Genomic DNA, 288,358 nt, shown 5'->3' on the forward strand with positions numbered 1-288,358 from the left:
AGCTTAGGAATGCTAAATTGAATTGAGAAACTTAAAAGAAAGACTATTGGAACTTGAATTGGAGCTAAAGAGAGCTTAAAAAAGGGATCAAAGCTAAGAAAAAATGAAGAACGAAAAGGAAAAACTTGAAGAACTTGAAGAAATTAAAGAACTTAGGAGCTAAGAACTTGAAAACTAAGAACTAGAAACTAGAGAGAATTGAAAGGGACCTTAGGAAGGGGATTGTGTTTATGTTGAGTGTGAAAAATAAGGAAGGGGAGGGGGTCTATTTATAGTTTTTTAGAGTGGTATTTTGGTAAATAATCAGTGGTATTTTGGTAAATAGTCACCAACTATCTTAACCAAATCCAACTAACTCTAATTAACTAACTTAACCTTCCTCAAACTGCCGTTAACTGCTTCTGGACGAGACGACACGCCCCGTGTATGCTCTACTACGCCCTGCGTGTTGGCGGACATTAGGCCTAGTGCGTTTCTTTGATGGTTTTTACGCGTGGCGTCTCTGGTGTCGCGTCCTGCGTGAAGGATTATGCCCCGCGTCTTGTAGGTACGCCCCGCGTCTTCAAGCCTCTGATCTTGGCATGCTCCGCGAATGCGTCTTACGCACGGTGTATTGGCAAATACGTCCCGCGTGAGAGAGTACGCCCCGCGTAAGGTGAAGGGCGCGCTGCGTGTTTGCGTTTTGACGTTGATTTCTCCGGACGCCTTGTTTACGCGCTGCGTATTGAGGACACGCCCCACGTGGTGCCGGATTTTCCCACGGGTTGAAGCTTAGCTTATAGGTGTATTATTTCTAGAAAATATAAACTATATCCTAAAAACATAACCTAAGCATTTATATACATAAAAATAATTATTTTATTTTTCTGGGCTAACAATTGCCCCCCTCTTTTGTGGATAAATGAATTAGTAAAATTTTATGTACAAAAGAAGTTTTTATTAACTACTTTTTCTTTTTAAAGATAATGGATAAAAGAATCCTGCAGGATTTTTTTTTTAAATTTGAATTGGAACTCTCTATCTTAAACCATTTACAACTCTTTTCTTTTTTTCTTTTTTTGCTATCTTTGTTTCTGCCATTTTCTTTTCCCAAGCTCAAGAACACTCAGAATCAAGCCCTCAGTCTGTCAAGCATGGGTATGCAATCTATTTTTCTTCTTTATTTCTTTCTTTTTGATTTTTTTTTTTTTTGCTTTTATGAGAAAATAGATTGAATTGGAATAAAAAGATAAGAATTTTAGAATTATTACATGGAGATGGAATTGTATTGCTGAAATTTGTATCTGTCTGTCACAGCTGCGAACTCGTATTCTGACACCATTCGCGCTGATTCTCGCCTAGGCATAACCCTTGGCTTGCAGGAGGTAATTTTCATAATTTCATGATCATGTATTTGAAGGTAGTATCCCTAGGTTTTGATTGATTGTGTCTGCACTTCGTTTTCAGGATAGTGTCCTTACCCTCAGCCCTGTTGCTATGAATAGCTCACCTTTGCCCCCTTATCCCATGAGTAGCGCTACCGAATTGGCCCTCCATAAGGAAACTTATCAATTTCCTGCGAATAGGAAAGGTCTGGTATTCCCTCGTTGCTACACTGGGTGGAATGATCTTGTGGATCGCTTAGAACTGAGGTATGCAAGTGTTTGGGATCAGGTTGGCATCAGGAATTTCGTTCGTTTAACTGGTCATGAAATTACTCCTTGTGTGAACGTGCTTGAAGGAGTTTTGAATTTTTGGTCACCATTATGCAATTCATTGATTCTCCCGCTGGGTCCGATGTCTATCACTTTACGTGATGTGGTTGCTTTGACGGGGTTGCCTATCATTGGAGAGAAAGTCCCAAGTTGTATAGATACCCATGCATTCCCTGGGGTGCAAGCCATCTTATCTAAAGAGGCTGGGACGTATGCCAAAATAATTAAGAAGAAATTGGATAAGGCGGAGTTGGATGATGAGGATCACGTGCATTTCCTATGGATGATGCTTAGCAATTACATTTTTGAGCCGTTGGGTCTTAGGCCTACCGCTGAAATATTGATTATTGCTAAGGCTTTGGCTTCAGGCCGTCGTTTAGCTCTTGGTACTATGTTGTTAGCCTCGACTTTCCACCGTCTAGCTCTTACAGTTGAGGGCAGACCATTTGTAAAACCTTGGGGTGGCTTGTGGTTATTACAACTGTGGGTCTTCGTCTACTTCCCTCATTTGGCTACTGTTTCATCAGTGGGGGTTTCGGATCATCTTGGTGTAGACCTTTGCTACAGCTCTTCGAGTTTGGCTGTTGGTGTGGTCGTGAGATTTCTTCGTACTTTAGTGCCATCTCCTCACAATGAGTTGTTTCTCTTTTGGAATAAGAGTAATTCATGTCTACCATCCTAGGCGCTTTCTTACTTGTCTGCTGCCCCCCATGAAGGTACTGAGTGGTGGATGACGGTGTGTGCAACACGTCGGTTACACTATGGGGTGAACCGAACTAGAACCTCAAGGTCATCGAATCCTGGTCTGACTTTGTATGCACCTTGCCTTTGGGCACGTCAATTAGGATTTTTCCAAGCTATTCCAGGGCCACTCCCATTTCCTACCTCTTCTCAGGGCCTCTCCTTTGGCAACTCGTTCTCTGACAAAATGAATATCCATTTCCACATGCTTAGTTCGATGGTGTTGAACGGGGTTGCCTGCAAGATACACTGAGCTGACATTATCACAATACACTATTGATGATTTCTGAATCGGACAACCAAGTTCCAGAAGCAAATTACGGATCCAGCAAGTCTCAAATACAACGTTTGCAACGCCGTGATACTCAGCCTCTGCGCTGGATCGGGACAAAGTCGGCTGACGTTTTGCTGACCAAGAAATAAAATTGTCCCCGAGAAACACGCAGTAGCCTGAAGTCGATCGGCGAGTATCAGGACAACCCGCCCAATCGGCATCCGTGTATGAAATTAATTGACTGAGAGGAGCAGCCTGTAGGGTAAGGCCAAAGTCAAAAGTGCCTTGAACATACCTGAGGATGCGTTTAAGAGCAGCCATGTGTGTGGTTTTAGGGTTGTGCATAAACAGACATATTTGTTGAACTGCATAGGAGATGTCGGGGCGGGTGAGAGTAAGATATTGAAGCGCACCAGCCAATCGTCTGAATTCGGTGGGGTCGTGATAAGCGGAACCAGAAGAGATACTGAGCTTTTGCTTGGTGTCAACTGGAGTAGCCACCGAATTACATGTGCTGAGCCCGGCTTTTGCAATTATTTCTGATGCATATTTTCGCTGAGAAAGGAATAATGAGCTAGGAGAGTGAGTTACTGAGATGCCCAAAAAATAATGTAGAGGACCCAAGTCTTTCATTGCAAATTCAGAGTTCAATTGGGACATGACGGAAGCCTGAAGTGTGTCATAGGAGGTTACTAGCACTATATCATCAACATACAGGAGGATGTAAGCTGTGTCTGATCCTTGGCTGTAGACAAATAGTGAATTATCAGAAATGCTGTTTCAGAAACCCATTTTGAGGACAAAATTGGCGAACCGCTGATACCAGGCCCGAGGTGCCTGCTTGAGGCCATATAAAGATTTTTGGAGCAGGCAGACATGATCAGGATACCTGGAATCTTGGAACCCCAATGGTTGATGCATGTAAACGGTTTCATGAAGGACTCCGTGTAGGAAGGCATTTTTGACGTCTAATTGTCGAATTTTCCAATTTTTCGATAGAGCTATGCTGAGGACAGTACGTATAGTAGCTGGTTTAACCACAGGGCTAAACGTTTCACCACAATCAACCCCTACCAACTGTCCGGACCCGTTACCAACCAATCTTGCTTTATATCTCTCAAAGGAGCCATCTGACTTTGTTTTGTGCCTGAAAATCCACCAACTACGAATAACATTAGCACATTTTGGACGTGGTACGAGTACCCACGTCTTATTTTGAATAAGAGCCTCAAATTCATCAGTCATGGCTTGTATCCAATTTGGATCACTTAACGTTAGAGAAGGGGATTTAGGAATTGGAGATATGGTAGGTTGTGTTAAAGTGGAGAGATTTAGCATGCGACGGGGTTTGTGAATCCCATGTTGGGCTCGTGTGGTCATTTTGTGGGTGTTAGGAATGTGCAATTAGGGAGTTTCGACAGCGGTACTGCTAGAATGAGAGGGGACAGAGTTATCAGAAATGGTGCGGGTGGCAGATGAAGACGGTGGGGAGGACGCTACTGACGCGGAAGAGGGCGATTGCGCTGTGCGTGCAAGCGGAGAATGAGACTGACTCGGACTGTGCGACGAGATGGACGGGCTGTTTAGACGCGACGGGACAGCGGAGGACGGGGACAGACTTACTTGACGCGATGGAAGAGCTGATGACACGGACGAATGAACAGAATTTGACGCGATAGGAGACAACGGTGGGACAGACGAGGGAGACGTGACTGACTCGGAGCGAACGAAATTTATGGGGAGAGAGGAATTGCGATAATTGAAAGTGGGGAGGAAGTTATTATCGAATGTGGGAGGAATAGGAGAGGGAGATGCGCAATTGACACGTGCGGTGGAAAAGGGATATGTGGATTCGTCAAAGACGACATGACGGGATATCACTATCTTATTCCTAGACATGTCTAGACATTTATACCCTCTATGATTAGATGGATACCCTAAGAAGACACATGGATAAGATCAAGACTCGAGTTTATTTTGTGTTTGGGATGGAATAAGAGGAAAGCAAAGACACCCGAAGATACGTAGGTGAGAATAGGTGGGTTCCTGTTGATAAAGTATTTTGGTGGGTGATTGATATCCTAGTACTTTGTGAGGATATATATTCAGGAGATAAGTTGCTAATTTGAGAGCATGTTGCCAGAATTTAAGAGGAATGGAGGCATGATGCATTACTGTTCGAATCAGATTATTAATAGTTCGAATGGTGCGTTCTGATTTGCCATTTTGAGGTGAGGTGTACGGACATGAGAAACGAAATTGCATTCCGTTAGTTTGACAAAATTGTTTAAAGGAATTATTATTGAATTCACCTCCATTGTCACACTGAAAAACTTTAATCTCTCTTTCAAATTGAGTTCGAACATATGACCAAAAAATGAGAAAAACGGAATAGACTTGTGATTTGTGGGCTAACGGAAAGGTCCACAGAAAATTGGTGTACGAATCTAAAAACAACACATAAAAACGATGACCACCCGAGCTAAGAACGGGTGATGTCCAGATATCACTATGAATTAAATCGAATGGCATACAAGCAAAATTGTTGGAGGACTGAAAAGGTAATTTTACTTGTTTTCCATTAATACATGAAGAACAAACAGAAACATCCTTAACTTTATTACAAGAAATCAAATTTTTATTGAACAGGGCATTCAAAATGGGAGGCCCTAGATGTCCTAATCTATGGTGCCAAACGGCGGAAGACAAAGCAGTAAAAACATAATGTGACGATGGTGAGGTGTGGGAGCTAGAGGTGACTGGATATAGAGCGCCGGAACTTTTACATCTCATGATAATAGTACCCGTCTGTAAATCCTTCACAGAAAAATCCAAAGGATCAAATTCCACAGAAACTTGGTTATCTTTAGTAAACTGACGAACAGAAATTAGATTTTTTGATAAAGTGAGGTGCATGCAAAACATTGGTCAATTTTAAAGGGTGACGGATAGAAGCTAAATATGCATTACCAGATCCACAAACAGGCATACATTGACCATTACCGACAACTATATTTTCATTGAGGCTCGAATTAAAATAAGAAGTGAGTGTACCTTTGCCAGCTGTCATATGGAAAGTAGCTCATGTGTCCATATGCCATTGATCAGAAGGTGGAGCTAGTGTCATGGTGTGCATAGCTTCGGCAATGTCGGTGGGTACGTATGATGGTGATTCCATATGAATATGTGCTTGCTGCATAGGAGGACGGGGTCCTAGAATACCGGATTGTGATGGCTGTCGACCTGATGTAGGGTAGGGGCATGGAGGAGCTGCCCATTGTTGTTGTGGCGCCCAAGGGTATGTGTAACCCCAAAGCGGAGGGGCAGCAGAGCGGTAATGTGGTGGTTGAGATGTTCGGTAGTGGTGTCGACCACCTCTGCCGCGGTAGGAACGTCCGCCGTGTCTGCCCCCTCGGTAAGAGGAGTTGCCGCGATGGTGTGCTAGTCGTGATGTAGGGTGGTGCGATGGGGCAGCAGCAGAGTCGACAGACGAAGCAGTCAAGGCGACGGAATCAGATGTAGGGGGATTCTTGCGGGAACGAGTTGTTTCCTCCAAAATTAGCATGGAGCGAGCTTTCTGAAAGGAGGGAAGAGGGTCCCCATGTCTAATCTGAGTGCCAACGGTGTCATATGCATCATTCAAACCGGATATCAGCTGTAACACCATTTGATCATTAGTAACCGGGCAGTCCACATTTGATAATTGATCAGACAAGGATTTGAGATGCTGACAGTAGGCAGAGATGTCAGAAAATTCACTGAGTTTGGTTTTGGAGAACTCTTGTTGAAGAAATAGGGCGCGGGAATTTTTATTGTCTGAGAAAATCTCCTGTAAGCGACTCCAGGCCCTAGCAGTGGTGGAGTCTGCCTCAATAATAGTGTGAAGAAGGTCGATGGAGATGGTGCTATAGATCCATTGAAGGACTACGACATCAATGCGAGACCAGAGGTCGGGGTTGGATTGTTGTAGATTATTGGTGGTAGGCTTTGTAGGAAAGATGTGGTCCAGGACTTGGAATGCCTTGGTATGGAGCTTGAAAAGGGCAGCCCAAGTTGAGTAGTGCCCTTTTTCAGTATCTAGGGTTATTTTGATGGATGTAGCAATGTTGGAGACAGTGAGGGAAGGATGGGTGGTGATGACGGTGTCTGTGGTGTGCGAGTTGTTCGTGTTTTGTGGTCCGGTGGAGGAATTGTTGTTGGAATTATGTGAGGTATTAGTCATTGTGGCTTTGGGGAAATAGTAGCGGCTGGTCGATTTATTGGAATTGGAAGGAGGGGGAGATAGGATTTGGGTTGCGGAAGAGATGGAGGTAGGATCGATCGGTGTTTGAGTTATTGGAATCGGAAATGGGAGGGAGAGGATCGGTCGGATTTTCAGAGTGAGGCGGCGGCGATGGCTGCCTCTGTGCTGGTCGATTCTGAATCGGTAAGGAAGAAGAAGAATTAGGTTTGGGAATTATGGTTAAGCTCTGATACCATGAAACAATGTGAATTCTCAGTGATTGTTATTGATGTGTAGTAAACTATATATACAGGATACAGTTAACATCTAAGCCTATATTTTAGGCTAGAGATAGGGAACAAAATGATACAGTTAAATAATAAATATTATATCTAGTCTAATACTAATTACTTCACAAGTCACTGAAAATCCTAAATGCTTATCTGCTATCTATGTCGCACTGGACACGGAACCGGATATAAAAACCGACGTGACCATAGAAACCATACCGGAAACATTATTTTTTAAAACATAACCTTTATAAAATAGCCTACAAACAAAAAATGGACATGGACACGAAATGCAAAAACACTATTAATTAGAAGTGTCCGTGCAACATAGTCTGCTATTCATATGGGAAACGTGAAATTCGCTGATAATCTTGTTTTGTATGATGCATTATATGTTCCTTCTTCTAAAATAAGATTCCATATCTGTTACAAAGTTAATTTCAACTTTGTCTTATGATCCTATATTTTTTCTTTTAATCAATCCTTAGTATACAATTCACAAACTTTGAAGAAGATTAAGTTAGCCAAGATTAGAAATTGATTGTATCATTCATCTGACTCGGACAACTTTTCATGATACAGTTTTCTGTTTCCAATATGAATTGTAAAATGACAATGTTAAAAACAGCAATAAAGATAGGGATAATGGCCAAATTTGACCCGAACATACAAAATGATCCAAATAATAGGTAATAAAAAACCATTTGTGGAAAAAATAATAGGTAAATAATTTATTAGTCTCCTCATTTTTATCTACCAAACGGTTACTCCTATTTTAAAAAACATATTATAAAGTCTCATCATTTTTTAAGAGTTAACTCTATAGTCATTCTGTCTATTTTTTATTTAAATTTTTCATCGTTATATTTGTCATAAACAGACAGAAAATAAGAAAGTAACAGTGCTACGGCTGTCTTGAAAGCTAAGATATGTTCGGTTAAAAATCTAAAAAAAATAGACAAAAAGACCAAAGAGTTAACATAGATAAAAAAAAAATAGGGACCTTATAAAGTATTTTTCAAAATAGAGAACTAAATAATGAGTTACATAAAACTGTGGGGACTAATAAAAATATTTACACAAAAATAATTGACAATTACACTTGATATGTAATTTATTTGATTAATAAAAAAAATTGGGATTTAGTTTTCTCTGCAGTTTCTCTGGAAAAAAAACTTCTATCATTCTTATTCTCTTCTTTCTAAATCAAAGTGGATTTACTTTGAGGAGGGAGAAGGAATTTTCCTTCTTCCTCCTCCAACCGGGTTAGATTGTATATTTTTTTTTGTTGTTTTTTTATTCATTATCCATATATCTTTGCGGATCTCTATATCTGTCTGAATTGTATCTCCTCCCAATCATTTTTTTATTTATATCTTTTTCGGATTTAGCAAGTGCGGAAACGATTTATTTTATACGTGGATCAATAGATCCATGTGATTGCAACAAAAAAAGGACTCTGATCCGAATATTCGAAAGGATATGAATGATGAAGATCGGATTGCAGTTGCTGTTCTACAGATTTTGATTTCCAAGAAATATATGTTTCATTGTTTTTTGCGTTTTTTTATACCTTTTATGAATGTTTCATGCTCTTTGTAGTCAATTTTACCCCTTTGTGGTTTTGTTAGGATTTTATTCCTTATGGTTTTCTGGTTGTATTGATACTCTTTTCATCTAATGAAATAGATATGTTCATCAAAAAAAAAAAAAAAATCGGTATTTAATGAATTTCTGTAACTGTTCAAATTAAAGAATTTCTAATTTGAAGTATACTAAGATAAGTACAAAGGTGATTTTCAAAAAAAAAAAAAGATAAGTACAAAGGATATCTAATTTAAAACACGACTTTCATATATATTTATATAGAGGAGAGATCATGTGTGACACATTTCTTATGGTATGACAAGCCTTATTGTGTGACAAGGACCAATTTTATAATTAACCAAAAGGAGGTGGCAAATTTGTAAATAAAAGGAAAGAGAAATTTGTTTTATTTTTTTCTTTAAAATGCATTTTTCCAACTTTTCCAACCTTGTTTTTCAAAAAAATTTATACCGTTGGACTCATCTTAATTAGACGGTCATTTTATGATCCCAGAAGCTCATGTAAAAAAATTTTCCGGTGAATGGAATCCGGCGATCTGTTTTTCTGTGAGAAATAAATGTACAGAAAATTCTCAAAAAATTCCAGAAAATGTAAAACATTATTCTGAGAAACTTTAATTCTTGACTCAAAATGAGATTCCTTACGGTTTAGTCCAAAATCAACGGAATCCGGCGATTAGTGTACGTTTTCCGATAAAAAAACCCGAAAGTGTCCAGAAAATTCTCAAACAATTCCTTACGTTTTCTAAAACATTATTTGGAGAATCTTTAATTCTTGAGTCGAAGTAGGATTTCTTACGGTTTAGTCCCAACAAAACTTTTTCCTTAATTTTATCCATTTTATATCATTCAACAATTTATTGCGTCAAAACCGTAGGAAATCCCGCTTCGGCCCAAGAATTAAAGTTTCTTAGAATAATGTTTTATATTTTCTGGAATTTTTTGAGAATTTTCTGGGCACATTTTTTCTCGCCAGAAAACGCCCACCCGGATTCCGTTCACCGGAATTTTTTTTACTTGAGCTTCAGGGAGATGACCGTCTAATTTAGACGAGTCTAATAGTATAAAATTTTCGAAAAATGAGGTTAGAAATGTCAGAAAAATGTATTTTAAAGAAAAGAAATAAAACATTTTTCTGTTTGAACAATATAAGTATTATGTTGGAACAAATGGTACACTAATTTGAAACAATGTAAGTAGGACAAAAAACGTGTCCAGAAAATTATTAAAAAATTCCAAAACATGTAAAACATCATTTTAAGAAACTTTAATTCTTGGCTCAAAGCGAGATTCCTTATAGTTTTGACCCAATAAATTGTTGAAACATGTAAAATGGATAAAATTAAGGAACAAGTTTTATTGGGATTAAACCGTAAGAAATCCCGCTTCGACCCAAGAATTAAAATTTCTTATAATAATGTTTTACATTTTCTGGAATTTTTTGAGAATTTTCTGGGTACTTTTTTTCTCGCCAGAAAACGCCCACCCGGATTCCGTTGACCGGAATTTTTTTTACTTGAACTTCAAGGATCTTAAAATGACCGTCTAATTTAGACCAGTCTAATAGTATAAAAGTTTTCGAAAAACGAGGTTAGAAATGTCGGAAAAATGTATTTTAAAGAAAAGAAATAAAACAATTTTCTGTTGGAACAATATAAGTATTATGTTGGAACAAATGGTACATTGATTTGGAACAATGTAAGTAGGACAAAAAACGTGCCCAGAAAATTATCAAAAAAATTCCAAAACATTTAAAACATCATTTTAAGAAACTTTAATTTTTGGCTCAAAGAGAGATTCCTTACAGTTTTGACCCAACAAATTGTTGAAGCATGTAAAATGGATAAAATTATGGAAAAAGTTTTATTGGGACTAAACCGTAAGAAATCCCGCTTCGACCCAAGAATTAAAGTTTCTTAAAATAATGTTTTACATTTGTTTGAGAATTTTCTGGGCATTTTTTTTCTCGCCGAAAAACGTCCACCCGGATTTGGTTCACCGGAAAAAATTTTACTTGAACTTCAGGGATCTTAAAATGACCGTCCAATTTAGACTAGTCTAATAGTATAAAAAATTTCGAAAAACGATGTTAGAGATTTCGGAAAAATGTATTTTAAAGAAAAGAAATAAAACAATTTTCTCTATCATCTCTTTTATTTTATTTACAAATTTGTCACTTTATCTTTTTTAATTATCATCAAAACTACGTAGTTTTATTATGTCACACAATAAGCTTATTGTCACACCCTAACCCCTTGTCACACTGGATCTCACCCCTATTTATATATATATATATATATATATATATATATAATTTAAAACAGGTGGCTTTATATATATTAAGATAAGTACAAAGCAAATCTAATTTAAAACAATTCAAACTCTAACTAATTAGATATAGTTAATATTGACTAGGCAAAATATCTTTTTTTTTTAACAGTAATATTTACAATATCAAATATAAAATAATAGCAGTATATTTCCATAACACAAATCTCTAATATTTTTTTCTTTTTCATTTATTCTTCTTTCCCATCTGCCCTTTTCTTTACATTCTGAACGCTTTTCACACTTCCAGACCAGATTCCGGTGCGGCTCCGACGAGGAAGTTGTGGCGCTTCTCCTCCACATAGCTGAACTCCGACCTTCTAATCCGTCTGGCGCTTCAACAGTTCGAGCATACCTTTTTGTGGGTCCTCTTCAGTCGATAGACATTCTCATTCGTCATCTGTTCTGGTATGTTCTCTTGATTCTTCACTTCCTTTGCTGTGGACCTTTAGTGGAAATTTAATTTGACTAAATAAATTATATGTCCTTTTCTCAGATTCCCTGTTTGTTTATTAATTTGAGTTTTGTAATTTCATTGAATTTAATTAGTTGTAATGTCCTTCTATGTTTGATTTACATCCATTTCCGGTACCACCTTTATATATCTGATTTTATTTGTTAATTAGTTGGTCATCTCTCTTAATTTCCATCCACACCACAAGTTCTTATTCTTGATTTCGATATGGCAGATGCTTATTTTTTCATATAAATGATTGTTTTGCTAACTCATTACTATACATTGATAGTGTGAATTTGAAGGTTCAGAGTATTAGACCTATACTGTAGGAATAGTTATCAAAGTCACGGTGACTGAGAATCCCATCTCATAAAATGAATATTAAGCAAAACCATTTTATTATTGAAGTTAGTACTATTGTTATTGCTTTTATGATATTGTTATTGCTCTTACTACAATGTGCATCATGGTGTGTACGTCTCAACCTTGCTCCTAGGCTTGAGAACCTCATTGTGCTTAGCGTATTTAATAAATGAATGTAGAAATAGATGAGTTTTTTTTGCAAAACTGTTGGGCATCCATATTCATATTACTTATATTATGTTCTTAATGTATAGATACAACATAAGCAGAGCCTAGGAGATCTTACAAGTTTCAGGGCTACATAAGGACAAGTGACTCTAAGAGAGGGAATTGCAGCTGATTTCATTTGGCAAGTAAGCTTATATTTACTTCACAAATCATAAAATCATGATTAAAGTTAATTCTTTTATTAGATTAATCAGTTTTTGGATATGAACCATTTCTTTAATGAACTAGAAAACAAATTTACTTTTATAACTTTTGTTACTACATATTTAATAATGGATAAGAAATGGATGGGATGTCAAGATAGATTGAGCTATGCATATGTCAAAGGAGTAATGGATTTCTTAGATTTTGCTTTCTCTCACACTAGATTTGGAGGTGTCATCTCGTGTCCATGTACTAAATGTAATAATTTCGTACAAAAGACTAGAGATGATGTTTGGGGTGACCTAATGATGAATGGAATTGTGAAAGGATATACTAAATGGTTATATCATGGGGAATCTGTTACTGGGGAGGAAAACAATGATAATGAAGTACAAACAAATGATACAAACGACGATATATTTGACATGATTCATGATGCAGCTGGACCTACAACCATGGATACAATTTTACAAGATGAGAATGAGCATACAACTTGTAAAAAAAATCTTGATTCAATTGAGCTTGACCAACCTGCTCCACAATCTGAGCCTAATAATGAAGCTTTGAAATTTTTGAAGTTACTAGAGGATGCTAAACAAAAGCTTTATCCTGGTTGTGAAAACTTTTCAAAATTATCTTTTGTTGTTAAGCTGTTTCAAATTAAGTGTCTTTATGGATTGAGTGATACAGCATTTAACAATATCATGAAATTGTTTAAAGAGGCACTTCCAGCTGGTGAGACTTTGCTTGCAAATTTTTATGAGAGCAAAAAAATGATTCGTGATTTAGGTTTGGGATATGAGAAGATAGACGCATGTGAGAATGATTGCATGTTATTCTGGAAGAATAATGCAAAAAGTGAAAGTTGCTTGGTGTGTGGTGAATCTAGGTGGAAAAAATATTCCAAGAAAGGTTTTACGTTATTTTCCTTTGAAACCAAGACTCCAAAGGTTATTTATGTCATCTAAGACAGCAAAAGTTATGACTTGGCATCACAATCAGCGAGTGCAAGATGGAATTCTTAAGCATCCTGTTGATTCTGATGTGTGGAAATCTTTTGATGAGTCAAACCCAGGATTTGCTAAAGATCCTCGTAATGTAAGATTAGGATTAGCTTATGATGGCATGAACCCTTTTTGCAATTTAAGTGTTTCTCATAGTACTTGGCCAGTAATTATGACAGTATATAACTTACCTCCTTGGTTGTGTATGAAGGAACCATATTGCATGTTGTCGTTATTAATACCAGGACATAAATCACCAGGAAATGATATTGATGTCTACTTACAACCTTTGGTGGAGGAGTTGCAAGAGTTATGGTTGTATGGTGTTGATACTTATGATGCTGTACGAAAGGAAATTTTTTGTATGCGTGCTGCACTTTTATGGACAATAAATGATTTTCTTGCATATGCTAATTTGTCGGGATGGAGTACAAAAGGAGCTTTGGCTTGCCCTTCTTGCAATAAGGATACACCTTCGATTCGATTGAAACATGGTCGTAAATTTTCTTACATGTCTGCTCGTCGATTTCTACCTATTAATCATACATGGCGGAAAAATAAGTGATGTTTCAATGGACAAGTAGAGAAAAGACCAGCTCCTAAAGTATTATCTGGTGAAGATATCTTAGCACAACTGAGTGTCCTTAAATCTACTACATTTGGCAAGTCTAAGAGAAAAAAACAAAGTGATAAGGATGATAAGGGTTTGAATTGGAGGAAGAAAAGCATTTTTTTCAAGCTTCCTTATTGGAAAAGGAATTTATTACGTCATAATCTTGATGTAATGCATATTGAAAAAAATATATGTGATAATATTATTGGCACTTTATTGGATATTCAAGGGAAAACTAAAGATGGTCTGAATGCTCGTACTTTATCCTCAGAAGAAAAGTATAAAGTCTGCAAGTTTTTTAAGACCGTGAAGCTTCCGAATGGTTATTCCTCTAACATTTCACGTTGTGTAAATTTAAAAGGTTGCAAAATTTATAGACTTAAGAGTCATGACAGCCATATCCTTTTAGAACAACTTCTTCCTTTAGCTATTAGAGGTGTAGTCTCTAATGAGGTCTATAATGCCATCACAGAGTTATGCATATATTTTAGAGAACTATGCTCAAAAGTGTTGAAAAAAGATATGTTGGAGCGCCTAGAATTACAAATTCCAATAACTTTATGCAAGTTGGAGAAGATATTTCCACCCGCCTTTTTTGATGTCATGGTGCATTTAGCTGTTCATCTTTCCACTGAAGCTAAACTAGGTGGCCTAGTACAATATTGTTGGATGTATCCTATTGAGAGGTAATGCCTTAATGCTATAATTTCATACAACATAATTTCGAATTAAGGGTCAAAATGACCCCTAGAGTTGGTAGGGAGGGTCATTTTAGTCCAAATCGAATTTTAGGTACAACTCATCTCTGAAGTTGGTAAAAATTGACAAATTAGTCTAAAACAATAAGTTTTAATACATGTTTGTTAAATTTGGGTTAATTTTGCAAGTTTTTCTAATTTTGGGACTGAGTTGATACTTAAAATTTGATTTTGGCTCTGACTGCTAATTTTAGGGATCATTTTGACCTTTAATTTGAATAATTTTATTCCTAAGCATTTAACTTTACTTTTTTGAATAGAAATAGGGAGAGTGGCTTGAGCCGAAGACGGACATCCCAACTAGGTCGGCACCCCCGTCAAAGGACAAGACACAAACCCGAAAAATATAAATAAAGAATAAAAGAATTACAGCCTAGGAGGGGAGTTATCTAAAACGTAAATGAGCTAGATTACAAATGTCATCAAAAATATAAGGTGTGCAGAAGTCAGGTGCCGAGCTCCACCACTGGATCCCGGTGCAGCCTGCTCCGAAGCTAGCCAGCGCGTCCGCTACCCTATTTCCTTCCCGATAAATGTGAGTTGTAACCACTTCCATGGAGTTACACTGTGCGAGGCATTTTAGCCAAGCCTGACGAATAGCCCAAGGCACCTTATGGGATTTACTACGCATCAGAGAAACCACATATGAAGAATCGGTCTCTACCCATACCTTAGTCCATTCGCGCTCCCAAGCGAGATCGATGGCGAAGATAACGGCCTGCAGTTCCGCTAGGAAAGCAAATGAATTTGGGATGGGGAATGCAAAGCATCCCTTTGCGAAGCCACGATAATTCCTGAATATTCCGCCAGCCCCAGCAGCCCCAGGAGCCCCACGAGCCGAACCGTCTGTGTTCACTTTCGTCCACCCAATCGGAGGATAGACCCATCAGACAAAGACAATATTAGGTGCTGGGGGCGGACGGTGAGGGATAAGGAGCAGGCCCAAGGTTCTGATATCGGCATGTCTGTGACCGCACGAGCCCGGGATGAGAGAGCTTGATTCCCTTATGCAAGATCTCAGTTTGCGGATCGAAGTTTGGATTGAAGGGCGCTCATTATTGAACACTGCTGCGTTTCGAGAAGACCATATGAGCCAGAAGCTAGTACAGACCGCCAGTTTCCATAAGCTAGCCACAAAAGTGCTAAACTGAAAGGCTAACAGATTGCCATAAAACGAAACCATGTTAACATTCATATCCAAGGAAATACCGAAGATGAACTCGATTTCTTTCCAGATTCGGGAGGCAAAATTGCAGGTCAAGAATAAGTGTTTTGCAGATTCCGAGCCCGTGTGACACAATTCACACCGGGATGCAAGCTGGAGCCCTCGGAGATGGAGACAATCCAAGGTTGCTGCGCCGCCATTTAGGATCCGCCAATTAGTTACTGCACGAGAAGGCGGAATAAAAACATTCCAAATGAACCTTTTCCAAGGGACATGGATCGTGTTGGAGCTTAGATGTTCATAATATCTTTTCACTGTGAAACATCCCGATAAGACCAACTCCCAAATGCAGCGATCCTCCTCCTCGTAACCACGGCCAACGTTAATCACATTCTGCTGTGTTGATAGAAAATTAACACATACACACACACACACACACATATATATATATATATATATGCATTAATTTCTTTTTATAGGTTTTTACGAAATTTAAAATGTTATGTTCGTAACAAAAGTCGACCTGAAGGTTCTATTGCGGAAGGGTATATTGTTGAAGAAAGTTTATTATTTTGCTCGCGGTACTTGCATGGCATTGAAACAAAGTTTAATCAATTGAAAAGAAACTCTGATGAGGTTCATGAAGATTTATACAAAGGGTTATCTGTATTTGCACATAATGGTTTTCCTTTGAATAAAGACAAGTCTAGATCTCTTGCGGAAAAAGAACGAAAACAAGCTCATATCTATATGTTGAAGAATTGTGAAGAAATACAATCATTTTTATGGTAAACCCTTTCATATGATATGTTATTAGGTACTATATATTTATTTGTTAATACTTTTAAAAAAAAATTGTGGCATATAAGGTAAGGAATAAAAACAAAATAATTATTTTGTTTTTTAATGTTCCATTAACAAGTTATTGACAACTAGTTTACATAATTCTATTTGCAACTATTGTTCTCATGATAATCTTTCTTGTTCTTTCTAACTTTCAAATGATATTTAACGTATATTACATTTATGTATATTTTGACAGTGAATATGAGCAAGTCAACTCTAATATGGATTTAGATGAATGGTTTCATCATCGAGTGAGTTCATAATTACTTATCTATTCTAAAAACTTTTTGAATTTAATTTATCAATATTTTAAAATTGATTTATTTTGTTAACTTTGTTTTTTTATAGATTGTGCAATTGCATAAAGATAGGGATGCACGTGTAAATGAAGAAGTATTACCTCTAGCTTATGGTCCTTTATATGGTATTCAAACATTTAAGGGTTATGTGATAAATGGTTTTAGATTTCATATCAAGGAACTGGAAACAAAAAGGTTGAAGCAAAATAATGGTGTACTTGTGAAAGGAGTGATGAGTGACAAAATGATTGATTATTATGGAGTTCTTAATAAAATAGTAGAACTTCAATATTTAGCAGGTAAGCGAATTGTTTTATTTAAATGTCATTGGTGGGATGTTGATAACATTGGAAAGGGAGTAAAGATAGATAAGCATGGTTTTACTAGTGTTAATACTGCTCGCAAATTGTCTACAGATGAACCATTTGTCCTTGCATCTCAGGTAGAACAAGTCTTTTATGTTGAAGACGAACTAACTCCTAATTGGCTTATTGTTTTGAAAGGGCATTCTGAAAGTTTTGTGCATTTACCGATAAGTAATAAGGAAAACAATGGTGAAATGTTGGTTGGGGAAGAAGCTTTTCAACAAGATACTCCATATGCTTGAGAAGATTTTACAAGTCTATTCGAGGAGGATGAACCTGTGACAAATTGGAATAGAGATGATATTGGAGCTTGTCATGATGATATTACTATGGTTGACAATGTTCTTGAACCTATCGACTTTGATCCTGAAACAGATGATGAAGATTTGATTTTGTAGATTAATCAGAATGAAAAAACTAGAACTCAAAACAAAAGGTGAGAAGATGATCTGCGTATTTTATTAATGTAAGCTTAGTTGTAACATATATTTGATATGTTAAATAATTATATATATATATATTCTAATAAAGCTATAAATAAGTAGAATTTGTAGCTAAATAATTCAATTAGCTACATTATTTTTTTTATCATAGCTAAACAATTGTAGCTAAAACATTACATACAGGTATGCAATAGACTTATTGAAGCAAAAACTAGTAAAAAGCTATAAAAGTTCTATAAGTGTAGCTATTTGTATATATCAGCTACCAAGATTAATTCATAGCTAACTTTTGTAGCTGCTAATTATTAATATTGTTATAGCTAAGTCAATTTTGTAGCTAAAAATTAATTAGGTACAATATTCTTATTATAGTTAAAAAGTTGTAGCTAATGCATTACATACTGCTATAAAATATATTTATTGTACCAAAAATTAGTTAACAGCTACAAAATTTCTATATCTCTAGCAATTAGTATACATTAGCTATAAAAATAATTTTCATAGCTAACTTTTGTAGCTATAGATACCATTTGTTGTAGTGGATAGGGATAATGGCCAAATTTGACCCGAACATACAAAATGATCCAAATTTAACCCTAAAATTTATAAGCAATATGAATTTTAGTCTTACGTTATAGAAAATTTGAAAAGACCCGTTTGATTTACCTGCTTTTGAATGTTGGAAAAATCTGCTTTTTCAATGATTTTAGAAAAAGCCAATTTTCATGTATAAAAGGCAAACCTGAGTTTCTTAACCAAACACCTAAAATTCTTTTTTTTTAATATGAAAAGGCAAACATGAGGATAAAAGGGAGTAAACAAACACCTAAAGTTTAAAAAAAAAAATTGTTAAAATGCTAACAACTAAATAGGCGACATACAAGTGAATCACACGAAAAATTGTCAAAGTATCTAAAATGTTTATATTGATATACTTATGACCAATAAAAAATGTATAAAACTGATTCAATTTATTGATAAAGCAATCTGATGTGACAATTAAATAAAAGTGAAACCATTCTTTTCAAATTTTCGGTAAAGTATGGCTAAAATTTATATTTACACCATTTCATACATTTGGATTAAATTTGCAATTTCCCAAAAACATTATCCTTATCCCATAAAGATACTAAGACTAGGACATTATATTCAGAACCTTATTTCAACCCGTGGTTCAAAAGGAATTCTTCATCAAAGCTTGTGTCAAGAAAAAAAAAAAAGGGGGTTTGAAATCACTTCATATTGTACCTAAGAACATTCTTCAGCTACTTCAAAGAAAAGTACTTTATGAGCTTTTGAGGGACTATGTTGTATAAAGGGATTGAGTAAAAAACATGTGTCTCTAGTTTTAGTAGTCATGACACTCTTCTATTTTTCTTAACAATGTCAGGTGAAGAAAGAGGGAACCAACAAGCTTTTTAGCTTTATATAAGAAACAGAAAATGGTAGCTTGATGTGCAGTTAGAGTATTAATTCTTGCCACTTCTAGACATCTAGTTCATCTTATTTTATTCAGAATTAAACTTCCAAATGAATCTGTGATTTAATTTCTCCGTTTATATATTATAAAAATAAATTAGGTAGAAAATTTATCAGCTAACCTCGAAACTTGTGAAGAATCTGCCTAATTGATTAGCTTTTTGGCCATTTAACAGCAAATTCAAAACCGCACGACATTAGAAAAACAGATTATACTAAGGACACAAGCAAACTCATCCCCGAAAAACAGAATATACCAAGAACAATAGACAAGAAGAATAGGGGTTACTGAATGCAATTGGAAAAGAATAGGGGTCATTTGTAACTTTTAACAGTTTAGGGGGACAGTTGAAGTATCGGGCCAGGTACAGGGGCAACAGATGTATTAGGCCTATAAAAAACATGGAAATGAAGATCAGGTTCTTATCCTGTTCATATGAGTTTCAAATGTGCAAACTACATATACACTAACTTTATCTCAAGATCAGGTTCAACCATTGGTCTAAGTACTTCACAAGTCGCAGAAAATCCTTCATAAATGCTTACCTGCTATGTATGTTGCATGGACATGGATACAGAAACGGACATGGATAGGAAATGCAGAAACACTATTAATTAGAAGTGTCTGTGCAACATAGTCTGATATTCAAATGGGAACTGTGAAATTGGCTCATAATCTTGTTTTGTACGATGCATTATATGTTCCTTCTTCTAAAATAAGATTGGCATAATAAGGAGACTCATAGAATTAAATGGTTACTCAATTTTGTAACGAGAACAAACTCACAATCATAAAAAAAAGCAAGTGAATTACTATCTTAAAAAATGGAACCAAAATAAGAGTAGAGTTGATAAGATTCATTGAGAGTAACAACAAGTCAATACCTATCTAGCAATCAACGCTTGCTAAAAGTATGAGACGCCATAACCTAAGCATCCGCCACACCACTAAAGTACAAACTTCCATAAGTAAAACATAAGGGAATCACAAAGATACCATTTTCTTACGAACTTCAAGCACAAAATCCATCTGATCCAGCAGCTAGGAGCTTCAAGCCAACCCATCTTTTCGAACTCTAATATCTGTTACGAGGAGCTAAAACTTAAACTCACTTGTAATGAGGATGAATTCTCAAATTTAGCTGTAAAATATTATCTTTATACGGTTATATTAAGAATATCCGAGAGTTGAGAGAAGCAGTTATACATCTTTTACAAGGAGCTAAAACTTAATGAGAATTAATTCTCATATTTAGCTGTAAAATATTATCTTTAGAAAGTTATATTAAGAAATCATGCAGATTTAGTTGCCCCACGTTTGTTAGTTGCCCTACGTTTGTAGGTAACAGATTTCTGATCCTGAAAAATGCAAAGAAGTATTAAAAATTTTGTCAAACAATTACCTTTAAGAAACAATACTGAATTTATAGCTCCTCTCGCCTCGTCAATGCAATTTCTACCTCCTCAACATGTAGAATCTGCTTCATGGTCTCCTCAACCAAATTCATGCAATCATCACGACTAATATCATCTGATTCTAGGACGTACAAATCCAATGTAGCATGCAGTGAAGACGGCAAGTTCGTCAATTTAAGACATGTAGAATCCACTTATCCCCATATTTTCAAGCTCTCAAGATTAGGACATGAAATTTCTAGGAAAGGACAGTTCTTACCAAATTCTTCTAGAATAAATGTTTTCAAATGCTCAGAAGCAACAACAACCGCACCTTCAAAGCTACAGCAGCATAATTTTAAGTATTCAAGCAAAGGACTACCCGATAAAACATGCTCAACCGCTTGATTACCCAACTCAGAATGATCTAACTGCAAACTCTTAAGAGATTCCCAATTTACTTTCCCATTAGGCATAAAATCACATGCACATAACTTCATTTTAACCAATGAAGAATTGTTAAAAACAAATTGTGGCAATACGTACTCGCTTCTAAATTGCATGTTAGTACAATCACAATCCAAAATGAGCTCTTTTACAGCTTTGATGGCAGCAAAGCGAATCCACAAGGACAATCTAGGATCAGGTACATCAAAGGGATATTTTTGGAGTCGATAACAAATTTCTCTGTATTCAAGCAATCATGAAGAATAAGTATATTGTCAATCAAACTGATGAATTATCTGATATACATACCATTGGAAACAAAGTTGAGGATTGGATCATCAGTCCATTTATACGGACACATCTTGTAAAGGTCCCTCTCAAATGCGTCCTTTGTTAATGGCAAAAAAGAGACGATCCTGTGGATGTCAGAATCTGGCAAGTCATCTATGCAGTCTTCATGCTCGAAGGTTGATAGAATCTACAAAAACAAGGCAATGAATAATCAGTAACTATTATATAATCATTCAAATTTCAAATGCTATGATTCATCTGTTAAAGGAAATTAAACTTAAAAAAATTCAATGAGACTGAATTCCTAATATGGAACTTACCTGAATCAACCAACGCCCAATTTCTAGCTTCTCAACATGCTCAATCTGCCTGAGAATCTGTACCAAATTGATGTAGTCATCATGACTCGTTTCTTCTTCAAACTCCTCAATGTCGAAGTAAAAATCAAAAGTACCATGAAGTGAAGAAGGCAAATTCACTAATTTAAGAGATTTAAACCACACTAGACCTGATATTCTCAATCTCTCAAGATTAGGAGATGAAATTTCAATGACACTACATTCACTGCAAACTTCATCCAAAATAAGAGTTTTCAAACTTTCAGAGGCAATAACAAGCCCTTGAAACAAATTACAGTTGCATAATTCCAAGTGTTCAAGGAGAGGACTACCACATAAAACATTCTCAAACTCTTTATCTTCCACTTCACAATCATATAAACACAAACTTTTGACAGATTCCCAATTTACTTTCTCAATGGGCGTTAAACTAAATGTAAATAACTTCAATTCAACCAATGAAGAATTGTTGAAAAGAAATTGCGGCAACCAGTAGTAGACGAAGTTGTTGTTGAAATTGAGAACGAGCTCCTTTACATCCTTTCTCACAGCAAAACGGATCCACAAATCTAAATTAGGATATTCATATTGGAGCAATCACGAATTTGTCCATATTGGAGCAATCATGGAGAATTAGGGTTTTGTCAATGAAATTGGAAAACATTTCGTGAGACATACTGTCATTATGTAGAAGTAAATAATTCTGTTATGGTTAATAGTTAACCACATTAGTTAACTGTAGTTAGTTAACAGTTCTAACTAATTGACAGTTATTCATCTTTGTATAAAAAGCTACTGGCATCCCATGAATTCAATTAATTGAATTCATCTATCCTTTAGTTTGTAATTGTTTTGTTCTTCATCAATAATACTTTCTTCCATTATACATTCTGTACATGGTATCAGAGCCTTCAAATTTTTCCGCAAAAATGAAGAATGGTAGGGAGAAGAAAGAATTTTAGGAAGAACAATAACAATCAGAAAGCTACAAATCCTTTTGAGTTACTCATTAACGAGGAAGAAGATATTCTGGAGGAAGAAGAAGAAGAAATTGAAGACGCAACAATTCCCAACTACGACGGTGAAGAAATGTCGAATGGTTCTCCTGAGCAATCCACCACAGATTCACTTCTGGATCTCCAAAATTCAGATCACCCAGGCCTTACTCTGGTAAGCGCTCCTCTTACATCTGGAAATTATCTTTCTTGGCTCCGTGCTATAAAGATTGGATTGTCTGCAAAAGGAAAACTTGATGTTGTGCTAAAAGATACAATTAAGCCCGCAATTACTTCTCCATTGTATCAAAAATGGCAGAAATGTGATAATATGGTTCTGTCTTGGTTGCTTGGATCGATTTCGAAGGATCTTTCAGAATCGTTTCTCTATGTAAAGACTGCAAGAGAACTATGGGTTGAATTAGAGCAACGATTTGGTGAATCTAATGGGCCATTGATTTATCAAATCAAGAAAGAACTTAATTCTCTAGTTCAAGGAACAATGAATGTGTGTATGTACTACACCAAGTTGAAGAAGCTTTGGGAAGATCTTGCAGATCTTAACCCTGTTCTTGTATGTGAATGTGGATCTGTAATGAGAAAACAAATGGAGATGATAGAGGCAGACCATTTGATGCAATTCTTGATGGGTCTGAATGACATTTATGATACAACAAGGGATCAGATTCTGATGCTCGATCCTTTACCTTCCGTGAATAAAGCGTATGCCATGATTCAGAAAATGGAGAGGCAAAAGCAGAACACAAATGGTGGAATTGAACATCTAGAACTGGCTCATATGGCTAATTCTCAAACTGGTATGGATGACACTAAGTCAAAAGATGAGATGAAGTGTACTTACTGCAAGAAGTCTGGACATTTGAGGGAAACTTGTTTTAAACTTAAGGGATACCCTGAGTGGTTTAAGGGTAACAAGAAGAAAGGTGGAAAGAAGGGTCAGAGTTCACAACAAGCTCATCTTGCCAGTGGAAGTACAACAGGAAATGAATCAGAAGAAGATTCAACACCAGATCAAACAACTAAAATGTTTTCTCAACTCATACAGAAAGAGTTACAGAAATTTTACATAAGAACTCAAATGATATGGCAAATGTAGCTTTTACTGGTTTTGCAGGTACTATTCTTACTCATAATGTGCTTGAGAATGTTGACTGTGATATGTGGATAATAGATACAGGAGCTACGTCACATATGTGTTATAGTCTTGGAAATTTTGTGAGAACCAGCTCGGTCTTAGCACCTAGCACAGTTTCACTTCCTCATGGTAGTACAAAGTATATAAAGCATTCTGGAACAATCAATTTCACAAAAGATTTTAAGCTAGACAATGTACTACATGTTCCATCTTTTAAGTATAATTTGCTTTCAGTTGGGCAACTACTTAAAGAAGCAGATGTTAGCATCATTTTTCACCCTAGACATTGTGTATTACAGGCCCAGAGGACTAAGGAAGTGTTAGCAGTGGGGTTCCTAGAGGATGGATTGTACAAACTTACCAAGAAGTCTTTTCAACCAGTTGTTTTACAACAATTTAGCACATTGAAGAAACAAACTGTTATGAATGTAGTCACTAGCAATAATGTAGTAGATGGTAATTTGCTTTGGCATTACAGACTTGGCCATGTATCATGGAAAAAGTTGAGGAATATTTCTGTTTTGAAATGTAAAGAGCACAATGTACCATGTGAGGTTTGTCCCTTGGCTAAACAACATCGTTTGGTATTTCCTGTTAGCACAAGTTGTTCTAATAAAAGCTTTGATTTACTTCATATTGATATTTGGGGGCCTTATCATCATGCCTCAACATCTGGTGCAAAATATATACTTACCATAGTAGATGATTACACTAGAGCTTTGTGGACTATATTGATGAAATCCAAATCTGATGTTAGTCAGATTTTGCTCAAGTTCTTGTTGTTAATAGAGAATCAATTTGATGTAAAGATCAAAGTCATCAGGAGTGATAATGGGAAGGAATTTACAGGGAAAGATTGTCAAGCAATTTTCCATGGTAGAGGTATCCAGCATCAAAATTCATGCGCTTACACTCCTCAACAAAATGGGATTGTGGAAAGGAAACATAGGCACTTGTTGGAAGTGGCAAGGTCATTATTATTTCAATCTGGCTTGACAAATAAATTCTGGGAAGAAGCCATTTTAACTGCTACACAAATTATCAATGTTTTACCTGTTGAAGCTCTAAAATGGGAAACACCTTTTGAAAGACTGCACCACAGAAAACCAGATTATAGCAGGTTCAAGGCTTTTGGTTGTCTGTGCTACATAACAAATGTTCAACCAGTGAAGGATAAGTTTGCTGCTAGAGCTTACAGGGGTCTGTTTGTGGGATACAGAACCGGTCAAAAAGGCTACGCAGTCTATAATTGTGATACAAATGAAATTTGTGTCACGCGTGATGTTATTTTTCATGAAACAACTTTTCCATGTAAAACTAACAATGTGTTTGATGCAGCTAAAGATAAAAATGTAGATGCAGGAGATTCTTTCCATACAATTTCATCACATCAATTTCCAAATTGGGGTGAAGAGGAGTCTTATACAGAAGCAACTTCTAGTTCAAATGATTATAATGATCAAGAAGTTCAAAATGTTCAGATATCTTCTTCAGACACAGCTCTTCCTACAAGCTTAACTCTGCCTACAGACTTATTTCAACCTCTAAAGACAAATTTTAATTCTACATCTACAGATACTGAAACTGCTCCCACAACAGCGCCCGTACAAACTAGGCAAGGTAGAACAGTGAAGCAGCCAGGATGGATGACAGACTTTGTAGCTCAAGTGCAAGTTACACCTAATATAGGTTTATATCATTTACCTATATAGTCAATCCTATAAAGCCTTTTTAGTTCAGTTGGCAAATGAACAAGAACCTAAGTCTTACAAGGAAGCAGTAAAAGACAGCAGATGGGTTGATGCTATGAATCTGGAACTCAAGGCTTTAGAAGATAATAAGACTTGGGTGTTGACAACATTACCAAAGGGTAAGAAAGGTATTACTTCAAGATGGGTGTACAGAATTAAAAGAAAGCCAGATGGTTCTGTAGATCGATTCAAAGCCAGACTTGTGGCTAAAGGTTATAATCAAATCTATGGTTTAGATTATACTGATTCGTATTCACCAGTTGCAAAAATTGTCACTGTCAGAACTTTCCTTGCCATTGCATCTGCAAAAGAATGGCCAATACATCAAATTGATATAAATAACGCATATCTTCATGGCTTTATAAAGGAAGATCTATACATGTTGCCTCCTGAAGGGTATTCCAAAGCAGAAAAAGGCCAGGTATGCAAATTGGTGAAGTCCCTTTATGGACTCAAACAGGCTGGTAGGATGTGGAACAAGGAAATGTCAAGTAAACTGATGCAGTTTGGATTTTACAAATCTAAACATGATCACTGTTTGTATCTCAAGGACACGGATGATGTTTTGACTATCATAGTTTTGTATGTAGATGATCTACTCATTACAGGAACTTCAGAAGCAGAAATTATTGCAGTCAAGCAATTCTTGCATGATCAGTTTACCATTAAGGATCTGGGATATGTGAAATATTTCTTAGGTATAGAAGTGGCCAGGTCTTGTTCGGGGATGATCATAGCACAAACCAAATATATTAAAGATTTGCTTATTGATGTAAATTTGATTAATGCAGAAGCAGCCTCTTCACCACTTCCATCTGGATATCAAAATCATGCTACAACAAAACTTGTTGAGTTTCCTGATCAATACAGAAGATTGATAGGAAGACTCTTATATCTTGGTTTCACCAGACCAGATATTTGCTTCTCTACACAACAACTTAGTCAACATGTGTCTGAACCATGTCAACATCATATGGATGCAGCTTTACATGTACTAAGGTACTTGAAAGGAACTATCCATCGAGGTATCTTTTATCCAATACAAGATTCATTACAGATTACCAGTTATTGTGATGCGGATTGGGCTACGTGCAAAGGATCTAGGAAATCAACTACAGGCTATTGTGTCTTTATTGGTAAATCTATGATTTCATGGAAAAGTAAGAAACAAACAGTAGTCAGCACATCATCAGCTGAGGCTGAATACATGAGCATGGCCACCACAGCTAGAGAAGTAAAATGGGTGTCCTTTCTACTTAAGGAATTCAAAGTACATTTTACTTTGCCAATTCCTTTATTTTGTGATAACACCTCTGCAATTGCAATTGCAGCTAACCCCATAGACCATGAGAGGACCAAGCACTTCGATATTGACATACATTTCGTAAGGGATTATGTTGATGAAGGGTTCTTAACAACACCACATGTTTCAACAATTGAGCAACTTGCAGATTTATTCACTAAAGCTATGAGTGGTGCAAAGCTTTCAACATTTCTATCCAAGCTTGGTATTATAGACTACACAATACCAGCTTGAGGGGGGAGTGTAGAAGTAAATAATTCTGTTATGGTTAATAGTTAACCACATTAGTTAACTGTAGTTAGTTAACAGTTCTAACTAATTGACAGTTATTCATCTTTGTATAAAAAGCTACTGGAATCCCATGAATTCAATTAATTGAATTCATCTATCCTTTAGTTTGTAATTGTTTTGTTCTTCATCAATAATACTTTCTTCCATTATACATTCTGTACACATTAGGAAAGAATTTCAGAACAGGAACATGAGTCCATTGATACTTCCACCATTTGGATAGAACTAAAGTCTTGACTAAATCGGTTGCTGGAAGGAAGGAGAGGATGCAGTGAATAAGGAAATCCGGCAAGGCACTAATGCAGTCTTCTTCTTCTTCTTTGCCGGATTTGATTCTTTTATTTCCATTTTCTGGATCGCAGCTTCCAACTCCACTTCCCTGGCTTTCCACCATGGAAGCTCCACCCTCCCGCTATAAACAAACAGTCAAAAACTGAGATTGCGAAGCTATTCAGTAGGTGTATGTATGGGTTCCTGATTTGAAAATCTACAAAATGGTAGAATTGGGACAATTTTTAAAAGGAAAAAGAAAACGATAGTTCAATATTTATTTCAGGCAAACTAAGGTTTAGGGTTAGTGACAGATTTGCAAAAACACATGTTTTAAAAGTTTACAAATGGGTTTTGGATCGGATCGGGTCCGGTCGTATTGGGTTTTTCAATAAAAACGTATTTCCAAGCTGAGCTCAACTCGTATTAAATATGCCTTAGGCTCGAGTCGGATTGAGCTGAATGGCTGAATTAAAAAATCTTAATTTCAGGTTCATTCCACCGTCGTCCATACTTTGTTTTTTATAAAGTTAAGGTAAAATTGCTCAACTTAATAACGATATGATAAAATTGCTCTTGACTACCAACATTAGAAGTAAAATTTTAACATTTTAGACGTTAGAGATAAAATTGCTCCTGGCTATCAACATTAGAGGTATATTTGTATATTATCCAAAGTTTAAAGTTAATTTGGTGTTTAACCATCTAAAATCGTGGATTAGATCCCTAATATATATTAAAACTAGGTTTTTATCCGTGCGATGCACGAATTCATCTTGACATATAAATATTAAAAATATCTGTAATTTAATAATTAAAATTAATAATATAAAGGTGTTATCTAAATTAAATTTTATTATTTTATTTTTATATTTAATTTAAATAATTTAATATATTATATTATATTTTTTATCCGTAGAAAAGAGGAAGTAACACATAAGCTCCATTGCTACAATTTTATATTATATATATATATATTAGAGAGATTTTAGGGACTTATCTAAATTTTGTAGAACTCTTACATATTATACGAATAAAATAATCTTTTTATAGAATAATATAATAATATAATTAAAATTGATATATTATATATTATATTGTACTTTTATCACTAATAAAAAAAATGAAATGACACATCAGTTTCATCGTTACTGTTTTATATTACATAACCTCTAGAAATGCATATCCTTGGGACCGGAAAAAAATATTCATTAAGCGAGATTATTTATTTATCGATAAATGAATAAATTATTCATTTATCTATAAATTAATAAATTATTCATTTATCGATAAATATTCATTAGATATGTAATTATCTTGTTTAGAAAATATATTATTTGATTGATTTGTAATTATCACATTAGCATAATTACAAATCAATCAAATAATTGCAAGATTCGTTCAGAAGATGCTAATGTTCCTGAACCAGAAGTTAGTCAATTAGATGAAGATATCCAAGGATTAAGTAATGTCATTTCTAATTTATGCTATAGAAATGTGATAGATGTCGAACATCTTTTGAACTATCCTAGCGAGAATGATGCAGTTATGGAATCGCTTACAGACGAAGAAATTATCCAATCAATAATGAACAATGATGATGGAAATGATCCAGAGCCAGATGATAGTTGTGTTGTCGCAAATGTATCGTCAAAAGATGCCTTTCAAGCAATGGCCACCTTAAACAACTACTTGTTACAACATGAGCAAAATATACCAGAAGTTGTGTTTGCACTACAAAAAGTTAAGAATGATGTTCATTTTGGTTTAGGTGAAAAGAAAAAACAATCAACTATAGATGCATTTTTTCAGAAGGAATGACTTCTAGTTGATTGATTAAAAGGTTTTAGTATATATATATATATATATATATATATATATATATATATTGTATGTAATTTAATAATTATTACTTTATATTTTCATTGGGCCCTTAAGGATTTAAATATTTTTTATTACTTAATGCATTTAGCGAGGATATTACTTTAGTCCATTAGCCCAAGTCGGGACCGGAAGAATTTATTATATAATCGAGGTTATTACTTTATCGAATATTCATTTATCGAGGTTATATGTAGAGGATTAGAGAGATTTTAGGAAATAATCTAAATTCTCTAGAATCCTTAGATATAATACGAATAAAATAATCTTTTTATAAATAAATATAATAATATAATTAAAATTATTTATAAGTAAAAAATGAGGAAGTGACACATCAGCTCCATCTATGTATAAATTACGGTTTAATCCCTTCTGCATCTGAAAAAAAAAATATTTGACTATTTTATATTTTCGATCAAATTTTAATCCTATTTATAACATTTTCATTTTTAATTGTCAGTTCTATTTTACTTAAAAAAACACTAAAATAAACTAAATTAAATATTACAAAAATAAATCTTATAATTTAATAAATTTTCAAAGACAATTATCGTGATTTAAAAGTTTGCAAACAATGGGATGTGCTTTTTGTAATTTACAAACTCTAGCATTCCTTCAAAATTTTTTTATCATGACTACTTACCTTAAAAGAGAGCGATTTGGAGCAATTAAAAAGACTGACTTTGTAAATTATCCAAAATTCAAAGTCTACCTTTACAAATTAACTAAACCATAAGTATTGTTTGGATGAAAAATTGATTCACATATCGTTTAATTGCAAAATTCACAAAGAACATACTCATGTTTGCAAAATTTTAAACCGCGAGAAGTATCTTTACAAATTAGTCAAACGACAAGATTTATTTTTATATTTTTTTTCTAAATTTAAGATAGATCGCGTTGAATATAAATATAAATTTATTTCATTTTTCATCCTTGCACTATATTGACTTCACATGTAATTTAACAGTTTTAAATTGACACTCTTTCTTTTTTTTTTTTTTGGTAGAAAAGGAAAAGAAAAACGAACAACAACAAACTACCCAGGAATTAGCCTAGAGAAGCTAACCCCAATCCTATCTTCTAAGAGAAGAGGAGAGATGAAACTAGGGGAAACAGGAAGGGTAGTAACGCCTAACGTCCCTTCATGGCCCGCCGCCGCCAAGCGATCAGCAACACGATTCTGCTCTCTAAAAATGTGTCTGAACTCTACGAACTCAAAGGAGGAGCAAAGCCTTTTAATAGCTTTGATGATGTTGTGACTGTTAAGACCCATAGAATGATTCTCAGAAATCATTTTGATTGCTTCCAAATTATCAGACTCCACAGAGAGCCTCTTAACACCCAACCTTTTAGCAAGATTGATTCCAGTAAGAATAGCCAGAGCTCCGCAGAAAAGGAAGAACCCAACCCTAAATTCTGGGAGAACCCAGAAAGCCAGGCGCCCCCTGCATCTCTAAGCACACCTCCAGCCGCAATCTTACCGTTACTGAGGCAGGAACCATCAGTCTTCAGCTTCACAACCCCCTCTCTTGGCCTGCTCCATCCCACGAGATGGACATCACAACACTGAGAGGCTCTGGCAAGGGACTCTCCTTTGAAACTATCGATAATAGAGAAAAGTTTTTTCGAGAAGAAATCAGCTAAGTTTGTCATAAAAATAGTTTTATCTCCAAAAATCTCCTCGTTTCTCCATTTCCAAACTTGGTGACAGATAATAGCAAAGAAAATGTCACCATGCTCCATGTATGGAAGCAACTTTCCTCTAACACCATCAGAGAACCAGTCGACCTCAGAATGTGCCATGAAGGAAGAGAAAATATGGTGTGGGAGAATTTTCCTCCAAACCTCTTTACTATTAGCTAGAGCAATCTCTAAGAGCATGACACAAAGTCTCAACATGGCCTCTGCATCTACTGCAAGCTCCAGAATCAGCCAAGTGCCTTCTGTGCCTATCCGAATTAGTAAGAAGCATGTCCTTAACGCCCATCCACAGGAAACTCCTAATACGGAAAGGAACTTTAAGGGTCCAAATCGACTTCCACACATCCGAGGGAGGATCAGATCTAAAGAGAGAGAAAGCTTCAAAGGCCGATTTGCAAGAATAAACTCCATTGTTAGTCAGCGCCCAGCAGTGCCTATCCAAGTCTTCCTCTTGATTACTCACCTTCACTCCCCACATTCTAAGGAGAGTCTCAAGGCTAAAGAAAGTATCAAACTTAGACCAGATCCAGTCCCCTTCCGAGTCAACCACATCGGCAATCCTCCAGTTGCGTATATCACTAGGTGGGGGGGAAGAACACACCTCAATTAACGGTTTATCCCCAATCCAGTTATCAAACCAGAAACTAATGGACTTACCATTCCCCACCTCCAGGCCAACTCCCGAGCAGAACTCATCAAACACAGCACTAAGTCCTTTCCAGAGGAAGGAACAATTAGCAACTCTCTCTTTCGGGCCCCCGAAGATTTTGTCTTTCCGATACTTACCACAAAGGAGGCGAACCCAAAGAGAGGAGGGGTTTTGCCACATACGCCAAAGGAGTTTCATTAATAAAACTTTATTATTGTCCTTTGCTTTCCTAATACCCAGACCCCCAGAATCTTTAGGCTGGCAAACCTCACTCCAAGGCACAAGATGGATCTTCCTCCCCTCCGCAGCTTCCCCCCACAGGAACCTACGGTTAATCTTGTCAAGATCATTTAGCACAGGATCCGGAAGCTTACAAGCCTGCATGATGTGATTGGGAGCAGCACAATTGACAGATTGAATTAACGTGAGGCGGCCAGCGAGAGACAGAGTCTTGGCTTTCCAAGTGGCACACTTCGAATTAGCTTTATCCAATGTCTCTTTGAAGGAGCCTTTAGACACACGCTCACTGTGGAGGGGAACGCCCAGATACTTCCCAAGAGAATCAGTAAGAGGAATACCCGAGAGATCACTTAATCTCTTACAGACTCTCTGATTCATATTCTTAGAGCACATCATCCTAGATTTCTGGATATTAAGCTTCTGCCCAGAGGCCGAACAAAAACAATCCAGAATATCCATAATGACTCTCAACTGCTCCTCATTACCCTCAAGAAAGATAAGGACATCATCTGCAAAGAATAAGTGAGTCACCTGGGGACAGAAGCTGTTGATCGCCACAGGGTGGAAACTCCCATTATCAATCGCATCCTGAATCAGGTGAGAGAGCCTCTTCATAGTAATAACAAAAAGGAAAGGGCTCATAGGATCCCCTGACGGATTCCTCTGCCCGGGGAAAATTCCTCCGACATATCCCCATTGACTATAACTTGAAACACAGGAGAAGAAATACATACCTTAATTAAACTTCTCCAGTTGTCCGGGATTCTAGCTCTCTCAAGGCTCTCCATCAAGAAATCCCAATTAATTCGATCATAGGCCTTCTCTAAATCCAGCTTCAGAGCCACAATGCCTTTCCTCCCCTTCCTAATCTTCATCGTGTGGACCATCTCTTGGGCGATCACCACATTATCCATCATTTGTCTACCAGGCACAAAGCTACCCTGATTCTGACAAATGATCGTAGGAAGAATGCCACGGATTCTATTAGCCACAATCTTTGTAACAGTTTTGTAAAGAACATTACAAAGACTGATAGGTCTCATATGCAAAAAGGAAGAAGGCTTATCAATCTTAGGAATCAGAACCAGGAGGGTTCTATTAACCAGCTCAATATCCTTCGAACCACTGAACACCCCCAAGAGAAAATTATAGATGCCTTCCTTCACGACATCCCAATGCTTATGGTAAAAGCCCGCCGGAAGACCATCAATCCCAGGAGCTTTAGAAGCCCCAATGCTGAAGATAGCTTGGTCAATCTCTTTTCGGGAAATAGGTTGAAAGGCCTCCTGACAACAATCCTCACTGATTAAAGGAAATGTAGCAATAGAGTGAGCCCTCTCCAAAAGAACATGTTCCTCTTTGAACAGCTCTCTGTAGAAATCCAGGGCTAAGTTCCGAATAACCTCATCTTCATAAACCCAATCACCATTAGAATCCTTAATGGCCTCAATTCTATTTCTCTGCCTTCTGATCAGGGTAGAGAGATGGAAGTATTTGGTATTACGATCCCCATCTCTAATCCAGGACTTCCGAGACTTCTGGAACCAAAGGAACTCCTCCTGCCTAAGCACAGCCTCCAGCTCCTTCTGAAGGGTTCTGAGGAGGACCTCAAGGCTATGATCAAACCTCCGCTCCAACCTACGTTGAATGCCCTCCATCCTCTTTAATAACTTGTTCTTCCTTCTGAAAATATGCCCAAACACATTCCTATTCCACCCCTGCACCTTATTCCTGAACCCTTCAGCAGCTTGCAGTACATACGAATGAGGTCTCCAACTCTCATGAACGTACTCTTTAAACTTAGGATGGGACTCCCAAGCCAACTGATACCGGAACGGTCTCTTACCCCTAGGATGCTTACCTCTCAAAAGTCTAAACAAAATAGGACAATAATCCGAATGACGGAACGGGAGGTTCAACACAGAGCACTCGGGGAAGGAAGTTAGAGCTAAAACATTAGCGTAGACTTTGTCCAATCGAACAAAAGTATTACTACGCTTCCAAGTGAATTTATGACCAGAAGCCCCCAGATCGGAAAGCCCACATAAATCCATACTATTCTTGTGATGCAGACAGCGATTAACATAATGATTTGATCCCCCTCTCTGATCACTCATAAAGGCGATATCATTAAAGTCACCCGCCACAAACCAGGGCTCCGAAATGCTGACACTCATAGAATAGAGAACCTCCCAGAGCCGTTTTCGATTAGACAAGATAGGGTCAGCATACACAAGGGTAATAAAAAAGGGAGTATTGCCGGAAATACTCACTTTACAATGAATGAACTGCTTATCCATGCTAAGAATATCAAAATGAATCCGATCTGGCCTCCAAAAAAGCCAAATCCCCCCAGCCCGGCCAGTTGCCTCCGATCTAACACAGTGCCAGTTCTTAAACTTCTTAACCACCTCATCTGCTTTCTCACCACTAATCTTAGTTTCCAAAAGAGCAAAACAAGATGGATTAAACTGCTTAATAAGATCATTAATATGGATACGGGTAGCCTTGCTAGCCGCACCCCTAACATTCCAAAATAACAAATCCATAGAAAGGAGGACAACTGACCACACCCCTACCCTAAGCCAGGTATTTACTAGGGCTCCTGAGAGCCTTACCGAGGTACCCCCATGCCCCCTCTTATCTGGAAACGCCAAAGTGTTAAGGCCACTTTTTTGTTTTCCTTTAAGCTTTTTCATATTAGTTTTGTTAACTCCCATAGATTTCCCAATCCCAGGATCAATACCAGGAACAGGAATACTAACCTCATTTGATTTCTTCATCCTTCTAGCTGCAAGGGTCAGGGTCCCCCCCTGGGCTTCATCCTTAGAGACAAAAAGTGGGTTCACAGATTCAACCACCTTCTCGACTGGATCTACAGACTCCAATCCTGGAATACTCTGATCCATATGATTCTCATCTTGGTCCGACTCTTGAACTTCCTCAATCATCAGGGCCCCAAATCTGGACCCAGGCAAGGCTACTTAAGAAACCCCAGCCTCCTTTCTAGCTTTGAGGACAGGCTTCTCCTTGACATTTGGAATAACAGTAGCTTTAGGAGAAAGGGACTTAGAATTTGTGTTGATATCAGGAGGACGATTGTGAACCACTGCAGGTTGATTCCTACGTCTAGCGGGCCTCTTTGCCACCATCTAGGGACCAAAGTTCCCTTCATACCCCTGGTTCCCTCCAGTAATCCGCACACTACTCTCAACCCTCTCTATAACAACCCTCTCCCTTTTAGGGCAACCCTCCTGAGAATTGACACTCTTTCAATTCATGCTTTCTATTTATATTTCTTAATGCAAAATTATATTAAATATTAAAAATTCCACAAAAATCTATTACAAGGTCCCAAAAATTTAATATGGGTTTTATTTTAATATAATATATTAATTTTAATTCAAATTAACCTAAATCTTTTTTTTTTTGAATCAAATTAACCTAAATCTTTTTAACCTAAATCTGAATAAATAACTTAGAACCTAAAATAATAGAAAATATTTAGGATAAATTACAAAACTAGGTCAAATGAGAGGCACGTTTACATATTTAACCCATTTACTCAATCTATTATATATCTAGACTGTTTTTGTGTGACTTTCCCATAATACCCTCAATATTTACGCGCGTCTGTCTCCCTGCCGTCTGACTTTGTAGATTCGATCTTATGCGAAGCCTGCGAAGCTAATGTTTGGGTTTACTTGATGAATTTAATTAGCATATGCGAAGCCTGCGAAGCTAATATTTGGTTTAGTTGATGAATTTAATTAGCATATGTGAAGCCTGGATGTGTTTTTAAGCTAATTTGTGAAGTGGTATATAACAAAAAATGCCAAACAACAACGGATTCTAACATTAAAACCATAACATTATCAAAATTTACAACAAGATTGCCACAATAAACTCCTAACAAATCACTTCAAAGTGAACCTGACTAATGTGGACTGAAATTTCTCTCTCTACAGGAAGTCCAGAGGTTTTGGGATGAGAAATGGAAGTCCAGACCTTTTGGGATGGACGTGTCCCATGGTGTACACCAAGATTGGCACAATCTCTCCTAACCAATCATTTCAAAGTGAATGTGCCAATGTTGAGGGAAATTTCTTCCTATACAGGAAGGAAAGTCATCTCCCCTGCATCAGAGGATGCCGGCTTCTAGAAAGGAATGTTAAATAATCAACCACCTTCAGGAAAAATTAATCGTGTTAGGCAGGGAAAAAGATGAATTTGGCTTCGCGAAATGAGGATTAGCGAAGCATGCGAATGTAAATGTGCAGGGAAAGAGATGATTTTACTTCGCTAATCAATGTTTTCGCGAGGTATACGAGGTCTGAAACGTGACGATATACGTCGCATACCGATGCTTCTATGAAGTCTGCGAGTGAAATCATGAACTTTTCTACTCGGAGACTGCGCGAACTAATCGATTTGCGAAGTAGATCGTCACGTTTCATGCTCTTTCTCTTCGCAGATCTTCACGAAATCATCGACTACACGAAGTGTATTCATGAAATAACGCAGAAAAAACAACAGATACTTACATTTTTCGCGCCTTTCACCCTTAAAAGCGATAATAACAATATGATAAACTGAGAAAAATGATGGAAATAACGTAGAATAACCATTTCTTTGATGATAACAAGAAAAAAGAAACCAAGTAACGAGCAGGAACAGGAAGATGAAGAACCATTGCTTCATTTTCTAGGATTAGGAAGTTGCAGAATCAAGAGATGAAGAGAGGAAAAAGAGAAATACATTGTGATTTGGAGAAATGGTGCAGATTTCGTGCAATTTAAAGGAAGATAAGAAGATCAAAAGTCTTGGAATCATTAATGGAGGAGCCAACAACCGTTTCGCGCACCCAAGGAGAAGAGGGGAGAGAATGTTCGCATAAGGGGAAGTGGGAAGGTTAGGGGTATTATGGAAAAATCACACAGAATCAGTCTAGATATGTAGTTTGCTTGTGACACGTTTAAAAAGTTAAAATTACATTTATAGTTGCAAGTTATGGTTACTTTGTTTTTTACAAAGTAATTACTTTGCTTTTTTCACCATTGGATGATGAGATAGAAAATTAATCATATGGTGGAAAAAAACAAAGTAATGGTTACTTTATTAAAAATAAAGTAACCATGGTGTCTACCATATATTTATATATTTATTTAAAACATGTCTATATTAGTCATTTTATATACTAACAGCAACAAACAATCATAATTTTACCAAATACTAATAATCAAACAGCAAAGAGCAAATGACATTAGCAAACAACAAATCGTAACAGCAAACAACAAATAAAACAAACGAGTACAATCATTTTCTGTAAGGCCGGTATCTAAAGTTCATTCATCTCTTCCAGTACAATTTTATTTTATTTGTTGTTCAATCATTTTCTGTAAGGCCGGTATCGTTTTGATAATCGAATCCTTTAGAAATTTTTGGTCTCTTTATTCCATACATTCATTTGATAATTAGAAGTTATTTAGCACTCAATTTCACTTCATAGTTCGAGAACACTATAATTCTCTGGCACGCCCGTAATTTCACACGAAAGAGCCAAATTACATAAAAAGGTGGGACTAATATACATAGTTTGCTTGTGACACGTTTAAAAAGTTAAAATTACATTTATAGTTGCAAGTTATGGTTACTTTGTTTTTTACAAAGTAATTACTTTGCTTTTTTCACCATTGGATGATGAGATAGAAAATTAATCATATGGTGGAAAAAACAAAGTAATGGTTACTTTATTAAAAACAAAGTAACCATGGTGTCTACCATATATTTATATATTTATTTAAAACATGTCTATATTAGTCATTTAATATACTAACAGCAACAAACAATCATAATTTTACCAAATACTAATAATCAAACAGCAAAGAGCAAATGACATTAGCAAACAACAAATCGTAATAGCAAACAACAAATAAAACAAACGAGTACAATCATTTTCTGTAAGGCCGGTATCTAAAGTTCATTCATCTTTTCCAGTACAATTTTATTTTATTTGTTGTTCAATCATTTTCTGTAAGGCCGGTATCGTTTTGATAATCGAATCCTTTAGAAATTTTTGGTCTCTTTATTCCATACAATCATTTGATAATTAGAAGTTATTTAGCACTCAATTTCACTTCATAGTTCGAGAACACTATAATTCTCTGGCACGCCCGTAATTTCACACGAAAGAGCCAAATTACATAAAAAGGTGGGACTAATATACATAGTTTGCTTGTGACACGTTTAAAAAGTTAAAATTACATTTATAGTTGCAAGTTATGGTTACTTTGTTTTTTACAAAGTAATTACTTTGCTTTTTTCACCATTGGATGATGAGATAGAAAATTAATCATATGGTGGAAAAAACAAAGTAATGGTTACTTTATTAAAAACAAAGTAACCATGGTGTCTACCATATATTTATATATTTATTTAAAACATGTCTATATTAGTCATTTTATATACTAACAGCAACAAACAATCATAATTTTACCAAATACTAATAATCAAACAGCAAAGAGCAAATGACATTAGCAAACAACAAACAACAAATCGTAACAACAAACAACAAATAAATCAAACGAGTACAATCATTTTCTGTAAGGCCGGTATCTAAAGTTCATTCATCTTTTCCAGTACAATTTTATTTTATTTGTTGTTCAATCATTTTCTGTAAGGCCGGTATCGTTTTGATAATCGAATCCTTTAGAAATTTTTGGTCTCTTTATTCCATACAATCATTTGATAATTAGAAGTTATTTAGCACTCAATTTCACTCCATAGTTCGAGAACACTATAATTCTCTGGCACGCCCGTAATTTCACACGAAAGAGCCAAATTACATAAAAAGGTGGGACTAATATACATAGTTTGCTTGTGACACGTTTAAAAAGTTAAAATTACATTTATAGTTGCAAGTTATGGTTACTTTGTTTTTTACAAAGTAATTACTTTGCTTTTTTCACCATTGGATGATGAGATAGAAAATTAATCATATGGTGGAAAAAAACAAAGTAACCATGGTGTCTACCATATATTTATATATTTATTTAAAACATGTCTATATCTGTCATTTTATATACTAACAGCAACAAACAATCATAATTTTACCAAATACTAATAATCAAACAGCAAAGAGCAAATGACATTAGCAAACAACAAACAACAAATCGTAACAGCAAACAACAAATAAAACAAACGAGTCTGCAATAGACTCAGGTATATACGGCAGAGATTCAATTGTAGTTACAACAAGGAAAATCAACAGCTATAGACTTATCTAACAAATGATTAAACATCTTTCTTTGGACACAATAAAAAAGAGGGACGGGACACCATGATTAGAGTGCCAACAACAATGCATTGCCTGAGGAACAGATCATTTGACATAAGAAAGACAAACAAATTATAGATTACGTCCTTCCTAATTAAAAATGAATACTTCGATAGAAAAGTCCTAAGAAGTATTATTCTCATGCTTTATGAAATTGTGAGTTGTCGGATACCATTCCACACTCCCCCTCTCGTAGTGCATCATCGACACTCTTTTTCCATCTCATTGGAAATTCTTTGTTTGTCTCAATATTCTATCATAGAAGATCCAAACGATCTCTATGCGATGATGAACATGTACATCTGAACTTCCAAAAATGTTAATGATAGAAACAAGATACGAACACAAAGAAGATTGAAACTACCAAACAATAGTCTATTAAATTGAAGAACTTGCAACACTTACGAAATGAAAGACAAAGATAAATAATGAATTAAGCCTAAACTCAACCCTAAACAACATGATTTTACAACCATTTCCTTCTCTCTCTACTTATATATATATATACTAACTACAGTAAAACCTCGATAAATGCATATCGTTGGGACCGGGAAAAAAATATTAATTAAGCGAGATTATTTATTTATGTATAAATGAATAAATTATTTATTTATCGATAAATCAATATTTTATAGATAATTTTTAATTGTAAAATGCATACATTGTATGTGGTTATAAGAAAAATCAAAAGACATCAATTAAAGTATTACTTGAATCTAGAGACGTTTAATTTTTTTGGTGAAACTTAATGCATTTAAAACTAAGTTCATGTACATAAAGTACACATTCTTTTCTCCTCCAATGGCTTCTCATCATTTGAAAGAAGTAAAGAAATCAACTTTAACTGACAAAATGAGGAGTAAAGATATATATTTTGTATATAATTCAATAATTTTTAATTTATATTTTTATTGGACCCTTAAGGATTTAAATATTTTTATTACTTAATGCATTTAGGGAGGCTATTACTTTAGTACATTGGCCCAAGTCCGGACCGAAATAATTTATTATATAAACGAGGTTATTACTTTATCGAACATTCATTTATTGAGGTTTAACTGTATCACTCGCTCTCTTCACTAATCAGACCCTAAACCACATGTTCTTCAAAATTCCCATATTACCCTTCATGCCTATTAGCATATTCTCTATCAGTTAGTGGCCCTGTTTGGTAAAGATTTTTTTGGAGGGTAAAGTTAGAGGTTTGAGCCCATTTAAAGGTTTTAACTAGTCAAAACTTTAATAGTGTTGTTTAATAAAGAGAGGTTTGAAAATCTAATTTTGAAAAAGCTCATTTTAAGAGTTTTTTCAATTATCTTATTGCTCCATCTTTTTTAAGGACATCTTTACGGGTTAAATGCACCATTGGTAACTGAATTTATATGGTTATCTCAAAATGGCTACTTAACTTCAATGTCTCAATAAAATCACTCAACTTTGAGTTTTATCTCAATTAGGCCACTGTGACGATTTCAGTGATTAAAAAACATCAAAATGATGATATAAGTGATACGTCAATATGAGACAACTCATATTTCTAACTGAAATGACACATGACATCCACATATACGCCACCTGACCATCATGTGTCCGATTATTTTTATGAAGAAAACTAAAATTTAGTTTTTCATAAAAATACCTGACATGTGGCTGTCACATTTCGTTTCGGTCAGAGATTTGAGTTTAACTCATATTGACGTGTCACCCATGTCATTATATCGATGTGTTTTAACCACTAAAATTGATGGAGTGACCTAATTGAGATAAAACTCAAAGTTGAGTGATTTTATTGAGACAAATTAAAGTTGAGTGACCATTTTGAGACAACCATGTAAGTTTAGTGACCAATGATGCATTTAACCCACATCTTTACCCCTAACTACTACCATTTAACCCCAAATGAGGTTTTACCATACCATTATTTGTCATTTTACACAAACAGGTATTAGCAATCAACTAAGTTTTACCAAACAAGTTTATACAAATCAGCTAACCAAAAAGGTAATCAGAAAAAGGTAATAAGCTAATATAAGCTGATAGTTATTTACCCAAAACAGAGCGAGTGTCAAATTAGATCCTTATCCCATAGAGATAGGCCCTGTTTGGTAAAGAGCGTTTTGGGATAAAAGAGCGGTTTTGACCAACTTTAGAGGTTTGACCACTGAAACCGCTAATTGGAGTGTTTGGTAGAGAGAGGTTTGGAAGAGAGTTTTGGGATGAAAACGCTAATTTAGAAAAAGCTCTTAAAATGAGCTTTTTCAATTAGCGTTTTGCAATATTAAAATTAATGGACTTCTTTAACCCTAATAGATAGACTCCCTCTTCTCCTGCGCCAAAATTAATGCCCTTATTCGTCTTTTTGCACAAACCGCTATTATCAATCAGCTAATTTTTACCAAACAGGTCTACACAAACAGCTAATCAAATCAGCTAATGTAATCAGCTAATAGCTAACAGCTAATGTAATCAGCTAACAGCTAACAGCTAATTCCCAAACAGGGCCATAATATTTAGTACTCAAGAGTAGGACTTTATCTTCATATAGTCAGGGGTGGAGATAGGGGCCCTGGGGCCCCGACCCCTCCGGCCATCGGAACCACCATGGTCACGAGTAGTTTCGGACCCCTTGTCTCCATAAAATTTAAGGTTGTAGTGATTCCGGCCCCTCTGTTTCCAAGAAATTTAGCTGGGTGCTATATTAGTATTCCAAAATGGGCCCAGGTCCCATTAAGTCCTCTCTAAATCCAAAATTTCAATTTTTTTTGGGCCTGTTAGACCCTCTCTAAGTTCAAATTTTTAATTTTTTCACCTATTAGGCTCTCTCTAAATCCGAATTTTTTCTATTAGACACTGATTTAGAAAAAAAAAATTATTTTACACACCACGTGTAAAATCGACCCCCCAACCGAGCAACCATGTATTCGCCACTGGATAGATTGAATCTCTCGAGTAAACAACATGATATCATATAGCGAAACAAAAGAAAGCATAAAATATTTCCTATCATAAAATATCATATAGCAAAACAAAAGCATCATTTCCTACATCTGGAATCTTTCAAATGGTGCACATGAACATATGGAGTTCAACATCTATTTCTCCTAAAGCGTATAAAATATTTTTTTAACAATAGTAGATGACTATTTTCGGTTACCTCCATAAATAGTAGATGATTGTTCTCGGTTACCTCCATAGTTGTTAAACGGGCAAGGCGCACTACGCTAAGGGTTTCTGTAGCCTAGAGGCTCAAAGTGCAAGGCGAGGGGTGCGCCTTAGAAACACGAGATGCGTAAATAAAAATAAAAATATATAGGTTAAGAGTAAACCAAAATAACGCACTTATAACCACATAATCAAAATAAAACCATAAAAACATAATACTAAATCATAAATGTCAACAACACCAAATTAAGTTCATACTTCATAAAGATACTAATATATTCTTAACCTCTTAACCTACAATACCTAACTATGACTAATGATACTAAACTAATAACCATTCATTGTCAATCAAAAAGAACACAGAACAAAAACTAATAATCATCGTCATCAAGATCATCCTCCAAATTAATATCGTCCTCTCCATACCTAGAGTGGAGGGGGCTTCATTCTGTACGTGACTCTTCTACCTTTCTTTATTCTTTATATATTTAATTATGACTAGAACTCTTCATATTCTGATTTAAATTAAAGGTTAATATTAATCTGATTTAAGTTAGATTACTGGTTGAAATTAATAAAGCAATTATTTTAAAAAAACAGTCAAAGAATCCTAAGTAAAACTACCAGGCGCACCAGGCTGCAAGGCGCGAGTGAGGTGCACAAGGCAAGAGCCTTTTTGTACAGGGCCTCAATTTATAGGTTCAAGGTTCAAGTTTTGGAAGGTCTGATGTAACCGTTAAATAACAGCCAAACCTTGTTTCAGCCTATGGTTCAAAAGGACATGTTTCTCTAATTTTACTTGTTAAAAGAGTCGTGGCACGCTTCTATTTTTCTTAACAATGTCAGCCGAAGAAAGAGGGAACAAGGAACGAGTACGAACAAGATGTGCAAGCTTTTAGCTTTAAATCAGAAACAGAAGATGGTAGCTTGATGTGCAATTAGAGTATTCACTCCCATTAGGTATCAAATGAATGTCTTTCATGAAACTCTGATTTCACCAAACTTGTGGTATTCTAAGATTTAATTTCTCAGCTAGAAAATTTATCAGCCAACCTCGAAATTTGTGAACATCCACCTAAATGATTAGCCTTTTGACCATTTAAGAGAAAATTCACAACTAGGGTTGTAAATGAGTGTTCATCTCCATTAAAGCTCGACGGTGTTCGGCTCCATTTATAAACGAGCCAAGCTTGAGCACGACGAACCTCGCGAGCAGGCTCTATTATAGGTTTCATGAACAAGCTCAATTATAATGTCCATGAACATACTCGTGAGCAAGCTTGGTTCGATTATTATGTTAATAATAATATTCTTATAAAGGGAAAAATATAGAAATACTTAGTTTTGTGTTAAATTTAGTTTTGAAGGTTCCAAAACTATGTAGTTTAGTGATGCGGACATCCTAACTGGGATCACTGATCATGCGCGCTCTGGCGGATCCTCAGACACTACATCCCACGGAGGTTGTACCTAGGAAGGCGGATCCCAAGGACATGCAAGCAGGGCGGATCTAGGAGTACACAAGGAGGCGTATCAACATCTGACCAGGGGAGGATGTCCAAGCTACTCCTGGGCGGATCTCCAGGTTACTTCCTCCCGAAGGAATTCACCAACAAACCTGACATTCCGTACCTGTACCGTTGTACTGATTGTCGGGGCGTATTACCTATTTTACCCTTTTGTTGTTAACCTTATTGTAACCCTAGTAGGGGTAGTCCTTGTCCTTTCTTATCTTTAGGGGGATGTATTTAAACCCCCATTTTGTAAGGATGAGGTAACTTTTATCAATCAAAATCATTCTCTTTGAGAGCCTAAGGTTTATACCTTGTTTATTGTGATTCACTCCTTCTAGTTTAGCTAGAGAAGAACCTCTTTGCTGGTTTACGATTAAAACCTTCATTTATCGCTTTCAATCTGTATCAGTTGGTATCAAAGCCGATCGTTTCCTGACCCGAAACTTCTTTTGGCAATGGTTCAACCCCGACAACCGCAAGATTCCATGGAGACCAGTGACCGGAGGTATGAGGAGCTGAGGGAGCACCTCACGGAGCAGATCCAGGCCAGCCATGAGCGGCAGAGGCAAACCGACCAACGGTTCCTGGAGCTAGCCACCTCCCTAGAAAACTTCAAACTGGAGGTTCTGGCTCTAATCCGACCAACCGCGGGATGCTCAACCTAGAGAAAGGAAGGAGTCCCTGAACAACAGCTTCCACAAATGGGTCCTAGGGATCCTGAGGTAAGAAGACCCAACTTTGTCTTTGTGCATAATGCTGATAGTGATAGTGATGACTTTGAGGGTATTGGGGATGATGGTCCCGTTAAAACTACGAGGGATGTTGGGCCTGTTGACAACCGACGTGTGGATGTTGCTAGAGTATACCCAGGTCTAGGAAACTTTGATAGAGATGATGCCTTTAAGCTAAAAATAGACTTACCATCTTTTGGAGGCGAACTGGATATAGAGGGATTCTTAGACTGGTTATCGGAAGTTGAACGTTTCTTTGAGTATGCTGAGATTCCTGATGAGAGGAAAGTGAGGCTAGTGGCGTATCGCCTGAAGGGTGGCGCATCAGTTTGGTGGGATCAGATGAGGGAAGAGAGAAGAAGAGGGGGCAGAGATCCGATTAGATCTTGGCTACGGATGAAGGCGATGTTGAGGGAGCGGTTCTTACTGCCGGATTATGAGCATTATATTTACAGCTCCTACAGGGGATACTCTTAAGGGACCCGAAGTGTCCATGAATATACCTCAGAGTTCTTGAGGCTTTCGGCAAGGGCCAACTTGTCAGAAACTGAAAGCCAAAAGACCTCTAGGTATCTAGAAGGGTTGAGATACAACATCCAGGATCGTATTGGCACACAGATGGTGGTTCGGGTACAAGATGCCAGGAATTTAGCCCTCAAGGCCGAATCCCAACTAACCGGGAGATCCAGGAGGTCCGCCACTACTGAGTATACGCCTGGAGGAAGAGATAACATGAAGCCTTATGACAAAGGCAAGCAGGTGGCGAGTGCCAGTGGGGCCAAGGTCAACAATGTAGGAAGGGGATCTGTCGGAGATACTAGGTCGTACAAGGAAGCACCTATACCACCTAAGAGTAACAATCCGTACACGAGGCCAGCGCCTTTTAAATGTTTTCGGTGCAATGAGCCAGGCCATAGGTCCAATGAATGTCCTAGGAGGAAGAGAGCCAACATGGTGGAGAGGTATGAAGATGACTATGACGAAGGGGGTGAAGTGTTTTGCGAACCCTTAGGAGAAGATGAGGGTGAGGCGGATAAAGAGAGATACGCCATTCATGTGGTACGACGTTTGTTAGTCTCCAACCGGATAGAGGGAGATCAAAGGCACCGACTATTCAGGACCCGCTGTCTTGTGAAAGGTGGGCGATGCAACGTAATAATTGATAGTGGTAGCCAGGAGAACATTGTGAGCAGCAGCGCCGTTCGGAAATTCGGGTTGTTGGCGGAGGCGCACCCTGACCCCTACAGAGTTGGATGGATCAAGAACGTGGGTGAACTTAAAGTAAACCAGAGATGCCGGGTACCTATTGAGATTGGTGAAGTCTGTTGTGATGTGGTCGATATGGACGCCTGCCACCTATTGTTGGGCCGACCCTGGCAGTTTGACAACGACGCCATCCACGCAGGAAGAGAGAACACTTACAGATTTGTGAAGAATGGGGTGAAATTCGTACTTACGCCAATGATGAGAGAACCAAAAGCCGACGAAAAGTCTACCTTGGTAGTCTGTCCTACACATAAATCCTTTGTCAGCGAATGTGAAGAGAGCCAGATGGTGTATGTGCTAATGGTTAAGGCGAGTCACGAAGCCTTCCCAATGGATGAACGGGAGATGCCGAGTGAAGTGACCCGCCTACTTGGCGAGTATCCGGATCTCTTCCCTGAGGAATTGCCAAGTGGGTTATCACCTTTGAGGGACATCCAACATCATATCGATCTTGTGCCCGGGGCTAGTTTACCAAGCCTCCCCCATTATCGAATGAGTCCAAAGGAAAATGACATCATGAGGCAGAAAGTGGAAGAGCTTGTTGAGATGGGATACGTTAGAGAAAGTATGAGTCCATGCGCCATCCCAGCCCTACTTACGCCCAAGAAGGATGGATCTTGGCGGATGTGTGTGGACAGCAGGGCTATCAACAAGATCACTATCAAGTATAAGTTCCCTATTCCAAGGCTGGATGACATGCTAGACCAACTTGGCGGATCCCGAGTTTTCTCCAAGATTGATCTCAGGAGTGGTTATCATCAGATACGAATTCGATCTGGGGATGAGTGGAAGACCGCCTTCAAGACCAGAGATGGATTGTATGATTGGTTAGTTATGCCATTTGGGATGACTAACGCCCCTAGTACTTTTATGAGGCTAATGAATCAGGTGCTTCGCCCAGTAATTGGCAACTTTGTAGTTGTGTATTTTGATGATATTCTGATCCATAGCTAGACCTTGGCGGAACATGTGGAGCACTTGAGGACATTATTTGACCTGTTAAGGAAATACCAGCTATACGCCAACACTAAGAAATGTGATTTTGTCATGGAGAGCCTGGTTTTCCTTGGGTTCGTGGTTAGTGGTGATGGAGTCCAAGTTGATGGGGAGAAGGTAAGAGCTATCCGAGAATGGCCTACTCCGAGGAACGTGGGGGACATCAGGAGTTTTCATGGGCAAGCAACCTTTTATCGGCGATTCATTAAAAACTTCAGTTCTATAGTCGCCCCGTTGACGGAATGTTTGAAGAAAGGAAAGGGATTCGCATGGGCGGATGCTCAAGGGGAGAGCTTCGCCCTGATCAAGGAGAAGCTGAGTACAGCGCCAGTGCTGGCGTATCCCAATTTTGATAAACTATTCGAGGTTGAGTGTGATGCCAGTGGAGTCGGGATTGGTGGTGTCCTGATGCAAGAAAAGAGGCCCATTGCATATTTCAATGAGAAGCTCTGTGAGGCAAGGCGAAAGTGGGCCACGTATGATCAAGAATTTTATGCTGTAGTAAGGGCATTGAAAGTGTGGGAACATTACTTGGTGGGGAAAGAATTCATCCTCTACACTGACCATCAAGCTCTCAAGTACCTAGGAAGTCAGAAGCAACTTCGAAGCTCCATGCATGCCCGGTGGTCCGCCTTCATAGATAAGTTCCCCTATAAGCTAATCCATAAGGCTGGAAAATAGAACAAGGTGGCGGACGCCTTGAGTCGAAGGGTGTCACTAATCAAGACAGTAAACCTGGAGACCGATTGTTTTGAACACATCCGAGGAGAATACTTAGCGGATCCTGATTTTGGCAGTATCTTGGAAAAGTGTCAGCACCAGCATGGGGATGGGGCGTATCACCTGATGGATGAGTATCTCATGAGGGGCAACCAACTTTGCTTACCCTGCACTTCCATCCGCGAGAAGGTTGTTCGTGATCTACATGGGGGATCCCTAGGAGGGCATTTTGGGCGAGACAAGACATATGAAGCAGTGAGTTCCCGTTATTTCTTGCCTAAGATGAGGAGAGATGTTGCCCACTTAGTAGAACGATGCTATATTTGCCAGACCGCCAAGGGACGCACTACAAATGCTGGCTTGCAGCTACCCTTGCATGTACCAGAAACCATATGGGAGGATCTGTCCATGGATTTTGTCCTAGGATTACCCAGAACTCAGAGGGGCATGGATTCTATCTTTGTCGTGGTTGATCGGGTTTCAAATATGGCCCATTTCATACCATGTCGCAAGACTAATGATGCCTCAGCGACTGCTAAGCTATTTTTTAAAGAGATTGTCAGGCTACATGGCGTACCTAAGAGCATTGTCTCGGATCGTGATACGAAGTTCCTCAGTCACTTCTGGCGGACGTTGTGGGCTCTGTTTGATACGTCTCTGAAGTTTAGCACCACCACCCACCCTCAAACAGACGGACAGATAGAGGTTGTCAATAGAACTTTGGGAAACTTACTGAACAGCAAATGTAAGGATAAGCCCAGGATGTGGGATGTGGTTTTAGCCCAAGCTGAGTTCGCCTACAATGGTTCTGTAAATTCGAGAACCGGGAGATCCCCATTTGAGCTAGTATACACGAAGACTCCGAATCACGTCCTTGATATATCCCATCTTCCTAAAGGAAACGTGACTGCCAACCAGCTGGCCAAGGATTATGTACAGATGCACCAAGAGGTGAGAGAAACTCTTGAGGAGAGAAATCAGAAATTAAAGGCTAAGGCGGATGAGCACCGCAGGGACCTGCAGTTTAAAGTTGGGGATGAGGTTATGGTATATTTGGGCAAAGAGCGACTCACCAACGCCCTAAGAAGCAAGCTTCGGCCTAGGAAATACGGGCCATATAAGGTCACCAAGAAGGTCAATGCCAATGCCTATCATATAGCATTGCCGAATTGGCTTGGAAAAATCTCACCAGCGTTCAACATCCATGACCTTAGCCCGTGGAAGCCGGATGGTCCTTTGGAGTTCAACAAAGATGAATCAGTGCTGAGATCTTTTAAAGAAGGAGAGAATGATGCGGACATCGTAACTGGGATCACTTATCACGCGCGCTCTGGCGGATCCTCAGACACTACATCCCACGGAGGTTGTACCTAGGAAGGCGGATCCCCAGGACATGCGAGCAGGGCGGATCTAGGAGTACGCAAGGAGGCGTATCAACATCTGACCAGGGGAGGATATCCAAGCTACTCCTGGGCGGATCTCCAGGTTACTTCCTCCCGAAGCAAGTCACCAACAAACCTGACATTCCGTACCTGTACCGTTGTACTGATTGTCGGGGCGTATTACCTATTTTACCCTTTTGTTGTTAACCTTATTGTAACCCTAGTAGGGGTAGTCCTTGTCATTTCTTATCTTTAGGGGGATGTATTTAAACCCCCCATTTTGTAAGGATGAGGTAACTTTTATCAATCAAAATCATTCTCTTTGAGAGCCTAAGGTTTATACCTTGTTTATTGGGATTCACTCCTTCTAGTTTAGCTAGAGAAGAACCTCTTTGTTGGTTTACGATTAAAACCTTCATTTATCGCTTTCAATCTGTATCATTTAGTATTAAAGAAATTTTAAATCAATGTAATTAATAAACATAATTAAAGAGTTGTTTGCAAACGAAGTTCATGAACGGAATTACGAGCTGCTCACGACCAAAGCTTGTGAACAAGCTCGAATACACAGCTCGTGAGCAGCTCATGAACAAAAAATTAAGATCAAGCTCGTTAATTTTCTAACAAGTGGAGCCTGAGCAGGCCAAAGCCTGGCTCGACTCGATTAAAGCCATTTTTCAAAATAGAATATGAATGATCATAACTGTGAAAATGAGTATTGAAAATGGATCTGTTGTCTTATACAATACCATGGATGAGTTCCATTATTGACGAGAAAGGAAATTGGAAATGGGCGAGAAAGGAATATATTTGGTGGCCTTCCTTATTTGAATTCAACAGATATATATTAGAGATATATACAGTGTTCACCTAACACAATTTTGTAAATAATTTAGTAGTCCTATATTTTCAACTCAAATACTATTTACTCCTTATATTTTAAAATTATACTGCTCAGTCTTTAAATTTTTATTCTATTCAACAATTTACTAATTCAAATACTTAAATAATTAAACTGTTTAGTAAAATTATAGAAACTAATAAATTATTTATCCTATTTTTTATATTATTAAATTTAGAATTACTTATTTTATAACCTACGAGTACATCAGCCGAATTTTGAAAAATTGAACATTGAAAGAAAAGAAGACATAGTAATTGAATTAATATTATATTTTCATAATGGTATTATATAGAGAAAAAAAATTAAATTATAGTAAAGAAAACATTATTTAAAATTTGAGTAATTAAGAATTGGGATCCATTGTTTCAAAAAAAAAAGAATTGGGATCCAGGGAGATCGGGACGTTAAAGATTCTTTTCCTTATTTCATCAATGGCAAGAATGGAAATTTACCATCTAAACTGGGATGGGATAGTGGAGCGATTTTCATCTCCATCCTTATTGCATGTTATATTAAATATGTGAATAAAATATTTGATTTTTCAAAAAGTATCTAAAATTGGTATAACGATTTTATATCAATATTGTTCATGTGAATAAAATTTGCTGTTAAATTTGATAAATTAATGTTTTATAGCCTATCTAGAATCTGAATGAATTTTATTATAATAGAATGTGATAATTCTATGGCCGTGGCCTGGAGTAAAACCTAGCGCTTCGACCTCCCTTTCTCTATCTCTTCTTCAAATTTGTCATCTCTTCACCATCATCTAAATTGATATGTAGTTGTTTTTCACCGAAGCCATAACCTTCATGTTAGAAATAATAAATTTGTAGTTAATAGTTTTAAAAAAAACATAAATTAAGAAGAAATAAAATTAAGAAAAGCTTCATCCTATATTTCTTTCACTTCTTATATTCTTCTTTTCTCTCCAACAAACTGGTATCAGAGCCAGACAAAAATTCTCTTGAAAATTAAGAATCATGATGAAAAGAGAAATCACAATTGATTCATTGGAGATCAAGTCGCGGATTTGGAAAGCTATGTGCTCTTGCATTAATCACATCAAAGAACAAGTTGATTCTTTGACCTTTGAGGAGATCAAGAGGTTATTGGAGAAGGATTTGGGATTGGAGAAATATGCTTTGGATGTACAGAAGAGTTTTGTCATGCAATGTCTGGTGGAATCCTTAGAAAATGATGATGATGAGAATTCTGAGGATTTAGGAGAAATTGGTGGAAGACATTCCGATTTAACCAGACATGAAGAGAGAAAATTACCACAAGATGATGAATCAAAATTTAAGGTACAAAGACATGTATCTGATGATCAGGAGAAAATGGAAGATTCTCCTGTGATGAGCATTTTGCCTAAAACTGATCTAGTCAGTGAGAAGAAAAAAGTTACAAGTAAGAGCAGCATTACCGAGGCCATATTGAAGAGAGATTCTTATATTAAAGCCAATTGTGAGGAAGTTACAACGATCCATCTTTGTCGAATTTTAGAGGAAGATATTGGACTTGACAAATTTGCACTTGATCCATATAAGAAATATATAGGCAATCTGTTAGATGAGGTATTTCCATGGGCTAATGAGAATTCAGAGTCTTCAGACAGAGATAGTGATGAGGACGACGAAGATGAAGTAAAACCAAAGAATAAAATTAGTGCAAATCAAAAGGTGCAAAATTATGAAGTATCTAAAAAGAGGAAGATGCTTGAAAAAGAAGTGAACACATCAGGCAAGAAGCAAAGAAAGCATGTGGAAGAAACAACGAAGGACAACAGTGGTGTAGAAGGCATTGGAAATGCATCTGGTGATAGTTGTTCTCAATCATATACTGAAAAACATGAAGTTTCAACGCCAGCGTATGGTAAAGATGTTGAACATCTAAAATATGTAATCAAATCATGCGGGATGAGTGTACCTCTAGTCATTTACAAGAAAATCAAGCATGTGCCCGAGAACAAATGTGAGGTCAAACTAAGGAATTGAAGGAGACATTTTTCAAAGAAGAATTGTCAAAGAGAAAGGAAAGAGTGAAAGGAATCGAGGATATTGGCATGAGTAATATTGTGTCAAGTTCACGTAGAAGGTGTATTACGAGTTATGTGCCTCATCCAATACCCAAAATACAAGTACACATTGATAATAGTGATGTTGATAGTAGTGATGATGATGATAATGCGGAAGACGACGATGATGATGATGAGGAAAACGACGATGATGACAAGGAAGAAGAAAATGATGGAAATAATAACGGAGATGATAGAAGCCAGAGTGAGGATGTCAATTAAAATGAAGTTCGAAGAAAAAGATGGAGATAATAATGAGGATGATGGTGGCTAGAGTGAAGAGGTCAATGATCATGAAGTTTGAAGATGTCAACAGATTAAGAGATGTTATTGGTAAAAGATAAAAATTATAAATTTAAGGGGGTGTGTTAGAAATAACTCTTAATGACTAATTAAGAGTGCAACTTTTTTTATTTAAAAGGTTGGCCCTGGAAGCTAGTGCCCTGCAGACATCCCAACCAGGTTGTCACCCCTGCACAGACTCCAACACCCAAGCACAACATATTATTAAAAGGAAAAGAAAAGGTAACAACAAAGTTAGGCGAATCGATAGGAGCACCGACCGCTGAGGTTACAGAAAAAAGTAGATTTACAAAAACTAGGGACATAGTCCCACCAAGTGAAGCTACCAGCATTCCTACCATAGTTTGCTAAAAGATCTGCCACTTGATTTCCTTCGCGATAGATGTGTGAGATAGCCAAAGTGAAATTCTCCATCTTAGCTAAGCAACTCAGCCACTACTGCCTGACCGCCCAAGGAACATTTGTTGAATGTCTTCTCAGCAGGTGCACTACATAAGAGGAGTCGCTCTCCAGCCAAATACGAGACCAGCCCCTGTCCATCGCAATGGCAATTGCAGAAACTGCAGCAGACAGCTCCGCTTCAAAGGCAAAAGCAGACGGAACTGGATAGGCAAATGCACCTAAACAAGAACCATCACTCCTACGAAAAATACCTGCACATCCCGCGGGCCCTGGGCTTCCAAACACGGAGGCATCGGTATTTATTTTGATCCAATCTTCAGGGGGACGTTGCCAGGTGACTGGTATAATCCGCGGAGCGCGATGTTTGCGTCTTTCAATCCCAAGCTCGTGGAGAGTGCTGAGTTCAGAAGCTGAGTTCCACACGCAGCCGGCACCAACCTGATCTGCTTCCCTAATCAACTGCCAAAGCCGTCTCAAAACGCGAAAAATACTCGGATTCTCATCGTCAAAAAGAGCCTTGTTTCTGGTATGCCAGATTAGCCAAACTCCATTGATGATAGCCGCCGACCACAGTGCTACAATTTGGGAGCTGAATCGCTGACAAGATGCCTTCGTGATCAACTCAGGTAAAGTCAGTTCCGAGTGCACCCTTCTACCAAACAACGAGCTAATTGCTCTCCAAATCTCCCTCGAGAACGGACAAGAGGTGAACAAGTGGTCCGCCGTCTCCACCGCTGCTTTGCAAAGGTAGCATCTAGACACAATTATCATTCCACAACGACGCAGACGATCCTGAGTTGGAAGAGCCCTGCGTAACTCCTTCCAGCAGACCAACGAGTGCGATGGGGGGATAAAAGGTTTCCAGATAAAGCTACACCAGTGAGGCACCTCCACTTCCGGGCTCAGCCAGCTATAGAAGAGTTTTGGTGTAAACTGCCTATTCACCGCCGGCTCCCAAATACATAAATCCGATGGATCCTTCCCTCTAGTCACCAACTGCACATCCTCACGAACAGCCGCGGGTAGCGCAGGCAAGTTCACCCAGTCCCCCTCCAAGAGATAACTCTCAACGCTACTTGTGCAATTTTTGCGATCCTTCGCCGATAAAGCCAGACGATCTGCAATAGATGGCTTGAGCCATCCTCCATTCCAAAAGTTCAGCTTCGATCGTTCCCCCACTAGAAACAGTGATTACTGAGCGTCCCAAAAACCAATTTCATCGATCCCCAAATGGAAGAGTTCATCACCACACACGGCTGCCCCGCAGGGGAAATAAAGCGGGATCGAAGAAGCTTAAAACCAAAAGAGTCACCCTACAGCACACCCCAGGCCATCTTTCCCAAAAGAGCTGAGTTCATCAGGCTTATATTTTTCACCCCAAACCCACCCTCCTTGGTCGGATGACAATAATCTTTCCATGCGACCGTGATCATTTTCCGACTATCAATAGAACCGGACCATATAAAGTTTCGGCAAGCCTTTGACAGAATCTTCAGTAGAGCCGCCGACCATTTATAGACAATGAAGGAGTGGATAAAGCTGCTTGTGATAACCGAGTTCACTAAAGTGACCCGACCTGCCATAGAGAGGCAGCTACCCTTCCACCTCGCAAACTGACTCAGGATTTTATCCATAATTCCCCTTAGATGTTTACTCCGCGGGATCCCAACAAAGAGAGGCACCCCAAGGTACCGAAACGGAAGCTGACCCAAGCTGACCCAAGCTGATTCCGATTAAATTAGCCAGCGTACCTCTTCTTCTCGTAGCCATGGAAGAGCTAGTGAACATTTCTGATTTTTCCCAGTTGACCTGCTGGCCAGAGATAGAACCATACAGTTTAAAAACGTTACAGATAGCATGAATGTTTCGAGACGTCGCCCTGCAGAAAATCAGTACGTCGTCTGCATACAGCAGATGTGTCGGGAAGTTTTGAGATCGCGAGTAGCCCATCGCTGTTAGACTCCCCGACTTCACCAAATGAGTCAGCCACCGACTTAGGAAATCCTCTGCTATTGCAAAAAGCAAGGGGGAAAGAGGGTCCCCCTGCCGGACCCCCCTCGATCATTTGATGTACCCACCAATCCCGGAATCCGTCAAGAAGGAAATTCGGGCAGCAGCCAGGATATTGTGGATCCAGGTGCGAAAGCATAAAGAAAAGCCAAAAGCTTCCAATACATTTAAAAGGAAATCCCAGTTTAAAGTGTCAAAGGCTTTTCGAATATCAATCTTCAGCGCAACATTACCCCCAAAACACCTTTTATTCAGAATGTTCGTGCCTTCCGATGCAAGAGTGATCCCCTGGTGAATGCTTCTACCCAGGATAAAACTAAACTGGTTGTCAGAGATAATCCGTGGGACAATCGTGGCCAGTCTAGCTGTAAGGATCTTAGAGATAATTTTATAGCTGAAGTTACTCAGGGCAATTGGCCTAAATTGTTCAATTGTCAGGGTGTTTTCAACCTTGGGGATGAGGACCATAAGGCTCGAGCTGAGCCCAGGAAGCATGAAGCCTGATGAGAAAAAACCTGTAACCATCGCACATACATCCGGTTGAACAATATCCCAAAAAGCTTGATAGAAAGCTCCACCAAAGCCATCTGGACCCGGAGCACTGTCAGCGCTCATACCAAACACCGTTTTGCGGATTTCCTCTTTGCTCGGACAGTCAGTGAGAAGCCTGTTATCAGCGTCAGACACAAGGTGTGGGATTAAATTATTCACCAGAGCCAGGTCCGCCTCAACGCGCGGTTCATCCACAAACAGCCTCGTGTAGAAGGATTCCAATGACTTGTAATTTGAGTGGCGTCAGTGACCAGCCGACCCTCAATCTGAACTGCTGAAATTCCAGGCGAAGCCGAGTGGATGGAGGCAACTCGGTGGAAGAAAGCACTGTTCCGATCTCCATCCTTCAGCCAGCGAGTCCGACTCCTCTCTCTAAGGTAGATCTCTTTTCTCTGAAGAGCCAAGTCAAGATCAGCATGAGCAGCCAATTCCTTGAGATGAAGTTCCTGAGATAACCCGCCAGCACTAATATCTAACTGAATGGTAGCCAAATTAGATTCTGCTACAGCGATATTACTGTTCAGATCCCCGAAGACATCTCGGTTCCAATTCCGAAGGATCGGCCTTAGCAGTTTCAGTTTATAGCATAGCAATTGCATAGGCGGAAGCTGAGGGTGGTCCGCCCCCCAAAAGTCCTGAATTACCTCTTTAAGATTCGGATGAGTCAGCCACATCGATTGGAAACGGAAGCGAGACTTCCTACGAATAGCATTCAAACAAGTGAAAGCGAGCGGGCAGTGATCAGAATGGTGATGGGGAAGGACGGTGCACTTCATGCTAGACCAGACGTCCAGAATCTCCGAAGAGACTAAAACCCGATCAAGCCGACTCTCAACTCTTGCAGAACCTGCTTTACCATTACTCCATGTAAACAAGGGGCCATTAGTAGGAGCTTCTATAAAATCCCATTCGTTAATAAATTCCCTGAATTCGCGACATGGACGACTTGCCGGCACCCTACCCGTTTTCTCATGCGAGCCAATAACTGAATTGAAATCCCCAATCATGATCCAGCCACCAGCCAAGCAAGATCTCAGGGCCTGTATTTGACTAAACATTTCCATCCTTCTGTTAGCCCAAACACTAGCATAGATAGCATAGATGTAAGTAGGAGAACTAGAGTTTAAAACTTTCAGCAGAAGAAACTGATCGTGTGAAAAGCAGACAGTAGTAGAGTTCGCTCTGCCCGACGTAGCAAAAACCCAAAGAGACGGCCTAGGCTTATCATTACCGCCAACCAGCTTTAAATTCAACCTATCCCAGAAAGAGGCGGGAATCAAATTGAAATCCACCATAGGCTCAGACAGGCATAAAAAATCTGGCTTGTGCATAAAACATAAATGAGAGAGGTGTCTCTGAGTATCCAGATTGAGAATCCACCTACAATTCCAGTAAAGCACATTCATTTAAAGCATTGGGGAATTTTACTGACCCGTTTGACACGAGTCTTTGAGACACTACCTTCCGATTTCCTGGCACCCTGTTTAGCTTTCGTGACTGTTTCCCAAGTACCCTCTGAGTCCTCATCCTCCATGTCATCCCAAGACTGCAAACTCGGCTGTTTCTCAGGCAAATCAATCCCTTGGGTAGTTTATCTAGCCATCAGCTCTGAATCCTCAATTTGAAGGCGAGACTGTGAGCAATCCCTTTCAAGCCCCTCCGACTGCAGGCTCGGTTGTTTTCCTATCATTGCAACATTATCATTACCCGGAGAAGGGCGTCTCTCTGTAGGCTCCAAATCCTCCACAAACTCCCTCATCTGTGGGTTCCCCATTCCAAGCCATTCCGACTGCATACTAGCAGACCCATTCGCCTTGGCCAGTTCCTCTTCCTGCACTGTTTTTGCTAAAAGCAAATCCTCATGTTTCTTTTCCATAATTCCAGTGCTCAAATCATTAATGATGTGAGATGTTACCTGGGTAACTGGGATCTCCAACTGTATCTCAGCCCCGACAGGTTTCCTTGTAGCCATAGTCATCCCTGCACGATCAGAAGCCGTGCGCTTCACTTCAACTGAGGGCTTCTTGTTTCTCCTACAATCATAGGCCATATGCCCAATGCTTGAGCAAACTTTGCAGAAGCTAGGAAGTTTTTCATATACCACCTCAATCCAGATTTGTTTTCCATCCCTCTCAATTCCCAACTTAACCGGAAGATCAGAGCTTAAATCAACATCTAAAAGCATTCGAGCAAAATGACCCAAGTCCCCTTCCAAAGTGGCCTTATCAATTCTAATTAACCCCCCAATACATTTAGAAATATCAGATAGGATTTGAGGGTCCTAGACTCCCAAGGTAAAGAGATCAGACAAACCCATACCTGAGCATTTGAAGATTTCTCGGCAGCCGGATTAAAATCCGGTACCCAGGGCTGTAACCGGAATGTCCCAGGCTTTACACTCACGACTCCCCTTGATAGGACCGAGTTCCTCAAGCTTTGCGATCCCATCACCACGTGATAGAACCCCCTCCCAATAGAGATAAGCCTCCACGGACCTTGTAAACCCCAGGCCTTCGCCAAGGCCAGCTTCAATTCAGCCACCCGCCATGGGGAGTCCCCCTTACTGAGCACCAGTTGACCTATCAGGGAAGAGGAACACAACTCAACTCGTTTATCATAGGCAGCCTGTGAGATTTTGACCGATTTAATTCCCCCAATGTCAGAGACCTTGGCCGATGAAGTGGGAAGACTCCCAACATTCTTATTTAGTGCGTGCGCATACGAAACCGGAATCTGCTTTAATGGCGGCGGAGTGAACCCTGGAGGCGCGAAGCGAAACTTTGGATTGAAGGGAGTTCTAATATCGCAATAGCTGTCGAGGGGATCGGGCGGAGGAGCTGCCGAAGTAACCATGTCGTACTAAGTAAGGCGGCGAGCAGAGTCGGCGGCTAGGTCATCATGAAAAAAAAAATCAACATAACTTCTCATAAGTTATTCTAGAGTAACTTAATAACAATCAACATAAAGACTATTAATTATAAATTTATTATTTCTAACACTTCAGTCAGTCCTCCATCTTCCTCGGCTGCTTTTGAGCTTCCTTCCTTGTCGATATCAAACTTCGGATTGCTGCTATCTAATATGAGGAGCAATGGTGAATACAAGATTGGTCTGAGGGGGCCAATTTTACACGTTCATGCGTAATTTATTTACTTTTTTTAATCAAATCGTACTCGCTCATTTTTTCTGTGTGTGTGTATATATATATATAGATGTTATTATGTGAGTTGTTCAGAACCAATTTCTACATACCACAGTAAAACTTCTCAAAATTAAGCTAGATTTGGAGTATAAACATAAAATTGAATGGTTCTTCACAAACTTAGAGAAAGTCATGGTCCATTATGGTGATCTCCAAAATTTTATCATTTGACCCATGTGGTATTGTTTGGTAACATTTGCCTCCTCAGGTATTTCCATATGTGACCTTTAACCTATTTTGGATAAAAGGTTAAACCATTTGTTAATATTTGGCACATGACATAATTCTTTACACCTCACAATGGTTTAGGTAATTTTCTGTTTATAGACTTAATATGTGGATAAATAATAAAAATATATAGATTACGTATTTATCCATATATTAAATGGAAAATTTCAAATAAAACCCCTGTGGTTTCACTAATTTTCATATAAAGGATTGTGGTTTATTTTTTGTCAAAACGAGGTGTAACATCCCTAAAACCCTAACATATGAGTCTTCCCACATTCATATATGTTTTCATGATTGAATACATGCATTTTAGATTCATCTCATTGTCATTAGAAGTTTCGTATTCATAATGCGATTACCGTGCGATTAGGAGGCGATTAGTGTGTCGTTAAGATGTAACGATTGGTTAATTGAGTTTGGACTTAAACTAATGAATGCACATGTCCTTAATTGATTAAATTATACTTATGGAGGGCTGAAAATGAAGTTTAGTAAGTAGCACCTCACAAAGCATGATGTCACTCAATAGTAAGACAAAGGATGCCTCTTCACTTTTAAAAAGATGTACACAACTCATTCTTTATCTATTCTAGCCACAATTTCGACCAAAGCTTCAGAAAAACCTTCCTTGTTCATACCCTAACACCCTCTAAACAAAACTCTTCCAATTTCTTCCATTTTCAAGCCAAACAAGTTAAGTTAGGAAGCATACTAGGTGATAGACACAACTTGAAGGTTAGTATGTTGTTTTAGCTTGTTTTCTATGAGTTTGAGATTCTGAAATACCTAGGTATGATCATAGGATTTGTTGTGGATGAGTTGTGATTGAGTTTGTTGAGTTTTGGTGTTGTTTAAAGTGGTTATAGGCTGTCCAAATGAAAGATATGTATCAAGTGCCCTAAACAGAAATCTAGGGTACTGCTTTCAGTCATTTTGGAGCATGTTTTTAACATTGATATTGTACGAATTTGAAGATACATAAAGAATAAACTATGTTCCTATATGTGTTATGAAACCCTCTGTAAAATATGGGACTTTAATTCCATATATAGAGGAAGAAAACCTAGATGGAACATGACTGCCTCGAAATTGAATGTCATATGAGGCAGCCATGTTGATGTAGCATTTTGAGGACCTTAGAATCATAATTTGGGAAAGTTTATTTATACAACAGTGTTCCTAACTACTTTAAGTATATGTCTGTAAAAGGATTTGGCAATCCATTGTGTTTAGTATGAGCTAGGTTGAGTGAATTATGGTAGATGCAAATCTAGATAGTCTGTTTCTTGGCTGGAAACAGGACATAATAATTTTGCATGCCATATATTGTGTAGAAGTTATCTTAACATGAATTTTGGATATGTTATACCCATATATGTCTAGTTTTAGTAGGTTCAAGAAACAGGGCATTTGGATTCATATAGAGAAAGTTATGGTAGAATGTGTGCAAGTAGGTCATGTGATGATCTAAGACAAAAGGAGTAGATTGCATGAACTTTGTGGAGTTAGTGTCTTGTAAATCATATAGCATTCATTAGTTTATATTTTCATTAAATTTATGTTAAGGCTAATTGTACAAATGTTATGTGACATTAGGAGGACAAGGTGCAATTGAACGCACACCCGATCGTGTTGAATAGATCGAACCAAGTGCGACGGTAAGCATATTGCTTATATATGTGTATGAATGTATTGTGCCTTGTGACTTGTTGAGTGTGAGATGTGGTTGAATCTGATGTGAATGATGTGGATAATGTTTGAATGTTTGTGATACATCATGATTGATAAGAAAGTGATATGATTGAGTATGTTGTAGTGTTATGAGTAAAAACGACATGTTGAGCCTTGTGCACATACTGGAACTGAATAATGGTTGGATTATAAATGAATATGAGCTTGCTTAGATGGATATGTGAAATGGTCCAAGTTGAGAGTGCTATCCGAATATTGTGAGCCGGAAGCACATGTGTTGAGATATATGAGTACGTGAGTTGAGTGTAACTCCTTCGTAGCACAGATGATTGTATTCCGAATTTAGTGAGCCGAAATACAGATTGGGCCCAAGGACCATTTTATATATATTGTCTAAGTACAGCAAGGCCTTTCTAAAATAAGTATTACTATAATAAGTGAAACAGGTGAATAAATTCTAACTTGGTACTGATGATATATTTTGATTTGTGCTCTTTACATTACTTTTGTATATACATATATGCGTAATATGTTTATTGAGTAGGCAGCTCGCCCCTTGCCAACAGATTTTACAGGTTAGGTGGAGTTCTTCTTGCTTAATGTCGCACCAGCAGTGTCAGTCCATTCTCATCTAGGCATTTTGGAGTCTTGTGATGTACTTTTGTTTTATAAATCCTCTATGTGGGATAATGACTTAAACGTGTATTGTAAATGCTTTCTCTTATGTATAATATGTAAAGTTTATATGAGATGGAAGTTTATATGATTGAGAATTGAAAGCATGTCTATAACTGATATTGTGTGAGATATCATTTGATCCAAGTGAGGGGGTTACATCTAGTGGTATCAGAGCGGGTCTACTTTCCTAGGGATTAGGTTGTGTATGACTTGTTTTGGATTCCTAGGTTAAGACCACATAATCATATTTTCTTATTCTAAAGCATGTTGACATGGTCATGTTTCATGTAGGGTTATGGAGTCTGATGGTGAGAATGGACAATCCAGTAATGTGTCTAGTCATGGTTCAGTTGGTCATGTTCATGAGTCTGGGGGCTCAGAACATATAGGAGCTTCAGGACATGCAGGTTATCCGCAGGGTTACAACCAGTTTGAAGAAATGATGGGAATCTATTTGGCTCAAGGTCAGCCTCAGCCACAAAATGTCGACTAGACTCAATGGTCAAATATGTTTCTAATCTTTTCACTGGAGAAGCTTTAGAATGGTGGAGATCTATAAAAAGGACAAGAATTAGAACTGAAATAACATGGGATATTTTCAAGAAGTTGTTCACTAATAAGTACATGCCAATGATATACAAAGATAGGAAACAAACAGAGTTTTTGACCCTTATGCAGGAGGATATGTCTGTGGCTGAATACAAGCTTAAGTTTAACACCTTAGCCAAATATGCACCTGCAAATGTGGCTACAGAAGACGCAAAATGTCGTAGGTTTGAACATGGTCTACACCCAGATGTTAGAATGGGGATTCATGCACATGAAACGAGCTTTAGATTGTTAGTAGAATCTGCACTCAGAGCTGAGGAAATTGTGAAAGATAGAGAACAACTTTTCGTAACCAAAAGGGCTAGATTTGATACAGAGGGTCAGTCTAGCAGGCCATCAAAGAGAGGTGGATTCTCAGTTTCTTCTAGAGGCTATTCTCAACAATTTAGAGGTAGTAGTAGTATCCATCGTGGTGGGACTAGATCACGGGGCGGATTTGGAGATGTTTTGAGTAGTGCTCCATCTATTGGTAGTAACAGATTTTCAGGTGGTCGGTTTAATAGTGGGTATAGAAGAGGAGCGAGGACAACATCTTTTCCAGCTTGTCAGACATGTGGATGGGTACACAGAGGTGAGTGTTGGGGACCTTCCCTGGTTTGTGGCAGATGTGGCCGATCTCACACAGGAGAGTGTTATGGTTCATTTAAGAAGGGTACATGTTTTGAGTGTGGAGAAACAGGCCATTATTGTAATGATTGTCCCTTATTAGTTGATAGAGGAGAGAGAGTTCAACCTCAGTCTAATATAGGAGGTGGTGCAGCTGGAGTGGATAGAGGCAGATGCAGAGGTTGAGGGGGAGGTAGAGGGGGTAGACATGATGCTCCTATGGGTGGACAGACACAAAATTTACCACGAAATAGAGCCTTCAATATGACGAGGGGTGAAGCTCAAATAGCACCAGAGGTTATATCCGGTACAATTTCTATCCTTGATACCTTAGCTTTTGTTTTGATTGACCCTGGATCCACTCATTCATACATAACACCTGAGTTTATATTGAAAATAAATGGGAAGGTAGAACCATTAGGATATGATGTGGGAGTTATCCTACCAGTTGAGAATAATGTTATTGTAAATTAGGTTCTAAGAGATTGTCCTATAAAAGTGAGGGGAAGTGAGTTCCCTATAGATTTAGTAGTTATGGGGTTTAGAGAATTTGATATTATTTTGGGGATGGATTGGCTATGTAAATATGAAGCTAAAGTTGATTGTTGTTCAAAGGAAGTTGTGTTACATTTTAATTCAGAATCAACTGTGTTATTTGTTGGGGAGAGAAAGGTTGTTCCGTCTTGTTTAATATCTGCAATTCAAGCAATCAGATGGATTAGAAATGGGTGTGAGGCATATTTAGCTCATGTTGTGGACACTAGGGAGGATGGAGGCAAATTGGAGAATATTCCAGTGGTGAGAGATTTTGCAGATGTATTCGTAGATGAACTACCAGGATTACCAACTCATAGGGAGATTGATTTTCCTATTGAGACCATGCTAGGAGTATCTCCTATATCAATTGCTCCATATAGAATGGCTCCAATGGAATTACAAGAATTGAAGAAACAAATAGAAGAACTACTTGAGAAGGGGTTTATACGACCTAGTACTTCACCGTGGGGAGCACCTGTATTATTTGTGAAGAAGAAAGATGGAAGTATGCGATTGTGTATTGATTACAGACAACTGAACAGAATGACAGTGAAAAACAAGTATCCATTGCCTCGGATTGATGATTTTCTAGATCAGCTTAGAGGAGCTCGTCATTTTTCAAAGATTGATCTAAGATCGGGCTATTGGCAGTTGAGAGTTGCAGAAGCTGACATACCTAAAACTGCTTTTCGCACAAGGTATGGTCATTTTGAGTTTCTTGTGATGCCTTTTGGCTTGACTAATGCTCCTGCAGCTTTCATGGCATTAATGAACAAGACTTTTCAGCCATATCTAGATAAGTTTGTTGTGGTGTTCATTGATGATATCCTAGTGTACTCAAGAACTGTGGGTGAGCATGAACAACATTTGAGAATTGTTTTGAAAATTTTAAGAGATAATCAGATGTATGCAAAGCTGAGCAAATGTGAATTTTGGATGGATGAAGTTGTATTCCTTGGTCATGTGGTGTCAGGTGAAGGGGTTCAACCCGACCCTTCCAAAATTAAAGCTATTGATGAATGGGAACCGCCAAAGAACGTTACAGAGCTTAGGAGTTTTCTTGGGTTAGCTGGTTATTACAGGAGATTTGTAGAGGGTTTTTCTCTGATTGCAGGTCCATTAACTAAATTGCTGAGAAAGGGAGTTGTATTCCAATGGAATGATAAATGTCACCAAAGCTTTGAGGAACTAAAGAAGAGATTGACTTCTGCACCAGTGTTAGTGTTACCTTCTGAAAGTGGTGGCTTTTGTTGTTTATACAGATGCCTCAGGACAAGGTTTGGGATGTGTTCTAATGCAAAATGGGAAAGTCATTGCATATGCTTCTAGACAACTGAGACCTCATGAGATGAATTACCCCACACACGACTTAGAGTTGGCAGCAGTCATCCATGCATTGAAGGTATGGAGACATTACCTATATGGGGAGACATTTCAGATTCTCACTGATCACAAGAGTTTGAAGTACATCTTTACACAAAAGGAGCTGAACCTAAGACAAAGGAGATGGATTGAGCTATTAAAAGATTATGATTGTACAATAGATTACCATCCAGGAAAGGCTAATGTGGTTGCAGATGCTTTGAGTAGAAAGAGTGTTGATATTGTGGCTAGTATGAAGAGTTATAGTTTGAATTCACTAGTGGAGATGCGAGCCATGGATGTGCAGTTAGAAGTAAATGAAGTAACAGGTTTGATGGCTACACTACGGGTAAAACCAGATTTGAAAGAAAGGATCCAAGAAGCACAATGGCATGATCCTTATTTATAGAAAATGCGAGATCGTGTACAACAAGGTAAAAGACCTGATATTTCTGTGGAAGATGATGGGACTATGATGATAGGTAGTCGATTATGTGTTCCAGATGTAGAAGATTTAAGATCAGAAATTCTACAGGAAGCACATAATTCTCCTTATGCTATGCACCCAGGAATGACAAAGATGTACAGAAATTTGAGACCTTTTTACTGGTGGCCTACAATGAAGAAAGATGTATCTGATTTTGTTTCCAAATGTTTGACATATCAACAGGTTAAAGCCGAACATCAAGCTCCCGTGGGAAAACTAAAACCTTTAACCATACCAGAGTGGAAATGGGAGAGGATCACTATGGATTTTGTGATGGGATTACTAAGAACAAGGCGTAGACACGATAGTATATAGGTGATAGTGGATAGACTTACAAAATCTGCTCACTTTCTACCGGTTCAACAGACAGACTCGATGGATAAATTGACTAGACTTTATGTGGAACAAATTGTGAGATTGCATGGAGTACCTATATCTATTGTTTCAGATCGTGATCCTAGATTTACATCTAGATTTTGGGGCAGTTTACAGCACTCATTGGGAACAAAATTGCATTTCAGTACAGCTTTTCATCCACAGACAGATGGACAATCAGAAAGAACTATTCAGACGTTAGAGGATATGATGAGAGCTTGTGTTCTTAATTTCCAAGGTGAGTGGGATATACATTTACCTCTTATGGAGTTTGCTTATAATAATGGTTATCATTCGAGTATAGGCATGGCACCTTATGAGGCATTATATGGAAGACCGTGTAGAAGCCCTATATGTTGGGATGTTGAAGGAATGAGGCAATTGGAAGGACCTGAGTTAGTCCAGGAAACTGTTGAGAAGATCAATGTCATAAAGAAGTATTTAAAAGCTGCACAGGAACGTTAGAAAGCCTATGTGGATCAGCACCGAAGGGAGATGGAATATAAAGTTGGAGATAAAGTGTTTTTAAAAATATCCCCATGGAAAGGAATAGTTCGTTTTGGCAAAAGAGGGAAGTTGAATCCAAGATACATCGGGCCTTATGAGATCATTGAGAGAGTTGGACCATTGGCTTATAGGTTAGCTTTACCACCAGAATTGTCTTTAATACATGATGTATTTCATGTGTCAGTATTAAGAAGATATAGATCAGACCCAAGTCATATGATTTCTGAACCTGAGATTGCCATAGTGAACACAGACTTGACTATTCGTGAGCAACCTTTAGAGATTTTGGGACGAGAAATGAAACGACTCAGAAATCGTGAAATTCCAATGGTTAAGGTGAGATGGAGTCATAATCAAACACTTGATGAGGCAACTTGGGAGGTAGAAGAAAATATGAGGACACAATATCCTTACCTATTTGAAGCTTCTGGTAAGTGAATTTCGGGGACGAAATTCTTTAAGGGGGGAAGAACTGTAACATCCCTAAAACCCTAACATATGAGTCTTCCCACATTCATATATGTTTTCATGATTAAATACATGCATTTTAGATTCATCTCATTGTCATTAGAAGTTTCGTATTCATAATGCGATTACCGTGCGATTAGGAGGCGATTAGTGTGTCGTTAAGATGTAACGATTGGTTAATTGAGTTTGGACTTAAACTAATGAATGCACATGTCCTTAATTGATTAAATTAGACTTATGGAGGGCTGAAAATGAAGTTTAGTAAGTAGCACCTCACAAAGCATGATGTCACTCAATAGTAAGACAAAGGATGCCTCTTCACTTTTAAAAAGATGTACACAACTCATTCTTTATCTATTCCAGCCACAATTTCGACCAAAGCTTCAGAAAAACCTTCCTTGTTCATACCCTAACACCCTCTAAACAAAACTCTTCCAATTTCTTCCATTTTTCAAGCCAAACAAGTTAAGTTAGGAAGCATACTAGGTGATAGACACAACTTGAAGGTTAGTATGTTGTTTTAGCTTGTTTTCTATGAGTTTGAGATTCTGAAATACCTAGGTATGATCATAGGATTTGTTGTGGATGGGTTGTGATTGAGTTTGTTGAGTTTTGGTGTTGTTTAAAGTGGTTATAGGCTGTCCAAATGAAAGATATGTATCAAGTGCCCTAAACAGAAATCTAGGGTACTGCTTTCAGTCATTTTGGATCATGTTTTTCATATTGATATTGTACGAATTTGAAGATACATAAAGCATAAACTATGTTCCTATATGTGTTATGAAACCCTCTGTAAAATATGGGACTTTAATGCCATATATAGAGGAAGAAAACCTAGATGGAACATGACTGCCTCGAAATTGAATGTCATGTGAGGCAGCCATGTTGATGTAGCATTTTGAGGACCTTAGATTCATAATTTGGGAAAGTTTATTTATACAAAAGTGTTCCTAACTACTTTACGTATATGTCTGTAAAAGGATTTGTCAATCTATTGTGTTTAGTATGAGCTAGGTTGAGTGAAATATGGTAGATGCAAATCTGGATAGTCTGTTTCTTGGCTGGAAACAGGACAGAATCCTTTTGCATGCCATATATCGTGTAGAAGTTATCTTAACATGAATTTTGGATATGTTATACCCATATATGTCTAGTTTCAGTAGGTTCAAGAAACAGGGCATTTGGATTCATATAGAGAAAGTTATGGCAGAATGTGTGCAAGTAGGTCATGTGATGATCTAAGACAAAAAGAGTAGATTGCATGAACTTTGTGGAGTTAGTGTCTTGTAAATCATATAGCATTCATTAGTTTATATTTTCATTAAATTTATGTTAAGGCTAATTTTACAAATGTTATGTGACATTAGGAGGACAAGGTGCAATTGAACGCACACCTGATCGTGTTGAATAGAGCGAACCAAGTGCGACGGTAAGCATATTGCTTATATATGTGTATGAATGTATTGTGCCTTGTGACTTGTTGAGTGTGAGATGTGGTTGAATCTGATGTGAATGATGTGGATAATGTTTGAGTGTTTGTGATACATCATGATTGATAAGAAAGTGATATGATTGAGTATGTTGTAGTGTTATGAGTAAAAACGACATGTTGAGCCTTGTGCACATACTGGAACTGAATAATGGTTGGATTATAAATGAATATGAGCTTGCTTAGATGGATATGTGAAATGGTCCAAGTTGAGAGTGCTATCCGAATATTGTGAGCCGGAAGCACATGTGTTGAGATATATGAGTACGTGAGTTGAGTGTAACTCCTCCGTAGCACAGATGATTGTATTCCGAATTTAGTGAGCCGGAATACAGATTGGGCCCAAGGACCATTTTATATATATTGTCTAAGTACAGCAAGGCCTTTCTAAAATAAGTATTACTATAATAAGTGAAACAGGTGAATAAATTCTAACTTGGTACTGATGATATATTTTGATTTGTGCTCTTTACATTACTTTTGTATATACATATATGCGTAATATGTTTATTGAGTAGGCAGCTCACCCCTTGCCAACAGATTTTACAGGTTAGGTGGAGTTCTTCTTGCTTAAGGTCGCACCAGCAGTGTCAGTCCATTCTCATCTAGGCATTTTGGAGTCTTGTGATGTACTTTTGTTTTATAAATCCTCTATGTGGGATAATGACTTAAACGTGTATTGTAAATGCTTTCTCTTATGTATAATATGTAAAGTTTATATGAGATGGAAGTTTATATGATTGAGAATTGAAAGCATGTCTATAACTGATATTGTGTGAGATATCATGTGATCCAAGTGAGGGGGTTACACGAGGATTGAGGTTTCACACTTGGATTAATGCTATTAAAACCATCTTTAACGACCTGACAATGAAAATTTTCAAGAATTAAAGTTGTTCAATGTCATATTTCTTATGGAACTACATTTTCAATTTTCGAAAATCATATTTTTTGAACTTTCTCTCTCTAAACATTAACTTTCTCTCTCTTCACGAAACATCATCTAAATAATCTCAAAATAAAAAAGTTGAAGAATTAAAGTTGCTTAGAATATTAGTAGTTCTTAAAATATATCATTTTTGAAGTCGTCAAGGGTGATTTGAATAGTATCAATCGAAAAAGTCCTTATTTTGCTAAAGTTGAAAACCTCAATCCTAGTTTTGACAAAAAGTAAACCACGGTCCTTTATCTGAAAATTAGTGAAACCACATGGGTTTTATTTGAAATTTACCCTATATTAAATCTATATGGATAAACAATTAAAACAATTACCTCTTGTATACGTCATGTGTTAAAAGTCGTGCCATGGGGAAAAATTAACATACTAAATAAGTTTTCATTTAAAATTGGTTAAATGTAATCTATAAAAATACCTAAAGGGAAAATGTTACCAAATCATATCAAATGACGCAAATGATAAAATTTTCGATACCGCATGGGTCAAGTAGATCTTTAATCCTATATTAGACAAGTTAGATTTTGTAATTAAATTTAAACTCAATGAGTTAATTAACAATCTTGAAATAATTCTAACCGTCGGGGGCCTCTGCATGAGGAGAAAGAAGACAGTTATTTTAATTAGACTTCATATATTTTCTTAGATCTTTTAATTCATTTCAACTGTATCTATTCTCTATAAGGATGATATTGCAGCTACTTTTCCAGGGATTTGGATTGATGAGTTATATGGGCTTTTTTGTTTTTGCTCTTTGTAGTTTTTTTTCCATTTGTGGATCTTGCTTACCTTGTACTTGTGTGATACACAATAACCAGAGGTAGATCGCCTTGTCTCGGGAAAGCCTCCGCAATCATCATCAGTATATGAAATGAAACTAGAGAGGATGAAATTATAAAGATGGAGGCCATAGTCAATTGTACCTTTGGTGTAGCGAAAAATCTATTTTAGAGCTATCATGTCCTCCTCCTTCGGATCATGCATATGTAGGAAATAGGGGCAAACCAGAAGAATCACTCAACTTGCCTTTAGTGTCAATCCATGTAGGAGATGATTTGCAGGATTCCGTACCAGCTTTTTCAAGTAGCTCTTATGCATACTTCCATTGGAAAAGGAATAAACCATTGTTGTGACATTTGATGGAAATGCCGAAAAAATAGCATACTAGTCCCAAATATTTCATTCCAAAATATGGTAAACTGTCAGATGATGTAATGGGGATGATATCACCGACATACATAAGTGCAATGTTACTTCTTTGATTATAAATACAGATGGAATGATCAAAAGTACAGTGAATGAAACCAATAATGGAAAAAATCAACAAACCACTACGCCATAGATCCCTTCAGAAGATGGTGCAAAACTGTCATCTCGCAAGAAATAAAACTGTCACGGGACTCGCTGCCGTCTGATGGACCTTCACACAATGCTTGGATTCTCTCATGTGAAGGCACGTCACATGAAATAAGCCTATTTGTATACTGTTATATTACATGTGTTACGATGAACGCTTATTTATTATAACCGTCATATGTAGGATTATTGCATGGCATCCTAATAACTAAAAACGTCAATGAGATATATGGGAAATTGACATATTGGTATTTGCGATGACTGTGACTCTTTGCTTTCTTTTTCGAATGACTTTCTGGTTTTTACTTGAATAATAAAACATACTCAATGAACATGAAATTCTGCATATCAATGGGTTAAATTAATTGGAGACCAATGCTCACAATCTGTTTTCATTTGTACAAATAAGTTTCTGAATTAAAACTCAAAAAATAAGCAATACATATCCAATATGAAACAATATCGATCTTGATGTATCGCTGCATATATTAAATTCATTATTATACAAAACAGATAAGTTTAATACATTTGTCCCCCCCTTTCTAAAATTTCAACTTCTAGTTTAACTTGAAAGTTCCAAATGCAACTACTTTTGTCCAAGTGGGAGACATGCTTCACCGCGTGTCAAAGTGCTCGTCACTTGTAAAAAAATGTCAAATACACAAATAATTAAGAACTTTTGAAAGTTTACGGGGCATATAAAGGGAATAATTGAATAGAGTTGGACAATAATATAGGGTTATTGAATGCAACTGAATGATAATAAGGGGTTTTATGTCAATATATAAACTTTAGCCTACATCGTCCTAATAGCAGTGTAGTCTAGCACTATGCCATTTTCCCTTTCACATGACACAAGATACATGACAGACATTTGCTTTCGTGTCGTCTGAATATTTTTCATGACAGTATTTTAACTCTATATCATCTGAAGGCGAAATAAAAAAATGCGCTTGATTCTGAGATGACATTACGATTACAGAAGCCTGTCATCCAAAGAAAATGCGCGTTTTTGTTAAATTTTACTTACTCATTAGATGACTCCTGAAATAAATGACTGTCATTGTATATGGAAAACAAAAAAAAAACGGCAAACAAAATTTCACTTACGCGGTCATATACCAAATTTAGGCGCTGGATGGTTTGATTGAAATTTCAGCTCGTATAAAAAGCCTGTATCTCACCCAAAACCCCATTTTCTAGGTTACGCAATCTTGATCCCCTCTCATCTTTCTCTATCTCCATGGTTGATTCATGCAATCAGTGAGCTCGAAAGACGGTACTAGTAAGTATCTATTGATTTTCATTGTTCCTTACTCTCCCTTTTCCTCATCTGATTTACTTTTGTGTATGTCGATTTCAGCAGCTAGAATAAGGATCTATTGATTTTCAGACCTATCGTTGAAAGGGTTAGATCTTTCGCTTAGATACACTGATTTTATTGTATTCATTGTTAGATTCAATTTTTTTAACCTAGGGCAATACAGTGCCGGTTGTTGAAGATGTTCTGATTTCTTTTTATTTGAACATAATATTTGCAGGGATAGTAAGAATGCTACATGCGAAGGCTGACTGAAGAGATTGTCAATCAATTCTTGCGTTTAGCATATGGGAAGATTTCTTTAACTTATTGAGTATATATTGTTGTTATGTTGGTTTGAACTAATTGGTTGCATGTATGATGTTGTTGTGGGTGGTGCTGCTGAGATAGGTTTGCAATATATTTTCCACTTGGCTTATTACCTGAATGAGTATGTGTATGTATATGAAGCATGTTGGCTTGTTCATGCTTGATGTTCTGCTTAGGAAGCTAGAAGTGATTGAGTATGTTTGATGTACTGTTTAGGAACATAGAACTCATTGATTTAGGAAACTAGCCTGATTTTGTATATATATTGTTATGTGGGTTTGAACTGAACGATTACATATATGTATGATGTTGTGGGTGATGATGAAACGATTGGTATGAACTGATTGGTTAGATATAACTGTTTAGGAAGCTAGGACTCATAGAGTTTATATATGAATGTTCATTACGCATGTGGCTGATTAGGCATACTCTAAAGCTTTGAATGTTCATTGTGATTGGCAATACTCTTACACCTATGAGTTATACTACTAGAAGTAATTTATATGTGTATGTCTATGAAATATGGCTTGTTTGATGTTCTGTTTAGGAAGCTAGACTGATTGAGTATGTGTACGGATGTTCATTTGGGCATGTAGCTGATTAGTTACATGTATGATGTTGTTGTGATTGGCCATACTCTTATGCTATGAATGTTCATTGAGTGAAATAATTTTCATGCCTACAACATATGGTTTGTGAAGCATAGTCATATGGTCAACCTAAATCTCCATTACTATGTATCATGTCACTTGGCTTGTTATGCTTATGGAAAAGTATTTAACATGGTGATGAAGTTGTATGATTCTAACAACACAAGTTTATGACTATGCTTGTGGTGACAGTATCATACACTTCATCACCATGCTAACTTCATCATGAACTATACAATCCAAGTGGCAGGTAAATAGTGGTGGCTTTAGGCAGGTACGTAGTGATTCTAACAACACAAGTTTATGAATAAGCTTGTTATAGCATGCTAGACATACTCTTAAAGCTGAAAATGTTATGAATAAGTAAGGAATAGACATGCATGAATAAGTTGTCTACTTGATATTCTGTTTAGGAAGGCAGCTGATCAGGCATACTCTTAAAGCTAAAAATGATGAACTTGCCTGATTCCTTTTTATTTTAACATGAGTTATGCTGATGAGACATATGTTTCATGTCAATTTAGCATGTTATGTGTTATGTGTCTATGTATGAAGCATGTTGGCTTGTTTTATGTTCTGTTTAGGAAGTAGAATTGATTTAGGAATAGACATATGTTTCATATCAATTTAGCATGTTATGTGTTACTTGAATATACATATGTTAGGAAGAAGAACTGATTCAATTTAATAGACATAAATGAATAAGTTGACTACTTGTTATAGCATGTTATGCGTCACTTGAATATACATATATATGTCTACTTGAATAAGTTATCTACTTTGTATTGCCTATCAAAAAAGGATAGCGTGCAAGGGAGGAATTATGATGTGACGTGTGAATAGCATACAAGGGGGGGCGTGATGCGCGAATAGAAATGAGATTTGGATGCTAAAGATACACTGGAGCTGGATGGATGGAGTAGAATATTGGAGGGGCATGGAGCCAACATTAAAGATCAGATTGATTACCAAGTAGATTTGTAATCAGTAATCATTTTGTTCTTCAAGAATGGCTCTATGCCCATCCAGTAGTCCACACCATCCAGCTCAGTGTTTCTTTGGCATCCAAATCTCCTTTCTATTCGCCTATCACGCCCCCTTGCATGCTTATGATGTGTAGATGGTAACCAAGGATATCTGGATGATGGAGAACCATTAGAGTTAAATGGCGTCGAATACTGGAGGGGCATGGAGCCAACATTGAAGATCAGATTGCTTACCAAGTACATTTGTAATTAGTAATCATTATATTCTTCAAGATTGGCTCTATGACCATCCAGTATTCCACACCATCCAACTCAATGGTTGTCCAGCAGCCAAATCTATTTGCTATTCGCACATCACGCCCCCCCTTGTACGCTATTCACACGTCACATCATAATGCCCCATTGCTTGTTATTTGCACATCATATATCCCCTGTATGCTCTTCAGTCCATCTCTTGGCAGTTGCTACATAACCTGCCCTTTTGCTGATGTATCGTTCAGTAATTCGCTCTCGGCTAGGAAATGACCCCTCAATGAAGGGCTCTACCAGCAGTCCATAAATATTCCACAGCAGCTATAAAATGCATAAATAAATTAAATTAGACCCCAAATATGAGTAGCTAAACTAGACACGAAACATGAATAGATAAATTAGATCCCAAATGCATAGATTTATAGCATCATCTTACCATGGCAATACTATGGGTAGGGCGATCAAGTAGCTGGGGCATAGAAACATGCCCCAAGGGACCGATATTAGGATGATCAATTTTGGTCCTGAATATGACCTGCGAACAATAGTAATGTCATGAGCGTATTTGCATATATATGAACTGATTTATGTGTGTTAACAAGTTTATGCATGTTCTTACAACTGGCGGTGTGGAGGGGAAATCGACAGAGAAGTCCATGTGGACTATGAATACACCTCCTTCGTAAGGGGTGTTTGGAGGGCCCTTCATCACGACAGTCCATTGCCGACGATCAGGACCTGCATATATATTGACAAGCCACCTGGGTGCCTCAGATCGGAGTAGGGCAATCTGAAACTCAACATTACGATAGAGGTTCCTTATTAGTCTATCCATGCTCGATATAACTATAGTAAGTATAGTGTTAGGTTGCCCTAGGTGACTCTTGAGAATTGTTAAACGCTTCATATTTATAATGTGGCTGGGTAAGTGAAGGGTCTCAGAATGGAGAAATGGTAAAACGAGATTAATTAGGTCTATCTGTATACGGTACGTATTTAATGAGCATCATCAATTGGTTTTGCAGATATCAAGACTTTGGGGTTTCTAGGAAGTGATGACTTAGATATGCATGCAGATCAAGTTGGATTTGGCTTCCAATCAACACCACCACGCCTCTTGAAAGATTGACATATTGACAGATTTGGAGATTTACATTGCTTATTGTTTTTACCTTATTACATTCAGAAATTTGTGTAGTTCAAATGTAAACAGATTATGAGCATTCGTCTCCAATAAAATTAAAATCATTGATATGCAGAAATTCTTGTTCATTTGATTATTGTTCATTTCGAGATTCATTCGAAGAAGAAGGCAAGGAGTGAAATTTACGGTTAAAAAAATATCATCTAAACAACAATAAAAAGACATTAAAATAAATGAATCTGCCATCTAAAATAAATCTATTGACATGATTGATTAAGAACTATGCCATCTGATACAAGTTACTACGATAGAAATTATTATAAAAACTCTCACCGTGAATACCAATATGCCAATTTCTCATATAGATACTTGACATTTTTAATTATTAGTATGTCATTTGATGACATTAAAGGTGACGTTAATAAATAAAAAGATGTATCGTAACAATATTCATATGACAGTGCGAAACTAGGCTGATGTCATGTATAGTATCTTCAAATGACAGAACCTAACCGTCGTCTGAAGGTGCAACATACGGCAGCGAGCCCTATGACAGATTTATATCTCGCGGGATGACGGTTTCTAACCGTCGTCTAAAGGGGGTTTTGGCGTAGTGTAGAGGAATGAGTATTGATAACATTAGGATATTATCATGAGGACCAAAAGAGATAATTAACTTAAGATATGCCACGTAGCAAAGGAAGCCGTCTGGCGGATCACCCTAGATCAGCTCTAAGAGATCCGCTGGCGGATCTCTTAGGCGAATCTCTCCATTTACCTAGATAACGGCTGGCCGCCGTCTCGACCATAAGTGATTATTAAATGAATCATTAATAGTCTCAAACCGCCAAATTAAGAGTAACTTGTAACCACCATTAAATGAGCATTAATGGAGGCTTTCTAGTTACCTAGGGGTTACGAATTCCTCAACTATATATAGCCTACCTTTCTAGGCTATCCAGGTACACTTACTTTTACATTCACTAAGCTTTGTCAATACGATTTACTCTCCATATATTCTACTGACTTTGGCATCGGAGTGTCCTCGGCCGATCCCAGCGGCGCCTCACAGGGACGGGATCCGATCAAGAAGTTTCTCCAGTGTTATCAAATGGTGCGGTGAACGTGGAATCCTTGACCAAATAAAGGATTTTTCGTTCACATTGAAACATCATGAATGATGAAATACAAAATCCCTCCTCAGGGATCGAATCGCCAATAATTACACCATCTAGTGTTGGATTCACAAGCACAATCGCCCCTACGATGAATATTGATGGAAATATGCCCACGGCATCCTTCCTTGATATGTGTGCTCAGGATATCGAGGCGCGATATGGGCTTGAAATTGGAAACCGCCTTCGGGCGTTCATGACTATTCCTCCTCATAGTAGTACGGTACCTACATCAGTTGTCTCATCTCTACCTCCGTTAAACTTCGGTCTGGGACCTGGGGCTCGTAGCTCTTCATTCCTTCAAGCTCACAACGTTGACTCTACGGTAACTACCACGGTGCCGGGTGGAGCGCGACCAGTTATCAGGGAGCTGTTTCCTAGTGACAGAAGTTCCAAGGTTTAATCATGATGGGCCGAATGTACCTAGGCGCCCGCGGACGAATTCGTCCTATGGCGGATTTAAAGAGCAGATTCGTAAAAAGCGTAAAAAGAACAAGGATAAACAGGCAAGATCTCCTTCGCCAAGGCGAACAAAATCTCCACGCCGTGGCAGATCTGCTCCATCTACTGGCCGTAGAAGGAGCAAGAGATCGGAAAAAACGTCTCATATAGGTGGACCACCACCCCATCCATCTTCGGGAACTGTTGGACACACTCTGCCAGAAGGCCAGCAAGGAGGAAACGGTCCAATTCCTCCAAATAGAGGAAGTGGAGGGGGAGGCGACGGAGGAAGAAGGGGAGGCGGACGAGGCAGACATTCGCCATCGAATTCATCGTCAGAATCAAGTTCTTCTTCCTCTCCAAGCAGATCGCCACGAAGAGATCATCCCAGGGCGGATCCGGAGAATTTTGATGATAGAGTAAGGGCCCTAGTGCTCCAAATGAATGAGGAAAATGCTAGGCATAATCCATTCGCCAATAGAGATTCGCCTTTTGCGGCCTGGATCGAAGCAGAGGAAACTGAAAGGGCGTTTAAAATCCCTAATCTTGCAATTTACACAGGCAAAGACAATCCGGAGGCTCATGTTCGAAAATATAGAATCTTGGCCAGACTCAATCGAGCCACCGAACCTGTACTTTGCAAGATGTTTGTCACCACTTTGGGAGGTCCAGCCTATTTATGGTTCCAATCTCTACCTCCAGGCTCTATAAATAGCTTCGATCAATTAAGCAGGGAATTTTGTGCAAAATTTGCTGGCTGCATCCCTGCAGTGGTGAAATCTGGAAAGCTTTTTGAGCTAAAACAGAAGGCGAATGAACCACTTCGAGATTATGTGGACACTTTCAACCAGTTGTGTATACAAATCGTTGATGTAGATATCTCCGTAGCTGTGGAGTGCTTTGTAAGAAACACTACTTGTAAAAGTTTGCAAGAAGACCTCATTCGTAAAAAGCCCACCAGCATGGCAGAGTTGATGGAGCGCTGTAAAGACTTTATAGAGGTTGATGATATTCGCCGAGGTACACCATCATCGCCAAAGAAGGATAGAGGCGAGTCCCGTCCTCGGGACCGGGACAGAGACAAACGTCAAGATTCTTCTTCTCGAAACAAACGAAGGGATTCTAGGAACAAATCAACGTTTGTCACCTCCTTCACACCTCTCAATGCTTCTAAAAGTGAAGTTCTTATGTGGATCGAGAACAGCCAGCACAAACGGAGCATTTCATACCCCGAGCCAAAAGGGGGGGAGTACACCAACAAAGGAAAGAATCCTAAAAATTATTGCAAGTATCACAGGAAGAATGGTCATGATACGGATGCTTGCTGGGAATTGGCTCGAGAAATTGAGCGGCTCATTGAGAGAGGAAAATTGGATCGGTTCATCCAAACAGAAGGAAAGGAAGATGACAAATCCAAAGAGGACCCAAAGAAGAAAGGAAAGGGTACCATCAATGTCATAGCAGGTGGGCCTGGCTATCAGCCAACGTTGAAAAAGGCGAAGACAACCACCCTTGACAGGACATCACTAAACCGCCCTTTCTCAGACGCAGGTCCTGAAATTCCACCTCATACGGACGCATTGGTCGTCACTATGATGGTTGAGGGTTGGGAGATGAAGAGGGTAATGATCGATACAGGAAGTTCATGTAATGTCATTACCCGAGGAGCATTCGCCAAACTCAAGATTGATCCTGTCCAGGTAGAACCAACTGTGGTGGACATTTTGGGAGTGACGGGTCATACCATCCAGATGAAAGGCCAAGTTACTTTGAATTGCGAGCTTACTGATGATGATCAAGTTTGGAGAGGAGATTTGGAGTTTTCGGTCTTGGACGGACAATTAGCCTACAATATTATCCTCGGGCGACCTTTCATCTCCGAAGCTGCAGCTCTTATCTCTATTCGCCATTTAACGCTTTACATCCCCACGGTCAAAGGGGGCGTGATGGTTAGAGGTTGTCAAAAAGTAGCCCAAGAGACATATTCGGCTTCCTTAATGATTCGCCCTCAATCTAAGGAGGAAGAGGAAGAAGAGCGTGTCACAATGGCCTTAGGCGAAACCGAAATGTACCTGATGGCAGAAGAAAAGCAGGTACGGATAGCTAAAGGACTACAGGGCAATATCAGAGATGCAATCTCCAAGGTACTCTATGAGGCCGAAGATGTCTTCGCATGGAAGGATGAAATTCTACCTGGAATCAGTCCGGACGTAATCACCCATAAACTCAACATTGATAAAGATGCAGTTCCTATGGCCCAGAAGCGGAGGAATCATGGTCCAGAAAGACAAAAAGTGATAGAGGAGGAAATTGCCAAGCTCTAGAAGGCGGATGCCATTGAGGAAGTACTTTACACTCAGTGGTTGGCGAACATCGTGCTAGTCAAGAAAGCTGGCGGATCCTACCGCATGTGCATTGACTTCACAGATCTTAATAAAGCTTGCCCCAAGGATAACTATCCTTTGCCATGCATAGACATGCTTGTAGATGGAACTGCCGGTCATGCAATGTATTCCTTCACTGACATGAAATCAAGTTGTTATCAAATCCCTATGGAGCCCTCAGATAGAATCAAGACCTCGTTCGTGACACATCAAGCTACTTATTGTTTTAAAGTTATGCCCTTCGGGCTCAAGAACGTAGGTGCTACCTATCAGAGGATGATGAACAAGATATTCTCGAATAGTAAGAATGATAATTATTCTGTCTATGTAGATGATATGATCATTAAAAGCGCAACTGCGGAAAAGCATGCAGAGGATGTAAAGGAAGTACTGGACATACTTCGCCATCACAACATCAAGTTAAATCCAGAGAAATGTACTTTCGGGGCAACATATGGCAAATTTCTAGGATTCATGATTAGCGAAAGAGGAATTAGCCCAAATCCTGACAAAGTCAAAGCAGTCCTAGAAATGCAACCTCCTCGGAATATCAGAGAAGTAAAACGCCTCAATGGGCGTATCATAGCCTTGGGCAGGTTTATCTCTTGCTCAGCTCGTAGATGTCAGGCTTTTTTCGAAGTTATCAAGGGACAAAAGGCGTTTGAGTGGAATGAAGATTGCCAAAATGCATTCGAAGGAATCAAGCGGTTCCTTACAGAGCCACCCATGATGAGTGGACCTATGAGGGGGGAGGATCTATACATGTATGTGTCAGTTACGGATAAAGCCGTATGCACAGTCATGGTGCGAGAGGAAGATGGCCAACAATTCCCCATTTATTACGTGAGCAACGTTTTGAAAGATGCTGAAACCAGATATTCGAAGTTGGACAAAATGGCACTGGCTGTCGTGACCACGGCAATCCGCCTTAGGCCATACTTTCAGGCGCATACCGTGATAGTTCGAACCCATATACCGATGAGAAAGGTATTGCAGAAGTCGGACACTTCGGGAAGGTTGATGGAATGGGCGATTCGCTTGGGTGAATTTGATGTAAGATACGAGAGCAGGTCATCTTTAAAAAGTCAGGTCCTGGCGGACTTCGTGAACGAATTCACTAACGAGGGGATATCTCATCCCAAGCCTCCGTTAGAAGAATGGTCAATGTATACAGATGGAGCTTCCTCCGCAGATGGAGCTGGTGTGGGAGTTGTGATCAAAGGTCCCCACTACATAAGATTGCGATACGCAGCAAAGTTAAATTTCCATGCTACTAATAATGCTGCTGAGTACGAAGCTCTGATATTGGGCTTACGTCTACTTCAAGAAATCACCCCGGAGCAGATCGTGATCTACAGCGATTCTAAACTAATGGTCAACCAAGTAATCAAGAATTACGAGGTGAAGGACGAGGTTCTGGCCAAGTATGTAGCAGAAGTCAAAAAGATTCTGGATAACCTTGAAGCTAAAGAAACTAAGTGGGAATTGGTTCACATACCAAGGGAATCCAATACAGATGCTGATCAATTGGCCAAAATGGCTTCTAGTGAAGTAAACTGGGCGGATCCAGATTGTCCCTTCGAAGTAAAAATGGCTCCAGCATTTGCTGCTGAAGAAGTGTCCGTACTCACAACAATGGAGGATGATTGGAGGACAGTCATTCGCCAGTACCTACTGAATGGAACATTACCTGAAGACAAGGAAGAGGCGAGGAAGATTGTCAGGAGATCGGCTTACTTCTCCTTGATCAATAATGGTCTTTATAGAAGGTCTTTTAGTCATCCTTGGATGAAATGCATTCTACCAGAAGAAGGGCAACAGATCCTCAAAGAGCTACATGAGGGGTCTTGCGGGTCACATGAGGCATCCGCCGCGATCTTGAAGAAATCAAGGATAGCAGGTTTCTACTGGCCCACAGCCGAGTTAGATGCCCAGAGTTTGGTAGAATCTTATCACAATTGCCAGATTCACGCAAATGAGTCACACACTACCAAGCACATTCAAAGGCCAATCATTGAAGGCCGTCCGTTCGCCCTTTGGGGAATGCTTTTTAGGTGTGTTCGGGCCACAACAAAACAAGTTTTTGAATGGGGTTATAGACTTCTTGATTTCTGCAAAGTAGATGAGGTGTTTGATGGATTTCTTATGTTGGGTTTGATTTTGGATAAAAAGCACTTATGGTAACAGAAGTTTAACTATAATAGTATGGTCGTTAGACTTTAAAATAATTAAGATAATAAAGTTTTGATCTGGTCATAATAAAATTACTATAGATGTTTTACTTTTCATATAGTGTCGGAATGATGATGTGAACGTCAGTTCTATGCAAGTTATCCGCCACACATGAAAAAAAGTTAACCACACGAGAGACACATGACAATGAATTAATTTTTTTTTAAAAATTAACCAAATTTTTTTACTACTAAAATTATTTTTTAGAAAACCTTGATTATTTAAAAAAAATCATTGCCACATGTTAGACATATGGAAAAAAGATCATGTGTAGTAGACAACTTATATAGTACTTTTTGGCCAGTGTCAACATCGTTAATTCAATGCCACTTGAATATTAAAACAATCATTATGACTTTATTATAGTTGAAGCAAAATTCTAATGATTTTATTGTCCTATTTTAAAGTTTAATGATCATATTGTGACAACTAGGGGTGGGTGCGATCTCGTAAAATCTGGGGATTCGAAAATCTCTAGAATTGTATTTAATAAAGTAAATGATGCTATTCGACTAAGAAAAAATGAACGGTTCAATCGGATTCTGAATCTTTTTATTCAGAATTCAGTCCGGTTCCAAAATCTTTAATTTATTTATTCAGTAGTATTAAGATTTGAAGATCTCTAAAACTGTACCTAATGGAAGTCATTAAACGTACAATTTGGTTCGGTTCCAATGAAAATATCAACACTACATTCAAATTATGAATTTTTTTATTTGGATATTCGATGTGGTTGAAGAATCTTCAAGATTCATACTAAGCCTTAGTGACAACGGTCAAAACTGCACCTAGCTCACTATTCAAATACAAGCCCACTTAGGTACTAAAAATCGAGTATCCACCATGATTTTCTCCAATTAGTTCATATAGGATGTCTTTAGCCACCTAGAGGTCACATAGACTATCTAGGAGCCACATAAGATTCTGTTATAATTTAGATTCGCGTTATAAATTCGGCTCGAAATATTCGAATGGTAAGATTTTAACTTAAGTGGTCCTATTTCATATTACTTAAGCCTTTATCTACATATTGATCACTGCTTTCCAAATCAGTTTTATAGATGCATCAAACATTTAAATGGATTTCCTATTTATCACGCGAATTTCGAATTCAACTTCTTCTACCTATCACCATACATTTTGACAATGAGACTGCTATTCATATCGCTTCTAGTCTAGTTTTTCACGAACCAACCAAACTTTTGGATATTGATTGTGATATTGTTTATAAACATTTTCTCTACGGTTTCCTTTTCACTCCTCATACTTCTGATTAAATTAATCAGAGAGTATTTACTTTTATTTTATTTGTTGTATTATTCTCAGTTTTTCTTTTACTCAAGGCAACTACTATAGAATGTTATAGTAGGATTTATTCAGATTCTAGATAGACTACAAAATACCAACTTATCAAGTTTGACAAAAAAAATTTATTCACATGGACAACATTGATATAAATTAGTTTGGGTAACGCAGGCAAATGTGTGTGAGTAATTTGTGAATGCGATTTTTCTAAAAAAAAAATAAAAAAAATAGTATATTCTTTATTTATTTTATTTTTATATGAGTGAATTATTTTTGCAAATTATAAAGGTTTGAATTCATGGTTCATGTCAAATATTAAACCCAATATTATTTTATTCACACATGCTGCATTAACTACATATCAATTATTTTATTTTATTTTTCAATTTCATAATCTATTTAAGGATGAAATGTCTTTAAATTTGATTGGATGTTAGAGATTTTTAATTTTATTTATTAAAAACAAGTAGAACACAATATAAAAATTCTGATAAAATATGATACATACTTAGGTTTGCAAATGCGATAGGATGGAGATGAGAACTGCTCTCCCATCCATCCTCATCTAGATGAAAAATTTGTATTATTGTCATCATTGATGAAAGAAGGAAAAATCGTTCCAGCCCTTTATGGAGCCACTTCAATCTTTAATAGATGAACAAGTAAGTACAGCAAAAAACATAAGGAATAAAATCTTACAAGATCCATAAAGACACTAAAACAACTACAAAGTTTAAAAATTAATTTTACTTTAATTTAAAGATAGTAAATTATTCCCTACAATTTTACTTAACAAATTGTTTAGTTATCATATTTTAATAATATATTGTTTTGTCTTTAATTTTTCTCATATTCAACAGTTTAGTCTTTTATATTTATTTTTTGAATGAATCTGGCAACTGAGAAGTGAGAAGCCGGACATCTCAACTAGGTCGGTACCCCGGACAAAGTTTAATCTTTTATATATTTGAATTACTACACATTTTAATTCCTTAGAAATACTAAATTGTTGAATATAATATAAAGTTAACTAAATAGTATATTTTGAAAATATAAGGACTAAATAGTACTCCCTCCATTCTTTTTTATATGTCCTTTAAGGTTTTTCATCAAGACCAATGCAATATTAATGAGACTATTAAAATGACTAATGTACCCTTAATACTTTTCTCCTGGATCTCTACTTTCTATGCAAAATTTCTCTCTCTTATTAATTTTTATGACTTAATTAAGATTATTTGCATTAATAACTATATCTCTCTTACAATAAATAGGGGCAAATTAGAGAAAGTATTGTAAAAAGTGCATTGGTAATACAAAACGACATATAAAAATGAACAAATTGAAAAGTCCAAAACGTCATATAATAAAAAACGGAGGGAGTATTTGATTAGAAAATATAGGTACTAATAAGTTATTTACAAAATTATGTTCGGTCAACACTATATCTGTATCTGTATATCTGTCTCTGTTTGAATTCAAATAAGGCCACCAAATATATTCCTTTCTCGCCAATTTCCATTTTGGCTTCAGTGTTGGCAATATAAAGGAACCCATCCATCGTATTGGAGAAGAGAACAGATCCATTTTGAATACTCATTTTTACAATTCTGATCATTCATATTCTCTTTCGAAAAATGGCTGGTCCAAATGAAATTGTACAGGTTAAGGAGGAGGTGGAAGGCTTGACAGTGTCGGAGCTACTGAAAACATCTTTTGCTCAAGTGGAAGAGGTTTTCTTATCTAGAGAAGAGAAATTGAGGACAGAGAATGGGGAATTGAGGGGAGAGCGAGATGTCTTATTGAAGAAAGTGAAAGAAAATGAAGACGACAAGGCAGAGATTATTGTTTTTAAGAGGAAGAACTATGATCTTGTAAATGCTAAGTTGATCGCTGAGGCCGAAGTGCAAATCTGCAGAGGGACAATCAAGGAAAAGCAAGATGAATTGCAGAGGTTTGAGAAGAAGTGTGGGGAATTGAAGGAACTGGTTAGTCTATTGACCAAAGAGCGAGATGGATTGCAGAGGTTTGAGAAGGAGAGTGGGGAACTGAAGGAACTGGTTAGTCGATTGACAAAAGAGCGAGATGAATTGTTGAAGAGAGTGAAAGAAAATGACGATAACCAGGAAGGGTGCTAAGTTGAATGCTAAGAGTTAAATCAGGAGATAAATGAGACGGTTTTCTCTTTGGAGAAGGATTGAGAGATTGAGAAGGGTGCTTTTCATTCAAGGGTTTCAAAATTAGTTTTGTGTGTCATGTGGTTTATATATTCCATATGATTATATGTGATATATAAGCGGGTTTTATTTTTAAGTCGTAGTATTGTCGTGTCTCATATTGTATAATAAGTGAGCTATATAGCTCCTTGTATTTGTTAATCCTGCTTTATGGATGAATCAAACATTTAAAACTGATCTTTGAGTTTTAGTCATTAAAGGCTTATAATCATTAATTAGCCAATGGCTTTGAGTTAGGCTAACAGTTACGTAGTACAGATCTTTGTACTCAATGTTAGTTTCTTTTAATATTTGTTCACGTTTTAGATGGCTATAGGCATGAGTGGTATGCAAATGTCTCACATTATATTGCTTCTTATATATAGGTATGCATTATACTAATATTTCTATTATGTTTTTGATTGAATGCGTCAAATCCAAGTGGTGGGAAAGAATCAGGTAACTAAATTCATATATGTTGACTTTGTTGGAAGGCTTATTAACAAGGGTGGTAATTTCGACATGATATGATTGACACAATTATCACTTTTCTTACATTTTGGCACAATTTATCCAATAATCCGAATTGCATCTGTTATATTTCAATACAAAAACTAATCTGCAGGAAATTTTTCTTTGCATTCTGAGCGGGTAATGTTCTTGGTCTGGCCTTTAATTTGCTAGCTAATACCTTAATTAGTTATGTCCTAGTTATATTTTAGTAGCTGTAGATAAAGTTCTTTCCCTTAGGTAATTACAATCTATTAATTTCTACAAGAGGATTTAATGCAACTAAGGATTACGAAAATGATTTCGTTATTCATTGTGCGTCTATTTTTTTATTGGTTTGTCGGGTGTATATTTCCGGGAGTATGGTAGAAATTTTGCTATCATCGGTACCCTATCACTACATTTAGTCAAAATACATAAAGTAACTAAGAATCATTAACTGTTAATGTATATATATATTTCCTTCCTAACCAGTTCAAATCCTTCTTTAAATCAAAGCGTTAGAGTTAGCCAATACTATATCAGAATTATTTGTTCTTTAATGGTTATTGTATTTTAATTAGGACTTCAATTTCTAAAACCTGTAATCATGTGTGATGTCTCATATTGCTTAATTAAATCAGCTGGTATGGTTTCACCATCTCAACGGTAAACGTTGTTGTCGTGTAACGGAAAGGTCACAGGTTCGACTATTAGGAGCTGCCTCTTGCCAAAAAATTGGAAGGGGAAGACTTCTCCAGTACACCCTTATGGTGGGACCCCTCCCCAGACCCTCGCTTAACGGGACGCGTAATGCACCGAGCCGCCCTTTTATAGTTCACATATATGCAAAGCAATCTTCTCCCTTTCGGTATCTTTTTGTGTGATTTACAATTTTCGCGTTATATATACTGACAATTTGTAAGCATTTGATTGAATTTAACGGTTGTTCGCATTTGATTGTTATATCTCTAATATTCATGGCAGACATGGTCGAAAACATAGATAGCGATGATGAATCTTCTTCACCCAAGAGAGCTAAGCCATTACATGTTGAATTCGGAGACTTGTCTCGTCAGAAAAGGCGAAACTTAACTTGTGAAGATACATCGAAAATGTACATAGATAAGTAATGTTGATTTGAACTTTATTGTTACACAGTAAAATAAAAATTCACTTGTTCCTGTTGCTCTCAGTCCCTAATTCACCATGCGCGAGCTCGTCTCAACATGGTAGGGCTATGTTCTACACTATCTCATCTTATCTCTCATATGTTTGGTTGTTTTGCATTGTCATTTTTCAATGTGTAATTATTGATTTTTCATATGCCATATATTTTCAGTTGTAGCTAAAGCACAAATTTTAGTTTAACACAAAATATATTAATTAAACATGGCTTAATACTGTAACAATATGAATTCTCAATGATTGTTATTGATATGTAATTTAGTATATGTACAGAATACAGTTCACTCTATAGTGAATGACTAACCCTACATTCTAGGCTACAATTAGGGAAACTAACTGTGTCAAAGATACAGAGAAATCAACAAATAATATATACTACATGATTTATTTATACTACATGTAATGTTTTTTCGTGGCAAACACACACTCATGCCACAAATTTTACCATAGTAATTTATTTTCGTGGCTAAATCTACTTATGCCATGGAAATAATTTACTGGTAGCATAAAATCATTATAAAATTAAAAACAATCATTACTAACTATAAAAAAAATACAACTATTATTACCCTCTTTAACTTCTAGGGTACCTGTTTGTCATTCATGATACCTAAATAACTTCAGCGACTGATATAAGGGCTGCAACTGCTAGCGCAGAGGCTATAGGATAGGCTAAGATTGAAAACGGGTCAAGTCAGATGTGGATTGGTCCGATCAAATGGAGAGAACTTCGGCTTCTCCTATGGTTCGATTCAGGTGCGTTATATATAATTGAGACCCCTACTTTTGGTTATGAATTGTTGTCTTCCAAGTGGTAATGAATTGTTGTTAAGTATTGTGAATAGAAATATCTTGAATGAGAAAGTCAGTTTCGATGATGCTTGAGCAACTGTGATATTAGGGTAATGTTCATATAACCTATAAGAGATTGTGCAAACTGTTGGATCTTGATGTGTTAAATCATTTTCATTAACTAGTTAATGAATTAAGATTTATGGACATCAAACTGCATCAGATTCTTTAGGCATTTGGCAGCTTCATCTTAGAAACAGATTTAATGGAATCTAAAGAGAACAAATTGTGATGTTGCGTTTTATCCCCAATCGTACTGAGATACCAAGCAAGACAATGGATTCGGGGAGATGTGCAAATCAGGTCTGAGTTTGTTCCTAATTCCTATTACTGACCATTTGTTTGTTTCTCGATTTTTTGGTAAATTACTAGGCATCTGCTCATGTAGTACTTGTATACATTATTGACTTCGATCATGCGGAGTATAGACTTCAACACATCATTATATTCCTTTTTCTTGAGTCTTCAATGTTATATCTTATCACCACATTAGTTCTCTCTAGCTTTTAGAAGCCAGCAGACATATCCCCCATTTAGCCATAGAATGAGCAGCGAAACTGACTTCTCTGCCTGTCATTAGAAAACTAGGATCAAACTGAGCATTGGGGAAGTATCAATTTACGCTCAACGTACAAAATAGCACTAATATAGGCTTACGTTTAAAAAATGTAGCAACTTAGGTCTCGATAACGGAACGAGACACGTCATTGATATTATCTAAGTTCTGTCAGTTGTACGTGGTGGGAGAAATAATAACTTAACAGAGTAATAGGAATGGCGTGTCCAATCCGATATCAAGGACTAAATACATTTTTTAAATGTTAAGCCTATATATTGGTGCTATTTTATACGTGGAGCCTAAATTGATACTTCCTAAAAATAATAGGCTTATTTTGGCACCTTATCCCTTTGAATCACTAAGAGTGAATTGGACGCTATTACCACACCCTTCATGAAACAATCTATAGCAATCCATTATAGAATGCTAACAACTAGCTTTTTCCGGATTGACACAGTTAATCATGTGAAGAGTAGCGCTAATGTTATGTGCCCGCGAATAGGATCTCGTCACAGGTCTGTTCACCGGAAAATTCCTTCGAATTCTCTTGTTGCTCCTGTTCTTCGTAGAACCTATTTAGAAAACTCGATAGCGATTTGTGAGAGATCGCTAAAACTCCCTCTATCAATTTCTGATTTAAAATTCTCGATCATATTAATCTGATTGAAAATCCCCTTTTATAAAGGGGTACAATGATTCCTAAACACCTAAGGTATCCTTAGCCAAAAGGATCCTACCATAATTAGGATTCTACCACAACTAAAAAGTCTAACTAATTAAATAAGAAATACTGAACATAAATTAATAAATATTAAATAATAAAAGACTCCTAAATATTAAAGACTCTTTTTTTTTTAAGTGAATGCAGGCAATTGACACGGAGGAGCACAAGACATCCCAACTAGGTCGGCACCCCTTGAAGAACCCCCGAGCCAAGGCCGAATTTATTAAGGGAAAAAGAAGAAAAAAGCATACAAAGTTATGTGAAACAGTAAATATTAAAGACTCTTAAATAATAAAAAACGGTAGATAATATAACCTAAATAAGACAACCATAACATGTCTTCCCTCTCCGACTAGAGCTTGTCCGCAAGCTCGAATTTAGGAACAAATTCATATTTGTCATCCTCCTTCATCCTCAATTTCGTCCATGAAATGGGAGAAGAGTTTCTTACACCTATGTCTTGGTGAGTAAAGTTCATCACAATTAAAACATAGCCCTCGAGCCGTGCGGTCTGCCATTTCAGTTTGGGACAGCCTTTTGATTGGAGGTGGAGTGTTGCTACTCATGTTTGATGTTGCTGAGGTGTTAGTTGCACAAGTCTTTTGATCATTGACAGTGGTTTGAATTGAGGGTGATGACTTGAGCCCCTTTGGGACTATCCATGAAGAAGTGGTTTGCCCCATGCTTAGCCATTGGCTGATTAATAACTTCCTTTCAAAAGTCGTGGCATAATTCATAGCAGTAACTAGATTTTGAGGATTTTGCATCTCCACATCCATCCTTAACAAGTCGACTTGTTGCTCAGCTCTTACAGACACAGCCCTAGCTAGAAGGGTTTGAAATTGTTCTTGGTACTCTTCCACCGTTCCCGTTTGTCGGAGGTTAGTTAATTCACCCAATGGATTACTGCTCAATGGTGGCCCAAAACGCAGCAAACAATAGGACTTGAATTGGTCCTAAGTGAGTCCGGACTCCTCTTGTTCGAGTCGGTAGTACCATAATTGTGCTTCTCCTGTCATGTGAAAAGCAGCTAACCCTACCTTCTCTCTTTCGTCTGTATTTTGATTGATGAAAAATTGCTCACAGCGATACAACCAGCGTAAAGGATCCTCCTTTCTGTTGTAAGAGGGAAACTGAAGTCGGGTATATTTTGGAACAGTGTTTGAATTTCGGTGTTGGTGTTGGCCACCGTAATGACCTGTTGTCTCTGATTCTTTGCTTCCAGTTTCAGATTCGGTTAGCCGGCGATCCAGATCCTGAACCTTGGCCGTCCATTGCCCAAAATCACCCATGACGATAGGCTCTGATACCAATTTGTTATGTGCCCGCGAATAGGATCTCGTCACAGGTCTGTTCACCGGAAAATTCCTTCGAATTCCCTTGTTGCTCCTGTTCTTCGTAGAACCTATTTTGAAAACTCGATAGCGATTTGTGAGAGATCGCTAAAACTCCCTGTATCAATTTCTGATTTAAAATTCTCGATCATATTAATCTGATTGAAAATCCCCTTTTATAAAGAGGTACAATGATTCCTAAACACCTAAGGTATTGATGAAGTGGAGCGGGCCTTAAACTATTTGGAGAAAACGGATCCGAAACTGAAATTTTGAAGATAAAACGGGTTGTTGGAATTTAGCGATTTCGGACCCTAATTTTGTTGGATTCGGCCCATTGAATCAAACCCATAGGTCTATGGACCAATGGTGGACGTGTTTTTTAGCTATCCGAGGTCGTTTAGGGCCTCAAATCGGCCTTTTTGTGTTTTAGCGCACTTTTCTTATTTTATTGTTTTCCTTTTCCTTTTAGGTTTCGGATTAGGTTTTATTTTGTCAGCCTATATAAAGGCTCGACCTCCACCTTATGTAAGGCAGTTATTGATTAATAAGAATTTCAGAGTTTATTCTCTTTTTTTTCCAATTTTCGTTAGTCGTGCACGATTCAACGGTAGTTGACGGTTTTAAGCTTTGTTCGTGCGCGAGCAAGTGTTTAGAACGAAAGTCTGTTTATTTCTGCTGCATCAGTATTGCGACTAATTTAGCGGAAGCAATTAATTAATCGAAGTGTAAAAAAATAAAATTGCTAGAGAGTTAGGAAGAAATGTAAATATAGTATTGGACTAAAAAAATGAAAATGAGCTTAATTGAGTTCCATAACCTTAAATCCAATTACAAAAATGAAACATACATATTTATAGAGTCCTAAAAGTTGTGTGAACACACCCTAATGTGAATGAATGAATATTTATTCAACCCTACACTAATATAATTTCAGCAATTGACTTGGTAGATGTGAATTTGTATAGCTAATAATTGAGCTACAAATTCAGATCATGCCATACCTTATCACCACTACCTATTCAATGCTTATGACTTATTTTTTGTTCAAATTCAATAATGTATCCGACACATTTGAATGTGTTGGATATTTTTTTTTTATCTTAATTGTTATTAATATTTATTTTAGGACAATAATCAATTTCATCACTCCTCCTTGATGTATTGTCCATAAATACCGAGTTTAGCTCGTAAAAGCTCAAACTTATTTTTCGGGAGTGCTTTTGTAAAAATATCCGCAATCTGATTTTCACTACTGCAGTGGATCAGATTAATTTCGCCTTCACTTTCAGCTTCACGAACAAAATGAAACTTGATCTTGATGTGCTTCGTTTTTCGGTGCTGAACTGGATTTTTTCCAATGGCAATTGCAGACTTGCTATCACAAAAAATCTTAGTCGGTTGGTGCTGTATTTCGCCCATATCCGCTAAAATTCTTCTTAGCCATATTGCTTGATTGACAGCTGAACATGCTGCAATATATTCAGCTTCTGTAGTTGACTGCGCGACTGTTTCTTGCTTTTGTGAGATCCATGAAAATACTCCGCTACCGAGACTGAAATTGTAACCAGACGTACTTTTCATATCATCTTCTGAACCTGCCCAATCACTGTCTGAAAAACCAATTAATTGATAAGATTTCATTGGTTTGTACCAGATTCCAAAATCAACAGTGCCTTTGATGTATCTTAGCACTCGTTTTGCTGCAGTGAAATGAATTTGACTTGGATTATGCATAAAACGTGATAATAGGCTTGTAGCGAACATGATATCTGGTCTAGTAGATGTAAGATACAGCAAGCTACCGATCAGACTTCTGTATTTCCTTTGATCTGCTGGAGGTGAACCATCTTCCTTAGTCAATTTTTCATTATTGACTAAAGGTGTAGTTACTGCCTTGGAATTCTCCGTCTTGAATTTTTTGAGAAGATTGCTTGCATACTTTTTCTGACAGAGAAAAATTCCTTCAACGTTTTGAATAATTTCCATGCCAAGGAAATAATTCATCAAGCCCAAATCTGTCATCTCGAAATTTTTCTTCATCTCATTTTTGAATTCGGAGATTAAGGATGGATTGTTTCCCGTCACAATCAAATCATCAACCTAAAGTGAAACAATGATGATATTTGAATTTTTATCAACCTTTGTGTAAAGAGTATACTCACTCGGACTTTTCTTGAAGCCTTGTTCACTGAAGTAGGCGTCGATTCTGCTGTACCATGCTCTCGGTGCTTGTTTGAGACCGTACAAGGCCTTTTTTAGCCTTAGTACCTTGTTTTCTTCTTTCTCAACAATAAAACCTGGTAGTTGCTCGACATATATTTCTCAAATCTCCGTCATTATGGGCAAGAAGTAGAAAGAAGAGAAGTGGAAATAAGTTGGCACCTGCGTAATTATTCATATTATATATAACGTCTTTAGGGTCGGTTATTCCAATAACCCATTCATAACCGACGCTAATTTCCCATTAATTGGCGTCGGTTAATTGTCAAACCGACGCCAATGACCTAAAATCTCAGCGCGTTTTATTCAATAGGACATTTCGCGCCGATTTGTTGCCTTAACCGATGTCAATAATGCATTATTGGAGTCGGTTGTTATAAACAACCGACTCCAATGACCTTTAGCCACGGTTTTTTAAACAACCGTGGCTAATAAGGCGTAGCTAAAAGCTATTTCTGTACTAGTGAATCCGTACCTGTACCATTGTACTAATTGTCGGGGCGTATCACCCATTTTACCCTTTTATGGATAGCCTTATCGGAACCCTAGTAGGGGTAGTCCTTGTCTTTTATTCTTATTAGTAAGAGGTATTTAAACCCTCATTTTGTAAGGATGTAACAACTTTTAATCAATCAAAAATCATTCTCTTTGAGAGACTAAGGTTTATACATTGTTATTGGGATTCACTCCTTCTAGTTTAGCTAGAGAAGAACATCTTTGTTGGTTTACGATTAAAACCTTCATTTATCGCTTTCAATCTGTATCAGAAAGTAAATTGGGAATCGGTCAAAAGTTTGTGTTTATATGATTGTAAAGTGGAAGATAAAGAGTTTGAGAATGTTTTATGCGGTAGTCCTCTCCTTGAACACTTTGAATTATGCAACTGTAATTTGTTTCAATGGCTTGTTATTGCCTCTCAAAGTTTGAAAACTCTTATTCTGGATGAAGTTTGCAGTGAATGTAGTGTCATTGAAATTTCATCTCCTAATCTTGAGAGATTGAGAATATCAGGTCTAGTGTGGTTTAAATCTCTTAAATTAGTGAATTTGCCTTCTTCACTTCATGGTACGTTTGATTTTTACTTCGACATTGAGTTGGAAGAAGAAATGAGTCATGATGACTACATCAATTTGGTACAGATTCTTGGGCAGATTGAGCATGTTGAGAAGCTAGAAATTGGGCGTTGGTTGATTCAGGTAAGTTCCATATTAGGAATTCAGTATCATTGAATTTTTTTAAGTTTAATTTCCTTTAACATGTGAATAGTAGCATTTGAAATTTGAATGATATATAATAGTTACTGATTATTCATTGCGTTGTTTTTGTAGATTCTATCAACCTTCGAGCATGAAGACTATATAGATGACTTGCCAGATTCTGACATCCACCGGATGGTCTCTTTTTTTCCATTAACAAAAGATGCATTTGAGAGGGACCTTTACAAGATGTGTCCGTATAAATGGACTGATGATCCAATCCTCAACTTTGTTTCCAATGGTATGTATATCAGATAATTCATCAGTTTGATTGACAATATACTTATTCTTCATGATTGCTTGAATACAGAGAAATTTGTTATCGACTCCAAAAATATCCCTTTGATGTACCTGGATCCTAGATTGTCCTTGTGGATTCGCTTTGCTACCATAAAAGCTATAAAGGAGCTCATTTTGGATTGTGATTGTACTAACATGCAATTTAGAAGCGAGTACGTACTGCCCCAATTTGTTTTTAACAATTCTTCATTGGTTAAAATGAAGTTATGTGCATGTGATTTTATGCCTAATGGGAAAGTAAATTGGGAATCTCTTAAGAGTTTGCAGTTAGATCATTCTGAGTTGGGTAATCAAGCGGTTGAGCATGTTTTATCCGGCAGTCCTTTGCTTGAATACTTAGAATTACGGTGTTGTAGCTTTGAAGGTGCGGTTGTTGTTGCTTCTGAGCATTTGAAAACATTTATTCTAGAAGAATTTGGTAAGAACTGTCCTTTCCTAGAAATTTCATGTCCTAATCTTGAGAGCTTGAAAATATGGGGACAGGTGGGTTCTACATGTCTTAAATTGACGAACTTGCCGTCTTCACTGCATGCTACATTGGATTTGTACGTCCTAGAATCAGATGATATTAATCGTGATGATTGCATGAATTTGGTTGAGGAGACCATGAAGCAGATTCTACATGTTGAGGAGGTAGAAATTGCATTGACGAGGCAAGGAGCTATAAATTCGGTATTGGATCTTAAAGGTAATTGTTTGACAAAAAATTTAATACTTCTTTGCATTCTTCACGATCAGAAATCTGTTACCTACAAACGTAGGGCAACTAACAAACGTGGGGCAACTAAATCCGCATGATTTCTTAATATAACTTTCTAAGGATAATATTTTACAGCTAAATATGTGAATTAATTCTCATTAAGTTTTACCTCCTTATAACAGATATATAAGTGCTTCTCTCAACTCTAGCATATTCTTAATATAACTGTCTAAAGATAATATTTTACAGCTATATTTGAGAATTCATCCTCATTACAAGTGAGTTTAAGTTTTAGCTCCTCGTAACAGATATTAGAGTTCGAAAAGATGGGTTTACTTGAAGCTCCTAGCTGCTGGATCAGATGGATTTTGTGCTTGAAGTTCATAAGAAAATGGTATCTTCTCCGCATTACCCATTGTGCAAATTTTAATGATAATTTTGTGTTTGCCTTATGTTTTACTCATGGAAGTTGGTATTTTAGTGGTGTGGTGGATGCTTAGGTTATGGCGTCTCATACTTTTAGCAAGAGTTGATTGCTAGATAGTTATTGACTTGTTGTTACTCTCAATGAATCTTATCAACTCTGCTCTTATTTTGGTTCCATTTTTGAAGATAGTAATTCACTTGCTTCTTTCTTTGATCATTGTGAGTTTGTGCTCGTTAGAAAATTGAGTAACAATTTAATTCTACGAGTCTCCTCATTAGGTCATTGTGCTGCTTCATCAATTTTTTTGTTTTTGTCTCAAAAGTTGTGCTTGTTTCTTCTTAAACTCTCTCATCTCTTGGCTAAATTACTTATCGGATACCTCCGATTCAGTTCCTGAACCTTGGCTGTTCATTGTTCAAAATCACCCATGACGATAGGCTCCTCTTCTTCGTAGAACCTATTTTTGAAAACTTAGTAGCGATTTGTAAGAGATGGCTTAACTCGGTGTATTGGTTTTTAGTCTCTAAAAATTACCCTCCTCTTTATTCAATGAACATCCCTTTTAAAAAGGTGCAATGGTTCCTGATCACATAAGTATTCTTCCCCAAATAGGATTCTACCAAAATAGCATTCTAAATGATAAATACTAAAAATATTCCTAAATAACAAAAAACTCCTAAATAGCAATAAAAACACCTTAATCTTTCTAAATAATAAATAATAAAAGACTCCTAAATATTAAAGACTCTTAAATAATAAACTGTATCATGAAAAGTTTACCGAGTCAGATGATGCAATCAATCGATTTCTGATCTTAGCTGCCCTAATCTTCTTCAAAGTTTGTGAATTGTGTATTAAGCATTGATTAAGAGAAAAAAATTACGATCATAAGACAAAGTTGACAATAACTTTGTAACAGATATCAAATCTTATTGGCATTACATACATTTGGGTCTCCAAACTAAAGCTTCAAAGTCAATTAGGACCTTAAACTATCAAAATCATCAATCCACCTTATGTGTTGGTTCAAAATGAATTTAGGGAAGAAGGTCTGAAATTGTTCAACGGAATGATTTTCGATGAGGTCTCAATCTATGTTGCCCGGACACGGATACGGATACGGTATCCGACACGGACACGGATACGGGAAAAGTGATTTCTATAAAACACAGGACACAGATACGTGGGGGACATGTGTAAATATTAAAAATATTGGGGCACATTTATAAATATTAAAAATATATTTTTATATATGATTTTTTGTAATATAACTAAATAAATACAATCTTCAAGCAAAATAGAGAAAGAGATTAAAAGTTTGGAAAACACTTAGAAATTTGAGTAGGAAGAGGAACGCAAGAAAAGAGAACGAATGTGAATGAATTGTGAAAGATTGTTAGCAACCTTATTTATATAGATGGATGGAGAATTTTGAGAGTCTTTGTATTAATTAGGAGTTTCTAGCATTAATCCTCCCTGTCCTTTGGAGTTTCTGGCTCTCCAAATCTATTTGGAATAACGACGATTGATGATTGAAGTTGAACGGTTGTTTTTTCACATTTGAAGAATCGCTTGTTTTTTTTTCTGGGACATGCGTATCCTTCACTGATACGCATGTCCAACTTTCCAATAGTACGGAAACGGCCCCAATACCGTGTCCCAAGCGTTTCCGGCCGTTTCCGTATCGGATACGTATCCGATACGCGATACGTTGGGTCTATCGCGTGTCCGTGCTTCAGAGGTCTCAATTGTTTATTTTTGTTTAGAATGGGGAATCAATTGATGTTTTTAATAGTTTAAGGTCCTCATTGACTTTGAAGCGTTAGTTGCCCAATCTTATTTTAGAGGAAGGAACATATAATGCATCATACAAAACAAGATTATGAGCCAATTTCACAGTTCCCATTTGAATAGCAGACTATGTTGCACAGACACTTCTAATTAATAGTGTTTCTGCATTTCCTGTCCATGTCCATTTTTGTTTGTACACTATTATTTTTTAAAAATAATGTTTCCCGTGTACGTTTCTGTGTCCATGTACATGCAGCATAAGCACATAAGCATTTAGGAGGGATTTTCTGTGACTTGTGAAGTACTTAGAGCAATGGTTGGACCTGATCTTGAGAAAAAAAATGGCTTTTAATTAGGGGAGATATTCTCTCTAAACGCTCATATATCCTCACTAAAACATTTCTATTAGAATAATTACTCTCATGGGGGCCTTCGTTACTGGGGTCCCTTACTAAAAATATTAACGAGGATAAAGTGTTATCCTCGTTATAAACTTACAATAATAATAATTTTATCCATATTAAAATATTTTTTAATGATAAGCAAATATTTTCAATAAAGTATCCGTAATGATTTAAAATCTTTTCATTAAAATGTATATAATGATAAAAAAAATAAATTCATTATAATGTTTAAAATGATTAAAAAAATTCTCATTAAAGTATTTCAAGTGTTTAAAATGATATTTTCCCTCATTAATAATATTATTTAAACTAAAACTGCAAATAATAAAATAAATTAAAACTTGGATTGAAGGGAGTTGTGATAGCATAAAATTTCTACATATGATGTCTCAATAATATTTCTCCAAAATCTCATCCAAATGTGCCTTTAATTCCCAATAAAACCTATAATTTCAGCAACTTAACAATTCAACTTTATCATATCATATGCCTTTAATTTGTAGCACCTAAAATTAATATTTAACAAATGCATTAAGAAACTATGCTAGTGTAGAAGATACTAATATGAAAATATGAGCTAATTGCGAGTGTCTAATAGTCATTGCCCTAAATTGATATATTTTATTTATTGTAATGATGATTTGGCTTATATAAACATCTGATCTTACATTAATCAAGACAAGAATGGTTATTTGAAATATGGTGAGTCAAATTTAGGCAAAATTGAATTGAAGAGCATACCTTTATTCCTTATTTTGAATCCCATGCATCAGTTTATCATATCATTTTGAATATAGTCAGGTACATTCTTAAAATAAAATACATATTTAGATGCTTAATAAACTAGATGGTTATTTGGTTATCGTAATCTCCTATAATGATGGAGCAATTCGTACAAGCGTGAAATCCAAGAGGTGAATTTTGGTCTCCACAATCTGATACCAAAACAATTAACTGAAGGATTCAAATTGAATGAAAGGACAGGCTGCTAGAGAAGAATCAATAAAGTGAAATGAACCTAGATCAACTTACTGAATTGACATACCTGCTAATTTTAAAAATTGATGCAAGGTCCAAGATTGCATCCAATGATACTCTAGTTTGGTAAATTAGTGCGGGAACACCTTCAAACTGCATGAGTGCACCTATGCTAGGCATTATTGGGGTTGAAACAATCTTTCTACCATCATTATGATGTTTGGAATACTTTATGACCTTTTAGTATTGAATTTCGGCATGCTCCTTGTAAATAAACCGACCCGACTAGACAAAGAGCTCACATCAAAATTGAAACCGGTACACATTCTGAATCAGGGTCGTTTACTGGAGAAAATTATGAACAAAAGCTCAATAAAAAAAATATCAAACAAAATATAACTATTAAACAAGAAAATCATAGGAGTTCAAGGAGGGATAAAATACCAGTCTTATTTAATTAAATTTCCAAAGTAGATTGGAACTTTTGAGCACTAATACTTTTGGAGATACATATTACTTATGGCTATAGAAGTTAGAACCATTCTAGCTATTTGAATGTGCCAATATATAATGGAAGCAGAAAATAGTATCATGCTCTTAAGCAGGTGAGTATAAGAACTTAATGACATCCAAATAATCGAAATTGAAGCATGATGAACAATACTCGGATCCAATACCAGTCCAGAACTAGTTACCAATTATGTTACAGAACTGGTCCTATTTTGTAAACAAAATCGGTTTTGGACTGGTATTCCTATTCTGTTTAAAGAATTGGTAACCTGTTCTGGACTGGTATTCCTAATCTTTTTGTTGCTCTTTGTGGTTTTCGATTATTATGAGACAACCATTTGATGCGGACATCTTTTCAACAAATTCCAAGTCCAGGTTAGGGAAGTAGCAAGGTAACAAATTTCGTCAGGTATGTGGAGAAAGTGATTCAGAAGAGGAGGAAGACACACTTAAAGTTCCAGTATATCTTTTTTCTTTTAAGTGTATCTACCTGGGAGGATCTCTTAGACGGATCTCTTAGACGGATCTCCTTCGACGGATCCCTTTGACGGATCTCTTCGATGGATCTCCTTCGACGGATCCCCTTCGACAGATCTCATCAACGGATCTCTTTGACGGATCTACTCGACGGATCTCTTCGACGGATCTACTCGACGGACCTCTTCGATGGATCTACTCAACATATCTACTTCAGTGTATCTACTTCGACGTATCTCCTTTAAGCATCTACCTGGGATGATCTACTTCGACGTATCCTCCTCAAGTATCTTCTTAGGCAAATCTACTTCAACCTATCTCCTTCAGGTATCTACTTGGGCGGATCTACTTCGAAGTGTCTATGTTGATGTATCTCCTTCAGGTATCTCCTTGGATGGATCTACTTCGATGTGTCTATGTTGATGTATCTCCTTCAGGTATCTACTTAGACGGATCTACTTCGAAGTGTCTACGTTGATGTATCTCCTTCAGGTGTCTACTTGGGCGGATCTACTTCGATGTGTCTACGTTGATGTATCTCCTTCAGGTATGTAGTTGAGCGGACCTACTTCGACATATCTACATTGGCGTATCTACTCATCGACGTATCTACTTCCAGTATCTACCTGAGTGGATCTACCTTGGCATATCTATTCATTGTATTTCTGTCGATGCATATCTACTTCGACGGATCTACCTATTGTATCTACTTCGACCCAGATTGGCGGATCTCACTCTACATTGAATCCTGGCAGATCATATTCAGATGTGGGCAATACGAACAACATGTGCACCTAATGTCGTATACCGGATGAATAACTGAGGCGGGTCCTAGAGATTACTTCCTTTACAAGGAGTGAACTTTCCTTCCTTGTTTAAGGAATGATAGTTGCAAGCTTTCCTTCCTTAAACAATGAAGGATATACATTCTGCCTATTTAAGTTTCCTTTCCTTCACAAGGAAGAATATACACTTCCCTATTTTACCATTTACTTTCTTTCTTTAGTTGTAACCCTAGTAGGTGTAATTACGTCTTTAGTTTTCTTTAGGGGAGGTATTTAAACCCCATCTTTGTAAGGATATACAACTTTTATCAATCAAATGTACAACTTTTATACATCAAATTATATCTTCTCTTTGAGAGTGTTTTTAGGGTTCATCCCTCTTAACAATGGGGATTTCTAATTCCTTCAAGTTTAGCTTGTAAATCTGGGGTTTCACGGCTCCTTCAAGTTTAGCTAGAGAATATCTTTGGTAGTTTACGATTGAAAACTATCGCCCATTACCCGATCTGTATCACCATTTTTCCTTCAAAAGTTTCATTTAAGAGATGTGCTGAACTTTCTAGCACAAGAGTCCATTTTTCAGATATAGGGCGAAAACTAGTAGATAGAAAACTACAAATATGTAACATGAAAGAGATTATCGTAATAGAAACTTACCTTATTCAACTAACATGTAGATCAACGTGAGAACAAGTACATGCATAAAACATATAGAGTTTAGGAAAATCATTTTGACACAATTTGAAACAATTGGTCGAGTAGGATTTAGACGCTGCAATATGACACAGATTTGGACCAAATGAACTCAAGGTGCTTCCACACATGAAAGGTAAAATATATTTGTTCGTATATGCAAGTAACATTTACTCACCACACATGGCTCTTCATCTTATATTTGGAATTTCAAGTATATATCAGCTTGAATATGTAAGATATCTAGCCAAACAAAAATATGCAATGAATTGATTTACCCACCAGAAATTATTCATATACAAATAGCACCACTTACTTTCCAGCTTGCAGAATAATACTATCTGAAAAATTCAGAACCTTGAGCAACCAATAGTTTGAACATCATAGCAACAACTCTTTTACACTCAGCACCATCAAGTAATTAAGTAAAATGTATAACTTGGACCAAGTTCCTATATCTGGCTAATTTCAGACATGAAATAGATTAACCATGGAAAAAAACAAGCACTCAGTCCTTAACTTCAGCAAATTATTGCTGTTGGAAAGCAATCAGCAGATAAAAATAGCATGGAGAAAATCAGCTGGAAAGCGATCAACCACTTGCAGTAAAACCTGAAGAATATAAATTGAAGAAATAGACTAAAGAGATTTAGATAGGGCTTAAACTTCTTTGTTCAGAATGAGTTACACTAGATCAAGAAATTACCTGTAACGATAGCAGAAAATTTGATCACAGTCAACCAATCAATGCTGGAAAAGATCGATGTCCATTAGGGTTGGGAAAAAAACCTCCACCATCAAAGCAAATGAAAGTGCCGACCATCACACATTCCGGGTAAAACGTATGCTTTCACAAGGCTTGAAGGAATAAGGATTGACGATATCCGTGCTTGACGGAAAGAAATTGTAGGTCTGTAAATTAAGGGCGCAATAAGGGTTGAGGAAACAGGGTGGTAAACTCCTTTTTTTTTGTGGAATTAGAAATATTTGGGGGAAAGGTTTTGGCGGTAATATTTTGGAGAAAATTATTAGAAAGTATTAGTGAGGATAATATTTCTTATTAACTTTAAGATAAAATACAATATAATGAGAATAATAAGTAATGAAATCTAATAATTGGTAGAAAAAATAAATATTAATGAGAATAAAATAAAACAAATAAATTGTTTTGTGAGTATTACTAAAACATACAATTTATTCTCGTTATAATTATTGAGATTGTGCTTTTATTCAGAATATTCTATAATTCTCGTTAACTTTTTCTCGTTAAAAGTCATTTTTCTTATAGTGTAATGTATATGCAGTTTGCACATTTGAAACTCATATGAACTGGATAAGAAACTGGTCTTCATTTCCATATTTTTTTTATAGGCCTAATATACATTTGTTGCCCCCTGTACTTGGCCCGATACTTCAACTGTCCCCCTAAACTGTTAAAAGTTACAAATGACCCCTATTATTTTCCAATTGCATTCAGTAACCCCTATTCTTCTTGTCTATTGTCCTTGGTATATTCGGTTTTTCGGGGATGAGTTTGCTTGTGTCCTTAGTATAATCTGTTTTTCTAATGTCGTGCCGTTTTGAATTTGCTGTTAAATGGCCAAAAAGGTAATCAATTAGGCAGATTCTTCACAAGTTTCGAGGTTAGCTGATAAATTTTCTACCTAATTTATTTTTATAATATATAAACGGATAAATTAAATCACAAATTCATTTGGGAGTTTAATTCCGAATAAAATAAGATGAACTGGATGTCTAGAAGTGGCAGGAATTAATACTCTAACTGCACATCAAGCTACCCTTTTCTGTTTCTTATATAAAGCTAAAAGCTTGTTGGTTCCCTCTTTCTTTAGCTGACATTGTTAAGAAAAATAGAAGTGTGTCATGACTACTAAAACTAGACAAACATGTTTTTTACTCAACTCAATCCCTTATACAACATAGTCCCTGAAAAGCTCATAAAGTACTTTTCTTTGAAGTAGCTGAAGAATGTTCTTAGTTAGGTACACCATGAAGTGATTTCAAACCTTTTTTTTTTTTGTAGTTTTCTTAATTAGGTACAACATGAAGTGATTAAAATAGAAGAATGTTCTTAATTCCTTTTGAACCACAGGTTGAAATAAAGTTGAATTCCTTCTGAATATAAATGTCCTAGTCTTAGTATCTTTATGGGATAAGGATAATGTTTTTGGGAAATTGCAAATTTAATCCAAACTATGAAATGGTGCAAAGATCAATTTTAGCCATACTTTACCGAAAATTTTCGAAAAAATGGTTTCGCTTTTATTTAACTGTCACATCAGATAGTTTGTCAATAAATTGAATCAGTTTTATACATTTTTTATTGGTCATAACTATATCAATATAAACATTTTAGATACTTTGACAATTTTTTGTGTGATTCACTTGTATGTGGCAGATTTAGTTGTTAGCATTTTAACAATTTTTTTTTGTAACTTTGCATGTTTGTTTACTCCATTTTCTCCTCATGTTTGCCTTTTCATATTAAAAAAAAGAAGAGTTTTAGATTTTTGGTTAAGAAACTCATTGTTTGCCTTTTATACATGAAAATTGGTTTTTTCTAAGATCAGTGAAAAAGCAGATTTTTCCAACATTAAAAAGCAGGTCAATCAAACGGGTCTTTTCAAATATTTTATAAAGTAAGACTAAAATTGATATTGCTTGAAAAAGTTAGAGTTAAATTTGGATCATTTTGTATGCTCCGGTCAAATTTGGCCATTATCCCTATCTTTATTGCTGTTTTTAACATTGTCATTTTACAATTCATATTCGAAACAGAAAACTGTATCATGAAAAGTTGTCCGAGTCAGATGAATGATACAATCAATTTCTGATCTTGGCTAACTTAATCTTCTTCAAAGTTTGTGAATTGTGTACTAAGCATTGATTAAGAGAAAAAATAGGATCATAAGACAAAGTTGAAATTAACTTTTTAACAGATATCAAATGTTATTTTAGAAGAAGGAACATATAATGCATCATACAAAACAAGATTATCAGAAAATTTCACGGTTCCCATATGAATAGCAGACTATGTTGCACGGACACTTCTAGTTAATAGGGTTTTTGCATTTCTTGTCCATATCCATTTTTGTTTATAGGATATTTTATGAAGGTTATGTTTTAAAAAAATTTCTGTAGTCACGTCCCTGTTTCTGTGTCTGTGTCCGTGTTCGGTGCAACATAGATAGCAGATAAGCATTTACGATTTTCAGTGACTTGTGAAGTACTTAGAGCAATTGTTGAACCTGATCTTGAGATAAAGTTAGTGTATTAGTAGTCTGCACATTTGAACTCATATGAACAGGATAAGAACCTGATCTTCATTTCCATGTTTTTTCATAGGACTAATACATCTGCTGATACATTCTGTTGCCCGGTGTACTTGGTCCAATATTTCAACTGTCCCCCCAAACTGTTAAAAGTTACAAATGACTATATATTCTTTGTTCAATTGCATTCAATAACCCTCTAGTTTGAAATAGAATTGGTCGGATATAGAAATGAGAGACATGCTCTATCATGTGTAAAGTGCTCGCCACGCATAAAAGAGAAAATAGCAAATATACAAATAATTAGAAACTTTTGAAAGTTTATGGGGCTAGTTAAAGTTTTGGGGTTATTGAATGCTATGAGATTATTGAAGTCAATTGGATAAGTATAAGAAGTTATTAAATGCAGTTGAACAATAATATGATGTCATTTGAAACTTTTGAAAGTTCAAGAGGCAATTGAATTTTTTTGCCAAGTACAAGGAGCAATAGATGTATTAAGCACTTTTTATAGTATGTATACATCTATTGCCCTTCTGAATTTGGTTACAATAATCTATTGTCATTCAGAATTTACTTAAAGTGTACGCACCCTTCTTGTCTTTCTTCGAACCTCATTTAAGAAAGAATAGCACTACAAGAAAATCATTTTTTGGCAACAACTTTTTGCAACAATAGAAAACTTTGTTGCGAAAAAAGAACTTTTGCAACGGGATTCATATCATCGTTACCAAAAATTGTTACCAAAAATTGTTTATCATCCTCCCTCCAAAAAATTCACTGGACGAAATTTGTGAAAAGAAAAATTAAAATTTGGCAACAAGCATTTGTTGCTATAAATTAGAACATTTATAGATACGAATATATGTTGTTGCAGTAAATGATATAATTTACAGCAACATATATTAGTTGTTGCGGTAAATTGCATAATTTACAACAACAAATAATTGTTGTTACGGTAAATGAAGTCATTTCAGTAACAAATATTTCTTGTTGCTGTAAATGAAGCTATGTACATCAACAAATACATATTGTTGCCATAAATATAACTATTTATACCAACGGCAAATTTCTTGTTGCGTTTAAAAAACAATTTTGACTACAATATTTGTTGTTGCAAAAGACATTTATTAGATTAATTAAATTATTTTAATCATATAACTAACTTTTATTTAATTAAATAATTAATTATCAATAAGATAAATATAATTATCAACATATAGTTTAATATAACTTAAATATTTAAAATACCGTTAATTTTAATTTTTATATATATTTTAATAAATATTACATAAAGGTTTATCATTTTTTTAATACTAGTATATTAACTAATATTATAATTTTAAATATATACATAATATACATTTTAACATTTAATAAATTTACATAATTTAAATTTAATTACAAAATATGTTGAGAAATAATTATTATAATACTTATTTAGTTGAAAGGTTTTATTTTATGTTTGTGAAATTACCATTTATTGCAACAATTTTGTTTTTGTAGAAAAATATTATATTTTGATAACGAGTATTTTGTTGCCGAAAATATAAATTGATAATATTTTGTAACAACGAGTTTGTTGCTGTAAATGAATTTGATTTATTAATAATATTTTATTAAGAAAACATATATATTTATATATTAATATAAATTAAATATTTAAAATCCATATAGTATTATATTTTTATTTTATATTTTATTAAATATTAAAAAATATCTTATTGTTTTTAATATTAATGAATTTTAATAGTAGTTAATTATAAATATTCATAGAATATTGTTTGTTTTGAAGAAACTCATAAAATAAATTTGAAAAATTATATTCTACAACAATATTATTGTTGTTGCAAAAAATAAAAATTTCATTTCCCTCCACAAATTTGGTGGGGCGGGAATTGTAAAATGAAAGTATCATTTTTTCAAATAATAATTTTGCGCTATAAATTATAGTATTTATAGCAACCACTCTGTGTTGTTGCGTAAGTTATAAAAATAAATAGAAAAGGAAAATGATTACGAAAAAGAAAAATGAAGTAGAGAAAAGCTAGAACGAAACCCATCGCTCCCGTTCTTTTTCCTTTACACTGAGAAACCCTATAAACACTAAACCATAAGTGACCTTTTCTCTTTTTCCGGCTTCGATCTCCGCATGCCTACTCTGGTCGCTTTGTACGGCCATCAAATTTTCTTACCGCTTCCCCTTTCTCCATTCATTTATCTCTTTCTCCTTGCTTTCTATCCTTATTCATTTTCGTTAATTTGAATGTCAAATAAGGATTTTTTTTCAGACCCACGTTGTTCTCTTAGCTATCGTTTGCATCTTCGGTGTCTGATTGAGGTATGGCTGCTCCTTCATTCTATGATGAATTTCATGTTAGTTAATTTAAGTTTTATAGTTATGGATTGGGTATTTATAAATTAGGGATTTTTATTTCCTGTCGTGTAATTTAGTAGTGGTTTGGGCTATGACATGTGTTTATCATTAGTTATTGTGAGGGATATGTTCTCATTTCATATCCAGGTTATATGTAGTTAATGGTCAATGCAATACAACCATTCTTCTTATTAATATTAAAAAGCCACTAAACTTGTGACCATTTATCAAGGTTTCAAAGCTGTGTGGGAGACTGGTGATTTGCGGCTAATTGCAAGAGTTCAACAGTTGAGGTTCAAAAAGAGGAGCTATATTGTTCATTTTTTCATTAAAGTGAAGATGAAAAAGAAGAGTTAGAGGTATGATGATAATGTGTTATCTTGTTAAAAGGTATTTGATAGATGCTGCAATTATAAGGTTGCTCAATTATTCATCATTTCATTCATCTTTTTTTTTCTTTCTAATCATTAGTTCGTTAGTTATGGAAGTCAACAAATCGTACATTATCTCTCTCTTTTGCAAGAGGGACCGAATTTCTGTAAGTAGGCACTCTTACCTCGCTAATACTGTATTAATTTTGGGATTTAAGGATTTAATTTCAGTATTGGCAACTCATTCTAGAAACTGAATATGACATAGAAAAGAGATTTTGAATTTTTGTTTCTTCCTATAGAATATATAGGCTCTTCTTGTTTCTAAGTGATATATATTTGTTGAGGCATCAATTTAATCAATGTACTACAAGTTCAACAATCTGCTCGATTATCTTAATTGATCTCATAATTTTGTTATGCAAGACTTGATGGAGTTAATAATTTCATAAGTCATGTAGAAAGACCAATATTGTATAGTCAAATCCTCTTTCTTGTTGCTTCCTTTCTTGATTTTATTTCAGTTAAAGATATAGTGTTGGGTTGGAGGCCGATTTTCACAAAAGAATAAGCTTCTAGTTTCAATTGTTACTGGTATTAAATTGAAAGATTTGCAGGTTAGTGTGCTTGATATGTTGATGTACTAGGAAACAGTGTTTATTGTCTAAATATTAATCCTAAGGACCATAATCTGCTTTTGTTTTGTCTTAATTGGGCAATTAATTGCTTACTGTTGGTAAAGCAAAATCTACAACCAATCCTACAGTTCATCCAAACACTGACGTTAGCCTTGTGCCAGAATATTGTTTGGACATATGAGAATTTTTGTCAGGATTATCATTTGGAGACTAGACTATACCTTTTTCATTCAAATATTGGCTTGGGTGTCTGTGAGGTGATTTACCCATGTGCTTATGTTGAATCTAAGCCCTTACTCATTAATTAATCCTCCTTTATTTAAACTTTAAGCTAACAGAACATGACCAGTTCTCTAATAGAACATGATGCATGTGTACTTAAGTTCAACAATAATGCTCTTCATCAGCTACTTGGTCCACTTGGTGCTGTTATGAGAAAAATTGAAGATGAAACATGTATGCATGATTAGCCATATGTGTTTTCTCTCTACTTGCTCATATTTATAGTTTCATTTGTCTTAGAATGTATTCATTTTAAAAGGTTTACCTAATAAAAATTTTATTCAGATTCAATAGTTAATGGTGTCATCTTGTTTTTTGATATCCTTGTTGATCAATGACGATGCAGTCTCACTATGGTAGTCTAAGTGCTTAATATTCCGCTTGATCTTCCCCAACAGAACTGGTATATTTCGCTTGATCTGCCCTATTAGCACTGTATAGGTTTCACATTTGAACCAAACTGTTTAAACTGGTTAACATACCCAGATGGTAAGAAAGAACTTAAAGCATTTGTCACTACCTTTGGAGTGTTTCTTTCTTCATGTCATAAGCTTGTTAGGATGATTGATTATAATGGAGTGGGTGATTAAAGCAAAAAGATAAAATCTTTGAAACTGCAATTTTCATTTTCCACTCCATTAATCTTGAGACTAAACATCAATTGCATTTGTTTAATGTAATTGGTGGTGTCAGCAACCAAGAGACTATGTTGATGCATTTGATTAAATTAATAGTGAGTTGTATAGAAATTGACATACATGGGAATGGTTGTTTTTGTTGCAGGCAACGTCTGCAACCAAATATACAAGCTGTGAATCAGTGGTGACAAGCAGTTAACACCATTTGACACCTCAGCCTCCTCAACGGGATACGAATCCTACATGGTTAGTGTGGATGTGGTTGTTGTGTATTTTTTCTATTACGGTGCATTATCACCACTTTATTCTTGTCTTTTTGTGTTCGTTTGGAATATTGAATTCAGGTTTATATTTTTTCCAGATTTTGGACCATTGCAGAAAAGACTTTAATAGAGTTTCTTTCAAAGCCACTAGAAGTGCTGTTGAGTGGGTCCAAATTCCTGGAATGCTTTAAAACAGTAGATTCAGGGTCAGTGCATCAGTATCTCTGTAGAATAAGAACTTGTCTTGAAAACTTTCGTAGATGAAAAAAGCACTGAAAGAAAAGGCAAGAAACTTGCAATATTCGTATCCCTCCTCACTTTAGAATCAGCTGCTTTTGCGTGTGCTATCGTGCTTTTAATTATGAGTTTTACAATGGATAGCTTGCACAAACATGTGTTTTGGGATCTAGGTTTATGGAAATTGTGTTTATTGATATTTACTATCATTTGCGGGAGATTGATTTCCTAACTCTTTACAATGCTTATATTATTGCTCATTTGGAGGTTTTGGGTTTATGAAAGAGCTGTTTATTTTGGGTATGGAATAAGGAGTGTTCTGTTATTTGTATGGTTAAGTCTCATTGCTCTAGCTTGGGGTATTTGTAATAGCGATTTCGTATGTTATTTGATAGTTGATGGGAGTATTTGTAATAGCGATTTCATTAATGATGTAACCAGAGGTCTTACCGGTTGTCTAATAATGTTTTATGGCTAGTGAAGACCTTTTTAGTTAAGTTAGTTGGTTCTATCCATGCCATTGAATTCCTAGAAAAATCTAAGGAAGCAATCTATGTTCGGAAGGTGCTCATATCTCTGTCAGAGGTGGATAGTAGTGAAAAACAGAAAGGATCAGGATATCATCCTGTTAATGCCATTGAAGAGTTCGTTGATTTGATTGCAACCATACTGTTTGACAAAATTTTTGACTAAGACAAACATGACAAAGATAGGATTTCTGGTCGGACTATGAGGGATTAATGAATGCTATTCGAGGTAAGAAGCTACTTTCTCTCCCCCATGGAGATGAAAAAGGTATCGGGAGATTCCAAGAAGCCTGATGAGGCAACTATGGAAGCTGCTGCTGATGAGTCATCTTGTTCGTTATACCTTTCTGCAATTTCATTGATTAATTACATCTTTATTTATGCTTACAAGTTCTCTGATGAACCTGGTGCATTTCCCTTGAAAATATATTGCAATTTGTGAAAGAAAAGAAAGTTATTGATCAATTAATTTCATAGGATTTTGAATGAGATTGTCATCTTGTGCATTTGAGATATTCTGAGGGTATCCAATCTTATGACATCCTTCTTTATCCGCATCTTCCATGAATCTATTACTAATTTTCAGTGTTTTTTACTTAAGAAAACAAAACAAGTGTATACATGCTTTCTTCCAGATATTAAAAACTTGGAATTGTTTGCTTATTCATTCAAATTCGCAAGAATGGGACTTAACTTTTAGTCCATCTTTTCGCTGTGCTAATTTTTCTCTGACATGCTTTTATATCACTCTGGCGAATCTACACTTTTCCTTTATGATCTAAGATTAACATTCAAGCTCTTTGTAGAATCCTGCTGTATAGGGACAAGCTATTCTCTTCTTTGTTGCCGTTTTTGGAGAAGCTTTCACATGGCATGTTTATCATTTATTTTGCACTCTTAACTTGTTTGTTCTGCATATATTTCACTTGTGGTCATGTTTGGGAACTTGATGATATCTTTTTGCTCAATAATTTGTTCTACATATTTTTTGCATATATATATATATATATATATGAAAGAGTTCCCTTCAATCCAAATCTTAATAAAATAAATAATAAATTTTAAATAAAATAATTTTTTTAAAATTTATAATAGAAAAATTACTTTCGCAACATAAAAGTTGTTACCATTAATATAATATTAGCAACGACAATTGTTGTTACAAAATATCAAAATTTATAGCAATTATAGGTGTTGTTGCGGAATGTCCAAATCAACGTTTACGGCAACGAAACGAATAATTGCGATATATATATATAGCTACGATGAGTTGTTGCAAAAATGATGTATATACGGCAATATAAAATGTTGTTGCAAAACGTTGCAAAATATAAAAAATCTACAGCAACACCAGATGTTGTTGCAAAAAATAAATTTTATTCTCTGACATGACGTTCATATTTCACAACAAACATTTTGCAACAACACATATTGTTGTCAAATATATATTTTTTGCAACAGCGGGATGTCGTTGCAGAAACCTTTAGTAACAGAATGTTTCTCAACAGCTGAAAGTCGTTGCGAAACATTGTTTTATTGTTGCTAAAAATATTTTTCGCAACAATATTCTCTGTTGCCAAAAGTCAATTTTCTTGTAGTAAGACAATTAGAGATGGGTCGACGTCTGTTGAACCCTCACTGATGCCTAAGTAAGCAAGAGTTTGAAGGGTTGAAGGTAATGGAATACTCTAAAGTAGTGATGTTGACGTACTTTTAGGGTTCTACCATAACCTGTCTTTTTATGGTGTATTAGGAAATCCTTCTTCTTCTAGGAAATTTGTTTCTATTAGGAGAAGTCTTCTATTAGGATACATCTTCCATTATGACAAGTGTTCTAAAAATCGGCCAAGGCGGCCACCTAGGCAGGGATTTTTAGAACACCGTCCCGATTTCCACTAATCAAGCGGCATGAATCGGTTGACCGATTTTTGGCCTCCTGGACGGGTTTAGGCAGTCCCATGCAGTCTGAGGCAAACTTTTTGAAAAAATTGTTCCTTAAATTTTATATCAATTTTTTTAATTTAAAAAAAAATATTAAATAACAAAAAAAATACCTTAAACTATTAAATTTATTTTTAAGAATATCAATTTTATTTTATTTTGACATATTTTATTATAAATGTTATTTTATTGATCTATTTTTTTTAAGGACACTAATGTAAATAATATTAAAATATATATATTTTTCTATCCTAAATATTTTATATTATTATGTTTACATAGTATAATTCATATATTAATTATATTTATATAATACTTTATTTAATAAAAAATAAATAAATACAAATCCGATTAATCCCGATTAATCAGTAAGGGCCCTGCGAGCCCGACTAGCGTCTTTTACAGCCTTGATTATGACACAAATGGTTTCAATTTACGAGCAGATGAGGCTTTCTTTATGGAAAATGGTTTCTGGAAGCTGATAGATCTAAAAGACCCTAATGCTCCACGCGATCACTTGATCTGAAGGCTCTGAATTGTTCACGTGGTCTTTTGATCCAAAAGCATCTAATGCTCCACACGTCATCATTTATTTCCTACGGTGTCACTACTTAAATAGTCCTTGTACTTTGTTCTGATTATTCATGAATTACCTTGCATTGAGTTTCAACTTCCAGATTTCGAGCTATCAACTTCTCATTACGACTCTGATGCCTCCCACGCTTCAATCGTTCACTATGTCTTCTCATTTTCTGATCATTTTTCCTATAACCATAGGGTGAAATGTATGGTTGGTCACTAAGAGCATCTCCAACAGCCTCTTAAATTGGCTCTTAAGTTAAAATTTGAGGAGGGAGAATAAAAATTCATCTCCAATAGTCTCTTAGTAGCTCCTCAAATCACTAAGAGCCTTTCCATCCTCTCTATTAATAGAGAGCATCTCTCCACCTCTTAGTGCCTCCTAACTTCATTTTTTTATTAATAATTTATTATTGATGTGTCTCTCTCCTCACACTATTGGTAATTTAACAATAAAGAATAATTTTAATAATAAAATAATAAATAAGGAGTGAATATAAGGAGCATTGTTGGAGATCATATATCTTAGCCACTCTTAAATCACTAAGAGTCAATTATTTATATTATTTTTAGAGAGCTCACTAAGAGTCTCTTGGAGATGCTCTAAACTTATATTGTTGTCTCAAAATTGTCACTCAACTTCAATTTGTCTCAATAAAATCACTCAGCTTTGAGTTTTATCTCAAATAGGTCACTCTGGCGATTTCAATGGTTAAAATACATCGGAATGATCTCATGGCTGGCATGTGAGCATGGGTTAACTCATATGTCTATTTGAAACGACACGTGGCCGCCACATGTCGGTTATTTTTATGAAAAAAAAACCTAAATTTTTTTTTCATAAAATAACAGACATGTGGCTGTCAGGTGGCACATAAATAAATGTCATGTGTTGTTTTTTGAATCGGATATTTAAGTTGACTCATGATGTGTCACTCAAGTCATCATTTCATCATTTTTTAATTTACTGAAATCGATGAAGTGGTCTAATTGAGATAAAACTCAAAGTTGAGTAATTTTATTGAGACAAATTGAAGTTGAGTTACTATTTTGAGATAACTATATAAGTTCAGTGACCAACAACGCATTTAATCCTAAAACCATATATAATGGTTATTGTTTCGATTTAGAAGCAAAACATCAATACGTCGATCTCATTGCACCAAAATTTAGTTATATTCAAATTCTTTATTTTTGTAGCAGACAAGAGAGAGAAATACAGGTAGGGGAGAGAAAATAAATATACAAGGAGAAAGAGACGAAGATGTAAAAGAAATAGGAAAAAGGGAATTTATTCAAAGGTTAAAAAGGTAGGTCAACTATAATAGTGGTTATGGATGTAGTTTAGTATAAAATTCAATGGTTTTTATATTACGTTTTGAAGTGTAGTGACCATACCGTGAAAACGAGCAAAGTTTGATGGTTATGAGTATAGTTTATTGTTTTTTTTTATACTAAAAATAGAAAAATTACCGTTACAAAATAAATAAGTGCTTAACTTATCAATAAAGAGGTTTTTTTTATTTATCAAACAAGGCCAAACAGTATAAAATTCAAAGATTTTTTATATCAAAAGTTAAAATTTAGTAGCATATTATTTATATTGTTTTTTTATACGTATAAACTATAAAATGATAAGATGTAAAAATGTTTTTAACGTTTATAGTTAGGAGCAATTTTATCTTTTACGTTTAAAATGGTGCAATTTTACTCCTAACGTTGAAGCCAAAAGCAACTTTACTCCTAACGTTGATAAGCTGAGTTAATTTGAAAAATAATTTAACAATCTGTTTTTTCGGTCACGAATTTTTGTATTTATACTTCATATGTGTGTAATTTTATTAGTAACAGATCACAAACATATGATTAGACGTGAAAAAAATTAAATATTTTAAAAAAATATAAATCTTTTATACGAGTTGGACACAAAAAATTCAAACATTTCTAAAAAAATATGATTTTTTTCTAAAAAAAACCGAGCGATATGCAATTGGTGCATAATAAGGAACAAAACATCTGTGTTTTATAACAATATTTGAAAACGTTAAGAGATAAAATTGTACCATTTTAAACGCTAAGGGTAAAATTGCTCATGACTGTAAACATTAGAAGTATTTTGGCACCTTATCCCAACTATAAATAAAGGGTTAAAGTGAAAGTAATTCAGAGTTTATTCAAGCTACCGCTTATAAATATAAATATTTATTTTACGGATAAAGTGGAAAAATACTCTAACGGTTACAACCATAGCAACTTAACCCATAACTTTTAAAATGTTGCAATTTTACTCCTAACATTGACAGCCAAGAGCAATTTTATATCTAACATTGTCAATTTGAGTAAATTTGAAAAATAATTCATCAAACTAATGAATCTTATTATCTACACTTCATATGTGAGTCATTTTTATCATGCATTATTAACAAATCATAAACTTATAATTAGAGGTGAATTTTTTTTTAAATAGAAAATATAGTCTATTGTACGAGATTGACAAAAAAAATTCAAAAAAATCACCGAATTTATACATATTAATCTTCAATTGTATTATTAAATTACACAAAATATGAAATCTTTTTTTTAAATGAACTGATATGTGATTGGAGCAGAATAAGAAACAAAATATATATATCTAATAATAATATTTAAAATCGACCCAACTTGTCAACATTGTAGGTAAAATTGCATCATTTAAACGTTAAGGGTAAAATTGTTCCTGATTATAGGAGTATTTTTTGCACATTATCCCTTTATTTTATGTTGAAATTAAATGAAAATTATGAATATGATATTTTAGTTAATTTGAAGCTAGTTAGTAATACTTTAATAAGTTAAAGTTTCATAAGTTTTTCATTTTATTTTATTCTTTTATTGAAATCAAATTAGTAAAATTGGGAGTTCTTATATTAACCACTCGATCATCTACGTCATTTGAAGAACTCTCAATTCATATTTGGACACGTGTATTATAATACCATTTAATAATTAAAATAGTGTGACCTTTTATAATATGTGTGTCCATGTTACACATAGCAAAAATATGTATGGAAGGTCGTCCATTTAACGTGGAGAACTGAGTGTTTCTAATAATTTTCCGAAATGGAGACACCGAAATTTATAACTCCATAATGTTTAATTATAATTAAGGATAAAATTGATTCAATTTGCAAATATTAATTTATATAAATATGTCATTTATAATGCTAGCGATAAAACTATTTTGATATTTTATAAAAAAAAATCAGTAAATTTTAATATTTTTTAGATGCAACGGGAATAATCTCAACTCTTTGTAATACATGATGTACAAAATCTCAAATCTTGGTAGTTAAGAGCAATTTTACTCCTATCGTTTAAAATATTATAATTTACTTCTAATCTTAGAAATCAAGATTAATTTTACTACTAATATTGACAAATTGGATCAATTTCAGATATCATTAAAAAAATACTAATGTTTTATTCTCATATTCTGCATATTAATTAATTCTATTTTTTTGTACGTCTTTGTAATTTCATGACATAAATAGAGATTAATATTTTCAAATTCGATAAAATATTTGTATTTTATTTACCCAACTCGTACCGAACACAATATAATTATTTGATTTTCTCACATATATTTATATATTTACGATTTAGTACTAATAAGTGATAAAATGACATATTTTTCCTGTAGAAACAACAAGATTTATGAATAGAAAGATACAATTTTATGAATTATTTCTCAATTTATCCGACTTTTCAACATTATAAATAAAAATGTTCTTGATTGTTAACTAAGAATAAAATCGCACCATATTAAATGCATAGATAAAATTGGTCTTAAGTTTCAATTATTTTACACCTTATCTCTTATATATATAATTAAGAATATAAGAGGAAATAAGAGAATGGCTTAATACATCCCTAAGATTAAGCGTAGACGTGCTTATTTTAAACCTAATTACTAACGGCCTAGGATGCATCCCTAGGAACAGGCCTTGCAGATTTTTCAGAAACCTGATGAAAACTTACGGGCAATCAATGTAACCGCAGAGCTGCAATTCCCCCTGCACTCTCCCCCGGCTACTGATTTTGGAGCTCCGGCTCTTCATCTCTCGGTTAGCATCGATAAATCCCTGATTCAATTCATCCCTCAAGATGAGGGAGGGTTGTTTGACACTGAACCGGCTGCTAGCCCAGTTGAGGAGCCGGCTCAGAACCCCAAACCAACATTGCTTATTACACAGGGTGAGGAGGGGGTCGAGACCCCGGATGGAAACTGGACCACGACGCGAAAGAAAAAATGGCCTAGATTACAGTCTTCAGAGGTTCGTAGTAAGCGGCGTAGCCGCCCGCCCCTCCGCTACCGATGATAGTGTTGTTTTGGAATTGCCGGGGCATCGGAAACCGACATTCTCAAAGGGCTTTGAAAGTCCTATGCCAGACCCACCGCCCTGGCGTGCTTTGCATTACGGAGCCTATGGTACCGTTTGACTCTGTTACCCCTCAGTTCTGGAATGCTCTTGGAATTTCTCTGGTTTCAGTAAACTCTACACTGTCTTTATGGATTTTAACTCGATGTATTGCGAATGTGTCTGTTGTTGATTGTCAGGATCAGTCTATCTCCATTGATTATTGTTTGAATGGCTCGGCTATCAGAATGGATGTGGTTTACGGTAGCACCTCTTCGGTGACTCATCGTTTTCTTTGGAACGATCTCTCAGATTCCGGCACCGCCCCGCGCTTGGTCATAGGGGATTTTAATGCAGTTACGGGATGTCATGAAAAATCAGGAAGTCCGCCCTGGGAATGTTTAAAATTTCGGCAGTTCATCGATTATAGCAATCTTATTGATATTAACACCTCTGGGAATGTTTTCACATGGTCCAACGGTCGTCGGGGGAGCTCTCATGTTGAATGTCGACTGGACCGGGCTATGGGAAATATGGAATTTTTGGATCTTTGGGTTCTATCTCTTATTGCGCTCTGGCTCGGTAATGTTCTGATCACAGCCCTGTCCTGCTGGTTTGCAAGCCCAATACTCCTCGCATCTCGAGATTCAGATTCTACAGCTTGTGGCTATCACATCCTTCCTTGAATGAGGTTATCAAAACACACTGGGATACCTCCTCAGTCTCGCTGCCGCCGGGTCAGTTGGTCTGTCACAAGCTGCGCACTCTGAGGCCGGTTTTGAGGGAATGGAACAAGACGGTTTTTGGGAGAGTGGAGGCTAACATTCGCAGGGCTGAGGATTGTTTAGCAGATATCCATCGTCAGATATCAGTTTCGGGGTGGTCCTCTGAGCTACACGATCAGGAGGTATCGGCAAAAGAGGATCTGGATCGCCAGTTGCAGCGCCAAGAATGCCTGCTCCGTGACAAAAGCCGAATAAACTGGCTTAACTCTGGAGACCGCAACACGACCTTTTTCCACAGATTGGCGAAGTTTAGAAAGTCTACTCCCAGTTGTGCATCTCTAATAATTTCGGGAGACAATCCCTCTTACAGTTTCGATGAGATCTCGAACCACGTGGTTCAGTACTATACTACGTTATTCCGTGGCTCGGGTGCTGCTGTTGATCACTCTCAGATCCCTTTGGTGGTTCCTCATTTGGTGACCACTGACGACAATGATTTTCTGACTTCTGAGCCTTTCGCGGAGGATATCAGACATACCGTTTTTTCCATGACCCCGGATAGTGCGCCAGGGCCTAACGGTTGGAGGTATTTTTTACCAACACTTTTGGGATGTGGTAGGTCTTGACGTGTGCAATATGGTTCATGCATTCTTTGACACTGGTTGTATTTTCCCCGGACTAAACTCGAACCTGATGGCCCTGATCCCTAAAATCTCCAATGCAATCAGAATTGAGCAGTACCGCCCTATTGTGATGAGTAACTTCTCCTTTAAAATTATCTCAAAGATCCTGCCTGACCGTCTGGCTGTAATTGCTTCTAGGATTGTCTCCCCTAATCAGTTCGGGTTAATTAAAGGACGCAGTGTCCATCATTGTATTGACGTTGCTTCAGAAGGAATAAACAGGCTAGACAAACGTGGGTTTGGTGGGAATATGGCTCTCAAAATTGATATCCGGAAGGACTTTGACACCCTGGATTGGAACTTCCTCTTGTCGGTATTTCACCAGATGGAGGTGCAACTAAGGGCTACTTCGGTTGCTCTAGAGGCGTCAGAAAATGGGACCCCCTTTCCCCGATCCTCTTTGGGCTTGCTGAGGATTTTCTCACCAGATGGCTATCAAAGCTTGAGTCGGAGGGCCGGTTTACTCCCATTCCCTATGCTAGCAGCGCTCTCCCCTCTCATCTTTTATATGCAGATGACATTCTGGTGTTTGGGAAGGCTACTCTCAGTAACATCAGAGTTCTTAAGGAGGTTTTCCTTTACTATGGCAGGATCTCGGGTCAGGAAGTAAGGTGGGGAAAGTCCAACATTTTCTTTGGTAAACATTTACTCGCGCGAGAGCTGTCAGACTCGCTAGTTCGCTGGGCATCAGAATGGATACCTTGCCGTTTACCTACCTTGCCGTCCCTCTCTTTAAAGGGGCCCTGCATGCTCGTCATCTCCAGGCGCTCGCCGACAAATTCCTGTCGAGATTCAGCAACTGGAAAGGTGAGTCCCTCTCCCTCGCGGGTCGTCTGTGCCTCATAAAATCAGCTATCACTGGTGCGCTCATACATTCTTTTTTCATCTACAAATGGCCGTGTGGCATCCTGAAAAACTTAAACAAGGCGGTTAGGAACTTCTTGTGGACGGGTAGCATTGACAGGCGTAAATCGGTCACTGTGAAGTGGGATGTCTGTTGCCTCAGCTTAGCAGAGGGTGGTCTAGGCTTGAAAAACTTTGAGAAGTTCAACTCGGCTCTGATCGAGAAAGTCTGTTGGGACTTAATACAGGGAGAGGGGTTTACTATTTGGCTTCTGCAACGCCGTTTCCTCTCAAGCTCTGGTATTCCCCGGGTTAGCGTGGATCCTTCCTCGGTCTGGTCTTCATGCCGGTTTATCTTTCAAAACATCTTACAACATTCTCATTGGTGGATTGGAAGCACCTCCTCCCTAAAGTTTTGGACCGGCCTATGGATTAATCCGCCCGTCACTGATCAGATGGGTTTCCCTGTAGGTTGGCAGTGCGGCCGTTCTGAGTGCATAGAAGATTATTTGTGAAACAACTGCTGGGCTCTTCCGGATTTGATCCCCGCGGAGGTTTAGGAACGTATTGAAAGGGTTCATAGAGGTTGGGAGGATCATGATGTCTGTATTTGGAAGCCAGATACAAAGGGAATCTTTACTGTCAAAGCCTTCTACTCTAATCTACAAGGTGTGGTCGGTCAGGCTCCGTAGGCTAGATTCATTTGGGGGAAATTCATTCCGCCATCGCGGTCAATGTTATTTTGGAGACTAATTCATAATCGGGTTCCTACTCACGAGCAGTTTCAGCACCGGGGGATTATGTTGGCCTCCCGCTGCGCTCTCTGTCTGTCAGAAACTGAGACAACTCCTCACATCTTCATGAGTTGTAAATTAGTCGTTGCCTTGTGGATGGAACTCAGCGACATTTTCAACAGACAATTGGTTACAAATAACGGCCTTGACTTATTCTTAACTAACCTTTATCTATGCAGGTTTGGTTCGCAGGTAATGGGGCTTTGGCGCAGTGCTGTAACGAGCTGCCTTTGGCTCATTTGGTATACTCGGAACAAAGCAATTTTTGATTTCGAGCTCCCTTCAATCCAAAATGATATTCTGCAGCTGAAAGACTATATTCGTGAGTCTCATGGCCTGTCTGTTAGAAGCTGCAGCAACCGCGCGGACTCAGACATTATTGCTCGCCTTCGGCTGCTTCCCAGACCCCCACCTGCCACTAATATATTAGCGGTGCATTGGACGGCTCCCCCGCGTAGCTGGCTGAAAGTAAACACAGACGGCTCGACGCTTGGGAATCCTGGTCCGGCAAGAGCCGGTGGCATCTTTCGGAACTCGCGTGGCTTTGCCCGTGCCTGCTTCGCCTTCCCGATCCCACATTCTTTCGCCTACTTGGCTGAGCTTAGAGCTGTAATTTTTGTTGTGGACATTGCCTGGGAGAAGGGTTGGTTTTGTCTATGGATCGAATCGAACTCCACGTACGTTGTCAACCTCATCAGACACCGCTCAACAGAAGTTCCTTGGCAAGTTAGACAAATATGGTTAAAATGCTTAAACCAGTGCTCGGGCATGGAAGTGACGGCCACCCATATTTACAGAGAAGGAAACCGTCCCGCGGATGCGCTGGCCCATTTTGGTGTATCCTCATAGGACCTAACATGGTGGGACGCTGCCCCGTCATTTTGTCACTCGATGATTCTTGAAGACATTTGTAACGTTGGACATTTTAGGCGCTCTTAGCTTTCTTTTCTAGCTTTTATTCTTTCATTCTTTTCCCTCCTTGTACGGATTTTTTCCTTTTTTAATATATTCGGGTTTGCTTGCCTTTGGCTGGGGTGCCGTCCTAGTTGGGATGTCAGTCCGAGGCAAGTATTGTCCCAACCTTTACTAAAATAAAAAAAAAGCAAGAGTTTGAAGGGTTGAAGGTAATGGAATACTCTAAAGTAGTGATATTAACGTACTTTTAGGGTTCTGTCGTACCTGTCTTTTTATGGTGTATTAGGAAATCCTTCTTCTTCTAGGAAATTTGTTTCTATTAGGAGAAGTCTTCTATTAGGATACATCTTCTATTATGACCATTGTTCTAAAAATCGGCCAAGGCATTCGCCTACGCGGGGATTCTTAGAACACCGTCTCGATTTCCACTAATCAAGTGGCATAAATCGGCTGACCGATTTTTGGCCTCCTATGCGGTCTCAGGCGGTCCTAGGCGGGTCTAGGTAGCTCCTATGCGATCCGAGTCTGCTCCTAGATAGTCCCAGGCAGGCTTTTTGAACAAATTGGTCCTTAAATTTTATATCAATTTTTTTATTTTAAAAAGATATTAAATAACAAAAAAATAAAAAAAAAATACCTTAAACTATTAAATTTATTTTTAAGAATATCAATTTTATTTTATTTTGACACATTTTATTGATCTATTTGTTATTTTTTAAAGACATTAATGTAAATAATATTAAAATATGTATGTTTTTCTATCCTAAATATTTTATATTATTATTTTTACATAGTATAATTTATATATTAATTTTATTTATATAATACTTTATTTAATAAAAAAAAATCCGATTAATGCCGATTAATCTCCGATTAATCATTAAGGGCCTTGTCCGCCCGACTAGCGTCTTTTACAACCTTGATTAACAAATGGTTTCAATTTACGAGCAGATGAGTCTTCTTGTATGGAAAATGGTTTCTGGAAGCTGATAGATCTAAAACACCCTAATGCTCCGCACATCATCATTTATTTCCTACAGTATCACTACTTAAATAGTCCTTGTACTTTATTCTGATTATTAATGAATTACCTTGCATTGAGTTTCAACTTCCAGATTTGGAGCTATCCACCTCTCATTACGACTCTGATTTCTCCCATGCTTGAATCGTTCACTATGTCTTCTCATTTTCTCATCATTTTTCCTATAACCATAGGGTGAAATGCATCGTTGGTCACTAAACTTACATGGTGTCCAAAAATAGTCACTCAACTTCAATTTGTCTCAATAAAATCATTCAACTTTGAGTTTTATCTCAATTAGGTCACTCCGGCGATTTCAATGGTTAAAATACATCGGAACGATGCCATAACTGGCATGTGAGCATGAGTTAACTCATATGTCTAATTGAAACGATACTTGGCCACCACATGTCAGTTATTTTTATGAAAAAAACTAAATTTTGTTTTTTCATAAAAATAATAGACATGTGGCTGTCAGGATGGCGCATCAATGGATGTCATGTGTCGTTTTTTCAATCAGAAATTTGAGTTGACTCAAGCTGATGTGTTACTCATGTCATCATTTCGATCCTTTTTAATTTATTGAAATCGATGAACTGACCTAATTGAGACAAAACTCAAAGTTGAGTGATTTTACAACAACAACAACATCAAAGCCTTATTCCCGAAATGATTCGGGGTCGGCTAACATGAACCATCATATAAAACCGTGAAATCAAGTCGTGTCAGCGACACAAATTCGCTCCCTCCATTCTGTCCTATCCACTACCATATTTTCCTCAATTCCCAGTAAACTCATATCACTCTCGATCAGCCTCCTCCAAGTTTGCTTAGGTCTTCCCCTACCCCTCACCATTACATCCCTTTGCCACTCTTCGGTCCTCCTAACCGGCGCATCAAGCGTTCTACGTCTTCATTTTATTGAGACAAATTGAAGTTGAGTTACTATTTTGAGATTAATATATAAATTCAATGACCAACAACGCATTTAATCCTATAACCATATATAATGGTTATTGTTTCGATTTTGAAGCAAAACATCAATACGTCGATCTCATTGCTCCAAAATTTCGTTATTCAAATTCTTTATTTTTGTAGCAGAGAAGAGAGAGAAATAAAGGTAGGGGAGAGAAAATAAATATACAACCAGAAAGAGACGAAGATGTGAAAAAAATAGGAAAAAAGGGAAGTTAAAGGTAGGTCAACTATAATAGTGGTTATAGATGTAGTTTAATGTAAAATTCAATGGTTTTTATATTACGTTTTGAAGTGTAATGACCATACCGTAAAAATGAGCAAAGTTCGGTGATTATAAGTATAATTTACTTGTTTTTTTCTAAAAACAGAAAAATTACCGTTACAAAATAAATAAGTGTTCAACTTATCAATAAAGAGGTTTTTTTTATTCATCAAACATGGCCTAACAATGTAAAATTCAAAGATTTTTTATTTCAAAAGTTAAAATTTAATAGCACATTATTTATATTGTTTTTTTTTATTAACACATTATTTATATTGTTTTTTTATACGTATAAACTATAAAGGGATAAGGTGTAAATATTTTTAACGTTTATAGTTAGGAGCAATTACCGGTTCAGAATGCAAAGAAAAATTTCCTGCAGATTAGTTTTTTTGTATTGAAATATAACAGGTGCAATTCAGATTATTGGATAAATTGTGCCAAAATTTAAGAAAAGTGATAATTGTGTCAATCATATCATGACGAAATTTTGTATGAATAAGCCTTCCAACAAAGTCAAGATATATGAATTTACTCACCTGTTTCTTTCCCACCACTTGGATTTGCTTTTGTTCCCAAAAGCAGTTTCAGTGCATTCAATCAAAAACATAATAGAAATATTAGTATAATGCATACCTATATATAAGAAGCAATATAATGTGAAACATTTAACGCATACCACTCATGCCTATAGCCATCTAACTCATAGCCATTGGCTAATTAATGATTATAAGCCTTTAATGACTAAAAAAAATCAATTTTAAATGTTTGATTCATCCATAAAGCAGATTTGGCAAGCAGGGGGTCAATCTGAAAATAAAACTTAACTCACCCAAAATACATCAAAGAGAAGCAGTGTTTCACAAATATAAGGAGCCATATAGCTCACTTATTATACAATATGAGACACGACAAAACTACAATTTAAAAATAAAACCCGCTTATATATCACATATAATCATATGGAATATATAAACCACATGACACACAAAACTCATTTTGAAACCCTTGAATGAAAAGCACACTTCTCAATCTCTCAATCCTTCTCCAAGAGAAAACCGTCTCATTTATCTCCTGATTTAAGTCTTATCATTCCACTTAGCACCCTTCCTGGTTATGGTCATTTTCTTTCACTCTCTTCAACAATTCATCTCGCTCTATTGTCAATCGACTAACCAGTTCCTTTAGTTCCCCACTCTCCTTCTCAAACCTCTGCAATCCATCTCGCTCTTTGGTCAATCGACTAACCAGTTCCCTTAATTCCCCACACTTCTTCTCAAACCTCTGCAATTCATCTTGCTTTTCCTTGATTGTCCCTCTGCAGATTTGCACTTCGGCCTCAGCAATCAACTTAGCATTTACAAGATCATAGTTCTTCCTTTTAAGAACAATAATCTCTGCCTTATCGTCTTCATTTTCTTTCACTTTCTTCAACAATACATCTCGCTCTCCCCTCAATTCCCCATTCTCGGTCCTCAATTTCTCTTCTCTAGATAAGAAAACCTCTTCCACTTGTGCAAAAGATGTTTTCAGTAGCTCCGACACTGTCAAGCCTTCCACCTCCTCCTTAACCTGTACAATTTCATTTGGACCAGCCATTTTTCGAAAGCAAATATGAATGATCAGAATTGTGAAAATGAGTATTCAAAATGGATCTGTTCTCTTCTCCAATACATGGATGGGTTCCTTTATTGCCAGCACTGAAGCCAAAATGGAAATTGGCGAGAAAGGAATATATTTGGTGGCCTTCCTTATTTGAATTCAAACAGATATATATATTAAAGATACAGATACAGATATAGTGTTGACCGAACATAATTTTGTAAGTAATTTATTAGTACCTATATTTTCTACTCAAAAAGTAAAATAGTAGGGAATAATTTTACTATCTTTAAATTAAAGTAAACTTAATTTTTAATCTTTGTAGTCGTTTTAGTGCCTCTTGTAAAGTTTTATTTCTTATGTTTTTTTTTGCCGTACTTACTTGTTCATCTATTAAAGATTTAAGTGGTTCCATAAAAAAAAATTGTAGGGAATAATAAATTATTTGTTCTTTAAAAAAATAAAATTATTTGTGGTATTTTTATATTATTAAACTTATAATTACTTATTTTGTAACCTACGAGTGCATCAGACGAATTTTGAAAAATTACGGGGATGGGGCTGGAATGATTTTTTCCTTATTTCATCAACGATGACAATGATACAAATTTTCCATCTAGACGAGGATGGATGAGAGAGCAGTTCTCATCTCCATCCTATCGCATTTGCAAACTTAAGTATGTATCACATTTTATCTGAATTTTTATATTGTGTTCTACTTGTTTTTAATAAATAAAATTAAAAATTTCTAACATCCAATCAAATCTAAAAACATTTCATACTTAAATAGATTATGAAATTGAAAAAATAAATAAATTAATTGATATGCAATTTTTTTTTTGACTTGAATTGATATGTAGTTAATGCAGCATGTGTGAATAAAATATTTGATTTTTTTTAATAATATCTAAAATTAGTCTAACCGATTTAGAATATATGAATAAAATATTTAATTTTTTAATAATATTTAAAATTGATCTAACTAATCAACGGTAAACCAGTAATATTAACTCTAGTTAATTATTTTTTAATCTTAAGCTCTGCTTAAAAATCCAGTAATATTGGGTTTAATATTTGACATGAACCATGAATTCAAACCTTTATGATTTGCAAAAATAATTCACTCATATAAAAATAAAATAAATAAAGAATATACTATTCAATTTTTTTTTAGAAAAATCGCATTCACAAATTACTCACACACATTTGTCTGCGTTACCCAAACTAATTTATATCAATGTTGTTCATGTGAATAAATTTTCTTGTCAAACTTGATAAGTTGGTATTTTGTAGTCTATCTAGAATCCGAATAAATCCTACTATAATTTTGATAATTCTATAGTAGTCGCCTTCAGTAAAAGAAAAACTGCGAATAATACAACAAATAAAAATAAAAGTTAATACTCTTTGATTAATTTAATCAGTATATACATGTATTTATACTGTTGTAGCCTGAACTAAACAATGAATTTGTAAGACGGGAGATCAATCGATGAATCTCTGAAGGAAGGCGGTCCTTCCAAATAGGGTGATGACGGTTGACGTTCCTCGAGGATCGAACCTCCTGGATGAACGTTGAACGTCCCTGAATGAAGGTTGATCTTCCTTGAGGATTGAACCTGTTACAGTGTGGGAAGCGGTCTTCCCACAAACACTCCCATGCTTAAGTCAGATACAGTCAAATATAGTATTCTTTTCTCTCTCTCTAAAAGCTAACCCATTCTCCTTCGAACTTAAACCTATTTATAGGAATAGGAAAGGAAGTTACTTGCAAGCCATCGGTAAGATACCGTACTGAACGTGGGCACGGTTATTTAGGTAGATAATGGGTTACGTGTGATATGGTTATATCAATTGTTCCCCACTGTTATTTTTGAATTATTTTCAAAAATAAGAGTGAGAAATAGATTTTCTTAACCACCTAAAAAATGATGATTTTTTTTTTTTTTGTCAGAATCATCAATTTTGCATGGGAAGTAAAATGGAATAGGTTTTTTTTAAAACAATGAACAATAATAAAAAAAAACGAGTTTTTTCCCATTGAATTAAAAAAAAATCGGGTTTCTCCTGTTTTCATATTTTCACATGATAAAGTTTGGTCTGTTTAATTTTTCTAATTTCTATCTTCACTAATTAAAATAAAGATAGGTTCGGAACCCTATCCTATGAGATAATTTAGATGTATAACAAATATTAGAATCCTTTCCCATTTAGGATTTCATGGGATAATCTTAGAATATCAATAGGAATCAAAATCCTATTCTGTTTAGGATTTTATAAAATAGAATTATAATAAATGTTAAGAGTCCTATTTCGTTTAGGATTCCATGAGGCAAATCTGGTATTTAAGGATGTCAGTACAACATTTATTTTTTACTTCCGCACAGCTTTTCTGACCTTCACGGCACCGTTTTTTGCACCAGTCAGCTTCAAGCCTACCGAATTTTCTCCCCTTCCTGCTCTTGCCTTCTATTTCTTGGCTCGGGAAAAGCTCCATTTTCAGGTTATCCTTATCCTTGGTTCTATTTGTTTCAGGGGCCAATCAAGCACCCGTTTTTGCATTTTCCCCATGATCATAACTTTGTGTATAAGACCATCATCAATAATCGAACAACTAAACTTCTTGAACAGATCAAGCAAAGCCTCTATCTCATTGACGCTAAATAGAGTAGTTCCGGCAATGCGATTGAGGTTATTATAAGTGTAAGTAAGCCTAGGAGGAGGAGTTTGTAGATTACAGTAACCAGAAAACTCAAGATTGCTGCTTCTATTATTCCGATTAGCGGTTCCCATCAGCGGTATACAAACAGCACATAGTCTTTCGCTTATCGAATATATGTTTTATGTTGATTTTGGTTGCTATCGTCAGTTTATTCTTTCTTTGCTGTGGCTGCCACTTCTGAATGAATGCCCTCTCTGCCTCTGCCTGTAATTATATTAATTCATCCTTTAATTTGTCTTGGAAAATAGAGTTAAAGATAAAGAATAAAGGGAAAAAGCTTTTGTATGATATGTGTTGCTGGTAAAGTGCTCTTCTTGACACATTATCGTTTTTTTGGATTAATGCTTAATGTTTGGCAGTAATTACCATGCCTAAATTATTTTATTTTGCTTAACATATAACAAATTCAGTGACTAAAAGCTTGGATTTCATAGTAGTGCTCAAAGATTGACAATCTATGTCTATATGGATAATCAAAGACCTAGATGGGGAATGAAAGCCCTTAACCAAATTATAATTCTCTATTTTGTTCCTACTGTATTAATATCTACTTAGGAAGTTATTTGTTTTCTCTAATTGAAGGGATTTCTTAATTTTTATCATGCAGAAGTAAGCATATAACTTCCTGGAAATTCACATCAGATGTTTACAATTTCTTGCATTCAGGTTTGTAGAAGTGGAAGTATAAGGGTAATCATAGGATTATAACCCTCTATGAACAGATTATTTTATGCCAAATTTGCTACTAGCTAAACCTGCTGATGACATCAGAAACTCTGGTTATCATGACATCAACATATTTGTGACTAACTCATCAAATTTTTTGGAATAGGCTGTCTATGACATGTAACTCTGGTCTCAAGCATTTGCGATTTCATAGCACCTCAATAGCATTTTATAATATCCACGTCAAAATGAACATTAAACCTTAGATTTTGGGCTTTGGCTTTTTAGTAGTGAAATTAATTTTGAATATTTGGACTAATTTGTATTGCAAATGTTATCTATTTTAAAATCTGATGGGCTCATTTCCGCAGTTGGCTTATTTCATTATCATGGTTCGTACCAAGCAAACATCAAAACACATATCCGAAGCATTGGGGCCTCATTCCTTGGACGTTTTAGCTTTGTGTGTTCCTACTCGCCTATCAAAAGATGATGTTCATACTTTCAAGACAAAATTCTCATTTCCGTCTGGTTGGGAGGGCCGCCTCCCTCCAGACCCGAAGACCTCCTTTGCCTTTGTTCCTTCAGAATCATTCGCCATACATGAGGCTCTACTAGAGATGGGAGTTCGTTTTCCTTTACCTTCTTTTTTCATGGAGTTTTTGAAGAGCAACAAATTGTCTCCGTCTCAACTTCATCCTCAAGGATGGAGATTGCTTGTAGCGTTTTATGCTCTTTGTAATAAAAAAGGAGTAGTCCCAGCTGTCAACCTTTTTCATCTTTTTTACATTCTGAGACCTCTCAAAGACAAATCCGGGCGATTTTCTCTTCAGATGACTGATATGTGCAATGATGGATTATTTATTGATGATCTTCCTCCTATCGAGCGATATGAAGATAGATGGATCCTCGTGTTTCCTCCTAACATGGCATTGAATATTCCTCTTCCATGGAGTTGGTGTTGGATCAGAAGAGGTGTCTCATGGCCATCGCATACTAAGCTTTTAGAGAGATATTCTTTCGAGATTCCTGTTTTTCAATATGCGAAAAGTCCTCTTAGCCAAGCTTTAAATGCTTTCCGACGTATCACGACTGGTTGGGGAATTACATCTTTGATACATGTGGAAAATGGCAAGACTTTGAGTTTTAATTCTTCATCGGAAGAGACAAATATAGCTCCTAAATTTATAAATATGGCATCTGCATCCGACTCCATAGATGATCCATCCTTGGTCGAGAAGTTTGGCGTTTCTTCAATGTCTGAAATATCGAAAATTTCTACACCTGCCATATCTGAGCTTGGTGAATGACTTAAATTGATATAGCAAATGCTATTTCTAAAAATAAAGTATCTTTGTTAACTTTAATGCTTCTTTTATTTTTTTATAGGTATGACTTCCACGCCTGGAAAATTTGCTCTCATCGCTTTGAAGACGGGCAATCAGAAACGTAGCAGAGAAAATGTTCATGATTCAGTAAATTCTAGAGATAATACTTTAACCTCTAAAAAGGTTAAACCTATTGATGCACCTGCCGACACAGATCCTTGTAAGGAAGCTAAAGCCGACTCATCAAAGACGGGAGATCCCCAAGTTGCTTTTAAGAGTGGAGTTGAGAAAGATATTCCCAATTTACACGCAAACACCTTCCATGCTGACAAGGGTGGCTCAGATTTTTCACACCCTAAAACCCCACGCATTTCAAGGAGGACACTTCGATCAGAGTCCTTAAATGACATTCGTCCATCTTTTCCTTTGCTAGATAGACCTAAATCTTTTTGGAAGCTATATAGGGATGAACCTATCATGTATCGTTCTTTAAACGGCGATGATTTTAGAGTGTATCCTGGGTTGCTTGATACAGATTCTGTTTTCCTTCCTGGGGTAGCTTCAAGATTAATGTATTCTTCCATTCTTCCTCGAGATGAAGAAACATATTTTAAAGATATCCAACATAACATGGACTTAGCCGAGCGCCGGATCGTTGAGGTGATAGGCTTATATATATATTGTTTTCTTTTATATATAATCGGGAATTTAGAAATAACCAAAAATGTCTCTTTACCTCTTCTTATTGTTACAGGGAGATCAACGTGCTTCTCTTGCCTTTGGATTTGCGAGATCATGGAAGAAAAAGCTCGACGATTGTCTTGCTCGCAATGACAAAATGGATCAGACTATCAAAGATCTTCAAGAGCGAAACCAAAAGCTAGAGAATTATCATACCCATCAAGAGAAAATGGAGCAAACCATTAGAGATCTTCAAGATTATAACAAAAATTTGCAGTCTGAGTGTGACCATTTCAAAGAGGATGCTTCTAAATATTCAGTCATGGTTGATGATAATAAGAAATTGGGAGAGAAGACTTGTAAGCTTCTTAACGATGTTACTTTACTCCAGAGCGAGTTAAACGTTGAGCGTGCGATGGTTCAAAAGCTTAAAGGAGAACTTAAATCGGTGCCCACTACCAACGTTCAATCATACAGAGAATCTTTTGATTGTTACCAAAGGAAATGTGCTGTAGGGGTCTCTTTTAGCAAGACAGGTTTCTATCTAGCTCGCCAAATTCTTGAGGAAGAACATGGTCGACTGTATCCTGAGTTAGTGTTCTCAAAAACTGCATCAGTTTCTAACTCCCGTCCATGGCAAAGTTTCGACCCCGACGAAGAGGATATCACCGCCTCTTTTAATAAAGGTTTCTATGATGATTTGGAGAATCTTAGCGGGCCTTGGACATTTCACGGGAAGAATGGGATTACAGAAGATGAAAAAATAGTTGTTTTGCAAAACTTGGATGAAGATCATGGAGTTGATGAGGATCTTGATGATGATGATGATGATGCCTCTGCCACCCCTGCTTCTTAGAGATACATTTTTCATTTTATTGAAAAACTTTATCATTTCCTTTTGTTTTGGAAACCTTTTTGAGTTATATTTATTTAATCTTTCCTGCTCCCCAATCACTTGAAATTCAATCCGAATAAATGTGATTTTGATGAACTTATTGATACTGCTTGCATTATGGCAAAAAACATGTCTTCCCCCATAGAAGTTGTATTTTGTCCATGCCATATGTCTTAACAGTTTTAATGGAACACAACTGCGTGCATCATGGTAAAAGCATGAGCTTTTTCTATACCATATGTCTTAACAGCTTTAATGGAAGACAACTGCGTGCATCATGGTAAAGCATGAGCTTTTTCTATACCATGTGTCTTAACAGCTTTACTGGAACACAACTGCGTGCATCATGGTAAAGCATGAGCTTTTTCTATACCATGTGTCTTAACAGCTTTGATGGAATACAACTGCGTGCATCATGGTAAAGAGCCATGGTAAAGAGCGTATCTTCCCTCGTAGAAGATGGGCTTCTATTTTACCAGCTTTTATTTTACCATTTTTCTTAACACATTTGAAAAATATGTTAAAGCTTATTAGCATAGAATAATAATCTTTAAAGATTTATTAGCTTTTCTTTAGCGTTATATAATAAATTAAAAGCATGAATAAAATAAGCTGATAAACAAATGATAAAGACAAACACACAATATTTACGTGGAAACCCCAATGTGGGGAAAAACCACGGGACCGTAATTACGGCCTGAGTATCTTTATTCATAATAAGTGTTAATACAATTGCTCTGGAGATAGAGCTTCAAGTGATTTGCATTCCACGTCTTATGAATCTTTTTTCCTTCTATCGTTTCGAGTAAGCAAGTTCCAGGTCCAACTATCCTTCTTACCCGATACGGTCCTTCCCAATTTGGACGAAGCTTTCCTTCTTCCAAATGTGCATTGGTTATGACTGTCTTTCTCAGAACAAGATCTCCTTCTACTAACACTCTTTCCTTCACTCTTGAGTTGTAGTAACGAGAGACTCTTTGTTGGTATGCTACTAACCGTATGCACGCTTGATCTCTATGCTCATCTAACAAACCAAGTTATCCTGTAGTGCATCAGAATTTGATTCCTCGTCAAAATCAACCATTCTTGGAGAAATTGCTCCAATCTCAATAGGGATCAAAGCTTCCATTCCATAAGCTAGAATGAATGGAGTTTCTCCATTTGGGACTCTTTTGGTTGTTCTATAGGCCCAGAGGATTGATGGAAGTTCATCCGCCCATGCTCCTATTGCCTTATCCAGGCGCATTTTTAAACCTTCTAGGATTGTTCGATTGCTTCTTTCTACTTGCCCATTGGCTTGTGGGTATGCTACTGAAGCAAAGCTGAGTTGGATATGAAGCCTTTCACAAAAACCTCTGAATGAATCACAATCAAACTGCTTTCCTCTATCGGTAATTATCACCCTTGGTAAGCCAAATCTGCATATGATATCTTTCCATACCACGTTTTCTATCTTCTTCGCAGTAATAGTAGCTAAGGGTTCCGCTTCTATCCATTTTGTGAAATAATCTGTTGCTACCATCAAGAATTTCCTTCCTCCAGTTGCTTGGGGAAAAGGCCCTAATAAATCTAATCCTCATTTTGCAAATGGAGTTGGTTCGATTGAGGTTCTCAAAAGTGAGACTAGAGCACTTTGAATGGTTGCAAATCTTTGGCATTTATCACACGCTATAACCTTCTTTAAAGCGTCATCCCTTAAGGTAGGCCAGAAGAATCCACTACGCAACACCTTACTTGCCAAAGCTCTTGCTCCCAAATGTTGCCCATATATCCCCTCATGTATTTCAGCTAGAGCGTAATCTGCCTTTTGTGGACCTAAACATTTCAAAAGTGGCCTCGAGAAACCCTTCTTGTATAGGACATCATTTATCAAAGTGAAACGTGATGCTCTTATCTTCAATTTCTTTATTTCCGTAGCTTCAGCTGGAAGTTCCCCTGTCTTCAAGAATTTCACAAATGGTGTCCTCCAATCTTGCATTTCTTCAGTACACGCCACAATCTTTTCCTCTATGCTTGGCCTTTTCAGTTCTTCCAGATGCATTATTCTTCATTTCGTTTCCATTGACGATGCAAGCTTTGATAAAGCGTCGGCATGGCTATTAGAAGACCTATTGATTTGTAGCAACTGGAAATCTTCAAACCCTTGAGATAAAGATTTAACCTTTCGTAGGTATTTAATCATGATAGGTTCCTTCGCTTCATACTCTCCATTGAATTGCTGAACCACCAACTGTGAATCACTGTGAGCTATAATCTTTTGAACTTGCAATTCTTTGGCAAGCTTCATTCCTCCTATAAGGGCTTCGTATTCTGCAATGTTATTTGAACTTGGAAAAGCGAAACGTAAAGAGTATTCGATTATCTCTCGTTCGGGAGATATCAATACTATTCCTGCTCCACTTCCCGTTGAACTTGATGCTCCATCAACGAATAATTTCCATGTGTGATCATTTTCTCTTGCCACTCTTCTTTCTCCGGTACATTCCACAATGAAATCGGCTAAGGCTTGTCCCTTAATTGCTTGTCTAGGCTCAAAGTTGATGTCGTATTCTCCTAACTCGATTGCCCATTTCGTAAGACGTCCGAAGCATTCAGGTTTTTGCAATATTTGCCTTAGAGGCTGATCGGTTAATACGACTATGGAATGAGCCTGAAAATAAGGTCTTAACTTCCTAGAGGCCATCACTAGTGCAAGAGCGACTTTTTCTGCAAAAGGGTATCGAGGCTCTGCTCCTTGGAGTACCTTACTGACATAGTAGATTGGCTTGTCAATTTTTCCTTCTCTTTCTAATAGAACTGCACTCAAGGCCACCTTGCTCACTCCCAAATATACAAACAATACTTCACCTGGCTCTGGTCTTGTCAACAATGGTATTTTCTTCAAGTAATTTTTTAGATCTTCAAAAGCTTTTTCGCATTCATTTGTCCACTTTCCCTGCTCTCAAGGTTTTGAAGAAAGGTAGGCTTTTTTGTAATCGAAATTGATCCTGATGTATTACTGAAATTAAATGCAAAATCGATAAAAATGTACACAAATATAGGATAATTAATTAGCCTTATATATATATATATATATATATATATATATATATATATATATATATATATATATAATCTTTGATTCAATATTCACAGTATTTTCAAGTATTTAACCAGCTGTATATTACTGCAAACACAAAAAAAATTGAGATATACTCACTACTACTCTATCATACTACTCTCTACAATAGGATGTTACATAAGGCCTAATCAAAATAAATTTCAACGAGCTTCAAAAGTTGATCAATAATCAAAATCCTGCCAGAACACCTTATGAAGATGACAAGGGACACGAGCATCAGCAAAATACTAGGCCTAATCAGCAGCTACCATAAGGAATATTGCATTAAAACAATAATAATATAAACAGGAACTTCACAATAATAATGGCTTAAGAACAATATTGCATTACAACATACCTAATTCATGATGCAACATAAAAAGTACATAAACAGTGATGCCCAAATATCCAAACCGTCATTAAGCTCGTCCTCGGTATATGGTGAAGTTCTTCCAAAAAACCTTATTAAATAGAAAAGATAAAATGTAAATACATTATCCAAAAGTGATATAGATAATAAGGATACAAATTAAAATATATACAACAAAACTTACATTTTTTAACTCTTGAAAATCACGGTGTTGCAAAATTATATTCAACACGTACAAGTTCACCATACTCTATGTCTTGGAAAACCTTTTGTTAAACTTAAAAATGAGAATTGGGAACAGAACATAACCAAGATAAGGACAAGTGTGTATTTAACTACTATATATGCAATACATAATTCAACAATGCAAAGAAGATGAAAAACATGTACCAAATTAGTCAAATTTGATAGAGCTACGTAAATTTGGGTTTACTTGTTTTGACATTGCAAATTCTACAGTTTTTTACTTCACTGATTTTAAGGAGTTCAACTTAGATTCAATTTCGAGAAACTGTCAGTTTTTGAATGTGAATTGTGCAAATGGAAGTGTCATAATGTAAAAAAAAAAATGTCAAATATAGGAGTATAGAATTACAGAATTTTGAATGTGAATTGTGCAAATCAATTTTTATAAAGTTATAATGTCAAAGAGCACGTAACTAACCTCAAAGTCGAATAAACTCTACCTGCACACTGAAATTTCCTATTGAGTGCATCATAGACATTAATATCTATCTTAGACCCATAAAAATCTCCATCACCTTCATTAATCCACATAATATAATAAAAAATAGAAGCATTAAAAGGCAAAGAAAAAATAAAAAGTAAAAGTACTTTACACATTAAGGAAAAAAATCATGGTATTTACCATCAGATCCATTAGCATGATACTGACCAATTCATGTTTTTTCATTTCACCAAAAAGGCATCCATTCAGTTTTGAAGAACTCCACCCGAAAGCTCCTCGAATAAATGAGTGTTAATGCCATCTCCAACTTCAGAACCTGCATCCAGTTCCGGAATAGAACTGAACTGATATACCAGTTCTGGAAACAAAACTCGTCCATCCAGTTCTAGAACAGAACCGGTATCCAGTTCTGGTTCCAAAACTGCTATACCAATTCTGGAAATTCATCCAACAAAATGAACTATAAATTATGTGCGAGGGGAGAGAACAAGGGGAAAGGGAAAGTGTACCCTTTCTTCTTTGGAGAGCTCGGGAAAATTAAGCTGTATTTTATGCAACCCAGACCATAATGTAACCCTGAAATAGGCCTCTTGAGTCTACACCACCCTGCACTGGACTGAAACAAATAGCATATGGAATGTCAGAATGCTTAAATTGGTATACATGACGTAACGGAAAATGTAGATTTTTTCATGGTTATGCTAATATATCCACGTGAAAATGTAGTCACTCATATGGTTGCATAGAATAGATAAAGGAAAACACAAATCCACATGAATAGATTTTGAATTTCTATTTAAGAAGATTGTGGCGGCCAAACAAATCCCCAAATCTCGCCACCAATCACTCCCTAGACTTTCATATAATTAATTAAAATAAAATAGAACAAACCAGACAAATACACCAAACCCCATTAGCAATAAACTGTTGAAATTGAAACTCAATTAACTTGTTATATTGAAGATCAATATCTGATGAAATTGGAATAATATTTAAGTAGAAGCAAATACACTTAAATAGGCTTACAAAAGAGACGTTGGTTACACAACCAAATTCCTAATTATTAGAAACAGACTCCTACTAAATAGAACAACTAAAGACTTAGTGAAAAACCCAATGACTCAGCAAACTAACAGATACTGAAATAATAAAAACGTTGGTGTTGTATTTCAACACTTCCCCTCAACACCAACTGTCACTCCAAGCTGCTTGCAAAAAGTATCAAACTTGACACCACTCAAACTCTTTGTGAACACATCTGCAACCTGATTTTCAGTGTTAATATGTGTCAAAATAATCTCTTCTTGCAGCACTTTCTATGCATAAAAACATATCCAGTAGTTGAGCGCCGAGTATCATAGTCACCAGCGTAGTCGGCATCACAATAGCCCACTAACTTGCATTCTCCACCCTTCTCATATAGAATTCCACAATCCAGCGTACTCTTCACATATCTCATAACTCGCCGAACTGCTGCCAAATGGGGTTTCTTTGGATTCTGCATGTATCGGCTCAACACACCAACTGAAAAAGAAATCTCAGGCTTGGTTAAAGTTAAATAAATTAAACTTCCAACCAATTGCCGATACATTGTTGTATCTTCTAAATCAATTCCATCATGAGCACATAATTTGGCATTTGGCTCCATGGGAGACAAATTTGCTTTACACTCCAACATCCCAAACTTTTGCAGCAAATCTCTGGAATACTTCTTCTGACAGAGAAATATCCCTTTTTCAGTACGTTCTATCTCAAGACCGAGAAAATGCTTGAGTTGGCCAAGGTCCTTCATCTGAAATCGAACAGATAAATTCTCCCTTGTTCGAATAATTTCTTCTTCCCAATCTCCTGTAATAATTAAATCATCCACATATACCAACACAACAGCTATCTTCTTTCCATTTGTTTTGACAAATAAGCTAGAATCTGCAGATGTCACTGAATAACCACTAAAGACTAAGAATTCAGAAATTTTACCATACCAAGCCCTTGGTGCTTGTTTCAGCCCATACAATGCCTTTCGTAGCTTACAAACATACTCAGGATGATCTTGACTTTGGAATCCCATAGGTTGATCCATGTAAATCTCCCGATCTAGCTCTCCATGTAGGAAGGCGTTCTTAACATCCATCTGCCACAGGTTCCAGTTTTTGTTAGCTGCTAAAGCAAGTAAAACACGAACAGTGGTTAGCTTCGCAACTGGACTAAACGTTTCCTCATAGTCCAATCCATATTGTTGAGAAAAACCACGAGCTACCAATCTAGCTTTACACCTCTCAACTGAACCATCTGCCCGTCGTTTTATTTTGAACACCCATTTACAAGAAATAGGTTCAACACCTATAGGCTTTGGTACGAGTTCCCAAGTCTGATTTTGTTCCAATGCAACAATCTCTTCGGCCATAGCTGCTCTCCACTCCGTACACAAAATTGCTTCTCCAAACGAATCTGGTTCTTTTGCATCAGCTACTATGGCAACATTTGCATATTTGGGATTCTCTTTTCTGATTCTGCTAGATTTTCGGATAAGAGGGGTCGATGCTTCTTTTTCCGTGGATTCTTCTTCTCTGGGTTGTTGATGCACACCAGATTGCCAAGGACTTCTTGATACTGTTTCATTGACATCAGAATCAGCTTCTTTGTCCACAGTTTCCTCTATACGCAGCTGCACTTGAGTCTCATCTTTTGAAGTATGTTGTTCAGGTGTTATCTTCTTCTCTGAGGACCACCATGAAGATGCTTCATCGAACACCACATTTCGGGATGTGTAGCATTTTCCAGTAGTAGGATCACAACACTTCCACCCTTTTCGTTGATTATCATATCCTACAAAAATGCATTTTATGGCCTTTTTGTCCATCTTGTTTCGCAATTGGTCAGGTACAAAAACATAACATACACATCCGAAAACTCGAAGATAACTAACTGTGGGCTTTATATTCCATAATTTCTCGAAAGGTGAGAGAGAACATAACCTTTGTTGTGGAAGTCTGTTGGTTACAAAAGCTGCAGTTTTCATTGCTTCCGCCCAAAATCGACCCTGAACATTCTTTGCGTGAAGTATACTTCGGCATATCTCTGCCAAATGACGGTTCTTCCTCTCTGCTACTCCGTTTTGCTGCGGAGTGTAAGGACAAGTGAATTGATGGCGTATATGATGCTCCTGAAGAAATTCTGTGAACTCTTTTGCGACATACTCTCCTCCATTGTCGTTGCGTAAGCAACAGATTCTCTTGCCAACTTCAGCTTCTGATATTCTCTTAAACTCCTGAAACTTCAAAAAAGTTTCAGATTTTTGTTTCATAAAGTAAACCCATACATACCTCGAGAAATCATCAATGAAGGTCACCATATACTTCATCCCACCAATAGATGCTTCTTTGATAGGCCCAAACACATCAGAGTGGATTAACTCTAATGGCTCCTTTGCTTTAAAATTGGTTTCTTTGTAAGGCAATTGATGTGCCTTACCATATTGGCATCCTTCACACACTGTGTTGGTGTTTACAGCAAGTTGAGGAAGACCTTTTAGCATTGATCTTTTCATCAAAACATGTAGCTTTGAATAGCTAACATGACTTAAGCGCATGTGCCACAAGTCAGCCGTATCGTTATTTCTTGTCTTGTCAACATATGCAGTTTCAGCAACCATTACATAAACTGAATCTGACTTCTGCCCCTTCAGAATGGGTTCTTCACAAATCTCAAGGTTGCGATAAACCTTCACATGTTGTGGACCAAACAGAACAAAATGGCAAGAAGATGTTAATTGTGAAATTGAAAGAAGATTTTTCTTCATACCTGGAACATGGTAAACATGTTGGAGTGGCACCTTATCAGCACTATATTGAGAGGTAACTGTAGTATTGCCAATATGAGCAATTGGTAACTTTGAGTTATCCGCGGTCACCACAACTTTGTTGCCTTTGTACTCTGATAAATTTTGTAGCTTGTCTTTATCACCTGTCATGTGGTTTGCACAGCCCGAATCAAAAATCCAATCTTTCTCATGGTCAAAGTGTTGAGTAGTTGTTGCTGTAAAGGCAAATTCCTCTTCTGTTGCAACCAGCGCTTCTACCTCCCACTCTTCTTCGCTTTTGAATGTGCTTGTGTTACCCTCAGTGACAATGTTGCTCTCTACGTCCTTTTTCTTTGACCATCAATCTTTTGCCACGTGTCCCTTCTTCCCACAATTGTAGCACTTCCCCTCAAACTTTCTGTCATTGCCGTGATACTTCACTGCTCCTCTTTGATGAATCACTTTGTCTGCACTTTTAGACTTGTGATGTTGCCTGAAACTTCCTTTGTATTTGCTGCTTTTGTTGGCGTAGAGAGCTTCCTCCTCACCTTTTAGTGAAACTCCTCCCATCTGCTTAGCTAGTGCTTCTTGACCAGCCATCAAGTTTTCAAACTCAACAAGCGATGGTTGATTTTGCCATCCTTGTATTGCAGCAACAAAACTTCTAAATTCAGGTCTCAAACCATGAATGATTATTCTTTTCATCCTGGTTTCTCCGATTGGAGCAGTTGGATCCAACTCGGTTATTTCACGACACAAGGACTTTACTTTGTGAAAGTATTGAGCAATCAACATGTCTCGTTGAGCTAATGACATCAGTTCACTCTCTAACAATTGAAGTCTTGTGTCATTCTTCTTGGAGAAAAGCACAACGAACGTATCCCAAACTTCCTTTGGAGTTTTGGCATCACGGATATGCTCTAGCACATCTTCTTCAACAGTGGTTTTTAAGGCGAACATTGCTTTGCCCGCTTTGATCTTCCAGTTACGCAGAGTAGAGTTTGTATCCTCCGCCTCTGGTTGTGTAACTTCGCTTCCATTAACAACCTCCCACAGATCTTGGCCCTGCAAGTAAGACATCACACATGTAGACCAAGTGTTGTAGTTTTGATTGTTGAGCTTGTTTATTCCACCAACAACATGAAGATCGCTCATTTTGATAACAAAGGGAAAGCACTCAAAAAATAGCTCTGATACCAATTTGTTGAAATTGAAACTCAATTAACTTGTTATATTGAAGATCAATATGTGATGAAATTGGAATAATATTTAAGTAGAAGCAAATACACTTAAATAGGCTTACAAAAGAGACGTTGGTTACACAACCAAATTCCTAATTATTAGAAACAGACTCCTACTAAATAGAACAACTAAAGACTTAGTGAAAAACCCAATGACTCATCAAACTAACAGATACTGAAATAATAAAAACGTTGGTGTTGTATTTCAACATAAACTACAACTTCGTTTCCTTCTTCTTTAAACTATACTAGATTAAACTAAATAAACAAACACAGTTTTTATCACTTTCACATTCTAGAAACTCTAGCATATTTAATTAAAAAAAGTTAGAATAGACAACCGAGACTACTAAACAACTTATGATTTGAATGCTAAAATTGGGAATGCACTTAATGGGATTTCATTTTATGAGGTGGTTTGGGAGAAAAAAGTTGGGGCTGGAAGTTGGGTGTTTAGCCATAAGCTCAAGACTTATGATTTGAATGCTGAAATTGGGAATGGACTTAATGGAATTTCATATTATGAGGTGGTTTGGGAGAAAAAAGTTGGGGCTGGAAGTTGGGTGTTTAGCCATAAGCTTAAGACTTCAAAGAAATATCCATGGTTAATGTTGTATCTTAGAGCTGATGCAATTAAAGGATTTTCTAGGGGGTATCACTATGATACAAGAGGCATGCTCAAAATTGTAAATAGAAACAACTTAAAACTCATCTTTCTGCTATTTACATTCAAGAACTTTTTTGCTGTCAACTGTGAGTTTTCAGATAGAGACTTGTTTTCTAGCTGATTTTGATAATAAAAGTCAGTAATTGGACAGCTATGTACTAAATACCTTCATATAGTGATTTCATTTGGAAGTTGGGGCAAAGAATTTTTACAACAGTTTATCTGTTATTATTATGTTATTGACTTAGTAAGAGATTTTCAAATATATAATGATAGTTTTACTTTGAATGTCGAGTTAAGATAGACTTTATTGAACTAATACACCAAGTAATTCAAACTGATTTCAAAGTTAAGATAGAGTTCAGTGTTCCAATGATGTTCAGGGCAATACTGTGAATATCTAATTACCTGTGACCATGATTACAAACATGACATTTGAACTCATTTAAATTGACTAGCAAACAACAATTCAACAAGTGTTTGGGTTATTTCTATCACACCCAGTCTTATAAGTGCTGGATTTCTTATGATCTCGAGACATTGACTAAAGTTGCCAATTCTACACATTTGTCCTAAATCAAGGCACCAAACAAGTAAACTTTGTCTTCACTGTAGCTAGATAGAGTGACAGGACAAGAGTATCACACAAGGCTTCACTAATCAATTCAGTTCTTTGCTAAGATTTTTTTACAGATGCTATAACTCAGTTCGCCTGTCTATTTTTGGCATTGAACCAAACATGTACCTTATTTGAAAATTTAACATGCTTATCACAATGGGGTAAAAGAACAATGATAAAACTAAAGTTACAACATAAAAAAGAGTAAAAATACCTACAAAGCAAGTCCAGAAGCTTATAGAAAATGCTAGATTACAGAAAACGTATGTAAGGCTTCGTTTTTTCAGCAAAACCATGAATAAAAATACCTGCAAAGTAAGTCCAGCGAGTAAGAGCTAACAGGATGAGGACCAACTGAGTTAAGGCACACATACATGCTTCATTGCCTCCAATTCGGAAAAGCCCCTCTTGACAGTCGATCAACTCCTTAAGGCCAAGGGAAACTCTGAAATCGGAAATTGCGAACAACAAAGTATATTATAATAGATAGAACATAAAACCCATATAATACAAAGAAATCGAGTATATTATAATACACAGAACATGAAACCCATATAATACACAGAAATTAGAACAAATGAAACCCATATGATAAACAAAACCAGAAGAAAGAACAACACTGACGAAACTCAGAAGACGGAACACGAACACCAAAAAACTCATATAACAAACGATACCCATAAAAAAGAACACAAAAAATGAAATTATAAAGGAAACCTAGAAGATAGAACAGGAACCCATATAACAATGAAGCCTAGAAGAATAACAAATGAAACCTATTCACTTACCTCTTTTCTGTTGCTTCTGCCATAACCGAAACACGAACGAAACCCAGTGAAAGCAGGAGAAAGGAGTAGAAAGTTGTTGTGTAATATTAGCTAGGTTTTTTCGCAAAGGAGAGAGGAGGAGAAAGCGGCGTGTAACATTAACTGTTGTGTAAATGGGACTTTAGAGTCGGTTATTTAATTAACTGACTCTAAAGAGTAGTTGGCGTCGGTTTTCAATGAACCGACGCCATTGACCCCCATAAATTAGCGCTAATTATCGGGTCATTGGCATCGGTTTAACTAGAACCGACACTAATGACCGGTCCAAACAGCGTGCCATTTTTAAAAATCACATTTAGAGTTGGTTTTTTCAAAAAACCGACTCTAATGCTCTAATTATTTGAGTTGGTTTTTTAAATAACCGACCCTAATTACCTGTAGCCACGGTTTTGCAAACAACCGTAACTAATAAGGCGTGGTCGTAGGCCATTTCTATACTAGTGGTGGCATTGACCTTCTTAGTAATCTTATATGACCCGTATTTCCTAGGCCTAAGCTTGCTACTTGGGGCGTTGGCGAGTCTCTCTTTGCCCAAATATACCATAACCTCATCCCCAACTTCAAACTGTAGGTCCCGACGGTGCTCATCCGCCTTAGCCTTTAGTTTCTGATTTCTCTCCTCAAGAGTCTCTCTTACCTCTTGGTGCATCTGTACATAATCCTTAGCCAGCTGGTTGGCAGTCACGTTTCCTTTAGGAAGATGGGCTATATCAAGGACGTGATTTGGGGTCTTTGTGTATACTACCTCAAATGGGGATCTCCCGGTTCCCGAATGTACAGAGTCGTTGTAGGCGAACTCAGCTTGGGCTAAAACCACATCCCACATCATTGGCTTATCCTTACATTTGCTGCGCAGTAGGTTTCCCAAAGTTCTATTGACCACCTCGGTCTGTCCGTCTGTTTGAGGGTGGGCGGTGGTACTAAACTTCAGAGACGTATCAAACAGAGCCCACAGTGTTCACCAGAAGTGACTGAGGAACTTCGTATCACGATCCGAAACAATGCTCTTAGGTACGCCATGTAACCTGACAATCTCTCTGAATAATAGCTTAGCAGTCGCTGAGGCATCATTAGTTTTACGACAAGGTATGAAGTGGGCCATCTTTGAGAACCGATCAACCACGACAAAGATGGAATCCATGCCTCTCTGAGTTCTGGGCAACCCTAGGACAAAGTCCATGGACAGATCCTCCCATATGGTCTCTGGCACAGGCAAAGGTAGTTGCAAGCCAGCATTTGTAGTGCGTCCCTTAGCGGTCTGGCAAATATAGCATCGTTCTACTAAGTAGGCAACATCTCTTCTCATCTTAGGCCAGAAATAACGGGAACTCACTGCTTCATATGTCTTGTCTCGCCCAAAATGTCCTCCAAGGGATCCGCCATGTAGATCACGAATAACCTTCTCGCGGATGGAAGTGCAGGGTAGACAAAGTTGGTTGCCCCTCATGAGGTACTCATCCATCAGGTGATATGCCCCCTTCCCATGCTGGTGCTGACACTTTTCCCAGATACTGCCAAAATCAGGATCCGCCAAGTATTCTCCTCGGATGTGTTCAAAACAATCGGTCTCCAGGTTTACTGTCTTGATTAGTGACACCCTTCGACTCAAGGCGTCCGCCACCTTGTTCTATTTTCCATCCTTATGGATAAGCTTATAGGGGAACTTATCTATGAAGGCGGACCACCGGGCATGCATGGAGCTTCGAAGTTGCTTCTGACTTCCCAGGTACTTGAGAGCTTGGTGGTCAGTGTAGAGGATGAATTCTTTCCCCACCAAGTAATGTTCCCACACTTTCAACGCCCTTACTACAACATAAAACTCTTGATCATACGTGGCCCACTTTTGCCGTGCCTCACAGAGCTTCTCACTGAAATATGCAATGGGCCTCTTTTCTTGCATCAAGACTCCACCAATCCCAACTCCACTGGCATCACACTCAACTTCGAACAGTTTATCAAAATTGGGATACGCCAGCACGGGTGCTGTACTCAGCGTTTCCTTGATCAGGGCGAAGCTCTTCTCTTAGGCATCCGCCCACTCGAACCCCCTTCCCTTCTTCAAACATTCTGTCAACGGGGCCACTATGGCACTGAAGTTCTTGATGAATCGGCGATAAAATTTTGCTAGCCCATGAAAACTTCTGATATCCCCCACATTCCTCGGAGTGGGCCATTCTCGGATGGCTTTTACCTTCTCCCCATCAACTTGGACCCCATCGCCCATCGCCACACTTTCAACGCCCTTACTACAACATAAAACTCTTGATCATACGTGGCCCACTTTTGCCGTGCCTCACAGAGCTTCTCACTGAAATATGCAATGGGCCTCTTTTCTTGCATCAAGACTCCACCAATCCCAACTCCACTGGCATCACACTCAACTTCGAACAGTTTATCAAAATTGGGATACGCCAGCACGGGTGCTGTACTCAGCTTTTCCTTGATCAGGGCGAAGTTCTTCTCTTGGGCATCCGCCCACTCGAACCCCCTTCCCTTCTTCAAACATTCTGTCAACGGGGCCACTATGGCACTGAAGTTCTTAATGAATCGGCGATAAAATTTTGCTAGCCCATGAAAACTTCTGATATCCCCCACATTCCTCGGAGTGGGCCATTCTCTGATGGCTTTTACCTTCTCCCCATCAACTTGGACCCCATCGCCCCTAATCACGAACCCAAAGAAAACCAGGCTCTCCATGACAAAGTCACACTTCTTAGTGTTGGCGTATAACTGGTGTTTTCTTAACAGGTCAAACACTATCTGTAAATGCTCCACATGCTCCACCAAGGTCTCGCTATGAATCAGGATGTCATCGAAATACACAACTACAAATTTTCCAATCACAGGGCGAAGCACTTGATTCATCAGCCTCATAAATGTACTAGGGCATTAGTCATCCCGAATGGCATTACTAACCACTCATACAATCCATCTCTGGTCTTGAAAGCCGTCTTCCACTCATCCCCAGATCGAATTCGTATCTGATGATAGCCACTCCTGAGATCAATCTTGGAGAAAACTCGGGATCCGCCAAGCTGGTCTAGCATATCATCTAGCCTTGGAATAGGGAACTTATACTTGATAGTGATCTTGTTGATAGCCCTGCTGTCCACACACATCCGCCAAGATCCATCTTTCTTGGGCGTAAGTAGGGCTGGAATGGCGCATGGACTCATACTTTCTCTAATGTATCCCATTTCAATGAGCTCTTCCACTTTCTGCCTCATGATGTCATTTTCATTTGAACTCATTCGATAATGGGGAAGGCTTGGCAAACTAGCCCCGGGCACAAGATCAATATGATGCTGGATGTCCCTCAAAGGTGGTAACCCACTCGGCAGTTCGTCAGGGAACAGATCTTGATATTCGCCAAGTAGGCGGGTCACTTCATTCGGCATCTCCCTTTCGCCCGTTCGGGCGGATTCATGATTCGCCTTAACCATTACCACATATACCATCTGCCTCTCTTCACATTCGCTGACAAACGATTTGTGTGTAGGACAGACTACTAAGGTAGACTTCTCGTCGGCCTTTGGCTCTCTCATCATTGGCGTAAGTACGAACTTTACCCCATTCTTCACAAATCTGTAAGTGTTCTCTCTTCCTGCGTGGGTGGCATCGTTATCAAACTTCCAGGGTCGGCCCAACAATAGGTGGCAGGCATCCATATCGACCACATCACAACAGACTTCATCACTGTAATCACCAATCGCAATAGGTACCCTGCATCTCTGGGTCACCTTAAGTTCACCCACGTTTTTGATCCATCCCACCCTATAGGGGTCGGGATGCGCCTCCGCCAACAACCCGAATTTCTGAACGGCGCTGCTGCTCACAATGTTCTCTTGGCTCCCACTATCTATTATCACATTGCATCGCCCACCTTTCACAAGACAGCGGGTCCTGAATAGGCGGTGCCTTTGATCTCCCTCTATCCGGCTGGAGACTAACAAACGCCGTACCACATGAATGGCGTATCTCTCTTCATCTGCCTCATCATCATCTTCTCCCAAGGGTTCACAAAATACTTCATCCCCTTCGTCATAGTCATCTTCATACCTCTCCACCATGTTGGCGCTCTTCCTCCTAGGACATTCGTTGGATCTATAGTCTGGCTCATTGCACCGAAAACATTTAAAAGGCACTGGCCTCGCATACGGATTGTTGCTCTTAGGTGGTATAGGTGCTTCCTTGTACGGCCTAGTATCTCCAACAGATCCCCTTCCTACACTGTTAACCTTGGCCCCACTGGCACTCGCCACCTGCTTGCCTTTGTCACAGGACTTCATATTGCCTCCTCCTCCAGGCGTATACTCAACAGTGGCGGATCTCCTGGATCTCCCGGTTAGTTGGGATTCAGCCTTGAGGGCTAAATTCTTGGCATCTTGTACTCGAACCACCATCTGTGTGCCAATACGATCCTAGATGTTGTATCTCAACCCTTCTAGATACCTAGAGGTCTTCTGGCTTTCAGTTTCTGACAAGTTGGCCCTTGCCGAAAGCCTCAAGAACTCCGAGGTATATTCATGGACACTTCGGGTCCCTTGAGAGCATCCCCTGTAGGAGCTGTAAATATACTGCTCATAATCCGGCGGTAAGAACCGCTCCCTCAACATCGCCTTCATCCGTAGCCAAGATCTAATCGAATCTCTGCCCCCTCTTCTTCTTTCTTCCCTCATCTGATCCCACCAAACTGATGCGCCACCCTTCAGGCGATACGCCACCAGCCTTACTTTCCTCTCATCAGGAATCCCAGCATACTCAAAGAAACGTTCCACTTCTGATAACCAGTCTAAGAATCCCTCTATATCCAGTTCGCCTCTAAAAGACGGTAAGTCTATTTTTAGCTTAAAGGCATCATCTCTATCAAAGTTTCCTAGACCTGGGTACAATCTAGCAACATCCACACGTCTGTTATCAACAGGCCCAACATCCCTCATAGTTCTAACGGTATTATCATCCCCAATACCCTCAAAGTCATCACTATCACTATCTGCATTATGCACAAAGACATAGTTGGGTCTTCTTACATCAGGATCCCTAGGACCCATTTGTGGAAGCTGCGGTTCGGGGACTCCTTCCTTTCTCTGGGTTGATCCCCTCACGGTTGGTCGGATGATAGCCATAACCTCCAGTTTGAAGTTTTCTAGGGAGGTGGCTAGCTCCAGGAACCGTTGGTCGGTTTGTCTTTGCCGCTCATGGCTGGCTTGGATCTGCTCCGCGAGGTGCTCCTTCAGCTCCTCATATCTCCGGTCACTGGTTTCCATGGAATCTTGCGGTTGTCGGGGTTGAACCATTGCCAAAAGAAGTTTCGGGTCAGGAAACGATCGGCTCTGATACTAACTGATACAGATTGAAAGCGATAAATGAAGGTTTTAATCGTAAACCAACAAAGATGTTATTCTCTAGCTAAACTAGAAGGAGTGAATCCCAATAACAAGGTATAAACCTTAGTCTCTCAAAGAGAATGATTTTTTATTGATTAAAAGTTGTTATATCCTTACAAAATGAGGGTTTAAATACCTCTTACTAATAAGAATAAAAAACAAGGACTACCCCTACTAGGGTTCCGATAAGGCTATCCATAAAAGGGTAAAATGGGAGATACGCCCCGACAATCAGTACAATGGTACAGGTACGGATTGTCAGGGTTGTTGGTGAATTACTTCGGGAGGAAGTAAACCTAGAGATCCGTCCAGGGTAGATGTTGATACGCCTCTTGGCGTACTCCTAGATCCGCCCCGCTTGTATGTCCTGGGGATCCGCCCTCTTAGGTACAACCTCCGTGGGTCTGATGTTTGAGGATCCGCCAAAGCGCGCGTGATCAGTGATCCCAGTTAGGATGTCCGCATCACTTTCCCAATTGGCTTTAAACTAAATGTAAATAACTTCAATTCAACCAACGAAGAATTGTTGAAAAAAATTGAGGCAACGAGTAGTAGACGAAGTTGTTGTTGAAATTGAGAACGAGCTCCTTTACATCTTTTCTCACAGCAAAACGCATCCACAAATCTAAATTAGGATATTCATACTCCTTAGTGAAACGTTTCAATTTGATGATGAATTTGTCCATGTTGGAGCAATCATGGAGAATTAGGGTTTTGTCAATGAAATTGGAAAACATTTCGTGAGACATACCATTATTAGGAAAGAATTTGAGAACAGGAACATGAGTCCATTGATACTTCCACCATTTGGATAGAACTAAAGTCTTGACTAAATCGGTTGCTGGCAGGAAGGAGAGGATGCGGTGAATAAGGAAATCCGGTAAGGCACTAATGCGGTCTTCTTCTTTGCGGGATTTGGTTCTTTTATTTCCATTTCTTCCTACTCCACTTCCCTTGCTTCCCACCATGGAAGCTCCACCCGTTCCCGCCATAAACAGACAGTCAAAAACTGAGATTGCGAAGCTATTTAGTAGGTGTATGTATGGGTTCGTGATTTGAAAATCCACAAAATGGTAGAATTGGGACAATTTTTAAAAAGAAAAAGAAAACGATGGTTCAATATTTATTTCAGGCAAACTAAGGTTTAGGGTTAGTGATAGATTTGCAAAAACACATGTTTTAAAAGTTTACAAATAGGTTTTGGATCGGGTCGGGTCGTATTGGCTTTTCAATAAAAACGTATTTCCAAGCCGAGCTCAGCTCATATTAAATATGCCTTAGGCTCGAGCCGGATTGAGCTGAATGGCTGAATTAAAAAACCTTAATTTCAGGCTCAGTCCACCGTCGTCCATACTTTATTTGTCATAAAGTTAAGGTAAAATTGCTCAACTTGATAACGTTATTGTAAAATTGCTCTTGACTACTGACATTAGGAGTAAAATTTTAACATTTTAGACGTTAGAGATAAAAAATTACTCCTAGCTGTCAACATTAGAAGTATTTCTGTATATTATCCAAAGTTTAAAGTTAATTTGGTGTTTAACCATCTAAAATCGTGGATTATATCCCTAATATATATTAAAACTAGTTTTTTACCCGTGCGATGCACAGATTCATCTTGACATATAAATATTAAAAATATCTGTAATTTAATAATTAAAATTAATAATATAAAGGTGTTATCTAAATTAAATTTTATTATTTTTTTTATATTTACTTTAAATAATTTAATATATTATATTATATTTTTTATCCGTAAAAAAGAGGAAGTGACATATAAGCTCCATTGCTACTATTTTATATTATATATATATTAGAGAGATTTTAGGGACTTATCTAAATTTTATAGAACTCTTAGATATAATACAAATAAAATAATATTTTTATAGAATAATATAATAATATAATTAAAATTAATATATTATATTTTTTATTATATTTTTTATCACTAATAAAATAACGAAGTGACACATCAGCTTCATCGTTACTATTTTATATTATATATAGATATGTTCGTGACCTGCTGACACATGTGTTGCACTGTAAATTCATCCCTCAGATTAAGGTTCTCTGGCAAAGCTCAATAATACATGTAGTTTGGACGGTGTGGAAAATGCGTAACGCGGTGATACACGATGGCATTACTCCGTCAATCTCTTCGGCTCTCAGGTTCCTGTGGGCACACCTACAGCAAGCCAATAGTCTAAATAAAAGCACGGTTTGGAATTCTTCTATTGAGCTAAAGATCTTAGCCAACCTGTCGATCACGCCGAGACCCTACGGCGGGATCTTCAAGGATGAAACTGGTAACCCGAAAGGTGCTTTTGCTGCTCTGGTGGACCTCCCTTTTGCGCACCTGGTGGAAATGAAAGCAGCGATGCAGGCCATTAAAGGGTGCCAACCTAGTTGGGATTCTCTGTCCTGTTATCTCCACACCTAGTACTAATAAAAAAAATTAAAGAGATTTTAGGAAATAATCTAAATTCTGTAGAACCCTTAGATATAATACAAATAAAATAATAACTTTATAAATAAATATAATAATGTAATTAAAATTATTTATAAGCAAAAAAAAAGGAGGAAGTGACACATCAGCTCCATCTATATATAAATTGCGGTTTAATCCCTTCTGCATCTGAAATAAAAAAAATATTTGACCATTTTATATTTTATATTTTTAATTAAATTTTAATCCTATTTATAACATTTTCATTTTTAATTGTCTATTCAATTTTACTTAAAAAAACGCTAAATAAACTAAAATAAATATTACAAAAAAGTACAAAAATAAATCTTGTAATTTAATAAATTTACAAGGACAATTATCGTGGTTTAAAAGTTTGCAAACAATGGTATGTGCTTTTTGTAGTTTACAAACTCTAGCATTCCTTAAAAAAAAAAATTATCGTAACTACTTACCTCAAAAGAGAGCGATTTGGAGCAATTAAAAAGACTGACTTTACAAATTATCCAAAATTCAAAGTCTAGCTTTACAAATTAACTAAACCATAAGTATTGTTTGGATGAAAAATTGATTCACGTATTGTTTAATTGCAAAATTCACAAAGAACATACTCATATTTGCAAAATTTTAAACCGCGAGAAGTATTTTTACAAATTGGTCAAACCACAAGGTTTATTTTTATATTTTTTCTAAATTTAAGATAGACCGTGTTGAATATAAATATAAATTTATTTCATTTTTCACTCTTTCGCTATATTGATTTGATATGTAATTTAACAATTTAAAATTGACACTCTTTCAATTCATGCTTTCTATTTATATTTTCTAATGCAAAATTATATTAAATATTAAAATTTCCATAAAAATCTATTACAAGGTCCCAAAAAAATTAATATTGGTTTTATTTTAATATAATATATTAATTTTAAGGTATCTTCTATGCTTACTTTGTAATGTAATTTTAATTCAAATTAACTTAAATCTGAATAAATAACTTAGAACCTAAAATAACAGAAAATATTTATTAAACCAAACCGAAAATATGAAATAATATGTTCCAGATCAAATCTAAATAGAAGCCCAAATTATCTTGTTAGCCTTATCCATCTTTTAAAAATCCAATGAAAGAGGGGAAGGCAATAACATCCTGAATGGCGGGAGCCACCCCACCATATAGTGTAGAGTAAAACAATGCTTTCACACTAATGGAATTCTATAAATGAGTGTTATTTGCTTTCTTTATATTAATTATGTGATATTCCTTTTTTTATATTTTAACCGGTCACGGACTTTGGCATCAGAATGTATCTAAGGACTCAATCCAACGCATATCAACTAGCATTCGTGAAAGCCAATTCGAAGATTGGACTAGACCCAAGATTTGGTGCAGTGAGCGCGATCCTACTTTACGACCTCTAGATCTTCAGTCCGCACAACTCGAGACATTTTCCAAAAGCATAGACGAGTAACTGCTTAGAGATACCACTCAAGTGAAGTCCATTCCTCGAACGGAGGACCCAAAAAGGGCATTAAATCCCAGGCTGGGAGGGAAAAAAAATAATCTCAAACCATAATGAGAAAGATCTTGAGGTACACAATGATACAGCTGAAAAGCGAGATACAACTCGGAACTCTACGACAGATCTTAATGCAATGTTACTGGCCACATTCTAAAAGATGCGAAGGGTGTTTGTTTTACCCTTTTTCCATACGTTGTCTGCAGTTTGAGCCTAAACAGGAGGTATTAAAGTGTTTGGTTATAAATCCAAAACAACTGCTGATTATTATTTTATAGGCTACCAGCTGCTGTTTGTATCAATAGGAAATTACTGCTTTTTCTGTAGCTGCTACCATGGTTTGTATTTTTCTTTCTCAAATACCCTTCCAAAATTATCAGAAAATATTATTTAACTGTTTGGCTTTTGGATTTATATGTAGTGTGTAGAGAAAATAAAAACTAATTAAAAATGATGAAAGGTATTTTAAAAACAATTTTTTTTGGAGAGTAGTATATAGGTATTTCTTTTACCTTTTTATAATCGGTAAATAATTTATTAGTCCCACCTTTTTACATAACACCATGTTTAGTCCCTTTATTTAAAAAAAAACACATTATAATGTCTCTATCTTTTGTCAATATTAACCTTTTACTCCTTTGTTTGTTTCTTTTTTTAGATTTTTAAACGAACATATCTTAGTTTTCAAGACAGACATAGTACGAAAACACCATGTTACTCTGTTATTCTGTGTCTGTTTATGCCACATATAACTGTTTAAAATTCTAAAAAAAATAGATAGAAGGACTAAATAGTTAATATTGACGAAAGATAGGAACCATATAATATTTTTTCAAAATAGGGGGACTAAACAATATATTACATAAAAAGGTGGGACTAATATACATAGTTTGCTTGTGACACGTTTAAAAAGTTAAAATTATATTTATAGTTGCAAGCTATGGTTACTTTGTTTTTTACAAAGTAATTACTTTGTTTTTTTTCACCATTAGATGATGAGATGGAAAATTAATCTAATGGTGGAAAAAAAAACAAAGTAATTGTTACTTTATTAAAAACAAAGTAATCATAGTGTATACCTTATATTTATATATTTATTTAAAACATTTCCATATTAGTCATTTTACATACTAATAACAACAAACAATCATAATTTTACCAAACACTAATAATCAAACAGCAAAGAGCAAACGACATTAGCAAACAACAAACAACAAATCGTAACAGTAAACAGCAGATAAAACAAACGGGTCCGCAATAGACTCAGGTATATATGGCGGACATTCAATTGTAGTTACAACAGGAAAATAAACAGCTATAGACTTATCTAACAAATGATTAAACATCCTTCTTTGGACACAGTAAAATAGTGGGATGGGACATCCCTAAAATCCATGATTAGAGTGCCAACAACAATGTCTTGCCTGAGAAACAGATCATTTGACATAGGAAAGACAAACAAATTATAGATTACGTCATTCCTAATGAAAACTGAATACGTCGATAGAAAAATCCTAAGAAGTATTATTCTAATGTTTTATGAAATTGTGAGTTACTGGATACCATCCCACACTCCCACTCTCGCAGCGCATCATCTACAATCTTTTTCCATCTCATATGGAAATTCTTCGTTTGTCTCAATATTCTAGCGTAGAAGATCCAAACGATCTCTATGCGATGATGAACATGTACATCCGAACTTCCAAAAATGTTAACGATAGAAACAAAATACGAACACAAAGAAGATTGAAACTACCAAACAATAGTCTATTAAATTGAAGAACTTACAACACTAACGAAATGAAAGACAAAGATAAATAATGAATTAAGCCTAAACTCAACCCTAAACACACTACAAGAAATCAGGCTTTTAGTGGTGAATAAATTGTGGGGAAAAATGTTTCGCCACTAAATCATACAAATATGTGGCGGATAATACAATTGCCACAAAAAATTAACTTTCAATGGGGAATTTCAAATTCGCCACATAAAATAGTGAATTAGTGGGGAACATTGGTATTCGCCACATATAATATTATATACTGTGGGGAGTATTATAGTTCGCCATAAATAATATCATAAACTGTGGGGAATCATCAAATTCGTCACAAATAATATTATATTGTGGGAAATATTTTATCCGCCACAAAAAATATCAGTGGGAAAACAAAAAGCGACACAAACGTTAAAATAATAGTGGGGATTTGAAAATATGCAACAAAAGAAAGAAATTAATAAAGAATAATTTTGTATTAAAAAAATTAAGTTTCATTAATTAGTAATTAAAAATTTTAAGCTATTTCCCACTGACTGATTAATAGTGAGCAACCATTGAAAAGCTAGGTAACTTAAATTATATACAGCATAATTGAAAAGTAGGAGCCTTTGTGCACCTCTTAATTCTTGTTATCTAAGCTCTATTTTTACATTTTTATTTAAGCATAAATCTAAGCTCTATTTATCATTTCACTGGCCAACTACATTTCAGGCAAGTAAGGTCCTTTTAAGGGGCCTGCATGATTATTATCCTTCTAACTTAATGATTAACATAGTGAAAATGATTTCTCCTATTCTCGTAATAGCACAACATAACCCACCGTTGTCTCTGTTTTCTCCAATTCTTAACAGCATATATCTCAGTTTTATCACTAGACTGTTGACTGCTATCCTGTTACTTGCGCTGCTGCTAATAATTTGTGCAGTAGGATTTTATGTTTAAATTTCCATATGTAAAGTAACAATTGTTTTCTTGTGTATATAAAGTTATCAATTTGTAAGCTTGCTTAAATCTCCATAGTTCATATGTTATAAACCTTGAACTTTTATGTTTAAGTTAATATTTTTATTCTTCAACTTTTAATTCTTGTATTGTTTTCACAGGTCATCCAGACAAGAACAACTTTTGAGAAATTCTATTTTGCAAATGATGATCAATCGATGCATGAACTTGTTATGTTGATAGTTTGTAATCGATATACTTTGTCCCATTTTAATTAATGTCTTGGCATAACAACACAATATTTCATTATGTTGATATTTTGTAATGGATGTAACTTATAACATATATCTTTATGGATAAGCACTTTTCTAGATTACTTATAGCAATAATTAGTTATCATTTTAATTTTTCAGTAAATATTTTAATTTAAAGGATATAATATTAACTTTTCTATTATATATATATATATATATATATATATATATATATATTTTCAATAGTGAATTCAATTTTAAATAAAAAAATTGTGGGAATTTTGGTCAGTACGCCTTTTATGGCAAATCAAAATTTTACAATGGAAATGTGACATTACAGATCTTAATGGCAAAAAAAATTAATTTGCCAGAAATAGTCAACATTTAGTGGAAAATCAAGATTGCAACAAAATGTATTCTATTGTGGCAAAAATGAATCGCTACAAAAAAATATGTCTATTATGGCGTTATTTTTTGCCACAATAAATCTACTTTCTGTGGCATTAATTAACGCCACAAAAGAGAGGCTCTTGTGGCGTTCGAGATTGCCACATTAGATCTATATTGTGGCGAATATTTGCGCCACAAATATAGTTATTCAGTGGCAGTATTATTTCAACACAATAGGCTACCGTTTATGGTGAAATATATTTTGCTACTAAATAATATCTATTGGTTGCGAACTATGCTTTTTGCCACTAAATCCTTTAGTGTCGCGTTTCTAGTGGCTAAGTTAATATTCGCCACAAAAGGCTATAATGGCAAAATTTTAGCGTTTTGTTGCGAAATATTTTCCCATAAAAAATCATTTTTCTTATAGTGACAACATGATTTTGCATACCATTTCATTCTCTCTCTACTGCTATATATATATATATATATATATACTAACTACCACTCGCTCTCTTCACTAATCAAACCCTAAACCACGTGTCCTTCAAAATTTCCATATTACCCTTCGCCTGTTTGGTAAAGATTTTTTTGGAGGGTAAAGTTAAAGGTTTGAGCCCCTTTAAAGGTTTTAGCTAGTCAGTGTTGTTTAACAATGAGAGATTTGAAAATCTAATTTTGAAAAAGCTCATTTTAAGAGTTTTTTCAATTAGCTTATTGCTCCATCTTTTTTAAGGACATCTTTACGGGTTAAATGCACCATTGGTAACTGAACTTATATGGTTATCTCAAAATGGCCACTTAACTTCAATGTCTCGATAAAATCACTCAACTTTGAGTTTTGTCTCAATTAGGCCACTCTGACGATTTCAGTGATTAAAAACTTCGGAATGATGATATAAGTGATACGTCAATATGAGAAAACTCATATTTCTAACCGAAATAACATATGACATCCACATATATGCCACCTGGCTATCATGTGTCGATTATTTTTATGAAAAAAAACTAAAGTTTAGGTTTTTCATAAAAATACCCGACTTGTGGCTGTCACATCTTGTTTCGGTCTGAGATTTGAGTTAACTCATATTGAAGTGTCACCCATGTCATTATTTCGATACGTTTTAACCACTAAAATTGATGGAGTGACCTAATTGAGATAAAAATCAAAGTTGAGTACTTTTATTGAAACAAATTGAAGTTGAGTGACCATTTTGAGACAACCATGTAAGTTCAGTGACCAATGATGCATTTAACCCACATCTTTACTCGCTAACTACTACCATTTAACCCCAAACGAGGCTTTACCATACCATTATTTATCATTTTACACAAACAACTATTAGCAATCAACTAAGTTTTACCAAACAAGTTTACACAAATCCGCTAATCAAATCAGGTAACCAAAAAGGTAATCAGCAAAAAAGGTAATAAGCTAAGAGATAATGTAATAAGTTAATAAGCTAATAGCTATTTACCTAAAACAGAGCGAGTGTCAAAAAAGGTAATAAGCTAAGAGATAATATTTGGTACTCAAGAGTAGGACATTTATCTCATATAGTCAGGGGCGGAGAAAGCGGGCCAGGGCCATCGGAACCACCATGGTCACGAGTAGTTTCGGCCCCCTGTCTCCACAAAATTTAAGGTTGTGGTGATTCCGGTCCCCTGTTTCCAAGAAATTTAGGTGGGGTGCTATATTAGTATTCCAAAATTGACCCAGTCCCATTAAGTCCTCTCTAAATCCAAAATTTCAATTTTTGGGGTCTCTAAAAACATAATTCTAATTTTTTTAGGCCTGTTAGACCTTAATTAAATCCAAATTTCTAATTTTTTTGGCCTGTTAGGGATTTCTTAAATCTAAATTTCTAATTTTTTCACCTATTAGGCTTTGTCTAAATCCGAATGTTTTCTATTAGACACCGATTTAGCAACATGATATCATATAGCAAAATAAAAGAAAGCATAAAATATTTCCTATCATAAAATATCATATAGCAAAACAAAAGCAGCATTTTCTACATCGGGAATCTTTCAAATGGTGTGCACATGAACATATGGAGTTCAACATCTATTTCTCCTAAAGCGTATAAAATATTTTTTTGACAATAGTAGATGACTATTCTCGGTTACCTCCATAAATAGTACATGACTGTTCTCGGTTACCTCCATAGTTGTTCAACGCGCAAGGCGCACTACGCTAAGGGTTCCTGTAGCCTAGGCTCAAAGCGCAAGCCGAGGGGCGCGCCTTAGAAACACGAGACGCATAAATTAAAATAAAAATATATAGGTTAAGAGTAAACCAAAAAAACGCACTTATGACCATATAAGCAAAATAAAACCATAAAAACATAATACTAAATCATAAATGTCGAAAACACCAAATTAAGTCCATACTTCATAAAGATACTAACATATTCTTAACGTCTTAATCTAAAATACCTAACTATAACTAATGATACTAAACTAATAACCATTCATTGTCAATCAAATAGAACACACAACAAAAACTAATAATCATCGTCATCAAGATCATCCTCCAAATTAATATCGTCCTCTCCGTACCTGGAGTGCAGGGGCTTCATTCTGTACGCGACTCTTCTACCTTTCTCTATTCTTTATATATTTAATTATGACTAGGACTCTTCATATTCTGATTTAAATTAAAGGTTAAGATTAATCTGATTTAAGTTAGATTAGTAGTTGAAATTAATAAAACAATTATTTAAAAAAAAAACTGTCAAATGATCCTAAGTAAAACTTCCAGGCGCACCAGGCTCCAAGGGGCACGTGAGGGGCACAAGGCAAGAGCCTTTTTGCATAGCACCTCAATTTAAAGGTTCAAGGCTTAAGTTTTGAAAGGTCTGATGTAACGGTTAAATAACAGTCAAACCTTGTTTCAGCCTATGGTTCAAAAGGATTTCACCAAATATTGTGTTGAAAGATGATAATGACATGTTAGACAAGTTGGTCACAAAAGAAAACAAAGGGAGTTTGAAATCACTTCATGTTGTACTGTACCTAAAAAAGCTCTTCAGGCACTTCATAGAAAATTATTTTATGAGCTTTTCAGAAACTATGTTGTATAAACGGATTGAGTAAAAGAGATGTTTCTCTAATTTTACTTGTTAAAAGAGTCGTGGCACGCTTCTATTTTTCTTATATGTCAGCCGAAGAAAGAGGGAACAAAGAACTAGTACGAACGAGATGCGCAAGCTTTTAGCTTTAAACCAGAAACAGAAGATGGTAGCTTGATGTGCAGTTAGAGTATTTGTTAGATATTGTTATATATGTTAATAATCTCTCTTTATTGTATTTCCTATTAATGGATTTATGGATCCATATTGCGAAGCTTGCTTAACAGTATTCTTGTTCCCGACGCCACCGCCGCTCAAGCTTGGACTCGTTTGGAGGAATTTTTTCATGACAACAAAAATTCTAGAGTGTTATATCTCGAACAAGAGTTTTCCAATGTGAAAATGGATACGTTCTCCGATGTGAGCTCGTATTGCCAACACTTAAAGTCTCTTTCCGATCAATTGAGCAACGTTGGATCCCCGGTTTCCAATGATCGGTTGGTGCTACAATTACTTTCGAGGCTCACCGATGCTTATGATTATGTCGGTACTCAGATTCGACACCTTGAGGCTCTACCCCAATTCAACAAAGCACGTTCGATGCTTACTCTTGAGGAATCCGCTCGGAACAAGAAAACGGCCATTCAACCCAACGCCGCTGCCCTTAACGTTGTAAACAGCCCCGCCCTTATAGGCAACTCCTCCCCACCGACTTCTTACCATCCGGCATCTCAGCGGCACTCCAGCAGTTACCGCGGCGGACGTCACGGCGGCCGGCACACCCGCGGCAGATTCCAGCGCGGTGGTGGGGGCAGACACACCTCTCGGCCATGGCAGCAGCATCCATCCTCTTGGCAGCCGGCGCCCTCCTCTTGGGCTTATCCTCCGTGGGCCTCTTCACCTACATGGGTCGTTCCTCCGTGCCCCTACCCCGTTTGGCAGTAGGCCCATCCCCAAGTGCATTCTCCAGCCCCGCCCTCTCCCATGGCCGCATCTCCTCAAGCCGGGCTGCTGGGCCCTCTTCCTCAACAAGCCCATATGGGCTATGAATATTACCCGACCAACATTGAGCAAGCCATGCATACTTTGACTATTCAACCACCTTCGGAGGTGTGGCACATGGACACTGGCGCTACGTCGCACATGACGACGGATGCAGGTACACTCACATCTTACTTTAATAAGAGCACCAATTCTAATATTATTATTGGTAGTGGTCATTCCATTCCGGTTGTTGGCTCAGGTAATGTATGCTTAAATCCTAGCTCCAAACCTCTACATCTAACCAACGTTTTCAATGCACCCAAATTAATTAAAAACCTTATCTCTGTCCGCAAATTTACTGTTGATAATAATGTGTCTGTTGAGTTTGATCCTTTTGGTTTCTCTGTGAAGGACTTGCACACGGGGAGGCATATCATGAGATGTAATAGTGCTAGCGATCTTTATCCTGTCTCGTCGACTACATCACCAACTCTATCTTATGCTTTTTCTGCCTTCTCTAGTAATATTTGGCACAATCGTTTGGGTCATCCAGGGCCCACAGTTTTAAATTCTCTTCGGAATAATAATTTAATTTCTTGTAATGGTTCATCAATTGATTCTATTTGTCATTCTTGTATTTCTGGAAAACAAGTCAAACTTCCATTTTATTCTTCTACTAATGTCTTAAGTATGCCTTTTGATATTGTGCACAGTGATGTTTGGACATCTCCCACTTTAAGTTCTAGTGGTCATAAATATTATGTGCTATTTCTGGATGACTGCACCAATTTCTTATGGACTTTTGCTCTTGCACAAAAATCTCAAGTCTATTCCGTCTTTCTGTCTTTTTGTAATTTTGTGCGTACTCAATTTGAAAAAGACATCAAAACGTTCCAATGTGATAATGGTGGTGAATATAATAATTCTCAATTTCATGAGTTTTGCACTCTACATGGTATGCAATTTCGTTTTTCTTGTCCTCACACCTCTCCACAAAATGGCAAAGCCGAACGCACAATTCGAACAATTAATGATGTCATGCGCACTCTTCTCACGCACTCATCTATCCCTCTTAACTTTTGGCACCATGCTCTTTCTCATACTACATATCTTCTAAACATCCTCCCTCACAAAATTCTTGGTTATCTATCCCCCACTTAAGTCCTCTATCAACGTCAACCCACCTATTCTCATCTTCGTATCTTTGGTTGTCTCTGTTTTCCGCTCATTCCCTCCACCTATCGTACTAAATTACAAGCTCGTTCCTCTCCTTACGTCTTCTTAGGTTTTCCATCAAATCATCGCGGATACAAGTGTTATGACATCTCCACAAAGAAGATCATTCTCTGCAGACACGTTATTTTTTACTACACCTAATCCCTTCCACTCTTTGACTACACCTACCTCTCATCCCTCCCTTTCACCCTCCTCTTTTCTTAACCCGCCATCCCACCCGACACCACCTACCCGGCCCAACGCCCCACTACCAACCCAACCCATATCACCTCCACCGCCCTACCCGCCTCTCGACCCAGCTCCATCTCTCGGCCCAGCTCCATCTCCGGGCCCAAGCCCGCCACACCAATCTTCTACCCCCCCATTTACCTCCCTCTCCTCTCGGGTCCATCTCTCCTGGCCCATCAGCACCTCTTCCCCCATGAAACATGAACCCGCTAACTCCCTCTCTCACACCACCAAACATTACCCCGAGACCGCCAGAAGCTCCCCCTACCCACACCATGCGGACACGTGCCCAAGACGGAATTTTTAAGCCTATTCGAAAATTAAACCTTCATGTTTCCACCACCATCTCTCCTCTTCCTTCTAACCCTTCTGTTGCATTGCGTGATCCCAATTGGCGGAATGCCATGACCGAGGAATTTGATGCTCTTATTAAAAATAAGCCGTGGGTCCTTGTACCCTATCCTCCTAATGCTAATATTTTGCGAAGTTGGTGGATTTTCAAGCATAAGATCAATGATGATGGCTCTTTTGAGCGATATAAGGCCCGCTTGGTTAGCAATGGAGCAAATCAATTGGTGGGGGTTGATTGCGGGGAAACTTTCAGTCCAGTTGTGAAGCCAGCCACTATTCGAGCAGTTCTAAGCATTGCTCTTTCCAAAAATTAGGGTGTTCACCAACTCGACGTCAAAAATGCCTTTCTACATGGTGACCTTCATGAGACTGTATACATGCATCAGCCTTTGGGGTTTCGAGATCCTGCTAGACCTGATTATGTATGTTTGCTCCAAAAATCTCTATATGGTCTCAAACAGGCCCCTCGGGCTTGGTATCAACGGTTTGCAACCTTTCTCTCTACTTTGGGTTTTGCTCATAGTATGTCTGATCACTCACTTTTTGTGTTTCGCCAAGGCACGGAGATTGCTTATTTTCTTCTTTATGTTGATGATATTGTTCTAACGGCCTCATCTGATAAATTACGTTCCTCCATCATCACTAAATTGAGTAATGAATTTGCCATGAAAGTTTTAGGGCCGTTGAACTACTTCCTAGGGATCTCTGTCACTCGCTCACCTGGCTATCTCTTCCTTTCTCAAAAGAAATATGCTTCAGAAATTATAGAGAAAGCTGGTCTCAGCTCTTCGAATCCTTGTGCCACTCCGGTTGACACCAAACAGAAGCTTAGCATCTCCTCCGGATCCTCATACCATGACCCTTCGGAATACCGAAGCCTAGCAGGCGCTTTACAGTACTTGACTCTTACTCGTCCCGATATATCCTATGTGGTTCATCAAGTGTATTTATTCATGCATGATCCAAAAACATGGCAGTCATAAAGCGCATTCTTCGATATATCAAAGGTACATTGGATCTCGGTCTTACTCTCACTCCATCATCTCTTGGTTCATTGGTCTCTTACACTGACGGTGATTGGGGAGGTTGTCCGGATACCCGACGTTCCACCTCTGGTTATTGTGTTTTTTTTGGGGACAATCTCATCTCCTGGTCCGCCAAGAGGCAACCAACCCTCTCTCGCTCGAGTGCCGAAGCCGAGTATAGGGGCGTCGCAAATGTTGTCTCTGAAACTTGTTGGATTCGAAATCTCCTACTCGAACTTCACTGTCCCATTCGGAAGTCCACTTTGGTTTATTGTGATAATGTCAGTGCCATTTATTTGTCCGAGAATCCTGTTCAGCACCAGCGGACCAAACATGTCGAGATGGATATACATTTTGTACCGGAAAAAGTCGCCAAAGGCGAGGTTCGAGTTCTTCATGTTCCTTCTCGACATCAACTTGCAGACATCTTCAACAAAGGCCTTCCTTCTGTATTGTTTGATGATTTCCGGGCTAGTCTCAACGTGCGTCCTCCTCCCGTTTCGACTACGGGGGTGTGTTAGACATAGTAATTGAATTAGTATTATATTTTCATAATGGTATTATCCAAAGAAAAAAAATTAAATTATAGTAAAGAAAATATTATTTAAAATTTGAGTAATTAAGAATTGGGATCCACGGAGATCGGAACGTTAAGGATTCTTTTCCTTATTTCATCAATGGCGAGAATGGAAATTTACCATCTAAATCGGAATGGATGGGGGAGCGATTTTCATCTCCATCCTTATTGCATGTTCTATTCATATAATATATAATATGTGAATAAAATATTTGATTTTTAAAAAAGTATTTAAAATTGGTATAACGAATTTATATCAACGTTGTTCATGTGAATAAAATTTGCTCTTAATTTGATAAATTGATGTTGTATAGCCTATCTAGAATCTGAATGAATTTTATTATAATAGAATATGATAATTCTATAGTCGTGGCCTCGAGTAAAACCTAGTGCCTCCGCCTCATTTTCTCTCTCTCATCTTCAAATTTGTCATCTCTTCACCATCATCTAAATTGATATAGTTCCTTTTCACCGATGCCATAACCTTCAGTCCTCCATCTTCCTCGGCAGCTTTGGAGCTTCCTTCCTTGTCGATATCAAACTTCGGATTGCTGCTATCTAATATGAGGAGCAATGGTGAATACAAGATTGGTCCGGGGGGCCAGTTTTACATGTTCATGCGTAATTTATTTACTTTTTATCAAATCGTACTCGCTAATTTTTTTTTTGTATATGTAGATGTTATTATATGAGTCGTTCAGAACCAATTTTTACATACCATTGTAAAACTTCTCAAAATTAAGCTAGATTTGGAGTATAAACATAAGATTGAGTCGTTCTGAACAAACTTAGAGAAAGTTATGGTCCATTATAGTGATCTCCAAAATTTTATCATTTGACCCATGTGGTATTGTTTGGTAAGATTTGCCACCTGGGAGTATTTCAACATGTGACATTTAACCTTTTTTGGATAAAAGGTTAAACGATTTGTTAATATTGGGCACATGACATAATTTTTTATACCCGACAATCGTTTTGGTAATTTTCTGCGTATAGACTTAATATATGGATAAATAATAAAAATAAATGGATTCTGTATTTATCCTTATATTAAATCTATATGGATACACGATTAAAACAATTACCTCCTGTGTACATAGTGTGTTAAAAGTCATGCCATGTGGAAAAATTAACATATTAAATAATTTTTCATTTAAAATAGGTTAAATGTAATCTATAAAAATACCTCAAAGGAAAATGTTACCAAATAATACCAAATGGCTCAAATGATAAAATGTTGGATGCCACATGGACCAAATAGATCTTTAATCCTATATTAGACAAGTTAGATTTTGTAATTAAGTTTAAATTCGATGAGTTAATTAAAAATCTAGAACCTGAATTTGTTGGAAACATAAGATCGAAACCATCCATTGTAGGGATAATTCCAAAGGACGGGGGCCTCTACATAACAAGGAAGAAGTATGTTATTTTAATTGGACTTCATATATTTTCTTAGATCTTTTAATCCATTTGAACGATATCTATTCTCTATAATGTTTTCATATCTACATTATAAATAAAGATGGAATGATCAGAAGTGCTCTGAAGTAGATCATGTCCGTATATCACTAGATAATGATGTGATGATATTACAACTACTTTTATGAGGATTTGGATTGATGAGAATTATATTGTTTTTTTTTTTTTTTTTGCTCTTTGTAGTTTTTTTTTCCATTTGTGGATCTTGCTTACCTTGTACTTGTGTGACACACAATAACCAGAGGTGGATCGCCTTGTCTCGGGAAAGCCTCCTCAATCATCATCAATATATGAAATGAAACTAGAGAGGATGAAAGTATAAAGATGGAGGTCATAGTCAATTGTACCTTTGATGTAGCGAAAAATCTGTTTTAGAGCTATCATGTCGTCCTCCTTCGGATCATGCATATGTAGGAAATAGGTTTGCATGTCATAGTAAATATGGGATCTTGTGAATATGAGGTATGACAACCCGCTAGCTAAACTTTGGTAATGAGTTGGAATTGTATAGGGGCAAACCAGAAGAATCACTCAACTTGCCTTTAGTGTCAATCCATGTAGGAGATGATTTGCAGGATTCCCTACCAACTTTTTCAAGTAGTTCTTATGCATACTTCCATTGGGAAAAGAATAAACCATGGTTGTGACATTTGATGGAAATGCCAAAAAAAATAGCTTACTGGTCCCAAATATTTCATTCCAAAATATGGTCTGTCGAAAACTGTCAGATGATGCAATGGGGATAATATCATCGACATACATAAGTGCAATGTTACTTCTTTGATTATAAATAAAGATGGAATGATCAGAAGTGCTCTGAATGAAACCAATAATGGATAAAAAAATCAGCAAACCACTACGACGTAAATCCCTTCAGAAGATGGTGCAAAACCATCATCTCGCAAGAAATAAAACTGTCACGGGACTCACTGCCGTCTGATGGACCTTTAGACAACGCTTGGGTTCTCTCATCTGAAGGTACGTCACATGAAATAAGCCTATTTGTAGGCTGTTATATTACATGTGTTACGATGAACCCTTATTTATTATAACCATCATATATAGGATCATTGCATGGCATCCTAATAATTAAAAACGTCACTGAGATATATGAGAAATTGACATATTGGTATTTGCGATGACAGTTTGTATAATAATTTATATCTTTGTAGCTCGTTTCAGATGACATAAGTCTTAATCATTTATTTTAATGAATTTGTTTTCAGATGACAGATTCCATTATTTTTGTGTCTTTATTGTTGTTTAGATGATTTTTTAATTAAATGTGACTCTTTGCTTTCTTTTTCGAATGACTTTCTGGTTTTTACCTGAATAATAAAACATACTCAAATGAACATGAAATTATGTATATCAATGAGTTTAAATTAATTAGAGACCAACGCTCACAATCTGTTTACATTTGTACAAATAAGTTTCTGAATTAAAACTCAAAAAATAAGCAATACATATCCAATGTGAAACAATATCGATCTTGATGTATCGCTGCATATCTTAAAGTCATTATTATACAAAACAGATAAGTTTAATACATTTGTCCCCCCTTTCTAAAATTTCAACATCTAGTTTAACTTTTAAAGTTCCAAATGCAACTACTTTTGTCCAAGTGAGAGACATGTTTCACCGCGTGTCAAAGTGCTCGTCACTTGTAAAAAAATATCAAATACACAAATAATTAAGAACTTTTGAAAGTTTACTGGGCATATAAAGAGAGTAATTGAATAGAGTTGGACAATAATATAGGGTTATTGAATGCAACTTAATGATAATAAGGGGTTTTATGTCAATATATAAACTTTAGCCTACATCATGCTAATAGTAGTGTAGTCTACAGGAATGAGTATGAATGCATTTTAGGTGTGTTCGGGCCGCAACAGAACAAGTTTTTGAATGGGGTTATAGACATCTTGATTTCTGCAAAGTAGATGAGGTGTTTGATGGATTTCTTATGTTGGGTTTGATTTGGGATAAAAAGTACTTATGGTAACAGAAGTTTAACTATAATAGTATGGTCCTTAGACTTTCAAATAATTAAGATAACATTACGTCAAAACCCCCTTTAGACGACGGTAAAAAACCATCGTCCCGCGAGATATAAATCTGTCACAGGGCTCGCTGCCGTCTATTGCACCTTCAGACGACGGTTAGGTTCTGTCATTTGAAGATACTATACATGACATCAGCCTAGTTTCGTACTGTCATATGAACATTGTTACGATGCATCTTTTTATTTATTAAACGTCACTTTTAATGTCATCACATGACATACTAATAATTAAAAATGTCAAGTCGCTATATGGGAAATTGGCATATTGGTATCCGCGGTGACAGTTTTTATAATAATTTCTGTCGTAGTAACTTGTATCAGATGGCATAGGTGTTAATCAATCATGTCAAGAGATTTGTTTTAGATGACAGATTCTTTTAATTTAATGTCTTTTTATTGTTGTTTAGATGATATTTTTTTAAACGTAAATGTCACTCCTTGCCTTCTTCTTCGAATGATTCTGGAAATGAACAATAATTATCAAATGAACAAGAATTTTTGTATATCAATGATTTTAATTTTACTGGAGAATAATGCTCATAATCTGTTTACATTTGAACTACACAAATAACTGAATGAATGTAGGGTAAAAAAAATATAAGCAATTAATGTACATCTACAAATCTTTATATATAGTCAGAAGCGTGGTGGTGTTGATTGGAAAGCCAAATCCAACTTGAACTGAAGCATATCTAAGTCATCATCTCCTAGAATCCCCAAAGTCTTGGTATTTGCAAAATCAATTGATGATGCTCATTAATTACACACCGTATACAGATAGACCTAATTAATCTCCTTTTACCCTTTCTCCATTATGAGACCCACCCTTCACTTACCCACCCATATTATAAATAGGAAGCGTTTACCAATTCTCAATAGTCACCCAGGGCAACTTAACACTATACTTACAGTTTGTTATTTCGAGCATAAATAGAAGGAACCTCTATCGTAATGTTGAGTTTCAGATTGACCAACTCCGATATGAGGCACCTAGGTGGCTTGTCAATATACATGGTCCTGACCGCCAGCAATGGACTGCCGTGATGAATGGCCCTCCAAACACCCCTTATGAAGGAGGTGTATTCATAGTCCAAATGGACTTCCCTGTCGATTTCCCATCCACACCTCCAGTTGTAAGAACATGCATAAACTTATTAACACACATAAATCAGTTCATATCTTTGTAAATACACTAATGATATTACTATTGTTCGCAGGTAATATTCAGGACCAAAATTTACCATCCTAATATTGGTCCATTGGGGCATGTTTCTTTGCCCCAGCTACTTGATCGCCCTGCCCATAGTATTGCCACGGTAAGATGTAAATCTATGTATTTTTTACCCGTAAATTTATCTATTCATGTTTGGGGTCTAGTTTATCTACTCATGTTTGGGGTCTAATTTAATTTATTTATGCATTTTATAGCTGCTGTGGAATATTTATGGACTGCTGGTAGAGCCCTTCATTGAGGGGCCATTTTCTGGCCGAGAGCGAATTGCTGAACGATACATCAGCAACAGGGCAGGTTACATAGCAACTGCCAGGAGATGGACTGAAGAGCATGCAGTGGATATATGATGTGCAAATAGCAAGCAAGGGGGGCATTATGATGTGACGTGCGAATAGCGTACAAGGGGGGCGTGATGTGCGAATAGCAAGGAAATTTGGATGCTGGGCAACCATTGAGTTAGATGGTGTGGACTACTGGATGGGCATAGAGCCAATCTTGAAGAACATAATGATTACTGATTACAAATGTACTTGGTAATCAATCTGATCTTCAATGTTGGCTCCATGCCCCTCCAGTATTCGATGCCATTTAACTCTGATGGTTCCCCATCATCCTGATATCCTTGTTTACCATTTGCACATTCTTGAAGCAAGGAGATTTGGATGCCAAAGAAACACTGAGCTAGATGGTGTGGACTACTGGATGGGCATAGAGTCAATCTTGAAGAACATAATGATTACTGATTACAAATGTACTTGGTAATCAATCTGATCTTCAATGTTGGCTCCATGCCCGTCCAGTACTCCACTCCATCCATCCAGCTCCAGTGTTTCTTTAGCATCAAAATCTCCTTTCTAATCGCGCATCACGCCCCCCCCCCCCTTGTACGCTTTCGTCGTCTTTGACTCATTTTGCAGGGTTTTTCCTTCGTTTTTGACCTCTTTTCGTTCCTATTTGGATTTTACCAAATATTTAGGTACCTGACATGAAAGAAACATATTTGAACGTAAAAGTACTCGAAATAGATATAAACAGTACGATTTTATAGCAAAACTGATGTAAATATTGATGATATTTTAGGTATATTTTAGGCTTAACATATTATTCTCAGTTTTTCTTTTACTCAAGGCGACTACGATAGAATTATCAAAATTATAGTAAGATTTATTCAGATTCTAGATAGACTACAAAATACCAACTTATCAAGTTTGACAGGAAAATTTATTCTTATGGACACCATTGATATAAATTAGTTTGGGTAACGCAGGCAAGTGTGTGTGAGTAATTTGTGAATGCGATTTTTCTAAAGAAAAAAAATTGAATAGTATATTCTTTATTTATTTTATTTTTATATGAGTGAATTATTTTTTGCAAATCATAAAGGTTTGAAATCAATCCCCCACACGTCGAAGACTTCAACTTTTAACATGTTTGTGAGAGGCATCTAATCTTTCCTTCCTAAATTTCCGATTCTTTGACATTTGTCACAACGAATAATAAATGAACGAACATCCTTAAACAATGTAGGCCAAAAGAATCCACATTCTAATATCCTAACTGTTGTTTTACTAACGCCGTTATGTTCTCCATAAGAGCTAGAATGGCATTCTGACATTATAGACCCGTATTCATTTTCGCTAACGCATCTCCTAATCATACCATCCCCACAAGTTTTGAACAAGAAAGGATCTTCCCAAAAATATTGTTTAACATCGGAAAAGTATTTTTTCTTTTGTTGGCAATTTAACCCTTATGGAACAATGTTAGCTGCGAGATAATTTGCTATATCCGCATACCATGGTGACATGACACTCTTTATCTGATAGAGATATTCATCGGGGAAATCATCTCGTATACCGATAGTTTCACCTATAGGACCGTTTTCATCTTCGAGTCTTGATAAATGATCAGCGATAAAGTTTTCTACTCCCTTTTTGTCTTTAATCTCTATATCAAATTCTTGCAACAACAAAACCCATCTAATCAGACGCGGTTTTGCATCTTTCTTAGCAAATAGATACCTTAAAGCTGCGTGATCGGTATATATAATAACTTTAGATCCTAGCAGGTACGACCTAAACTTATCACATGCAAAAACTACCGCTAGCATTTCTTTTTCTGTTGTGGTATAATTTAACTGTGCCCCGGACAATGTGTAACTAGCATAATAATTAACATGAAGTTTCTTATCCTTCCTTTGACCTAAAGCACATCCGACGGCTAAGTCACTTGCATCACACATGATTTCAAAAGGTAAATCTCAATCGGGTTTAGCAATTATGGGTGCACTGACTAAAGCTGCTTTCAATGTTTCGAAAACTTTAACACAATCTTCATTAAAGTCCAAGGTTGAGTCTTTCATAAGTAAATTAGTAAGTGGTTTATAAATCACAGAAAAGTTTTTTATAAATCGTTTGTAAAAATCTGCATGTCCTAAAAATGACCGTACTCCCTTAACAGTAGTTGGAGGGGGTAATTTTTCTATCACTGAAGTTTTTGCTCTATCCACTTCTAATCCTTTTTCAGATATTTTATGACCTAAAACAATTCTTTCGCCCACCATGAAATGACATTTTTCCCAGTTCAACACTAAATTCGTTTCCTTACATCTAGACAAAACTTTATCTAAATTTCCTAAACAATGCATCGAAAGAATCTCCGTAAACTGAAAAATCATCCATGAAAACCTCCATGATATCTTCAATGAAATCGTTAAAAATTGCAGTCATACAACGTTGAAATGTTGATGGTGCATTACATATACCAAAGGACATTCTCCTATATGCAAATGTTCCATAAGGACATGTGAAGGTTGTTTTATCTTGGTCATCCGGGTAAATATAAATTTGAAAGAATCCGGAATAACCATCTAGAAAACAATAAAAAGCATGATCGGCTATCCTTTCGATCATTTGATCGATGAAAGGTAGAGGAAAATGGTTTTTCCTGGTTGCTTTGTTAAGGTTCCTATAATCTATACAAACCCTCCAACCAGTGGTGGTTCGTGTAGGTATTTATTCACCTTCGTCATTCCTTATAACAGTTATGCCTCCCTTTTTAGGTACACAATGGATTGGACTGATCCATTCACTATCCAAGATTGGATAAATGATTCCATTGTATAAAAGTTTAGTAATCTCATTTTTTACTACTTCTTTCATATTCGGATTTAAGTGTCCTATCCGCTTTAGGTGGCTTATCTTCTTCTAAGTGAATTCTGTGCATTACAATACTATGATTAATTCCTTTCAAGTCTGAAATTTGTCATCCCATACTTCCTATCCTATTTCTAACAACTTCTTTCAATTTTTCTTCTTGATCATTCGTTAACTTGTTAGAGATAATTGTAGGTAGAGAATCGCCTTCGCCTAAGAAAGCGTACCTCAAATGGTTGGGTAATTCTTTAAGTTCTAATTTAGGGGGTATTACAATTAAAGACGGAACTGGTCTATCTTCTCGAATCAAAGGCTCTGGGTCCTTATCTTCTAATTCTTCACCCATTATTGGTTCTATTATTTCTTCTTTTTGAATAACGTCATTGACACATTCTTCAACTAAGTCGAGTTTCATACAAGCGAATTCCTCCATATCATATTTCATTGCTTTGTTCATATCAAACTCGATCTTATCGTCTCCTATCCTTAAAACTACTTTCCCTTCCAACACATCAACTAGAGAACGTCCCGTGTTCATAAACGGTCTACCAAATATTAGTGGACAATTAACGTCATATGCAAAATCTAATATAACGAAATCGGTAGGAAAAATAAATTTGTCAACTTTAACTAAAACGTCTTCAATTATACCATATGGTCTTTTAGTGGTTTGATCCGCTAATTGTGAACCATATTGGTACGTTTCATATCTTCTTCTAAATCTAACTTATTAAAAATAGACAACGGCATTAAGTTGATACTTGCTCCTAAATCACAAAGACAACTTGGGAATTCAATATCTCCCAATTTACACGGAATTGTAAAACATCCGGGATCTTTGAGTTTAGTAGGCAAATTACTCGACACTATTGAACTACAGTCTTCAGTTAGTGAGATGGATGAAATTCCTTCCCAACTAATTTTCTTTGAAATTAAATCTTTTAAGAACTTACCATAGTTAGGAATTTGCGTAATTGCATCCATAAACGTTAAATTAATGTGCAAATTTTTAAGTTTATCCAGAAATGTTAAAAGTTGTTTGTCATAGTCCTTATTTCGGACTTTGTGTGGAAAAGGTGGTTTGGGTACAAAAGTTTTTGTACTTGAGTCAATTGGTGAACTTTTTGTCTTTGAAGTAGCTTCTTTGGATTTTGGTAAATCAGTTCCTGGTAAAGTCGAATCTCTAGGCATTTCTGGACTTAAGTAATTTTTCCCTGAACGAAGAGTGATAGCCTTTACATGCTCTTTCGGATTTTCTTCCGTATGGCTGGGAAGACTTCCCTCTTTTCGGGATGGAATTGATTTAGCAATTTGGCCAATTTGAACCTCCAAATTATGGATGCTAGATGAGTGGTTTTTAATAAGCTGATCGAATTTATTTTCGATCCGTTTAAAACCATCGTCGTGATTACTTATTTTTCCACCGATAGCATCTATAAATTTGTCGATTTTAGAAGATAAAGTGCTAATCGTATCTCTTGACTGATTTTGATAATTATTGGTACGATTTTGATTATCATTGACATTATTATTATCTCTCCAGTTAAAGTTAGGATGATTTCTCCATCCAGGATTATAGGTATTAGAATAAGGATTATTAGTTTGGTTTTGCCCTTCGACAAAATTTACATGTTCGATCTCGCTCATACCTTCATAATCCACATTCGTTTGGATTGGATTACCGTTAGAATCGCATGATGCCATAAACCTATCAATTTTGTGCGATAAGGCAGAAAATTGGGCTTGTAACATCACGACTGGATCAAGATTCACTATACCTTTAACTGATGATGTGGTCGAGGATGATGGTTTAGCCACTGGTATATGTCCACGATCTGCCGGTCACATACTATTGTTAATTGCCATTTCCTCCAAAAGTTCTCTTGCTTGGGCAGATGTCTTCTTCATAAATAGCCCTCCCGACATAGCATCTAATGAACCTCTAGTTGTAGGATTTAATCCATTATAAAATGTTTGCATTAAAAGTGCATCGGGCAATTGATGATGTGGGCATAAACGCTGAAGTTCTTTAAAACGTTCCTAAGCCTCATAAAGAGTTTCGTTATCATTCTAAGAAAAAGAATGTTAACTCTTTTATGACTCTTGCAGTTTTTGCTAAAGGAAAATATTTTGATAAAAATGCTTGGGCAAGTTGGTCCCAAATTTCGAATGTTGCGCCCGGCCTCGAAGTTAACCATTCTTTGGCTATATCCTTTAAAGTGAAAGGAAAGAGGCGAAATTTGATTGCTTCGGCAGTCACATCAAGTATTTTAAAATTGTCACAAATTTCAAGGAAATTTGTCAAATAGGTATTAGGATTTTCGTTAGGCAACCCATAAAATGCTACATTATTTTGCAACATATTAAGCAATACTGGCTTAATTTCAAATTGGTTTGCATTTATTTAGGGTCTAACTATGCTATTGGTTACCCTGGCCACTCCCGGCCTAGCGTAATCCATAAGTGTTGCCATATTTTCTGGCTCTGTATTTGTTTTTAATGGAGTCTTATTTTTGTTTTTCTTGTTTTTCTTGATGGTTTTTTCAATTTCTGGGTCTAGCGGTTTTGTTGGAATGCCTGAACTTCGAGAACTGCGCATGAACTTGAAATCTTACATGAACCAAAACTACCTTCAAAACAGAATTTTGAAAAATAAATATGTTAGTAAATTAAAATTTATAAATTACAAAAGTTAAAATAAGTATGTATAAACCTAGATTCGAAATAAAATACGAAAAATCTAAATTTTTGTTAAAAATTTTGGTGTTCCCCGGCAACGGCGCCAAAAACTTGTTGAGTGATTTCCGCAAGTGCACGGTTTCGCTTGTAGTAATAAAAAGATATCGATCCCACAGGGAACGTTTTTCAACAAAAACTTATTTATGTGTAGATTAAATACGACTTAAAGTTTATATGAATAGATAATCGTTATTTGAAATTGGGTTTGAAATTGATTGAATAAGAATTAGATTAGAATGTGTAGAATGTTAGAAATCAATTCTGTTTTGAGTATGAATTTACAAAACAGAAACGTTTAGTGCTTTAGAAAAGGGAATAAATGTATTCGTTTGCATTAAGCAAAGAAAACAACTTTAAACTTTGTATAAATTATAAAAATGTAATAACGTAAATTCCTTCAATTAAGGGGCTTTGAACTGCAGACAACCCTCCTACGGTCGGGTTAGATCGCTACCTTAACCAAATTAATACTTTTGCAAGAATCAATTTGCCTAAGTGTTCAACAAAGTTTCCTTGTAATGATTTTGAATTCAACTACGTATTAATGAAAACACCAGAACTCACTTCGGATCAATTACAGAAGTGCTACATAAAAATATATTGAATTATATGAACTTTATTAGATGAAGTATGAATTTGATACAAGTTTACAGAGAAAAAGAAGTATGGAAGCTTTTGTCGACTTTCAAGTGAACGGGTTGTCAATCCTTTCCTCGAACCTCGATTAGAGTTTGTCAGGCTCCTGGGTCGAATCCTCTACTAAATCTTCTCGCTGAATCTTCGGAATAGTGACGGTTCCTTCTACTACCAAAATGTAAACTAATATGAACAAATCTTAATCTGAATCTAAATGCTACTGTGTTTGTAATTATTTGATAAACAATGTGTGTACGTCATATTGCTTTTTACAAAATCGAACTTCTAACTCTTAATTGCTTGACTCAGAATTTCTGCATTAATTCTGTACTAACTCTTCTCTTCAATATTATAGTAAGATTTATTCAGATTCTAGATAGACTACAAAATACCAACTTATCAAGTTTGACAGGAAAATTTATTCACATGGACACCATTGATATAAATTAGTTTGGGTAACGCAGGCAAGTGTGTGTGAGTAATTTGTGAATGCGATTTTTCTAAAGAAAAAAATTGAATAGTATATTCTTTATTTATTTTATTTTTATATGAGTGAATTATTTTTTGCAAATCATAAAGGTTTGAATTCATGGTTCATGTCAAATATTAAACCCAATATTACTGGATTTTTAAGCAGAGTTTAAGATTAAAAAATAATTAACTAGAATTTAATATTACTGGTTTACCGTTGATTAATTAGTTAGATCAATTTTAAATATTATTAAAAAATTAAATATTTTATTCATATATTCTAAATCGGTTAGACTAATTTTAGATATTATTAAAAAATCAAATATTTTATTCACACATGCTGCATTAACTACGTATCAATTAATTTATTTATTTTTTCAATTTCATAATCTATTTAAAGATGAAATCTCTTTAAATTTGATTGGATGTTAGAAATTTTTTATTTTATTTATTAAAAACAAGTAGAAATCAATAAAAAAATTCTGATAAAATATGATACATACTTAGGTTTGTAAATGCGATAGGATGGAGATGAGAACTGCTCTCCCATCCATCCTCGTCTAGATGAAAAATTTGTATCATTGTCATCGTTGATGAAATAAGGAAAAAATCATTCCCGCCCCATCCCCGTAATTTTTCAAAATTCGTCTAATGCACTCGTAGGTTACAAAATAAGTAATTATAAGTTTAATAATATAAAAATAGGACAAATAATTTTATTTTTTAAAGAACAAATAATTTATTATTCCCTACAATTATTTTTTTTTTATGGAAACACTTATATCTTTAATAGATGAACAAGTACAACAAAAAAATATAAGGAATAAAAACTTACAAGATCCATAAAGGCAAACGACTACAAAGATTAAAAATTAATTTTACTTTAATTTAAAGATAGTAAAATTATTCCCTACAATTTTACTTAACACATTGTTTAGTTATCATATTTTAATAATATATTGTTTTGTCTTAAAGATATAAGTACTTTTATCAAAAAAAAAAAATATAAGTACTTTTATCAAATAAGGAAGGCCACCAAATATCTGTATCTATATCTTTAATATATATCTGTTTGAATTCAAATAGGGAAGGCCACCAAATATATTCCTTTCTAGCCAATTTCCATTTTGGCTTCAGTGCTGGCAATAAAGGAACCCATCCATCGAATTGGAGAAGAGAACAGATCCATTTTGAATACTCATTTTCACAATTCTGATCATTCATATTCTCTTTCGAAAAATGGCTGGTCCAAATGAAATTGTACAGGTTAAGGAGGAGGTGGAAGGCTTAACAGTGTCGGAGCTACTGAAAACATCTTTTGCTCAAGTGGAAGAGGTTTTCTTATCTAGAGAAGAGAAATTGAGGACAGAGAATGGGGAATTGAGGGGAGAGCGAGATGTATTATTGAAGAAAGTGAAAGAAAATGAAGACGACAAGGCAGAGATTATTGTTCTTAAGAGGAAGAACTATGATCTTGTAAATGCTAAGTTGATCGCTGAGGCCGAAGTGCAAATCTGCAGAGGGACAATCAAGGAAAAGCAAGATGAATTGCAGAGGTTTGAGAAGAAGTGTGGGGAATTGAAGGAACTGGTTAGTCGATTGACCAAAGAGCGAGATGGATTGCAGAGGTTTGAGAAGAAGTGTGGGGAATTGAAGGAACTGGTTAGTCGATTGACAAAAGAGCGAGATGAATTGTTGAAGAGAGTGAAAGAAAATGACGATAACCAGGAAGGGTGCTAAGTTGAATGCTAAGACTTAAATCAGAAGATAAATGAGATGTTTTCTCTTTGGAGATGGATTGAGAGATTGAGAAGGGTTCTTTTCATTCAAGGGTTTCAAAATGAGTTTTGTGTGTCATGTGGTTTATATATTCCATATGATTATATATGATATATAAGCGGGTTTTACTTTTAAATCGTAGTATTGTCGTGTCTCATATTATATAATAAGTGAGCTATATGGCTCCTTGTATTTGTGAAACAGTGTTTCTCTTTTGATGTATTTTGGGTGAGTTAATCCTGCTTGCCAAATATGCTTTATGGATGAATCAAACATTTAAAACTGATCTTTGAGTTTTAGTCATTAAAGGCTTATAATCATTAATTAGCCAATGGCTTTGAGTTAGGCTAACAGTTACGTAGTACAGATCTTTGTACTCAATGTTAGTTTCTTTTAATATTTGTTCACGTTTTAGATGGCTATAGGCATGAGTGGTATGCGTTAAATGTCTCACATTATATTGCTTCTTATATATAGGTATGCATTATACTAATATTTCTATTATGTTTTTGATTGAATGCGTCAAATCCAAGTGGTGGGAAAGAATCAGGTAAGTAAATTCATATATGTTGACTTTGTTGGATGGCTTATTAACAAGGGTGGTAATTTCTACATGATATGATTGACACAATTATCACTTTTCTTACATTTTGACACAATTTATCCAATAATCTGAATTGCACCTGTTATATTTCAATACAAAAAATAATCCGCTGGCAATTTTTCTTTGCATTCAGAACGGGTAATGTTCTTGGTCTGGCCTTTAATTTGCTAGCTAATACCTTAATTAGTTATGGCCTAGTTATATTTTAGTAGCTGCAGAGAAAGTTCTTTCCCTTAGGTAATTACAATCTATTAATTTCTACATGAAGATTTAATGCAACTAAGGATTACCAAAATGATTTCGTTATTCATTGTGCGTCTATTTTTTTATTGGTTTGTCAGGTGTATATTTCCGGGAGTATGGTAGAAATTTTGCTATCATCGGTACCTTATCAGTACATTTAGTCAAAATACATAAAGTAACTAAGAATCATTAACTGTTAATGTATATATATATTTCCTTCCTAACCAATCCAAATCCTTCTTTAAATCAAAGCGTTAGAGTTAGCCAATACTATATCAGAATTATTTGTTCTTTAATGGTTATTGTATTTTAATTAGGACTTCAATTTCTAAAACCTGTAATCATGTGTGATGTCTCATATTGCTTAATTAAATCAGCTGGTATGGTTTCACCCTCTCAACGGTAAAAGTTGTTGTCGTGTAACGGAAAGGTCACAGGTTCGACTATTAGGAGCTGCCTCTTGCCAAAAAATTGGAAGGAGAAGGCTTCCCCATTACACCCATTACACCCCTTATGGTGGGACCCCTCTCCAGACCCTCACTTAGGGGGGACGCGTAATGCAGCGAGCCGCCCTTTTATGACTCACATATATGCAAAGCAATCCTTCTTCCCTTAGGTATCTTTTTGTGTGAGTTCTAATATTCATGTCTGACATGGTCGAAAACATAGATACATAGATAGCGATGATGAATCTTCTTCACCCAAGAGAGCTAAGCCATTACATGTTGAATTTGGAGACTCGTCTCATCAGAAAAGGCAAAACTTCCGCGAAACTTCAACGAAACTTGCGAAGATACTTAGTGAGCTTGGGAATTCCAATTCGAGTTCCTCTAGCTCAGATGATGAATTGGATCTTTCTATTGATTATTCTACCTTTTGTAGGAATGTGGATTGAGCTTTTAAAAAGTTCTCCACAGCTTGGTACGATTAAACTCACAGTTTGCTGATATTTGTCATTAATTGTAATATATGTTTTAAGTCTCTTTTTGTAACAATCCGGTTTTGGGAGCATGATGCTGGGTGGAAAGAGCTAGCCCTAAAGAATCCTTATGGAGTAGGAATGAATTGAATCATACATTGAAAATGTATATGGATAAGTAATGTTGATTTGAACTTTATTGTTACACATTAAAATAAAAATTCACCTGTGCCTGTTGCTCTCAGTCCCTAATTCACCATGCGCGAGCTCGTCTGAACATTGAGGTAGGGCTATGTTCTGCACTATCTCATCTTACCTCTCATATGTTTGGTTGTTTTGCAGTGTCATTTTTCAATGTGTAATTGATTTTTCATATGCCATATATTTTCACTTGTAGCTAAAGCACAAATTTTAGTTTAACACATATACGAGTTGAGTTGAGAGATATCACTACTGAACTGAACTGGTAGCAATTTTCTACTCATACAGTCGGAATTTATCAGGCCTTAGGTGTGCTGCCTCTGGCTGTTAGATTGTGAGTATAAAATTTGTGCTTTAGCTACAACTGAAAATATATGGTATATGAAAAATCAATAATAAAACATGGCTTAATACGGTAATAATATGAATTCTCAGTAATTGTTATTGATATGTAATTTAGTATATGTACAGAATACAGTTCACTCTATAGTGAATGACTAACCCTATATTCTAGACTAGAATTAGGGAAACTAAATGTGTCAAAGATACAGATAAATCAACAAATCATCACTTGCGCCACGAATCTTGCCACAGAAATTCAAAATTCGTGCCATATTTTCATTTAGCCACGGCAAAAATAAATTCCACTAGAAACTTAGGATTACATGATTTATTTATACTACATGTAATGTTTTTTCGTGGCAAACACACACTCATATATCTTGACTTTGTTGGAAGGCTTATTAACAATGGTGGTAATTTCGACATGATATGATTGACACAATTATCACTTTTCTTACATTTTGACACAATTTATCCAATAATCCGAATTGCACCTGTTATATTTCAATACAAAAAATAATCCGCTGGCAATTTTTCTTTGCATTTAGTTATGGCCTAGTTATATTTTAGTAGCTGCAGATAAAGTTCTTTCCCTTAGGTAATTACAATCTATTAATTTCTACATGAAGATTTAATGCAACTAAGGATTACCAAAATGATTTCGTTATTCATTGTGCGTCTATTTTTTTATTGGTTTGTCAGGTGTATATTTCCGGGAGTATGGTAGAAATTTTGCTATCATCAGTACCCTATCAGTACATTTAGTCAAAATACATAAAGTAACTAAGAATCATTAACTGTTAATGTATATATATATTTCCTTCCTAACCAATCCAAATCCTTCTTTAAATCAAAGCGTTAGAGTTAGCCAATACTATATCAGAATTATTTGTTCTTTAATGGTTATTGTATTTTAATTAGGACTTCAATTTCTAAAACCTGTAATCATGTGTGATGTCTCATATTGCTTAATTAAATCAGCTGGTATGGTTTCACCCTCTCAACGGTAAACGTTGTTGTCGTGTAACGGAAAGGTCACAGGTTCGACTATTAGGAGCTGCCTCTTGCCAAAAAATTGGAAGGGGAAGGCTTCCCCATTACACCCATTACACCCCTTATGGTGGGACCCCTCTCCAGACCCTCACTTAGGGGGGGACGCGTAATGCAGCGAGCCGCCCTTTTATGACTCACATATATGCAAAGCAATCCTTCTTCCTTTAGGTATCTTTTTGTGTGAGTTCTAATATTCATGTCTGACATGGTTGAAAACATAGATACATAGATAGCGATGATGAATCTTCTTCACCCAAGAGAGCTAAGCCATTACATGTTGAATTTGGAGACTCGTCTCATCAGAAAAGGCAAAACTTCCGCGAAACTTCGATGAAACTTGCCAAGATACTTAGTGAGCTTCGGAATTCCAATTCGAGTTCCTCTATCTCAGATGATGAATTGGATCTTTCTATTGATTATTCTACCTTTTGTAGGAATGTGGATTGAGCTTTTAAAAAGTTCTCCACAGCTTGGTACGATTAAACTCATAGTTTGCTGATATTTGTCATTAATTGTAATATATGTTTTAAGTCTCTTTTTGTAACAATCCGGTTTTGGGAGCATGATGCTGGGTGGAAAGAGCTAGCCCTAAAGAATCCTTATGGAGTAGGAATGAATTGAATCATACATCGAAAATGTATATGGATAAGTAATGTTGATTTGAACTTTATTGTTACACATTAAAATACAAATTCACCTGTGCCTGTTGCTCTCAGTCCCTAATTCACCATGCGCGAGCTAGTCTGAACATTGAGGTAGGGCTATGTTCTGCACTATCTCATCTTACCTCTCATATGTTTGGTTGTTTTGAAGTATCATTTTTCAATGTGTAATTGATTTTTCATATGCCATATATTTTCAGTTGTAGCTAAAGCACAAATTTTAGTTTAACACATATACGAGTTGAGTTGAGAGATATCACTACTGAACTGAACTGGTAGCAATTTTCTACTCATACAGTCGGAATTTATCAGGCCTTAGGTGTGCTGCCTCTGGCTGTTAGATTGTGAGTATAAAATTTGTGTTTTAGCTACAACTGAAAATATATGGTATATGAAAAATCAATAATTAAACATGGCTTAATACGGTAACAATATGAATTCTCAGTAATTGTTATTGATATGTAATTTAGTATATGTACAGAATACAGTTCACTCTATAGTGAACGACTAACCCTATATTCTAGACTGGAATTAGGGAAACTAAATGTGTCAAAGATACAGATAAATCAACAAATCATCACTTGCGCCACGAATCATGCCACAGAAATCAAAATTCGTGCCATATTTTCATTTAGCCACGGCAAAAATAGATTCCACTAGAAACTTAGGATTACATGATTTATTTATACTACATGTAATGTTTTTTCGTGGCAAACACACACTCATGCCACAAATTTTACCATAGTAATTTATTTTCGTGGCTAAATCTACTTATGCCATGGAAATAATTTACTCGTAGCATAAAATCATTATAAAATTAAAAACAATCATTACTAACTATAAAAAAAATACAACTATTATTACCCTCTTTAACTTCTAGGGTACCTGTTTGTCATTCATGATACCTAAATAACTTCAGCGACTGATATAAGGGCTGCAACTGCTAGCCCAGAGGCTATAGGATAGGCTAAGATTGAAAACGGGTCAAGTCAGATGTGGATTGGTCAGATCAAATGGAGAGAACTTCGGCTTCTCCTATGGTTCGATTCAGGTGCGTTATATATAATTGAGACCCCTACTTTTGGTTATGAATTGTTGTCTTCCAAGTGGTAATGAATTGTTGTTAAGTATTGTGAATAGAAATATCTTGAATGAGAAAGTCAGTTTCGATGATGCTTGAGCAACTGTGATATTAGGGTAATGTTCATATAACCTATAAGAGATTGTGCAAACTGTTGGATCTTGATGTGTTAAATCATTTTCATTAACTAGTTAATGAATTAAGATTTATGGACATCAAACTGCATCAGATTCTTTAGGCATTTGGCAGCTTCATCTTAGAAACAGATTTAATGGAATCTAAAGAGAACAAATTGTGATGTTGCGTTTTATCCCCAATCGTACTGAGATACCAAGCAAGACAATGGATTCGGGGAGATGTGCAAATCAGGTCTGAGTTTGTTCCTAATTCCTATTACTGACCATTTGTTTGTTTCTCGATTTTTGGTAAATTACTAGGCATCTGCTCATGTAGTACTTGTCTACATTATTGACTTCGATCATGCTGAGTATAGACTTCAACACATCATTATATTCCTTTTTCTTGAGTCTTCAATGTTATATCTTATCACCACATTAGTTCTCTCTAGCTTTTAGAAGCCAGCAGACATATCCCCATTTAGCCATAGAATGAGCAGCGAAACTGACTTCTCTGCCAGTCATTAGAAAACTAGGATCAAACTGAGCATTGAGGAAGTATCAATTTACGCTCAACGTACAAAATAGCACTAATATAGGCTTACGTTTAAAAAATGTAGCAACTTAGGTCTCGATAACGGAACGAGACACGTCATTGATATTATCTAAGTTCTGTCAGTTGTACGTGGTGGGAGAAATAAGAACTTAACAGAGTAATAGGAATGGCGTGTCCAAGATACATTTTTTAAACGTTAAGCCTATATATTGGTGCTATTTTATACGTGGAGCCTAAATTGATACTTTCGAAAAATCATAGGCTTATTTTGGCATCTTATCCCTTTGAATCACTAAGAGTGAATTGGACGTTATTACCACACCCTTCATAAAACAATCTATCGCAATCCATTATAGAATGCTAACAACTCGCTTTTTCCGGATTGACACAGTTAATCATGTGAAGAGTAGCACTAATGTTATGTGCCCGCGAATAGGATCTCGTCACAGGTCTGTTCACCGGAAAATTCCTTCGAATTCCCTTGTTGCTCCTGTTCTCCGTAGACCCTATTTAGAAAACTCAATAGCGATTTGTGAGAGATCGCTAAAACTCCCTGTATCAATTTCTGATTTAAAATTCTCGATCATATTAGGCGGAGTGTTGCTACTCATGTTTGATGTTGCTGAGGTGTTAGTTGCACAAGTCTTTTGATCATTGACAGTGGTTTGAATTGAGGGTGATGACTTTAGCCCCTTTGGGACTATCCATGAAGAAGTGGTTTGCCCCATGCTTAGCCCTTGGCTGATTAATAACTTCCTTTCAAAAGTCGTGGCATAATTCATAGCAGTAACTAGATTTTGAGGATTTTGCATCTCCACATCCATCCTTAACGTTTCAGATAATCCTGCAGTAAAGAAGTCGACTTGTTGCTCAGCCCTTACAGACACAGCCCTAGCTAGAAGGGTTTGAAATTGTTCTTGGTACTCTTCCACCGTTCCCGTTTGTCGGAGGTCAGTTAATTCACCCAATGGATTACTGCTCAATGGTGGCCCAAAACGCAGCAAACAATAGGACTTGAATTGGTCCCAAGTGAGTCCGGACTCCTCTTGTTCGAGTCGGTAGTACGATAATTGTGCTTCTCCTGTCATGTGAAAAGCAGCTAACCCTACCTTCTCTCTTTCTTCTGTATTTTGATTGCTGAAAAATTGCTCACAGCCATACAACCAGCCTAAAGGATCCTCCTTTCTGTTGTAAGAGGGAAACTGAAGTCGGGTATATTTTGGAACAGTGTTTGAATTTCGGTGTTGGTGTTGGCCACTGTAATGACCTGTTGTCTCTGATACTTTGCTTCCAGTTTCAGATTCGGTTAGCCGGCGATCCAGATCCTGAACCTTGGCCGTCCATTGCCCAAAATCACCCATGACGATAGGCTCTGATACCAATTTGTTATGTGCCCGCGAATAGGATCTCGTCACAGGTCTGTTCACCGGAAAATTCCTTCGAATTCCCTTGTTGCTCCTGTTCTTGTAGAACCTATTTTGAAAACTCTATAGCGATTTGTGAGAGATCGCTAAAACTCCCTGTATCAATTTCTGATTTAAAATTCTCGATCATATTAATATGATTGAAAATCCCCTATTATAAAGAGGTACAATGATTCCTAAACACCTAAGGTATCCTTAACCAAAAGGATCCTATCACAATTAGGATTCTACCACAACTAGGATTCTACCACAACTAAAAAGTCTAACCTAATTAAATAAGAAATACTGAACATAAATTAATAAATATTAAATAATAAAAGACTCCTAAACATTAAAGACTCTTAAATAATAATAAAAACCCTAAATAATATAACCTAAATAAGATAACCGTAACAGCTAATCATAACACGGCCCAAATAGTCTGGAGCTACCACCCCAACTGTACATTTCAGGCCATTTAGCAGGAAAGTGGCATCACAATTGAACTTCACAAGCGAAGAAGGGCGCTTCCTAAATGCGAAAAGCATACGGAATTGGAGCTGCAAAAAACTATTTTTATGTTACATTTTATTGGAATTGAAAGCTGCCAAAATTGATTTTCTTTGCACATGATCCAATTGAGTGACATGGATGGATTTTCTCATGATTTCTTTTATACCACAAAAGCCAAACAATAACACAAAAAAGCTTAAAATCCTCCTGATCTGTTTGGTCAAAAACCATCAGCCACAAATCCATATAATCTCTTCCACCCACTTTATAAACTTTCAAAGGAAGGCTACTAAACTTCCACAACTTTATTAAGAAAAAATCTTAAAGTCCTCCTCATCTATTTAGTGATTAGCTTTTATTTCCAATGCGTTCTTTACTGACTAATTTTATGCAATTTCCAATTAACATGTTACTTGGCTCAAATTATATATGTAAATGATCACTTTCAACCTCATTTTCACATTTATACTGCAGAGAAAATAAAAATTTAATTGGAACAACCAGATATGGTAGCATGAACACTCATCATTTCTCATTTTCAACAATTTATCTTCTCTGACTTGTACTATTTATACATGATGTCCTATTATTTCCAAAGGGCCCTGACACCGGACCAAGTTCTGGTATACCTCCTGGCAGGGACGGATCCAGAATTTATGATCAGTGGGGGCAAACTATATAGGATCAAATACATGAATATCATAATTAACTACAAAATTACAACTAAATCGTATTACCAAACTTAATTCCTAATATGTGATTATCTTCTACATATTATGATTTTACACCATAATTTAAAAATTCTAGACTTTAATTCATAAATCATAAACTCTAGAAAATATATTTTAGTTTTCTAATTTATAAATTCTAATCCTTAAAATATATTAAAAATTATGATTTTACTAGTTTGAAAGATGAATTTCTGTGTAATTTTCCCAAATATATATATATATATATAGTGTAAAATAAAAACATACACAATATATATATATATATATATATATATATAAAATGTATAAAACTAAAAAGTTCCGCTACAAGAAAAACGGTAATTAGCAACCAAAGTTTGAGACCAGATTCAAATCGGTTGCAAAATGGCAACCGATATGGTTGCAAAACATTGTCATTAGTTGCAAAGATGAGAATTAGATTTCTTAAATATATTTGAGACAAAAATACGGTTTCAAAGTTCTGTTGGTTGCAAATATTGCAACTGGATCTGTCTCAACATATATTTTCTGGTTGCAATTATATTTGCCTAAATTTCAATTTTACTAAACCCGAACACTTGTTCCGAGGCCTCCAACCGCTATTATTATTATTATTATTGTGGTGGTGTGAGTAGGAGTTCGGGTTTGGGTTGTACCTTTGATTGCCTACTCCTATGTAACTTACATTTTCGGTGTCACCGGCGAAAGGGCTACCGGCTTGGCAATTAAGTCCGTCATGATCTCCACCACAATGATTGCACATCAGGACCTGTGCAACTTTGTTAAGGCTCAACTAGGCTATCAAAGCGTCAAGTTTTTTATTCATCTCCGCCATGGAACTCTTCGGAGCCTCTTTCTCCACGGCGAATGTTTGATGTCGCGAGGGTCCGGCAAGCCGATCTTCTTGCCACTCTACGCTTTTCCTTGCAAGCTCGTGGATGAGCTCATATGCTTCACTGGCCGACTTCCTAAACAGGTCCCCACCTGCTGCGGAATCCACGGTAGCACGGTTAGTAGGCGTTAATCCGTGATAGAAGGTACTTACCAAATCGTGTTTGGGGATATCGTGGTGTGGGCAGCTTCAAAGCAACTTTCGGAATCTCGCCCAAGCTGTATGAAGGGCTTCGTACTCGAGCTGTCGAAAGGTAGTGATGTCGTTCCTCAACTTAACTGTTTTGGAAGGTGGGAAGTAGTAAGATAGGAACTCCTTCTCAAGCTCCTCCCATGATGTAATCGAACCCGCTTCCAACGAGTGCAACCACTCCAACGCTTGTCTTGTCAAAGAGAAAGGAAACAACTTTAGTCAGACGGCCTCAACCGGGACACCGTTTTGCCGAGAAGTTTCGGCACACATAAGAAATTTATCGAGATGTTCGTTAGGGTTTTCATGGGGTTCTCCTCCGAACTAGCCAAGTTGTTGGATGAGTTGGATCATGCTAGTCTTGATTTCATATGTGTTGGCCGGAATGGTGGGGGCGACGATTCCGTTGCGGTTTTAAGGGCGATGCGAAGCGAGAATCTCCATCATTGAGCGCATGTCATTGCCTCCACCATTGCGGTTGTTATTCACGGGTTGCACCGACGGCCTTTGGTTGACCTCGGGTTGGTTAGCTTCATTGTTGAGGTTTGCCATTTTCTCTCTCCGGATCCTACAAAGAGTACGTTTAATTTCAAGATCAATAGGAACGAGAGTATCACTCCGAGATCGGGTGTGCATAAAATAAACAAATGGAAAGAATTATAAACAAGAAAGAATATTGTTAGTAACAAGTATATATAAACAATTTATACAAAGATAATGCTTAGACTAACAATAAAAGGTTTTGGTCTAATATTGCAGGAAATTATAAATCCCCGGCAACGGCGCCAAAAACTTGATGGTGCGCGGCGCCTAGGTAGAGCTTACGAAATATGTATTATGATAAGTGCGTTACGACTATGGATGTGATCTTCCTAAATGCTCTATCTCTACTAGACGCTACTACTTAGGGGCAAGTGTACCCCGTCGTATCAAGTAATAATCCGGTTAAGACCGGGTATCGAATCCACGGGATTAATAACTATAAGTATTAAATGACTCGGTTTTATACGTTATCTAAGCGGTGAATACTTTGAGTTGATTCGGGGAACAACTACAAACTACTCCTAACTACAGGTGAGACAAATTTATATAACAAAAACTCTACGAAATGATATGGATGGCGATAAGTTATAAATATGAAAAACAATGACTCCCAATATATATACGGTTAATGATTTACTCTTGTAATGACGACTACGTGTAGTGTGACCGACCCATGAAGTACTTAGACTACGTGGTTCCTAGTCAAGGCGTGTATAGTGCTCGGGATCAGAAATTAGGGCCCGTAAGTTCCGTGGCTTGTCAATTCCTACGGTTTCCGGAGCGTCGCTTCCGGTAAGGCAACACCTATATGAATCCCTAAAGATAGCCCGAATGGCATCGGAAATCGCGTTCCCCTACACAATAATCAATTACGAGTATCAAAACAAGTAACAAACAACAACACATATATAGAAAAAGAGATTATGAATCATAAATTATAAATATGGAGAATGTAAGTATAGAATACAACTGTTGGTGTGCCCTAGTTCTTAGGCATTGGTTCATGTATATTGTATTATGCTTTTTGTTTATTCTTGCATAGATACACTATTTGTGTTACATTAATAAAGGCATTAATCTAGTTCATTTATATCTTGTGCTATAATATGAATAGAGAATCCATTGATTGATAATCGTAAAACCATATCCCAAGTCCATTCTATCATGGGAATGATTAGGACCACGGACTTGTATATTCGACGACTGTATGGTAGTAATTGATACTAGCCATAGCACTTGATAAGTCAGTTGTGAATATGGGTACATGTTGTATACATGTGACTGGATCGATCCGCCCGAGAAAACTACATGGTGGTTGTGTCATTAGTTTTCTTAAGTAGGTCTCTAACTATCTTCAGACCAGATTTCATTATAATATCAATATGGGATTCGGTTCACTTTGACATACGCCTAACAGGTCTGTAACAGGATGCTAAATACGGGTATGATTGGGTGAACAGGTGAATACGTTGGTATTGATATTGAAGTGATGGAATTACCACTCATGTAATAGTGAGATGATATCACAGGCCACTTGATAAGTGAGATTGATAAGTGTGTGGCCACACCCTGATAAGTAGTTTACTTATCTGTTTCATCAATCTACTTAAGATCAAGAAATATCATAAACATCGGAGAGGATGACAGCCGCCATGCCTCTAGTTTATAATATCGATATCAAATGGTAAAAGAAGTTAAGAGATAACTACAGGGTCTCTGCATCTTTAGACTGCTGAAACTCTGTCTTGGTTAGGGGCAGTAATGGTTTGCTAGAACCCACTTACTGTCTGTGGGCCGTGAGCCCACTGCTAGCTAAGGACAGTCCCATAGGATCGTGCACATCGAACATCTGAGTTAGAACTTATAGAACGGTACATTGGAGAGATGAAATTAATTAATTGATTGATAGTAAACTATCAAGGTAATTAATTGGTGGTTAATTAATTGATACTTTGTATCAAGGTAATTGATTAATGGTCTTAAGTGTTGAGTATTTAATTGATTAATTAGTTTATGGGATGTAATTAATTAATTTGTAAATTAATGAAATTGCATTCGGTGAATAATTAATTAAACTAATACATTAATTTATTAATTAGTGTTGTTTGTTTAATTGGGGTAATTAAATTTAATCTAATCATAATTAATTGCATAGAATAAATATTATTGGTATTTATTTATGTAATTAGATTAAGATTAGATTAGTTTTGTAATTAACCAATTAACCTTAAACCAATTAGGTTTAGGAATACACTATATATATAAATTAAAACACTAAAACCCTAATTAACCTACTAAGCATATTCGGCCAACATATTTTTTTTTTGCTTTGCAAAAGCAATAACAAAGAAAATCCGCAGCCACTACTCATGGAATAGTGGGATTTCATTGGCAAATTACACAATCTCCTCTGTTGTTCTTCGTTCTTCGGCTAGCACCGGTTCTAGCTCAATAGATGTTCGTGCACCTGACTACGGAGATCTTACTACCTTGTGGATTCTTCAGCCGTCTCTAGAAGAGACAGTCCGGGTATGTTTATATCCTTAAACGGATAAAAAGGTTTTATTCAATCAATGGTTAACGGACAAAGATCAAACTCAAAGGGATTAGAAATAAATTTTAAACCGCAATTCCGCTGCGCTACAGTTGATTAACTGGCTTTAATCCCTAACAGTGGTATCAGAGCCATGGTTTAATCCGTTTTGATTGATTGAAAAATTAATATGATTTGGTTTTATTATTTTTCCAAATCAAGTTTTTGAAATTTCCTATTAATTCCTCGTGTAGAAATTGTTCTAGGAAGTTTTCAATTTTATTTCTGTCTGTATTTTGTGTGTGTTTGGTTCTGAAATTATTTTAATAATTTAAATTAAAAAAAAGAATACAGCAGCCATTTTTTTTAAAACAGAAAAAAAAATAGTCCGGGTTCACGGAACGGTAATCGCGGGACTTCTGTCCGCGGACAGCAGCCCCGCGGCTGCTGTCTGGCGGACAGCGGCACTGCTGCTGCCCACGGACAGCAGCCCCGACTGCCGTCCCTGAACGTGAAATCACCGAATTTAGTTTTAAATCTGGTGTTTGGGACAGATTTAATCTTTTAAATTTTTCTCGGGTAATTTTAATTAAATCTGGGTCCTAATACCGTTTAATTTATTAAATGTGTTTTGAATGAAAATTAATTGGTATTAAAACGTTTTTGATTGGCATGCATATTTAATTTTAATCGAATTGATAATTTGTGTAAAATTGAATATGGTTAATTTGTGAAATTGGTCCAATAAACCGTGACACCGGTTTAAATTGGGAGGGCTAAATTTTGGATATGTGACGACCCTAAAATTCAGAGGGAGCAAAATTGTAATTTTGCATATAAATGGATGTTAACCGTTTGGGCCTTTATGGGCCTTAGTCACATATGGTAAAATTGGCGATTTCACCCTAAGTAACTCGGCTTAACTTTATTAGATGATTTTGGAATGCCATGATCATGCATTATATTTATATGTCTTAACGTGCAGCAATGTGTTATAGAGTTCTATGGGCCCTAAATTAAAGTCGGTTTGTAATTTAATTTATTTTGGGAAATATGGCCTGTGTGCCATTCTTTCATTAATGCAATTTTTAGAATAGGTTCTATTCATAAAAAAAATTGTAATTGGTCGTGAAGAAGCCCAGATGGTCCAAGCCCATGGTGGGAGCCCAAGGAGACTTGAAGCAAGCCCGTGAAGATTAGATAGTTTATCTAGTTTCACTAGGATGTATTATAAGGCTCATAGAGTCTCTATGTTTATTTTAATTATACAATTGCTTAGTATAACATAAAATATAAGTAGCAACGATCACCAGATCATCACCCGCGATAATTATATGTTAAAGCCGTATCACTTAATTAATCCGGATAATGAAATATTGAGTCGCTTAAAAGTGCTTTCCAGATTCACACCTCTTCCTCCCAGGTAGTGCTGCAGTGTATGACGTGCCCTAGCAGGTATGCTGTAGTAATTAGTGGGCCGTCGAGGGTTAGGATACTTCGGTATGGCTAACACGTGTATGGTGGTTGGACTCAACGTGGGTAGCATTAGCTCAGAGCGGGCCCTAAGCACAGATGGGCTAAGTGTCACAAAGCCCATCAAACCAAGAGTCCTTGCGGAGGATTGGATAGTTTATCCTACCAAATCGTCAATGGTCGACGGCGGAGCCCTAGCTCGGTCTATTATTGATGGATTGTGGATCTTGGTCAAGACAGCCAAATAAATATCACCAATAACAAATTAAAATGGATTATTAATTTGATCTTTGGCTTAAGCCCTTTATTCTAACTCTAATGTAATTTTTCCACGTAGATAAAAATCACCAAGTTACATAAAAGAAATAATGAATGCAACAAGCAACAACTCACTCAGACCACTCCTGAAAAAGGAAATACTTTCAGGGACTAATTTCCTTGACTGTCCTATGAACTCACAAAAGGTTTGTAGACACGAGTGGAAGGAATCTGTACTGATTGCTACCTTACCAGCCAACAAAGGGAACACACCTAAGGGAAAGGCCAAGTCCAAGTCCAAGGCGAACGCCCAAAAGGCCAAGTCAAAGACAAGGAAGGCGGTAGCTCCTAAAGGTAGGTTGGCCTTGGCAGATGATATCTTTCATGAGTGTAATGAGAAGGGACACTAGAAGAACACATGTCCAAAGCTAAGGGAGAAACAGAAGGCTAAAGCTTCTAGTTCTGGCATTTATGTTGTTGAGATAAATCTGGCTATTTCTACATCTTGGGTTTTAGACACTGGATGTGGTACTCACATTTGTTCAAATGTGCAGGGACTGAGAAATAGGAGGTTGTTAGGATCTGGTGAAGTGGATCTTTGAGTCGGCAATGGTGCTCATGTAGAGGCCTTGGAGATCGGAGATTACACTTTAGAGATGCCTACTGGTTTAGTTTTAGAACTTAGAGATTGTTGTTTTGTACCTGCAATGCGCATGAATATTATCCCAGTTTCTATGTTGGATATTTCCGGTTTTAATTTTAATATTGGACGTGGTAGGATTTCTATACATCGTGGCAATATTGTTTATGGAACCGCATTTCTAGAAAATGGTTTGTATATCCTTGATCTAAAACGTAGTGAATCAATCTATAACATAAATGCTAAAAGGATTAAGACTAATGAACTAAATCCTACATATATCTGGCACTGCCGTCTTGGCCACATAAATGAGAAACGCATAACTAGGCTTTACTGTAGTGGAGCGCTAGGGTCATTCGACATGCAGTCTTATGACAAGTGTGAATCTTGTTTAAGAGGGAAGATGACAAAGGCGCCTTTCACCAAAACTGGTGTAAGGGCCACAGAGCTATTGGAACTAATACACTCAGATGTATGCGGTCCAATGAGCACTAGTGCTAGATCTGGTTTTCTGTACTTTGTTACCTTCACAGATGACTATAGCCGATACGGGTATGTGTATCTGATGAAACATAAATCTGATACTCTTTTGAGATTCAAAGATTTTAAAAATGAAGTAGAAAATCAACTTGGCAAGAAAGTAAAAACGCTCCGGTCTGATAGAGGGGGTGAATACTTGAGCCAAGAGTTTGTCTCATTCTTGAGAGAGTGTGGGATTGTTTCCCAACTCACTCCTCCTGGTACACCCCAATGGAATGGAGTGTCAGAAAGGAGGAATAAGACCCTGCTCGACATGGTCCGCTCAATGATGAGTCAAGCTTCTCTCCCTATCTCCTTTTGGGGATTTGCTTTGGAAACTGCTGCTCACATAATTAACAATACACCGAGCAAGGCAGTTGAAGGAACACCATATGAATTATGGACAGGCCGAAAGCCCAATGTTTCCTTCATGAAGATTTGGGGCTGTGATGCACATGTCAAGAAATTGATATGTGGGAAACTAGAGTCTAGATCTGTTAAATGCCAGTTCGTGGGTTACCCTAAGGAAACTAAGGGTTATTACTTCTACAACCCAGCCGAGAATAAAACATTTGTGGCTAGGTTTGCAGTCTTTTTGTAAAAGGAATTCCTTTCCAAAGTAGACAGTGGGAGCAATATTGATCTCGCTGAGATTCAAGACTCACCGACTCCTACAGCAGATGCTGAGGATGCTCAGGTAACTGATTTAGGTCCTCAAGAAATTGAGGAGGCTGAACCAGTTACACAGGAACCTAGAAGGTCTGATAGGACACGTCATCAACCCGAAAGGTACGTTTTTATCGTGACTGATGATGGGGACATAATGGTCGATGACCAGGATGAGCCCAAGACTTATCAAGAGGCTATTGAAAGCCCACAATCAGATCAATGGCATAAAGCTATGGAGGCTGAAATGCAGTCTATGCGTGATAACCAGGTGTGGAACTTGGTGGATCCACCTCCGGGTGTTAAAACAATTGGCTGCAAGTGGTGTTTCAAATTAAAAGCCGATAACACCTTCAAGGGGCGACTGGTGGTAAAAGGTTATAGACAAATCCAAGGAATTGACTATGATAAAACCTTTTCACCAGTTTCTATGTTCAAATCCATTAGGATAGTACTGGCCATAGCTGCATGGTATAATTATGAGATATGGCAGATGGATGTTAAAACCGCTTTCCTGAATGGGAAGTTACTAGAGGATGTCTACATGACACAACCAGAGGGTTTTATCGATCTGAAGTATCCTAACCGAGTATGTAAGCTTCAAAGATCCATTTATGGATTGAAGCAAGCATCTAGGTCTTGGAATCAGAGATTCAATGAAGCCATAACTGAATATGGTTTCGTGCAGAATCCTGATGAACCTTGTGTGTATATGAAATTCAGTGGGAGTATATCCACTTTCCTGATATTGTATGTCGATGACATACTGCTCATTGGAGGCGATATACCAACACTGCAAGGAGTGAAGCAGTGGTTGAGTAAATGCTTCGCAATGAAAGACTTAGGAGAAGCCGAAACGATCTTAGGGATCAGGATCTACAGAGATAGATCCAACAGACTTCTAGGCTTGAGTTAGGCGACGTACATAGACAAAGTTCTTAGAAGATTCAGCATGGACCAGACTAAGAAAGGATTCATGCCTATGCGCCATGGGTTGAAACTTGGTAAGAAAGATTGTCCTCAGACAAAGCAGGACAAAAAGAACATGGAAAAGGTCCCATATGCGTCAGCTATAGGATCTATCATGTACTCAATGTTATGTACAAGGCCAGATGTTGCATTTGCACTTAGCATGACTAGCCGGTACCAGTCAGATCCCGGCGAGGAGCACTGGAAGGCAGTTAAGGCTATCCTAACTGTAACAGGATGCTAAATACGGGTATGATTGGGTGAACAGGTGAACACGTTGGTATTGATATTGAAGTGATGGAATTACCACTCATGTAATAGTGAGATGATATCACAGGCCACTTGATAAGTGAGATTGATAAGTGTGTGGCCACACCCTGATAAGTAGTTTACTTATCTGTTTCATCAATCTACTTAAGATCAAGAAATATCATAAACATCGGAGAGGATGATAGCCGCCATGCCTCTAGTTTATAATATCGATATCAAATGGTAAAAGAAGTTAAGAGATAACTACAGGGTCTCTGCATCTTCAGACTGCTAAAACTCTGTCTTGGTTAGGGGCAGTAATGGTTTGCTAGAACCCACTTACTGTCTGTGGGCCGTGAGCCCACTGCTAGCTAAGGACAGTCCCATAGGATCGTGCACATCGAACATCTGAGTTAGAACTTATAGAACGGTACATTGGAGAGATGAAATTAATTAATTGATTGATAGTAAACTATCAAGGTAATTAATTGGTGGTTAATTAATTGATACTTTGTATCAAGGTAATTGATTAATGGTCTTAAGTGTTGAGTATTTAATTGATTAATTAGTTTATGGGATGTAATTAATTAATTTGTAAATTAATGAAATTGCATTCGGTGAATAATTAATTAAACTAATACATTAATTTATTAATTAGTGTTGTTTGTTTAATTGGGGTAATTAAATTTAATCTAATCATAATTAATTGCATAGAATAAATATTATTGGTATTTATTTATGTAATTAGATTAAGATTGGATTAGTTTTATAATTAACCAATTAACCTTAAACCAATTAGGTTTAGGAATACACTATATATATAAATTAAAACACTAAAACCCTAATTAACCTACTAAGCATATTCGGCCAACATATTTTTTTTTTGCTTTGCAAAAGCAATAACAAAGAAAATCCGCAGCCACTACTCATGGAAAAGTGGGATTTCATTGGCAAATTACACAATCTCCTCTGTTGTTCTTCGTTCTTCGACTAGCACCGGTTCTAGCTCAATAGATGTTCGTGCACCTGACTATGGAGATCTTACTACCTTGTGGATTCTTCAGCCGTCTCTAGAAGAGACAGTCCGGGTATGTTTATATCCTTAAACGGATAAAAAGGTTTTATTCAATCAATGGTTAACGGACAAAGATCAAACTCAAAGGGATTAGAAATAAATTTTAAACCGCAATTCCGCTGCGCTACAGTTGATTAACTGGCTTTAATCCCTAACAACAACCAAGCCTAGTACATAGGAAGAGTACAAGCTAATTAGCAAGTGAAAAGGGAAGAATCCACCCTCGGAACTTAGCTAACCGGACTCAAGGCCGTCTCTTAGGACTTGGAGGTGGAGCTTTCGAGCTTGGTGAACGGAGATGGAACGGAACTTTGACGGGATGCCGGAATCAACGAACAAGCTCTCAAGGTGATAGAGTTTTTCTATGTAAAGCCTAAAAACAAAATCTAAAACTATGAAAACAAGAGCTTAATCTATAACAAGAAATGTATATGTCAAAAGCTATCTAAATGAGTGCTAGTCACTCCTATTTATACACATCAAGCTAGGGGTAGAATTGTAAATTCACAAGATACAAGTATGGAGCTACATTATTTCTGCAGTTTTCCCATGACACGTCCCGCGTATGGTGGAGGACGCCCCGCGTATTTGCCCATTCCGTCAGAAATCTCCTGCATGTGGACCAAATCCGGATCTTGTTGTCTCAACCACGCCCCGCGTATACTGGGGTACGCCTCGCGTGGTTGAGCTTCTGAGATTTTATTGCTTGAATTAGGTCATTTACGCCACGCGTAGTCTGAAGCACGCCTCGCGTATATGAGTCTCTGGTTCTTTGGACCGAAGAACTTCCCATACACGCCCCGCGTGTATGGTTGTACGCCCCGTGTATTGCCAGTTGACTTAGAAGATCTTGCAGTCTGACATTCATGATTGAGACATTATTGCTTATCATTGCTCATACGCCCCGCGTGGCAGTGGGTAAGTTCCACGTGGTGCCTGCGGATTGAGCAATTATTTCTGACAATATGTTCCACGCCCCGCGTGGAGGGTGATACGCCCCGCGTATGTCGATGGATTTTTGCTCCTTACTCGTACCTGAAATACAATTCGAGAGCCGAGTTAACTTGACGTTTTATTTTCTAATTTAATCAAAAATAAGGAAAATTAACCGAAAGTACGGTATTTATTTTTATTTTGTTATTTTATTAAAACATTCTATTTTTGCAATTAAACTTATTTATTTCATCTAGAATTCAACCGTAAATCACGCTAAAAGATAGGGACGAAACGCCCCTATCATCAATAAAAATAGAAAAGAAAAATTAAAAATTTTATATCTTTGTTTCTTTATTGCTTTTATTTTCGGTACTTATATAAGAAAAATTGTTTTCCAATCGACATGGCAAGCGACATCGGGGACCCAACAGAGTTGTTTTTATTTTCATTTCGCCTATTCGTTTCATTAGAAATCAAGTCATTAGGCGCATTTATTTATTTTATTTATTTATTTGCCCCTTTACCATTTTGAGAACTAGCTTCTCTGGTGTGTCCGTATTATTTTTACCACACTTTAACCCCACACACGTGTATCAATGTTGAAAATTTGGATATTTCGAAAATATCGCCGACAATTATATTATCACTTATCGATAATAAATCAAAAATATATGTATACGTAGCATCGTGGGTGTAAGGTTGCAATTGTGGCGGGGATTTTTCATTCCTGTGGGAAAATCATCCCAACAGAAACAGAGAATCTTATTAACTTTCTCCATGGATTGGGGATGGGGAAATTAAATCCCTAGAGGCGGGGATGAGGTGGGGACACAGACCTCTCTCCCACCCCATGGTGATCTTCATCCCCACCCCATTATGTTTCTACGTGGGGATTCTTAGTATATATATATATATATATATATATATGTGGTTGTTTTCAATGGTGAGCACTAAATTATCTCCATGGGTGGTGAGTGTTTAATATCCATTGGATCAAGATCTAATGGTTCATAATTTAAGTTGTCATTTAATATTAAAATGGGTTTTACCTGATGACATGTCAGTTGTAACTTGGAATATTGTGCTTTGAAAAACGTTTTCTCTTTGCTCAAGATATAACCAACTTCCAAGAAATAATTTTTTTCCCGGATGTTTTTATTTTACATAAGAAGACGTCTTCTTTTAAGTAATTTTGTATCCGTCTAATCAATGTTATATGCATTAAATCTTAATAAATGATTATTCATTGGGAACATGAAAAGCTTGACATTGAGAATGTACAACATTATTTATGATAACCAAATACAACATTAATGATGTTCTAATTAATGATGTTGTCCCCCTATTTATTATCTTATAATTGTAAGCTCAATTTATAAATTTCTAAGATTATAAACTTAATTTGTAAATCCTTAGGATCCCAAGATCAATTTGTCAATCCTTAAATTTTTTTTTATTTCTCTAAGCATTCATTTATTTATAAACAATCATTAAACTTATAATCTCTATAATTCATATATTTAAACTCACACAAATGTAATGTAACGTAACGTAAATATCACTGAATAGAAAATTTTATGGAACTCAAACATCACTGAACTGAAACATTACTGAACTTAAATATTACTGAACTGAAACATCACTGAACTGAAATATTTTGAATTGAAACATCACTCAACTAAAACATCACTCAACTGAAACATCACTAAACTGAAACATTACTGAACTGAAATATGACTGAACGGAAACATTACTGAACTAAAACATCACTGAACTGAAACATTACTGAATTGAAACATCACTAAACTGAAATATTACTAAACTGAAATATTACTAAACTGAAACATCACGAAACTGAAATATCACTGAGTCGAAACATTACTGGACTGAAACATTACTAAACTAAAACATTATTGAAATGAAACTTCACTCAACTGAAACATTACTGAACTGAAACATCATTGCACTGAAATATTAATGAACTGAAATATTACTGAACTAAAAAATCACTGAACTGAAACATTACTGAACTGAAATATTACTGAACTGAAACATCACTAAACTGAAATATTTTGAATTGAAACATCACTGAACTGAAATATTACTGAACTGAAATATTTTGAATTGAAACATCACTCAACTAAAACATCAATCAACTGAAACATCACTGAACTGAAACATCACTGAACGGAAACATCAATAAACTGAAATATTACTGAACTCAAATATTATTAAACTGAAACATCACGAAACTGAAATATCACTAAGCTGAAACATTATTGAACTCAAACATTACTGGACTGAAACGTTACTAAACTAAAACATTATTGAAATGAAACTTCACTCAACTGAAACATTGTTGAACTGAAATATTACTTAACTGAAATATTACTGAACTGAAATATTACTAAACTGAAAGATTACTAAACTAAAACATCACTTAACTGAAATATTACTGAACTGAAATATTACTGAACTGAAATACCACTGAACTGAAATACCACTGAACTGAAATATTACTGAACTGAAATGTCACCAAAATGAAATATTAATTAATTGAATATCACTGAACCGAAACATCACTCAACTGAAATATTACTGAACTGAAACATTACTCAACTAAAACATCACTGAACTCAAATACTACTAAATTGAAACATTACTCAACTAAAACATTACTAAACTGAAACCTCACTAAACTAAAACATTGTCGAATTGAAACATTACTAAAATGAAATATTACTGAACTAAAACATCATTGAACTGAAACATTACTGAACTGAAACACTACTGAACTGAAATATTACTAAACTGAATATCACTAAACCAAAACATCACTGAACCGAAACATCACTGAACTAAAATATCACTAAACTTAAACATCATTTAACTGAAATATTACTAAACTGAATCCTTACCTAACTGAAACATTACAGAACTGAAACATCATTGAACTGAAACATTACCGAATTGAAACATTACTAAACTGAAACATTACTAAAATGAAATATTACTGGACTAAAGCATCACTGAACACAAATATTACTGAATTGAAACTAAATTGAAACATCATTGAACTGAAACATCACTGAACTGAAATATTACTGAACTGAAACATCACTAAATTGAAACATTACTGAACTGAAACATTACTAAACTGAAACATTACTGAACTGAAACATCACTGAACTGAAACATTACTGAACTGAAATATTACTGAACTAAAACATCACTGAACTGAAATATTACTGAATTAAAACATCACTGAACTCAAACTTCACAAAACTAAAATATTACTGAACTAAAACATCACTGAACTGAAACATTACTTTACTCAAAGATTACTAAACTGAAATATTACTAAAGTGAAATATTACTAAAGTGAAATATTACTGACTTCAAACATAACTGAACTCAAACATCACTCAACTGAAGCATTACTGAACTCAAACATTACTAACCTGAAATATTACTAAACTGAAACATTACTGAACTGAAATATCACTGAACTGAAACTTTACTGAACTGAAATATTACTGAACTAAAACATCAATGAACTGAAATATTACTAAACTGAAACATTAATCAACTCAAATATCATTGAACTGAAATATTACTAAACTCAAATATTACTGAACTGAAACATTACTAACCTGAAACATTACTAAACTGAAATATTACTGAACTAAAACATCACTGAAACATTACTGAACTGAAATATTTCATTTTAGTAATGTTTCAGTTTAGTGGTGTTTCAGTTCAGTAATATTTCAGTTTAGTAATATTTGAGTTCATTAATGTTTCAGTTTAGTAATATTTCAGTTTAGTAATAATTCAATTCAGTGATGTTTTAGTTCAGTAATGTTTCAGTTCAGTGATGTTTCAATTCAGTTATTGTAGTTTAGTAATATTTAAGTTTAGTGATGTTTCAATTCAGTAATGTTTCAGATTAGTGATGTTTTAGTTCAGTGATGTTTTAGTTCAGTGATGTTTCAATTCAGTGATGTTGCAGTTTAGTAATATTTAAGTTGAGTGATGTTTCAGTTCAGTAATATTTCAGTTCAGTGATGTTTTAGTTTAGAGATGTTTCAGTTCAGTAATGTTTTAATTTAGTAATGTTTCAATTCAGTGATGTTTCAGTTCAGTGATGTTTCAATTTAGTGATGTTGATGTTTAGTAATATTTAAGTTCAGTGATGTTTCAGTTCAGTAATGTTTCAGTTCAGTAATGTTTCAGTTCAGTCATGTTTTAGTTCAGAGATGTTTCAGTTCAGTAATGTTTCAATTTAGTAATGTTTCAATTCAGTGATGTTTCAATTCAGTGATGTTTCAGCTGAGTAATGGTTCAATTTAGTAATATTTCATTTCAATGAAGTTTCAATTTAGTAATGTTTCAGTTTAGTAATATTTCAGTTCAATAATGTTTCAGTTCAATAATATTTTAGTTCAGTAATGTTTCATTTATTAATATTTCGGTTTAGTGATTTTCAGTTCAGTAATATTTCAGTTTAGTGATGTTTCAGTTTAATAATGTTTCAGTTTAGTAATTTTTCAGTTCAGTAATGTTTGAGTTTAGTGATATTTCAGTTCAGTGATGTTTCAGTTCAGTGATGTTTCAGTTCAGTAATGTTTTAGTTTAGTAATGTTTGAGTTCTGTAATGTTTCAGTTTAGTATTGCCTTAGTCATCTTATCTCTGATGTTGTTGCAGATAGTTTTTAGAAGCCTATCAAAGTTTCTAGAAATGGGACAAGGTTGTCCCATATTTTCTTTGTGGATGATATTATCCTTATGTCTGAAGTGCCTTTAACTTAGGCGCATGTTTTGTATCATTTTTTTTAATAGTTCGAGGCAAAAGGTCAGTTTATCTAAATCTCGTGTTTCCTTTTCTACTAATACTTCTAACAAGCTTCAAAATCACTTTTGTTCGGAGATAGGCTTTAGGAGAACTACCAATCTTGGTAAATATCTGGGTATGCCCTTTCAGTTTAGTAATCTTTCAGTTTAGCAATGTTTCATTTTAGTATTATTTCAGCTCAGTGATGTTTCAGTTTAGTAATATTTTGGTTCAATGATGTTTTAGTTCAGGGATGTTTCAATTCAGTGATGTTTCAGTTTAGTAATATTTAAGTTCAGTGATGTTTCAAGTCAGTAATGTTTCAGTTTAGTGATGTTTCAGTTCAATAATATTTTAGTTGAGTGATATTTCAGTTTAGTAATGTTTCATCTCAGTAATGTTTCAGTTTAGCAATGTTTCAGTTCAGTGATATTTCAGTTTAGTAAAGTTTCAGTTTAATGATGATTTAGTAATGTTTCAATTTAGAAATATTTCAGTTTAGAAATATTTCAATTCAGTGATGTTTCAGTTTAGTGATGTTTCAGGTCACTAATATTTCAGTTTAGTAATATTTTAGTTTAGTAATGTTTCAGTTTAGTAATATTTCAGTTCATTCATGTTTCAGTTTAGTAATGTTTCAATTCAGTAATGTTTTAGTTTATCAATATTTTGGTTTAGTGATTTTATGTTCAGTAATATTTATTTTAGTGATGTTTCAGTTCAATAATGTTAAGGTTTAGTGATGTTTCAGTTTAGTAATTTTTTAGTTCAGTAATGTTTCAGTTTAGTGATGTTTTAGTTCAATAATGTTTCGCCTTAGTAATATTTTAGTTCAGTAATGTTTGATTTTAGTAATATTTTAGTTTAGTGATGTTTCAGTTCAATAATATTTCAATTTAGTAATATTTACTTCTAGTGATGTTTCAGTTCAGTGATGTTTTAGCTTAGTAATTTTCGGTTTAGTAATATTTTAGATTAGTAATGGTTCTATTAACTGATGTTTCAGTTCAATAATATTTCACTTTAGTAACATTTCAGTTTAATGATTTCTCAGTTCAGTAATGTTTCAGTTTAGTCATCGTACGGTTCAGTTATGCTTCAATTCAGTGATGTTTTAGTTCAGTAATGTTTCAGTTCAGTGATGTGTCAGTTGAGTAATGTTTAAGTTTAGTAATATTTCAGTTTAATGATATTTTAGTTCAGTAATGTTTCAGTTTAGTAATGTTTCAGTTTAGTAATGTTTGAGTTTAGTAATGTTTTAGTTCAGTAATGTTTCAGTCCAGTGATGTTTTAATGTAGTAATATTTCAGTTCAGTGATGTTTCAGTTTAGTAATATTTTTGTTTAGTGATGTTTTAGTTTAGTAATGTTTTGGTTCAATGATATTTCAGTTCAATGATGTTTCAGTTCAGTAAAGTTTTATTTCAGTGATGTTTCAATTTAGTGATGTTTCAGTTCAGTGGTGTTTCAGGTCAGTGATGTTTCAGTTTATTAATATTTCAGTATAGTGATGTTTTAATTCAGCTATGTTTCAGTTTAGTAATATTTGGGTTTAGTGATGTTTCAATTCAATGATGTGTCAGTTCAGTAATGTTTCAATTCAGTGATATTTTAGTTCAGTAATGTTTTAGTTAGTAATATTTTAGTTCAGTGATGTTTTAGTTTAGTAATGTTTCAATTTAGTAATATTTGAGTTTAGTGATATTTGAGTTCAGTGATGTTTCAGTTTAGTAATATTTCAATTCAGTAATGTTTCAGTTCATTAATATTTCAGTGTAGTAATATTTCAGTTCAGCGATATTTCAGTTCAGTGATGATTTTGTTTAGTAATGTTTCAGTTGAGTATTGTTTCAGTTTAGTGATGTTTCGGATTAGTAAAGTTTTGATGTAGTGATGTTTTAGTTTAGTAATATTTCGGTTTAGTGATGTTTCAGTTTAATGATGTTTCAGTTTAATGATGTTTCAGTTTAATGATGTTTCAGTTCAGTGATATTTCAGTTCAATGATGTTTCAGTTTAGTAATATTTCAGTTCAGTGATATTTCTGTTCAGCTATGTTTCAATTTATTAATGTTTCGATTTATTGATGTTTTATTTTAATGATGTGTCAGTTCAGTAATGTTTCAATTTAGTAATGTTTTACTTTAGTAATATTTCAGTTCAGTAATGTTTCAATTTAGTAATTTTTGAGTTCAGTGATGTTTCAGTTTAGTAATGTTTAAGTTCAGTAATGTTTCAATTTATTAATGTTTCATTTCAGCGATGTTTCAGTTCAGTGATGTTTCAGTTTAGTAATTTTTCGGTTTAAGGATGTTTCAATTCAGTAATGTTTCAGTTCAGTGATATTTCAGTTCAGTAATATTTCAGTTTTATGATGTTACAGTTTAATAATGTTTCAGTTCAGTAATGTTTCATTTTAATAATGTTTCAGTTTAGTAATGTTTCACTTCAGTGATGTTTCAGTTCAATGATGTTTCAGTTGAGTGATGTTTCAGTTTTGTAATGTTTTAGTTTAGTAATGTTTCAATTTTGTAATATTTCAGTTTAGTGATGTTTGAGTTCAGTGATATTTCAGTTTTGTAATGTTTCATATTTGTAATATTTCAGTTCAGTGACGTTTCAGTTTAGTGATGTGCTAGTTTAGTAATATTTTAGTTTAGTGATTTTTCAGTTCAGTAATATTTCAGTTTAGTATACCTATAAATCATTAGGATTGTAAGCTCAATTTATAAATCCTTAGGATTATGAGCTTAATTTGTAAATCCTTAGTTTTTTTATTTCTTTAAGCTTTCGTTTATTTATAAACAATCATTGAGCTTACAATCCATAACGTAACGTAATAAATATAAGCTCAATTTATAAATCCTTAGAATTGTAAGCTCAATTTGTAAATCCTTAGGATTGTAAGCTCAATTTATCTATAAATAGTCGTTGAGCTGTCAATCTGTAACGTAGCGTAACGTAACGTAATGTAACGTAACATAACGTAACGTAACTTGACACGACGTAATGTAACTTGACATGACATAACATATTTATAACATGATGTAACGTAGCGTAACATAACATAACATAATATAATGTTACATAACGTAACGTACGTAACATAATATGATGTAACGTAATATAATGTGATGTAACATAATGTAATGTGACATAACATAAAGTAATGTAACGCAACATATAACATAACGTAACGTAGATTACTAACTTTCACAAAAAATATTACTTTCATGTAAAACAATTAAACTTTATGTAAATCTCATATCTTTAGAGATAATTTTTGTAAAATTGGACTTAATTAACATAAAGTTGTATTTTTACAAAAAAAAAACAGTAACATTGCAAAAAATCAAGTTTTACGTAAAACATTTGAATTTTATATAAATCTTATATGTTTAGGTAACGTGACGTAACGTAAGCTCAATTTATAAATCTTTAGGATTGTAAGCTCAATTTATAAATCTTTAGGATTGGAAGCTGAATTTGTAAATCCTTAGGTTTTTTTTATTTTTTTAAACTTTTATGAGATAAGATACCAAAATAGGCATAAGGTTGTTGGGGAAGTACCAATTTAGGCTCAACGTTCAAAATAGCACCAATATAGGTTTAACGTTTACAACATAATATCAATTTAAGCTTAATGTTTACAATATAGCATCAACTTAGGCCTCACGTACAAAATAGCACCAATATAAGCTTAACGTTTACAAAATAATACGAATTTAAGCTTAACATTTACAAAATATATCTAATTTAAGCTAAACGTCATAATTAAATTAACCATATTATATTCTTTTCCTATTAACTTTATATGTTTTCTTTTTATTTAGTTCTATTTTCTTATTTATCATAATACCATTAATTAGTTTTCTTGCCCATTAAAACCTTATATTTATTTTTCATCAACTATTCCATGACTCCGAAATTCCATTGCTCATGTAATATATGCAAACTAAAAGTAATTGAATATCCACAATATTTTGAACACTAGTAAATATAATATTGATACATGTCAGTGTTCAAAATATTGTGGATATTCAATTACTTTTAGTTTGCATATATTACACGAGCAATGAAATTTAGTAGTCATGGAATCATTTATGAAAAACAAATATAAGATTTTAATTGACAAGAATACTAATTAATTGTATTATAATAAATAAGAATATAGAACTAAATAAAAGATAACATATAAAGTTAATAGGGATAGAATATAATATGATTAATTTAATTATAATGTTTAGCTTAAATTGTATATATTTTGTAACACGTTAAGTTTAAATTCGTATTATTTTGTAAACAGTAAGCCTATATTGTTGCTATTTTGTACGTGAGGCCTAAATTGATGTTATATTGTAAACGTTAAGCCTAAATTGATATTATGTTGTAAACGTTAAGCCTATATTGGTGCTATATTGAACGTTAAGCCTAAATTGGTACTTCCGCAAAAACCTTAGGCCTATTTTGGTACCTTATCCCAACTTTTATTTATAAACAATCATTGAGCTTACAATCCTTAACACATCGTAACCCAACGCAACGTAAATAAAGTAACGTAATAAATATAAGCTCAATTTAGAAATCCTTAGAATTGTAAGCTCAATTAATAATTGAGAGGTCACCGGTGTTAAAAAGTGTAAAGTTCAGTGACCATATCGGAAAGAATTGAAGTTCAGTGGTCATAATGTGAAAATTGGTAAAGTTCAATGGCCATGGGTGTAATTTACCCAAATAAAATCATTCACCAAAATTGGAGACCGATTTTTTATTGATTTTATTTATTTATTTATTTATTTTTAATGTTTTATGAATTTATTATAGAAAGAGTAAGTATTTTTGAAAAATGTGGACAATCATTTATTATAGAGAGAGAAATATGCATTTAGATAACATGATAACTTATTGGTAACCTGCTATAGCAGGTCATTTATTTAGAATATAATGGTCTCCATAAATGGAGACTCGCCATTGAGAACTCTTCCGTGTATATATATATATATATATATAATTTATAACTGCTTATTTGGTAGCATATAAATTAGAAGAAAGAGAAGACATACTAATTGAATTATTATATTTTTCTAATGTCATTATAGGATTTGCAAAATTAGTTCCTTCATGTAAAAATAAATAAATAATATAGTGTTCATAAATTAGGATAATTCTTAAAAAAAATGTTTATTTTAATGATAATTTCAAAGAGAATGTGGAATTAACATATTTTCCAGTGTAATGTTTTAAATATTTACCATGGTACCGGTAATTAACATACCGGAAAATGACACAAACCGGAAAATTTAAAAATTAGTTATGTACCACTTAGATTATAACATGTATATATACAAAAAAAAAAAAATTGTTTACACATGTAAATTTAGCCTCTCAAAAATACGATACGAAATCAATACTAACCCGAACAGGTTAACACGATATTAATATAAAAGAAAATATAATTAATGGCAAATTAGTCATTTAACATTAGGTGGGATCCACTTTTATTTATTAGGATGTTAAAAGTGATGAGGTGGCGCGTTGAACAGGCTTTGACCGGTCAAAATTACCGACTGTACATTTTAGTGGGAGGTCACCAAAAGATTGTACAGTTTAGTGTGACAAAATTTTGGTTGTACACCAAAGTGTAATTTGGGGTAAAGGTTATACACCACGTATGTAATTTACCCGTAATAATTATAAGATACATGTGTTTTTATGTAATACACTAGTTAGTATCCGTGTTTTTAGAAATGATTACATAGTCCCTCAATTTTTATTTATGTTAACTCTTTAGTTCTTATATTTGAGTAAATGGTCAAATTAGACTAAATAAAATTTAAAATATCAAAATTACCCTTTACTATATGTTTTAATAATAAAATATCTATTTTTTCTATTTTATTTTTTTCCTTCATAATAATAATCTCTCCAATATTAGTTAATTGTTTTATTAATTTTTATATAGTTATATATTTTAATTTAGTAGTGTAGAACTTATTCATAAATATTGTAAAATTATTAAAAGGTAGTAGAACAATGTAAAATTATAAAAGTGAATTTTTTAAGAAAATAAGAAATATAATTTTTTTATATAATTAATATATACAAGTAAATTTCGGTATATATATACTACACAAACTTCACTAAAACTATTTTGATTAAATTTGAAAACTAGAAGATAAGTTATTTTATTTGTATAATTAGAGGCAATTCTGTATTTTCAAGTATAAAAATAAATAAATAGACTGAAGAGCTGATTAAGATAAAATCTAAAAACCTTATATAATAGCATGATGGGTCCACTAGTGAGTTAAGTAAAAATAAATGAAACTTGTAATTATTATTTTGGTTACAATATAATTTTATTATTATTATTATTCTTATTATTCAATCACCATAAAAGTTGACTTGACCATTAATTACAAGGGGATGATCATTAAATTAAGGGCCCGTTTGGTTTAACTGCTGTTTGCTATTGCTGTTTGATGTTTGCTGTTTGCTGTTGCTGTTTGCTGTTTCCTGTTTGCTGTTTCTGTTTGCTGTTTGATTATTAGTGTTTGGTAAAAATATGATTGCCTGTTGCTGTTAGTATGTAAAATGACTAATATGGACATGTTTTAAATAAATATATAAAATTAATTATAAAAATAATACAAATAACTAAATAAAAATTACAAAAATAAAAATTTATAAATAATTTCATTTTTTCCATAAAGTACTATATATTAAAATTTAAATTACTATAAAAAAAATTTATAATATTTATTCACTTAAAAATCAATTTTTATCTCTAAGTAGGATGGAAGCAATATGATCTCTCAAAACGTTCATTTGAGTTGCTCCAGTTTCCTCATGATTTTCATTTGTATCAACATCATTTAAACTAGTCAATGAGTCATATGGCACAAAATCCGGATAGGCATCCAAACGTTTAAAGCCCGGATCTGCTAATGCGTTTCTTCGAATATAATTATGTAGTGCCATTGACGCAATCACAATATCCCTCTGTGTAGTAAATGCATAAGAAGGCATCGCTCGTAATATTCTCCACCTTGCTTTCCAAACACCAAAAGTTCGTTCAATACAACATCTAAGAGATGAGTGCCAACGATTGAAAGTCTCTTTATGCCCCTTTGGTCGACCACCACGTTGAAAATCGGGTAAATGATATCTTGTTCCCTTATATGGTGCAAGATACCCTTCAATTTGTGGATATCCAACATCAACCACGTAATATTTTCCTGCATATATCCTTAAATACATAAATAAAACAGTATATCATATATATTCTAAAATATAAAATAAAAAATTGAAATATGATTATCTAGAGGTGGTTTAGGAAAATTTACTTCTGTTTTATTGATAGCATATTGGAAAAGTCGTGAATCATGAGCAGTACCTTCCCAACCAGCCAGTACAAATGTGAATAACATGTCAAAGCTACATGCAGCCATAATATTTTGTGTAGGCACTCCTTTTCTACCAATAAATCGAATGATCTCTTTTTCTTTTACACAAGCTAGTATATGAGTTCCATCAATTGCTCCAATACAATCCTAAAATTTCATTATGTATATGTAGTTTATAAAATATGATGATATAGAAAATTAAGAATATAAATATAATAATAATTACCTTAAAATATGGCATGTATCTCTCATCGTTAGCTATTTCAGGCGGGATTGTGGAAAATGTTTGGTCCTTAGGTTTTATCAAGTCCATTGAGAATTGTATCATTACTTTTAACACTTCATGAAAAATCCTACTAACTGTCTCTCCCGAGTGTTGGAAACGTTCTTGAACAGCTCGATTTGAAGCTCCTTGAGCGAGTACGTATAAAAATATAAAACTTTCTCCAAAATAGACATTCTATTTGATTGAACTAGTCCATAATGCTCTCCAAGATCGTGAGAAAGATTTATCAATGTCTTCTTATCCATTCTAAACATATTAGTACATCTTGTTTCATTGCCTCTCATTATTTCCAACAACCATAAAATCCCTGTTTGGAATGAATCCATGCATGGTTCTTTTTTAATATATTTCAAATAATGTTGAGTTAGAACCTCAACGCTATATATTACTGCTCTTAACATATCATCGTCTTCATTGTCATCATCAAAAATAATTTCACGAACAACATCCATATCTATATAAAGAAAAAAGAAAAAACAATATCATAAAAAAATTATTATATAAATATAAAAAGTCATCAATGAACTAAGGAAAGTAATGACAAATCCAAATTAATAGTAGTGTAAATAATTATAAAAATAATAATAACAAAACTCTCTAAGGTAAAATATAAAAGACATGAAATCGTTTCTTAATTTCTGCTAATTTTTCGAATTAAATTTATATTGAAGCCATTTAATCTTCAAATCATCATTCTTTAGTGTTTTGTATAGTTCCCTGTGCGATTTATCAAGAAACAAATCCCCGCAAAAAAAATGAATATCAGAACCAATTTCTATCTGTGGCAAACTCAACACATCATCCAAGATCTCTTCCAAAGAATAATCACGAGGCCGTTCTCCTAACATTTTACCCCATGCAACAATTTTCTTTTCAGCAGTTACTTCAATGCTGTCCTTTAATGCATTAATAACATCAGTAACTTCTGTAGTACTAGACTTCTTTTTCCCTTTATCACCTATCTTTTTCTTTGTTGCTTTGTCTACAAATGTCATTTTTCTCTTTTGTTTATCCATGTTCTGCTAAGTATCAATTCTATCAGTATTCTCAATATCATCACCAAGCTGAATGGGTGAACCTCCTAAAACAGAATCTCGATTCATCATCCTTTCTAACTGATCTTCAAAAGCTTCTTCTAAGTCATTGTTGTGCACCAAATTAATCACATTATTATAAATTGGATCCTCCTCAGTATCATTAGGCAAAATTCCAGAAGATGGCGCATATGCATATTCACCAGTAGCCACAGTGTCCATAAACAAGATTTCATATTTTTCATAGACATCTTGTCCAATCCATTTCTCACGTAATGGAGCATAACTTGAATTTTCCTAGACATTCCAAGTGGAAATAAAATTATTCATAAATCAACCAATTAATTTAAAATTTATTATTCAAATAAATGTTATTAGACTTAACTTACTTGTATCTTAGCATCCCACCACTCATCAGAAGCATCTTTTGTGCCTTTAATAGGATCCCATCCTAAACCAGTCTCTTTTCCCTTTAGATCTTTCCATAGTTTCCAATGTACTTTCATAGAATCCCATTTATGTCTCATCTGATCTTTAGTAAACATGTGACCCACAATCTTCATTTCATTTTCTACCCATGGCCATCCTTTCGGACCCCATCCCCCTCCACTTCTTTTACCAAGAGTAGTGCCCCGGACACAGATATCAATAAACACATTAAATTCTACATCATTACATTTTTTTCTTGGAACCGTTTTTTTTTGGCTCGTGCTAGCACCTATGAAAAAATATAGATATGTATGCAATGATCCATTCAAATTCATTCAAACTGTCATATGAATTCTTTAGGCTAGTTCTCAATAAAACCAAAAACAATTCAATTATATAATACCTATATTTGAAGATGATGGCGCTGCCATGAGTAAGAAAAATGGCAAAGTAAATTGATCGCAGGATAGTTCTGATAGAAACAAATAACAAAATTGTTAGTGGTAGATATTCATATGATTCTATCTAGTTCTCAAAATTGTTATTCGGTCTATTTGATTCGGTTTCTGTTACAATACATATAATATTTCGGTAATTTCGGTCGGTTCGATTTTTATGACGAAATTACCGACTTAACCAAACTGATCAAAATAAACTCTATATAGATTGAGAACTATAACCGGATGATTAATAGTTTTCTATTTTTTTTTTTTTGAAAGAGTTCTCTAAATTTTTAATGTTTCAATTAGTCAATTTTATTGTGATTAAAAAAGAAAAAAAAAATCCAGTTCTGTATTTTTTTGTGATGAATTTGGTTTTATATTTTCACATAAATAAAACAATTACTCTAGTATTTTCTCTAACTCTACTATTGGTAATTTTCAAAAATACAAAATTTATAAATTAAGTATAAAATTTATTAATTTTAAAACAAGCTCATGTTGTCAATATCTTTTATTCAAATTTAAAATATTAAAAATAACTAAATTGATAAAAAAAAATTAAGAAAGTCAACCTAATAAAGCATGAATGAGCTAATCAATAGGTCTTGAAAACATAAATATGTAGCTGTGATAAAAAAAGCTATGATAAAAATATATGAGGTACTCTGTACCTAAAAAAAAATTAAAAAATATGTAAGGTACTCTGTACCAAAAAAGTTAAAAAGGATGAGCTACTCACTTGACAAGTTGCCGCGGCAGTAGTAGTTTGGTAATGATGAAGTCAGAAAATAAAATATAGAAAAAGAAGTTTGGTAGGGAATTATTGATTTACAATGGGGGTATTTATAGGATAAAAATCGTAAAGGCAGAAGTAGATTAGGAAAAGTAGCACAATGCTACTTTTGTGAAACGCAGCTTTTTCTTTATCAAATAGGAAAAGGCAGTTGTATTTTATTTTAACCAAACACCCTGTTATCTGCTTTTGAGTGGTGAAAGGTAAAAGGAGGTTGAAAAGGAGTTCGCCAAACGGACCCTAAATTGACACGACTCAAATTTAGAATATGATCATTAAATTTTAACATTAAATTTAGAACATGATCATTAAATTTTATCATTAAATTTTAAAACATAACATTAAATATATTGTTGTTTTTTTGTTTTTTTTTGCCTTTTATGGCCTTTTTTTGCTCTTTGTAGTCATTTCTATCCCTTTGTGGATATTATATTTGCTTTAGTCTGTAATCATGTGAGGTTTTATTCCTTACATTTTGCTTGTTGTACTTCTTCATGTTTCATCTAATAAAATTACAAGCATTTCTCAAAAAAAAACATAACATTAAAACTACTTAATTTTACAGTTTTTAACATTATAATTACTAAACTTCAATCAACGTTTTAAAATGATTTTTAACGACCTCAAAATAAATAAATTAATTAATTCAAGAATTGATAATATTAAGTAACTTTAAATTCTTCAAAATTTTAGTTTTGAGGACATTTAAGCATTGTTTGGTTAGGAAAGAGAAATGAATCTTTAGGGAGAGATCCAGAAATGATGATTTTGGAAAATAAAAAATGTGATTTCACAGTAATGACCTTCTAAACAACTTTTAACTTTCGAAAATTTCCATTTTGAGGTTGTTTAAGGTTGTTTTTAGAGATTAGTTAAGTTTAGTGGTCATAATGTTAGAAAGTGTAAAATTGTGTGGCTTTTATGTCATGGTTTGAAGTTTAGTAAGTATAACTCTAATATTGACAGCGTAGAAGCAATGTTATCTCTAATGCTTAAAATTGTGCAATTTTAACTTTAACGTTGGCAAATAAGAACAATTTTAACTACACGTTGGCAAGTTGGGTCAATTTCATACATTGTTATAGAACACAACATTTTATTCTTTATTTTAGTTATATCGTCAATTAGTTCTAAAAAATATGTACATTCTTTATGATTTAAAAATACAATTGAATATTAGTATTTATAAATTCAGAAACATATTTTTTTTTTCACTCATACAAAAAAAAGACAGTATAATCCTTTATTTTTTATTTTTACATTTATTCATGTCTCATGTTCATACCCTGTTTATTCGTATTGTTTCTTAAATATCTTATAGGCCTAATACACAAATAACCCCCTGAACTTGTCCAAATTTTGCAACTGTCCCCTCCAACTTTCAATTGTAACAACTTACCCCTTAAACTTGTTCAATTGTAAAACATAACCCCAAATTGTGAAATTTTTTACCCCGTACTTGAAGCAACCGTAAAAACGTTTCCCCGGATTCGTATCACGCTAAAGATCTGATTATCACACTCCACGAGCGTTGCAACTTTTGTATTTCACGTGTTTTTTCAATTGCAGTCCATTTCAGCAATTTGGGATTATGTTTTACAACTGGACAAGTTTGAGGGGTTATGTTTTACAATTGGACAAGTTTAAGAGGTAAGTTGTTACAATTGAAAGTTCAGGGGGGCAGTTGCAACATTTAGACAAGTTCAGGGGTTATTTGTGTATTAGGCCTATCTTACACCAATGTTAGATTGCTCTTTGCTGCAACTTTAGAGTAATTACATAATTTTAAGGATGAAATGTCTTTAAATTTGATTGGATGTTAGAAAATTTTAATTTTATTTATTAAAAACAAGTAGAACACAATATAAAGTTCAGATAAAATATGATACATATTTAGGTTTGCAAATGCGATAAGATGAAGATGAGAACTGCTCTCTCATCCATCCTCGTGTAGATGGAAAATTTGTATCATTGTCATCGTTGATGAAATAAGGAAAAAATCGTTCCAGCCCCATCCCCGTAATTTTTTCAAAATTCATCTGATGCACTCGTAGGTTACAAAATAAGTAATTATAAGTTTAATAATATAAAAATAGGACAAATAATTTTATTTTTTTAAAGAACAAATAATTTATTATTCCCTACAAATTTTTTTTTTTTTATGGAACCACTTAAAAGGCGCTAAAACGACTACAAAGATTAAAAATTCATTTTACTTTTAATTTAAAGATAGTAAAATTATTCCCTACAATTTTACTTAATACATTATTTAGTTATCATATTTTAATATATTATTTTGTCTTTAATTTTTCTCATATTCAACCGTTTAATCTTTTATATATTTGAATTACTACGCATTTTAATTCCTTAGAAATACTAAATTGTTAAACATAATATAAAGTTAACTAAATAGTATATTTTGAAAATATAAGGACTAAATAGTATTTGAGTAGAAAATATAGGTACTAATAAATTACTTACAAAATTATGTTCGGTCAACACTGTATCTGTATCTGTATCTGTATCTGTATTTTTAATATATATCTGTTTGAATTTAAATAAGGAAGGCCACCAAATATATTCCTTTCTCGCCAATTTCCATTTTGGCTTCAGTGCTGGCAATAAAGGAACCCATCCATCGAATTGGAGAAGAGAACAGATCCATTTTGAATACTCATTTTCACAATTCTGATCATTCATATTCTCTTTCGAAAAATGGCTGGTCCAAATGAAATTGTACAGGTTAAGGAGGAGGTGGAAGGCTTGACAGTGTCGGAGTTACTAAAAACATCTTTTGCTCAAGTGGAAGAGGTTTTCTTATCTAGAGAAGAGAAATTGAGGACAGAGAATGGGGAATTGAGGGGAGAGCGAGATGTATTATTGAAGAAAGTGAAAGAAAATGAAGATGACAAGGCAGAGATTATTGTTCTTAAGAGGAAGAACTATGATGTTGTAAATCTGCAGAGGGACAATCAAGGAAAAGCAAGATGAATTGCAGAGGTTTGAGAAGAAGTGTGGGGAATTGAAGGAACTGGTTAGTCAATTGACCAAAGAGCGAGATGGATTGCAGAGGTTTGAGAAGAAGTGTGGGGAATTGAAGGAACTGGTTAGTCGATTGACAAAAGAGCGAGATGAATTGTTGAAGAGAGTGAAAGAAAATGACGATAACCAGGAATGGTGCTAAGTTGAATGCTAAGACTTAAATCAGGAGATAAATGAGATGTTTTCTCTTTGGAGTTTGATTGAGAGATTGAGAAGGGTGCTTTTCATTCAAGGGTTTCAAAATGAGTTTTGTGTGTCATGTGGTTTATATATTCCATATGATTATATATGATATATAAGCGGGTTTTATTTTTAAATCGTAGTATTGTCGTGTCTCATATTGTATAATAAGTGAGATATATGGCTCCTTGTATTTGTGAAATAGTGTTTCTCTTTTGATGTATTTTGGGTGAGTTAATCCTGCTTGCCAAATCTGCTTTATGGATGAATCAAACATTTAAAACTGATCTTTGAGTTTTAGTCATTAAAGGCTTATAATCATTAATTAGCCAATGGCTTTGAGTTAGGCTAACAGTTACGTAGTACAGATCTTTGTACTCAATGTTAGTTTCTTTTAATATTTGTTCACGTTTTAGATAGCTATAGGCATGAGTGGTATGCGTTAAATGTCTCACATTATATTGCTTCTTATAAATCGGTATGCATTATACTAATATTTCTATTATGTTTTTGATTGAATGCGTCAAATCCAATGTTGACTTTGTTGGATGGCTTATTAACAAGGGTGATAATTTCGACATGATATGATTGACACAATTATCACTTTTCTTACATTTTGACACAATTTATCCAATAATCTGAATTGCACCTGTTATATTTCAATACAAAAAATAATCAGCTGGCAATTTTTCTTTGCATTCAGAACCGGTAATGTTCTTGGTCTGGCCTTTAATTTGCTAGCTAATACCTTAATTAGTTATGGCCTAGTTATATTTTAGTAGCTGCAGATAAAGTTCTTTCCCTTAGGTAATTACAATCTATTAATTTCTACATGAAGATTTAATGCAACTAAGGATTACCAAAATGATTTCGTTATTCATTGTGCGTCTATTTTTTTATTGGTTTGTCAGGTGTATATTTCCGGGAGTATGGTAGAAATTTTGCTATCATCGGTACCCTATCAGTACATTTAGTCAAAATACATAAAGTAACTAAGAATCATTAACTGTTAATGTATATATATATTTCCTTCCTAACCAATCCAAATCCTTCTTTAAATCAAAGCGTTAGAGTTAGCCAATACTATATCAGAATTATTTGTTCTTTAATGGTTATTGTATTTTAATTAGGACTTCAATTTCTAAAACCTGTAATCATGTGTGATGTCTCATATTGCTTAATTAAATCAGCTGGTATGGTTTCACCCTCTCAACGGTAAACGTTGTTGTCGTGTAACGGAAAGGTCACATGTTCGACTATTAGGAGCTGCCTCTTGCCAAAAAATTGGAAGGGGAAGGCTTCCCCATTACACCCCTTATGGTGGGACCCCTCTCCAGACCCTCACTTAGGGGGGACGCGTAATGCAGCGAGCCGCCCTTTTATGACTCACATATATGCAAAGCAATCCTTCTTCCTTTAGGTATCTTTTTGTGTGAGTTCTAATATTCATGTCTGACATGGTCGAAAACATAGATACATAGATAGCGATGATGAATCTTCTTCACCCAAGAGAGCTAAGCCATTACATGTTGAATTTGGAGACTCGTCTCATCAGAAAAGGCAAAACTTCCGCGAAACTTCGACGAAACTTGCGAAGATACTTAGTGAGCTTCGGAATTCCAATTCGAGTTCCTCTAGCTCAGATGATGAATTGGATCTTTCTATTGATTATTCTACCTTTTGTAGGAATGTGGATTGAGCTTTTAAAAAGTTCTCCACAGCTTGGTACGATTAAACTCACAGTTTGCTGATATTTGTCATTAATTGTAATATATGTTTTAAGTCTCTTTTTGTAACAATCCGGTTTTGGGAGCATGATGCTGGGTGGAAAGAGCTAGCCCTAAAGAATCCTTATGGAGTAGGAATGAATTGAATCATACATCGAAAATGTATATGGATAAGTAATGTTGATTTGAACTTTATTGTTACACATTAAAATAAAAATTCACCTGTGCATGTTGCTCTCAGTCCCTAATTCACCATGCGCGAGCTCGTCTGAACATTGAGGTAGGGCTATGTTCTGCACTATCTCATCTTACCTCTCATATGTTTGGTTGTTTTGCAGTATCATTTTTCAATGTGTAATTTATTTTTCATATGCCATATATTTTCAGTTGTAGCTAAAGCACAAATTTTAGTTTAACACATATACGAGTTGAGTTGAGAGATATCACTACTGAACTGAACTGGTAGCAATTTTCTACTCATACAGTCGGAATTTATCAGGCCTTAGGCGTGCTGCCTCTGGCTGTTAGATTGTGAGTATAAAATTTGTGCTTTAGCTACAACTGAAAATATATGGTATATGAAAAATCAATAATTAAACATGGCTTAATACGGTAACAATATGAATTCTCAGTAATTGTTATTGATATGTCATTTAGTATATGTACAGAATACAGTTCACGCTATAGTGAACGACTAACCCTATATTCTAGACTAGAATTAGGGAAACTAAATGTGTCAAAGATACAGATAAATCAACAAATCATCACTTGCGCCACGGCAAAAATAGATTCCACTAGAAACTTAGGATTACATGATTTATTTATACTACATGTAATGTTTTTTCGTGGCAAACACACACTCATACCACAAATTTTTACATAGTAATTTATTTTCGTGGCTAAATCTACTTATGCCATGGAAATAATTTACTCATAGCATAAAATCATTATAAAATTAAAAACAATCATTACTAACTATAAAAAAAATACAACTATTATTACCCTCTTTAACTTCTAGGGTACCTGTTTGTCATTCATGATACCTAAATAACTTCAGCGACTGATATAAGGGCTGCAACTGTGAATTGTTGTTAAGTATTGTGAATAGAAATATCTTGAATGAGAAAGTCAGTTTCAATGATGCTTGAGCAACTGTGATATTAGGGTAATGTTCATATAACCTATAAGAGATTGTGCAAACTGTTGGATCTTGATGTGTTAAATCATTTTCATTAACTAGTTAATGAATTAAGATTTATGGACATCAAACTGCATCAGATTCTTTAGGCATTTGGCAGCTTCATCTTAGAAACAGATTTAATGGAATCTAAAGAGAACAAATTGTGATGTTGTGTTTTATCCCCAATCGTACTGAGATACAGGCCCGTTTCTGAACATGGGCACGAGGGGCGTCTGCCCAGGGCCCAAGGATGAGAAGGGCCCCAATTATAGTAATGTATTAGTACCTATTAAATTATATTTGATTAAATTCAAAAAGAATTTTATAGTTGATTGAAAACGTTGGAATTAGATTCTTTCCAAATTAGTTTTTCCAAATAAAAAACGTTGACATCAATTATTAAATAATCTTTCTAAATTCCCTAATTTATCTCGGATTCTTTCCAAATTTCCTAATAAAAACTTTGGGAATCAATTCCCTAATTTATCTCAAAGTATTTCTATAATTATCTTTCCCACCTATCAATCCCAACAAAAATTTATAATTTATCTCTCCCTTTTTTCAATCCCAAAAGAATATTAAACAGTAATATTATCCTACATCCTCAGTTTATCTTCTCAATTCATCAGCTATATAATCAATTTTGTTTTCTAATCACCTCACTGTGAAACTTCCAATTACTAATAGCCTTTTTTGTTGTCTTTGAGAAACTCTATCAGATTCTGATTTACTCGGTCTTCAAAAGAAGTTTGGGAAAAACGTATCAAAATCTTTCAATTTCAAGAATTTAGACGCCAAACCTCGTTAAATGATGTGATTTTCAAATTTGGTTTTTCATTTTTCTGTTATCATGCTTTGTATCCTAAAGAGCATAAAATCTATTAGAACTATTTCATAATTTATTAAATTTAAGAAATTTACCTCTAGAAATGCTCATAAACATCATTTTATATAAGAAATTGGGTACTTGAAGCAATATAAAACGTTTTTATTAGAAATTTTGTTAAATGTAACAAGAAAAGTGTCATTTTTAAATAATCTTCTTTTATACAATTTACTTTTCTACTTATTTTTTTATTTCCACTTATTTATTAGGCCCCATTTGGTAATTCGCCCCGGGCCTCTAAAATCTCAGGATCGGCCCTGCTGAGATACCAAGCAAGACAATGGATTCGGGGAGATGTGCAAATCAGGTCTGAGTTTGTTCCTAATTCCTATTACTGACCATTTGTTTGTTTCTAGATTTTTGGTAAATTACTAGGCATCTGCTCATGTAGTACTTGTCTACATTATTGACTTCGATCATGCGGAGTATAGACTTCAACACATCATTATATTCCTTTTTGTTGAGTCTTCAATGTTATATCTTATCACCACATTAGTTCTATCTAGCTTTTAGAAGCCAGGAGACATATCCCCATTTAGCCATAGAATGAGCAGCGAAACTGACTTCTCTGCCAGTCATTAGAAAACTAGGATCAAACTGAGCATTGGGGAAGTATCAATTTACGCTCAACGTACAAAATAGAACTAATATAGGCTTACGTTTAAAAAATGTAGCAACTTAGGTCTCGATAACGGAACGAGACACGTCATTGATATTATCTAAGTTCTGTCAGTTGTACGTGGTGGGAGAAATAATAACTTAACAGAGTAATAGGAATGGCGTGTCCAATCCGATATCAAGGACTAAATCGATACATTTTTTAAACGTTAAGCCTATATATTGGTGCTATTTTATACGTGGAGCCTAAATTGATACTTCCGAAAAATCATAGGCTTATTTTGGCACCTTATCCCTTTGAATCACTAAGAGTGAATTGGACGCTATTACCACACCCTTCATGAAACAATCTATAGCAATCCATTATAGAATGCTAACAACTCGCTTTTTCCGGATTGACACAGTTAATCATGTGAAGAGTAGCGCTAATGTTATGTGCCCTTAGCCAAAAGGATCCTACCACAATTAGGATTCTACCACAACTAGGATTCTACCACAACTAAAAAGTCTAACCTAATTAAATAAGAAATACTGAACATAAATTAATAAATATTAAATAATAAAAGACTCCTAAATATTAAAGACTCTTAAATAATAAAAAACCGTAGATAATATAACCTAAATAAGACAACCGTAACATGTCTTCCCTCTCCGACTAGAGCTTGTCCGCAAGCTCGAATTTAGGAACAAATTCATATTTGTCATCCTCCTTCATCCTCAATTTCGTCCATGAAATGGCAGAAGAGTTTCTTACACCTATGTCTTGGTGAGTAAAGTTCATCACAATTAAAACATAGCCCTCGAGCCGTGCGGTCTGCCATTTCAGTTTGGGACAGCTTTTGATTGGAGGCGGAGTGTTGCTACTCATGTTTGATGTTGCTGAGGTGTTAGTTGCACAAGTCTTTTGATCATTGACAGTGGTTTGAATTGAGGGTGATGACTTGAGCCCCTTTGGGACTATCCATGAAGAAGTGGTTTGCCCCATGCTTAGCCCTTGGCTGATTAATAACTTCCTTTCAAAAGTCATGGCATAATTCATAGCAGTAACTAGATTTTGAGGATTTTGCATCTCCACATCCATCCTTAACGTTTCAGATAATCCTGCAGTAAAGAAGTCGACTTGTTGCTCAGCCATTACAGACACAGCCCTAGCTAGAAGGGTTTGAAATTGTTCTTGGTACTCTTCCACCGTTCCCATTTGTCGGAGGTCAGTTAATTCACCCAATGGATTACTGCTCAATGGTGGCCCAAAACGCAGCAAACAATAGGACTTGAATTGGTCCCAAGTGAGTCCGTAGTACTATAATTGTGCTTCTCCTGTCATGTGAAAACCAGCTAACCCTACCTTCTCTCTTTCGTTTGTATTTTGATTGCTGAAAAATTGCTCATAGCGATACAACCAGCCTAAAGGATCCTCCTTTCTGTTGTAAGAGGGAAACTGAAGTCGGGTATATTTTGGAACAGTGTTTGAATTTCGGTGTTGGTGTTGGCCACTGTAATGACCTGTTGTCTCTGATTCTTTGCTTCCAGTTTCAGATTCGGTTAGCTGGTGATCCAGATCCTAAACCTTAGCCGTCCATTGCCCAAAATCACCCATGACGATAGGCTCTGATACGAATTTGTTATGTGTCGGCGAATAGGATCTCGTCACAGGTCTGTTCACCGGAAAATTCCTTCGAATTCCCTTGTTGCTCCTGTTCTTCGTAGAACCTATTTTGAAAACTCTATAGCGATTTGTGAGAGATCGCTAAAACTCCCTGTATCAATTTCTGATTTAAAATTCTCGATCATATTAATATGATTGAAAATCCCCTATTATAAAGAGGTACAATGATTCCTAAACACCTAAGGTATCCTTAACCAAAAGGATCCTACCACAATTAGGATTCTACCACAACTAGGATTCTACCACAACTAAAAAGTATATACTAATTAAATAAGAAATACTGAACATAAATTAATAAATATTAAATAATAAAAGACTCCTAAATATTAAAGACTCTTAAATAATAAAAAACCGTAGATAATATAACCTAAATAAGACAACCGTAACATGTCTTCCCTCTCCGACTAGAGCTTGTCCGCAAGCTCGAATTTAGGAACAAATTCATATTTGTCATCCTCCTTCATCCTCAATTTCGTCCATGAAATGGCAGAAGAGTTTCTTACACCTATGTCTTGGTGAGTAAAGTTCATCACAATTAAAACATAGCCCTCGAGCCGTGCGGTCTGCCATTTCAGTTTGGGACAGCCTTTTGATTGGAGGCGGAGTGTTGCTACTCATGTTTGATGTTGCTGAGGTGTTAGTTGCACAAGTCTTTTGATCATTGACAGTGGTTTGAATTGAGGGTGATGACTTGAGCCCCTTTGGGACTATCCATGAAGAAGTGGTTTGCCCCATGCTTAGAACTTGGCTGATTAATAACTTCCTTTCAAAAGTCGTGGCATAATTCATAGCAGTAACTAGATTTTGAGGATTTTGCATCTCCACATCCATCCTTAACGTTTCAGATAATCCTGCAGTAAAGAAGTTGACTTGTTGCTCAGCCCTTACAGACACAGCCCTAGCTAGAAGGGTTTGAAATTGTTCTTGGTACTCTTCCACCGTTCCCATTTGTCGGAGGTCAGTTAATTCACCCAATGGATTACTGCTCAATGGTGGCCCAAAACGCAGCAAACAATAGGACTTGAATTGGTCCCAAGTGAGTCCGTAGTACTATAATTGTGCTTCTCCTGTCATGTGAAAACCAGCTAACCCTACCTTCTCTCTTTCGTCTGTATTTTGATTGCTGAAAAATTGCTCATAGCGATACAACCAGCCTAAAGGATCCTCCTTTCTGTTGTAAGAGGGAAACTGAAGTCGGGTATATTTTGGAACAGTGTTTGAATTTCGGTGTTGGTGTTGGCCACTGTAATGACCTGATGTCTCTGATTCTTTGCTTCCAGTTTCAGATTCGGTTAGCTGGCGATCCAGATCCTGAACCTTAGCCGTCCATTGCCCAAAATCACCCATGACGATAGGCTCTGATACCAATTTGTTATGTGCCCGCGAATAGGATCTCGTCACAGGTCTGTTCACCGGAAAATTCCTTCGAATTCCCTTGTTGCTCCTGTTCTTCGTAGAACCTATTTTGAAAACTCTATAGCGATTTGTGAGAGATCGCTAAAACTCCCTGTATCAATTTCTGATTTAAAATTCTCGATCATATTAATATGATTGAAAATCCCCTATTATAAAGAGGTACAATGATTCCTAAACACCTAAGGTATCCTTAACCAAAAGGATCCTACCACAATTAGGATTCTACCACAACTAGGATTCTACCACAACTAAAAGGTATATACTAATTAAATAAGAAATACTGAACATAAATTAATAAATATTAAATAATAAAAGACTCCTAAATATTAAAGACTCTTAAATAATAAAAAACCGTAGATAATATAACCTAAATAAGACAACCGTAACATGTCTTCCCTCTCCGACTAGAGCTTGTCCGCAAGCTCGAATTTAGGAACAAATTCATATTTGTCATCCTCCTTCATCCTCAATTTCGTCCATGAAATGGCAGAAGAGTTTCTTACACCTATGTCTTGGTGAGTAAAGTTCATCACAATTAAAACATAGCCCTCGAGCCGTGCGGTCTGCCATTTCAGTTTGGGACAGCCTTTTGATTGGAGGCGGAGTGTTGCTACTCATGTTTGATGTTGCTGAGGTGTTAGTTGCACAAGTCTTTTGATCATTGACAGTGGTTTGAATTGAGGGTGATGACTTGAGCCCCTTTGGGACTATCCATGAAGAAGTGGTTTGCCCCATGCTTAGCCCTTGGCTGATTAATAACTTCCTTTCAAAAGTCGTGGCATAATTCATAGCAGTAACTAGATTTTGAGGATTTTGCATCTCCACATCCATCCTTAACGTTTCAGATAATCCTGCAGTAAAGAAGTCGACTTGTTGCTCAGCCCTTACAGACACAGCCCTAGCTAGAAGGGTTTGAAATTGTTCTTGGTACTCTTCCACCGTTCCCATTTGTCGGAGGTCAGTTAATTCACCCAATGGATTACTGCTCAATGGTGGCCCAAAACGCAGCAAACAATAGGACTTGAATTGGTCCCAAGTGAGTCCGTAGTACTATAATTGTGCTTCTCCTGTCATGTGAAAACCAGCTAACCCTACCTTCTCTCTTTCGTCTGTATTTTGATTGCTGAAAAATTGCTCATAGCGATACAACCAGCCTAAAGGATCCTCTCTGTTGTAAGAGGGAAACTGAAGTCGGGTATATTTTGGAACAGTGTTTGAATTTCGGTGTTGGTGTTGGCCACTGTAATGACCTGTTGTCTCTGACTCTTTGCTTCCAGTTTCAGATTCGGTTAGCTGGCGATCCAGATCCTGAACCTTAGCCGTCCATTGCCCAAAATCACCCATGACGATAGGCTCTGATACCAATTTGTTATGTGCCCGCGAATAGGATCTCGTCACAGGTCTGTTCACCGGAAAATTCCTTCGAATTCCCTTGTTGCTCCTGTTCTTCGTAGAACCTATTTTGAAAACTCTATAGCGATTTGTGAGAGATCGCTAAAACTCCCTATATCAATTTCTGATTTAAAATTCTCGATCATATTAATATGATTGAAAATCCCCTATTATAAAGAGGTACAATGATTCCTAAACACCTAAGGTATCCTTAACCAAAAGGATCCTACCACAATTAGGATTCTACCACAACTAGGATTCTACCACAACTAAAAAGTATATACTAATTAAATAAGAAATACTGAACATAAATTAATAAATATTAAATAATAAAAGACTCCTAAACATTAAAGACTCTTAAATAATAAAAAAAACCCTAAATAATATAACCTAAATAAGATAACAGTAACAACTAATCATAACACGGCCCAAATAGTCTGGAGCTACCACCCCAACTGTACATTTCAGGCCATTTAGCAGGAAAGTGGCATCACAATTGAACTTCACAAGCGAAGGGCGCTTCCTAAATGTGAAAAGCATACGGAATTGGAGCTACAAAAAACTATTTTTATGTTACATTTTATTGGAATTGAAAGCTGCCAAAATTGATTTTCTTTGCACAGGATCCAATTGAGTGACATGGATGGATTTTCTCATGATTTCTTTTATACCACAAAAGCCAAACAATAACACAAAAAAGCTTAAAATCCTCCTGATCTGTTTGGTCAAATTATATATGTAAATGATCACTTTCAACCTCATTTTCACATTTATACTGCAGAGAAAATAAAAATTTGATTGGAACAACCAGATATGGTAGCATGAACACTCATCATTTCTCATTTTCAACAATTTATCTTCTCTGACTTGTACTATTTATACATGATGTCCTATTATTTCCAAAGGGCCCTGACACCGGACCAAGTTCTGGTATACCTCCTGGCAGGGACGGATCCAGAATTTATGATCAGTGGGGGCAAACTATATAGGATCAAATACATGAATATCATAATTAACTACAAAATTACAACTAAGTCGTATTACCAAACTTAATTCCTAATATGTCATTATCTTCTACATATTATGATTTTACACCATAATTTAAAAATTCCAGACTTTAATTCATAAATCATAAACTCTAGAAAATATATTTTAGATTTCTAATTTATATATTCTAAAATTATGACTTGACATATATAGTTGTAAATAGTTTTTAAAAGATGAATTTCTGTGTAATTTTCCCAAATATATATATATATATATATATATATATATATATATATATATAATGTATAAAACTAAAAAGTTCAATATAGGAAATTATACGAACTAAGGTTAAAATGGCTCTTAAACTTCGCAGTTAGGATCCATTTAACCCAAATCAAACTTTAGATATCAATTGGACGAATTGACCCAAATTTTAGATTTTTTTTGCTATTAAAATCAATTGTATTCAGATCAATTTATCAAAATTGCTCAACTTAAAAACGGAGTTGATAACTAAACTTTAATTTAAGTCAAATCTATTAACTTTAAGAATTAATTTTTACCTCTAATTCTGATTATATAAGCATGAGTTGAATTTCAATAATTTGAGTTTATGCTTTTTTATCCGTTTCCTAATAAAAATAACATAATAGTAAATGAATGAAAAGAAAATTTTTAATATAATAGTAAATGAATGAAAAGAAAATGGAAAATTGGGTTATCTGGTTGTAGAAGTCGAGGCAGCCTTTTATTAAAAACAATAGTTAAATCATTATTTTTTCTCACCTTTTTTCTTTTTCTTTTTTACTATTATATTTCTTCTCACTTATCCGAACAGATACTATTTGGTGTTAACTTGTCTTGGGCTTTCTGATGTACAAAGTTCCACTTAAATGAACGACACCGTTTTCCAACGCATAAGGCCAAAACAAATTTAAAATCAAACTTCTTCATCTTTAATCTCTCGATATCTGTATCTTCAACCTGAAAAAAAGCCAGCGGCAGCCATGGAAGACTGGGGCAAGCTCCAAATATGAAAAATTATATATATGAAGTTTTACATATTTTTAGATCTCAGTGGGGGCAAGTGCCCCATTGCCCCCACTTTAGATCCGCCCCTGCCTCCTGGTGCTGATGTTAACAAGCAGTCAGGTAATTCTGCTTCTTTTTTAAACTCAAGTTTTATATTTTTATTCCTGTTTGCACAGGTAAAAGATATAGTTAATGTGTGATTATGTAGTTAATCATCTGTGGGGAAGAGGGTATACTAGGTTGGTTTTCAATTGATCCTTCTTAAGGAGAAACTCTGGTCAAATTACTAGTTCAGGAAATATTTCTAAACAAAAGGGTCATGTTGCAAATGATATACCTTTATTCAAAGATCCCATGGTAAGTTATTCAATCACAGTGCTATGCTTATGTGCTATGTTGTCAATTAGACATGGTCATTAGTTTGTCGTACTTTTGAAACTTGCTCCTACACCATCTTAAGATTGATTAGAAGCTTAATTAGATGTAAATTCCAAATGGCATGATTGAGATGAGTAAACAAACTATTAAGTAAGTTACTTAATTTATGTTACTAGTAAGAAGTTATCTTGCTTATTCTTTGTTTTGAGACAGATTTTGTTCTCCTCTCCAGATCACCGAATGAAAGAGCGACACAGTTCGAAAACACTTCATGTGTTGTTGAAGCAGCCGCTAAGGAAGCTATTGTTGCTGCATAGGCTACTTCTTATCTAGCCAATAAAGACTTAAAGCAAGCCCTTTCACAACCAGGTTTTGCCTCAGGCATCAATAATCATGGTAATCTAATATGTAGTGTATGTGAATTATGGACAATTAGAAAGGATATCATAATATGGGATTTAATAATGTTGCCTGAGGTAATTTTTTGAGGAGATTAGTGAGAGGGTGTTGCTAACAAGACTATGTTCATAAGAAAAAGTGATTGCACATCCATTGGTTGGCGTTTTTGTAATGCATTGGCGATGAAATCCTACTATAGTAAGTGATGGAGTGTGATAATGTGCTGGTCTTTTTTTTTTGGCTTATCAACAAACCAATTCTAATGTGAAGCGAAATGAGCATGAGATTCTTGTTAAGGAAATGATGGAAGGATAATTGAAAGAAAATAAGGGAAAAGGCTTTGAAGTGGAAAACAAAAGCTATATAGAAGGAACATATTTGGTCAAAATAAGGGAAAAGGCTTTGGAGTGGACAAAATGAATTTTCCAGACTTGGTCACATTCTTATAATTCAATATAGTTTCCAAATGAGACTTGATAATCATGTTGACGTTTACTAATTATCTATGTGATATTTTCTAGCACATATTATGCCTACTATTTTTCTGCTCCATATTGTAGTAATACTCTATTTTTTCTGATGTACTCTGTATAAAATTTGGTGTTATTGTTTGCTACTTACCTTCTATGTTTTTTTGTATACTCGAGGATTATGTCATCTTGACCAGCTTGAACAGTTTGAATAACTTGAGCATGTGAAGTAAAAAAAAAAATTAGGATCAAAGATAAAGTTAAATTATTGTACAAAAAATTAATTAATGAGAGAGGATCCCAATGGAGGATCTGAGTTCCAATTGTATCATAGGCATCTGTTAAACCAAATATGAGTTGGAGAACAATTTGGTCATTAGTAACAGGGCAATCTACGTTTGATAAGTGATCGGGTAGGGATTTGAGGCGCTGATAGTAGGAGGAGATATCAGAAAAATCATCTAGTTTTGTTTTGGAGAATTCTTATTGAAGGAAGAGAGCACAAGAGTGCTTATTGTCTGAGAATATGTCCTATAGACGGTTCGAGGTTGTGGTAGAATCTGCTTCAATAACAGTGTGAAGCAGATCAATTGAAATGGTGCTATAAATCCATTGAAGGACCACAACATCAATACGTGACTAGAGTTCAGGGTTTGTGGTTTGGAGAGAGTTGGCGGAAGGGTTTGTGGGTGATGGAGGAATGATATGATCAAAAACTTTGGAAGGATTTGTGGGTGCTAGAATTTTCGGTGTTAGGGTGTTCGTGTTTGAGTTGGCCGATGTATTAGTCATGGCGGTGGCTTAAGGGTGTCGGCGGCGTTTATGGTTGCGGCTGTGGATTAGGGTTTCAGTCGGCGGCGGTGAGGGAGGTAGGAGGAGAGAGAGAGATCGGGTTGGAGAGAGAGAGGGAGGTAGACTAGGTTTTGATCTCTGATACCATGTATCAATATGAATTCTCAGTGATTGTTATTGATATGTAATTTAGTATATACAGTAAACCCTCTATATAGTAATACCATGAATTTTCACATGCACCTTAATAAGCAAGTTAATTTGCTCATTCACCGTTAGATATATGTTTATTAAATCTAAGCCTCATGATGCTTTGAATCTCCACCTTAGGATTCTAATAAGTCTAGATCTAACGGTGAATGAGCAAATTCTACATGTTCATTAAGGTGCATGTGATCAAGACTGATATTACTAAGAAAATTGGGAGGTTATTACCAAGTTGGGACCGAGTTTTTTTTATAACAAAATAGAGGTTATTCCTATATAGAGGTTTTACTGTATACAGAATACAGTTCACTCTGTAATGAATGACTAACCCTATATTCTAGGCTAGAATTAGGGAAACTAACTGTGTCAAAGATACAGATAAATCAACAAATAATATATACTCTAATAAATACATTACCAGCTCCCTGAACTTGTCCATAATAGTATATTGGCACCCTGAACTTTACAAGTGTCTCACTAGCTCCCTAAACTTGCTTATTTCGTATTACCAGCTCCCTAAACTTGCTAATAAATTTTTATGGACAAGTTTAGAAGCTGGTTATACAAAATAAACAAGTTTAGGGAGCCAATCTACTATTATGGACAAGTTGAAGGAGCTGGTGATGTATCAGACCATTAAACATTGAAAAATGACATTGAAGAACAACTAAGTAGAGTGAAAGACAGGGTAGAACAGCCAAAACAATGAGAGATTAGATTAGATAGTGCAAAACATAAAGAGGAAACTATTTCAATTGCCATAGGTTTTTGGTCTGAAATTTTAGAGGATTGACACGAAACCGAATTTGAGGATGGAAACATTAAGTGTATTTCGCTGTAAAAACAAAAACTTTTAATAATGGGTTTAATATTTTGACGGTAATAATGAATTTATTTATTATGAAGGGATCTTACTTTTTCTACCTAAAGGTTTTATTGAGGGGTTTCTTTGTTACTATTATAATTAATAAGTATTTACCTTGTAATACAACTAGTAAGAGGTTTTAATTTTAATAAGGAAATAAAAATATTTTAATTTAGAATGAATTAATAAGAAAAAAAATTTAGTAAATTTTAAGAAAAAAAAATTTATTTTACTTAATGATATAGTTATAGAATTAACTCAATGATTCCCTGAAAGGGCATAATTCCCAACAAAACCTAGCAGGATAGTAGTCCTTTAAGTAGAGCTCCCTGCTAAAACCAATTATATAGAAACTAAAATCGACCACTGATATCTATTTTTCTTAATGGAGCCTAAATCTTAGAGAAAATAAAGGGCTCAAACATGTTTACACGAGATACTTTAATTGCTAAATTTAGGGGTAACCTAAAACGAAGAAGAAGACTTACCTTGGCTTTCTCTGGTGTTTTTATGTCAAAGGAAAATATGACACCAACTACGCCTCTCCCTCCCTCTGTCTTTTGTTCGACTGCTTGCTTCCATCCTATTGACAAACCATGGCTCTCAATTGTGTTTTGAATTCTCCAAATTGAATTTTCAATCCGATACTTGAATTTCGAATATAGAGGATTATCCGAGCTTGGGGGAGGTGCACATCATCATCGGGAGGTGGAGCTTGGGGGCGCAAGCTAGGGTGCCGATGGCTCGCCACTGGCAGGGATGAATGGCGGTAGCATTTGGGAGAGAGATTGAGGGAGATAGGAAAAGAAATCGTGAGAGAGAGAGAATAGAATAAACCGTTTTGGACTTCAAAAATATTGGGCTCACTCCTAAATTTGTCCCCTATAGTTAATATATTTATGTATAAAAAATAACTAATTTCTCTTAATTGAATTTTGTCCCCTTTTACAAATTAAAAATTAATTAGGGACAATTAATATAATTGTCTTCCATATTAATTTCAAAAAGAGAACTTCATGAGTTTTTGATGACGCCCTAGCCACCGCCTTCCCTGTTTCGCCATCTCCGCTGTCCAGGCCATGGCTTCCTCGCCGGATTTTGCTATTGCCCACCTTTTCTCTCGCAAATCCTTCAAGGATGCAACCCACAAGCTGTCAACGGAGGCTGTCAGTATTGCGCTCCCTTTTGGGAGTAGCCCTGCTCAACCCGATCTCACGCGGAAATCCTTCGCCTTCGCCGTGACGAGTTCAATCCTATTAATCCCGGAACCCGCAGCCGCCAAAGTCTCGGACGAAGGGGGATTCAAAGCTGTCCGCATTCAGCAATCCATCCTCGCATTCAGCAATCCATCGACATTGAGAAATTTTCATTTTTCCTTTTGAAGTTTTGGCAAAAAAAGCTTCTACAACCACTTTTTCATTTTCTCCATTTATCATTGCCCTTCTTTGTTCTTGAGCCTACAAAGAATTAATTAATTCGGATAAAGATAATTTACTTATATCTTTTGAATCTTCAAGAGATGACAGTTTTGCCTCAAACCTTTCAGGCAAGCTTACAAACAATTTTTCAACAATTCTACTGTCTGGTAGATCTTCTCCCATCAGCCGAATCTTGTTCACCAACGCCATCAATTTGTCATAATACTCATGAATTGACTCTTTTTCTTTCATACTTAGAGTCTCGAAATCTCTTTTGAGATTCAAGACCTGCATCCTCCTTGTTCTTTCATTGCCTTGGTAAAGTTCTTTTAACTTATCCCAAGCCTCTTTTCCTGTTGCACAAATCATGATTCTTGTGAAAATTGATTCTGAAACAGCAGCATGAATTATTGATAAAGCTCTTGGAGCCTTTGTTAATTCATCTTCATGAGCTTTGATTTGATTTAGTGTTGGATTATTTCCCTCTCAGATTCAACCCACTGCCATAAACCCAATCCTCTCAGATGAGCTTTCATTTTGACAGCCCAAATTTGGTAGTTTTCGCCATTAAAAATTGGAGGAGAAAGAATTGATTGGTGGTTGGAAGCCATGGTTGGGTTTTCTTTCAGAAAAAGAAAAAAAAACTCATAGATCCCTTGAAGATCACTAAGGCTCTGATACCAATTGTTGGGATTTTTTGAGAAGAATACAGAAGAAAATAAGAAAATGGTGCTAACAATTTTATTCAATTTGTCAATGTTCTGCACAAAATGAAAGATACTGTAGTAATTAATATTTAAGAGTTTGGAACCAACATAAACTTCTATTGAACTTCAGGAAACAGCAATACAAACATCAGTTACAACTGACTTCCATAACTTCTCTTAAACATAAGAAATAACTGAATAACTTCTCCTGAATTCAAATAATTAAATAAAACATTATCTGCCAATAAATTAACTAAGGCACATTTCCAACAAACTCCTCCTTGTCTTAGTATTTACAAAACCTTCTGGCTGCTCAACAAAAATTTCTTCACGAAGATAGGCATTTAGAAAGGTTGATTTAACATCCAATTGGTAAAGCTTCCACCCATTTTGTGCAGCCAATGCCAATAACATTCTGATGGTGTCCAAGCGTGCAACAGGAGCAAAAGTTTCTGAAAAATCCACACCAAAAACTTGACTGTACCCTTTAACAACTAGCCTCGCTTTGTGTTTGTTGACAGAACTATTAGCATTGAGTTTGGTTCTGAAAACCCATTTAACTCCAATTTTCTTTCTATTTTGAGGCATGTCAACTAGCTCCCAAGTGTCATTCTTCTCAATCATACGAAGCTCCTCTTTCATGGCTTCTATCCATTTGTCATCCTTCTCGGCTTCTTTAAATTCCGAAGGCTAAAAAACAGCAACATTACTTCTTTCATAGATATCAGATAGAGATCTTGTGCCACGAACACGAACATCATCGATCTTTTCATCAAGAATCTGCAAATTTGTTGGTGATTGCCTTTCAAGTGACTCCTCCCAACTCCATTGTTTATCTTTCATGAACTTGACATCTCGGCTCACAATAATTTTCTCATTTTGTGGTTGGAAAATTCTGTAAGCTTTTGAAGTGCTGCTATAGCTAATAAAAATGTCCGGTTTTGCCTTCTTATCGAGTTTGTCTCGCTTCACCTGTGGCACATAAGAAAAAAAAAGACAACAAATTTTTTTCAGATTTTGGAAGCATGGTTTATAACCAAACCAAGCCTCAAATGGTGTTTTTCCTTGCACAACTCTAGTGGACAGCCTGTTTAGTAGAAAAACTGCAGTGCTCGCTGCTTCCGCCCAAAGACTTTTTGGCAATTCCTTTTCATGAAGCATGCATCTAGCCATCTCCATGAAACTTCGATTCTTTCTCTCACTTACACCGTTCTGTTGTGGTGTGTAAGGTGTTGTAAGTTAATTGCTAACATGACTTACTGGTGTTGCTTGCTCATCCTCCATCAAATTCAAGGCAAAACTTTTGGCTTTCATCTTCACTTTAAACACATCTTTTCCCCTTGTATCCTTGATGAAGCACTACTTGTCTTCAAAAGTAACTTTGAAGCCCTTTTCAACAAGCTGTCCAACACTAAGCAAGTTTTGATCAATGTCAGGCACGTATAAAACATCAGTAATATGTTTTACACCTGCTAAGCTTTTAATGGCCACTATTCCTTTTCCTTTCACTGAGATAAACTCACCATTTCCAATTTTGACTTTAGAAATGAGAGTTTTATCTATTTCTGTGAAAAGAGTTTGATCGTTGGTCATGTGATTTGTGCAACCACTATCTATCAACCACGCATCACTGGAGCTGTTGTTAATTGCAAAACACGTTGCCACAAATAGTTGCTCTTCATCTTGTTCTTCTGTAACTTTTGCGACTTCAGTTTGTTGTGATCTGCAAACCTTTTCCATGTGGCCTATATTACCACATTTCCTGCACTTGATGTCAGGCCGCCACCATCATCTTTTTGCCATATGATTCATCTTCTTGCAATGTGGGCAAGGTGTGCTCACATCATTTTTGTTATCACTGCTGAACTTGTTCTTCTTCTTCTCCTTGTAATTTTTGTCTTTGCTGCCTCTTGAACTTTCAGTTTTGGCCTTGAAAGCACCCTCTACCATTTCTTCTTTTCTCATCATTCTCCTTTGCTCTTGAGCCTGTAAAGCATTCACTAATTCTGCCAAAGATATGTTTGACAGATCTTTAGACTCCTCCAAAGAAGAATTCTTAGACTCATATTATTTTTCTGGCAAAGTAACAAGGATTTTTTGGACAATTCTCTCATCAGAGAACTCCTTACCAAGCAGCCTGACTTTGTTAACAATGCCCAGCAACTTGTCAGAATAGTCTTTAATTGTTTTTGACTCCCTCATCTTCAGCATCTCAAATTCTCTAATCAAATTGAGCAAATGCATGTTCTTGGTTCTTTCATTTCCCTGGTACTCCTTCTTGATGTAGTCCCATATTTCTTTTGCTGATTCCAGACTCATAATTCTAGTAAATATGGTGTTGGTAACAAAAGAAAAAAGACAGGCTTTAGCTTTTGACTTCCTTGTCTTTCTCTCCTTATGATTCTTTATCTGTGCCATTGTTGGATTTAGTGGAAGCCGAGCAACTTCATAATCTTCTTCTACAGCCTCCCAAAGATCCAATGCATCAAGATAAACCTTCATTTTAATAGCCCAAGCTTGATAATTCTGGCCATCAAAAACTGGTGCAGCAACCTGATTAAAAGATACTGCATCTGCTTCCATTCTCACGGATCCCTCAAGATAATTTGCTCTGATACCAATTTGTAGTAATTAATATTTAAGAGTTTGTAACCAACATAAACTTCTATTGAACTTCAGGAAATTTATACAACAATACAGACATCAGTTACAACTGACTTCTATAACTTCTCCTAAACATAAGTAATAACTGAATAACTTCTCCCGAATTCAAATAATTAAATAAAAAATTATCTGCTAATAAATTAACTAAGGCACATTTCCAACCGATACAGATTTATGCCCTTTTATAGGCTTATAATGCAACAAAGAAATCAGATTTTTAAGGAACAATAAAATCCCCACTATGATCTTTTCAACTGGACTCTATCAAAAATATTCTCAACATCAACATCTTCGTCATCATTTTCGGAACTGAATTTCAATTCGTAAGCAATGCAGGACAATCTTTCAAGTGTCTCTTTGGTTGAGTTAGTTGAATTCAATGAACACCCAATTTGTTCAAGTGTTTTTTAATCCAAAATCAAACACCTAGAACGTGTTCATACTCATTCCTCAGGACTATAATTCTACATGTACACTAAACTTTATCCTAACCTTTAAACTACTATGTAACTTTAAATTTAAATAGTAGTAATTGTCCATCTATATTTCTGATGTATAATTCAATTCATTCATACATGTTCAAAATGATGGTTGTCTAACAAATAATATCATTTATTATTAAAAAAAAAACTTGCATCGTATGAAACAATGGAAATGCAAGATCAATTTTAAAATATTAAAATCAAAATAAATCATGTAAACCCATGACTTGGTGAGTCACAAAAATACAAGAAAAAGAGATAATATTTACAATTAATTGGTCCAGACACACCAAGTCAATGTGCGGTTTGAAATTTGATTGTGGCAGGGCAATTAATTTGGAGCTTCTCAAATTTATGTTTTTCACGCTATTTTTCACACTATATTTTCACATTTATTTTTCCATTAAATCTTCTCCTTGTACGCCTATATATTGGCTTTACATTTCTGGTTGTAAGAGTTGAGTGAAGCAAATTTAATCAATAAAATTGCAGCTTCAATTCTCTTGCCTTTCTTTCAATTCCTATACTAATTTTTTACTTATGCATTACCATTAAATTAATTGCTTCCGCTAAATTAGTCGCAATACTTCCAACAAGTGGTATCAGAGCTTAGTCGGTCAAACGGCTAAATCAAAAATTTCCCTTTTCTCCCAATAACTAAATCCACCAAAAGTATTATTTCTCTCCATGGCAGTCACCAACTCAACACTCGTTGTCTCAATTTTCAACGGTGAAAATTATGATTTTTGGAGCATCAAATTCAGAACGATACTGCCTACTTCGAATTTGTGGGATATTGTAGAATAAGGAATTTCACAAAATTCTCCATCAGCAGAAGCAGAACCAACTCCAAAATCAGCCAGCACTGCCAAGCCGGTTCCAGATCAGCAAAAGGAATTGACTCGGAAGATGCAGATGCACTAGCAAAAATTCACAATGCTGTTGCAGACTCAATTTTTCCAAGAATCATGAATGCCACCACGGCTAAATAAGCTTGGGAAATATTGAGAGATGAATTTCAAGGGACTGCCAAAGTTCGCAACATCAAGCTCCAAACTCTTCGGAGAGATTTCGAGAACCTTAAAATGAAAGATGGCGAAGGTATCAAAATCTACTCGTCAATAGTTAATGAAGTTGTGAACCAGCTACGAGCTTATGGAGAAGATATTAGTGATCAAAGAGTTATCCAAAAACTCTTGATTACATTGACCGAAAAATGTGATTCAGTCGTCAGCGTTATCGAATCCAATGATCTTTCCCAAACATCGGTCACCGAAGTACTACGCACTCTACAAGCTCATGAAGAAAGAATTTCCAGACGAGCAGAAATTCATTCCGAGGGAGCTTTGCAGTCCAGACACAAAAATAAATCCTCTTCTTTCAGATAAAAAATAAATCTGAAGAAAAAGGAGGTCAAAATTCGGGAAACAATTCGAGATCCAAAGATGGTGACAAGAAAGAGAAATTTCCTCCTTGTGGCATATTTCAACTTACAAACCACTTGGAGAAAAATTGCTGGAAGAAAGGAAAACCCAAATGCAATTATTGTCACAAATTCGGTCACACCGAAAATGATTGCAGAAACAAGCCACAACAGCAAGCTGCAGCCAGTCAGGAGACTCAAGATGAAGAAGATCACTTGTTCGTTGCTTGTCAAGCTGCTACAGAAAATAAAGATATGTGGTTAATGCACTAACCATATGTCTAAAGACTCTCACATCTTCACCAAACTGGATGAATCTGTTCAAGTTCCAATTACGATGGGAAATGGAGCTGTCGTAAAATCGGAAGACAAAGGAACGATCGCCATCAACCCGAAGAAAGGAACACGACTAATAAATGATGTCTTGTATGTTCCTAGGTTGAGCCACAATTTGCTAAGTGTGCCACAAATGATGCTTAATGATTATTCTTTGCACTTTGAAGGAAACACTTGTGCAATTTATGATTCTCAACAAAGAGAGGTTGTATGTGTGAAGATGGAGAACAAAGCATTTCCTATTAAATGGGAAAGTAGAGCTATGGCAGCAATGAAAGCTCAAACTGAAGCTGACAGTTGGCTCTGGCATAAGAGGTTCGGGCATAGCAATTTTCAGAGTTTGAAGTTACTCTCTCAACAGAACATGGTGAAAGATCTACCCACAATCTCTGACTGCACTAGAGTTTGTCATTACTGTCAATTAGAAAAAATGAGTCGTCATTCATTTCCTACGGGCGAGGCTTGAAGAGCAAAGAAGAAGCTTCAATTGGTACACACAGACATCTGTGGGCCAATGAGGACTCTCTAACTTGACAACAGTAAATATTTCATCTTATTCATAGATGATTATTCAAGAATGACTTGGGTTTATTTTATGACATAAATTCAAAAATCTGGTAGAAAATCAAAGTGGCTGCAAACTGAAGACAATCAGAAGTGATCGTGGCACGGAGTACACATCTACAGAGTTCAACAAGTTCTGTAACGAAGAAGGTGTTCATCATCAACTCACCACTCGATATACTCCTCAACAAAATGGCGTTTCAGAACGGAAGCACAAAACAGTGATGGAGATGGCTAGATCAATGTTGAAAGATAAAAATATGCCTAACAAGTTTTGGGCAGAAGCAGTATGTACATCTGTTTATCTTCAGAATCGCAACACCACAAAAGCGGTTCAAAACATGACTCCACTTGAAGCATGGACCGGTCACAAACCTTCTATCGGACATTTGAAGGTGTTTGGTTATATCTGCTACATGCACATTCCAGTTGACAAAAGACACAAGCTAGAAGCAAAAGCTGAAAAAGGAATCTTTGTTGGTTATAGTTCTCAATCCAAAGGCTACAGAATATACAACTTGCAGACATCAAAAATTGTCATTAGCAGAGACGTCAACTTTGATGAAGAAGCTTTTTGGAATTGGGAGCAGAACAAGGAAGAAAATAAACTATTGGATATTCCATCATTTTAGCAAAATACTCAGCTAGAACAGGATCAACCGCAGGAGGAGCACCAACAAGACTCAAGTTCAGACTCAAGTGATGATGGTGATTATCCAAACAATTCAGAATCTCCACCAAGAAGAACAAGACTCTTAACTGATCTCTACGACAACACCGAGGTTGTAGAATCTTGCAATTATGTTTCACTTGAACCAAAATGTTTTGAAGAAGCAGCTCAACATGATGAATGGAGGCTTGCAATGAAGGAGGAGATCCGGATGATCGCGAAAAATCAGACATGGGAGCTAGTTGAAAAACCACCGCACAAAGACGTTATTGGCGTTAAGTGGATTTTCAAAACAAAATTCAACCCCGATGGCACAATCCAAAAGCACAAGGCGAGATTGGTTGCAAAAGGATACGCACAACAATTTGGAGTCAACTACAACGAAACATTTGCTCCTGTCTCAAGGCAAGATACAGTTCGTACAATTCTTGCACTAACAGCACAAAAGGCGTGGAAAGTTTATCAGCTAGATGTGAAGTCAGCTTTTCTGAATGGGTTTCACAAAGAAGAAATATATGTCGAGCAACCACCGGGTTTTATTATTGAGAATGAAGAGAACAAGGTACTAAGGCTAAAAAAGGCCTTGTACGATCTCAAACAAGCACCAAGAGCATGGTACAACAGAATCGACGCCTACTTCAGTGAACAAGGCTTCAAGAAAAGTCCGAGTGAGTATACTCTTTACACAAAGGTTGATAAAAATTTAAATATCATCATTGTTTCACTTTACGTTGATGATTTGATTGTGGCGGGTAACAATCCATCCTTAATCTCTGAATTAAAAAATGAGATGAAGAAAAATTTTGAGATGACGGATTTGGGCTTAATGAATTATTTTCTTGGCATGAAAATTATTCAAAGTGTTGAAGGAATTTTTCTCTGTCAAAAGAAGTATGCAAGCAATCTTCTCAAAAAATTCAAGATGGAGAATTCCAAGGCAGTAACTACACCTCTAGTCAATAATGAAAAATTGACTAAGGAAGATGGTTGACCTCCACAAGCGACAATAACAATATGATAACATGGGAAAAACGAAGGAAATAACGTAGAATAACCATTTCTAACATGGTAACAAGAAGAAAGAAACCAAGTAACGAACATGAAGATGAAGAACCATGGCTTCATTTTCTAGGGTTAGGAAGTTGCAGAATCAAGAGATGAAGAGAGGAAAAAGAGAAATTCATTGTGATTTGGCGAAATAATGCAGATTTCGTGCAATTTAAAGGAAGAAATGAAGATCAAAAGTTTTGAAATCATTAATGCAGGAGCCAACTTTTTGCTTAACCAAGGAGATAAGGGGAGCGGCCGTTCGCGAGTGGTGGGAAGTAGGAAGGTTAGGGGTATTATGGGAAAGTCACACAAAATCAGTCTAGATATGTAGTAGGTTGAGTAAATGGGTTAAATATGTAAATGGGCCTCCAATTTGACCTAGTTTTATAATTTTCCCAAAAATTATTCACATGGGCAACATTGATATAAATTAGTTTGGGTAACGCAAGCCAATGTGTGTGAGTAATTTGTGAATGCGATTTTTCTAAAAAAAAATTGAATAGTAGATTCTTTATTTATTTTATTTTTATATGAGTGAATTATTTTTGCAAATCATAAAGGTTTGAATTCATGGTTAATGTCAAATATTAAACTCAATATTACTGGATTTTTAAGCAGATTTTAAGACTAAAAAATAATTAACTAGAGTTTAATATTACTGGTTTACCGTTGATTAATTAGATCAATTTTAAATATTATTACAAAATTAAATATTTTATTCATATATTCTAAATCGGTTAGACTAATTTTAGATATGATGACAAGTAGAGAAATTCTGATCAACTTCCGACCCTGTGGGTGCGTCGTTGGGTTCGACGGGGGAAGCTCCGATGCCAAAGTCAGTATGGAAGAACAAAAGGGCAAGCTGAATTGACAAAGGGTAAGGGAATGTGTGTACCTGGATAGCCTGAGACGTAGGCTATATATAGCTAGAAAGTTGTAACCTTCAGTAACTAGAAAGTCTCCATTAATGTTCCATTAATGGCGGTTACAAGTTATCCTTAAGCTGGCGGTTAGCTAATTGATAGCTCATTAATGGTCTTTATGGCCAGGTCGGCTGAGCCGTTATAATGGCGAATGAGTGTCCAAGGAGATTCGCCTCATAGGTTCGCCGGCGGGTCTCTTTTAATGGGCCTTTGGAGATCCGGTGATCCGCCAGGCGGATCTCGTCAATACGCGGCGTTTCCTTAGGTGAATATCCCCCTAAGTCCTCGGGATAATATCTCAATGTTATCAAGATATTATTAAAAAAATCAAATATTTTATTCAAACATGCTGCATTAACTACATATCAATTTATTTATTTATTTTTTCAATTTCATAATCTATTTAAGGATGAAATGTCTTTAAATTTGATTGGATGTTAGAAATTTTTTATTTTATTTATTAAAAACAAGTAGAACACAACATAAAAATTCAGATAAAATATGATACATACTTAGGTTTGCAAATGCGATAGGATGGAGATGAGAACTGCTCTCCCATCCATCCTCGTCTAGATAGAAAATTTGTATCATTGTCATCGTTGATGAAATAAGGAAAAAATCGTTCCCACCCCATCCCCGTAATTTTTCAAAATTCGTCTGATGCATTAACAGGTTACAAAATAAGTAATTATAAGTTTAATAATATAAAAATAAGACAAATAATTTTATTTTTTTAAAGAACAAATAATTGATTATTCCCTACAATTTTTTTTTATAGAACCACTTGTATCTTTAATAGATGAACAAGTAAGTACAGCAAAAAAACATAAGGAATAAAACCTTACAAGATTTATAAAGACACTAAAACGACTACAAAGTTTAAAATTTAATTTTACTTTAATTTAAAGATAGTAAAATTATTCCCTACAATTTTAGTTAACACATTGTTTAGTTATCATATTTTAATAATATATTGTTTTGTCTTTAATTTTTCTCATATTCAACAGTTTAATCTTTTATATATTTGAATTACTACACATTTTAATTCCTTAGAAATACTAAATTGTTGAACATAATATAAAGGTAAGTAAATAGTATATTTTGAAAATATAAGGACTAAATAGTATTTGAGTTGAAAATATAGGTACTAATAAGTTATTTACAAAATTATGTTCGGTCAACACTATATATCTTTAATATATATCTGTTTGAATTGAAATAAGGAAGGCCACCAAATATATTCCTTTCTCGCCAATTTCCATTTTGGCTTCAGTGTTGGCAATATAAAGGAACCCATCCATCGTATTGGAGAAGAGAACAGATCCATTTTGAATACTCATTTTCACAATTCTGATCATTCATATTCTCTTTCGAAAAATGGCTGGTCCAAATGAAATTGTACAGGTTAAGGAGGAGGTGGAAGGCTTGACAGTGTCGGAGCTACTGAAAACATCTTTTGCTCAAGTGGAAGAGGTTTTCTTATCTAGAGAAGAGAAATTGAGGACGGAGAATGGGGAATTGAGGGGAGAGCGAGATGTATTGTTGAAGAAAGTGAAAGAAAATGAAGAGGACAAGGCAGAGATTATTGCTCTTAAAAGCAAGAACTATGATCTTGTAAATGCTAAGTTGATTGCTGAGGCCGAAGTGCAAATCTGCAGAGGGACAATCAAGGAAAAGCAAGATGAATTGCAGAGGTTTGAGAAGAAGTGTGGGGACTTGAAGGAACTGGTTAGTCGATTGACCAAAGAGCGAGATGGATTGCAGAGGTTTGAGAAGGAGAGTGGGGAACTGAAGGAACTGGTTAGTCGATTGACAAAAGAGCGAGATGAATTGTTGAAGAGAGTGAAAGAAAATGACGATAACCAGGAAGGGTGCTAAGTTGAATGCTAAGAGTTAAATCAGGAGATAAATGAGACGTTTTCTCTTTGGAGAAGGATTGAGAGATTGAGAAGGGTACTTTTCATTTAAGGGTTTCAAAATGAGTTTTGTGTGTCATGTGGTTTATATATTCCATATGATTATATATGATATATAAGCGGGTTTTATTTTTAAATCGTAGTATTGTAGTGTCTCATATTGTATAATAAGTGAGCTATATGGCTCCTTGTATTTGTGAAACAGTGTTTCTCTTTTTATGTATTTTGGGTGAGTTAAGTTTTATCTTTAAATTGACCCCTGATTGCCAAATCTGCTTTATGGATGAATCAAACATTTAAAACTGACTTTTTTAGTCATTAAAGGCTTATAATCATTAATTAGCCAATGGCTTTGAGTTAGGCTAATAGTTGCGTACTACAGATCTTTGTATTCAATGTTACTTTCCTTTAATATTTGTTCACGTTTTAGATGGCTATAGCCAATGCGTTAAATTTCTCACATTATATTGCTTCTTATATATAGGTATGCATTATAGTAATATTTCTATTATGTTTTTGATTGAATGCGTCAAATCCAAGTGGTGGGAAAGAATCAGGTAAGTAAATTCATTTATCTTGACTTTGTTGGAAGGCTTATTAACAATGGTGGTAATTTCGACATGATATGATTGACACAATTATCACTTTTCTTACATTTTGACACAATTTATCCAATAATCCGAATTGCACCTGTTATATTTCAATACAAAAAATAATCGGCTGGCAATTTTTCTTTGCATTTAGTTATGGCCTAGTTATATTTTAGTAGCTGCAGATAAAGTTCTTTCCCTTAGGTAATTACAATCTATTAATTTCTACATGAAGATTTAATGCAACTAAGGATTACCAAAATGATTTCGTTATTCATTGTGCGTCTATTTTTTTATTGGTTTGTCAGGTGTATATTTCCGGGAGTATGGTAGAAATTTTGCTATCATCAGTACCCTATCAGTACATTTAGTCAAAATACATAAAGTAACTAAGAATCATTAACTGTTAATGTATATATATATTTCCTTCCTAACCAATCCAAATCCTTCTTTAAATCAAAGCGTTAGAGTTAGCCAATACTATATCAGAATTATTTGTTCTTTAATGGTTATTGTATTTTAATTAGGACTTCAATTTCTAAAACCTGTAATCATGTGTGATGTCTCATATTGCTTAATTAAATCAGCTGGTATGGTTTCACCCTCTCAACGGTAAACGTTGTTGTCGTGTAACGGAAAGGTCACAAGTTCGACTATTAGGAGCTGCCTCTTGCCAAAAAATTGGAAGGGGAAGGCTTCCCCATTACACCCATTACACCCCTTATGGTGGGACCCCTCTCCAGACCCTCACTTAGGGGGGACGCGTAATGCAGCGAGCCGCCCTTTTATGACTCACATATATGCAAAGCAATCCTTCTTCCTTTAGGTATCTTTTTGTGTGAGTTCTAATATTCATGTCTGACATGGTCGAAAACATAGATACATAGATAGCGATGATGAATCTTCTTCACCCAAGAGAGCTAAGCCATTACATGTTGAATTTGGAGACTCGTCTCATCAGAAAAGGCAAAACTTCCGCGAAACTTCGACGAAACTTGCGAAGATACTTAGTGAGCTTCGGAATTCCAATTCGAGTTCCTCTATCTCAGATGATGAATTGGATCTTTCTATTGATTATTCTACCTTTTGTAGGAATGTGGATTGAGCTTTTAAAAAGTTCTCCACAGCTTGGTACGATTAAACTCATAGTTTGCTGATATTTGTCATTAATTGTAATATATGTTTTAAGTCTCTTTTTGTAACAATCCGGTTTTGGGAGCATGATGCTGGGTGGAAAGAGCTAGCCCTAAAGAATCCTTATGGAGTAGGAATGAATTGAATCATACATCGAAAATGTATATGGATAAGTAATGTTGATTTGAACTTTATTGTTACACATTAAAATACAAATTCACCTGTGCCTGTTGCTCTCAGTCCCTAATTCACCATGCGCGAGCTAGTCTGAACATTGAGGTAGGGCTATGTTCTGCACTATCTCATCTTACCTCTCATATGTTTGGTTGTTTTGAAGTATCATTTTTCAATGTGTAATTGATTTTTCATATGCCATATATTTTCAGTTGTAGCTAAAGCACAAATTTTAGTTTAACACATATACGAGTTGAGTTGAGAGATATCACTACTGAACTGAACTGGTAGCAATTTTCTACTCATACAGTCGGAATTTATCAGGCCTTAGGTGTGCTGCCTCTGGCTGTTAGATTGTGAGTATAAAATTTGTGTTTTAGCTACAACTGAAAATATATGGTATATGAAAAATCAATAATTAAACATGGCTTAATACGGTAACAATATGAATTCTCAGTAATTGTTATTGATATGTAATTTAGTATATGTACAGAATACAGTTCACTCTATAGTGAACGACTAACCCTATATTCTAGACTGGAATTAGGGAAACTAAATGTGTCAAAGATACAGATAAATCAACAAATCATCACTTGCGCCACGAATCATGCCACAGAAATCAAAATTCGTGCCATATTTTCATTTAGCCACGGCAAAAATAGATTCCACTAGAAACTTAGGATTACATGATTTATTTATACTACATGTAATGTTTTTTCGTGGCAAACACACACTCATGCCACAAATTTTACCATAGTAATTTATTTTCGTGGCTAAATCTACTTATGCCATGGAAATAATTTACTCGTACCATAAAATCATTATAAAATTAAAAACAATCATTACTAACTATAAAAAAAATACAACTATTATTACCCTCTTTAACTTCTAGGGTACCTGTTTGTCATTCATGATACCTAAATAACTTCAGCGACTGATATAAGGGCTGCAACTGCTAGCGCAGAGGCTATAGGATAGGCTAAGATTGAAAACGGGTCAAGTCAGATGTGGATTGGTCAGATCAAATGGAGAGAACTTCGGCTTCTCCTATGGTTCGATTCAGGTGCGTTATATATAATTGAGACCCCTACTTTTGGTTATGAATTGTTGTCTTCCAAGTGGTAATGAATTGTTGTTAAGTATTGTGAATAGAAATATCTTGAATGAGAAAGTCAGTTTCGATGATGCTTGAGCAACTGTGATATTAGGGTAATGTTCATATAACCTATAAGAGATTGTGCAAACTGTTGGATCTTGATGTGTTAAATCATTTTCATTAACTAGTTAATGAATTAAGATTTATGGACATCAAACTGCATCAGATTCTTTAGGCATTTGGCAGCTTCATCTTAGAAACAGATTTAATGGAATCTAAAGAGAACAAATTGTGATGTTGCGTTTTATCCCCAATCGTACTGAGATACCAAGCAAGACAATGGATTCGGGGAGATGTGCAAATCAGGTCTGAGTTTGTTCCTAATTCCTATTACTGACCATTTGTTTGTTTCTCGATTTTTGGTAAATTACTAGGCATCTGCTCATGTAGTACTTGTCTACATTATTGACTTCGATCATGCTGAGTATAGACTTCAACACATCATTATATTCCTTTTTCTTGAGTCTTCAATGTTATATCTTATCACCACATTAGTTCTCTCTAGCTTTTAGAAGCCAGCAGACATATCCCCATTTAGCCATAGAATGAGCAGCGAAACTGACTTCTCTGCCAGTCATTAGAAAACTAGGATCAAACTGAGCATTGAGGAAGTATCAATTTACGCTCAACGTACAAAATAGCACTAATATAGGCTTACGTTTAAAAAATGTAGCAACTTAGGTCTCGATAACGGAACGAGACACGTCATTGATATTATCTAAGTTCTGTCAGTTGTACGTGGTGGGAGAAATAAGAACTTAACAGAGTAATAGGAATGGCGTGTCCAAGATACATTTTTTAAACGTTAAGCCTATATATTGGTGCTATTTTATACGTGGAGCCTAAATTGATACTTTCGAAAAATCATAGGCTTATTTTGGCATCTTATCCCTTTGAATCACTAAGAGTGAATTGGACGCTATTACCACACCCTTCATAAAACAATCTATCGCAATCCATTATAGAATGCTAACAACTCGCTTTTTCCGGATTGACACAGTTAATCATGTGAAGAGTAGCACTAATGTTATGTGCCCGCGAATAGGATCTCGTCACAGGTCTGTTCACCGGAAAATTCCTTCGAATTCCCTTGTTGCTCCTGTTCTCCGTAGACCCTATTTAGAAAACTCAATAGCGATTTGTGAGAGATCGCTAAAACTCCCTGTATCAATTTCTGATTTAAAATTCTCGATCATATTAGGCGGAGTGTTGCTACTCATGTTTGATGTTGCTGAGGTGTTAGTTGCACAAGTCTTTTGATCATTGACAGTGGTTTGAATTGAGGGTGATGACTTTAGCCCCTTTGGGACTATCCATGAAGAAGTGGTTTGCCCCATGCTTAGAACTTGGCTGATTAATAACTTCCTTTCAAAAGTCGTGGCATAATTCATAGCAGTAACTAGATTTTGAGGATTTTGCATCTCCACATCCATCCTTAACGTTTCAGATAATCCTGCAGTAAAGAAGTCGACTTGTTGCTCAGCCCTTACAGACACAGCCCTAGCTAGAAGGGTTTGAAATTGTTCTTGGTACTCTTCCACCGTTCCCGTTTGTCGGAGGTCAGTTAATTCACCCAATGGATTACTGCTCAATGGTGGCCCAAAACGCAGCAAACAATAGGACTTGAATTGGTCCCAAGTGAGTCCGGACTCCTCTTGTTCGAGTCGGTAGTACCATAATTGTGCTTCTCCTGTCATGTGAAAAGCAGCTAACCCTACCTTCTCTCTTTCTTCTGTATTTTGATTGCTGAAAAATTGCTCACAGCCATACAACCAGCCTAAAGGATCCTCCTTTCTGTTGTAAGAGGGAAACTGAAGTCGGGTATATTTTGGAACAGTGTTTGAATTTCGGTGTTGGTGTTGGCCACTGTAATGACCTGTTGTCTCTGATTCTTTGCTTCCAGTTTCAAATTCGGTTAGCCGGCGATCCAGATCCTGAACCTTGGCCGTCCATTGCCCAAAATCACCCATGACGATAGGCTCTGATACCAATTTGTTATGTGCCCGCGAATAGGATCTCGTCACAGGTCTGTTCACCGGAAAATTCCTTCGAATTCCCTTGTTGCTCCTGTTCTTGTAGAACCTATTTTGAAAACTCTATAGCGATTTGTGAGAGATCGCTAAAACTCCCTGTATCAATTTCTGATTTAAAATTCTCGATCATATTAATATGATTGAAAATCCCCTATTATAAAGAGGTACAATGATTCCTAAACACCTAACGTATCCTTAACCAAAAGGATCCTATCACAATTAGGATTCTACCACAACTAGGATTCTACCACAACTAAAAAGTCTAACCTAATTAAATAAGAAATACTGAACATAAATTAATAAATATTAAATAATAAAAGACTCCTAAACATTAAAGACTCTTAAATAATAATAAAAACCCTAAATAATATAACCTAAATAAGATAACCGTAACAGCTAATCATAACACGGCCCAAATAGTCTGGAGCTACCACCCCAACTGTACATTTCAGGCCATTTAGCAGGAAAGTGGCATCACAATTGAACTTCACAAGCGAAGAAGGGCGCTTCCTAAATGCGAAAAGCATACGGAATTGGAGCTGCAAAAAACTATTTTTATGTTACATTTTATTGGAATTGAAAGCTGCCAAAATTGATTTTCTTTGCACATGATCCAATTGAGTGACATGGATCGATTTTCTCATGATTTCTTTTATACCACAAAAGCCAAACAATAACACAAAAAAGCTTAAAATCCTCCTGATCTGTTTGGTCAAAAACCATCAGCCACAAATCCATATAATCTCTTCCACCCACTTTATAAACTTTCAAAGGAAGGCTACTAAACTTCCACAACTTTATTAAGAAAAAATCTTAAAGTCCTCCTCATCTATTTAGTGATTAGCTTTTATTTCCAATGCGTTCTTTACTGACTAATTTTATGCAATTTCCAATTAACATGTTACTTGGCTCAAATTATATATGTAAATGATCACTTTCAACCTCATTTTCACATTTATACTGCAGAGAAAATAAAAATTTAATTGGAACAACCAGATATGGTAGCATGAACACTCATCATTTCTCATTTTCAACAATTTATCTTCTCTGACTTGTACTATTTATACATGATGTCCTATTATTTCCAAAGGGCCCTGACACCGGACCAAGTTCTGGTATACCTCCTGGCAGGGACGGATCCAGAATTTATGATCAGTGGGGGCAAACTATATAGGATCAAATACATGAATATCATAATTAACTACAAAATTACAACTAAATCGTATTACCAAACTTAATTCCTAATATGTGATTATCTTCTACATATTATGATTTTACACCATAATTTAAAAATTCTATACTTTAATTCATAAATCATAAACTCTAGAAAATATATTTTAGATTTCTAATTTATAAATTCTAATCCTTAAAATATATTAAAAATTATGATTTTACTAGTTTGAAAGATGAATTTCTGTGTAATTTTCCCAAATATATATATATATATAGTGTAAAATAAAAACATACACAATATATATATATATATATATATATAAAATGTATAAAACTAAAAAGTTCGGCTACAAGAAAAACGGTAATTAGCAACCAAAGTTTGAGACCAGATTCAAATCGGTTGCAAAATGGCAACCGATATGGTTGCAAAACATTGTCATTAGTTGCAAAGATGAGAATTAGATTTCTTAAATATATTTGAGACAAAAATACGGTTTCAAAGTTCTGTTGGTTGCAAATATTGCAATTGGATCTGTCTCAACATATATTTTCTGGTTGCAATTATATTTGCCTAAATTTCAATTTTACTAAACCCGAACACTTGTTCGTAAACCTAATTCTCATTTCTCCAAGCCAACTGTTAGAACTGTAAATGAGTGAAGCCGCTATTATGAGCAGTTCGGTGCCCGAATCAAAGTTCAATCAAGTTCAGCTCAATTTCTAAATAAGTCGCTCGTGCACATGATTTTGAGGCTCAATTTGAGCATGACGAAGCACGGCTTCGAAGCTCGCGAGCTGGTTTAGTTATAGGTTAGTGGACAAATTCATGAACATGCTCGATTATAATGTTAATAAACAAATCAGTAAGAAATTTTAATTTTGCACGTTTCTAAATCAAAACTACATAGTTTGAAATTAATAATATTATTTATATTTAATAATTGTAATTTGATTTTTATTTGTTTATATTATAATTTGATATATTGGAGTTAAATAATATGATAACACTAAATATTTGGGTTAATAATATTTATTTATAAAAAAAATTACACAATTTAAATTAATTAATATTAGTGCCCGGCTTCAAATATATCCCTAACTAATTCAAATAATTGAATAATACTATTTTTCACAAAAAAAAACAAATAAGTAATATTATTTTATAAATTGATATATAAAGGAGTAAAGTAAAGTTTTAGGCGTTTTAGGGTTTTCAAGTTTTCCTTCATCTCATTTCCGCCTCCATCCATTATCTATCTTCGTTCTTCTTCAGTTTTCCTTTTTCGACTCCACTGTCTTCTTCAGTTCTCAGTCTCTCGTCTACCCAGTAACCCACTTCGCCTCAGGTCTCCATCTCTCAGCGGCCGTCGTAACCCTCTTTTCCCAGTTCTCCATCTCTTGCCGACCGCGAATCGCCTCAGTTCTTCATCGGTCACCTCAACTGAATTCGTTACTGCTCTAAGGTGGGGTTTCTTATCTTTTTTAATACTTCTGTCTTAAATTAGCTTTCAAAAATTCAGTAGAAAAATTGAAGTTCTAAATTCGAACTTTAACTCTGTTTGAACTTGTTTTTCTTCCTCTATTTAGCGCAAACTCTTCATTCGTTTTTCATCTTAATTTTATAGAAAGTTTCTCTCCACGACCCAAATGACTGGGTTTTCTCCCATGAACTATTTGTGTCAATGGATTACGACATTTGCATTCCGTGCCACTGCCAGACCACTTGATTTTCCTCTGCGCCGGGTCCTTAGGCCAGGTACCACTACTTCCTGTGAATCTCCCCCTAGATGTTGCAGGGGCTTCGACAATCAAGGCTAATGTAACATTATGGTTCTGTAATACATAATTACAGATTATTCTTAGTTTTTAGTACATGTATGATTTGATTGTAATCATTTATAAGTGATATCTGTTGAATAGGATGACAACACATCCAACATAGGGTTGATGTATTTCTTTGTGTTGGAGGAACAAATAATTGTCCGAGTTAGTTCTTGTTTCCATATTGCTTCTATTCTGGTTTGTCCTGAAAAGGTTGTTTATTTTGTTTTAGGTTGCAGAAAACAGGGGATTTAGATGTGAATAAAATGCTTGATGATCACCAAGGATGGCGAATTCAGAGCTGTAATTTGTCAATGGTGGGGTTTTTCATTTGTTGGCAAATATGTTGAGTCTTTTAGTAAATGGTTGGATTTTTCAAAATGGTCTGTCATTGTAACAACATTCTAATGTGCATTTATTTCTCTAGTTCCTTCATTTCCTTGTTCGGTTTCGTCTACAACTAAAAATGAACAATTTACCCCATAAGGTATTTCAATTGAAAGATTTTAGATTCACTTAAGCCAATTGTCTATAAAATTATCATTTGAATTTCTTCGATTGCTTTATTGTTGGTTTTAGTGTTCATTGCAAATAACAAAAATGGCAATTGTAGCTTTATGATGTGGCTTGAAATATCTCTTATGCTAGGTGGCATGAGAACTTTCTAATTGTATGATAATGTCATATGATAATTCAATCCTCAATAAGGAAAAACATTTTGCTACATGTACTCTGAACTCATCACTAATTGGTTAATGTATGATAATAAGGTATGTTGCTACATGACTTCAATTAATAATATTGGTTGCTACATGACATTATGGTGAAATTTTTTGAACCGGATAATTGTAAATCTTCATGCAAGTTCATGTATCAACTTTTGTTCTTTATATATATCCATTAGCATTCTGATATTCTGCATAAAATATACTTGATTATAGTATTTTCAAGATTGTCAATTTATTCTATTAAATCACTAGTTTAATTAAAAAAATAGGTCTATTCCCTTATCCATTCAGTTTAGTTCTATTGTACCATGTGAAACACTAATATTTCACAGAGAGTAATTGTGTCAATGTATTTTTAGCTCAACTGGTACTTTATGATTGTTATGGAAATTTGGGAAATTTGGTATTCCCTTGGATTCTAATGATGCCCATGCTTTTATGAACTACACCATCAAAAAGGGACAAAAAGATAGATTAATGGAAATTTGGTATAAGCCTTGTACCATCGCTTGACACCTTATCTTATGTATTACCTTTGTTATGGAAGGTAACGAGTTAAGTGGAAGTGGAGTTGGAGTTGGCGCAAGCATCAGTGTTGAACTCTATGGGAGAGATGTAATCAATCGTAAAAAGATCATCAATGATTTGTGTAAGAACTCTAACATCAAACCTTCAATTGTAGTACTTGGTATGTGTTGAAATATTACATATGTTTCATATAAGTTTAAACCACAGTTGTTATACGCACTGCTATGTAAGTCTTTTGAATTGGTCTTGTTGGTTACTGTTATATGATATTTCGTTTCATGATTTTATTTGTTTGTTAATGTTATACCTACTGCTTGATAGTATCTTTGTGAAACTAAAGTGCTACTCTAAATTTAGTAGACCGTGGGTATCATTAAAAGCATTTTCTCTTTGAAGCAAGGGAAGTGGCATTATAGGAAAAAGTTGCGAAAAGTAGAGACATTTTGGACCATGAAAACATGTATAAAATATATCTTTTGGACATGTTTATTTATTCAAGAGACCATTCAGTTTTAGACACAGTATATATGGCCAGTATGTTAGTTTTGTGTAACATGTTGACAGGAGGACTTTTAGTGGAATGGATTATAAGTTTTCATTTACTTATATTATTACTTTTATGTAAAATGTTGACATGAAGACTTTTGGTGGAATTGATTATTAGTGTTGTGTAACTTGTTGACAAGTAAAGAATATATGCAATGATTAGTTTCAGTGGAATGGGATTATTAGTTAAGAATATATATAGATGTTTGTGTTCATTAAGTCGAATATCAGTGCATATTTTTAATTTTTTGTGCTATATTAAATGTAGGCAGAGTGTTGAACAGACACCAACTGAACTTGACGTAGCCATTAAGCAAATATAAGCATTCTATGTGGCTTATGGAGGGGTTAATAGGGATGGAGGGATTTCTGGACTAGCTTCAGCTGCATCGACGACACAGGAATCTGTATATACTCATTTTGGTGGTTACATTAGGTCATGAATGAATGACTTGACTAATTCATTATTATGAGACCTTAGAACTCAAGAGTATGTGTATAACTTTAATTGTTATTTATAAATATATTTTGTTTATTTATCGTTTGTTTTATTACGGAAAACAATATATAAAAGAAGGTTGTCCAGAAATTCACTACGAACAATTCGTCAGTAATCCGAGGGTATAATGTTAGTTAATGAAGTGAGCTTTCAACTTTCTATCCAAAACTTAGTTGGAAAATTCGTCGGTGACATTTGCAACCGGATTATTTGCGACCAAAATATAGTCTCTAACAATATCGACACACAAATCTGAACTTGGGTATTGAAACCAAATAGTGGTTGTAAAAAAATGGTTTGTAACTTTGTCACCAACTTAACAACCAATTTATTGGTTGCAAACTTTACTACCATAAAGCTAGATCTGGTTTCAAAGATTTAGCAACCTAGCAATTACCAACCGATTCATTTTGGTTGCTAAAAATGCAAAACTGGTTGCAAAACCGTGTTAGAGACCGATTTAGCAACCAAATTGTTGGTTGGTAATTACTGTTTTTCTTGTAGTGTTCAATATAGGAAATTATACGAACTAAGGTTAAAATGGCTCTTAAACTTCGCAGTTAGGATCCATTTAACCCAAATCAAACTTTAGATATCAATTGGACGAATTGACCCAAATTTTAGATTTTTTTGCTATTAAAATCAATTGTATTCAGATCAATTTATCAAAATTGGTCAACTTAAAAACCGAGTTGATAACTAAACTTTAATTTAAGTCAAATCTATTAACTTTAAGAATTAATTTTTACCTCTAATTCTGATTATCTAAGCATGAGTTGAATTTCAATAATTTGAGTTTATGCTTTTTTATCCATTTCCTAATAAAAATAATATAATAGTAAATGAATGAAAAGAAAATTTTTAATATAATAGTAAATGAATGAAAAGAAAATAGAAAATTGGGTTATCTGGTTGTAGAAGTCGAGGCAGCCTTTTATTAAAAACAATAGTTAAATCATTATTTTTTCTCACCTTTTTTCTTTTTCTTTTTTACTATTATATTTCTTCTCACTTATCCTAACAGATACTATTTGGTGTTAACTTGTCTTGGGCTTTGTGATGTACAAAGTTCCACTGAAATGAACCACACCGTTTTCCAATGCATAAGGCCAAAACAAATTTAAAATCAAACTTCTTCATCTTTAACCTCTCGATATCTGTATCTTCAACCTGAAAAAAGCCAGCGGCAGCCATGGAAGACTGGGGCAAGCTCCAAATATGAAAAATTATATATATGAAGTTTTACATATTTTTAGATCTCAGTGGGGGCAAGTGCCCCATTGCCCCCACTTTAGATCCGCCCCTGCCTCCTGGTGCTGATGTTAACAAGCAGTCAGGTAATTCTGCTTCTTTTTTAAACTCAAGTTTTATATTTTTATTCCTGTTTGCACAGGTAAAAGATATAGTTAATGTGTGATTATGTAGTTAATCATCTGTGGGGAAGAGGGTATACTAGGTTGGTTTTCAATTGATCCTTCTTAAGGAGAAACTCTGGTCAAATTACTAGTTCAGGAAATATTTCTAAACAAAAGGGTCATGTTGCAAATGATATACCTTTATTCAAAGATCCCATGGTAAGTTATTCAATCACAGTGCTATGCTTATGTGCTATGTTGTCAATTAGACATGGTCATTAGTTTGTCGTACTTTTGAAACTTGCTCCTACACCATCTTAAGATTGATTAGAAGCTTAATTAGATGTAAATTCCAAATGGCATGATTGAGATGAGTAAACAAACTATTAAGTAAGTTACTTAATTTATGTTACTAGTAAGAAGTTATCTTGCTTATTCTTTGTTTTGAGACAGATTTTGTTCTCCTCTCCAGATCACCGAATGAAAGAGCGACACAGTTCGAAAACACTTCATGTGTTGTTGAAGCAGCGGCTAAGGAAGCTATTGTTGCTGCATAGGCTACTTCTTATCTAGCCAATAAAGACTTAAAGCAAGCCCTTTCACAACCAGGTTTTGCCTCAGGCATCAATAATCATGGTAATCTAATATGTAGTGTATGTGAATTATGGACAATTAGAAAGGATATCATAATATGGGATTTAATAATGTTGCCTGAGGTAATTTTTTGAGGAAATTAGTGAGAGGGTGTTGCTAACAAGACTATGTTCATAAGAAAAAGTGATTGCACATCCATTGGTTGGCGTTTTTGTAATGCATTGGCGATGAAATCCTACTATAGTAAGTGATGGAGTGTGATAATGTGCTGGTCTTTTTTTTTTGGCTGATCAACAAACCAATTCTAATGTGAAGCGAAATGAGCATGAGATTCTTGTTAAGGAAATGATGGAAGGATAATTGAAAGAAAATAAGGGAAAAGGCTTTGAAGTGGAAAACAAAAGCTAATATAGAAGGAACATATTTGGTCAAAATAAGGGAAAAGGCTTTGGAGTGGACAAAATGAATTTTCCAGACTTGGTCACATTCTTATAATTCAATATAGTTTCCAAATGAGACTTGATAATCATGTTGACGTTTACTAATTATCTATGTGATATTTTCTAGCACATATTATGCCTACTATTTTTCTGCTCCATATTGTAGTAATACTCTATTTTTTCTGATGTACTCTGTATAAAATTTGGTGTTATTGTTTGCTACTTACCTTCTATGTTTTTTTGTATACTCGAGGATTATGTCATCTTGACCAGCTTGAACAGTTTGAATAACTTGAGCATGTGAAGTAAAAAAAAAAATTAGGATCAAAGATAAAGTTAAATTATTGTACAAAAAATTAATTAATGAGAGAGGATCCCAATGGAGGATCTGAGTTCCAATTGTATCATAGGCATCTGTTAAACCAGATATGAGTTGGAGAACAATTTGGTCATTAGTAACAGGGCAATCTACGTTTGATAAGTGATCGGGTAGGGATTTGAGGCGCTGATAGTAGGAGGAGATATCAGAAAAATCATCTAGTTTTGTTTTGGAGAATTCTTGTTGAAGGAAGAGAGCACAAGAGTGCTTATTGTCTGAGAATATGTCCTATAAACGGTTCGAGGTTGTGGTAGAATCTGCTTCAATAACAGTGTGAAGCAGATCAATTGAAATGGTGCTATAAATCCATTGAAGGACCACAACATCAATACGTGACTAGAGTTCAGGGTTTGTGGTTTGGAGAGAGTTGGCGGAAGGGTTTGTGGGTGATGGAGGAATGATATGATCAAAAACTTTGGAAGGATTTGTGGGTGCTAGAATTTTCGGTGTTAGGGTGTTCGTGTTTGAGTTGGCCGATGTATTAGTCATGGCGGTGGCTTAAGGGTGTCGGCGGCGTTTATGGTTGCGGCTGTGGATTAGGGTTTCAGTCGGCGGCGGTGAGGGAGGTAGGAGGAGAGAGAGAGATCGGGTTGGAGAGAGAGAGGGAGGTAGACTAGGTTTTGATCTCTGATACCATGTATCAATATGAATTCTCAGTGATTGTTATTGATATGTAATTTAGTATATACAGTAAACCCTCTATATAGTAATACCATGAATTTTCACATGCACCTTAATGAGCAAGTTAATTTGCTCATTCACCGTTAGATATATGTTTATTAAATCTAAGCCTCATGATGCTTTGAATCTCCACCTTAGGATTCTAATAAGTCTAGATCTAACGGTGAATGAGCAAATTCTACATGTTCATTAAGGTGCATGTGATCAAGACTGATAGTATTAAGAAAATTGGGAGGTTATTACCAAGTTGGGACCGAGTTTTTTTTATAACAAAATAGAGGTTATTCCTATATAGAATATTCCTATATAGAGGTGTTACTGTATACAGAATACAGTTCACTCTGTAATGAATGACTAACCCTATATTCTAGGCTAGAATTAAGGAAACTAACTGTGTCAAAGATACAGATAAATCAACAAATAATATATACTCTAATAAATACATTACCAGCTCCCTGAACTTGTCCATAATAGTATATTGGCACCCTGAACTTTACAAGTGTCTCACTAGCTCCCTAAACTTGCTTATTTCGTATTACCAGCTCCCTAAACTTGCTAATAAATTTTTATGGACAAGTTTAGGAGCTGGTGATACAAAATAAACAAGTTTAGGGAGCCAATCTACTATTATGGACAAGTTGAAGGAGCTGGTGATGTATCAGACCATTAAACATTGAAAAATGACATTGAAGAACAACTAAGTAGAGTGAAAGACAGGGTAGAACAGCCAAAACAATGAGAGATTAGATTAGATAGTGCAAAACATAAAGAGGAAACTATTTCAATTGCCATAGGTTTTTGGTCTGAAATTTTGGAGGATTGACACGAAACCGAATTTGAGGATGGAAACATTAAGTGTATTTCGCTGTAAAAACAAAAACTTTTAATAATGGGTTTAATATTTTGACGGTAATAATGAATTTATTTATTATGAAGGGATCTTACTTTTTCTACCTAAAGGTTTTATTGAGGGGTTTCTTTGTTACTATTATAATTAATAAGTATTTACCTTGTAATACAACTAGTAAGAGGTTTTAATTTTAATAAGGAAATAAAAATATTTTAATTTAGAATGAATTAATAAGAAAAAAAATTTAGTAAATTTTAAGAAAAAAAAATTATTTTACTTAATGATATAGTTATAGAATTAACTCAATGATTCCCTGAAAGGGCATAATTCCCAACAAAACCTAGCAGGATAGTAGTCCTTTAAGTAGAGCTCCCTGCTAAAACCAATTATATAGAAACTAAAATCGACCACTGATATCTACTTTTCTTAATGGAGCCTAATTCTTAGAGAAAATAAAGGGCTCAAACATGTTTACACGAGATACTTTAATTGCTAAATTTAGGGGTAACCTAAAACGAAGAAGAAGACTTACCTTGGCTTTCTCTGGTGTTTTTATGTCAAAGGAAAATATGACACCAACTACGCCTCTCCCTCCCTCTGTCTTTTGTTCGACTGCTTGCTTCCATCCTATTGACAAACCATGGCTCTCATTGTGTTTTGAATTCTCCAAATTGAATTTTCAATCCGATACTTGAATTTCGAATATAGAGGATTATCCGAGCTTGGGGGCGGTGCACATCATCATCGGGAGGTGGAGCTTGGGGGCGCAAGCTAGGGTGCCGATGGCTCGCCACTGGCAGGGATGAATGGCGGTAGCATTTGGGAGAGAGAATGAGGGAGATAGGAGATCCTTCGCGGAAATCCTTCGCCTTCGCCGTGACGAGTTCAATCCTATTAATCCCGGAACCCGCAGCCGCCAAAGTCTCGGACGAAGGGGGATTCAAAGCTGTCCGCATTCAGCAATCCATCTATAATGAACGTATCCAATCGTGCCAACACTCTGTTATTGGATGACTGGTTCTTGCAAAAGGTGACTCTCCCTGGAAGCATTCTGATCTGAAAATCAAATTGAATCAAATCTGGAAAAGAAGCATGGATTGGAAGTTAATTTCACTGGGCAAAGGTTTGTATCACATCCTCATGCCATCGGCTATCGCAATACAAGCTATTTGGGGCACAGGTGCGCTGTTCCTCAAGCCGGGCACGATGCGCTTTTCACAGTGGACACCCGGATTCAACCCAGAAATGCACAAAACCACAACAGCTCAGGTATGGGTTCGTTTTTACAATTTACCATGGGAATTCTGGGACCCTAGAATCATGGCTAGTATTGCAAGAGCTGTAGGTATCCCTATAAGATTTGATCAGAACACTGTGAATGGGGAATTCGGGCATTACGCTAGAGTATTAATTGATGTGGAATTAGCTAAAGCGCTGCAAACGAAGCTCCGAATTGATAGTGATTCCCTTATGCATTGGGTTTATCTGGAATATGAGCACCTACCCGCACTCTGCAGCATCTTCTCTATTGTAGGTCACTCCGCTGCGCAATGCCGCCGTAACCATAGCAAATTGGTGAGGAACAACCACATCATCCCCAATCAGACCAATAAGCAGAAAAATCCACCTCGGAGCAGATCGGTATCTAGGAAACCTGTATGGAGGGAACGTCAGCAGGAAACTCCGCAGCCTGAAGTGGATTGCACTTTGTCTGATATGCAATTAGCCCTGCACAGCTTAGAAACTTGCTCTATCCAGGACCCCCCTGAATCAAGCCATAAAGCCCCTAAATGGGGTGATATTGAGGCCGACGGCAACCTTATCTCCAAGGAATTTGTGGTTCCTCTACCGGATCTATCGAAGCCTCTAAACTTTCTCACCTCTGATACGGAGGGGGACCATATCGTGCATGCAGAACCTCCACCTGAAGGTCTTTTATAGTTAACAAATTCTGAGGAAAATTGGACAACGGTCAGAAAGAAAGTTAAGAAGGTCGATTCTACGCCCAGTATTCTAAGCCGCTCCAAGAGAAGGAGCCGACCACCGTCCAGATATCAATGATCGTCCTCTTTTGGAACTTTAGGGGTATTGCAAACCCGAGAACTCAACGTGCTCTGCGCCTGCTTTGTCATACGCACCGTCCGGATATTCTCTGCCTCTCGGAACCTATGAGCTGCCCTAGCAGAATTCCTGGTAATTTTTGGCAATCTTTGGGCCTTTCTATGATCAACAGTAATCAATGTAACACCTTGTGGCTTTTTACATCCATTAGTTTCTCTGGCACGGTTTCTCTTATTGACAGCTCAGATCAGCAGATTTGTATCGGTTTGAACTCGGCTGGGGGTTTGTGTAACATCTCCTTTGTCTATGGGAAAACAACAGTGAGTGGAAGGAGGGAGCTGTGGGAAAGTTTACTTCATTGCCAAAGTGAAAAATGGCTTGTCTTGGGAGACTTTAACGCCGTAACAGGCGCGCATGAAAAGACCGGCTCCAGGCCTTCTGTGAGTTCATGTACTGATTTTCGTAATTTCATTCGGCAGGGAAATCTTCTCGAGATTGACACTTCTGGCCTCTTTTACACTTGGACCAACGGGAGGTAGGGTAATGCACATGTGGAGTGCAAGCTTGATAGAGCACTTACCAATGAAGATTTTCTAGATGACTGGGACACCATCACTTGCACGGCCCTCCCCAGGCACAGGTCAGATCATTGTCCTATTCTAGTTAACTGCAACTCTGGATCCCGCAGGCCCTCTCGGTTTAGGTTCCTCTCCATGTGGATTACACACCAGACTCTCAAATCGGTTATTGCTGATCATTGCCGCTCTGCTCATCTCTCATTACCTCCGGCTCAGTTACTCTGTCATAAGCTGAAAACTTTAAGACCGGTCCTTAGAGATTGGAACAAAAATGTATTCGGCAGAGTGGAAACAAATATCAATGCGGCTAAAGAACTTCTGAGCCAAATCCAACTGGAAATTTCTCTTTTTGGCAGCTCCCCTAGTCGTCAAATTAGAGAAACAGACGCTCAGGCTGACCTTGATCTTCATCTTTACAGACAAGAGCTTTTCCTCAAGGAGCGTAGCAGGGTCAGGTGGCTCTCAGCGGGTGACAGCAACTCCAATTTCTTCCACACGGCCGCCAAAATCCGAAAAACAAAAGCTGGCATCCAGAATATGCTGATTAATGGCACTCCTACTTCGGATATTAACCTCATTTCCAGACACATCACATATTACTTTTCCTCTCTGTTCACCGGCGAATCTATCAATGTAAATCTTGATCGGGTTGCTGAGATCATCCCACCTCTTGTATCGCAGGAGGATAATGTCTATCTGACGAGGAAACCTGATGCTGCAGAAATTAAGCAGACGGTCTTTAGTCTGAACAAAAAGAGTGCACCTGGGCCGGACGGGTTCGGTGGATTATTTTACCAACACTTCTGGGACATTGTCGGCACAGACGTCTGCAACATGGTCATGCATTTTTTCGATACAGGCTGCTTCTTCCCAGGTTTAAATTCTAATCTTATGAATTTGCTGCCTAAGACAGAAGGTGCGAATCAGATTACCCAATTTCGTCCAATTGTGATGAGCAATTTCTCATATAAAATTATTTCTAAGCTTTTAGCAGACAGGCTTGCTACTGTAACGGAAAAAATTGTCTCTGAGAATCAGTTTGGGTTCATAAAGGGAAGAAGCATTCACCAGTGCATAGCGGCAGCTTCAGAAGGAGTTAATTTACTAAATAAAAAATTCTTCGGGGGTCACATGGCTCTTAAAATTGATATCCACAAAGCTTTTGACACTGTTGATTGGAATTTCCTCCTCTCTGTGATGGAATCTTTTGGCTTCTCGCTTCAGTTTCGGAACTGGATCCTCAATGCCCTTGCTTCCGCCAAAATTTCAGTTGCTATTGGTGGTAGCAGCTATGGCTATTTCGGTTGCTCGCGGGGGGTCAGGCAAGGGGACCCTCTCTTGCCCATCCTCTTTGGGATTGTAGAGGATTTCTTCAGCAAATTGGTTAGCACCCTTGTACAGGAGGGACGGTTCTCGCCTATGACTTATTTGAACACCGCTGCTTTCCCCTCCCATTTATTATATGCCGACGACATGCTTCTGTTCGGTAAAGCAACCAAGAGAAATTTGAGGACGCTCCGTGAGGTTTTTCAGATTTACAGTGCAATCTCTGGTCAGGTTGTGAGCTGGGATAAATCTGCCATCTATTTTGGTAAGGATATCGGAATCGGTCGCGCTAATCGCATGGCAGCTATTTTGGGTATCAGAATTGCCAGGCTCCTTTTTTTATACCTTGGTGTCCCATTATTCCAGGGTGCTCCCAAAGCAAGTCAGCTTGCTCCTGTTCTGGACCGTTTCCTGGGGAAATTTGCACATTGGAAGGGAAAATCTCTGTCAATGGCTGGAAGGTTGACCCTAGTGAAATCAGCTTTGACAAGAGCTCTTATTCACACTTTCATGATATATAAGTGGCCAAAAGCCTGCTCAACAGAATTAATAGAGCTGTCAGGAACTTCTTGTGGACAGGGAACATGGATGAGAGGAAAATGGTCTCGGTTTCCTGGTCAGCTTATTGCACAAACACGAAGAGCGGAGGGCTGGGCATTAAAGATTTCGCCATCGGAAACATGGCTTTGATTGGGAAATTCTGTTGGGAGCTCATTCAAGGTGACTCTCTTGTGATGAAGCTGCTAAGATCCAGATTTTTTTACCCCTCAAGGCAACCTAAGAAACTCATCAGCAATTCTTCCATTTGGTCATCCTGTAAAGCTTGCTATTCATATATTTATGATGCAACCAAATGGTGGATCGGTGCAGATTCTAGCTTGAATTTTTGGACTGATAAGTGGATTGAGCCTCCTATTGCTGATCAGCTCCTCATTCCGCCTAAGCTGCAGACTTCCCTATCCAGTGAGATCAGAGACTTCAGGGACGGAGATCAATGGGTGAATTTGGAGCAATTTCCTCCGGAGATCCGCGCAAACATTATCTCAATTCAAAGGGGTCTTGATGAGGATGATATGTGTGTCTGGAAACCAGCTATAAATGGGATTTTCTCTATTCGGGACTGCTAAAAATCTCTTATCCCTTCGACTGATGTCGTATCATGGGGTAATTTTATTTGGAGACAATTCATCCCTCCCAGTCGATCCATCCTATGTTGGAAGCTTTTACATGGGAAATTGGCAACGCAAGAGATCCTCCAAGCGAGAGGGATTGCTTTGGGCTCTAGATGTGAATTATGTAAAAGCTCTTCGGAGACTTTGTACCATCTATTTGTGGAGTGTGCCTACAGTGCTGCTCTTTGGAAATCCATTGAAGAGACATTCTGCGTCACGCTGCCTCCCACGACTAATATCAGTGATTTTTTCAGCAGCTTACAAGATTCCGGCCTCCGCAATTCGTGGGGAAGACTTTGGAACGTTGTTGTCGTTTCTTGCCCTTGGTTCATATGGCACATCAGGAATGCCGCCATTTTTGATGGCAAGCTCCCTTCAATCCAAAATTCAGTCACACGGCTTCATTGTCTGATTAGAGAATGTAAATTTACTTGGCCAGGCTTGATGACAGACCAAATAAGGCATCCGAATCAGATGAGTTACATCCAGGTCCGCTGGATTGTGCCGCCAGTAGGGTGGGTGAAAGTGAATACCGACGGCTCAGCTTTAGGCTCACCTGGACCTGCTGGTACGGGAGGTATTTTCAGAACTGCTAGAGGGTTTGCCACGGGATGCTTTGCTCTACCGATCCCTAATTCCTCTGCTCTTTTTGCTGAGCTTAAGGCAATCACTTTTGCAATTGATATCGCATGGGAACGAAATTGGCACCGTCTGTGGATTGAATCTGACTCGGCCACTGCGGTTCACCTCCTACGCACCAAATCGACTAATATCCCTTGGGAGATCAGACAGGAATGGCTTCTCTGTCTCAACCGTTGTTCCTTCATGGAAATTACAATCACGCACATTTTCAGAGAAGGCAACCAAACAGCGGATTGCTTAGAACGCTATGGGGTCACTGCCACAGACATCATCTGGTGGCCTTCTGCACCAGATTTTTGCAAGCATTTCATTTTTGAAGATTTATGTAATGTAGCTCACCTATGCACCGTTTAATTTTTTCTCTCTCTCTGTATTCTTTTATTCTTTTTAATAAATTCGGGTCAGTCAAGCTCCAGGGGTGCCAACCTAGTTGGGATGTCTGGACCCTCGGCACCGTCCCAGCCTTTATTCAAAAAAAAAATTCAAAATTATAATAGAAGACAAAAGTTATAAATTGTTACTAAAAATTTGTACATGTAAGTCATTTTTTTTTGTAGTGTAAGACAGATGTCGTCGCTATTGACGATCGTCTCCCATGATACAACAGATTACGCAAGCGAACTCAAATCGTGTGTAGACTCGTTAACATTATGAACAGACAAAGAGTATTTTGAACAACCTTTTCAACAACTTTTTAAAAATTTGTGAATTTGACAATCCATTCTATATAAATAGAACTCGAAAGAATATATATTTTCACGAACGAACACGACTGTACATGGACAGACACGACAATTCATGTACGAACAAGACTATTTATGACGGACATGACTATTTGTGAAAGGATGTGTTTGTTGATATATAAATTAATATATAATTTTATTCAAAATTTTCCAACAATATTATATCATGAAAATAAGTAGAGAATGCAATTAAACCAAAATTGTTATCAGACAGCTCCATGGTTATATCGGTGAGGCTAAATCTTCTCGTCTCATTTCTAGTATCGGGCCGCCGCCGGATCCGGACTTCATTCAAGTTTGCTGGATTCCTCCCCTGGCGGGATGGACCAAAGTAAACACAGATGGCTCTTTTACTGTATCGTCATGAGCTGCTGGGGCGAGAGGTATTTTTCGCAATAGCAGAGGTTTCGCCAAAGGTTGATTTGCCTTACCAATCCAGAATTCTTATGCTCACTGTGCTGAAATGAAGGCTATAATTTTTGCTATCGATTTAGCCTGGGAAAAAAACTGGCATCGTCTTTGGATAGGATCATACTTTTCGAATGTTGTTCATCTTCTTCGTGTTAGATCAAGCAATGTTCCGTCGTGGCAGCTTCGTCAAGACTGGTTGCGATGTTTAGCACAATGCTTGGAAATGGAAGTTCACATAACCAACATCTACAGAGAAGGAAACCAAGCCGCGGACTCCCTTGCTCGATTTGGCATCACGGATTCGACTCTCACTTGGTGGTCATCGGCCCCCAGTTTTTGCAAACATTTTTCTTTCTATGATCTTTGTAATTTTTCTTATTTTCGTTCCTTTTGATCTTATTCTCTTCTTGTAATACTTTTCTTTTATTTATATATTCGGGTTTGCTGGGATCGTCCCGGGGGTGCCAACCTAGTTGGGATGTCTGGGCGCCTCGGCTTTGTCCCAACTTTTAATAAAAAAAATACAATTAAACCAAAATATCTGAAAATAATAAACACAATTCACGAATAACCATGACACAATATTCAAAAAATGAATTTAATAAAGAAAAAAAATTGATAATGAAAAAGGCTTCTTAGCCGACTCCTAGGCAATCTAGGTGGCTAAAGACCGTCTAGAAGAACTTATCAAAGAAAATCATGCCTCATACTCAATTTTGAGCGCCTAGGTAGTCTAGGCGGCCATATTTTTAATAGTGAGCTAGGGCACAGATAAAAAGCATTTATGGTGACTAAAGTTTCACTGTTGTCTTGTTAGGGCTTAGTATGAATATCGAAGATTCTCGAACCAAATCGAATATCTAAATAAAAAGATCTAGAATTTGAATGTAGTGTTGATATTTTCGTTGGAACTGAACCAAATTGTACCATTGACTTCTATTAGATACAATTTTTGAGATTTTCAAATCCTAATATTACTTAATAAAAAAACTAATGATTTTGGAACCAGATTAGATTCTGAATAAAAAGATTCAGAACTTGATTGTATTGTTTATTTTTTTTTACGACCGAACTTAATCGCATCATTGACTTTAAGAAACACAAGATTTTCAAATCTCCTGATTTTCCCAAACTGTACCCACCCCTAGTTGTCACGATATGATCATTAAGCTTTAAAATATGACAATAAAGTCATTAGAATTTTGCTTCAGCTATAATAATAAAGTCTCAATGATTGTTTTAATGTTTAAGTGGCACCAAAATGATGAGGTTGACACTGATCAAAGACTTCTATAAAAGCTATCTACCACACCTGATTTTTTTTCCATATATCTAACATGTGGCAATGAATTATTTTAAAAAAAAATTAGCCAAAGGTTTTCTAAAAAATAATTTTATTTGTTAAAAACATTGGTTAATTTTTTTTTTTTTTGCAGAATTAATTCATTACCACGTGTCTGAGACATGGTTATCTTTTTCATGTATGGAGGACAGCTTGCATGGAACTCTTTTGATCAATGTCCACATCATCATTCCGACACAACATAGAAAGTAGAACAACCATAATAAATTTATTATGGTCAGATAAAAACTTTATTATCTTATTTTAAACTTTAACCACATACTATGATAATAGTTAAACTTCCGTTACCATAAATACTTTTTATCCAGAATCAAGCCCAACATAAGAAATTCATCAAACACTCATCTACTTCGGAGAAACCCATGATGTGTATGACCCCATTCAAAAAGGGGTTCTGATGTGGTTCGGAACCTATCTTCCATTTTCTGCATTCAACAAATTCTATTGAAAAACATGTAGTTATATAGTGCAATCGGACAAATTTTTTTTGGGCCCACGAGTTCACCAATAGCTCTACCATTAGTATGATGTTGTCCGCTTTGGGCCAAGCCCGCACGGATTTGTTTTTGGGCTCCTTCCCAAAAGGCCTCATACTAATGTAGTTGGTGAACTTCTTTATAAACTATGCATCTCCCTTGTATCTTTCCGATGTGGGACTTGGGATGTATACCCAACAATTATCCCCTCAGACCAAGGACCACAAGCCTCCCCTTCAGCGATAATCTGTCTAATCATCTTGTACCGCCGCCAACCCGCGAAACACGCCGCATGACCACCACAATATCAGGAAGACTTTCGACACAAGGCACCAAGCACAGATTTCCCATCGCGAGGTCACACTAAGAGCCTCCCACATCTCCTTAGATCTCATGCACATTCTCCCAGCCGAACCATCGGCTCTGATACTAGTTGTTGGGCCCACGAGTTCACCAATAGCTCTACCATTAGTATGATATTGTCCGCTTTGGGCCAAGCCCGCACGGATTTGTTTTTGGGCTCCTTCCCAAAAGGCCTCATATTAATGTAGTTGGTGAACTTCTTTATAAACTATGCATCTCCCTTGTATCTTTCCGATGTGGGACTTGGGATGTATACCCAACAATTTTTGGCAGAACTCAAATTTTGGTTTCCACCAGGCTAGCTTCGAGGAAGAGTGTGCGGGTTTTCGGCAATGGTGTCACACTAGGCAGCTACTGATTGGGGTGGAGCAATCCGGTTTTACGGCCAGCTACAGCTCTCCAGGAAGCTGCTCAGTTCGCTCATATCTAGAAAGCACATCAGCCAATAGGAGCCACTATTAGGAGAGAAGCTACTGATTGGCAGAATCCCTACTGCCTAACTTGCAATGTTGATGCAGTTGTTTTCTCCGAGCTAATGCAGTTCGGGTCAGGTGCTATAATTAGGAATAATTCAGAGTCCTTTGTGGGATGTCATACCTCAGTTAGGGGGGATGTCAATACGAGGATGGAAATTCAACTGTGTGTATGTTGGGATTTTTTGAGAAGAATACAGAAGAAAATAAGAAAATTGTGCTAACAATTTTATTCAATTTGTCAATGTTCTGCACAAAATGAAAGATACAGATTTATGCCTTTTTATAGGCTTATAATGCAATAAAGAAATCAGATTTTTAAGGAACAATAAAATCCCCACTATTTATCCCACTAAAAAAAATTAAAGACCCAGTAAACTAGAATTGGTCAAAAAACAAACTTTGAATCAAAACTAAAAAATCTCAACATTCCCTCCTGATTCAAAGTTTTTTTTTTACATATGATGTACTTCCCATCATCGTCTTCTAATTGGAGCACTTCTCCCCACAAATTGCTTCTCGGTGCACTTCTCACCGTAAATGGCTTCTGGGTGCACTTCTCACCCACCTTCAATTATTGGAGCACTTCTCTCCAATATTAAAATGCTAATTCTTCATCAAAATCATATGCCAAATTGACATGTTCATCTGTTTTATTATTTCTGCAATTCCTTTGAATATGTCCAAATTTCTTGCATTTGAAACACTAAGGCTTACCCTTATGCCAACAGTCTTTTTCTTCATGACCATGTTTCTCACAATGACCACATTGAGAAATTTTCATTTTTCCTTTTGAAGTTTTGGCAAAAAAAGCTTCTACAACCACTTTTTCATTTTCTCCATTTATCATTGCCCTTCTTTGTTCTTGAGCCTACAAAGAATTAATTAATTCGGATAAAGATAATTTACTTATATCTTTTGAATCTTCAAGAGATGACAGTTTTGCCTCAAACCTTTCAGGCAAGCTTACAAACAATTTTTCAACAATTCTACTGTCTGGTAGATCTTCTCCCATCAGCCGAATCTTGTTCACCAACGCCATCAATTTGTCATAATACTCATGAATCGACTCTTTTTCTTTCATACTTAGAGTCTCGAAATCTCTTTTGAGATTCAAGACCTGCATCCTCCTTGTTCTTTGCCTTGGTAAAGTTCTTTTAACTTATCCCAAGCCTCTTTTCCTGTTGCACAAATCATGATTCTTGTGAAAATTGATTCTGAAACAACAGCATGAATTATTGATAAAGCTCTTGGAGCCTTTGTTAATTCATCTTCATGAGCTTTGATTTGATTTAGTGTTGGATTATTTCCAAGGGGTGGTATTTCCCTCTCAGATTCAACCCACTGCCATAAACCCAATCCTCTCAGATGAGCTTTCATTTTGACAGCCCAAATTTGGTAGTTTTCGCCATTAAAAATTGGAGGAGAAAGAATTGATTGGTGGTTGGAAGCCATGGTTGGGTTTTCTTTCAGAAAAAGAAAAAAAAACTCATAGATCCCTTGAAGATCACTAAGGCTCTGATACCAATTGTTGGGATTTTTTGAGAAGAATACAGAAGAAAATAAGAAAATGGTGCTAACAATTTTATTCAATTTGTCAATGTTCTGCACAAAATGAAAGATACTGTAGTAATTAATATTTAAGAGTTTGGAACCAACATAAACTTCTATTGAACTTCAGGAAATTTATACAGCAATACAAACATCAGTTACAACTGACTTCCATAACTTCTCCTAAACATAAGAAATAACTGAATAACTTCTCCTGAATTCAAATAATTAAATAAAACATTATCTGCCAATAAATTAACTAAGGCACATTTCCAACAAACTCCTCCTTGTCTTAGTATTTACAAAACCTTCTGGCTGCTCAACAAAAATTTCTTCACGAAGATAGGCATTTAGAAAGGTTGATTTAACATCCAATTGGTAAAGCTTCCACCCATTTTGTGCAGCCAATGCCAATACCATTGTGATGGTGTCCAAGCGTGCAACAGGAGCAAAAGTTTCTGAAAAATCCACACCAAAAACTTGACTGTACCCTTTAACAACTAGCCTCGCTTTGTGTTTGTTGACAGAACTATTAGCATTGAGTTTGGTTCTGAAAACCCATTTAACTCCAATTTTCTTTCTATTTTGAGGCATGTCAACTAGCTCCCAAGTGTCATTCTTCTCAATCATACGAAGCTCCTCTTTCATGGCTTCTATCCATTTGTCATCCTTCTCGGCTTCTTTAAATTCCGAAGGCTAAAAAACAGCAACATTACTTCTTTCATAGATATCAGATAGAGATCTTGTGCCACGAACACGAACATCATCGATCTTTTCATCAAGAATCTGCAAATTTGTTGGTGATTGCCTTTCAAGTGACTCCTCCCAACTCCATTGTTTATCTTTCATGAACTTGACATCTCGGCTCACAATAATTTTCTCATTTTGTGGTTGGAAAATTCTGTAAGCTTTTGAAGTGCTGCTATAGCTAATAAAAATGTCTGGTTTTGCCTTCTTATCGAGTTTGTCTCGCTTCACCTGTGGCACATAAGAAAAAAAAAGACAACAAATTTTTTTCAGATTTTGGAAGCATGGTTTATAACCAAACCAAGCCTCAAATGGTGTTTTTCCTTGCACAACTCTAGTGGACAGCCTGTTTAGTAGAAAAACTGCAGTGCTCGCTGCTTCCGCCCAAAGACTTTTTGGCAATTCCTTTTCATGAAGCATGCATCTAGCCATCTCCATGAAACTTCGATTCTTTCTCTCACTTACACCGTTCTGTTGTGGTGTGTAAGGTGTTGTAAGTTAATTGCTAACATGACTTACTGGTGTTGCTTGCTCATCCTCCATCAAATTCAAGGCAAAACTTTTGGCTTTCATCTTCACTTTAAACACATCTTTGCCCCTTGTATCCTTGATGAAGCACTACTTGTCTTCAAAAGTAACTTTGAAGCCCTTTTCAACAAGCTGTCCAACACTAAGCAAGTTTTGATCAATGTCAGGCACGTATAAACCATCAGTAATATGTTTTACACCTGCTAAGCTTTTAATGGCCACTATTCCTTTTCCTTTCACTGAGATAAACTCACCATTTCCAATTTTGACTTTAGAAATGAGAGTTTTATCTATTTCTGTGAAAAGAGTTTGATCGTTGGTCATGTGATTTGTGCAACCACTATCTATCAACCACGCATCACTGGAGCTGTTGTTAATTGCAAAACACGTTGCCACAAATAGTTGCTCTTCATCTTGTTCTTCTGTAACTTTTGCGACTTCAGTTTGTTGTGATCTGCAAACCTTTTCCATGTGGCCTATATTACCACATTTCCTGCACTTGATGTCAGGCCGCCACCATCATCTTTTTGCCATATGATTCATCTTCTTGCAATGTGGGCAAGGTGTGCTCACATCATTTTTGTTATCACTGCTGAACTTGTTCTTCTTCTTCTCCTTGTAATTTTTGTCTTTGCTGCCTCTTGAACTTTCAGTTTTGGCCTTGAAAGCACCCTCTACCATTTCTTCTTTTCTCATCATTCTCCTTTGCTCTTGAGCCTGTAAAGCATTCACTAATTCTGCCAAAGATATGTTTGACAGATCTTTAGACTCCTCCAAAGAAGAATTCTTAGACTCATATTATTTTTCTGGCAAAGTAACAAGGATTTTTTGGACAATTCTCTCATCAGAGAACTCCTTACCAAGCAGCCTGACTTTGTTAACAATGCCCAGCAACTTGTCAGAATAGTCTTTAATTGTTTTTGACTCCCTCATCTTCAGCATCTCAAATTCTCTAATCAAATTGAGCAAATGCATGTTCTTGGTTCTTTCATTTCCCTGGTACTCCTTCTTGATGTAGTCCCATATTTCTTTTGCTGATTCCAGACTCATAATTCTAGTAAATATGGTGTTGGTAACAAAAGAAAAAAGACAGGCTTTAGCTTTTGACTTCCTTGTCTTTCTCTCCTTATGATTCTTTATCTGTGCCATTGTTGGATTTAGTGGAAGCCGAGCAACTTCATAATCTTCTTCTACAGCCTCCCAAAGATCCAATGCATCAAGATAAACCTTCATTTTAATAGCCCAAGCTTGATAATTCTGGCCATCAAAAACTGGTGCAGCAACCTGATTAAAAGATACTGCATCTGCTTCCATTCTCACGGATCCCTCAAGATAATTTGCTCTGATACCAATTTGTAGTAATTAATATTTAAGAGTTTGTAACCAACATAAACTTCTATTGAACTTCAGGAAATTTATACAGCAATACAGACATTAGTTACAACTGACTTCTATAACTTCTCCTAAACATAAGTAATAACTGAATAACTTCTCCCGAATTCAAATAATTAAATAAAACATTATCTGCTAATAAATTAACTAAGGCACATTTCCAACCGATACAGATTTATGCCCTTTTATAGGCTTATAATGCAACAAAGAAATCAGATTTTTAAGGAACAATAAAATCCCCACTATGATCTTTTCAACTGGACTCTATCAAAAATATTCTCAACATCAACATCTTCGTCATCATTTTCGGAACTGAATTTCAATTCGTAAGCAATGCAGGACAATCTTTCAAGTGTCTCTTTGGTTGAGTTAGTTGAATTCAATGAACACCCAATTTGTTCAAGTGTTTTTTAATCCAAAATCAAACACCTAGAACGTGTTCATACTCATTCCTCAGGACTATAATTCTACATGTACACTAAACTTTATCCTAACCTTTAAACTACTATGTAACTTTAAATTTAAATAGTAGTAATTGTCCATCTATATTTCTGATGTATAATTCAATTCATTCATACATGTTCAAAATGATGGTTGTCTAACAAATAATATCATTTATTATTAAAAAAAAAACTTGCATCGTATGAAACAATGGAAATGCAAGATCAATTTTAAAATATTAAAATCAAAATAAATCATGTAAACCCATGACTTGGTGAGTCACAAAAATACAAGAAAAAGAGATAATATTTACAATTAATTGGTCCAGACACACCAAGTCAATGTGCGGTTTGAAATTTGATTGTGGCAGGGCAATTAATTTGGAGCTTCTCAAATTTATGTTTTTCACGCTATTTTTCACACTATATTTTCACATTTATTTTTCCATTAAATCTTCTCCTTGTACGCCTATATATTGGCTTTACATTTCTGGTTGTAAGAGTTGAGTGAAGCAAATTTAATCAATAAAATTGCAGCTTCAATTCTCTTGCCTTTCTTTCAATTCCTATACTAATTTTTTACTTATGCATTACCATTAAATTAATTGCTTCCGCTAAATTAGTCGCAATACTTCCAACAAGTGGTATCAGAGCTTAGTCGGTCAAACGGCTAAATCAAAAATTTCCCTTTTCTCCCAATAACTAAATCCACCAAAAGTATTATTTCTCTCCATGGCAGTCACCAACTCAACACTCATTGTCTCAATTTTCAACGGTGAAAATTATGATTTTTGGAGCATCAAATTCAGAACGATACTGCCTACTTCGAATTTGTGGGATATTGTAGAATAAGGAATTTCACAAAATTCTCCATCAGCAGAAGCAGAACCAACTCCAAAATCAGCTCGGAAGATGCAGATGCACTAGCAAAAATTCACAATGCTGTTGCAGACTCAATTTTTCCAAGAATCATGAATGCCACCACGGCTAAATAAGCTTGGGAAATATTGAGAGATGAATTTCAAGGGACTGCCAAAGTTCGCAACATCAAGCTCCAAACTCTTCGGAGAGATTTCGAGAACCTTAAAATGAAAGATGGCGAAGGTATCAAAATCTACTCGTCAATAGTTAATGAAGTTGTGAACCAGCTACGAGCTTATGGAGAAGATATTAGTGATCAAAGAGTTATCCAAAAACTCTTGATTACATTGACCGAAAAATGTGATTCAGTCGTCAGCGTTATCGAATCCAATGATCTTTCCCAAACATCGGTCACCGAAGTACTACGCACTCTACAAGCTCATGAAGAAAGAATTTCCAGACGAGCAGAAATTCATTCCGAGGGAGCTTTGCAGTCCAGACACAAAAATAAATCCTCTTCTTTCAGATAAAAAATAAATCTGAAGAAAAAGGAGGTCAAAATTCGGGAAACAATTCGAGATCCAAAGATGGTGACAAGAAAGAGAAATTTCCTCCTTGTGGCATATGTCAACTTACAAACCACTTGGAGAAAAATTGCTGGAAGAAAGGAAAACCCAAATGCAATTATTGTCACAAATTCGGTCACACCGAAAATGATTGCAGAAACAAGCCACAACAGCAAGCTGCAGCCAGTCAGGAGACTCAAGATGAAGAAGATCACTTGTTCGTTGCTTGTCAAGCTGCTACAGAAAATAAAGATATGTGGTTAATGCACTAACCATATGTCTAAAGACTCTCACATCTTCACCAAACTGGATGAATCTGTTCAAGTTCCAATTACGATGGGAAATGGAGCTGTCGTAAAATCGGAAGACAAAGGAACGATCGCCATCAACCCGAAGAAAGGAACACGACTAATAAATGATGTCTTGTATGTTCCTAGGTTGAGCCACAATTTGCTAAGTGTGCCACAAATGATGCTTAATGATTATTCTTTGCACTTTGAAGGAAACACTTGTGCAATTTATGATTCTCAACAAAGAGAGGTTGTATGTGTGAAGATGGAGAACAAAGCATTTCCTATTAAATGGGAAAGTAGAGCTATGGCAGCAATGAAAGCTCAAACTGAAGCTGACAGTTGGCTCTGGCATAAGAGGTTCGGGCATAGCAATTTTCAGAGTTTGAAGTTACTCTCTCAACAGAACATGGTGAAAGATCTACCCACAATCTCTGACTGCACTAGAGTTTGTCATTACTGTCAATTAGAAAAAATGAGTCGTCATTCATTTCCTACGGGCGAGGCTTGAAGAGCAAAGAAGAAGCTTCAATTGGTACACACAGACATCTGTGGGCCAATGAGGACTCTCTAACTTGACAACAGTAAATATTTCATCTTATTCATAGATGATTATTCAAGAATGACTTGGGTTTATTTTATGACATAAATTCAAAAATCTGGTAGAAAATCAAAGTGGCTGCAAACTGAAGACAATCAGAAGTGATCGTGGCACGGAGTACACATCTACAGAGTTCAACAAGTTCTGTAACGAAGAAGGTGTTCATCATCAACTCACCACTCGATATACTCCTCAACAAAATGGCGTTTCAGAACGGAAGCACAAAACAGTGATGGAGATGGCTAGATCAATGTTGAAAGATAAAAATATGCCTAACAAGTTTTGGGCAGAAGCAGTATGTACATCTGTTTATCTTCAGAATCGCAACACCACAAAAGCGGTTCAAAACATGACTCCACTTGAAGCATGGACCGGTCACAAACCTTCTATCGGACATTTGAAGGTGTTTGGTTATATCTGCTACATGCACATTCCAGTTGACAAAAGACACAAGCTAGAAGCAAAAGCTGAAAAAGGAATCTTTGTTGGTTATAGTTCTCAATCCAAAGGCTACAGAATATACAACTTGCAGACATCAAAAATTGTCATTAGCAGAGACGTCAACTTTGATGAAGAAGCTTTTTGGAATTGGGAGCAGAACAAGGAAGAAAATAAACTATTGGATATTCCATCATTTTAGCAAAATACTCAGCTAGAACAGGATCAACCGCAGGAGGAGCACCAACAAGACTCAAGTTCAGACTCAAGTGATGATGGTGATTATCCAAACAATTCAGAATCTCCACCAAGAAGAACAAGACTCTTAACTGATCTCTACGACAACACCGAGGTTGTAGAATCTTGCAATTATGTTTCACTTGAACCAAAATGTTTTGAAGAAGCAGCTCAACATGATGAATGGAGGCTTGCAATGAAGGAGGAGATCCGGATGATCGCGAAAAATCAGACATGGGAGCTAGTTGAAAAACCACCGCACAAAGACGTTATTGGCGTTAAGTGGATTTTCAAAACAAAATTCAACCCCGATGGCACAATCCAAAAGCACAAGGCGAGATTGGTTGCAAAAGGATACGCACAACAATTTGGAGTCAACTACAACGAAACATTTGCTCCTGTCTCAAGGCAAGATACAGTTCGTACAATTCTTGCACTAACAGCACAAAAGGCGTGGAAAGTTTATCAGCTAGATGTGAAGTCAGCTTTTCTGAATGGGTTTCACAAAGAAGAAATATATGTCGAGCAACCACCGGGTTTTATTATTGAGAATGAAGAGAACAAGGTACTAAGGCTAAAAAAGGCCTTGTACGATCTCAAACAAGCACCAAGAGCATGGTACAACAGAATCGACGCCTACTTCAGTGAACAAGGCTTCAAGAAAAGTTCGAGTGAGTATACTCTTTACACAAAGGTTGATAAAAATTTAAATATCATCATTGTTTCACTTTACGTTGATGATTTGATTGTGGCGGGTAACAATCCATCCTTAATCTCTGAATTAAAAAATGAGATGAAGAAAAATTTTGAGATGACGGATTTGGGCTTAATGAATTATTTTCTTGGCATGGAAATTATTCAAAGTGTTGAAGGAATTTTTCTCTGTCAAAAGAAGTATGCAAGCAATCTTCTCAAAAAATTCAAGATGGAGAATTCCAAGGCAGTAACTACACCTCTAGTCAATAATGAAAAATTGACTAAGGAAGATGGTTCACCTCCACAAGCGACAATAACAATATGATAACATGGGAAAAACGAAGGAAATAACGTAGAATAACCATTTCTAACATGGTAACAAGAAGAAAGAAACCAAGTAACGAACATGAAGATGAAGAACCATGGCTTCATTTTCTAGGGTTAGGAAGTTGCAGAATCAAGAGATGAAGAGAGGAAAAAGAGAAATTCATTGTGATTTGGCGAAATAATGCAGATTTCGTGCAATTTAAAGGAAGAAATGAAGATCAAAAGTTTTGAAATCATTAATGCAGGAGCCAACTTTTTGCTTAACCAAGGAGATAAGGGGAGCGGCCGTTCGCGAGTGGTGGGAAGTAGGAAGGTTAGGGGTATTATGGGAAAGTCACACAAAATCAGTCTAGATATGTAGTAGGTTGAGTAAATGGGTTAAATATGTAAATGGGCCTCCAATTTGACCTAGTTTTATAATTTTTCCAAAAATTATTCACATGGGCAACATTGATATAAATTAGTTTGGGTAACGCAAGCCAATGTGTGTGAGTAATTTGTGAATGCGATTTTTCTAAAAAAAAAATTGAATAGTAGATTCTTTATTTATTTTATTTTTATATGAGTGAATTATTTTTGCAAATCATAAAGGTTTGAATTCATGGTTAATGTCAAATATTAAACTCAATATTACTGGATTTTTAAGCAGATTTTAAGACTAAAAAATAATTAACTAGAGTTTAATATTACTGGTTTACCGTTGATTAATTAGATCAATTTTAAATATTATTACAAAATTAAATATTTTATTCATATATTCTAAATCGGTTAGACTAATTTTAGATATGATGACAAGTAGAGAAATTCTGATCAACTTCCGACCCTGTGGGGGCGTCGTTGGGTTCGACGGGGGAAGCTCCGATGCCAAAGTCAGTATGGAAGAACAAAAGGGCAAACTGAATTGACGAAGGGTAAGGGAATGTGTGTACCTGGATAGCCTGAGACGTAGGCTATATATAGCTAGAAAGTTGTAACCTTCAGTAACTAGAAAGTCTCCATTAATGTTCCATTAATGGCGGTTACAAGTTATCCTTAAGCTGGCGGTTAGCTAATTGATAGCTCATTAATGGTCTTTATGGCCAGGTCGGCTGAGCCGTTATAATGGCGAATGAGTGTCCAAGGAGATTCGTCTCATAGGTTCGCCGGCGGGTCTCTTTTAATGGGCCTTTGGAGATCCGGTGATCCGCCAGGCGGATCTCGTCAATACGCGGCGTTTCCTTAGGTGAATATCCCCCTAAGTCCTCGGGATAATATCTCAATGTTATCAAGATATTATTAAAAAAATCAAATATTTTATTCAAACATGCTGCATTAACTACATATCAATTAATTTATTTATTTTTTCAATTTCATAATCTATTTAAGGATGAAATGTCTTTAAATTTGATTGGATGTTAGAAATTTTTTATTTTATTTATTAAAAACAAGTAGAACACAACATAAAAATTCAGATAAAATATGATACATACTTAGGTTTGCAAATGCGATAGGATGGAGATGAGAACTGCTCTCCCATCCATCCTCGTCTAGATAGAAAATTTGTATCATTGTCATCGTTGATGAAATAAGGAAAAAATCGTTCCCACCCCATCCCCGTAATTTTTCAAAATTCGTCTGATGCATTAACAGGTTACAAAATAAGTAATTATAAGTTTAATAATATAAAAATAAGACAAATAATTTTATTTTTTTAAAGAACAAATAATTGATTATTCCTTACAATTTTTTTTTATAGAACCACTTGTATCTTTAATAGATGAACAAGTAAGTACAGCAAAAAAAACATAAGGAATAAAACCTTACAAGATTTATAAAGGCACTAAAACGACTACAAAGTTTAAAATTTAATTTTACTTTAATTTAAAGATAGTAAAATTATTCCCTACAATTTTAGTTAACACATTGTTTAGTTATCATATTTTAATAATATATTGTTTTGTCTTTAATTTTTCTCATATTCAACAGTTTAATCTTTTATATATTTGAATTACTACACATTTTAATTCCTTAGAAATACTAAATTGTTGAACATAATATAAAGTTAACTAAATAGTATATTTTGAAAATATAAGGACTAAATAGTATTTGAGTTGAAAATATAGGTACTAATAAGTTATTTACAAAATTATGTTCGGTCAACACTATATATCTTTAATATATATCTGTTTGAATTGAAATAAGGAAGGCCACCAAATATATTCCTTTCTCGCCAATTTCCATTTTGGCTTCAGTGTTGGCAATATAAAGGAACCCATCCATCGTATTGGAGAAGAGAACAGATCCATTTTGAATACTCATTTTCACAATTCTGATCATTCATATTCTCTTTCGAAAAATGGCTGGTCCAAATGAAATTGTACAGGTTAAGGAGGAGGTGGAAGGCTTGACAGTGTCGGAGCTACTGAAAACATCTTTTGCTCAAGTGGAAGAGGTTTTCTTATCTAGAGAAGAGAAATTGAGGACGGAGAATGGGGAATTGAGGGGAGAGCGAGATGTATTGTTGAAGAAAGTGAAAGAAAATGAAGAGGACAAGGCAGAGATTATTGCTCTTAAAAGCAAGAACTATGATCTTGTAAATGCTAAGTTGATTGCTGAGGCCGAAGTGCAAATCTGCAGAGGGACAATCAAGGAAAAGCAAGATGAATTGCAGAGGTTTGAGAAGAAGTGTGGGGACTTGAAGGAACTGGTTAGTCGATTGACCAAAGAGCGAGATGGATTGCAGAGGTTTGAGAAGGAGAGTGGGGAACTGAAGGAACTGGTTAGTCGATTGACAAAAGAGCGAGATGAATTGTTGAAGAGAGTGAAAGAAAATGACGATAACCAGGAAGGGTGCTAAGTTGAATGCTAAGAGTTAAATCAGGAGATAAATGAGACGTTTTCTCTTTGGAGAAGGATTGAGAGATTGAGAAGGGTACTTTTCATTTAAGGGTTTCAAAATGAGTTTTGTGTGTCATGTGGTTTATATATTCCATATGATTATATATGATATATAAGCGGGTTTTATTTTTAAATCGTAGTATTGTAGTGTCTCATATTGTATAATAAGTGAGCTATATGGCTCCTTGTATTTGTGAAACAGTGTTTCTCTTTTTATGTATTTTGGGTGAGTTAAGTTTTATCTTCAAATTGCCAAATCTGCTTTATGGATGAATCAAACATTTAAAACTGACTTTTTTAGTCATTAAAGGCTTATAATCATTAATTAGCCAATGGCTTTGAGTTAGGCTAATATTGCGTACTACAGATCTTTGTATTCAATGTTACTTTCCTTTAATATTTGTTCACGTTTTAGATGGCTATAGCCAATGCGTTAAATTTCTCACATTATATTGCTTCTTATATATAGGTATGCATTATAGTAATATTTCTATTATGTTTTTGATTGAATGCGTCAAATCCAAGTGGTGGGAAAGAATCAGGTAAGTAAATTCATATATCTTGACTTTGTTGGAAGGCTTATTAACAATGGTGGTAATTTCGACATGATATGATTGACACAATTATCACTTTTCTTACATTTTGACACAATTTATCCAATAATCCGAATTGCACCTGTTATATTTCAATACAAAAAATAATCCGCTGGCAATTTTTCTTTGCATTTAGTTATGGCCTAGTTATATTTTAGTAGCTGCAGATAAAGTTCTTTCCCTTAGGTAATTACAATCTATTAATTTCTACATGAAGATTTAATGCAACTAAGGATTACCAAAATGATTTCGTTATTCATTGTGCGTCTATTTTTTTATTGGTTTGTCAGGTGTATATTTCCGGGAGTATGGTAGAAATTTTGCTATCATCAGTACCCTATCAGTACATTTAGTCAAAATACATAAAGTAACTAAGAATCATTAACTGTTAATGTATATATATATTTCCTTCCTAACCAATCCAAATCCTTCTTTAAATCAAAGCGTTAGAGTTAGCCAATACTATATCAGAATTATTTGTTCTTTAATGGTTATTGTATTTTAATTAGGACTTCAATTTCTAAAACCTGTAATCATGTGTGATGTCTCATATTGCTTAATTAAATCAGCTGGTATGGTTTCACCCTCTCAACGGTAAACGTTGTTGTCGTGTAACGGAAAGGTCACAGGTTCGACTATTAGGAGCTGCCTCTTGCCAAAAAATTGGAAGGGGAAGGCTTCCCCATTACACTCATTACATCCCTTATGGTGGGACCCCTCTCCAGACCCTCACTTAGGGGGGACGCGTAATGCAGCGAGCCGCCCTTTTATGACTCACATATATGCAAAGCAATCCTTCTTCCTTTAGGTATCTTTTTGTGTGAGTTCTAATATTCATGTCTGACATGGTCGAAAACATAGATACATAGATAGCGATGATGAATCTTCTTCACCCAAGAGAGCTAAGCCATTACATGTTGAATTTGGAGACTCGTCTCATCAGAAAAGGCAAAACTTCCGCGAAACTTCGACGAAACTTGCGAAGATACTTAGTGAGCTTCGGAATTCCAATTCGAGTTCCTCTATCTCAGATGATGAATTGGATCTTTCTATTGATTATTCTACCTTTTGTAGGAATGTGGATTGAGCTTTTAAAAAGTTCTCCACAGCTTGGTATGATTAAACTCATAGTTTGCTGATATTTGTCATTAATTGTAATATATGTTTTAAGTCTCTTTTTGTAACAATCCGGTTTTGGGAGCATGATGCTGGGTGGAAAGAGCTAGCCCTAAAGAATCCTTATGGAGTAGGAATGAATTGAATCATACATCGAAAATGTATATGGATAAGTAATGTTGATTTGAACTTTATTGTTACACATTAAAATACAAATTCACCTGTGCCTGTTGCTCTCAGTCCCTAATTCACCATGCGCGAGCTAGTCTGAACATTGAGGTAGGGCTATGTTCTGCACTATCTCATCTTACCTCTCATATGTTTGGTTGTTTTGAAGTATCATTTTTCAAATCTGAATAAATAGATTAGGGATTTTGGAACTAAACTGAGTTCCGAATAAAAAGATTCAAAACTGAATTGAACCATTGATTTTTTTAGGACCAAATTGAATCATATCATTGAATTTATTAAATGCAATATTAGAGATTTTAAAATCATCTGATTATACTGAACTGTAACCATCCCTAGTCGTCACAATATGATCATTAAACTTTAAAATATGACAATAAAGTCATTACAATTTTGCTTCTGCTATAATAAAGTCATAATAACTGTTTTATTGTTCATTTGGCATCGAAATGATGACGTTGACACTTATCTAAGAGTTCTATACTAGTTGTCTACCACGCATGCTTTTTTTGCCATATGTTTCTAGCATGTAACGATGAATTATTTATAAAAAAAAATTAAGGAATTCTGAACAAATAATTTTATTTGTCAAAAACTTTAGTTACTTGTTTTGTAAAGAATTAATTCATTTTCATGTGTCTCCCACGTGGTTGATTTTTCAAGCTGATAGTTAAAGCACAATCACGTAAAAAATAGTTGCATTTGAAACTTTATAAAGTTCAGAGAGACGTTGAAATTTTCAAAAGGGGCAATAAATTATTAAACTTGTCTTTTTTTATGATGTTTTATGAGGACTCAATCTCCTCCAAAAAAAATTGGGACTCGAGCCACTTCACAAATTTTATTCACGATAAGGTTTAATATTACTGTTAGCGAAACCCAAGTATTGTATATACATAAAATAAAATTTATTTATTTTAGGCCAACAATTACCCTTATTGTTGTAGTAATATTATTTTGGGTAAAAAAAATATAAGGTCTATGTGTTTTCACTTAACTCGTTAGTAGGTCTATCATATTATTATAAGGTCCTTAGATTTTATCTTAATCAACTCCACAGACCCTTTATTTATTTTTATACACAAAAGTACAAAATTTCTCCTAATTATACAAATAAATAACTTCTCATTCTATTTTTCAAATTTAATCAAAATAGTTGTAATGAAGTTTGTGTAGTATATGTACACCGAAATACTTATACTCGTATATATTAATTATAAAAAAATTATATTTCTTCTTCTTTTAAAAAAAAGTCAATTACATGAATATCATAATTAAGTAAAAAATTATAACTAAGTCATATCACCAAACTTAATTCTTAATATATCATTTTTCTCTATATATTATGATTTTACACCATAATTTAAAAATTCTAAACTCCAAATTATAAATCATAAATTCTGGAAAATATATTTTAGACTTCTAATTTATAAGTTTTAATCGTTAAAATATATTAAAAGTACTGATTTTACTAGTTTGACATAATTCAAAATTAGAACTTGACATAGTTGTAAAGAGTTATTAAAAGTTGAATTTCTGTGTAATTTTCCCTTTAAAAAATCACTTTTATAATTTTATATAGTTATACTCCTATTTTGATAATTTTAAAAATATTTATTATTCATTTTTTAATGAATACGTTCTACACCACTAAATTAAATTTTATAGTTATATGGAAATTAATAAAACAATTAACTAAGGTGCCTTGTATGGTTACTTTGTTTTTGACAAAGTACCATTACTTGATGTATTTTCACCATTGGATGATGGAGTATAAAATTAATCCAATGGTGAAAACACACAAAGTAAGGCTTACTTTGTAAAAAACAAAGTAAGCATAGCCTTTACCATTAACTAGGTGCCTTCTATGGTTACTTTGTTTTTGACAAAGTACCATTACTTGATGTGGAAAGATTATTGTTATGAAGGAAAAAAACATAAAATAGGAAAAATAGATATATTTTATTATTAAAGCATATAGTAAAGGGTAATTTTGGTATTTAAAATTTTATTTAGTCTTATTTGAGCATTCACTCAAATACAAGAGCTAAAGAGTTGACAACAATATAAATCAATGGATTATATAATCATTTCTAAAAACACAGGATCTAACTAGTGTATTAGGTAAAAACACATGAACCTTATAATTATTTACCCTATTATTTTTAACGCAATAAATAGTACAATTGAATGCATAATGTTAAAAATCTAGACGATTTCATATCTTATTAATAGAAACCTCTGGTCAGTTATAAATCTCAATTATTTCCTTTTACTTATACATTATATTATCACTCGTCGATAATAAATCAAAAATATATGTACATGTAGCATTGTGCATGTAAGGTTGCAATTGTGGCGGGGATTTTTCATTCCCATAGGATATTCCCTCCAACATAAATGAAGAATCTCATTAACTTCCATGGACTGGAGATAGAAAAATTAAATCCCTAAGGTGGGGATGGGGACCTCTCTCGGACTCCACGTTGATCCTCATCCCCACCCCACTGTATTTCTATGGAGATTCTTAATAATATATATCTATATATATATATATATATATATATATATATATATATATATATATATATATAATCATTAAATTTATAATTATTTATTTTATATCCTATAAGTGGATGACCTGAATGTTAAAGAATTGAGCATCTAAAGAAAATAAAACATAGTAATTGAATTAGTATTATATTTTTCTAATGTTATTATACAATTTGCAAAAATAATTTCCTCATGTAAAAATAAATAAATAAAGGATGTGGTATTCAAAAATTAAGACTTCTTCTATAATAGGAATAAAATTGATATTTTTTCATTTCTATAATAGGCAACATTGAGTCTTATCCTTTTACATAATCATTAAAATTTGCAAGTATAAACATGAGGAATCAAATGGGCAAAAAGCATCTATAGTAACTGAAGTTTTACAGTTTAGTGTTAGGATTTTTTGAGAAAAAATTTAAAAGAAATTAATAACAAAACATGGTGCTAATAATTTTATTGAATGTGTTAATTTCTGCACACCTTAAAAGTACGGATTAATAGCCTTTTTTATAGACTTATAATGCAATAAGAAGATATTAGAGGAAAAAAATAAAATATCACTAATATCTCACTAACAAAATCAAATACTTGTTTTTAGTAACCACTAAACTAGACTTGGTCAAAAATAACTTTGAATTAAAAATCAAAATTTCAACAGTCCCTCTTGATTGAACCTTCTTTTTTAGATATGATGTACTTCCCACCATCATCTTCTAATGGGAGCACTTCTCCCCACAAATGGGTTTTTGGTACATTTCTCACCGTAACTGGCTTCCCGGTGCACTTCTCACCAACCTTCAATTCTTAATTGGAGCACTTCTCTCCAACATAAAAATACTAATTCTTCAACAATACATGTCAAATTGATATTTTCTTCTGTAACTTTTTGCATTTGAAACGCTGGAGCTTGCGAACAGTCTTTTTCTTATTCATCATGCTTCTCAAAATGACCATACCAAGTAATTTTCAATTTTGCAGAAAATTCTCTCAACCACTTGTTCATTTTCTAGAAGTCATAGTTGAGTTTTATTTCAAATACTCACAAATGTCTTAAAGATCAATGAAACTCTGATACTAATTTTTTGGATTTTTTGATAAATCCCGAGAAATTAATAACAAAACATGGTGCTAAATTTTTTATTGAATTTATCAATTTCTGCAAACCTTAAAATAATTACTTTTTATAGGCTTATAATGCAACAAAAATATATTAGAGGAAAACAATAAAATCTTAGTTGTTATCCACTAATATCCTACTAACAAAATCAAATACTTTTAGTAACTACTAAACTAGAATTGTTCAAAAATAACTTTGAATCAAAAATCAAAATCTCAACTGCTAGGGCATGGATAAAAAGCATCTATGGTGATTGAAATTTGACAGTTTGTTGTGGTAATCATATTATTAAATTGCTCTGCAGCAAGAAAGCACTGTCCATCCATTACTTGAGGCTTCTTCGTTACTTCCCAGCCCAATATGTGCACCATTTCAACCAAAATGTTGTTAAACTTCAATTAGATAGATAGATAGATTGAGTTCTTATAGGAAAGCCTTACACTAGGAAAGCCAATGAAGCTCCGATGGCACTTGACTGAATCGATTTTTCCAAGTCAAGTTATCGGTTACTAGTAATAAGAAATGACCAAGCCAATGGAGGGGCACCATGGGTGGCTGAAACTCCGGGCTCTTTTTCTTCCCCGAAAAAATAAAACATTCATCTGAAAATTGTGTTCAACAGCCCACCCACTAGATCAAGACCGCTTACTCTCACTACAAAAAAAAAAAAAAAAAAAAAAAGTCCTTTTACCGACAGAAAATTTCTGCTTTAGCGACGGTTAAAACCGTCTGTACAAATATTAGCGACGCTTTCAGATCTGTGGTTGAATGTACCGATAATCTGTCCAATGTGTAATATGTATATTGAACATGATTATCATCTATTTATTGTAAGCCCTTATGGTATATGTTTTTGGGTTTCCATCAAGCTAGCTTCAATGGTGTCACACTGCAGCTCAAGACGAAGTCCAACGAACTCTCTCTGTAATCTGGCAGCAGCGAAACAATTTGGTGTGGAGCAATCCTGTTTTACAGCCGGCTACAGCTCTCCAGCACACCAGGCAACATGAGCCACTGTTAGTAGAGAAGCTGCAGATCGGCCGAATGCCTGGATTGGACCAGCATAGGGCCGCCTGACTTGCATTGTTGATGCAGCTCTTTTCTCCGAGGAAATGCAATTCGGGACAGGTGCGGTAATTAGGAATGATTCAGGGTCCTTTGTGGGATGTCACACCTCAGTTAGGGGCGAGGGTGGACATTCAACTGTGTGTATGATCTTTTCAACTGGATCATTCTCAATCCACTGTTGGATTCTATAAAAAATATTGTCAACATCAACATCATCATATTCGGAACTGGATTTCAATTCGTTAGCAAGGCAGGACAATCTTTCAAGTGTCTCTTTGGTTGAGTCACAACTTTCGTGAGTTCTGTTAGTTGAATTGAATGAAAACCCAATTTGTTCAAGTTCAATTTCTTCTCAACGGGTCTAATACCTGTCAGACATATGAATATATATGCCTTAATTTGTACATTCATCCATTTTATCTATAATCCGTTACCATAAGTGTTTTTTATCCAAAATCAAATACCTAGAACGCATTCATACTCATTCCTCGGGACTATAATGATACTAACATTAAGCCTAGCTTACTCATCTGAAAAATCCACTTTATCATCTGAGCTAGAGGAACTCGAACTGGAATCCCCAAGCTTACTCACTAACTTCTCAAGTTCCGCCGAAATTTCGCCTTCCCTGATGAGACGATTCTCCAAATTCAGTGCTACAGGTGAACAAGGCTCGATAGGAGAACCAAAAGGCACAGGCTGTTCAACTCTTAATGGCTTAGCTCTCTTGGATGAAGAAGATTCATCATCGCTATCTATGTTTGTGACCATGTCTGCCATGAAAATTTAGGATGTTAGAGATATAACAATCAAATGCGAACAAACACTAAATTCAATCAAATGCGAACAAATTGTCTGTATAACGCGGAAAACGTTATTTTTAAAACATAGCTAGAAAACGGAAAAAGAAACAAAACAAAATTGAAACCAAAACCAAAAAGCAGAAACGCTATTGAGTTTGCAATATATGAAAAACTTAGAAAGATAGTGCAGTTAAGAATAACCATTTGTCTGTATATCAGAAACTGAAACCGAAACCGACACTGAAAAATTATTTTAAAAAAAGAAAATCAAAACATAGCTAAGAAACAGAAATTGAAAGAGAAACAGAAAAGCAGAAACGCTAATACATCAGCAACTTAGAAAGATAATGCAACTAAGTACAACTATTTCCGAAGACAAAATTTCAGTTAGACCCTCTACTTTCCATTAGAGGGCCTAATCACTTGCCAAAACAAAAGGTATATTACATTCATAGTGATGCAGCGGAAATAAACAGACTTCGTTCTAAACACTCGCGCACGAACAAAGCTGAAAACCGTCAACTATCGTTGAATCGCGCACGACTAACGAAAATTGGAAGAAAGAGAATAAACTCTGAAATTCTTATTAATCAATAACTGCCCTACATAAGGTGGAGGTCGAGCCTTTATATAGGCTGACAAAATAAAAATCTAATCCGAAACCTAAAAGGAAACAACAAAATAAGAAAAGTGCGCTAAAACACAAAAAGGCCGATTTGAGGCCCTAAACGACCTCGGATGGCTAAAAAACACGTCCACCATGGGTCCATAGACGGATGGGTTTGATTCAATTGGCCGAATCCAACAAAATTAGGGTCCGAAATCGCAAAATTCCAACAACCCGTTTTATCTTCAAAATCTCAGTTTCGGGTCCGCTTTCTCCAAATAGTTTAAGGCCCGCTCCACTTCATCACATAGTCCCTGAACTATAGCATTACTAATATTATGACTCCTAAACTTTGTTTGACACAAAAATTCAAAGAAACGTAAATCCATTAAAAAATTGCTCAAATGATGTGGATAAAATAGATATTTGATGGTAATTTTTGGTGAGGTGTGCTAATATCCTAAGGGAAAGGACTTTATCTGCAGCTGGTAAAATATAACTAGGACATAACTAATTAAGGTATTAGCTACCTAATTAAAGGCCAGACCTAGAAAATTAACCATTCTGAATCCAAACAAAATTTTGCAGTTGATAGTTTTCGTATTGAAATATAACCATACTAGTTATAGTAAATATCCTCTATATATTTACGGGTGCAATTCGGATTATCAGGTAATCATGTCAAAATGTAAGAAAACTGATAATTGTATCAATCATATCATGTCAAAAATTACCACCCTTGTTAATAAGTCTTCATATATGAACTTTGACTCACCTGTTCTTTTCCAACCACTTGGATTTGAGTTTGTTCCCAAAAGCAGTTTCACTACATTCAATCAAAACATAATAGAAATATTAGTCTAACTCATACCAGTGACGCCCATAACCTAAACATACTTAAAAGGAGAATTTGATCATATATATATATATAAGAAGCAATATAATGTGAGGCATTTAATGCATACCACTCACGACCATAGCCATATAAAATTTGAACAAATATTTATGGAAACTAATATTGAATACAAAGATCTATATTCTATACTATATAAATATTATACTAGAAAAATCAGTTTTTAATGTTTGATTCATCTCTAAAGCAGATTTGGCAAGCAGGGATCAATCGGTAGATAAAGACTTAACTCACCCAAATACATTAAAAGATGAGTAGTGTTTCACATATATAAGGAATCATATAGCTCACTTATCATGCACTATGAGACATGACAATATAAAAAGAGAACCGGTTTATATATCATATATAGTCATATGGAACACACTGACATGAAAACTCATTTTGAAACCCCTAAATTGACATATTTAACACATAAAGATGAATAAATGAAATGAAATGGATTGTATAATACCTGGAGTTGTATTCACAGGTGCACCCTTCTCAGTCTCCCAATCCTTCTCCAAAGAGGACATCCTCTTATTTATCTCTTCGATGATCTCGATTTGAGTCTCAACATTCAACTTAGCACATTCAAGTTCATAGTTCTTCCTTGTAATCTCTTCCTTATGATCATCGTCGTTTTCTTTCACTCTCTTCAACAATTCATCTCGCTCTTCTGTCAATCGACTAACCAGTTCCTTCAATTCCCCACTCTCCTTCTCAAACCACTGCAATCCATCTCGCTCTTCCGTCAATCGAGTAACACATTCCTTCAATTCCCCACACTCCTTCTCAAACCTCTGCAATCCATCTCGCTCTTTCGTTAATCGAGTAGTCAATTCCTTCAATTCGGCATACTCCTTCTTAAACCTCTGCAATTCATCTTGCTTTTCCTTGATTGTCGCTCTGCCGATATGCAGTTCAGCCTCAGCACTCAACTTAGCATTTATAAGATCATAGTTCTTCCTTTTAAGAACAATAATCTCTTCCTTATCGTCTTCATTTTCTTTCACTTTCTTCAATAATCCATCTTGCTCTTTCGTTAATCGAGTAGCCAATTCCTTGAATTCGGCATACTCCTTCTTAAACCTGTGTAATTCATCTTGTTTTTCCTTGATTGTCGCTCTGCCGATATGCAGTTCAGCCTCAGCACTCAACTTAGCATTTACAAGATCATTGTTCTTCCTTTTAAGAACAACAATCTCTTCCTTATCGTCTTCATTTTCTTTCACTTTCTTCAATAATCCATCTCGCTCTTTCGTTAATCGAGCAGCCAATTCCTTCAATCCGGCATAGTCCTTCTTAAACCTCTGCAATTCATCTTGCTTTTCCTTGATTGTCGCTCTGCCGATATGCAGTTCAGCCTCAGCACTCAACTTAGCATTTACAAGATCATTGTTCTTCCTTTTAAGAACACTAATCTCTTCCTTATTGTCTTCAATTTCTTTCCACAATCCATCTCGCTCTCCCCTCAATTGCCCATACTCCTTCTTAAACCTCTGCAATTTTCCCACCAACAGTTCATTTTCTCTGTTCTTCCCCTCGATTTCCATCTTCAATTTCTCTTCTCTACATAAGAAAACCTCTTCCACTTGAGTAAAAGATTTTTTCAGTACCTCCGATGCTGTCAAGCCTTCCACCTCCTCCTTAACCTGTACAATTTCATTTCGACCAGCCATTTTTTTTGAAAGAGAATATGAATGATCAGAACTGTGAAAATGAGTATTGAAAATGGATCTGTTCTCTTCTCCAATATGATGATGGATCAGTTCCTATATTGCCAGCACTGAAGCGAAAATGGAAATTGGCCAGAAAGGAATATATTTTGTGCCCTTCCTTATTTGAATTCAAACAGATATATATTACAGAACAGATACAGTGTTCACCCAACGTAATTTTGTAAATAATTTATTAGTACCTACATTGTCTACTCAAATACTATTTAATTCTTATATTTTCAAAATATACTATTTAGTTAACTTTATATTCTGTTCAACAATTTAGTACTTCTAAGGAATTAAACTGTCTAGTAATTCAAATATTTAAAAAATTAAACTGTTGAATAGGAGAAAACTTAAAGACAAAACAACATATTATTAAAATACGATGATTAAACAATAAAAAAAAGGGCGGCCCGGTCGCACTACGCATTCCCGCTGAGCGAGGGTCCCGGGAGGGGTCCCACCACAAGGGTGTATTGGGGGCAAGCCTTCCCCTGCCAATTTATTTGGCAAGAGGCCGCTCCTAAGACTCGAATCCGTGACCTCTTGGTCACACGACAACAACGTTTACCGTTGCGCCAAGGCTCGCCCTCACAATGATTAAACAATATATTAAATAAAATTGTAGGGAATAATAAATTATTTGTCCTTTTCAAAAAAAAAAATTTATTTGTCCTGTTTTTTAATTATAAAACTTAGAATTACTTATTTTTGTAACCTAAGGGTGCATGAGCTGAATTTTGAAAAATTACGGAGATGGGACGAGAACTATGTTTTCCTTATTTTATCAACAATGACAATGATACAAATTTTCTATCTAGATGATGATGGATGGGAGAGCAGTTCTCATCTCCATCCTATCGCATTTGCAAACCTAAGTATGTATCATATTTTATCTGAATTTTTGTATTGTGTTCTACTTGTTTTTAATACATAAAATAAAAAATTTCTAATGCCCAATCAAAATTAAAGACATTTGCTGGGATCCGAAATTCTCTCTACAGGGCGATTGGCGAGGGATTTGCGTGTGACCGACGTTCGTGTGTTGTTTCTGTCCGATTTGGTTTCTGTCTGTGCTGATGAAGGAGAGGGATCGCTCTAGGGAGAGGGAGAGAGCCAGGGCAGCGTTGGGGGAGCGCCTAGGGGGCCGATTCTGGGCGGACAGATCAGAAGGGAAGGGGAGCGGCGGGTCAGTAGGGATGGAGGGGGAGAAAGAGGAAGGAGGTAGATGGGATGAGGGTGCGGCTGGATCTGCCAGGGGGGGCTTCGGTGGATCTACCGTGGTTGAGGAGTGCGCGGACCGCACGAGGAGTGTGCGGTATGACAGCGGAGAAACCGCTGGCGATGGGAGAGGAGCGATGAAGGGAGACAGTGCGCATGACTAGGAGGGCAGGCAGGCAGTCCAGGTGAGCAGGCCGGCAGTCCGAGAGAGTGGGCTGGCAGTCCAAGATGGTGGGCCGGCAGTCCAGGGGATTGTGGCTCTCACCGATTCCACGTCCATTTTGAATTTGGCTCCTAAGATTTTTATTGATGCTTTAAATAATAATTCTAACGAGAAATGTTTGGGGAAAAACTCCTGGAGAGATACAGTGATGGGGGTGATAGAGGAAGAACCCGTGTTAGATGAAGAAATTGTTGAGGAGGATTCTGAGGAGGTCTATTCTGACTCTAATGTTGAAGATGGAGAACAGGATGACCCGTTATGTCCTGTGATTCGTCTATCCTCGGCGGATAAACGCGCCCTCAGGTCTAAATGGAAGTTAGCTTTAATAGTTACTATGCTTGGTAAAAGGATTAGTTTTAATTATTTCTCCTAGAGAATCCAGGCGCAGTGGGCTAAAAAAGGAAAAGTCACCATTACTGACTTAGAAAATGACTATTATGTCATCAAATTCACCAGGGCGGAGGACTTTAATGTTGTTATTAATGGTGGCCCTTATATTATCTCTAATCACGTTCTGGCATTAAGGCCTTGGGTACCTAATTTTAATCCTCATGACTGTTCTGTTAATAGGATTCTAACTTGGGTAAGATTCACGGGTTTACCTATCGAATACTATAATGAAAGCTTTCTTAATAAAGTTGGTGGTCTTGTGGGGAAAGTTCACCATGTGGATAAAACCACCATTGGGGCAGTAAGAGGTAAGTTTGCCAGGGTCTGTATCGATATCGATCTTGCTAAGCCTCTTTTGTCTAAATTCTGTGTTCAGAATTGGGTTTACTATATTGAATATGAAGGCATTCATAATATCTGATATGAGTGTGGTATGTTTGGCCATACTTATGAAGGGTGTCCTAAGAGAGAGAAGCTGGTCGAAGAGGTTATGGTGGCTGATGAAGAGAGAGAAGAGGAGATTCGAGGTGAAGGGAGGAACTTTGGCCCCTGGATGCTGGCTAAGAGGTCGGGTAGGCGAAGGACTCGGGCATGTGTTGTTCAGAACCGTCCTCCTGACATTAGTAAGGAGATGAACTCTCTCCAGATTTCCCCTGAGATCAAGGAGAGGCCCCCCAATATGAAAGTTTGTTCTGGTAAGGAATCGACCCTCGGTTCTGGATCTAGATTTGGGATACTGTCTATTAAGGATGCTCAGGGTTCTGACCACTCAAACGAGCATATGGAGCTAAGCATGCCAGGGTTAGAATCTATTGAGCCGGAGGCCAATAAAATGGAGACTGTTAACCCTCTGTTTGAGTCTAAAGTTGTTGCCTTGGAGAGCCAGAATCATGCCCCATTTGGGAAAAAGAAGCTTAATGAGGTTAGTATCCCGAAAATATTTATTGATAATTCAAATGCAAAGGCTATGGGGGGTCAATAAAATGAATATGAAAAAACCTAAGGGTAATCAGAAAAATAACCATAGCTCTTTGGATGTTTGGGGAAAAAAGGGGCCTGCTGGTACCTCTTCAAGGCTCTCAGGAGCCCCTAATAAGTACCTGGTTTAGGTTGGTGGGCCTGTGGTCAGTAGTCTGCTTTTTTGATGGATTTTTTTGTATGGAATGTTAGAGGTGAGGCTAGTAAGGCTTGAATGAAAATAGGTTAACGTTTGGCAGCGGAAATATAAAAATTTTAACCTTTTTCCATTAACCAATATCCATTAATCGTTATTTCAT

General features: G+C 35.9%; 1 protein-coding gene and 1 non-coding gene across 3 annotated transcripts; both read left to right on the top strand.

The window, feature by feature from the left end:
- Nucleotides 1-11,314: 11,314 nt before the first annotated feature.
- Nucleotides 11,315-17,934, top strand: LOC136215443 (uncharacterized). Of its 2 annotated transcripts, XM_066002932.1 has the most exons (5): nt 11,315-11,564; nt 12,231-12,329; nt 16,931-16,985; nt 17,083-17,332; nt 17,537-17,934. In XM_066002932.1, the coding sequence occupies exons 3-5, from the start codon at nt 16,956-16,958 to the stop codon at nt 17,638-17,640; spliced, it is 384 nt and encodes a 127-aa protein (XP_065859004.1). In that variant the 5' UTR covers nt 11,315-11,564; nt 12,231-12,329; nt 16,931-16,955; the 3' UTR covers nt 17,641-17,934. The 2 variants fall into 2 exon arrangements, with proteins under 2 accessions (XP_065859004.1, XP_065859003.1); XM_066002931.1 differs by having other exon boundaries at nt 17,083-17,934.
- Nucleotides 17,935-171,152: 153,218 nt separating this feature from the next.
- On the top strand, nt 171,153-171,260 carry LOC136216152 (small nucleolar RNA R71). Its single transcript, XR_010683144.1, has one exon. It is a non-coding gene; the product is annotated as a small nucleolar RNA R71 (small nucleolar RNA).
- The last annotated feature ends 117,098 nt before the right edge of the window (nt 171,261-288,358 follow it).

The sequence above is a fragment of the Euphorbia lathyris genome, chromosome 1 (assembly GCF_963576675.1).
Source record: "Euphorbia lathyris chromosome 1, ddEupLath1.1, whole genome shotgun sequence".
Lineage (NCBI taxonomy): Eukaryota > Viridiplantae > Streptophyta > Magnoliopsida > Malpighiales > Euphorbiaceae > Euphorbia > Euphorbia lathyris.

Bases quoted from the DNA above. Each gene is read 5' to 3' on its own strand.
- LOC136215443 (XM_066002931.1), top strand. From the start codon at position 16,956: ATGGATTTAGATGAATGGTTTCATCATCGA. The intron at 16,986-17,082 runs GTGAGTTCATAA...GTTTTTTTATAG, and splicing joins ATGAATGGTTTCATCATCGA to ATTGTGCAATTGCATAAAGA.